We start from the raw sequence: 288358 nt of genomic DNA, 5'->3' as shown, positions 1-288358 counted from the left end.
ACAGTGCTGGAAATACTCAACAGGTCAGGCAGCATCTGTGGAGAGATATGGAGTCAACTTTTCACAGAATCATTACAGTGCAGAAGGAGACCACTTGGCCCATTGTGTCTGCACCGGCTCTCTGAAAGAGCAACTCCCTCAGTTCCAATTCCCCCGCCTTCCCCCTGTAACCCTGCACATTTGTCTTTCACATTGATGGCCTTTCATCAGAACTGGAAAGCATTACAGATGCTGCCTGATCTGCAGAGTACTTCCAGCATTTTCCATTTATATTTCAGATTCCAAGCATCTGCAGTATATGGAAAGGACTCTTTGAGAAGGCAATTGATTAAGTTTCAGTTTAGCTCATTAAGAGGGAATTGGATTGATACCTGTTGAGAAGTAAGATTGAAAGTTATAGATAACAGCATTGCTGCTTTTCATGAGGAGCAGGGTAAGAACTTCATGTTCCTTAAAGTAAGGGAGTCAGTGAAAGAACAATCATGCATTAATTTTGGATGTAAGGCTTAATGGGCCAACTTTATTATATTTCAACTCTTGCTTGGTGTTTGTCAGACTCATACTCTCGCTCTCTACTCACCTGCCTACCTAGATAGCATTGTTTACATGTTCACTGTTCACTCCACTTAGGATTTCAAAAATTTGCTTTAGGAATCCCTTTTCCAATAAAAACAAAATCAGTTCAGTTCAGTGACCCTCTTCATTACAGAGAGCTCCAAGTATCAAATTCATTTCTGTCGCCCTTCTCTGAGCTCTCCAGCATGTGAACTGTATTGGATGACAATTATTCAGTTTACAACACCTAAACACTGATCAATTTTTGAGCTTTCTTACCCTTAACATAACATTTATTTGCAAATGGGAATTATTTTAATATCAAAGGAGTTGATGTAATTGTGCAAGCATTCTGTAAGCATTTCCCTCATGATTACTGTCTTGGAATGACATTGAATTTATTACTAATTAATCAGCAAAAAACAGAGACCATATCTTGATACTTATCCTCAATCAGGATTTCAAAGTGACTCTTATAAATAAATCTGAATCATTTGTTGTTGGAGCCTGTGATCAATAGAATTATATCTTTGAATTTAAGCCTAAGTGACTGAAACCAAGTTCTGATAAAGGATTTGATACCCAAAATGTAATCCAACTTTTCTCTTTTTTGATTGTTGACAGAGTTGCTGATTATTTCCAGCATTTTCTGTTTTCATTTCAGATTTCCAGCATTTTCCGCTCTTTTTCTTTTTATAGAATTAATTCATGAATACAGAAGGAGGGAACTGATGAGAATGTTTTTGTCACAATCTTTCTGTATAAAATCATTAACCTATATAATTAGGTATCAAAAGGAGAAGCTTGCTGTTATTAGGCCTTAAGTATATTCAGGGAGACCTGATGAAAGTGATTCTGACTGACTGTACCAGTTATAATAACGTGACTCAGCTATGGATCTGGGGAGATGATGATTCAAATGGGCATAATTTATAATCACCATTCACGTTAGTGCTAATGTGACTTTAATCAGAATTTTCTCAGTAAGCACAAAATTGTATTTTTACGGTAATTGAATGCAGTGTCTTATGTTATTATTTGAATATTTAAATGAGAATTTGCACAGATTGGCACTGAAATGATAAAAAAGCAAAATACTGCTGAAAATCTGAAATAAAAACAGAAAATGCTGGAAATACTCAGCAAGTTAGATAGCATCTGTGGAGAGAGAGAAAAATAGAGTTAACCCTTCAGGTTGGCAACCTTTTATCAGAACATCTGAAATGATAATCTCACTCAGATGGATGGCTTATAAAAAAAAAAACAGGGCAGCATCTGAAATTGGAGTTAAATCTCCATTATTGGGACAAAGGTAAGGTTAAATAGTGGCTTAATATATTTCCTATGAATCCCCAATCAATACTTAAAAATGCTCTTCAATGAAAGACTGCTAAATTGAATAATATGAGAATAAAAGTGTAAGCTACCTGATGGTTCAGCTGGTTAAGTCAGTGGAGGTGATTTTAACCCTACCAACTGGCGGTTATAATACCCTGAATTACCTAACAGCTCTCAAGCCACCAGAAACTCCCTCCCAGCCCGACCTCGATTTTAATCCGTTCTCCTTCCAGGACGGAAATCTGTCAGTGGGATTTAAACAAAGTTAAGTTAATTTGGCCCAGCCTCATTCTGCCACAGGCGGAAACCCACTGGCCGTTAAATCCAATTCAGGGAGTAGCTGAACTGTACAAACGGCAATGTTCCCTTGCTCAATCCTCACGCTTTGCTGAGTTAACTGATCCCGGTAGAGTGGCTATACAGGCATGGCAATTGGCTTCAACATCCCTGAGATGAAGAAGGATAAAAGTAAACAAGCCAAGCTTCTGCGCCAGATCAATAATCAACTGCTCAACTCCTTGCTGGCTCCAGGGCTACTGGACGCCCTCTGGTATCTTACCCAAGTGGTCATTGTTCACGTGCAAACCTTGGAGCAGTGGCAAGCTATGCAACTGGCATGACAGTCAAGCTTCATCCAAGCCTTGGCTGGTAACCACACACACACACTTTCAGCAGGATCTGGCATAGTGCCTGAATCTTCCCTTCCCGAACACTAGGATGCCAAAAACTAATTTAGCACTCCGACCACTATCCTAGCTGAAATCATAGAGCAGCACAGACTGTGGATTCAAACTGGAATTTCCTGGTCTGCATTACTCTTCTACTCCCTGGCTAAGCTCACTGAGCCACTACTATATAACAAGTCACAACACATTCTCCAAGTGCTAAAGAGTATAAAGGCAGGAAAAGTATGTCCTTTTTGGGGATAGCTATTACAAGCACAGTGACCTATCAGCTTCATTATTTTTAATAGTAATAAACACCCACAAACCTGTAATTAAACACCTGAAATAAAGAGGATGCCTAAAGGAAGACTAAAATAAACTCAAAACAATTACTTTTACAGAGCAGCTGGACAAGTTAATATAACAGAATTTGGAACTCAAATTTGTTCTCAGTCATAATAAAATGTTAAAGTTTATGTACCTTTATGGTTTCCTGTAATGTCTGATAGACCTTTACTGTAAGTGGTGATTCTGGGTTGCAGCAGCAACAGTCCTCCAATCAAGGTATCATTTTACAAAGGTCAAGACTTTCCTTCCTTTGTCTGGTGTGCTGAAACTAACTTTAAGTGCCTTAATCATTGCTTCAATGAGGAGTTACCTCAGCACAGATAAGGACCAAACATGGAAATTCCCTGTCTATGTACTCAATCCCACACCACATTTTGTATTTACCTACTCAGTCATCGCTAGCTACTATTTCCAAAGATAAGAATACCAAATAATTGAAATCTTTCTATTTTGCTGTGTACTGTAAGTGATAATAGTGTACTAGACTTTTTTTATATGACGCCCACAATACCTCTATTTTGTTTGCCAAACATCCTGTTGCTGATGTTATTGATACATATAGTGTTGTATAATTGTGATTTTTTTTCTGTGCACCTAGCAATATTGGGCTGAATGTTATGAGCCCTGTAGGGACAGGAATGGATGTGGAAGGTGGCCCAGAAAATTGGGGATGAAGACAGGGGTGGGTGGAACGCCCTGGAATTTAGTCCAGGGCAGGGAAGACTGAGGACAGCTCTCTTGCAGAGAGGCCAGTTGACGCCCATAAGTGACCAATTAATGACCACTTAAGGGCTTCTTCCTGCCTCCGCTTCCATTTCACAAATATTGGAGGGGCTCTCCGCTGTGTGACAGCACTGCCAGGTGAGACCCGGCAGCCTCCTAGCAGGCTCAGGGATTGGGTCCCCCAAGCACCAATGGCGCCCATGCGGCAAGACCCCCACCAACAATGCATCCCCATCCCCTCACCGGGGCATGCCTGACTGGCTCCGGCAACCCTAACCCCACTTACTTACATCCTGGGGTCTCCTCCACCTTCCCTACCGATGGCTTCCTGCCACACTGGCAGTGGCCACAGCTCCCAGTGGCACTGCTGAGCTGTCGGTCCTCTGATTGGAGGCGGGTGCTAGTCCCTTAAAGGGATGGCGTCCCCAATAGTGGGCAGTTAATTGGCACCAGGGGTCTGAAACAGGGCCAGGATAAAATTCAGCCCATTGTGTTGTGTCAACAACAGCCTGGTCACATTGGGTGTGTGGGCAAGGAGTCAGAATTTACGAACATTTATACAAACATACAAATTAACAACAGAAGTAGGCCATTCTGCCCCTCTGGCCTGCTTTGCCATTCAATAAGATCATGGATGATCTGTTTGTGACTCAAAATCCACTCTCCCATCTACCCCCGATAACCTTTGATTCCCTTGCCCAACAAGAATCTATCCACCTCTGCCTTAAAAATATTCAACGACCCCGCCTCCACCACCTTCTGAGGCAGAGAGTTCCAAAGTCACACAACCCTTTGAGAGAAAAAAAAATTTCTCCTCATCTCCGTCCTAAAAGGGTGGCTCCTAAATTTAAAACAGTTCCCCCTAGTTCTGGACTCACCCACAAGAGGAAACATCCTTTCCACATTCACCTTGTCAAGACCATTCAGGATCTTATAAAATTCAATCAAGTCTCCCCTCACTTTTCTAAACTCCAGTGAAAATAAACCCAGTCTGTCCAACATTTCCTCAGAAGATAATCCACTCATTCCAGATATCAATCTAGTAAACCTCCTCTGAACCGCCTCCAATGCATTTACATCCTTTCTTAAATAAGGAGACCAAAACTGCACAACGTATTCGAGATGTGGTCTCATCAATGCCCTGTATAACTGAAGCATAACATCCTTACTTTTATTTTCAATTCTTCTCATAATGAAAGGATAGCATTCCATTAGCCTTCTTAATTACTTGCCGTACCTGCTTACTAACTTTTTGTGACTCATGCACTAGAACACCTAGATCCCTCTGCACCTCGGAAGTCTGCAGTCGGTCTCCATTTAAGTAATACTCTGCTTTTTTATTCTTCCTGCCAAAGTGAATAACTTCACATTTTTCCACATTATACTCCATCTGCCAGATTTTTACCCACTCAATCAACCTATCTATATTGGTCATAGAAACATAGAAAATAGGAGCAGGAGTAAGCCATTCATTATGATCATGGCTGATCATCCAACTCAGTAACCTGTTCCCACTTTCACCCCATATCCTTTGATCCCTTTAAACCCAAGAGCTATATCTAACTCCTTCTTGAAAACATACAATGTTTTGGCCTCAACAGCTTTCTGTGGCAGCGAATTCCACAGGTTCACCACAAATTTCTCCTAATCTCAGTCCTGAATGGTTTACCCCGTAACCTCAGACTTTGACCCCTGGTTCTGGACTCCCCCACCACTGGGAACATCCTTCCTGCATCTACCCTGTCAAGTCCTGTTAGAATTTTGTAGGTTTCTATGAGATCCCCCCTCACTCTTCTGAACTCCAGCGAATATAATCCTAACCAACTCAATCTCTCCTCATACGTCAGTCCCGCCATCCCAGGAATCAGTCTGGTAAACCTTCGCTGCACTCCCTCTATAGACCAAAACTGCACACAATATTCCAGGTGTGGCCTCACCAAGGCCCTGTATAATTGCAGCAAGACATACCTGCTCCTGTACTCGAATCCTCTCACTATGAAGGCCAACATACCATTTGCCTTTTTTGCTGCCTCGTGCATGCTTACCTTCAGCGATGTGTACTCGAGCACCCAGGTCTCGTTGCATATTCCCCTCTCTCAGTTTTTAGATAATAATCTGCCTTCCTGTTTTTGCTACCAAAGTGGATAACCTCACATTTATCCACATTATACTGCATCTGCCATGCATTTGCCCACTCACTCAACTTGTCCAAATCTCCCTGAAGCCTCTCTGCATCCTCCTCACAACTCACCCTCCCACCCAGTTTTGTGTCATTTGCAAATTTGGATATATCACATTTACTTCCTTCATCTAAATCATTAATATATATTGTGAATAGCTGGGGTCCTAGCACCAATCCCTGCGGTACCCCACTACTCATTGCCTGCCATTCGGAAAAAGACCCATTTACTCCTACTCTTTGTTTCCTGTCTGCCAACCAATTTTCTATCCATCGCAATACACTACCCCCAATCCCATGCGCTTTAATTCTACATGCTAATCTCTTGTCAAAAGCCTTCTGAAGGTCCAAATAAACCACATCCACTGGCTGTCCCTCATCAACTCTACTAGTTACATCCTCGAAGAATTCTAGAAGATTTGTCAAGCATGATTTCCCTTTCGTAAATCCATGCTGACTCTGTCCGATTCTACCACTGTTCTCCAAGTGCTCTGCTATAAAATCTTTGATAATGGACTCTAGAATTTTCCCCACTACCGACGTCAGGCTGACTGGTCTATAATTCCCTGTTTTCTCTCTACCTCCCTTTTTAAATTGTGAGGTTACATTAGCTACCCTCCAATCTGTAGGAACTGTTCCAGAGTCTACAGAATCTTGGAAGATGACCATCAATGCATCCACTATTTCTAGGACCACTTCCTTAAGTACAAAGAACAAAGAAAATTACAGCACAGGAACAGGCCCTTCGGCCCTCCAAGCCTACGCCGATCCAAATCCTCTATCTAAACCTGTCGCCTATTTTCTAAGGGTCTGTATCTCTTTACTTCCTGCCCATTCATGTATCTGTCTAGATACATCTTAAAAGACGCTATCGTGCCCGCGATAACCACCTCCGCTGGTAATGCGTTCCATGCACCCACCACCCTCTGCGTAAAGAACTTTCCACGCATATCCCCCCTAAACTTTTCCCCTTTCACTTTGAACTCGTGTCCCCTTGTAATTGAATCCCCCACTCTGGGAAAAAGCTTCTTGCTATCCACCCTGTCTATACCTCTCATGATTTTGTACACCTCAATCAGGTCCCCCCTCAACCTCCGTCTTTCTAATGAAAATAATCCTAATCTACTCAACCTCTCTTCATAGCTAGCGCCCTCCATACCAGGCAACATCCTGGTGAACCTCCTCTGCACCCTCTCCAAAGCATCCACATCCTTTTGGTAATGTGGCGACCAGAACTGCACGCAGTATTCCAAATGTGGCCGAACCAAAGTCCTATACAACTGTAACATGACCTGCCAACTCTTGTACTCAATACCCCGTCCGATGAACGAAAGCATGCCGTATGCCTTCTTGACCACTCTATTGACCTGCGTTGCCACCTTCAGGGAACAATGGACCTGAACACCCAAATCTCTCTGTACATCAATTTTGCCCAGGACTTTTCCATTTACTGTATAGTTCACTCTTGAATTGGATCTTCCAAAATGCATCACCTCGCATTTGCCCTGATTGAACTCCATCTGCCATTTCTCTGCCCAACTCTCCAATCTATCTATATTCTGTTGTATTCTCTGACAGTCCCCTTCAGTATCTGCTACTCCACCAATCTTAGTGTCGTCTGCAAACTTGCTAATCAGACCACCTATACTTTCCTCCAAATCATTTATGTATATCACAAACAACAGTGGTCCCAGCACGGATCCCTGTGGAACACCACTGGTCACATGTCTCCATTTTGAGAAACTCCCTTCCACTGCTACTCTCTGTCTCCTGTTGCCCAGCCAGTTCTTTATCCATCTAGCTAGTACACTTTGGACCCCATGCGCCTTCACTTTCTCCATCAGCCTGCCATGGGGAACCTTATCAAACGCCTTACTGAAGTCCATGTATATGACATCTACAGCCCTTCCCTCATCAATCAACTTTGTCACTTCCTCAAAGAATTCTATTAAGTTGGTAAGACATGACCTTCCCTGCACAAAACCATGTTGCCTATCACTGATCAGCCCATTTTCTTCCAGATGGGAATAGATCCTATCCCTCAGTATCTCTGGGATGTAGATTATCAGGCCCTGGGGTTTTATCGGCCTTCAATCCCATCAATTTCCCCAACACCATTTCTCTACTAATACTGATTTCCTTCAGTTCCTCCCTCTCACTAAGCCCTGTGTTCCCCAACATTTCTGGTATGATATTTGTGTCCTCCTTTGTGAAGACAGAACCAAAATATGCATTTAGTTGGTCAGCTATTTCTGTGTTTCCCCATAATAAATTCCCCTGTTTCTGACTGTAAGGGACCTCCATTTGTCTTCACCAATCTTTTTCTCTTCACATACCTATAGAAACTTTTACAGTCAGTTTTCAGGTTCCCCGCAAGCTTACTCTCGTACTCTATTTTCCCCTTCTTAATCAATCCCTTGGTCCTCCTTTGCTGAATTCTAAACTGCTAACAATCCTCAGGTCTGTTGTTTTTACTGGCAAATTTGTATGCCTCTTCCTTGGATCTAATGCTATCTCTAATTTCCCTTGCAAGCCATGGTTTGGCTACCTTTACCGTTTTACTTTTGCGCCAGACAGGAATAAACAATTGTTGCAGTTCATCCTTGCACTCTTTGAATGTTTGCCATTGCCTTTCCACCGTCATCCCTTTAAGTAACGTTTCCCAATCCATCATAGCCAACTCGCGCCTCATACCTTTGTAGTTTCCTTTATTAAGATTCAGGACTCTAGTCTCAGAATCAACTACGTCATTCTCCATCTTGATGAAGAATTCTATCATATTATGGTCGCTCATCCCCAAGGGGTCTCACACAACTAGATTGTCAATTATTCCTCTCGCATTACACAATGCCCAGTCTAGGATGGCCTGTTCCAGAAAATCATCCCGTATACACTCCATTAATTCATCTTCTACAGTATTGTGACTAATTTGATTTGCCCAATCTCTATGAAGATTAAAGTCACCCATAATTATAGATTTTCCTTTATCGCATGTGTTTCTAATTTCTTGTTTAATGCCATTCCCAACATCACCACTACAGTTTGGGGTCTTTATACAACCCCCACTCACATTTTTTGCCCCTTAGTGTTTCTCAGCTCTACCCATACAGATTCAATATCATCAGAGCTAATATCCTTCCTCACTATTGCCTTAATTTCATTTTTAACCAGCAATGCAACTCCACCGCCTTTTACTTTTTGTCTGCCCTTCCTAAATGCTGAATACCCCTGGATGTTCATTTCCCATCCCTGGTCACCCTGCAGCCATGTCTCCGCAATCCTGACTATATCATACCCGTTTACATCTATTTGCACGCTTAATTCATCCACTTTATTGCGAATCCTCTGCGCGTTAAGGCACAAAGCCTTAAGGCTTGTCTTTTTAACATTACTTGTCCCCTTCCCATTATTTTTCACTGTGGCCCTGTTTGATTCTGGCCCTTGATTTCTCTGTCTATCATTTTTCTTATTCCCCTTATTGTCTTTTGCTCTTGTCTTTGATCCTCCCCTCCTCTGACTCCTTGCAAAAGTTCCCATTCCCCTGCCATTTTAGTTTAAACCCTCCCCAACCACTCTAGCAAATACTCCCTCAAGGACATCAATCCCGGTCCTGCCCAGGTGTAACCCGTCCAGTTTGTACTGGTCCCACCTCCCCCAGAACTGGTCCCAATGTCCCAGGAATCTAAAACCCTCCCCCTCACACAATCTCTTCAGCCATGTATTCATCCAATATATCCTGCTATTTCTACTCTGACTAGCACGTGGCACTGGTAGCAATCCTGAGATCACTACCTTTGAGGTCCTACTTTTAAACTTACTTCCTAACTCCCTATATTCTGATTTAGGACCTCATCCTTTTTGTTACCTACGTCATTTGTACCAATGTGTACCACGACCACTGATTGTTCACCCTCTCCCTTCAGAATGTCCTGTAACCACTCTGAGACATCCGTGACCCTAGCACCAGGGAGGCAACATACCATCCTGGAGTCTCGTTTGCGGCCACAGAAACACCTATCTATGGTTTTTACTCCTCCCCTGTGCAGCAGAGTCAACTGTGGTGCAACAAATTGGGCTGTTGCTGCTTTCCCCTGAGGTCATTCCCCCCAACAGTATCCAAAGCAGTATATCTGTTTTGCAGGGGAATAGCCACAGGAGATTCCTGCACTGCCTGCCTAGTCCTCTTGCTCTACCTGGTGGTCACCCATTCCCTTCCTGCCTATGGAGTCTGAGCCTGCGGTGTGACCACCTCTCTATACATGCTATCCATGATACTCTCCGCCTCGTGGATGCTCCACAGCGTCCCCAGCTGCCGCTCCAGTTCTGAAACCCGGGCTTCCAGGAGCTGCAGCTGGAGACACTTCCCGCACACATGCTGGTCCCAGGCACTGGAATAATTCCCGGCTTCCCAAATAGAGCACGAGGAGCACACCACAGCTTTGAGCTCTCCTGGCATGACTTAACCCTTTAAATTAAACCTTTTGGAAGATGCTTAATATCAAATAATATCAATTACTCTAGGGCCCTTCTTCCCTGGTCCTCGTTACTACAGAACTCCATAAAAAACACTACTTACTATATATGAAAATAAACTGTAGAACTTTCTCACCTTAGTTACTAAGCCAGCTATTTAGAGCTATTCCCTAACAGCAGCTACTCACCAACCAATCACCTTGCAGCTTTCCTCTGATGTCACTGTTGACTTTTTTTTCAAAACTCCGCTCCCTGTGCCGGTCTCACTCAGCCTCGCTCCTTCCTGCGGCCGCTGCTCTTGTAAACTGTGCCGATCTCACTCAGTCTCGCTCCTTCCTGCGGCCACTGCTCTTTTAAACTGTGCCGGTCTCACTCAGTCTCGCTCCTTCCTGCGGCCGCTGCTCTTTTAAACTGTGCCGGTCTCACTCAGTCTCGCTCCTTCCCGCTGCTGCTGCTCTTTTAAACTGTGCTGGTCTCACTCAATCTGCAACCTCCCTATATACTGTTCACAACATACTTTCCTACCTATCTTTGTCTCATCTGCAAATTTAGCTACCATGCCATCGCTCCCCTCATCTGAGTCATTGATATAAATTGTAAAAAGCTGAGGCCCCAGCACAGACCCCTGTGGGACTCCACCTGTCACATCCTGCCAATCAAAAAAGGATCCATTTATGCATACTCTGTTTTCTGCCAGCCAGCCAATCTTCTATCCATGCTAATATGATACCCTCTACACCATGAGCTCCTACTTTGCACAATAACCTTTTAAGTGGCACCTTGTCAAATGCCTTCTGGAAATCCAAGTACAGTACGTCAACGGGCTCCCATTTATCCACAGCACATGTTACTCCTTGAAAGAACTCAAAAACAAGGAACTAAAAGTAAGGATGTTATGCTTCAGTTATACAGGACATTGGTGAGAGCACATCTCAAATACTGTGTGCAGTTTTGGTCTCCTTATTCAAGGCTAACTCCTATAATATCACGAGGTCAAAGTCTACTTAATCACTACAGGTGTTGTCCTCTTGGTGATTTTATTGATACAAATAGTGTTATACATCTCAATCTAGGCTCAATGATCGCATGCTTGTCTCTGATTCAGACAGTTGCAGGTTCAAGGCCCCCTCCAAAAACTTGAACACGCATTCCCAGGCTAACATTTGGGAAGGAGTGCTGCACTGTTCAAAGTGATGTCGTTCAGATGAAACATTCTCTGCTCTTTCAGGCGGATTGATTTAAAGAAGAGCAGGGGAGTTCTGCCAATGTACTTGCTCACATTTATCCCTCCAACAACATCACTAAAACTAACTTAGCAGATCAGGCCACATCTGTGAAGAGAGAAAAGTGGATTAACGATTCAGGTCAATGACCTTTGGGTTCTGACAAAAAGACATAAGACCTGAATTTGCTCTGTGCAAATTGACTGGTGCATTTCTCTGCATTATAACAATAACTACACTTCAAAAATACTTAACTGGCCGTTAAGCACTTTGGGACATTGAGATTGTGAAAGATGCTATATAAATGCTGTTTTTTGAAGCAATTCGCAAATTATGTTTTGCGTTTCCAATAACTTTTACAATGTAATTTTTGTTAAGTACTATTTCCCCATGTTTTGTATGTTATCTCTCCAATCTGGTGGACTCCTTTGTTTTACAATATTACTCACCTAAGAACAAATAGATGACCCTTTCCCAGAATTCCACTAAAGCTACTCTATCACTACCCAATTGGACATGTGGCATAAGTACAGTATAAACTGACTGCATTTCCCCTCTCTCCACTCAGGGGGTTTCCACTTGGTAATAGCAAGACTGACATTGGAAATATGTATGGGAAGGTTCGAGCTATGAACTGCCCGTTGTGCCATATGACAAATTGGTACAATGTATTAATGCCTGTAGGTCACCATTAATTAAAAATATTGAGAGTTTTTCTTCAGTTAATCAATGTACAATGTAATTAACAATTAAAATATCCATAGATGGTCATGTAATGGACTCATGAAACATTTATCAAAGGTAAATATGAAAATAATTACAGCGAAAGGCTACTGAAGCAGGAGCAAATATAACACATATGTACTTTATGCAGACATGTCTGTGAATCAGAAGATTAATAAAATCAATTCAACTCTCTTCCCAGCAGTCTACTTTTTTTTTTTAACCAATTTTCTCCCTTGGTGTTCTCAAGGTGCAGAGGAATCATTTTACAGACACTAGCTGCCTTTTGATACCTCAACCAAGATGCTATTCTTCATTTATGAACTTGAACAATGAGCATCCAGAATTAAGATGGATAAAAAAATAAGGAGAAACTATTTCTGCTGGCACAAGGGTTGATAACCAGAGGAGCCAGATTTAAAGCAATGAGCAAAAAAATAGAGGGGAGATGAGGATAATTCCTGTTACCCAACAAGTTATGATGATCTGGAATGCACTGCCTGAATGGGTGGTGGAAACAAATTCAAGTAGTAACTTTCAAAATTGATGCACACCCCTAGTACTATTTAATTTACATGTTTAGCAGCTGCCTATCAGTTCTGCTTAATTATTTTGTGACAAGTATGGATTGTATATGATTGGCTACAAACATTTCCAGGCCTCTGTGGAAAAAGTGGGGGTGTGAGACTAATTGGATCGCTCTTTTAAAGAGCCAGTACAGGCATGATGGGCTGAATGGCCTCCTTCTGTGCTCTGATTCTATGCTTGTGGGCTATTATGCCATAAAGGCTATCACAATAAATCCAACCTTGCACTTTCCAGCAAGAGGATCACAGGATAGCAGTCAGGTGGGGACCCTTACGCAGATTTTCCCTTTTGTAGCTTCAGAGATTTGAGGCTAATTTTCGAACCTGACTGCTACCCTTGCTGGAAATTTGCAAGTTCAGCACAGACTGAGGATCAGACAGTTCCAGGGGAATTTGAAGTATCAGGGTGCAGTGGGACTATCTGCCTAAAATTGATGCACACCCCTAGTACTGTTTAATTTACATGTTTAGCTGCTGCCTATCAGTTCTGCTTAATTACTTTGTGACAAGTATGGATTGTATATGATTAAAGATGAGTATCTACCAGTTTGACCGAACTGTGATTTTCCACATGGTGAATTTAACTCTGACACTGGGGAGAAACACATCCTGCAGGAACTACAAATAAATGCAAATAGAAACCCATTTTTAATCATTTACACTTCATGTTTTTCCACAGTGGCATGGTCTGGGTCAGCAAGTGAAGGCAAGCATTTACATTTCAAAAGCAAGGTCAGTGCAAAGCCATTTCACTACTCATCAACACTAGAGTAAATCCAGGTTCAAATCATACCTGTTTTTTGGATTTACACTACATTTTTTCCCATCAGTGCAAATCAAAACTTCTTTGGCCCAATTTGGCTGTAATGTAAATGTCACCAAACGTCGGATAGCTCAGTGCTTTGAGGCATGGTGTGGTGCATATTGCCATAGCAACTGATGATCATAGCTATATCCAAAGATTAAATATACGCAGGTAGTCCTGTAGCTTGAGCAGCAGAGTACTATATACTATTTAGATCAGCGGCAACCATTATTTGAACTTGCATTACTCTATTGGTAAATTTAATCTATCTCAATTATGCCACTGCATGGAAATTTTTGAGTAGAGTCTATCTCCTGAAGGGATTCTCATTCCACAATGGATTCTTTGTCAGTGGAGCATGGAAACCATTTGTGGAGACATTCATGATCAATACTGCCCATTCTTTCTTTCTTTCTTTTGGGCCTCCTTATAAGATAAAAATAGTGCAAAAACTAAAGTCACAGGACGTGAAATTCACTATCAGTAAAACAAGCAGGAGTGGATCAGTTATCTGTTATACATATCATCAAATCTTCTGTTCCAATGGTCGACTTGCATCCAGTAAATCCCCCAAAAATCCATTTACCTGAATTATTTGCATTCTATCCACTATACATTCAAATCCATCCCCTTTAAGGTCGTGTGCCTTGACGTTTGCATTTGGCATTATCATATTTTGGAATGTTTTGACCATATGGAGTATTAGGGAGAAAACGGTTACTGATCCTACTTTTTGGCTGAACAGGGTGATATAGGATAGTGAGTGGGACATGGTTTGGCAGGTGGACTTCTTTGAAACAGGATACTGCATAAGCAATCAGAATTCTAAAGGAAAATGCTGCAATGACTTTTGCTAGTACTGGCGAAACAGTCAGAAGTCACCTTGTTTAAATAAGATGAGTTACTGATGTAGAGTGATGCATTTTGTATTATGTGAAGACAAGCTGTACTTCAGTTGAACAAATTGAACGTAGAAAATAGGAGCAGCAGTAGGCCATTCGGCCCTTCAAGCCAGCTCCACCATTCATTATGATCATGGCTGATCATCCAATTCAGTAACCTGTTCCCACTTTCGCCCCATACCCTTTGATCCCTTTAGACCCAAGAGCTATATCTAACTCCTTCTTGGAAACATACAACTGCTTTCTGTGGTAGCGAATTCCACAGGCTCACCACTCTCCAGGTGAAGAAATTTCTCCTCATCTCAGTCCTGAAAGGTTTACCCCGTATCCTTCGACTATGACCCCTGGTTCTGGACTCCCCCACCATCGGGAACATCCTTCCTGCATCTACCCTGCCAAGTCCTGATAGAATTTTATAGGTTTCTATGAGATCCCCCCTCACTCATCTGAACTCCAGCGAATAAATTCCAACCGACTCAACCTCTCCTCATACGTCAGTCCCGCCATCCCAGGAATCAGTCCGGTAAACCCTCTATAGCAAGAACATCCTTCCTCAGATAAGGAGACCAAAACTGCACACAATATTCCAGGTGTGGCCTCACCAAGGACCTGTATAATTGCAGCAAGACATCCCTGCTCCTGTACTCGAATCCTCTCAATATGAAGGCCAACATACATATAATACGTATACCGTTTTGGATACGGTTGGGGAGGGGGGACGATCGACCAGAGGAAAGCCACAGTGACCAGGTCTCTGGCACTGAGCCTGGCTCAGTGGCTCAGAAGGGAAGGGGGGAGAATAGGAGAGCGATAGTGATAGGAGATTCAATGGTTAGAGGAACAGACAGGAGATTCTGTGGTCGCGAACGAGACTCCCGGATGGTATGTTGCCTCCCGGGAACCAGGGTCAGGGATGTCTCGGATCAAGTCCACAGGATTCTTAAGGGGGAGGGGGAGCAGCCAGAGGTCGTGGTACATATCGGTACCAATGACATAGCTAGGAAAAGGGATGAGGACCTGAAAAGCGAATATAGGGACTTAAGTTGGAAGTTGAAAGGCAGGACAAGCAGAGTAGTAATCTCAGGATTGTTACCGGTGCCACGTGCTAGTGAGGCTAGAAACAGGGAGCGAGTGCAGCTGACCACGTGGCTACAGAACTGGTGTAGGAGGGAGGGATTCAGATATGTGGATCATTGGGATACCTTCTGGGGAAGGTGGGACCTGTACAAGAAGGACGGGTTGCATCTGAACTGGAGGGGCACCAATATCCTGGGCGGGACGTTTGCTAGAGCTCTTCGGGAGGGTTTAAACTAGTTTGGCAGGGGGATCGGAACTGGAGCCACGGATCAGTGGATGGGGTAGCTGTTGAACACGCAGATACAGAGTGCAGAGAGTCTGTGAGGAAGGTTAGACAGTTGACAGGGCAAAGTTGCAACCAGAATGATGGGTTGAAGTGTGTCTATTTTAACGCAAGAAGTGTCAGGAATAAGGGTGATCAACTTAGAGCATGGATCAGTACTTGGAGCTACGATGTTGTGGCCATTACAGAGACGTGGATATCACAGGGGCAGGAATGGATGTTGGATGTTCCGGGGTTTAGATGTTTCAAAAGGAATAGGGAGGGAGGTAAAAGAGGTGGGGTAGTGGCATTTTTAATCAGGGATAGTATCACAGCTGCAGAAAGGGAGGTCGTCGAGGAGGGTTTGTCTACTGAGTCATTATGGGTGGAAGTCAGAAACAGGAAAGGAGCAGTCACTTTGTTGGGAGTTTTCTATAGACCCCCCAATAGCAACAGAGACATGGAGGAACAGATTGGGAGGCAGATTTTGGAAAGGTGCAGAAGTAACAGGGTTGTTGTCATGGGTGACTTCAACTTCCCGAATATTGATTGGAACCACCTTAGTGCAAATAGTTTGGATGGAGCAGTTTTTGTCAGGTGTGTCCAGGAAGGTTTCCTGACTCAATATGTAGATAGGCCGACTAGAGGGGAGACTATGTTGGACTTGGTGCTTGGCAACGAACCAGGCCAGGTGGCAGTTCTCTTGGTGGGAGAGCATTTCGGTGATAGCGATCACAACTCCCTGACCTTTACTATAGTCATGGAGAGGGACAGGAACAGACGGGATAGGAAAATATTTAATTGGGGGAGGGGGAATTACAATGCTATTAAGCAGGAACTGGGGAGCTTAAATTGGGAACAGATGTTCTCAGGGAAATGCACGACAGAAATGTGGAGGTTGTTCAGGGAGCACTTGCTGCGACTGCTGGATAGGTTTGTCCCGATGAGGCAGGGAAGGGATGGTAGGGTGAAGGAACCTTGGATGACAAGAGATGTGGAACAGCTAGTCAAGAGGAAGAAGGAAGTTTACTTAAGGTTGAGGAATCAAGGATCAGACAGGGCTCTAGAGGGTTACAAGGTAGCCAGAAAGGAACTGAAGAATGGACTTAGGAGAGCTAGAAGAGGACATGAAAAAGTCTTGGCGGGTAGGATTAAGGAAAATCCCAAGGCGTTCTACACTTATGTGAGGAACAAGAGGATGGCCAGAGTGAGGGTAGGGCCAATCAGGGATAGTGGAGGGAACTTGTGCCTGGAGTCAGAGGAGGTAGGGGAGGTCCTAAATGAATACTTTGCTTCAGTATTCACTGGTGAGAGGGACCTGGTCGTTTGTGAGGACAGCGTGGAACAGGCTGATATGCTCGAACAGGTTGAGGTTAAGAGGGAGGATGTGCTGGAAATTTTGAATGATATGAGGACAGATAAGTCCCCGGGGCCAGACGGGATATACCCAAGGATATTACGGGAAGCGAGGGAAGAGATTGCTGCGCCTTTGGCGATGATCTTTGCGTCTTCACTGTCCACTGGAGTAGTACCGGATGATTGGAGGGTGGCAAATGTTGTTCCCTTGTTCAAGAAAGGGAATAGGGATAACCCTGGGAATTATAGACCAGCCGGTCTTACGTCGGTGGTGGGCAAATTATTGGAGAGGATTCTGAGAGACAGGATTTATGATTATTTGGAAAAGCATAGTTTGATTAGAGACAGTCAGCATGGCTTTGTGAGGGGCAGGTCATGCCTCACAATCCTTATTGAATTCTTTGAAGATGTGACAAAACACATTGATGAAGGAAGAGCAGTGGATGTGGTGTATATGGATTTTAGCAAGGCGTTTGATAAGGTTCCCCATGGTAGGCTCATTCAGAAAGTAAGGAGGCATGGGATTCAGGGAAAGTTGGCTGTCTGGATACAAAATTGGCTGGCCCATAGAAGACAGAGGGTGGTAGTAGATGGAAAGTATTCAGCATGGAGCTCGGTGACCAGTGGTATTCCACAAGGATCTGTTCTGGGACCTCTGCTCTTTGTGATTTTTATAAATGACTTGGATGAGGAAGTGGAAGTCTGGGTTAGCAAGTTTGCCGATGACACGAAGGTTGCTGGAGTTGTGGATAGTGTGGAAGGCTGTTGTAGGTTGCAACGGGACATTGACAGGATGCAGAGCTGGGCTGAGAAGTGGCAGATGGAGTTCAACCTGGAAAAGTGTGAAGTGATTCATTTTGGAAGGTCGAATTTGAATGCGTAATACAGGCTTAAAGACAGGATTCTTGGTAGTGTGGAGGAACAGAGGGATCTTGGGGTCCATGTCCATAGATCGCTCAAAGTTGCCACCCAAGTTGAAAGGGTTGTTAAGAAGGCATATGGTGTGTTGGCTTTCATTAACAGGGGGATTGAGTTTAAGAGCCGCGAGGTTATGCTGCAGCTCCATAAGGCCCTGGTTCGATCACACTTGGAATATTGTGTTCAGTTCTGGTCGCCTCATTATAGGAAGGATGTGGAAGCTTTAGAGAGGGTGCAGAGGAGATTTACCAGGATGCTGCCTGGACTGGAGGGCATGTCCTATGAAGAAAGATTGAGGGAGCTAGGGCTTTTCTCATTGGAGAGAAGAAGGATGAGAGGTGACTTGATAGAGGGGTACAAGATGATGAGGGGCATAGATAGAGTGGATAGTCAGAGACCTTTTCCCAGGGTGGAAAGGGCTATCACCAGGGGGCATAATTTTAAGGTGATTGGAGGAAGGTTTAGGGGAGATGTCAGAGGTAGGTTCTTTACACAGAGAGTGGTGGGTGCGTGGAATGCGCTGCCAGCGGTGGTAGTAGAAGCAGATACGTTAGGGGCATTTAAGCGACTCTTGGATAGGTACATGGATGATAGTAGAATGAAGTGTTGGTAGTTAGTTTGATCTTAGAGTAAGTTAAAGGTTCGGCACAACATCGTGGGCCGAAGCGCCTGTACTGTGCTGTACTGTTCTATGTTCTATGTTCTATACCGGTTGCCTTTTTTACCGCCTGTTGCGCCTGCATGCTTACCTTCAGCGACTGATGTACGAGAACACCCAGGTCTCATTGCATATTCCCCTCTCTGTTTATAGCCGTTCAGATAATAATCTGCCTTCCCGTTTTTGCTACCAAAGTGGATAACCTCACATTTATCCACATTATACTGCATCTGCCATGCATTTGCCCACTCACTCAACTTGTCCAAATCACCCTGAAGCCTCTCTGCACCCTCATCACAACTCACCCACCCACCCAGTTTTGTCTCATCTGTAAATTTGGAGATATTACATTTAGTTCCCTCATCTAAATCATTAATATATATTGTGAATAGCTGGGGTCCTAACACCGATCCCTGCAATATCCCATTAAGTGCATCTGATCATAATAGTGTCTCTGTATGCTCACTTGCTGTGAAATAAAGCAGCCTCATGCTATGCATCAAGCCTCAGCTCACCTAGTCTTTCTTCAGTATGAAATGACCTTACAAAAAAAGACATGAATATCTGCTTCAGATCACAAGGTTGCTACCCTTTATTACGAGAGAAAACAAAAGTAAGGATGTTATGCTTCAGTTATACAGGGCATTGGTGAGACCACATCTCGAATACGGTGCGCAGTTTTGGTCTCCTTATTGAAGGAAGGATGTAAATGTGTGGGAGGCAGTTCAGAGGAGGTTTACTAGATTGATACCTGGACTGAGCAGGTTGTCTTATGAGGAAAGGTTGAATAGACTGAGTTTATTCTCACTGGAGTTTAGAAGAGTGAGGGGAGACTTGATTGAAGTATATAAGATCCAGAACAGTCTTGACAAGGTGGATGTGGAAAGGATGTTTTCTCTTGTAGGTGAGTCCAGAACTAGGGGGCAGTGTTTTAAAATTAGGGGTCGCCCTTTTAGGACAGAGATGAAGAGAAATCTTTTCTCTCACAGCGTTGTGCAACTTTAGAATTCTCTGCCTCAGAAGGTGGTGGAGGCAGAGTCATTGAATATTTTTAAGGTGGAGGTAGATTGATTCCCTTGCCTAACAAGAATCTAAGATTATCAAGGGTAGATGGGAGTGTGGAAATCGAGACAGAAACATATCAGCCATGATCTGAGCAGGCTCAATGGGCTGAATAGCCTACTTCAGCTCTTAATGTTAGTGTAACATTCCAGAGGTACGGTAACATAGTGGCTATCTTACTGGATTAGTAATCCAGTGGCCTGGACTAATGATCCAGAGATACAAGTTCAAATTCCATCACGGCAGCTGGGGAATTTAAATTCAATTAAGTAAGCAAAATCTGGAATAAAAAGCTAGTATCAATAGTGGTGACAATGAAACTACCGGATTGTCATAAAAACTCAATTGGTTCACTAATGTCCTCTAAGGAAGAAAACTGCCATCGCTACTCAGTCTGGCTGATGTGACTCCAGATCCACAGCAATATGGTTGACTCTTAACTACCCTCTGAAATGGTCTAGCAAACCACTCAGTTGTATTCAAGAAGGTGGCTCACTACCACTTTCTCAAGGGCAATTAGGGATGGACATTAAATGATGGCTTTATCAGCAAATGCCCACATATTGCGAATGAATTCAAAAAGGTCCTAGAAGTAGAGATAAGGCAGTGCGTGAATCAATTCCCATAAAAAGAAGTTTAGGAAAATGACTAATGCCACTGAATCAGAAAAAGCTTGTGCAGGCCAAATTTTATCAGAACTCAGGTCATCATACCTAAAATGTTTACTCTGTTTCTCTCTCCACAGATGCTGCCAAATCTGCTGAGTACTTTCTACCTTTTCTATCTTTAATTGACATTTATTAGACCTGTACTTGCCTAGTTTATCCCTTCCCCCTTCAAGGTAGTAGAACGGTTTTAGTTGACCATTCAAAAACCATTTGTTTACCAATATTAATAAATTTCTATTATTTTCTTTTTAATGTTATCTTCTGGAGCCCAAGGTCTTCCACTCACATTGTTGAAGGCCAAACATCTCAGTCCCAGGACATCACTGCTGGAGTTCCTCAAGGTAGTATCCAAGGCCCGACCATCTTCAGCTGCTTCATCAATGACCTTCCCTCCATCATAGTCAGAAATGGGCTGTTCGCTGATGATTGTGCAACGTTCAGTACCATTCGCAAATCCTAAATGCTGAAGTAGTCCATATCCAGATGTAGCAAGACCTGGACAACATCCTGGCTTGGGCTGGTAAGTGGCAAGTAACATTTGCCCCACACAAATGCCAGGGAATGACCATCTCCAGCAAGAGAGAATCTAACCATCTCCCCTTGACCTTCAACAGCAATACCATCGCTGAATTTCCCCATCAACATCCTGGGGGTTACCATTGACCAGAAACTTAACTGGACCAGCCACATAAATACTGTGGCTACAAGAGCAGGTCAGAGGCAGATATAAGGGAGCTGTTCATTGCCTCGCTGTTTCAGCTCACTAGCAACAGAGGGCTGAATCGCCACACTCTGCTAAGTTATTGTTCAGAAAAGCCACAGCGACATGAGTCTCATACACCCAATTTGTCTAGTACCATGGGAATAAGAACAAAGAGAGAGAGTAACGCGGGCTCTTTTCCTCAACTTATGATGCCGGAGCGGCAACAACAGGCAGAACAGGAAGGTGAGGATGCTCCAAATGATACCATCAAGGAACGGCCTTAACGGGACAGGCACTGGCACGGCATCGCATCCTCAGGACAGGGACAAATTACCTTCAAATGTCAGAGAGGCAATGCCAAAGATGCCTAATTGAATAGTCACAGAAATTAGTAGGATCCTGCAGCATGACCTGCAGCCGCTCAGCTTCGGTGGAAATACCATGCCAGTCGCCCTCAAGGGGATTGCTGCACTCAATCTTTTCTCTGGAGGCTTCTTCCAGGAATCCATGGGCGACACATGTGGCATCTCACAGTCTGCAACCCACAGGCACATCAAAGAGGTGACCAATGCCCTTTTTTGTCATGCCAATGATTCCATCTACTTACCTGAAGACGAGGACAGCCAAGCAGCAAGGTCTGCGGCCTTCAGCACCACTGCTGGCTTCCCTAGAGTGCAAGGGGTGATCGACTGTACTCATGTGGCCATTAGCTCTCCCTGGGATCAGCCTGTTAATCGCAAAGGTTTCCACTCTTTAAACATTCAGCTGGTTTGAGACCACAGGAGAAGAATCATGCATGCTTGCGCATGTGTCCCAGGGAGCTGTCATGCCTCCTACAGCTGCCAGCAGTTTTCAAGGAACCAGCCAAAATGGACAGATGGATCCTGGGTGTCAAAGGTTACCCGCTTTGTATATGGTTGATGACATGAGTACGTCATCCCCAAAGTGCTGCTGAACAGAGGTACAATGTCGCTCATGCATCCACCAGAGTCAACATTGAACACTATTGTCATGCTGAAAATGTGCTTCCGTTGCCATGACCGGTCTGGAGGGGCCCTTCAGTACCACCACAGAGGATGTCACGAATAATCGTCTGCTGTGCCTGCACAACCTTTTAATTAGATGCAGCAACATTCTGCAGGCTGAGCAACAGAAGGAAAACCAGTCCTCCTCAGATGAGGATGACTATGAAGGGGGTAAAGAGGAGGACAACAAGGCCATCATCAATATGAGGGCCATGGAGATACATTCAAAGGGTATCAGGGAGAACTTCATTTATGCATGTTTCAGCCAACAATAAGCCACATCATCAAGGAACGTTGGGAAGAGAAACGTAACAATTCCCCCAAGAAATTCCCTTTTGCATGAGGTCTTATTCATCTCTACAATCTTAACGGAGTGTTGCTGCACTTTCATGTGATTGCCATTTGAAATCATCTACAGGCTGCGATGAATGCGACTACACACCACTGCAAGCAGCGTTAAGTTAGCACACTCCAGCTCAGCTCTCCAGCAATTCTCTAAAAGATCCTGAGAAGTCCACCATGTCAACTCATCTCATCTCCTATCTGCTAAATTAATTCTCAACGGTGCCTGAAAAGAACTGTTCTAAAAGATCCCAGTGACCCGTCTACGTGTACTCGGAGGCCAGACTGTATGCCAGTTTTGGAACACAACATATCTCATCTGCTGTTTCCTTCAAGAATGAGCAAGTATTCAGCCCATATGCTTTTTTGTCTGTAACAGAGCTTTAAACAAAAATCTCTTTTATTTTTCCGGTTAACCGGTGTATGTGCGCGTGCGTGTGCGTGAGTGGCTATAATTTCAATCTGCGTGTTTATGCTTTACTTCATTACTGGTTCAGACTTGTTTTGTAATAAACTGATAATTCTGTTGTTCATTAAAGAAACCTGGTTAGTGTGTTTTATTATGGGAATATGATTGACAATATCGGTAACTGGGAGAAGTGCAATGAGAATAAACAGTGCACTCCTCTTGCCTCGGTGGTAACACTGCAAGCACAGAATGTTTTACAGCTGTGGCAATCATGGTACTTGGGGCAGTGAAGGCGGGTTCCACCAATGAAAGGCCGCCCTCGCATGATCCTACATGTTCCCCGTGCCCATCGCCACATGGCTAATTTAAATACAAAATCATGTGGGAAATGGGATTTGCGGCAGTAACAGAAGTTACAACTTCCCGTCCTGCTGTTGGGAACACCGCGGCACTCATATAATTCTACCCATAGAGTCATAAAGTGATAGTGGCACAGAAGGAGGCCATTTGACCCATTGAGTCTGTGCCGGCTCTCTGTAAAGCAATCCAATCAGTTCCATTCCCCTGCTATCCCTGTAGCCCTGTAAGTTTATTTCCCTCAAGTGCCCATCCAATTTCCTTTTGAAATCATTCATTGTCCTCTTTCACCATCCTCAAAGGCAACGAGTTCCAGGTCACTGCTGTGTAAAAAAGTTGTTCCTCACATCCCCCTGACATCTTTCACTCAAAATTTTAAAACTGTGTCCCTCAGTCCTTGTACTATCAGTTAATGGAAATTGCTTTCATTTGTCTAAACCTGTCATAATCTTGTACACCTCTATCAAATCTCCCCTCAATCTCAATACAAAAGCAAAATACTGCAGATGCTGGAAATCTGAAACTAAAACAAAAAGTGCTGTAAGTGCTCAACAGGTCAGGCAGCATCTTTGGAGCGAAAAACAAAGTTAACATTTCAGGTCTGTGACCTTTCATCAACTGGCCTCCCCTCAATCTCCTTTGCTCCAAGGAGAACAACACCAGCTTCTCCGACCTAACCTTGTAGCTAAAATCCCCCATCGCTGGAACTATTCTGGTAAATCCCCTCTGCACCCTCTCAAGGAACCTCATATCCTTCCTAAAGTGTGGTGACCAGAACTGGATTCAATTGTGACGTAACCAGCTCTTTATAAAGGTTCAGCATAACTTCCATGCTTTTGTATTCAATGCCTCCATTTATGAAGCCCAAGATCCCATGTGCTTTGATAACTATTCTCTCAATATGTCCTGTCACCTTCAAAGATCTATGCACATGAACCCCCAGGTCCCTCTGTCCCTGTACACTCTTTACAACTGTGCCATTTAGTCTGTATTACCTCTCCATATTCCTTCTGCCAAAATGCATCACCTCACATTTCTCTGTATTAAATTCCATCTACTACTGTCTGCCCATTCTGCTGGTCTATCTATGTTCTGTTGCATTCAATTGGTATCATCCTCACTGTCTGCCACACCTCCAAGTTTGGTATCATCAGCAAATTCTGAACTTTTACTGTTTTCCAATATCCAAGTCATTTACATATATCCAAAAAAACAGTGGGCCCAGCATTGACCCTTGGGGAAATCACACTATCATCCTGCAGTCTGCAAAACAACCAGTTGCCATGACTCGCTATTTTCTGTCTCTAAGCCAATATTATCCAAGCTAACACTGACCCTCCTATTCCAAGAGCCACAATTTTGTTAACTAGCCTTTTATGTTGACTTTGTCAAATGCTTTCTTAAAATCCATATAGACAACACTCATTGCTTTCCCTTCATCAGCTTTCTCTGTTACTTCATCAATAAAATCAATTAGATTAGTCAAGCACAACCTGCCTTTTGCAAATCATTGCTGGCTCTCCTTAATTAACTCATACTTCCAAGCGCCTGTTGATTTTTTTTCTCTGATCATTGTTTCTAAAACCTTACCTACCACTGATGTTAAACTGACTGGTGTGTTGTTACTATGTCTTGATACTCTTCCTTGAATAAGGGCATCATATTTGCCACTCCAATCCTCTGGCACCTCCCCGGTATCTAGGAAAGGTTGGAAGATTATAGCAAGCCCTACTATTATCTCCACTCCAATTTCCTTACAGCAACCTGGAATGAAAGCCATCCAGACTAGGTGATTTATCCTTTCTAAGCATAGCCAACCTTTCCAGTACATCCTTCCTATCAATTTTCACACAATCCATTACCTCTACCATCTCCGTTTCTACCAATATTTTGTTAGCATCCTCTTCCTTAGTACAAAGTACTCATTAAATATTCTAGCCTTGCCCTGTGCCTCTAAGCATATGTCACCCTCTTTGTCCCTAATTGGCTCCATTCCACCTCTTACTACCCACTTACTATCTACATGCCAGAAGAATATTTTTGGATTCCCCCTCATGTTAATTGCCATTCTATTCTCACATTTTCTCTTTGCCAGTTTTATCTTCCTCTTCACTTCCCCTCTCAACTTATTGAATTTGGCTTGGTTCTCACTTGAAGAATTCATCTGACAAGCAATGTGCACCCTCATTTTTGTTTCATCAGATTCTCTATCTCCTTGGACATCCAAAGAGCCCTGGCTTTGGTTCCCTTACCTTTCTCCCTTGTTGGAATGTACCCAGTCTGTACCTGAAACATCTCCTCATTAAAGATCACCCATTGTTACATTACAGTTTTTCTTGTCAGTCTTTTGTTCCAGTGTACCCTGGCCAGATCCCCTCTCATCCCATTGAAGTTAGCCCATTTCCAATTTGGAAGTGCTACTTTAGATTGTTCCTTGCTCTTCTCCATCACTAATCTAAACTTTATGACATGATGATGATTCTTACCGAGTGTTCTTCCACAGACACAATGTCCACTTGATCCACCTCATGCCCCAGCACCAGATCCGGCAATGCCACCTTCCCAGTTGGACCGAGAACATACCGGTCAAGAAAGTTATCCTGAACACATTTCAGAAATTCTTCCCCCTCCTTACCCTTTACTCTAACATGAGCTCAATTGATGTTTAGGTAATTAAAGTCCCCCAATATCACCACTCTTATAATTCTTGCACATTTCTGATTTCTCTGCAGATTTGCTTCTCTATCTCTCTCTCACTATTTGGAGGCCGATAGAATATATGCTGTAGCATGATCATGCCCTTTTTGCTCCTCAACTCTAACCAAATGGATTCTGTCTTTTCCTCCTCAAGGACATCCTCCTTTTCCTCCTCCAGAGAGCTATTCCAGAATTCCTACGTATGAACATTTCCTTCACACTTTCCCACCATACACCTAAAATTGTTGAGCTTGCACCAGAGATGGTGTGGCAACTCAAAGCCAGGCATCTTTTATTAGGCTGGATAATGAGAAAGAAGTTTCTTGGAGAAAGAGAAACTCACCCGCATTCTGTTAATCCATTATGAGGCAACATTCGCTATAAAGATGGTTGGCACCATTGTCCAGATTGGTCATCTGCTGATGAATTGGTGGTGAGGATACTCCTGTATATCTTTGAAAATTGACGGTTGTAGCATAACCTGGAGTTTCTCAATGAGATTCTATTTTCATATTAAAATGGTCATTTGTGTGAGAATTAATGGTCTCAAAATCCCTATTATGCTCATGGTTTGATGTGGTAGTACAGAAACTAATTTTACACAGGAAGAGTTTAATAGAGGAGTACAATACCCTCAACTAACACTTACAGTAAAGGAGATAGTAGAGAAACTGTATAGGATAAAAATAAAGTGGAGGTACTTAAAAGGTTGCTGAGAGAGTTAGGGTGGAAATTGCGGGGAATTTGACCATAACCTTCCAATTCTCCTTCGACATGGGGATGGTGCCAGAGGACAGGAAGACCGCAGATTTTACACCCTTGTTCAAAAAAGAGGAATAAAACCAACAATTATAGATCAGTCAGCTGAACATCGGTGGTGGGGAAACCTAGGCAATGTTCTGGAAAAAAATTAATTTGGAAAATTATGTGTTAATAAATTTTATTAAGGCACGTGCTTGATTAACTTGATTCAGTTCATTGATGACGAAATAGACTAACCTCATCGACCCTCTCTGTTTCATCATCAAAGACCTGAATCAAGTCAGTCAAATGCGTTGAGACTTAATAAAATTGGATTTTCATAAGGTGTTTGACAAAGTGCCACATAATGAACTTGTTACCAAAATTGAAACCCATGGGATTAAGGAAACAGTAGTAGAGCGAATACAACATTAGCTAAGACCGGTAAGCAGTCTAGTGGCACTGGTTGTTTTTCAAACAGAAGGGAAGTATATAGTTTTGTTCCCTCTTGGAGTACAGAAATAAAGAAGTCTTGCTACAGTTGTACAGCATTTTGTGAGACCACATCTGGAGTACCGTGTGCAGTTTTGGTCTCCACATGTAAGAAAGGATATACTTGCATTGGAGGCGGTACAGCGAAGGTTCACTAAATTGGTCCCTGGGAAGACGGGGTTGTCCTTTGATGAGAGGTTGAGTAAATTGGATCTATATTCTCCAGAATTTAGAAGAATGAGAGGTGACCTAATTGAAACATACAAGACTCTGAAGGGGCTAGATAGGGTAGACGCAGGTTGGGGAATCTAAAACACGGGGGCACAGCCTCAGGATAAGGGGCTGATAATTTAGGATTGAGTTGAGAAGAAATTACTTAAAGTGTTGTGAATCTTTGGAATTCTCTACCCCAGAGGGTTATGCATGCTCCATCATTGAATATATTTAAGGCTGGGATAGACAGTTTTTTGGTCTCCCCGGGAATCAAGGGATATGGCAAGTGGGCAGGAAAATGGAGTTGACCTCTAAGATCAGCTATGCTCACATTGAATGGCAGAGCAGCCTTAATGGGCCATATGGTCTACTCCTAACTGCCTTCTCTCCGTAACCATGCACATTCTTCCTCTTCATATAACTGTCTAATTCCCTTTTGAATGCTTCAATTGAATCTGCCTCCACTACTCTCTCAGGCAGCGCATTCCAGATCATTGCCACACAGTGCGTGAAATTTTCCTCGTCACTTTTGCTTCTCTTACCAAATACTTTAAATCTGTGCCCTCTCATTCTCGATCCTTTCACGAGTGGGAACATTTTCTCTCTGTCTACTCTTTCCAGACCCCTCATGATTTTGAATACCTCTATCAAATCACCTCTCAGCCTTCTCTTCTCCAAGGAAAACAATCCTAATTTCTCCAATCTATCTTCATAACCATTGGAACAATTCTCATGAATCTTTTCTGTACTCTCTTCAATGCCCTCACATCTGTCCTAAAGGGCGGCGCCCAGAATTGGACGCAATACTCCAGCTGGGGTCGACCTAGTGTCTTATATAAGTTCAACAGAGCTTCCTTGCTCTTGTACTCAATGCCCTTATTAATAAAGCCCAGGATACTGTATGCTTTATAAACCACTCTCTCCTGCCCTGCCACCTTCAATAACTTATGCACAAATACACCCAGGTCCCTCTGCTCCTGCACCCCCTTTAGTTTTGGATCTGTGTGACAGACAGCATCATATGCTTCTGTCAAAAAAAAGTACAAACACTGTCTTCTCCTGTTTGAAACCATTTTCTAAATGGGTGTTAAGAGCAAGAACTTGGTCACAAGTACTCCAATTTACTCTCAGTTCTCCCTGCTCATCCTTCAGAGCCTGCTTTATTGTGATATAACTCTTCTGGAGCAGATATTTTTGCACATTTTGCAAGTACAGCTCAGAGGTGATACAAGTTGTCACTACCTGGGAGGTGGGTGGATTAGGTTTTTCACTGGTTTTGGTACAACCACCACCCTAGCTAACAGTCACATTTTAGGAACCTTGCTCTTGGATGACCCAGGAAGAAAAAGAGACATCCATATTATGCCTTTCTTTCCAAGATGTAGTAGCATCAAACACAAAAGTCCGAGTGTATCAGGCCTGTGTCCTCAGTACCTTGCTCTACGGCAGCGAGGCCTGGACAACGTATGCCAGCCAAGAGCGACGTCTCAATTCATTCCATCTTCGCTGCCTTCGGAGAATACTTGGCATCAGGTGGCAGGACTATATCTCCAACACAGAAGTCCTTGAAGCGGCCAACACCCCCAGCTTATACACACTACTGAGTCAGCGGCACTTGAGATGGCTTGGCCATGTGAGCCACATGGAAGATGGCAGGATCCCCAAAGACACATTGTACAGCGAGCTCGCCACTGGTATCAGACCCACCGGCCGTCCATGTCTCCGCTATAAAGACGTCTGCAAACGCGACATGAAATCGTGTGACATTGATCACAAGTCGTGGGAGTCAGTTGCCAGCATTCGCCAGAGCTGGCGGGCAGCCATAAAGACAGGGCTAAATTGTGGCGAGTCGAAGAGACTTAGTAGTTGGCAGGAAAAAAGACAGAGGCGCAAGGGGAGAGCCAACTGTGCAACAGCCCCGACAAACAAATTTCTCTGCAGCACCCGTGGAAGAGCCCGCCACTCCAGGCGCTGCTTCACAAACCACTGACCACCTCCAGGCGCGTATCCATTGTCTCTCGAGATAAGGAGGCCCAAAAGAAGAAAAGAAAAGTAGCATTTGTACTGAAATCTTGTAACACTGACTTAGTATTGCAATTAATCCATAATATTCTGAGTCAGAGGTCAAGCTAACATTTTAAGCAGAATTAACAATTGTTCTTTTACAAAAAAAAGTTTGTTAAATCAATGATACACCTCCAAACTGGCATTCACATTATCTGGCTCTCAGTATGCACTTGGCTTCTTTCATCTCAAAATTGTTACCTTTTCCTGGCTTACCTTTGAGTGGTTATTACAATTAAAAATAAATTACATTTAAACTCATCACAACACAATACACTTTATTTCTATTCTTTTGTGCTAGAGGGGCATCACCGGCAAGTCCAGCATTTGTTGTCCATCCCTAACTGTCCTTGACAACCGAATGGCTTGCTGGGCCATATCAAGAGAGCAGTGAAGAGTCAACCACATTGTTGTGGGTCTGGAGTCACATGCCGGCCAGGTCAGGTAAGGACGGCAGATTTCCTTCCCCAAAAGGGCATTAGTGAACCAGATGGGTTTTAACAACAATCAATAGTTTCATGGCACCATTACAAAGACTAGCTTTCAATTCCAGATTTTAATTAATTAATTACATTTAAATTTAATTTAATGTAGTGGGGAAAATTCGAGAGTCCATTATCAAAGATTTTATAGCAGAACACTTAGAGAACAGTGGTAGAATCGGGTAGAGTCAGCACGGATTTACGAAAGGGAAATCATGCTTGACAAATCTACTAGAATTCTTCGAGGATGTAACTAGTAGAGTTGATGAGGGACAGCCAGCGGATGTGGTTTATTTGGACTTTCAGAAGGCTTTCGACAAAGTCCCACATAAGATATTAGCATATAAAATTAAAGCGCATGGGATTGGTGGTAGTTTATTGCAATGGAAAGAAAATTGGTTGGCGGACAGGAAACAAAGAGTAGGGATAAAGGCGTATTTGTCCGAATGGTAGGCAGTGACTAGTGGGGTACTGCAGGGATCGTTGCTAGGACCCCAGCAAATCACAATATACATTAATGATTTAGATGAGGGAACTAAATATAATAGCTCCAAATTTGCAGATGACACAAAACTGTGTGGGAGGGTGAGTTGTGAGGAGGATGCAGAGAGGCTTCAGGGTGATTTGGACAAGTTGAGTGAGTGGGCTAATGCATGGCAGATGCAGTATTGTGTGGATAAATGAGAGGTTTTCCACTTTGGTAGCAAAAACAGGAATGCAGATTATCTGAATGGCTATAAACTGAGAGGGGAAAATATGCAGCGAGACCTGCGTGTTCTCGTACACCAGTCGCTGAAAGTAAGCATGCAGGTGCAACAGGCGGTAAAAAAGGCAAATGGTATGTTGGCCTTCATAGCGAGAGGATTAGAGTACAGGAGCAGGTATGTCTTGCTGCAATTGTACAGAGTCGTGGCGAGGCCACACCTGGAATAGTGTGTGCAGTTTTGGTCTCCTTATCTGAGGAAGGATGTTCTTGCTATAGAGGGAATACAGCAAAGGTTTACCAGACTGATTCCTGGGCTGGCGGGACTGATGTATGAGGAGAGGCCGAGTTGGTTAGGACTATATTCACTGGAATTCAGAAGAGAGAGGGGGGAATCTCACAGAAACCTATAAAATTCTAACAGAACTTGACAGGGTAGATGCAGGAAGGATGTTCCCGATGGTGGGGGAGTCCAGAACCAGGGGTCATAGTCTAAGGATATGGGGTAAACCTTTCAGGACTGAGAGGAGGAGAAATTTCTTCACCCAGAGGGATGTGACTAGTGGTGTTCCACAGGGATCAGTGCTGGGACCTTTGCTGCTTGTAGTATATATAAATGAGTTGGAGGAAAATGTAGCTGGTCTGATTAGTAAGTTTGCGGACGACACAAAGGTTGGTGGAGTTGTGGATAATGATGAGGATTATCAGAGGATACAGCAGGATATAGATTGGTTGGAGACTTGGGTGGAGAAATGGCAGATGGAGTTTAATCTGGACAAATGTGAGGTAATGCATTTTGGAAGGTCTAATGGGAGGTATACAGTAAATGGCAGAACCCTTAGGAGTATTGACAGGCAGAGAGATCTGGACTTACAGGTCCACAGGTCACTGAAAGTGGCAACGCAGGTGGATAAGGTAGTCAAGAAGGCCTTCGGCATGCTTGCCTTCATCGGTCGGGGCATAGAGTATAAAAATTGGCAAGTTATGTTGCAGCTGTACAGAACCTTAGTTAGGCCACACTTAGAATATTGCAAACAATTCTGGTCGCCACACTACCAGAAGGACGTGGAGGCTTTGGAGAGGGTACAGAGGTGGTTTACCAGGATGTTGCCTGGTCTGGAGGGCATTAGCTATGAGGAGAGGTTGGAAAAACTTGGATTGTTTTCACTGGAACGATGGAGGTGGAGGGGCAACATGCTAGAGGTTTACAAAGTTATGAGTGGCATGGACAGAGTGGATAGTCAGAAGCTTTTTCCCAGGGTGAAAGTGTCAGTTATTAGGGGACATAGGTTTAAGGTGTGAGGGGCAAAGTTTAGAGGGGATGTGCGAGGCAAGTTTCTTTACACAAAGGTGGGTGGGGGTGGGGTGGGGGAAGAGGAGTGCCTGGAACTTGCTGCCAGGGGAGGTGGTGGAAGCAGATACGATAGTGACGGTTAAGAGACATCGTGACAAATATATGAATAGGAAGGGAATAGAGGGATATGGGCCCCGGAAGTGCAGAAGGTGTTAGTTTCCGCAGGCATCAAGATTGGCGCAGGCTTGGAGGGCTGAATGGTCTGTTGCTGTGCTGTACTGTTCTTTGTTCAGAGAGTGGTGAGCTCTTACTACTTCTCCTTACATTTACCCACTCACTGCATCTTGATCCTATTTCCCTAACAGATACTTCATGTGAAGTAGCTTAGCTGGTTCACGTCCTCATCTGTCTCAAGTTAGAGATCAATGATCTGCTCACACCACTGATATTTCTACACACAACAACTGTTCTGACTGATGTGGAAATATCTGAATTAACAGAGTGCCAGCAATAAAAATCCTGTCTGACTTCCTAGCTCTGTAAAGCAGCAACATGCAGATCATATGAATGGTTTTCAACTCATGTCATTAAGGTTGTAATTTAAAGAATCATGGTTCTAATGCCAACGAGCCTTTTTATTATCAGTAGATGGAGAGGTGAATGGAAAACAGACTAGTCATGGATTATTTAGCAAGATTTAGCAAGAAGGAACACATTAATGACCTTTTATTCAGTGACTTACACAAATTATGCAAATACAGTATGCAAACTTAGCACTGCCACTCCTATTTAGTGCTAGTTCCGCATTAAAGATTTTCTCAGGAAATAAAATATATGACTCATTTGATGAAAGGAATAAACTATTATAGTTAGTTCACAAAGCAAGGAAGTAATGTTGGCAATACTGGGATCACAGAAACATGTCTGTGAACTGATGAGAGCTGAGAATATAGAGTGCTTTTCAGAAATAGTTCACTTAAGTCATGCAGAAAGATAGCATCATCAGTGGCAGATGGCCTGATTGCCATTGAAGGGGGAGATATATCAAAACGAGATGGCAGGATCAATGTAGGCAGAAAATAACAGCGGTAAGGGCAAAGGAAGAATTGGTAAGCACCATTGACAGCCAACCCAAGGTGAACGAACTGCTCATTAAAATCGGAGTTCTGGGGTAATTGTAATGTTGGTGGAAGTACAGGGATTTCTTTTGAACAATATGCAAAAGACAGTACTAGGGCAGGTTCAAAGAGCAAATTTAATAGTTTGACTGAAACAGTAAACATCAACTTGAAAGTAGGGGAAATAACGTCTTAGTTGTACTTACATATTTCATCGGACCCTTTCCAGTGCTTCCAGAGACCCACAGTGACAAAATCTGGCCTCAGATTGGCTGAAAATCAATTTCATAGAGCACATTTACAGCCAAACTTTAGGAAATTGTAGGTGGACATGGTTACATCAGAGAAACATGAATATGACAATGGGATTCTAAGATTCAATTTTAAGAATCGGCTCTTTGATAGCACGTCACCAGCACAGAATTGATGCTACTGGAAAAGTCTTCTGGTTAGTAATGCCTTACAAGGTTAAGACATGAAGTTCTGTAATAACGCTTAGGAATAGCAACCACTAAAACAATGCTACAATAGCAGCTGAGTTAACATGTGAGGCTGACCTAACTCTCTAGCTGATGGACAATCTATGATCGGCAATGGTGGTGAATGACTGCAGCTGAAGCAACATGAGCGAGAGTATGGAACTGCAATATTAGGAAATTAGAGGCAGACAGCAAGAGTAAGAGACCCACCAACATGCATTGGTACCAGTTAAGTTTATTCCTGTGAAATTTATACATATTGCAACAGATTTGAAATAAAATTTAAAATGATAACACTATAAAAACTACACTGCTCTTACATCAATACCATTGACTACTCTTCTAGGATTCTAGGAGGCACACAAGAGCAGCAAAGTGGGCTGATCCTCGAATTCCCTTTCTGCTGTGATGAGACATTGCTCCTTCCCGTGTTTGGTGTAGTTCCTCTCCAGCTGGTGGTACAAGATTGCCACATGGTGCATCTCCAATCAGACACAGCAGTGCCCAACCTTCACTTTGAACACTACCTTGGTATACCAATGATGTCAAAAGAGCACTGCAAATGAAACCAAATATTCAGAAGTTCATCATTCAGAACTTCAAAATGTAAGAAGTATATTTTGATAAATGGAAGAATCTATGCTAATTTTCCATATATGGAAAATCATACATTTTTAGCATCAACTTAGAGCCAGAGCCAGACTTTTCAGGAATGAAATAAAAACAGAAAGTGCTGGAAGTACTCAGCAAATCTGGCAGCATCTGCAGAGAGAGAAAAACAGAGTTCACGTTTCAAGTCTGTGATTGTTCATTAGAAAAGGTTTTGAGCAAGTGAAACAGGGGGAGGGTGAGAAGAACAGAAGGAAAGATCGATGATAGGAGAGATTAAATGACAAAAGCTTTCACGATACAAGGCCAAAGGGAGTGGTAATGGGACAAGAAACAAAAGATGTGTCTAGAAGTGTGAATAGCAAGGCCCTGAATAGCTGTCACCTGAATGCAAAGAAAAAAAAATAGAGGATATGAGAGAAACAAGAGGGAAAAAATAAAACCAATGAAACACAAAACAAAAAGAGGTTATGATCTAAAATTGTTGAACTTAATGTTAAGTTCAGAAGGCTGTAAAGTGCCCAATTAAAAGATACACAGTTAGGAATGAAATTAGGAAAAATGTACAGGCAAAGGGTGGAAGAAGTTTGGAACTCTGCTGCAAAATGCAAATTGATGCTAGATCAATTGCTAATTTTAAATGAGTGATCATACATTTTGGTTAACGAAAATCTATGCTGCATGGAGCAAACGCTCATGTGGATACATATGGAGTTAAGTCTCAGATCAGCCACCATCTCATTGACTGAGAGCAGGTTGGAGGTGCGAAATGGCCTACTCATGTTCCTAGCTTGGCTTACTCAGTGTCAGCTGTGATTCAATTGATAGCACTCGCGCCTCTAAATCACAAGGTTCTGGGTTCAAATATCACTTCAGGTCTTGAGCACAAAAAATCAAGTCTGACACTCCAGTACAGTACTGAGGGAGTGCTGCACTGTCAGAGATGCCGTCTTTTGGCTGAGACATTAAATGGAAGCCCCATCTGCCTGCTTGGGTGGATGTAAAAGATCCCAGAATATGGGAACCATTATTACACAATGGTGTCTGAATGTGGCCCATTTTGATAAATAGACATTATTTTACACCGGGGGGGGGGGGGGGGGGGGGGAAAGAGAGAGAGAGAGAGAGAGAGAGAGAGAGAGAGAGAGAGAGAGAGAGAGAGAGAGAGAGAGAGAGAGAGAGAGAGAGAGAGGGAGGGAGGGAGGGAGGGAGGGGTGGGGGGGGAAGAGCGAGAGGGGGGGGGGGAAGAGGAGGAGAGGGACGGGGAGAAGGAGAGACACGGGGGGGGGGGGGGGCGCGAGGAGAGAGACAGAGACAGAGAAGGAAAAAAAAGACAGCCAGTGAAGGTCTTTTCTAGCCAGAACAGCTGAGACAGAATCTCTGCTGACTATATCTTTGAACTACTGCAGCAGTGAAAATTCAAGGTGTCTTTGGAACTCCTCCCCTGCAAAGTGAACCAGGATTTCCAACTTCGACTTTGGATTGCGCCTGAACCATAGTCACACTCGAATTTTACTATGTTTTATGGGCAAACCACACAGATAGTCGTGATAATTAGCAAGTAAATTCCATGGGGATTCCCTTGGCTTTTGTCATCCCAGTGCATGCACTCAATAATTTAGAACTGAAATACAGTTTGTTTTAGGCAACATGCCTGCAAAAGGTAATTTAAAAATACATCAATTTGTTCTTTAGTTACTTATCATTCTGATCTTACAACCTCAGTTACCTTACTCCTTAGTAACAGTTACAATTTTTGATTAATGGAATATTAAAATAATTTCAGTTCTAAATTATGACTGAGGGGAAACTCATCCCTTTTTAAGGGCAAAGCAAATCTTAAGGCAATAAGAAAATGTTTGTACATTAAGAGTTAGCACATTTCCAGCATTCATTGCTTTCAGCATTGGTGCAATGTGGCTGCTTCTGAATAGTTTTTACAATGTGCTGGGAGGGGGAAAGAGCATTACTGGACTTCATGCCTCCAATTGCAGCACCATACTGAAATTCTGAAATTGATTGTGGAAGTAAAGGCAGTATTTCAAAGGGGTATGTCTTGCATGGTAAAATAAAGTGCAGTATCCAATTTATAAATAATCAGAAAAAGGATGTTTTCCAAACCATTTCATCCTAAATTGCTTTGACCAGGTGCTGTACAGCATTTTGCTGAAATAGCAAGAGCAATGAACAGGATCATTACAAGATAACTAGTGCATAAACTCGGTGTAAAGATGGCACCACATGCGAACGCTGTGTCTATTTCCCAGGCATTAACAGTTAACATTATTCCATTAACAGGTATTTTAGGCAACTGAATGGACAAGAAGCTGGTATAGATCAAGAGCTCAATGGACTCATCCTCGCATGGAGCAATGGAGAATCAACAAACTATTGTTTAATAAAGATAGACGTCATCCCAACTTTGCTTCAGTAGAAGGCAATGATGAGTTCAGAGTTATACATTTAATTAGAAGGCAAAACTGACTGCTCATCTTCTAATTTGATTATATTTACATTAAGATTTGAGCATGTGTTGTTTTAAATTGTTACAACTTGTGGAACTGGAAACTAAATCACACAATTGTAAGATTAATATAGTTTAGATACGTAGCTTACTTGTTAGGGCCCCTGCTCAGGGATAGGAGCTAACAACTCCACTGCCTTGTGGGCATCTCAGGAGAGACCAAGGCTAAGGGAGTAAACCAAAACAGAAAATCCAGAGCGGAACCCCAAAGGCGGTCATGTGTCACCTTTGGCATGTTTCCGGCAGTTCCTGCAGCCATACCAGTGCAAAACGTCGTGCTCTGCACTCCTTTGGACGCCACTAGGAAGGCCGAAGGGGGGGGGGGGGGGGGCGCGGTTTTGATGCTGAAGCAACTCACAACCTCCATACATCCGCCCAGGCATCTGCCATGGAGAGGTCACTCCATAGTCGCTGCACAGCGACCACAACAACACTGAAGGCAACAGTTACGGATTATAAGTCCAGCTCAATTGACGTAGAGATTGGGTGCCACGGGTTGCCTTTGTCGGTGGGAGGGGTCATCGCATCGCACTGGACAACTACTGCCTGCCTCAAAGCGGGCAGGCAGCCCCCGGTCAGTAAGGTTCTGTCCCACCACAGCCCACCTGCTTCAATGGGTGCTTGGAGCTCAGGGTCATTGCCTGACAAGTGGACTGTAACACCGCACCAAACAGCACGACAAAAAAAGGAAAGAAGGTGCCAGCCCTTTGTTTTGCAAGCTGGAACGTCAGAATTATGTTTCCTTGCCTGTCGTAAGACCTTACACAAATCAACGATTCTCAGAAGAACGCCATCATTAACAACGAGCTCAGCAGACTCAATGTAGACATTGCAGCACTTCAGGAGACTCGCCTCCCCGCGAGTGGATCTCTAAGAGAGCAAGACTACACCTTCTTCTGGCAGGGTAGGGATCCTGAAGAACCAAGACAGCATGGAGTGGGCTTCGCCATCAGAAGCTCTTTGCTCAGCATGATAGAGCCTCCCTCAAATGGCTCAGAACGCATACTGTCCATCCGACTGTTCACCGCCTCTGGTCTAGTACACCTACTCAGCATCTATGCTCCAACTCTCTGCTCCCCACCTGAAGTTAAAGACCAGTTCTATGAGGAACTCCATAATATTAGTAGCATTCCCAATACCAAACATTTGTTCCTGCTGGGGGACTTTAATACCAGGGTTGGGGCCAACCATGACTCATGGCCCTCCGACTTGGGCGCTATGACATTGGAAGGATGAATGAGAATGGACAAAGACTGCTGGAGTTGTGTGCCTATCACAAACTCTGCATCATCAACTTGTTCTTTCACACTAAACCCTGTCACCAGGTTTCATGGAGGCACCCAAGATCACGCCGTTGGCACCAGCTAGACCTCATTGTCACAAGGCGAGCCTTTATAAACAGTGTACAAATCACACGCAGCTTCCACAGTGCGGCCTGCGACACCGACCACTCCCTGGTGTGCAGCAAAGTTAGACTCAAACCAAAGAAGCTGCATCACTCCAAGCAGAAAGGCCGCCCTCACATCAACACTAACAGAACTTCTTATCCACAGCGGTTACATAAGTTTCTAAATTCACTTGAAAAAGCCCTTCAAGACACTCCTACAGGGGATGCAGAGACCAAGTGGGCCCACATCAGAGACGCCATCTATGACTCAATGACCACCTTTGACAAACAAGAGAAGCAGAATGCAGACTGGTTTCAATCTCACTTTGAAGAGCTGGAACCTGTCATAGCCACTAAGCGCATTGCACTGTTGAACGACAAGTAAGCCTCCAGCGAGTTAACATCCGTAGCACTTAAAGCAGCCAGAAGGGCTGTACAAACAACAGCCATATACTGTGTAATTGACTACTGGCAACATCTATGCAGTCGTATTCAGCTGGCCTCCGACACCAGAAACATCTGAGGAATGTATGATGGCATTGAGAGCTTTTGGGCCGACCATCAAGAAGATCGCCCCCCTCAAATCTAAATCAGGAGACACGATCACTTAACGCAAGCAAATGGACTGCTGGGTGGAGCACTACCTAGAACTGTACTCCAGGGAAAATGTTGGCACTGAGACAGTCCTCAATGCAGCCCAGTCTCTGCCAGTCATGGATGAGATGGATGAGATGGACGAACAGCCGACAAAATCGGGACTCAGTGATGCCATTGATTCTCTAGCCAGTGGAAAAGCCCCTAGGAAGGACAGCATTATGCCTGAAATAATCAAGAGTGCCAAGCCTGGATACTCTCAGCACTCCATGAGCTGCTTTGCCTGTGCTGGGTTGAGGGAGCAGTACCACAGGACATGCGCTATGCCAGTATCATCACCTTCGAGAAGAACAAGGGTGACTGCGGTGACTGCCACAACTACCGTGGAATCTCCCTGCTCAGCGTAGTGGGGAAAGTCTTCGCTCGAGTCGTTTTAAACAGATTCCAGAAGCTGGCTGAGCGCATCTACCCTGAGGCACAGTGCGGCTTTCGAGCAGAGAGATCCACCATTGACATGCTGTTCTCCCTTCGCCAGCTACAGAAGAAATGCCACTAACAGATGTCCCTCTACGTTGCTTTCATAGATCTCACCAAAGCCTTTGACTCCATCAGCAGACGTGGTCTCTTCAGACTACTCGCAAAGATTGGATGTCCACCAAAGCTACTAAGTATCATCACCTCATTCCATGACAATATGAAAGGCACAATTCAGCATAGCGGCGCCTCATCAGACCCCTTTCCTATCCTGGGTGGTGTGAAATAGGGCTGTGTTCTCGCACCTACACTGTTTGGGATCTTCTTCTCCCTGCTGCTCTCATGTGTTCAAGTCAGAAGAAGGAATTTTCCTCCACACAAGATCAGGTGGCAGGTTGTTCAACCTTGCCTGTCTAAGAGCGAAGACCAAAGTACAGAAGGTCCTCATCAGAGAACTTCTCTTTGCTGACTATGCTGCATTAACATCCCACACAGAAGAGTGTCTGCAGAGACTCATCGACAGGTTTGGGGCTGCCTGCAACAAATTTGGCCTAACCATCAGCCTCAAGAAAATGAACATCATGGGACAGGACGTCAGAAATGCTCCATCAATATCAGTTACCACACTCTGGAAGTGGTTCAAGAGTTCACCTACCTAGGCTCCACTATCACCAGTAACCTGTCTCTCGATGCAGAAATCAACAAGCGCGTGGGAAAGGCATCCGCTGCTATGTCCAGACTGGCCAAGAAGGTGTGGGAAAATGGCACACTGACACGGAACACAAAAGTCCGAGTGTATCAAGCCTGTGTCCTCAGTACCTTGCTCTACGGCAGCGAGGCCTGGACAACGTATGTCAGCCAAGAACGACGTCTCAATTCATTCCATCTTCGCTGCTTCTGGAGAATCCTTGGCATCAGGTAGCAGGACCGTATCTCCAACACAGAAGTCCTCGAGGCAGCCAACATCCCCAGCATATACACCCTACTGAGCCAGCGGCGCTCGAGATGGCTTGGCCATGTGAGCCGCATGGAAGATGGCAGGATCCCCAAAGACACATTGTACAGCGAGCTCATCACTGGTATCAGACCCACTGGCCGTCCATGTCTCCGCTTTTAAGACATCTGCAAATGTGACATGAAGTCCTGTGACATTGATCACAAGTCGTGGGAGTCAGTTGCCAGTGATCGCCAGAGCTGGCGGACAGCCATAAAGGCGGTGCTGAAGAGTGGCGAGTCGAAGAGACTTAGCAGTTGGCAGGAAAAAAGACAGAAGCACAAGGAGAGAGCCAACTGTGTAACAGCCCCGACAACCAATTTTATCTGTAGTGCCTGTGGAAGAGCCTGTCACTCTAGAATTGGCCTTATAGCCACTCCAGGCGCTGCTTCAAAAACCACCTCCAGGTGTTTACCCATTGTCTCTCGAGACAAGGAGGCCAAAGAAGGAGGATATGTAGCACTGTTGAAGCAAATTCTCTACAATTATACTTGTTTAATTTTAACATATAAAACACTTCATATTTTTCCAGTGAAAATACCATGGCACCCACTGTAATTTTTCTGAAATTGCATCTCATTTGCCTAACATTCATTTTTCCTACAAATCGACTGCCCAATACTGAAAAAAACACAAATCCTAAAAAGATTGACAGTGAACTATGTTAACATTTTCATGTACATATGCTTTTTAGGACAAAGGGGGCAATCACTTGGCTGGGCGCGTACTACAGGCCTCCAGTCAGGGAGAGATAGAGGAGCAGATATGTCAGCAAATCTGAGAGGTGTAAAAATAGGATAATAATAATTGGGGAAGTTGAAATCCCCTGCATCAACTTGGATAGTCTTAATTCAAAAGGCTTAAAGGGGGCGGAATTCTTAAAGTACATACAGGAGAGCTTTTTGAGCCAGTATGTAGAAAGTCCGACAAGGTAAGAGGTGGTACTGGACCTTTTCCTCGGGAATGAAACCGGACAAATGGTAGAAGTGGCAGTGGGGGATCATTTCGGTGATAGTGCCCATAACTGTAAGATTTAAGGTAGTTATGGAAAAGGACAAAGATGGACTGGAAATAAAAGTACTGAATTAGGGGAAGGCAGATTTCAATATGATAAAACAGGATCTGGCAAAAGTGGACTGGGAGCAGCTACTTGCAGTAAAGTCTACATCAGACCAGTGGGAGTCATGCATAAAGGAAAGAGTGTGTGTTTAGGGCCAACATGTTCCCGTAAAGGTGAAGGGTAGGACCAACAAGTCCAGGGAACCCTGGATGTCAAGGGATAAAGAGGATTGGATAAGGAAAAAAAAAGGAGGCTTATGGCAGACTCAGAGTGCTGAAAACAGCAGAGGCCCTAGAGAAGTATAAAAAGTGTAGGAGGATACTTAAAAAAGTAATTAGGAGAGCAAAGAGGGGACATGAAGAAACACTGGCAGGCAAGATAAAGGAAAATCCCAAGGCATTTTATAATCACATTAAGGATGAGGATAACCAGGGAAAGAGTAGGGCCCATTAGGGACCAAAGTAGCAATCTGTGTGTGGAGTCAGAGGACATAGGTGAGGTTTTAAATGATTACTTTTCATCTATGCTCACTATGGAGAAACGTGATGTAGGTGTAGAGATCAGGGAGGGGGATTGCGATATACTTGAACAAGTTAGCATTGAAATAGAGGAAGTATTAGCTGTTTTAGCGGGCTTAAAAGTGGATAAATCCCCAGGCCCAGATTAGATATATCCCAGGCTGTTATGTGAGGCAAGGGAGGAGATAACAGAGGCTGACACAAATTTTCAAATCCTCTCTGGCCACAGAAGAGGTACCAAAGAACTGGAGGACAGCAAATGTGGTACCATTATTCAAGAAGGGTAGCAGGGATAAACCAGGTGAGTCTATCAGTGGTAGGGAAACTATTGGAAAAAATTCTGAGGGATGGGATTAATCTCCACTTGGAGAGGCGGGGATTAATCAGGAATAGTCATCATGGCTTTGTCAAAGGGAGATCGTGTCTAACAAACGTGATTGAATTTTTCAAGGAGTTGACTAGGTGTGTAGATGAGGGTAAGGCAGTTGATGTAGTCTCCATGAACTTCAGTGAAACTTTTGGTAAGGTCCCGCATGGGAGATTGGTTAAGAAGGTAAGAGCCCATGGGATCTAGGGCAATTTGGATCCCAAATTGGCTTAGCGGCAGGAGGCAGAGGGTGATTATCGAGGGTTGTTTCTGCAAGTGGAAGCCTGTGACCAGCGGTGTACCGCAGGGACCGGTGCTGGGACCCTTGCTGTTTGTAGTGTACATTAATGATTTAGACATGAATATAGGAGGTATGATCAGTAAGTTCGCAGATCACACGAAAATTGGTGGCATCGCAAATAGTGAGAAGGAAAGCCTTAGATTACAGGACAGTGCTGTAGTCAGAAACAATATCGGCACTGGAGATCAAGGCATAGAATCAGTCTGGGTAGAAATAAGCATTAACAAGGGAAAGAAGTCCCTGGTGGGAGTAATCCATAGGTCCCCAAACAGTAGTTCTGCAATGGGGCACAGTATAAACCAAGAAATACTGGGGACTTGTAAGAAAGGTACTGCAATAATCATGGGTGATTTTAATATGCATAAAGACTGGATTAATCATATTGGCAAGGCTAGCCTCGAGAGAGAGTTCATTGAAAGTATTAGAGATTGCTTTTTGGAGCAATATGTTGTGGAACCAACCAGGGAGCAGGCTATTCTAGATTTGGTATTGTGCAATAAAGGTGGGATTAATTCACGATCTTATAGTTAAGGATCTTCTAGGGAAGAGTGATCATAGCATGCTAGAACTTCAAATTCAGTTTGAAGACGAGAAACTGGAGTCCCATACTAGTGTTCTGGAGTTAAACAAAGGTAACGACATAGGCATGAGGACAGATTTGGCCCTAGTGGACTGGGCAGGAAGACTAAAAGGTAGGACAGTTGATGAGCAGTGGCAGATGTTTAAAGAGATATTCAAATCCTCCCAACTAAAATATATTCCAGAGAGGAAGAAAGATTTTAAGAGGGGGACAAAACATTCATGGCTAAGCAAGGAAGTTAAGGATAACAAAGACAAAAACTGAAGCATACCATATTGCAAAGACCAGTGGCAGGCTGGAAGATTGAGAAACTTTTAAAGATCAACAAAGGGTTACTAAAAAAGCAGTAAAAAGAGCAAAGGTAAATTATAAAAGAAAACGAGCGCAAAATATAAAAAATGGGTAGCAAAAGCTTCTATAAGTATATAAAAAGGAAGAGAGTAGCTAAAGTGAATGGTGGTCCTTTGGAGAATGAGACTGGGGAGTTAATAGAGGGAAACACAGAAATGGCGGAGACACTAAATCAGTATTTTGCCTCAGTTTTCACGGTGGAGGACACTAGCACGATCCCAATATTAACAGGAAATGCAGAAAGGGAGGAACTTAGAACGATCACCACCACTAGGGAAAAAGTACTGAGCAAACTATTGGGATTGAAGGCAGACAAGTCCCCAGGGCCTGATGGGCAACATCCTAGGTTCTTAAAGGAAGTGGCAGTGGAGATAGTGGATCCATTGTTAGAATATTCCAAAATTCCCTGGATGCGGGAAAGATTCCAGTGGATTAGAAAAAAGCTAATAATCAAAAAGGGAGGGAGGCAGAAAGTAGGAAACTACAGACCAGTTAGTTTAACATCTGTCATTGGGAAATTGTTAGAATCCATTATTAATCAAGTAATAAGACATTCAGAAAGTCAAAACGTAATCCATTAGAGTCAGCATGGTTTTATGAAGGGTAAATCGTGTTTGACTAATTTGCTAGAGTTCTTCGAAGCTGTAACGAGCAAAGTGGATAATGGGGATCCTGTAGATGTAGTATATCTGGACTTCCAGAAGGCATTTGATAAGGTGCCACGCAAAAGGCTCATACACAAGATAAGATCACATGGGGTTAGGAGAAATTTATTAGCTTGGATAGAGGATTGGCTAACCAACAGAAAACAGAGAGTCAGGATAAATGGGTCTTTTTCTGGTTGGCAAGATGTAACTAGTGGGGTGCCACAGGGTTCGGTCCTTGGGCCCCAACTATTTACAGTCTATATTAATGACTTGGATGCAGGGATAGAAGGTACTATAGCCAAATTTGCAGATGACACTATAATAGGTGGGATAGTAAGTTGCAATAAAGAAATAAGAAATTTACAAATGGATATGGATAGGTTAGGTGAATGGGCCAAAATTTGGCAGATGGAGTTTAACGTGGATAAGTGTGAGGTTATCCATTTTGGTCGGAAGAATAGAAAGGCAAATTATCAAAATGAAGAGAAACTTCAAAATGCTTCAGTGCAGAGGGATCTGGGTGTCCTTGTGCATGAATCGCAGAAAGCTAGTTTGCAGGTACAGAAGGTAATAAAGGGAGGCAAATGGAATTTTTGCATTTATTGCTAATGGAATAGAGTATAAAAGTAGGGAAGTGTTGCTGCAACTGAACAAGGCACTAGTGAGACTGCACCTGGAGTATTGCACACAGTTTTGGTCCCCTTACTTGAGGGGGGATGTAGTTGCATTGGAGGCAGTGCAGAGGAGGTTCACTAGATTGATTCCAGGGATGAGGGGTTCGTCTTATGAAGAGAGATTGAGCAGTTTAGGCCTTTACTCTCTAGGGTTTAGAAGAATGAGAGGAGACCTAATTGAGGTATATAAAATGATTAAGGGGATTGACAAAGTAGAAGTAGAGAGGATGTTTCCTCTGGTGGGGCAATCTAGAATGAGAGGTCATAGTTTTAGGATAAGGGGTAGCAGATTTAAAACAGAGATGAGGAGAAATTACTTCTCTCAAAGGGTCGTGAGTCTGTGGAATTCACTACCCGAGAGTGAGGTGGATGCCGGGACATTGAGTAAATTTAAGGAGGTGGGAGAGAGATTTTTAATTCGTAAAGAGTTGAAGGGTTATGGAGAACGGGCAGGAAAGTGGAGTTGAGGCAGAGATGAGATCAACCATGATCATATTGAATGACGGAGCAGGCACGAAGGGCTGAATTGCCTACTCTTGCTCCGAGTTCTTATGACCTTATAGAGGTGGGCTGGTAAGATAGCAGAGCAGTGGCAAATGGAATTTAATACCGAGATGTGTGAGGTGATGCATTTTGAGAGGACTAACAAGGCAAGGGAATATACAATGACTGGTTGGACCCAAGGAAGTACAGAGGATCAGAGGGACCTTAGTGTACTTGTCCATAGATCACTGAAGGCAGCAGCACAGGTCGATAAGGTTGTTAGGAAGGCAGATGGGTTACTCGCCTTTATTAGCCGAGGCATAGAATATAAGAGCAGGGAGGTTATGATGGAGCTGTATAAAATGCTAGTTAGGCCACAGCTGAAGTACTGTGTACCGCACTAGGAAGGATATGATTGCACTGGAGAGGGTGCAGAGGAGATTCAGCAGGATGTTGCCTGGGCTGGAGCATTTCAGCTATGAAGAGACTGGATAGGCTAGGGATGTTTTCCTTACAGCAGAGAAGGCTGAGGGGTGACTTGATTGAGGTGTACAAAATTATGAGGGGCTTTGATAGGGTAGATAGGAAGAAACTTTTTCCCTTAGCAGAGGGATCAATAACCAGGGGGCATAGATTTAAGATAAGGGCAGGAGGTTTAGAGGGGATTTGAGGAAAAATGTTTTCACCCAGAGGATGGTTGGAATCTGGAACACACTGCTTGAAGGGGTGGTAGAGGCAGGAACCCTCACAACATTTTAGTAGTATTGAGATGAGCACTTGAAATGCCATAGCATACAAGGCAATGGGCCAATGGGATTAGAATAGATAGGTGCTTGATGGCAGTCACAGACACGATGGGCCGGAGTGTTTCTGTGCTGTATAACTATGACTATCTGGGACTCCAGTTTTTTTCCTAAAAGCATACGTGGTTAACACAAATGCTTGGCTGAAGGTGGAAATAAAAGTAAACAAAAAGTTAGTCGTTTGGTAGTACAGAACTTGAGTATTGCTGAAAATAGAGACATGTTATCGAAGCTTTTCCTCGTGCACTCATCAGGACAATCTGAAAGAACACCAAAGTAAGGGAAAACAACAACTTCATACTGCATGAGAAGAGAGTACTGATTGGCTGGCAAGTGAACTCTGATTGGTAGAGGCGTTGCCATGGAGATTGCACCAGTTTACAGTGACTGACAGTTAACTGCAAAGCTTGGTTCGAAATTTAAACCAGGCAGCTTGACACTGATCGGCCAAGGCATTGCCCTGAGGAATGAAACAGCTAACGGCATTTTTTGTTTAGCTGAAACAGGGGCAATGTGTGTACCTGTTCTTTCTGTCTGCAAAGAACAGGGCCCTGTGTATTAATACATGTAGCTTCCAGTATGCGCAAATGAACCACACTGCGAGCCCTCCTGAATCTTAAATTGGTTGTCAGCCTAATTCTTAGCAGAGGATTATTCAGCAAATGTTGTGCAATCGCGGAATCACATCTAATGTTGGACACTGTTGAGTTTTGCAAGCATGGGCTGGTTCACTTGCCAATCAGCACTCTCCTCTTACAGTCTTAAGTTGTCGTTTTTCCTTACATTGGTATTCTTGCAGATTGTCCTGATGAGTGCATGATGAAAAGTTTTGACAACATGTCTCTATTTTTAGCAATACTTCTTCACATTGAAGGTACCCTCAATTGTGTTATATAGCACTACCAATGAGCTAAATGGGATAGATTTTGATAAGATTATGCAACTCAAAACTGGGCATCTATGGAGGTGCTGTGGGCCATCAGCAGCAACAGAATTGTACTCAACCACAATCTGCAACCTCATAGCCCGGCATATCCCTCACTCTACCAATACCATCAAGCCAGGGGACCAACCCTGATTGAAAGAGTGCAGGAGGGCATGCCACGAGCAGCACTAGGCATACCTAAAAATGAGCTGTCAGCCTGGTGAAGCTATAACCCAGGGCTATTTGGGGGAGGCAGTGGCGTAGTGGTATTATCACTGGACTAGTGACCCAGAGACCCAGGGTATTGATTTGGAGACATGGGTTCGAATCCCCCCGCAGCAGAAGGTGGAATTTGAATTTAATTAATAAATCTGGAATTAAAAGCTAGTCTAATGATGGCCACGAAACCATTGTCGATTGTTACAAAACCCATCTGGTTCACTCATGTCCTTTAAGGAAGGAAATCTGCTGTCCTTACCTGGTCTGGCCTACATGTGACTCCAGACCCACAGCAACATGGTTAACTCTTACATGCCCTCTGAAATGGCCTAGTAAGCCACTCAATTGTACCTAACCGCTACGAAGTCAATAAAAATGAAAGAAACCGGATGGACCACCCGGCATCGACCTAGGCACCGGAAACAACGGCAAACCCAGCCCTGCCAACCCTGCAAAGTCTTCCTTACTAACATCTGGTGGCTTGTGCCAAAGTTGGGAGAGCTGTCCCACAGACTCATCAAGCAACAGCCTGACATAGTCATACACACAGAATCATACCTTACAATATCCTAGACACTGCAGTCACTATCCCGGGGTATGTCCTGTCCCATCAACAGGACATACCCAGCATAGGTGGCGGGACAGTGGTCTACAGTAGGGAGGGAATTGCCCTGGGAGTCCTCAACATTGACTCCAGACCCCATGAAGTCTCATGGCATCAGGTCAAACATGGGCAAGGTAACCTCCTACTGATTACCACCTACTGCCCTCCCTCAGCTGATGACTCAGTACTCCTCCATGTTGAAGACCATTTGGAGGAAGCACTGAACGTGGCAAGGGCACAAAGTGTACTCTGGGTGGGGGACTTCAATGTCCATCACCAAGAGTGGCTCGGTAGCACCACTACTGACCGAGCTGGCTGAGTGCTAAAAGACATAACTGCTAGACTGGGTTTGCGGCAAGTGGTGGGGGAACCTACACGAGGGAAAAACATACTTGACCTTGTCCTCACCAATCTGCCTGCCGCAGATGCTTCTGTCCATGACTGTATTGGTAGGAGTGACCACCGCACAGTCCTTGTGGAGACGAAGTCCCGCCTTCACATTGAGGATACCGTCCATCGTGTTGTGTGGCACGATCACCGTGCTAAATGGGATAGATTTTGAACAGATCTAGCAATGCAAAACTGAGCATCCATGAGGCGCTGTGGGCCATCAGCAGAATTGTACTCAACCACAATCTGTAACCTCATGGCCCGACATATTCTCCACTCTACCATTACCATCAAGCCAGGAGACCAACCCTGGTTCAATGAAGAGTGCAGGAGGGCATGCCAGTAGCAGCACCAGGCATACCTCAAAATGAGGTGTCAACCTGGTGAAGCTACAACCCAGGACTACTTGTCAAATTGCATAAGGAGCATGCAATAGACAGAGCTAAGCGATCCCATAACAAACGGATCAGATCTAAGCTCTGCAGTCCTGCCATATCCAGTTGTGGATGGTGGACAATTATACAGTAGGAGAAAGCTCAACAAGTATCCCCAGCCTCAATGATAGGGAGCCCAGCACATCAGTGCAAAAGATAAGGCAGAAGCATTTGCAACAATTTTCAGCCAGAAGTGCCGAGTTGATGATCCATCTCGGCCTCCTCCTGAAGTCCCCAACATTACAGATGCCAGACTTCAGCCAATTCGATTCACTCCACGTGACATCAAGAAATGACCGAAGGCACTGGATACTGCAAAGGCTATGGCCCTGACAATGTTCCGGCAATAGTACTGAAGATCTGTGCTCCAGAACTTGCCGCACCCCTAGCCAAGCTGTTCCAGTACAGCTACAACACTGACATCTACCCAACAATGTGGAAAATTGCCCAGGTATGTCCTGTACACAAAAAGCAGGACAAGTCCAACCTGGCCAATTACCACCCCATCAGTCAACTCTCAATCAGTAAAGTGATGGAAGGGATCATCAACACTGCCATCAAGCAGCACTTGCTTATCAATAACCTGCTCAGTGATGCTCAGTTTGGGTTCTGCTAGGGCCACTCAACTCCTGACCTCATTACAGCCTTGGTTCAAACATGGACAAAAGAGCTGAACTCAAGAGGTGAGGTCAGAGTGACTGCCCTTGACATCAAGGCAGCATTTGACCGAGTATGGCATCAACGAGCCCTAGCAAAACTGGAGTCAATGGGAATCAGGGGGAAAACTCTCTGCTGGTTGGAGTCATACCTAGCACAAAGGAAGATGGCTGTGGTTGTTGGAGGTCAAGCATCTGAGCTCCAGGACATCACTGCAGGAGTTCCTCAGGGTAGTGTCCTAGGTCCAACCATCTTCAGCTGCTTCAATGACCTGCCCTCAATCATAAGGTCAGAAGTGGGGATGTTCGCTGATGATTGCACAATGTTCTGCACCATTCGCAACTCCTCAAATACTGAAGCAGTCCGTGTAGAAATGCAGCAAGACCTGGACAATATCCAGGCTTGGGCTGATAAGTGGCAAGTAACATTCGCGCCACACAAGTGCCGGGCAACGACCATCTCCAACGAGAGAATATCTAACCATCTCCCTTGACATTCAACGGCATTACCATCACTGAATCCCCCACTATCAACATCCTAGGGGCTACCATTGACCAGAAACTGAACAGGAGTAGTCATATAAATACCGTGGCTACAAGAGCAGGTCAGAGGTTAGGAATCCTGAGGCGAGTAACTCATCTCCTGACTCCCCAAAGCCTGTCCACCATCTACAAGGCACAAGTCAGGAGTGTGATGGAATACTCTCCACTTGCCTGGATGGGTGCAGCTCCAACACTCAAGAAGCTCGACACCATCCAGAACAAAACAGCCCACTTGATTGCCACCCCATCTACAAACATTCACTCCCACCACCGACGCACAGTGGCAGCAGTGTGTACCATCTACAAGATGCACTGCAGCAACGCACCAAGGCTCCTTCGACAGCACCTTTCAAACTCGTGACCTCTACCACCTCGAAGGACATGGGCAGCAAATACATGGGAACACCACCACCTGCAAGTCCCCCTCCAAGTCACACACCACCCTGACTTGGAACTATATCGCCGTTCCTTCACTGTCGCTGGGTCAAAATCCTGGAACTCCCTTCCTAACAGCACTGTTGGTGTACCTACCTCACATGGACTGCAGCGGTTCAAGAAGACAGCTCACCACCACCTTCTCAAGGGCAATTAGGGATGGGCAATAAATGCTGGCATAGCCAGTGATGCCCACATCACATGAATGAATAAAAAAAACTTGCAACGCAAACAGCGGAAGCAGCAAGCGATTGACAGAGCTAAGCGATCCCACAATCAACGCAGCAGATCTAAGCTCTGCAGTCCAGCCACATCCAGTTGTGGATGGTGGACAATTATACAGTAGGAGAAAGCTCAACAAGTATCCCCAGCCTCAATGATAGGGAGCCCAATATATCAGTGCAAAAGAGAAGGCTAAAGCATTTGCATCAATCTTCAGACAGAAGTGCTGAGTGGTTGACCCATCTCAGCCTCCTCCCGAGGTCCCCAACATCACAGATGCCAGTCTTCAGCCAATCCGATTCATTCCATGTGGTACCAGAAAACAGCAGAAGGCACTGGATACTGCAAAGGCTATGGGCCCTGAAAACATCCTGGCAATAGTACTGGAGACTTGTGCTCCAGAAGTAACTGCGCCCCTATCCAAGCTATTCCAGTGCAGCTACAACACTGGCATCTACCCAGCAATGTGGAAAATTGCCCAGGTATGTCCTGTGCACAAAATGCAGGACAAATGCAACCCAGCCAATTACCACCCTATCAGTCTATCCTCGATCAAAGTGATGGAAGGGGTCATTGACAATGATATCAAGCAGCACTTGCTCAGCAATAACCTGCTCACTGATGCTCAGTTTTTACTTCTGCCAGGGTCACTCAGCTCCTGACCTCATACAGCCTTGGTCCAAACATGGACAGAAGAGCTGAACTCAAGAGATGAGGTCAGAGTGACTGCCCTTGACATCAAGGCAGCATTTGACAGAGTGTGGCATCAAGGAGCCCTAGCAAAACTGGAGTCAATGGGAATCAAGGGAAAAACTCTCCGCTGGTTGGAGTCATACCTAACGCAAAGGAAGATGGTTGTGGTTGTTGGAGGTCAATCATCTCAGCTCCAGGACATCATTGCAGGAGCTCCTCAGGGTAGTGTCTAAGGCCCAACCACCTTCAGCTGCTTCATCAATGACCTTCCCTCAATCATAAGCTAAGAGGGGATTGTCACCGATGATTGCACAATGTTCAGCACTGTTTGTGACTCAAAGAACAAAGAACAGTACAGCACAGGAACAGGCCATTCGGCCCTCCAAGCCTGCGCCGATCTTGATGCCTGCCAAAACTAACACCTTCTGCACTTCCGGGGCCCATATCCCTCTATTCCCTTCCTATTCATATATTTGTCAAGATGTCTCCTAAACGTCGCTATCGTATCTGCTTCCACCACCTCCCCTGGCAGCAAGTTCCAGGCATTCACCACCCTCTGTGTAAAAAAACTTGCCTCGCATATCCCCTCTAAATTTTGCCCCTCGCACCTTAAACCTATGTCCCCTAGTAACTGACTCTTCCACCCTGGGAAAAAGCTTCTGACTATCCACTCTGTCCATGCCGTTCATAACTTTGTAAACCTCTAGCATGTCGCCCCTCCACCTCCGTCGTTCCAGTGAAAACAATCTGAGTTTTTTCAACCTCTCCTCATAGCGAATGCCCTCCAGACCAGACAATATCCTGGTAAACCTCCTCTGTACCATCTCCAAAAAGACTCCTCAGATACTGAAGCATCTCGTGTCCAGATGCAGCATGAACTGGACAACATTCAGGCTCGGACTGATAAGTGGCAATTAACATTTAATGCCACACAAGTGGCAGGCAATTACCATCTCCTCTTGATGTTCAATGGCATTACCATCGCTAAATCCTCCACCAACATCCTGGGGGTTACCATTGACCAGTAACTGAACTGGACCGGTCACATAAATACTGTGACTACAAGAGCATGTCAGAAGCTGGGAATTGTGGTGAGTAACTCACCTTGTCTCCCCAATGCCTACCCACCATCTACAAAGCACAAGTCAGGAGTGTGATGAAATACTCTCCACTTGCCTGGATGGGTGCAGCTCCAACAGCACTCAAGAAGCTCAACACCACCCAGGACAAAGCAGCCCGCTTGATTGGTACCCCATCTACCACCTTCAACATTCACTTTCTTTACCACTGACGCACAGTGGCAGCAGTGTGTACCATCTACAATATGCAATGCAACAACTCACCAAGTCACCTTTGACAGCACCTTCCAAACCTGCGACCTCTACCACCTAGAAGGACAAGGGCAGCAAATGCATGGGAACACAATCACGTGCAAGTTCCCCTCCAAGCCACACACCATCCTGATTTGGAACTATATCGCCATTCCTTCATTGTCGCTGGGTCAAAATCCTGCAACTCCCTAATAGCATTATGGGTGTACCTACACCCCAAGGACTGCAGTGGTTCAAGAAGGCAGCTCGCCACCCTCTTTCTCAAGGGTGATTTGAAATGGGCAATAAATACTGGCCTAGCCAGCGATGCCCACATTCCATGAATAAAAAAAAAAGTCTTACCACAATTAATTCTCCAAAATTTGATATGTCTCAAAGTTCTTGAATTGAACTTCCTACCACCTTAAAAAGTTCACAAATTCAGTTTAGCCAGGCATATCTGACTATGTGATGGTCATCTTAATAGTTGGTATGACTAAGATTTGACTGCCTGGTGGTGCAACATATTGCTCGACAAGGGTGGTCTGCATTTGAGGTGGAGTTCCTCGCTAAATGGCAGGCCTGGCTCAGCGGTAGCACTGACTCTGATGGTATGGGTTCAAATCCCACTCCAGAGACTTGAGCACACAGGCTGACACTTGAATGCAGCACTGAAGTAAATCTGCACTGTTGGAAGTGCCATCTTTTGGCTGTGGTGTTAAACCAAGGCCCTGCCTGCTTTCTGAGTTGGATATAAAAATATAAAAGTAGTAAAAATATTTGAAGACTCTGCTTCCACCGCCTTTTGAGGAAGAGTTCCAAAGACTCAACCTTCAGAAAAAAATTTCTCCTCATCTCTGTCTTAAATGGGCGACCCCTTATTTTTAAACAGCGACCACTAGTTCTAGATTCTCCCACAAGAGGAAACATCCTTTTCACATCCACCCTGTCAAGACCCCTCAAGATCTTATATGTTCCAATCAAGTCGCCTCTTACTCTTCTAAACTCCAGAGGATAAAAGCCTAGCCTGTCCAATCTTTCCTCAAAAGACAACCCACCCATCCCGGGAATTAGTTTAGTAAACCTTCTCTGAACTGCTTCCAACACATTTACATCCTTCTTTAATTAAGGAGACCAATACTGTCCACCGTACTACAGATGTGGTCTCACCAATGCCCTGTATAGCTGAAGCATAACCTTCCTACTTTTGTATTCAATTCCCCACACAATAAATGATAACATTCTATTAGCTTTCCTAATTATGCGCTGTACCTGCATACTAACCTTTTGCGATTCATGCACTAGGACACCCAGATCCCTCTGCATCTCAGAGCTCTGCAATCTCTCACCATTTCAAGAATATGCTTCTTTTTTATTTTCCCTGTCAAAATGGACAATTTCACATTTTCCTACATTATACTCCATTTACCAGCTTTGTCCACTCACTGAACCCATTTATATCCCTTTATAGCCTCATGTCCTTTTCATAACTTACCTTCCTACCTATCTTTGTGCCATCAGCAAATTTAGCAAACATACTTTCAATCCCTTCATCCAAATCATTTTTATAAATTGTATAAAAGATGAGGCCTCAGCACTGATCCTTTGGCACACCACTCGTTCGATCTTGCCAAGCAGAAAATGACCCATTTCTGCCTACTCTCTATTTCCTGTTAGCTAGCTAATCTTCTATCCATGCCAAAATGTTACCCCCTACACCATGAGCTTTTATTTTCCACAATAACCTTTGATGTGGCACCTTATCAAATGCCTTCTGGAAATCTAAGTACAGTACATCCACCAGTTCCCCTTTATCCACAGCACGTTACTTCTAAGAACTCCAATAAACTGGTTAAACACTTTCCCTTTCACAAAACCATATTGACTCTGCCTAATTACCTTGATTTTTTTTTTTAATGCCCTGCTATAACGTCTTTAATAACACTTTTCCTAAGACAGTTGTTAAGCTAACTGTCCTGTACTTTCCTGCTTTCTGTCTCCCTCCCTTTTTGAATAAAGGAGTTACATTGGCTATTTTCTAATCTAATGGAACCTTCCCCGAATCTAGGGTATGGTAGAAAATCAAAACCAATGTAACATCGCACTAGCCATTTCTTTTAAGACCCTAGGATGAAGTCCATCAGGACCCGGGGACTTATCAGCCCACAGCTCCAACAATTTGCTCAGTAATTATACTTTGTAGGTACGTAATTTGCTGTAAAATGCTCTTGGAAGGAGAGGCCATTAAACGTGCTATACAAATGTAAGTCTGTCTTTCTTCTAACTGCCAGCAAATAGAGTTGCTTCCTGTAAGGGAAAGCAATGGATTATTATGCTTCATTGCATAGCAGCACAGCTAAAGGTTGTGGGCAGATTGTTCTTTCCTTCTCACCGTGAGATGATTCATGGGAGTATTTAACAGTGAAGGAAGCTTTTTTTTGTTTTAAAAAGAATAATGCACATGTTGATGTCTCCTTATTAATATTAAATGGTTCACAGTGAATTTTCTTTTCAAGACTAAGATGTTTTAAAGTTTCTCCTTTTTCTGTTACTTATCCTATTTTATCCATGACCAGTAGAGAGGACATGAAACTGCACTGCAAGCATTTTGGTCAGGACACAATTATCTACCCAAGTTTAAAAATGTGGCCTACACCCAGACAAATGCTCCATTTGAGCCCTTCCCCTGGAGTGGCTAGCGCAAATCTACCTTCAATTTTATCTAAGTGCCAAAAGTACCCAACTGTTCAAGAGGACAAAAGACAGAACTCCCCACCTGGGCAAGTACAAGTGCACCTTACCACTTGATGTATTGTGTTGGAGCTTTACATCTGGTGACACTATGTCCACTGAAACACTTGAAAGTACTGCACACAAATTGTTTTGGAAATGTAACGATCTATATAGGCAAATACTAGAAGAATGTCAGCGATGATGCACAAACAGAAACCAGTTGATTCACCAGATTAATCTAGTTTTGATGGCAGTAGTTGGAGAACGTTGACCAATACTGGAGTAGCTCCAACTTTAATGTTTTTAATATACAACAAAACAAGCTGAAGAAACTTTAGTTTAATGTTCCATTCAAAGGACACCTCAAACTGTGAATTGCTATTTCAATACTGCACTGAAGTTAGCAGCCTAGATTTTTCAGTTCAAACCCCAGTGACTGTCATACATTCTGGCTCATGAATGCTGGTGACGGTCATGATCAACCATGAAAATATGAAGAAACAAGATATACACTGATTGAGGATTCACCGATGAAACCCTCAAAGTCCTTAGCTGTTGTAAAAAAGGGAAATGATAGTGGGCAGCATTAGTAGAGGGATATTGTGTAATAACACTGGGCCCCAACGAAAAGCAAGATCTACCCACAAGCAAGGTATAATAAAGGTTTTCAATCTGAACTCCATGAGATGATCAGAATTCTGTCCATCTCATCTTGAACAGATCAAGAATTCTGTATTTATTTTCTTTACAGACTTATTACATGATTTCCGTTGTGTTACAGCTTGGGCTTTCACCCAATTTTTAATTTGTACTTGCGTCAAAGTCTCCTCTGAACCAAAAACTGTACCCTTGTGCATGCTGTGAATGTGATGTGTGCTACAAGACCAACAATTACCTTTTAAAGTCAGGCCATTATGTTCAGATTAAAACCAAGTCTGATAACATGCTATGTCAATCTACCGAGTCCCAGTGTCAATTCCAGAAACTTAAGAAAACTAAAAATATTCAAAAAAGTCTGTAGTATATATTCAAATAATACATCAAAAGGCCTCTGAATTATCAAGTTCAAATAGTATAGTTGATGTTTTCATTCCATTACAAGCTGCTGCTTTGAACATTTGAACTTATTCCTCCTTTAATAATCCATAGTTTAAGGTGTAATGCATTCACCTGTTAACATTTACCAGCAATTGAAATAATTTCAGTCTCACTGACAATTTGGAATCTCCAATTAAAATACTCATTGCTCTATCAGCCAATCATTTTATTAATTAGCACTTCGAACCAAGGCCTGCATCCAAGCCCACCTCTAACTTGCAGGCAGCTGGGCTCCAACCTTCATTTTAGAGGTTAATTAGCAGAGACTCACAAAACATTTGTGGTGAAATTATCTATATTGCAACAGTTCTTCAAATTGCCATCCCATGCCATACATATTCCATTCTTTCAATTCCTATCACCCTATCCCCCATCTTACCCCTTCCTCCTATGCCATCACCATCCCCAATTAAATACCTCCCATGTATTCTCCACCCAACACCCCCCCCCCCCCCAATGTAGGAAATGACATCTGGTGGTCCAAGTCATTGTTTCTATTTGTTGAAATACTTCAATCTATTAGTATCTGGAATATAACTAGCTGAAGCAGAAATCATGTAACAGAATACATTATGCAAAAATGGTAATTTTGAATGGAAACCTAAAATTGACAGAATTTTATCCTAATCTTATTCCATTAAGATATTAGAACAAAGAAAATTACAGCACAGGAACAGGCCCTTCGGCCCTCCAAGCCTGCGCCGATCCAGATCCTCTATCTAAACAAGTCACCTATTTTCTAAGGGTCTGTATCTCTTTGCTTCCTGCCCATTCATGTATCTGTCTAGATACATCTTAAAAGACGCTATCGTGCCCGCGTCTACCACCTCCGCTGGCAACGCGTTCCAGGCACCCACCACCCTCTGCGTAAAGAACTTTCCACGCATATCCCCCCTAAACTTTACCCCTCTCACTTTGAACTCGTGACCCCTAGTAATTGAATCCCCCACTCCGGGAAAAAGCTTCTGGCTATCCACCCTGTCTATACCTCTCATGATTTTGTACACCTCAATCAGGTCCCCCCTCAACCTCCGTCTTTCTAATGAAAATAATCCTCATCTACTCAACCTCTCTTCATAGCTAGCGCCCTCCATACCAGGCAACATCCTGGTGAACCTCCTCTGCACCCTCTCCAAAGCATCTACATCCTTTTGGTAATGTGGCGACCAGAACTGCACGCAGTATTCCAAATGTGGCCGAACCAAAGTCTTATACAACTGTAACATGACCTGCCAACCCTTGTACTCAATACCCCGTCCGATGAAGGAAAGCATGCCGTATGCCTTCTTGACCACTCTATTGACCTGCGTTGCCGCCTTCAGGACAATGGACCTGAACACCCAAATCTCTCTGTACATCAATTTTCCCCAGGACTTTTCCATTTACAGTATAATTCACTCTTGAATTGGATCTTCCAAAATGCATCACCTCGCATTTGCCCTGATTGAACTCCATCTGCCATTTCTCTGCCCAACTGCAAACAGCACGGTTTTGTGAAGGGTAGGTCGTGCCTCACAAACCTTATTGAGTTTTTCGAGAAGGTGACCAAACAGGTGGATGAGGGTAAAGCAGTGGATGTGGTGTATATGGATTTCAGTAAGGCGTTTGATAAGGTTCCCCATGGTAGGCTATTGCAGAAAATACGGAAGTATGGGGTTGAAGGTGATTTAGAGCTTTGGATCAGAAATTGGCTAGCTGAAAGACGACAGAGGGTGGTGGTTGATGGCAAATGTTCATCCTGGAGTTTAGTTATTAGTGGTGTACCGCAAGGATCTGTTTTGGGGCCACTGCTGTTTGCCATTTTTATAAATGACCGGGATGAGGGTGTAGAAGGGTGGGTTCGTAAATTTGCGGATGACACGAAGGTCGGTGGAGTTGTGGATAGTGCCGAAGGATGTTGTAGGTTACAGAGGGACATAGATAGGCTGCAGAGCTGGGCTGAGATATGGCAAATGGAGTTTAATGCGGAAAAGTGTGAGGTGATTCACTTTGGAAGGAGTAACAGGAATGCAGAGTACTGGGCTAATGGCAAGATTCTCGGTAGTGTAGATGAACAGAGAGATCTTGGTGTCCAGGTACATAAATCCCTGAAAGTTGCTACCCAGGTTAATAGGGCTGTTAAGAAGGCATATGGTGTGTTAGCTTTTATTAGTAGGGGGATCGAGTTTCGGAGCCACGAGGTCATGCTGCAGCTGTACAAAACTCTGGTGAGGCCGCACCTGGAGTATTGCATGCAGTTCTGGTCACCGCATTATAGGAAGGATGTGGAAGCTTTGGAAAGGGTGCAGAGGAGATTTACTAGGATGTTGCCTGGTATGGAGGGAAAGTCTTACGAGGAAAGGCTGAGGGACTTGAGGTTGTTTTCGTTGGAGAGGAGGAGGAGGAGAGGTGACTTAATAGAGACATATAAGATAATCAGAGGGTTAGATAGGGTGGATAGTGAGCGTCGTTTTCCTCGGATGGTGATGGCAAACATGAGGGGACATAGCTTTAAGTTGAGGGGTGATAGATATAGGACAGATGTTAGAGGTAGTTTCTTTACTCAGAGTAGTAGGGGCATGGAACGCCCTGCCTGCAACAGTAGTAGACTCGCCAACTTTAAGGGCATTTAAGTGGTCATTGGATAGACATATGGATGAAAATGGAATAGTGTAGGTCAGATGGTTTCACAGGTCGGCGCAACATCGAGGGCCGAAGGGCCTGTACTGCGCTGTAATGTTCTAATTCTAACTCTCCAATCTATCTATATTCTGCTGTATTCTCTGACAGTCCCCTTCACTATCTGCTACTCCACCAATCTTAGTGTCGTCTGCAAACTTGCTAATCAGACCACCTATACTTTCCTCCAAATCATTTATGTATATCACAAACAACAGTGGTCCCAGCACAGATCCCTGTGGAACACCACTGGTCACACGTCTCCATTTTGAGAAACTCCCTTCCACTGCTACTCTGTCTCCTGTTGCCCAGCCAGTTCTTTATCCATCTAGCTAGTACACCCTGGACCCCATGCGCCTTCACTTTCTCCATCAGCTTTCCATGGGGAACCTTATCAAACGCCTTACTGAAGTCCATGTATGACATCTACAGCCCTTCCCTCATCAATCAACTTTGTCACTTCCTCAAAGAATTCTATTAAGTTGGTAAGACATGACCTTCCCTGCACAAAACCATGTTGCCTACCAAACACTTGCACAGCATTCAAACTGCATTGTGTCACTATACATTTGTAAATATCATTGCAATAGTATTGTCCTACTTACCTACAGGACAAAAGTCTTTTCTAATGAATGAAATAGAAATGTAATTGTGAACTATTAAAAACAAGTTGCCAGCCTAAAATGAAGTATTTTTCTACAGATCCATATGTACACAATCTGTAATGCACAAACTTTCCTTTCCTCACTAAATAGCCATGTACATACTCTCCAGCAAGAGTCACTGGGTAGCAAACATGAGGGGGTACTCAGATCAGTAATACTGATAATCATAGTAAAGACAAAATTCTGCAGATTCTGGAAACCTGAAACAAAAACAGAAAACTCTGGAAATCCTCAGGTCAGGCAGCATCTGTTAGGAGAAAAAAATTAAATTTTCAGGTCTATGACCTTTTGTCAGAACTGGCAAAAGTTAGGTGTCCATTAGGTTTTAAGCAAGTGAGGGGGTGGGGGGGGGGGGGGTGCGGTGGGGGTCGTGGGCAGTGGGGAGGAGAAAAGAACAAAATGGAAGGTCTGTGATGAGGTGGGGGGGGGGGCAGGAGAGATTAAATGACAGAAGGTTCCATGGTACAAAGCCAAAGGGAATGGTAATGGGACAAGGAAAGGATGCGTTTGGATGTGGTATAAATTGCAGGATAGCAGCGATCCAAACATAAACTAAAAGGATTTAGAAACAATGGGAGCGTTTCAGGGGAAGAAATGAACCAGCAAAACAAAATCATGAAGAAAAAAAATGGGGCAGATATTATGATCTAAAATTATTGAACTCAACGTCGAGTCCAGAAGGCTGTAAAGTGTCCAGTCAAAAGATGAGGTGCTGTTCCTCGAGTTTGCATTGAGTTTTATTGGAGCACTGTAGCAGGCCAAGGACAGAAAGGTCAGAGTGGGAGCAAGTTGGAGAATCGCAATGACAAGCGACAGGAAGCTCAAGGTCATACTAGCATAATGAACAGAGGTGTTCCTCAAAGCAGTTACCCAGTCTGCATTTAGTCTACCCAACATAGAGACCACCAGACTTTGAGCAACTGAGCAGCGAATATAGTATTGAAAGCAGAAGTAAATCACTGCCACTTGAGTGTTTGGGGCCATGGGTGGTGAGAAGCGAGGAGGTAAAAAGGGCAGGTGTGGCATTTCCTGTGCTTTCTTGGAAAGGTGCCATAGGAAGGGGGGGCAGGGGAGGTGTTCAGGGCGACTGAGGAGTAGACCAGGGTGTCAGAGGGAATGGTCCCTTTGGAAGGAGGGGGAAGATGTATTTGGTAGTGGCATCACGCTCAAAGTGGCAAACATAGTGGAGGATGATCGTTGAATATGAAGGCTGGTGAGGTGGAAGGTAAGGACAAGGGGAACACTCTCATGGTTCTGGGAGGGAGGGGAAGGGGTGAGAGCAGACATGTGTGAAATAGATCGGAGGGCCATGACAACCAGAGTGGGGGGAATCCTCAGTTGAGGAAAAAGGAAAACATATCGAAAGCGACACATGGAAGGTTGCATCATCCAAACAGATGTGACGGACATGGAGAAAGCAATCAAGTCTTTGCAGGCAGCGGGGTGAGATAAAGTGCAGTGCAGTTGCTATGGGACTCTGTAGACTTATAGTGAATATCAGTTGATAGCCTATCCCCAGAAACGGAGACAGAAGTCGAGTAAGGGAAGGGGAGTCAGAGAAGGACTGTGAAGGTGAGAGAAGGGTGGAAATTGGAAGCAAAGTCGATGAAATTTTTCTATTCAGGTTGAGAGCACGAAGTGACACTGATATAGTCATCAATGTACAAGAGACAAGGGATGGGCTCTGAGTCAGACTGGTACAAGGAATGATACACATATACCACAAAAAGGCAGATATAGCTAGGACCCAGTTGGGTATCCAGAGCAACACCTTTTATTTGGAGGGTGGAGTTGAAGGAGAAGTTGTTCAAAGTGAGCATCCTTGCTGCCACCCCAACTAAAAGAGGTCGTCCACCTACGTATAAAGGTTTGGTTCAGTTCAAAATATATGGACACAGTTGGTACTACTGTGATATTGAAAGAACTATTGCTGCTCTAATTCACAATACAGACCTTTTTATAGAGGGTCATCACAGCACCATCCCGATTTGGATAACTTACACTGCTCTTTTCTCAACACTAGATCAAAACACTAGAATATCCTAACACCACTGTCAGAGCACCATCACTATGTGTTATGATTCCAGTGATCACCAACAAACCAGAAGAATTGAAACCACAGACTGACACCAATTTAGGAAACAAAAACCCAAAAGGTGAAGATTTCACTTTGATAAATGTTACTTTACAACTCAAACCAAAACCAAAATAAGTTAAATATGAACCAGCAATTAATCACATTCGATGTTTATATAGCTTAAAGTTTACTTGTTAATTATCAGATGTAACAAAGATTGGTCTCAAGTCCTCTGAGCAGTCCTTACAGCATGTATGATCCCAAATTATGCAGTCCTTCACAACCCAGAAATTCCTCAGTTAGATCTCCAGATCATGTCTTCCAAGATGCAGCCACATTTGACTGACAGCCATTTCACCTTAAATCCTAAACTTCACAGGTATATATTCACCAAAAGAAAAACAGCATACTTCTCCAGACCCTTCACAGTTCTCATGCCAGGTTTGATGTTGTGTATACCCAGTGTCACTATTATTTGTGCCCTTCAGTGGCCACACTGTGCACTGTATGGCCAGATCTGGGTAATAAGTTAATCTAAACAAACTGTTCCGAGATCCAGTTTTCATTTTCTTTAACTTCCTTGTAAAATTAAGCCTTCCTACTGGCTCCTTGGATAGCACTGTCTCACCCTTTTATCTGGTCTCAACCAATTTTTGCTACCTCAACATGAAGTATTTGTTTTCAATTTCTATCAGGACTCACCGGGTCAATGCACCTGCCAGAGCTTTCAACAAGCCATCTGTCCAGATAACAGTTCGCATATAGTCCCATGGGCGCTGCAGACTGCAGATTCCATCACACATGGTCTCTGGCAGTAAGAGAAAACTCACCACATTTACGTGGCAACTAGGGATGAGCTATTAATACAGTCTTGCCAGTCAACCACATCTGGAGAATGTGGAAAAAGCTTAGTTTATTATTCCTGAGAGAGACAAAATAGGAGAGTGCCTTTTCTAGAATCAAGTACACATGAAAACCTTTGCACCCATTTATTCTTTCTACCTATACCACTATTGGCTCTAAAAGTATATGTAAATGTTTAAATTAATAGAGTCTCAAAATAGAGCTTGTTGCAAGGAGCGACAAGACCGTGCAAGGACAGCATGTTTGAGAAAGCACATTCAAACGCTGTGGAAATATCTTGAAGGCTTCTGTTTAAGTCATCAGCAAGTGAGTTCTCAATTCCTGTGAGCTACATAGACATTGTTGTGCAACATTTCTGTGTTGAGGCACTTAAAATGGGATGGGCAATTTGTTTGGTTGCCAAGCTGAAGCAGAACTGCTGTGACATGCATGTCATCCACTAAATATTTAATTCTCAGTACAATTTAAAATCAAGCCTACAACAAAAGTAATCGATTGAGCATTTCCACTACACCTATTTATGGAAGCATGCAGATTCCTTTTGATTTCGTAGTGAAGGAGCATTAAAGCCAACAGTTACTGAACTATTTACTTTTGTAAATTTCTGGCAAGCATTGAAGATTATCCTCAAAAGTGTGTAAATTGATGAGTTACACTTGAAAACAGACTGAAAAGTGGTGTAAATAGCTTTAAGTTAACAAGGCAGTATCACTGATGGAGTGTATGAGGCAGATCAGCCCCTGTAACACTTACATTTGTCAGATTCAGCTTAAATATACCAGTTTTTTTTTTAAATGACTACTTGCCTGACAGAACATTTTGCAACAAACATTTTTTAAAAATGTCCTAAAATTCTGATGAAAAGTCAAGAAAATTAAATTTGACAAAGCACGCACACACTTAATTCACTATGGGTGGTTCAGCAAATATTGTTTTTGATTGTTCATTAGAAATCAAAAAAAATTAACCTGAATGACAAAGCTATTTTAAAAAACACTGAAAGGTTCAAGAAACAGGTCCTCCAGGGAGCACTAACTTTGGATCAGATTGAAATGCAGAAGGCCTGCCATATCAGCAACAGGGGACTGTGGAAAGCCTGGGAATTCCATCAGTGTGAGGGGAAGGCGGCAGACCTGGCAGCAAATCACACTGACGCTAAAGATGTGAATTATAATTGGGAGATCTGATAGCATACTAAAATAGGCCACATGAATAAAGGACCATAGTCAAGATTTCCAGACTCTAAATGATGCCACATTCAAGCCAGAAACTGCGGTTAGAACCAAGTCAAAAGAGTAAAAGCAGCTTCACCCCTGCGCAAACTAAAAGTGCTCTGATAGTGCTTGGTGCAGACACTGGATGCCAATAGTGGAAAAAATTTCATCCTTTCTCAATACTGACACCCCTCCTCAGGGAAAAATTTAAGAAAATATTACAAACTAAACCTTTCAAGTAACACTCGTGTGAAAACACATGGGGGGTTTCAAGGTGAATTTGTTACTAACGAATAAACCCATATACCCTAGATTTTTATTAACCTAATTTATACATTGTTACACTGGTAAAGTGGTTTGCTTTCATTTCGAGGTAGGGGCTGGACTATGATAAGTATTCCAATTTGGTAGTTACAGACATCAGACTTGGTGTAAAAATACAACTGAAGCCAGAGGTACTGACTGGTCCAGTGAATAGAACAGACCTCACCATCTCAACAATCTGGCACAGACAGAAACTCAGCTCGAGTTTCATTTCTTCTCAAACTTCCCTGCCTGGCTACATATTCCATAACTTACCAAGTCCTACCCTGTCAGTCCTCCCTCTGAATGTTTTTAAATTTTATTTAGAGATACAGCACTGAAATAGGCCCTTCGGCCCATCAACCACCAACCGCCCATTTCTACTTATCCTACACTAATCCCATATTCCTACCACAACCCCACCTTCCCTATATTCCCCTACCTCCTACCTACACTAGGGGCAATTTACAATGGCCAATTTACCTATCAACCTGCAAGTCTTTGGCTGTGGGAGGAAACCAGAGCACCCATCAAAAACCCACCCGGTCACAGGGAGAACTTGCAAACTCCGCACAGGCAGTACCCAGAATTGAACCCGGGTCGCTGGAGCTGTGAGGCTGCGGTGCTAACCACTGCGCCACTGTGTTGAGGGATAAATGTCGGCCAGGACATCAGTAGAACCACCCCCACCCCCCCGATCAGCAGACGAGACCTTAGTAAAATCTCAAATTCAGGACAGCACCAGCAACTGTGCAGCAGTTAACCAATACTTCACTGCCAGCCTAGATTATGCACTCAAGTCTCCGGAGCGAGCCTGAGCCAAGACTGATACTTGCAAATAGAAGCTGCTATTGTGGATCAGTACTGTTGAACACAGGAGGGGAAGGAATAAGCATACTTTTCTTTCCAGGGAGAGTCAGCATAGATTTAATAAATGGTAGGCCATGTCTAACAAAACTGAATTTTTAAGGAGATGACTAAAGTCATGCACAGGGAAATCTCTCGGAACTTTAAAAAATATATATGGTCTTCCAGAAGGCATTTGATAAAGTCCCTCATAAAAGACTGTTAGCTAAAGTTAAAGTTCAAGGAATTGACCTGGTTATGAGAGAGTAGGGATAATGGGTGGATACTCTTTCCAAAAAAAAAAAAACTTGCATTTCTAGTGTGTTTCACGACCACCAGCCATCCCAAAGAACTTTACAGCCAATGAAGTATTTTAGAAGTGTAGGCACTGTTGCAATGTAGAAAGCACAGCAGCCAATTTGCACACAGAAAACTCCCACAAACAGTAATGGGATAATGACCAGATAATCTGTTCTTGTGATGTCAATTGAGGGATAAACTTTGGCCAGGACACCAGGATAATTCCCCTGCTCCTCTTCAAAATAGTGCGGTGGGATCTTTTACATCCACCGGAGGGGCCAGGTGGGGCGTAGGTTCAACATCTCATCTGAAAGATGGCACCTCTGACAGTATTGCAATCCCTCACGACTGCACTGGTGGGTCAGCCTAGATTTGTGCACTCATATCCAAGAGTGAGACTTGAACCCATAACCTTTTGACACGGGCGACAGTGCTACCAACCTGAGCCATGGCTGATACTAATTGCCAGGAATTGGCCAGTGATGTCCCACAAGGACATCAGGGCGGCACAATGGCGCAGTGGTTAGTACCGCAGCCTCACCGCTCCAGCGACCTGGGTTCAGTTCTGGGTGCTGCTTATGTGGAGTTTGCAAGTTCTCCATGTGACTGCGTGGGTTTCCGCCGGGTGCTCTGGTTTCCTCTCACAGCCAAAGACTTGCAGGTTGATAGGTAAATTGGCCATTGTAAATTGCCCCTAGTGTAGGTAGTAGAATGGTAGGGAATATGGGATTAATGTAGGATTAGTATAGATGGGTGATTGTTGGTCGGCACAGACTTCGTGGGCCGAAGAACCTGTTTCAGTGCTGTATCTCTCTATGACTCTAAGGATTGTATTGGGGCTCAACTATTCATTATTTATTACCAACCTAGATAATGGGATAGAAAGCCACATATCCAAATTTGTGAATGACAGAAATAGCCAGCATCGTATGCGTAAGAGATTATAGATTACGTGAATGGACAAAACTGTGACAAATGGATTTCAATGTTGGCAAATGTGAGGTATTCCATTTTGGACCTTCTTTTGGGCCTCCTTATCTCGAGAGACAATGGATACGCGCCTGGAGGTGGTCAGTGGTTTGTGAAGCAGCGCCTGGAGTGGCTATAAAGGCCAATTCTGGAGTGACAGGCTCTTCCACAGGTGCTGCAGAGAAATTTGTTTGTTGGGGCTGTTGCACAGTTGGCTCTCCCCTTGCGCCTCTGTCTTTTTTCCTGCCAACTACTAAGTCTCTTCGACTCGCCACAATTTAGCCCTGTCTTTATGGCTGCCCGCCAGCTCTGGCGAATGCTGGCAACTGACTCCCACGACTTGTGATCAATGTCACACGATTTCATGTCGCGTTTGCAGACGTCTTTATAACGGAGACATGGACGGCCGGTGGGTCTGATACCAGTGGCGAGCTCGCTGTACAATGTGTCTTTGGGGATCCTGCCATCTTCCATGCGGCTCACATGGCCAAGCCATCTCAAGCGCCGCTGACTCAGTAGTGTGTATAAGCTGGGGATGTTGGCCGCTTCAAGGACTTCTGTGTTGGAGATATAGTCCTGCCACCTGATGCCAAGTATTCTCCGAAGGCAGCGAAGATGGAATGAATTGAGACGTCGCTCTTGGCTGGCATACGTTGTCCAGGCCTCGCTGCCGTAGAGCAAGGTACTGAGGACACAGGCCTGATACACTCGGACTTTTGTGTTCCGTGTCAGTGCGCCATTTTCCCACACTCTCTTGGCCAGTCTGAACATAGCAGTGGAAGCCTTACCCATGCGCTTGTTGATTTCTGCATCTAGAGACAGGTTACTGGTGATAGTTGAGCCGAGGTAGGTGAACTCTTGAACCACTTCCAGAGCGTGGTCGCCAATATTGATGGATGGAGCATTTCTGACATCCTGCCCCATGATGTTCGTTTTCTTGAGGCTGATGGTTAGGCCAAATTCACATAGTTCTGACGTTCCAGCTTGCAAAGCGAAGGGCTGGTACCTTCTTTCATGTTGTTTGGTGCGGTGTATCAGTCCACCTTTCGGGCAATGACCCTGAGCTCCAAGCACCCATTGAAGCAGGCAGACTGTGGCGGGACAGAACCTTATTGACCGGGGGCTGCCCGGTTTGAGGCGGGCGGTAGCTGTCCAGTGAGGTGCAATGACCTCTCCCACCGACAAAGGCAACCCGTGGCGCCCAGTTTCTACGCCAATTTATCTGGACTTATAACCCGTAACTGCTGCCTTCCGTGTTGTTTCAGTCGCTGTGAGGCAACTATGGAGTGACCTCTCCATGGCGCATGCCTGGGCAAATTTATGGAGGTTGAGAGTTGCCCAGTCGTCAAAACTCCCCTCTCGGCCTTTCTGGTGGGGTCCAAAGGAGTGCAGGACACGACGTTTGGCACCAGTATGGCTGCAGGAACTGCCGGAAACATGCCAAAGGTGACACATGACCGCCTACGGGGTTCCGCTCCGGATTTTCTGTTAGGGTTTACTCCCTTAGCCTTGGTCTCTCCCGAGACGCCCACAAGGCAGTGGGGTTGTTGGGGCCCCTACACAGGTGTAGGATGGTGCCGGTGGGAGGAGGGGATGCAAGGGGGAGGGGTAGAGGGAGGGGGTGGGAGGGGTAGAGGGAGGGGGTGGGGGGGGGTGCAGGGGAAGGGGGTGCGGGGTGAAGATGGTGCGGGGGGGGGGCGGGCTGGGACGGGGTTGTGAGGGGGTGAGCTGAGAGGGTGGAGCAGGGAAGGGGACGGGGGTGGGGGGGGGTGGAAGGGGGGTAAAGGGGGGGGGAGGGGGGGTGGAATCTGGTGCAGGTAATAAGCCATTTCCTCAGTGCCCACCATCGACGTCCGGAAAGCTCATTTACGTCCTTCGGGAGGTGAAGCATCATTTGGCAGACTTAGAGGTGGTTACATTTGCTAAGGGTTTTTTTTTTTTGCAGTGGTTTAAATAAAAGCATGCAGCATTGCCGACAGTGCGCTGCAGATGCTCTCCGAGCCATCTCCCGCGGGCGCTTTGAAGTTGCGGCCGGGGGGGCCGCTCGTGGATGTTTTGGGTGTTCGGGGCACCTTTTCACAGGACTTCTCTCGGGTCCCGCAGCTCCTTCTTCACCTCAATGGACTTACCGCATGCCGTGGCTGCAGACACTCTGGACTGTGAAGACAACAGGATCGGAGATTAAAGTATCGGCAGCTGTTCTCGTCAGTTTGGACCTGGAAAGGATAGAATAGGGCGCTTTCTAAAATGGTGAAAAGCGAGAAACAGTGGCACTCCAAAGAGACTTGGGGCTCTCGGTATAGAAAATAATCAAAAAGGATAATGGAATGCTAGCCTTTATATCTTGAAAACTAGAATACAAGGGGGTAGAAGTCATGCTGTTTCTCTCCACAGATGCTGTCAGACCTGAGTGTTTCCAATATTCCATTATAGATATGTTGCCTACAGGATGCCAAGGCGAGGGGCAACTCAAATCGTTTGAAAAGATATTTGAGAGGGAGATGGAGAATCTAGTCATTGCAATTTATGTTGGGACCAACAAAATAAGAGGTTCTGTTTGGAAAGTACCAGAAATTAGGAACTAAGTTAAAGAACAGGACCTTAAGCTGAGAATCTCTGCATTACCCGAGCTATGTACAAATTGACATCAGGTTAATCAGATTAGGGAGGTGGACAGGTGGCTGAAGGAGTGGTGTGGGAAAGAGGTGTTCGATTTCATGGGGCAATGGCATCAGTACTGGGACGGGAAGGAACTGTTTGGATGGGCTCCACCTGAACCAGGCCGGGACCAGTGTCATAGCAGAAAGAGTGGAGCGGGAATGAGTACTTTAGCAAATGGTGGGTGGGGGCCCTCAGGTAATAAAAGGTAATAGAAACATTTTGAAAATAAATGAAAGGGAAGAGATTAGACCAAGTTGGAAATTGTGCTTTAGGCACCACAGGTAAAGGAAAAAGTAAAGATGTGAAATAATTAAACCAGGAGAGAGAATTAAGGAACATGTGGTAAAACATTAGAGCTGAAGGACAGGTTAGGTTATGTCAACCAAAGTGGTGTTCTTTATACAAACAGAATATAAAGGAACAATTTGAATGAATTGCAGGCACAAATTCAACTTGGAGGGTATAACATTGTAGCTATTAGAGACTAGCATGCAAGACAGTCAGGATTGGGAACGAAATATCCCAGGCTATAATGGTGCACATAGGAACATAGGTGGTCATTCGGCTCCTCAAGCCTGCTGAGTCATTCAATTAGATGACTGATCTACCTCAATGCCATTTTCCCGCACTATCCCCCTATCCCTTGGTATCTTTAATATCAATCGCTGTCTTGAACATACTGTCTGAGCGTCCACAGCCCTCTGGGATAGAGAATTCCAAAGTTTCACCAAACGCTGAGTGAAGAAATTTGTCATCTCAGTCCTAAATGGCCTACCTCTTATTCCGAGACTGTGTCCCCTGACTCGAAGCCCCAGCCAGACGAAACATCCTTCCTGCATCTACCCTGTCAAGCCCTGTAAGAATTTTGTCTGCCTCAATGAGATCACCTCTCATTCTCTTAAACTTTAGAGAATATAGGCCCAGTCTCCTCAATCTCTCTTCATAGGACAATCCTGCCATCCCAGAGATCAGTCTAGTCTGGTGAAACTTCGTTGCCCTCCCTCTGTAGCAAGTATACCCTTCCTTAGATGAGACAAAAACTGTACACAAAATACTCCAGGCACATCTCACCAAGGTTCCGTATAATAGCAAGATTTCTTGACTCCTGTACTCATGTCCTCTTTCAATAAAGGCCAACATAGCATTTGCCTTTCTAACTGCTTGCTGCACCTGCATATTAGCTTTCTGTGACTTATGAACAAGGGCACCCAGGTCCCTTTGGACATCAATACTTCCCAATCTCTCACCATTTAAGAAATGCGCTGCATTTCTGCTTTTCCCATCAAGGTGGATAACTTCACATTTTTCCATATTATATTCCATCTGTCATGCTCTTGCCCACTCACTTAGCCTGATTAAATCCCCTTGAAGCCTCTTTGCATCGTCCACACAACACCTTCCCTAGTTTTGTGTCATCATATATGAAATGCATATATCACATTACTCATTTGTGAGATAGGCAGGACGTCTTTTTGGCTTGACGGCAGCATCCGGTTAGTGGTGAACACCACATGTGTTGCTACTGCATAGTAGCAGCGTGAAACAGCTAGCTTTACCTGTTGCTCAAATTTTTGTGATACATTACCCTTCCAATGCCAATGTGATGCTAGGTATATAGGCCATACATCCCAAAGACTGGTGGATCGCATCAAACATGTCTCTTCCACTATTCGCAATGGGCAAGGTACAAGCCGTACCTAACTAGCCCATGCTTGCAAATCACAAAACAATCGTAAACTGGTGCAATCTCTTTGGCAACACCTCTACCAGAGTTCACTTGCCAACCAATCAGCACTCTCTTCTCATGCAGTACAAGTTGTTTTCTCTTACATTGGTTATGCTCAGATTGTCCTGATGAGTGCAAGATGAAAAGCTTCAATAACATGTCTCTATTTTCAGCAATTCTTAAGACCATAACATGATTGAATTTTACATTCAGTTTAGGGCGTTAAGAGTGGGTCTAAGACTAATATTTTAAACTTAAAGAAGGGCAATTATGAGGGCATGAAAGCAGAGCTAGCAAAAGTGAACTGGCAAAGTAGGTTAAGGGACAGGTCAATAGAGATGCTGTGGCAGACATTTAAGGGGATATTTCAGAATACACAGAATAGATAGATTCCAATGAGAAAGAAAAATCTTAACCACAGATGGCGGGTCCTCCCCTTAACTAAAAAGGTTAAAGAAAAAATCAAACTTTGAAAAAGCAGATATTACGATAATTAAAGATGGGTGGCAGGTCAGAAGATTGGACAGAATATAAAAAGCAACAATGACAAAGATTAATGAGGTTAAAAATTAGAGTACGAGAGAAAGCTGGCAAAAAATATAAAGACAGATAGTAAGAGTTGCTACAGATACGTAAAAGAGGAGACTTAACAAAGTGAGCATTTATCCTATAGAGAGTCTGGGGAATTAATAATGCAAAGTAAGGAGATAGCAAATGAATTGAACAGGTATTTTGCATCGGTCTTCACCACAAGGGCACAACATCCCAGAAATAGCTATAAATCAAGAAATGGAAGGGAGGGAGGAACGCAAGAAAATTACAATCACCAGAGAAGTGGCACTAAGCAAACTTTTGGAGCTGCAGGCTGACAAGTCCCCGAGTCCATATGGACTTCATCCTAGTGTGACGACCGAGGTGGGAGCAATGCACTGTCAATTCAGTCTCATCACTCCACAGGTCGCAGTGTATTATTTAAAGTTTTTTCCACCCAACCGGAAAACAGCCAAGTTAAACAATCTAGTAACCCCCAGAACAAAACAGAACAAACCAGGTATTTTTAGACTACAACAAATTAACTATTTATTAAAACTAAGTCTTAAACACTATTAAGATAAACCTGTGTCTAAAGACCTTATAACTTATTTTAACACAACTCCCCATTCTCTCACACACACACACACACATTCAAAAAACTAAGTTAACCAGTTTTAAAAGTGGTGTTTTTAAAAATAAGCTCTTGAAGAATAAATAAATAAGTTTGTGGGTTACATTTCAGATGGGTGTGGTATTCTAATGTAAAAATAATCAAATGCCACTCGAAGTCTTAACATGGATTTGATGAAAGAGTCCTTCAGTAGACAGGCATTCAAAACGCTTCAGTCGTAGCAGACAAACAGTTCTTGTAAAATTGAGCACAGCAATAAGTCAACTTGAATTTTAAGAGAGTCTCAGTTGAAATTTTACTTCGAATTCCAGCAAACAGTCGAAACAGATTCAATCTTGAAGCAATTACTTACTGCTTTGGAAGTAAAAGAAAGGAGTTTTGATACCTTTAGCAATACTCTCTTCAAAAAAGGGCTTTTTTTCCTCCTTAGGCAATTAACTCAGCCTGTAGCTCCTCGTAGAATTTCTGTTGAGAGAGAATAGACAGCTCTTTTCTGCAGTAGCAAGTCTCGCTGGTGCCTGGCTCAGACTGGTCTTTGCCAGTTTGAGTGCCAAATTGAAACATTATAACCATGCGACCTTCCTCTCCTGCTGTGGCCCAGGAAGAGGTGCAGCTGGCACCCTGTCCTTTGTCTTGAAGGCACACAGTTTTTAATCAGAGGAGAAAGAAAAAACGAAACATTTCCGTGACACCCCCACCCTTGGCGAAATGAAACACCAATCCTGAAATGCGTTTCATTACACTGCAAAAAAAAATAGAAACTGGGAAAAACACTAACATTTTCCACATTCACACACCATTCACTGATAATTTACAGCATTTTCTTGAGACCATCGCCATCCATATAACATGGCTAAATTCATGACAAAGCATCGGCGAGAACATTGTTTTTCCCAGAAATGTGTACAATTTTTAAAATAAGGCTGCAACAAATGCAATCTAAATAGTCTAGCATTTTGGTTTTTAAATTTTTCCACAAACGTTAATGGGTTGTGTTCATCGTATATTAGTATTTCTTCATAGACTTGGTGAACATATATTTCAAAATGTTTCAGAGCCAGCAAAAGTCCTAATGTTTCTTTTTCCAGAGTGGCATACTTGTTTTTGATGGCAATTTAGTTTTCTTGAAAAGTACCCTACTGGGTTCTCCATGATTAGTCATCCTGCAATAGGACTGCACCAACCCCCAGGTCTTGTGCAATCACTATTTTAAAGGGTTTAGCAAAACCTGGAGCAGCCAACACTGGTTCATTGGTTAAGATTGCCTTTAGCTTTTCAAAAGCTGCCTGACATTCATCTGACCATACTAGTTTTTCTTTTTTATAGCAAATTGGTTAATGAAGCAGCCTTCTTCTTCTTTGGCCTCCTGGTCTTGAGACAATGGGTAAGCGCCTGGAGGTGGTCAGTGGTTTGTGAAGCAGCGCCTGGAGTGGCTATAAAGGCCAATTCTACAGTGACAGACTCTTCCACAGGTGCTGCAGATAGAACTGGTTGTCGGGGCTGTTACACAGTTGGCTCTCCCCTTGCGCTTGTCTTTTTTCCTGCCAACTGCCAAGTCTCTTCAACTCGCCACGCTTTAGCCCCGTCTTTATGGTTGCCCGCCAGCTCTGGCGATTGCTGGCAACTGACTCCCACGACTTGTGATCATGGTCACAGGACTTCATGTCGTGTTTGCAGACGTCTTTAAAGCGGAGACATGGATGGCCGGTGGGTCTGATACCAGTGACGAGCTCACTGTACAATGTGTCCTTGGGTATCCTACCATCTTCCATGTGGCTCACATGGCCAAGCCATCTCAGGCACGTCTGGCTTAGTAGGGTGTATATGCTGGGGATGTTGGCTGCCTCGAGGACTTCTGTTGGAGATGCGGTCCTGCCACCTGATGCCAAGGATTCTCCGGAGGCAGCGAAGATGGAATGAATTGAGACATTGCTCTTGGCTGACATACGTTGTCCGGGCGTCACTGCCGTAGAGCAAGGTACTGAGGACACAGGCTTGATACACTTGGACTTGATTGTGTTCTGTGTCAGTGCGCCATTTTCCCACACTCTCTTGGCTAGTCTGGACATAGCAGAGGAAGCCTTTCCCATGCACTTGTTGAATTCTGCATCGAGAGACAGGTTACTGGTGATAGTTGAACCTAGGTATGTGAACTCTTGAACCACTTCCAGAGTGTGGGCGCCGATATTGATGGATGGGACATTTCTGATGTCCAGCCCCATGATGTTAGTTTTCTTGAGGTTGATGGTTAGGCAAAATTCGGTGCAGGCAGCCACAATCCTGTCGATGAGTCTCTGCAGACACTCTTCAGTGTGAGATGTTAATGCAGCATCGTCAGCAAAGAGGAGTCCCCTGATGAGGACTTTCCATACTTTGGTCTTCGCTCTTAGACAGGCAAGGTTGAACAACCTGCTACCTGATCTTGTGTGGAGGAAAATGAAGCAGCTACAGTACTAAAATTCCATACAAATTTCCTGTAAAAACCACACATCCCTAAAAACCTCATTATTTCCCGTTAACATTGAGGGACAGGGAACTCTACTAAGGCTTGTACCCTTGCAGTTTTTGGCAATACCTTGTCCCGCTAGGTGTCCGAGGTAAGATACTCTTGCTTTTCCGAATTTGCTTTCTTCCAGATTTATCACAAAGTCTACTGCTTGTTACTTTTTAAACAGAATTTTTTTTTAGCTGGTTTGTGTTCTTGCCAAGTATTACTGTATATTAGTACATCATCGAGATATACTGTTGGGAACACTGGCTACCACCTGATTCATTAATCTTTGAAAAGTAGCTTGGGCATTTTATAGCCTGAATGGCATTACCAGGCATCAATAAAGACCGTCAGGTGATACAAAAGCTGATACATCTTTGGCTCGAGGAGTCAAAGGAACTTGACAGTATCCCTTTAACAAGTCGATTTTGGCAAGAAACCTAGCATCGCCTACTCTGTCGATACAGTCTTCTAAACACTGAATTGAGTAGGAGTCTGCCTTCATTACCACATTGACTTTTCTGTAGTCTATACAAAATTGGGTTGACCCATCTGGTTTAGGTACCAGAGCTATTGGTGAACTCCAGCTGCTTTGACTAGGTTCGATCAAATTGTTTTCCAGCATGTATTGGATCTCTGCTTTGACTCGAGTCTGTTTGTCCGGACTTAAGTGGTAAGGATGTTGTTTTAAAAGGAACAGTTCGTCCTCTCCACATCACGTATGGCTAAGGTTGTACAGCCCGGCATGACCCTACAGAGTCTTTTAAACCTTGTGAAAAGCCTGGTTAGATCTTCATGTTGTTTTGCCTCCAAGTGCAAAAGCATGTTGTCCAATTTTCCTAGCCATTCTGTATTCGCTAATCTGTTAGTTGGCGGTTCAGTTGCAGAATTGTCTAGGCCTCCTTCTGCTCCATCCTCACTACCCTTTTCCTTTTCAATAGTCCCGATTATATGACATACCTGTACTGGCTTATCTGCCTCCCTGCAACAATATTGCTTTAACATATGGATGTGACACAGCCAGTGGTTCTTCCAGCATTCGAGGTGTTAATCAGGTATCTTCCCCACTCCTTTGATCACTTTATATGGGCCACCGAACCATGCTTTTAATGGTTTCCCCCTGTAACGTTGGCACCAATACTTCAACCCCTGGTTGAAAATTGTGGGCTTTTGCATTCTTGTCTGCCCATTTTTTCCATATTGGCTTGGGATGCTTTAAGATATTCCTGAGCCACACCACAAGCTTTCATGAGCCTTGCCTAGAACCCAGATACATAGTCCAGTATCGAAGATTCATTCTTTTGTTCCAAGAATCTGTCTTGTCTGAAGCCTGTAGACTCTGTCTCTGGTGGCAAATAAAAGAAAGTCTAGTCCTTTATCACAGTCATGTGGATATTCATGACAGTATGCTCCAATCATGGTTTTGAGAGTTCGGTGGTATCTCTCTAAAGCTCCCTGTGACTGTGGGTGATATGCTTTAGATTTCAACTGTCTAATGCCCAAATTGCCCATGACTTCTTGAAATATCTTGGATATAAAATTAAAACCTTGATCCGATTGATCAAATGGTAACCCATAACTCAAAGAATTGTGTTAACTTTTCTGCTATTTTAGCAGTAATTGTCCTCAAGGAATGGCCTCTGGAAATCGAGTAGCCATATCCATATAGTATGTATTGATGTCCTGCTTTTGATTTTGGCAAGGGTCCCACACAGTCTACCAATAACCTGCTAAATGGTTCCTTAATCACTAGTATGGAAACTACTGGTTTTATGGTAGGTTGCAGTTTTCCCACCATTTGACATGTATAGCATGTCCTACAAAATTGTTTCACATCCTTTGTAGGATCTGGCCAGTAATAATGTTGGCTTATATGCGATTTGGTCTTCTGAATTCCCCCATGTCCTGCCAAAGGAATGTCATGTGCTAACCTCAATAATCCCTGGAAATATTTAGGTGGTACCATTATCTGTTCAACAACTGTTCAGTCTTCATCCGCAGGTCTATGAGGCAGTCCCCATTTCCTCCTCAAAACCCCGTCTTTAATACAATAGCCTTTTGGAACTCCTTTCACCTCAGCTTCTGTCAGAGCCACCTGCGCCGTATAACTCTGGATCAGCTTGCTGTGCTGCAATTATGGAAGATCTGTTAAACATCTCATTTGGATTATCTAAATCCCCATATAAGGTTTCAGATACTTGGCTGATGGGGTGCCACCTTTACCTACGACAATGGATCCTGTTCAGCCATTGCTCGGGTGATTAAACACATAGGAAATAATCCTGTAATTGTTCTGTTTCCCTAACTTCACTTGGTTCCTCTAATTACAAGAGAAACTGATACTTTTGATCTGGCCAAATCATTTCCTAGGAATAGATCAATTCCCTCTACTGGCAAACTCTGACCAACTCCTACAGTTAACATCCCAGATATTAAGTCACTCTCTAGGCATACTTTATATGAAAAGGTACAGGTATATACTCTCCACCCCAATTTTGTAAACGAAAACTTGTGTTAAAGGCGCTCTCTGGTGGAAACATTATAACTTTGACCAGCAAGTGTGTTTGGGTTGCTCCTGTATTCCTGAGTACAATGATAGATTTTCCTGCCTCACTTACAGGACATAGAGGTACTTTCCCCTTTGACTAAAATTCAATTTAACTCTTGGGTATTTTATTCTCAACCTCTACTCACTTCAGTTTTTGTATCTGGTTTTACAGCAGCTGTTAAAAGCTACAGCCTGGTCTGCTATACTGTCAGTCTTTTCCTCTGCATTAGTTTTGCATACAGCAACAAGTCTTATGGGTTTACCTCGCAAGTTCCAGCATTCTGAACGAAGATGACCCATTTTGTGGCTTGCGAACGTCACTTCTACTCTCAGCCCCTTTCTTTCTGTCCTGAGGTGATCCTGGGGCATTCCCAGCTATTACTTCTTGTCCCCGGCTACTTGCCTTCCTTTCACTCTCCCACTTTCTATCCTTCCCGGGTTTATGAGGGTGACGGACAAAAGGTTTTGGCTTATTCACAAGAACAGCAGCAATTTCTGCTGCTTGCCTAGCTTTCAGAACTTTCAGGTTATCGACAGGAGTTCTCACTGCTGAAGGTATAGAATTTTAAGTCTTCCAAGAGAATCAATTCTCAAGGTTCGCGTGTGGTTTCCATCTTTAATGCCCATATCTAACGGTCAAAATTAATTTACTTCACACTCCCAAATTCTACATATGTCTCCCCAGCCAATCTCCTTAAGTTCCTAAACTTCTGACTGTAAGCTTCAGGGACTAACTCATACGCAGCACTAATAGCCTTTTTTGTCATCTCAATCTGCAGAAGCCTCTTCAGGAAGCATAACAAACTTCATGACCTCTGCCTATCAACCTTTGTACAAGCAGTGTCCAGCTTTCCTTCCACCATTTCATCTGTTTGGCTATTTTTTCCAAAAGATATGAAAAATGCCTCTACATCCCTTTCCTCAAACTTAGGAAGTGCTTGTATAAATTTAAACAGGTTTTTACGAAGTTCTGAGCTGAAATCAGATTCTTCCCAACCCGTGTTTTTCCCCAGAGTCAAGACTATCCGTGTCTTAGTTTCATCTCTCAAACTAAATTCTCTATGTCGCCCTTTCCTCTTTTTCAAGTTCAAGTTTTTTAAAATTCCTTTTCAACCTCAAGTTTTTGAGTTTATTACCTTCTTGTTCCTCAGTCATCTAATTTTAAATGTTGGGCTATTTTGTCAATTATCTCTAAGCACCTGATCTCAATTCTAACCCCAATTTTGCCACCAATTCTTTTAGTTTATTCTTAAAGCTATCATGTCACTGAGGGAAATATTCTACTTTCCTAGAAACTCTGCTACAACTGCTATTGCAATTCTGATGGTATAGACTGTACTTTAGTACACAAGAAACCTGGTTCCTTTTTTTCCCCCACAGTTGGCATTAGATTTGGATCCGGACAATTGAGCACCCCAATTAATACAACCCCAAACTCCAGAGCAATTAATATGATGCCAGACGCAAGATCCCAGTTTGTGTGTTATCCCAGAGACGAGCAATTAATGATTCCAAACGTGAGCCCCCCAATTACTCTGATCCTGAACAAGATGCCCAATTAATATGTTATGACCGAGGCAGAAGCAACGCACCATCAACTCAGTCCCATCACTCCACAGGTCACAGCATATGATTTAAAGTTTTCCCACCCAACCGGAAAACAGCCAAATTAAAGACGCCAGTAACCTCCAGAATAAAACAGACCAAACCAGGTATCTTTAGACTACAACAAATAACAATCTTAAACACTATTAAAGGTAAACCTATATCTGAAGCCCTTATAACTTATTTTAACCTAACTCCCCATTCAAAAACCAAGTTAACTGGTTTTAAAAGTGGTGTTTTTAAAAATGAGTTCTAAGAATAAATAAATAATTCTTGGTGGGTTACGTTCCTGATGGGTGAGGTAATCTAATGTAAAAGTCATCAAATGCCACTCGAAGTCTCCACACGGATTTGATGAAACAGTCCTTCAGTAGATAGGCATTCAAAACTCTTTGGCTGCAGCAGGCAGCAAACAGTTTAGATTAGATTAGATTAGAGATACAGCACTGAAACAGGCCCTTCAGCCCACCGAGTCTGTGCCGACATCAACCACCCATTTATACTAATCCTACACTAATCCCATATTCCTACCAAGCATCCCCACCTGTCTCTATATTTCCCTACCACCCACCTATACTAGTGACAATTTATAATGGCCAATTTACCTATGAACCTGCAAGTCTTTTGGCTTGTGGGAGGAAACCGGAGCACCCGGAGAAAACCCACGCAGACACAGGGAGAACTTGCAAACTCCACACAGGCAGTACCCGGAATCGAACCCAGGTCCCTGGAGCTGTGAGGCTGCGGTGCTAACCACTGCGCCACTGTGCAGTTCTTTCAATGATGAGCACAGCAATAGGTCAACTTGAATTTTTAAACTGACAGTCTCTGTCAAAACTTTACTTCAAATTCCAGAAAACAGAGTCAGTCAAGAGAGATTCAATTTTGAAGCAAATACTTCCTGACTTGGAAGTAAAGGAGTTTTACTACCTTCAGCAATACAAATGGTCTCAACAAAAAAGGGCTATTTTTCTCCTTAGGCAATTAACTCTGCCTGTAGCTCCTTGTAGAATTTCTGCTGAGAAAAGACAGCTGTTTTCTTCAGTAGCACGCAAAGCAGGTGGCTGGCTCGGACTGGTTTTCACCAGTTTTAGAATCAAATCAAAACAACATTATACCATGTGACCCCTCTCTCCTGCTGTGGCCTAGGGACAGGTGCAGCTGGCACCCTGTGTTCAGTCTTAAAGGCACACTTTTTAATCCAAGTAGAAAACAAAATTAACAGTTCTGTGACACTAAGGTCTTAAAAGAAGTGGTTAGCAAGATAGTTAATGCATTGGTTTTGATTTTCCAAAATTTCCTGGATTCAGGGAAGGTTCCATTAGATTGGAAAATAGCCAATGTCACTCCTTTATTTAAAAAGGGAGGGAGACAAAGCAAGAAACTGCAGGCCAGTTAGCTTAACATCGGTCATAGGGAAATGATAGAAGCTATTATTAAAGACGTTATAACAGGGCATTTCAAAAAATTGAAGGTTATCAGGCAGAGTCACCATGGTTTTGTGAAAGGGAAATCATTTTTAAATCAATTTATTGGAGTTCTTTGAAGTAGTAACATGTGCTGTGGATAAAGCTCATTGTGTAGGGGGCAACATATTGGCATGGATAGAAGATTGGCTAGCTAACAGGAAACAGGCAGAAATGGGCCATTTTCTGGTTGGCAAGATGTAACACTGATCAGAATCAGTGCCAGGGCCTCAACTTTTTACAATTTCTATAAACTACTTGGATGAAGGGACCGAAGGTATGATTGCTAAATGTGATGACACAAAGATAGGTAGAAAAATAAGTTGTGAAGAGGACATAAGGAGACTACAAAGGGATAGAGATAGATTAAGTGAGCGGACAAAGAGCTGGTAAATTGAGTATAATGCAGGAAAATGTGAAATTGTCCACTTTGGCAGGAAGAATAAAAAAAGCAGCATATTATCTAAGTGGTGAGATATTGCAGAGCTCAGATATGCAGAGGGATCTGGGTGTCCCAGTGCATGAATCTCAAAAGGTTAGTATGCAGGTACAGCAAGTAATTAGGAAAGCTAATAGACTGTTTATCGCGAGGGGAATTGAATACAAAAGTAGGGAGGTTATGTTCTGGTTACATAGGGCATTGGTGAGATCACATCTATAGTACTGTGTACACTATTGGTCTCCTTATTTAAGGAAGGAAGCAGTTCAGAGTGTTACTAGATAATACCTGGGATGGGCAGGTTATCTTCTGAGGAAAGGTTGAACAGACTAAGCTTGTATCCCCTGAAGTTTAGGAGAGTAAGAGGCGACTCGATTGAAACACAAGATTCTGAGGTCTTGACAGGGTGGATGTGGAAAGCATGTTTCCCCTTGTGGGAGAATCTAGAATTAGGGGTTACTGTTTAAAAATAAGGGATGGCCCACTTAAGACACGAGAAATTTTTTCTGAGCGTCAGGAGTCTTTGGAACTCTTCCTCAACAGGCGGTGGAAGCAGAGTCTTTGAATACTTTTAAGGCAGAGGTAGATAGATTCTTGATTAGCAAGGGGGTTAAAGGTTATTGGGGGTACGTGGGAGTGTGGAGTTGAGGTTACAATCAGATCAGCCATGATCTTATTGAATAGCGGAGCAGGCCCGAGGGACCGAGTGGCCTACTCTGGCTCTTAATTTGTATGTTCGTACTTATGTTTGTCCAGTATGTAAGAAAGGTAACGAATTTCTTGTGTCCATGATATTGGTGCAACAGTATGTCCCAGACCAAGAAGGCAACAAGCCATAGAAATGAATAAGCCTGATTTATTTAAGCCTAAATGTGCACGAACATTTATCTAAGCACTCTGATCAAGTTCAATGTACTGTTTGAAAGACAAACACAAAACAGCTAAGATTCTAGACTTGGGTAAAGTAGACTTCAATGCGATGTTTGACAGTCCACAGTAAACTGAGCAACTGTGAATGGCTAAAATGACAGAAGATCTGTGGGAGGTGATCAGAAAAGTGATACAGAACCATTTATATCCTTGAGAGCAAGAAACCTACATGTTGCCATGGGTGGCTGGCCGTCAAGGTAAGAGGCAACATAAAACCTAAACTTACAAAAATGCAAAAAAAGTGGCAAATCAATACACAAAACACAGAAAAGGGGGACAAAACAGATAGTAAGAGTTATCAAAACGGAGTATGAAAATAAGCTTGCAAGGGAAATAAAAAAATATTTTTACCATTCGGAAAAAGAGGGTGGTCACGAGCAATGTAGCGCTTGAGAATGAATATCTGTGGTACTGTCAATGAAAATAATGAAATGGACATGCTGAATAATTACTTTGCATCAGTATTTCTAATAAAGTCAGCATGCCAGACATCAAGGAAATTATCAAATCAGGATAAGTGACTCAAAACAGTTAAGAAAATAATGAGTGGATTAGTGTATTCACTGAAATTGTAAAGGCCAGATCGATCCTAGGTTAGATTTCTTATAAATGTTGAAGTTGCTCTTAACCATAGCAACAGTGGGGGGTCCTACAATTGCCCTCAATAGCTGCTTCTGATCTTTATCCAAGGAGTTCCACTACAAAGTCCAAACAAATGAATATCAGGGTAAGCACAGGACCAGATTTGGCATCATCTATATCTCTTTTCACCTTCCCATCTGGAAGTGTGCCAGTACTCAATGTTGAGAGTCCTTACCAGATGATTCAGTAACTTTAATTTCAGTATTCATAAAAGGCATTAAGTTAGAATTGAGAAAAAGTTTGGCAAACATGAAATTGGCAAGTGGTGAGAAGTGATTAATGTCCATGCATTGTGAAAACATGAATAAACATGACACTCCCTTTGCAGCGATTACGAGGGCTTCTTCGAACTAAGACACGGTAAAAATTTATTACCTGAATTCTTAGTTTAGAAAAGAGCAGAGGGACTTTCCCATCAAGCAGGTTCTGTGCACTGCCTACTGACTCACCAGAAGGGGGTCAAAATTCCACGAGTTAACAGTGCTAGAGTGCAGTTCCAGCTGGAATTACTGTTTAGGAATTATAAACAAAGAGCAATTCTGAAGCAATCCATGACAGTGCCAAATAGTAAAATTGTGCAATACATTAAAGACATGCACATGTAATCAACCAAGGCTACTTAATGACAAAGTCCACTATAAAGCTTGAAAACTTTAATAGGTCACATATGCACAAAACCCTAGTGTCTTATGAGGAGCATCCTACAAAAAATCTAATTTAAAGCAATGTGACAGCAGGATGAGAAAATCAGAAAATAAATAGTAACAGAAAATGCTGTAAACACTCAGCTGACTAGGCAACAAATGTGGAGAAAGGAAGGTGGGACTAATGTTTCAAGTCATTGAGAGATATTACAGATGAATAACTTATGAGGAACAGAGCCAGGGGAAAGGCGGTAGACGGGGAGAAAAAAAAACAATTAGGTGTAGAACAGGAAATGATATGACAAGTGATGGTGTAACATCAACAGGCTATGATGAGAAATAAAAGATGGCTCAATGGATATGCAAGTGGTTAGAACAGGACAGCAAATTGGTAAGGAAGCATACAAGATATGGCTCCAGTAATCCAGGTGCATGATAAAAGAAAAAGGGCTGCCAACCCTCCTGGATTGTCTGGGAATCTCTTGGAATGGGGCATAATCCCCCAGGGTACTGCTGCAAGCAATGAGAGAAAATATCCCTTCAAAATTCTCATTGCAGCACTCTCCCAATATGTCACCAGAGAAGTCTTTAGCCAATTTTTACAAGTCCAAGTACAGATTGGCTCAGAGTCCCAGTTCAGAGTTGTCACCTTCACACAGAAGCTCAGTTCAAACCAGAATTCAAAATGATGGGGAGAGATGGTTCCTGTTAAAGTATCAGACTGGTGAGCCTGACCGCACCTTGTGCAATGTAAGGGAATACTGGTTGTAGTTTCAGGGTGATGAACAACTTCTGGGATTCTGAGTTACAGGTAAGGTATCAAGATGTTACATCTGTTATCAATTACATATAGACCAGCTAGTTATTGGTCTCTCAGTTACAAACAGAATCTGCGTGTTACCATTATTAGTTACTGGTGAAATTCAAGTTCTTCTCACCTCTGGTTTTCCCCCTACAAATCCTTCTGCTTTTGGCTTCCCCTCTTCCCAGTTGCCTGTCTGCAGGAGGCATCCTGATTCTTGGAACTTCACGCACACATCTGGCATGAAACCAAGTGCAAAAATACTCAACTACAAGGGATCCAACCTTTATACAACAAATGCATTTGCAAATGTCACCAGGTCAAACTCCAACCAGAGTTGGCAACTTGGAGGTGCCCACGAGCCCATCAGGAATCTCTAGTTCAAACACCAGCCCACAACCATTCCATTCCCATAAGTAGCGGTGCAGCTTTTCTACATTACCAAATCTGAATCAGTCAAAAAAGAGCAAGTCCTCTGAAACTAGTTCCCTTAAATTGATGCGATCATGCCTTTTGTGGATTTACAGTACTATTTGTTCTGATCAGTGACCCTTATGCTATGATGCAGTTTATGGGAAACATGCTGGCCCCGAGGGTGAATGTCTTGAAGTGTGAATGCAGAGTGTGCATGGACCAAATTCTATCAAACACTTTTCATCTGTCCATGCTTCTCACCTCAAGCGCATATTTAAACTTTGGTTGCTTTCATCGAGAGCTTAAGGTATTTGGAGCAGAGAACAACGTTTCTATATTTAGAGAAGCCAGCGGAATAAAGAGCTTCGCTGGAGCCTGTTGAATCTCTGCCTGAGATTAGACAAGTCTTCGCCCTGACTAGTGGTTTCATCTAATGATGAATGAGCCTTGGTCAAATATCCTTACCTTTAGAGCTGTGGCAGAAACATTTTACTGTTACAGGTTTTGGGCAAAGGGTGAAAGGTGAGAATGAGGGTCACAAAGTGGAGGGGAAAGTAGGGAGTGAGGACACTGAAGAGAAGGATGATATGAGGGTACTGGAATAAAGAATAAGGGTATACGTTCTGGGGTTAGTGTCAAAAGAGGGAATTCTGGCATGCGTTTATAAAGTGGGCCATATTTTATTCCTTTCCATGGGCTCCCCCCATTTTTATGTGAGGGTATTTGAGTTGTCAATAGATCAGTCTTTTCATTGTTGCATGATCATATGGCTGAGTCAGTTGAAGCCCCAAATCAAAAGGCTGGACACGGTCATCTTAAAAAGCAACTGGTTTTCATGAGGGAAAAAAGGAAAAGTAATGGTTGCTTGGAGATCATGATCATAAAAGACCCAAAATCACATGGAATACAATGTAAAACGAAATTTGTGGAAAAATCAGTGGCTCTCTTCTATATTATAGAGGAGCAAGTCCACTGGTTTTCATTTTCATGCGAAAATTGACTGGAGTTACAGAATATGATGCTAAAAACATTGATTTAAAGAACAATGCAAAGTTTCAAAGAACAGTATGACAATCACCATAAAACGTGGCCTTGGTAACATATTTTTTTGGGGGTGGGGTGAGGGGTATTTCTGATGTTCAGTAAGTGGGAGATTAAGAGCATTTCAGTCATGGTAAATATTTAATGAGAGAGGCTGGCTCATATATTGTATTAAGTACACCAAATTTTGTCTGAACAAAAATATATCAATTCCAAGTTAGAAAAATATTTAGTGTACAACACACAAGAAACCATTTAGTTTTAGTTTGATACTAGAATGGAGACACTACATTGAACATCACCTTCCTTTGTGTACATGCAAATGGAGAAAGGTCAACTCCAGAATAAATCTGTCACCCCATCATGATCAAGATTTTACATTTTTTCCCTATGATTCAAGTATTGATCACTGCAAATTATCAACTTCCAAACATCCTGAATTTGCCTTTTACCATTTTGTCTTTGTTCTAGTCATTCTTTATCTTCTAGTATTCCAGATTTACCTTTTCTACACCATTTGCTCTCACAGCAGAAGCCTCCCTCCCAGTCACTTTAGAAGAAACCCTTCCCCCAGTCACATCTTTAGCAGAAACCTCCATTCAGTCACTTCATTTCAAAGCTAAAGAACTAGAGTTCTCTCAACTCAACGTTCCTTGACTGATGACTTCCTAGAGTCAGTCCCACTAAGGTCTGAGTAGATATTATAGTAAACAGTAGAAACATCTAAAAATGCAGGTCTTTTACTTATTTATATTGTGGTAAGCTGGTATGATGAAATAGAATGGTTCTTCTTTAAGAGCCAGTATTATTCATATTGCAGAGAACACTAAAACAGCAAATTGACTTTACAATTGCTAACTCAATTTATTTTTCATAAGCTACATTTTCAAAATGAGACAGTTTTGCATTGTGACAAAGAAAAATTAAATTACCAATAGTATACATGTAAGCTTGATTCCAGTTTGTATCGCAGCATTTTAAGACAACAAAACAAAAAACCCTCAATGCTTCCAATAGATTTCTACTCCAAAGCAGGTTCTGCCATTACCTCCCCTTAAAATCCTCAATTGTCCACTGTTAGTGTAATTGGTTACAGTACACAAAATTGCAACAAGCTGAAGTAAATACAGCAATAGGCGTCATCATAGCCATCTCCTGCTTTTATAAACTGCACTACACGCAGACTGACAAAAGGGTCATTATGATTGGCTGTAACAGATTAATGTTAACAGCTCAGTGACATCAATTGAATAGTACTGTTGCGGCATTCACAATACATTGTGTAGTTGATATCCTATGTAACTTCACTGAGGTGCAACATAGAAACAGGTAGCTGTTTTATGTTGGTAGATCTACTCATTTTTAGTGCTTTATCCACTGTCAATTGTCCTGCCCAGATCAAGTTTATGCCAGTGTGCTCTGGCACAGCAACTTCTGCAGACTTGACAGTTAAACACTGCAATTTCATATTCAGCTGCTGTCGTGGAAACAGTACCCACTACAACCCCCTGATCAAATACGATCAAAGTTCCCTGCTCCAGTAACAGAAATCAAGTAATTGTGTGCCCTTCACTTTAAAAAAAAAAAAAGCAAAATAATTAACAGTGCACTCACACTTATAGCAGGATGCTGAACATCACAAAAAAATGTATCAGTTGGCTACAAGATAATGAATTGGTTGTGATCAGCAATTCTCATCGGATGCAGCTGTTGATCACCATACTTTCAGCAGCCAAGCAAATTAACCCACAGTTGACTTCAACCCAATACAAGTTGTCAAACTGCTGCACACACTGGCACGAGGGGAAAAGAGTGTGCTTAGTAAAGAAGAATGCAATGGCACAACTGCTTTAGTTACTTTCTACCATTCAATTATATATTTTAAGTTCATACATAATTTCATCCTGTTTGACGTGTGCATTTTTTAAAAAAAGTTACCTGAGATGTTTAATTAAGATTTAAAAATAATGATGCAAATCAACAGGCTGACAGAAGTTTTAGAACCTGTTTTATTAGTAACCAGGTTTTTTTGGGGAGGAATTTTTTTTTGGGGGGGGGGGGGGGGGGCAGGGGAGGGAAACGGAAGAGAATTAATGGAGAAAGGCCATTTATCTTACTGTTGCATTTTCCCCAATTTCCCCTTTTGCAGTGAAGGCAGAATCAGTTCAGCACACCAGAAAAAAAATCCAGACTACAACACTTAATTTTTTTTTTTGCTACATCCAGCTCAACAGCAACATTGAGGATATGCCAACAATATCAATATTTTTATATCAGTTTTTTTTTTAAAGGTACCTTTTATATGTTCTGATTATTTACAACTGTACAAGCAAAGCACACACTTCCAAGTGCACAAGTTTAATACAGTATTGACTATTTTTGCATTTACAGGGTTTTTAACAATCTGAAAAAAGGATCCAACTTTAAGATCTTTCATAAATTATATTACAAAAATGCTATTTACTGCTAGTTTGCACACATCTGATTTACCCAGTAAGACTAGTGACAGTAGATGTAACTGAGTAACCTTATCTTGCCCATTCCAACCCTCTGGGGTCAGTTATAGCAACATCTAAATCTGTCTCATACAAAAGTTAAGGCAAAGTCATTTTCAAGTTTAAAATGAAATTCAAGTTTCTCATTTTGACACTGGATGGAAATTAATTTATAGCATGAAAAGAACACAGTTGTTGAAATAATACCCTTTATTGAATAACTTACCCATTTTCTCCTATGACCAGCAAGTTTATGCCTAGTGCTGTACTGCTTTTCTCTTTTTGAAGCAGTTACTTTAGTCTGGGTTACTATGACTACTAGTCAAAGGATTTTTTAAAAAGCCAATACTTTCTTGCATGTAGCAAAACAAGAAGCATCCACATATCACCTGCAACGTTAGAAGATGGCAGTAGACTCAGTGCACTCTTGTCCTTCGAAATTATATTTTAAAAGAAAACTCAGCAACTAATCTAACATTTACACACAGCAGAGATGAATCGCTATTAGAAAAAAACTGGCAAGACAAAGATGGTGAAAATTCAGGGGAATTCCACTCCAAACTTTAATTCTCACCCCATTTCAAGTACTCTACAACGTACCAAATTACAGAAAGGTGCCAGTGTATTGACTGGGAGTTTCTCTTTAAACGAAAAAAGCACTTTGAACTGAGTATTAAAAATAAAGAACCATTGCCACCTACTTTAGAGCACAGAGGTACATAAACCAGTCTTTTGTAGTGATTCATAATCACTGGGTTACACATTAGACAGTAGCCTTACCCTTATCCACAAATCAACTGGCCGCTTACTATTAACAGTGCAAAAGTAAACTCTGAAGCATCAAGACCAATGGAAATCTACCCATAACAGAAAGTAAAGAAACTAGACAGCTATTCTCTGTTAAATCTACCATCCAGGTTATGACTCCAATCACTTCCCACTAAGACCTAATTAATGGGTTTGAGATTTGTTGTACTTCAAGCCACTAGCCTCTACGTAGAAACAAAAACATTTTTTTTTTTTTTAAATGTCAGCATTCACACACTGATCATATTCTGTACTAAATAGATCTGTGGAACAGAAAACCACCTGCAACACTGCTCATCATGAAAGTAGATCCAATGTCCACTGCTCCCCATTTTATCTTTGTGTAATTACAGCGAACAAAAATCACACAACAGAAAAACAACCACACATTCTGGGCCACAGCATAATGCTCATGCCAGTTTGCTGATCATGGTTCCATTTATTCCCCCCACCTTCAAATGGAGAAATAATCTTTTCCCAATTCATAACTGAGCAAGAGATTAAGTTACAGTAGACATTACACAACATTTCACCAAATACTGAAAAGTGGTAGCCTAAGGCAAGTAGTATTACACTCTCACTCAATACGAAGTGTTTTTTGTTGCCTTCAAGCCCTTTTCCAGCAACCCATTATTTCAACAACCTCTGTGCTCTGATTGGAGACTTGTGTGGAGGGGGTGGGGGGGGGGGGGGGGGGGTTGAGGTGGGGGAGGGGGGCATTTACACTTGAACAGACCAGACCTTTTAATCAATGCCACAATTTCTGCACCTTCAGTTGGGTGATTTTGGGGGTGTGTGCTGCTCTTTATTTGTACGCTTGTTGATGCCCTGAGGGGGTGTTCTGCGACCCGATTGTCTGCGCTGGTCTCTAGGCTTCCCTGTGTTTGCCTTTCCAACAGGTAGGTCTTTATTTTTAGACTCTTTGTCAACTGGGTTTTCTGGAGCTTTTTTGTCATCTTTGTTGCTGGCTGCAGTGTTAGGTTTTTGCTCCTTCTGTGGCTGTAGTGTTAGAGATTCTTTAGCACTTCTCTGGCAAATCTCAGCATAGCTAGGTTTTCGAAGTTCCTGTGAAAATACAATCAATACCTCATTAAAATAATTTGCATTATTCATACTAGACTATGCATGGTTTAAATTCATTATTGTTTAGCATGCCTTTATTTCTTCAAAGCATCCCTTCTCCAATTTAGTCTATTTAAGTGGTCCAAGCTACAACTTTCCATATGGAAGATGTGAAAGTGTTGTCAACACCTTGCAATTCAAGAACAAACTTGCATTTATATAACACCTTTCAGGACCTTTGGATGTCTCAGTGCTTCAGAGACAATGAAATACTTCTGAAATGTAGTCTCTGCTTTCTGTTGTAACGTAGGGATCAGCAGAAAGATCCCACAAATATCGATCAAATAAATTAATTAGTTGAGTGATGAATATTGGTCAAGGCACTTGCAGAACTCTTGCTGCTTTTTGAATAGTACCATGGGATTTTCTACATCCACTTTAGGACAGACTGGTTTAATGCCTTTCTGAAAGAAGGCACCACCCACCCAAGGACACACTAGATCTTGAATTAATGCCTTTTCTGAAAGGCAGCACCACAGACATTGCAGCGCTCTCACTACTAAGAGAGTCAGCTGAGAATGTGTGCTCAGGTTCAAGACTGTCGCATGAACTCAGCCTTCTAACTCAGGCAAGAGCGCTACCGCTGACAGTGGATATATTTGACAGAAAAAACAAAACTTCTAATTTTAACATTAAGTCATATATATGAAGAAATTTGGTTACATCTGCAGAAACTATATAATGGTAAAATGCAAATAGTACCTCACTGGATTAAGAGTCTTATCCTCTCTAAAGCAACCCATACATATTTAAACTGACTTAACAGCCAAAGTTGATTAATCTGACAAAATCTGCATGGAACAGTTACTACATGTCTATGCAACGTATCAAAGTTTCACTGCACATTCTTGTTCGATTCCATTGAAGGAATTCTCATAACAAAAAGGTTGTGCAAAGTTAGGAGATTGACAGACTACTAAAGCAAATATACCCTAGTCTTGCAACAAAATCTTAGCAACCTTTTTGTTTCTGTAAGCTCAGATGTAGATGAATACAAAGGATTCATTTGTTCAGTTAAGGTATGCACCTAACATTCTGTAACTTGTAAGATATTCAGAGAGAACAGTGATCTCTTAAGGACATGAGTGCTCAACCTGCATTCATGACTGCAACAATGAGTTTATGCCCCCTTATGATGCATCACACTACTACAAGCTTGTGGCACCAGCATTCCTGTCTGATTCCATGCCTAGGGTTGTGCATCTATAACCAGTTCAAGACATTATCGGAGAGCTTGCAGCAGCAACATTGCAGTCTCAAGGATAAATGTTAAAACACCAGCTACATCTTGAATGAATCCTCTCCTAGGTAACATTTCTTTGGGCCCATTGTGCATGACTTTTTACATGCACTGGTCTTAAGAATCTTGCGCCAGAAACAATGAGGATGGTTACTACTATCTTCATGCTGCCCCTAACTAAATGAGTAGCACAGTTGAGCAGGTATTAAATGTCTTGGAAAAAATGCGATTTGTCATTAAACAAGAAATGCCAACTAGAACCCGCACCAGCTTGGATGAATGCCAGCTAATGGAGAGATTATTTGAAGAGCTGCAAGTTCTGGTATTGTGGCCATATATTCCCCATCCACTATCACCAAAACAGCCTCTTATTCACATTACTTTATGTGTAATTTTGCTGTCTGCAAGATGGCGACCACATTTGCCAAATAGACTGATGCACTAAAAATGTGCTTTAAAGCTTTTTGAACATAACTGCCATCACCTTAGTACTCTAATGCACGTTCCATCTGAATCTTGTATCCTTTGAAAGTGGATACATTACAGAATGAATGACAGATCTGCATTGGTATAGTGCCTTATGTTCAAAAGCTTTAAAGCACATTTTTAGCGCATCAGTCTATTTGGCAAATGTGGTCGCCATCTTGCAGACAGCAATATTCTACATCAAGTAATGTGAAGCAGCAGCTGTTTTGGTGAGGTTAGTGGATGGGGAATATTTGGCCACAATACCAGAACTTAGAGCTCTTCAAATAGTGTCCCATGAGCCAGCATTCATCCAAGCTGGTGCAGGTTCTAGTTGGCATTTCTTGTTCAATGAAAAATCCCAATTTTCCCAAGTCATTTAATACCTGCTCAACTGCGCTACTCATTTAGTTAGGGCCAGCATGAAAATGCTTCACTGACAAGCCTCAGTTTGAAGTTCATGGATTCTGCAAACACACAAGCAGAGCCAGACCGGCACTCCATTACAATAATGAGTGAGAACTGCACGGTCCATGATTCCATTTTTCTGTATAACATTCAGTGAAGCTCCCATTTGCTCTCAGATGGACACAAAATATCCTGACACTGTTCGATTACCATTGAAATTCTCCCGACATTTATCCGAAACAGATTAGATCTCTCATTGCTTTATCTAGGAACTTTCTGTATGCAAATTAGCTGCCACATTTGCCTGCATCACAATAAGTGGTTACACTGCACCTTGGGACTTAAAAGGCACTCTATTAAAAAGACAAATTATTACTTTAAGAAAACTGCCACTGCACAAATAGTTTAATAGTAAACAATACGTGCTCATACCAGCTCGCAAAACCCCACTTATTCAATTGCACACTGAGCCTTGGATATATTGTAACAAAATTAATCCCCCCTTCCATACCTCACTCTGCACCCACTTAAGTACGCCATACTAATTAATTCCTTTCTCACCATTATCATTTCGATATTACAAGAGTGAAGTATTTTCAAATCAATAAGGCACAATGAGCACTTCCAATAGCAACTTAAAGGTCATAAATCCAACCAGGTCTTTTAATAAGCCATTACCAGTTTTTCATAGAGTGCATTTTCCTGTAAACACTGCATGCTTCAGGCATTAATCCTCTCCTGCTGGCATTTTTTTTTTAATATAAATTGTTTAACTTCAGTGGAAACAGCTACATGCAAGGGGCTGTGCGTACTCCAATTATTTAGTTTAGAATTTACTGCTTAAAATGTAGTGAAGCAGCAAGTGTCTGAATATAAGCTCCATGAGCTAAGAATTGAGCCTTAACACAGCATCTCCTAGCACATTAGGCAGAAATCACAAGCAAAGATTTGGGCAAGTTGCACTTGACTATATTAATTTACTTCCTGCACTCCCAGCAAATGCCAATTACATACTCTATGTAAAGGAGTCCCCATACAACTTCATAGGTGTAAAACTCTGTCAGGTAGGAATCACACCACACTTCCAATATGAGTAATTTGGAAAAATTCTCCATGGATATTGCTGGCAAGGCTGACATTTATTGCCTACCCCTAGTCGTCCTGATACAATGGAGTATGGCTCGCTGAGCCACCTCAGAGGGATGTTAGTCAACCACATTGCTGTGGTACTGGATTCACATTGGCCAGACCAGGAAGAATGGCAGGCTCTCTTCTCATTTAGAGACGAGTGAACAACTGAATTTTTAAAACAACAATCCGATGAATCATGGTCACTTCCACCGATAGCATTTTTTCTTTAAAAAGCAGAACACTTCGCAAATTGCCATGGTGGGATGTGAACTTGTGTTTACTGAATTATTAAGCCAGTGCTCTGTACTACTAGTCCACTAACATAAGCACTGCACTATTATACCCCAATTTGATTTTTGTACTGGCACATTTGTTACAGTTAGGTGAGGAGGAGTCAAAGGGCTTCCCACTTTTCCCTCTCCTTGTTTGACAACAGGTTTATTAATTTTAATTTTTTTTTTAAAAAGATGTACTTGCCAATTCATTGAGCGTTTGATTATTTTTAATGTGCTATGAAGGTTAAAAAAAATAAGTTCTTATGTTTAAGAACGAGGTTAGCTTTATTGTACTTAAACCAATTGAAGTAAAATAATTAACTACGCTCCAACTTACAGACACACGGGTTAGAGTGGGGAAGGGTAGATTGGTCGAGTTAGAGTCCATTGAAAGAAGGGGTATACAGTCTCTAGAGTTTAGTGCGTCAGCTGGCTTCTATCTGCATTTGGTGGCCCTGAGGCTTCTGGTTTAAACAGATAAATGACCGATTCGGTGGGTCCCTTGGAAACAGCGATGCTAATAATTTCCTCCAAGGGGTTTCTGGTTGCGGCGGGGGTATGCAGAGGTGGTCAGTCAGCAGGCAGGGTTCAAAGCTGGAATGGAGTGAGAGCAGCAGAAACAGAGCATACCCGAAGATGCTTTATCAGTACATTAAGAGCAGGAGGATAACTAAGGAAAGGGTAGGGCCTGACATGTACAAGGGAACTTATGCATGGATGCAGAAGACATGGGCTTAATGAGTTTTTTATCTGTCTTCACAAAAGGAGGTTTGTTGCAGACATAGTTAAAGAGGAGTGTGAAATATTAGATACGATGAGCATATTGAGAGGGGAAGTACTAGAGGGTCTGACATCCTTGAAAGTGGATAAAAATCGCCAGGGCTGGGTGGATTACATCCCAGGTTGTTAAAGGAAGCCAGGGAGGAAATAGCAGAAGCGCCAAGGATCATCTTCAAATCCTCACTGGATACAGGCAAGGTGCCAGAGGATGGGAGGTCTGCGAACGTTATAACCATCATTTAAAAAAAAGGTGCGAGGGATAGGCCAAATAATTGCAGGCCAGTCAGTCTGACCCCTATGGTGGTTAACTTAATCAATTCTGAGACACAGGATAAACTACCACTTAGAAAGGCACAGATTAATCAGGGATAGTCAGCATGGATTTGTTAAGGGAAGGTAATGTCTTATGAACTTGATTGGGTTTTTTTTGAGGAATTAACAAGGAGGATTGATGAGGGTAGTGCAGTGGATGTGGTCTACATGGATTTTCGTAAGGCATTTGACAAGGTCCCGCATGACAGGCTGGTACAGGGGTATGTGGCAGGTTGGATCCAAAATTGGCTCAGTGACAGGAAACAAAGGGTAGTAGTCGACGGATGTTTCTGCAAATGGAAAGCAGTTTCCAGTGACGTTCCACAGGGTTGAGTCCCTTGCTGTTTGTGGTATACATTAAGGATTTGGACTTGAATGTGGGAGGCATAATTGGGAAATTTGCTGATAATACAAAAATTGGTTGTGCAGTTTGATAGTGAAGAGGATAGCCGTAGACTCCAGAAAGATATCAATGGCTTGGTTGAGTGGGAGGAAAAGTGGCAAACGGAATTCAACCCAGAGAAGAATGAAGTAATGCATTTGGGGATGGCAAATAAAGCGAGGAAATGCACAACAAACGGGAGGATACTGAGCGAGGTAGAAGAAGTGAGAGACCTTGGAGTGCATATTCACAGGCCCCTGAAGGTGGCAGGACAGGGAGATAGAGTGGTGAAGGTAGCATATGGAATGCTTTACTTTGTTGGCTGAGGTATAGAATACAAAAGCAGGGATAGAATACTGGAATTGTATACAACGCTGGTTAGGCCACAGCTGGAGTATTGTGCACAGTTCTGGTCACATTACAGAAAGGACATAATTGCTCTGGAGAGAGTACAGTAGGAGATTTACAAGAATGTTGCCAGGGCTTGAAAGTTGCAGCTATGAGGAAAGATTGAACAGACTCAGGTTTTCCTTAGAGAAGGCTGAGGGGTGACTTAATTGAGGTGTATAAAATGATGAGGGGCTTAGGTAGAGTAGACAGGAAGGACCTGTTTCCTCGAGCAAAGAGGTCAATTATGAGGGGCACAGAGTTGATTGGTAGGAGGATTAGAGGGGACATAAGGAAAAACTTTTTCACCCAGGAGGGTGGTGTGTGCCTGGAATTCACTGCCAGGTGGAGGCAGAAACCCTCAACTCATTTAAAAAAAAAAGGTACCTGGATATGCACTTGAAGTGCTGTAACCTGCAAGGCTATGAACCAGGTGCTGGAAGGTGGGCTTAGATGGGCAGCTAGTTTTATCGGCCAGCATGGACATGGGCTGACTGGCCTCCTTCTGTGCCATAATTTTTCTATGGTTCTAAACCCCACTTGTGTCTGCACTTAAGAGTCCAGATGCTTGTTAGCCTGCTGCGGGGGTGCGTTGTCACAAGACAGTCACCGAGTGATTCAAGCATGGTAGTTAGCAGTGTATTTCTTCTTGCAACTAAAACAGCCCATACCTGGGGATTCCTCTCACAAAACCAGGGTCCCATTGTTCACATAATAGTCTTGATGCCTTGCTAATGGGGACAGGCAGCTCCTTTAAATTTCCCAGGTGTTGTTTCTTGCTGAGACAGGCCAGACTCCATCTCCAACCCCAGGCCTTGCAATGGAGGATAGTGTTGCAAATTAGGTCACCATCTTAAACTGCTAGCAAAGTCACCTTTTATCCGTTCCTTTTCAATTTCTTAAAAAAAAAATTCAAGTCTCCAGCTAGTGGATTAAAAAAATTCAACATAGCACATTGACGTGCCACTGACATTTTTGATTTGTCCAGGAAAAGGCTTTTATTTAATTTTATGTTGCTGCTACATTAAATGTGTTCACTTGACATTCACTCCCAAAAACACAAGTTATTCAGGACGTGGATTTAGAACTTTAGCTGGGATACCAAAGCAGTTAACAATGGTATTTTCACGTACTCGTTCCAGATTACGGGAATTGCCTGCCGTCATGAGATATGCTCGTTAATATTTGAAAGGCTTCCATTCATTGAATAGTGCAGGGTCTTAGCTGCATAGATTCTACTAGTGCAATGGAGATATTTTCAGCTGCTTTTTAAGGGAGCATAGCGGAAATACTTTGCACCAGTTTTGAGTTGAGAAGTTGGCAGTCATACAGCTCTTCCTAACTGAGTGTGTCAGTCCATGATACTGACTAGTCAAGTGAGGTATGCTACATCAACAGCAAAATACACAGTTTGTTTTTGATGCTACAAGACCGATAGGAAATGGGCAAAGCTCATGAAAATATGTCGAATCATGTAGTGGCAGCATGTACAAAACCACACAACTCAGTTACACAATGAAGGGTCTTACTTAAGACCTGTGAGCCATAACAGTAAGTCTTCTTCCCAGTTAAGCTTTTTCTTCTGAACTTGCTTCAAATCAAAGTCCCAGTCTTCAGTACAATTACCTACATGACAAAAGCACTTGGCTCCCCTTTCACTATATCCATCATAGCGAGCCTGCCTCAATACTTAAGTAGCACTACCACTGCCTAATTCATCTCAAACAGCAGAATTTAAGAAGTCTCCCACAATGCAATTATGTCCTAAAAATGAATATGCTAGTTTTAAAAAAAGTTCACTTTAAAATGTAATATGTATCAGTAATTGACAATGTAAACCAGTGTGCTGGAAATGCACAATAAGCAAGATGCTAAGTTTAGCACTCCTGACATCTTCATGCACCATACTCTGAAAATTAGTGTGGAATGTATGCATAATTTAACCAGGCATCTAGACATTGTTACAACCGAGGTGGGAGGAGTGCACTGTCTTTTCTAGTTCCACTTCTCCACAGGTCACCACATATTAAAATGTTTACCCAGTTACTGATGCGGTCAATCATATGCTTTACCCTTTATCGCAGAATATATCAACCAGGTTCTTTAATAAATAAAATTACCAGTTTATTAAACAAGACTTATCCAGCAACGAAACGAAGCACTGACAGATTGAAATATGAAGGTTCGCTTTTAAAATTCCCCACACACTAACACACACTGAAAGAAAATACAGAAATTCTCTCTGCAAAGACATTACAAGAAAGAGACAAAAAAAATACTTTGGCTAAATACTCGCTAATTCTTGAAGAAATAAAGATATGGAAGGATGTCAGTTGTCCCTTTTGATATGGCACCTGGGGCGTATGGTGACTGGTCACTTTTCAGAAGCAGTTCGTTTCAGGCGGCTTAGAGAATTAATCTGGAAGATTTTTCCAGGAGAAATGTGGCATCAGGGGTTTCAGCCAGCACGCACTTGAATTTCAGAGTTTTTCCAAAGACAGGAGGGAAGAGGAGCTGACACACTAGACTTCAGGGTCTCTTAGAGAGGTGCAGGCAAAATGAGCTGGGGGTTTCTTTCTCCTTGGTAGGCAAAACACCAACTGTTTTCAAAACAGTTCAAACCCTAACTTAACTGAAAGCAATCCAAACCCCGAAACACAACGTCAACCTCCTGACCTCCATAAACCTTTACATGTGGCTTCTCTATAAACCTCTCCCCTTAGTCCAAAGTTCCTGTTTGTTTATCTATCTTAAAGACAGGTGATTCTCCACAAGACGTTGTTTTAGGTCTCCTTGATTCTTCCAGCAAGTGTTTTTGTCAAGTATCCATTCAATGACCGCCAGTGGGAAAAAAAAAGTCCAGCATTTCTTCAGGCTTCCAAATGAATCCACTTCCACAATTTAAATAAGAGTCCTTAAAAACATTTTTTTTTTTTTTTAAAATAGAAGCCTCTCAAAAATACATTACGTAATTAGAGATTTTAAAAAAGCAAACATAAGGTTTACCTAATGCATTAGTTAATACAAAAATAGGAGGCTTCAGCAAAACTTTTTTTTCCCTTAAGCTATGTGACCATTCTACCAAAGTCTGCCTGTTCAAATCTTGTGGGTCTAAAACAAACAAAAATGTCGACAGTTTAAATTGTTTAAACATATGGAGTAGAAAGCAGTTTTAGAGGATTAACTTATCTTCAGTGGCCCTATCACAGCTACTTCAACTAAAAAACACTCAGCAGATAAATTACCTAACCAACAGAGCACTCTCCATTCTTTGAATGACATGCATCCTCCACATACTGTAGCGGGGCTTGATAACTCATTGGAAACCATGTGCTGAGTATGCCCATGAAAATGTCATGGATATTGCAAGTGTGCAGTATCGCACATTGTTGCCTGATCCTCACCGTGGCCATATTATTCCAAGGTAAAGCAAACCACTCAACAGAAAAAGATCAAAAAAGCAAAATATGCCCCAGGACCTGTGGGGAATTGAACCTTATGAAGGATGTATTTGAAAATTGAAGACTGAGCTACCATGTTGGTAATCTATCCTCCACAACACACAACAGCATACCCAAGTAGAGTTAGGAAATATATCAGGTGTCAAGACTGATCTGCCAAAAGCAAGATTGTGCACTGCGATTAAATCTAGACAGTGATGTCCAGTAAAGGAGAGGAATGCTTCATGTGGCAGCCTATGCTATTAATCTGGAACACTATTTCAGTAATGCCCAGAAAGCAAAAAACAGGTGGATAAACCTTCAACTCCTCACCCAAATTTTCTCCCTGCAATGCAATAGTTATAATGCAGTCATCTACTAGGCTATTCACTAATCTTTGGTGTTCATACCATAGAGAATAAATATTTCAGGCTTCCTAAATTGCTCAGTACAAGATGCAATTTAGGCCTTTGTGAGCATCTATATGGAGAAAATTTACTGGGTGTGGTAGCATAGTGGTTATGTTACTGGAATAATAATTGAGGTTTGGACTCATGATCCAGAAAAATAAGTTCAAATCCCAACAGCTGTGCAATTTAATTCAGTTAATTAAATAAACCTGAGAAAGAAAGTAAAGCTGGTATCAGTACAGGATTGTTGCAAAAACCCACCTGGTTTAGTAATGTTCTTCAGAGAAGGAAATCTGCCAAACTTACCAGTCTGGCTTACATGACTCCAGACCCACAATGTGGGTCTCTCTGAAGTGGCCTAGCAGGCCACTCAGTTGTCAAGGTATCTTGCCACCACCTTCTCAAGGACTGTTATGATGTGCAATAAATGAGGGCCTTGCCAGCAACACCCACAACCCATGAACGAATTGAAGAAAATTCGGTCACAGTTCTGACAATGTGGATAAAATAACGTGACAACTTCTTGATCCAAATGAAACTGGGAAGCAACCTTATATTTTAAAAAGCCTAAAGGACGGTCTTAAATGCCAACTCAAAGTCAGTTGATTTACTTAAAAGGCTGGCAGGTTCATCAACTCAATCATACAGCTTTCCATGCAATAAAGAAACACTCTTTACACAGAGGGTGGTGAGTGCCTGGAACTTGCTGCCAGGGGAGGTGATGGAAGCAGGTACCAAAGAGACGTTTAAGAGGCATCTTGACAAATACATGAATAGGATGGGAATAGAGGGATACGGACCCCGGAAGTGCAGAAGGTTTTAGTTTAGGCAGGCATCAAGATCGGCGGAGGCTTGGAGGGCCGAATGGCCTGTTCCTGTGCTGTACTGCTCTTTGGGATTTAACTGCACATATTCCTAAAACTGATTATTGGTGACATTACCTGATGAAACCAAATGCAAAGTCATGAACATGGAAATAGTTGCAACATGAACCTGAACAGCATGGAATATCAGGTTTTCTTTAGTTTAGTTTAGTTTAGAGATACAGCACTGAAACAGGCCCTTCGGCCCACCGAGTCCGTGCCGACCATCAACCACCCACCCATACTCATCCTACACTAATCCCACATTCCCACCACATCCCCACCTGTCCCCATATTTCCCTACCACCTACCTACACTAGGGGCAATTTATAATGGCCAATTAACCTATCAACCTGCAAGTCTTTGGCATGTGGGAGGAAACCGGAGCACCCGGAGGAAACCCACGCAGACACAGGGAGAACTTGCAAACTCCACACAGGCAGTACCCAGAATTGAACCCGGGTCGCTGGAGCTGTGAGGCTGCGGTGCTAACCACTGCGCCACTGTGCTTTAATGCATTATATTTAATGGTTATGTTTTAAATGAGTAAAATAATAATTTAGACAAGTTTAAAAGCACAGGCTGCAGTCTCAGTGATTTGGGGCAGTGGGGGTAAGAGGTGGAGGGAATATCTTGAGAAAACGCTCATGGGAATGCAGACCTATTAGAAAGGTGGGTGAGACTAATGGATGAGAAAATGACAGACTTAGAAAGTGAGTACTTAGCATCAGTTCTCACACTGGAGGAAGACACCAAGATACCAGTGCTACAAGGGAACTTAACAGAAGACGAGGAAAGGAATTTAGCAGATTCAAGTTTTTTTTTAAATGAATTACAAGGAAGAAAATATTTGAACTTATGAGACACAATTGTCGAAGTTGTCGAGGGAGGGAGCCGTGGTTTACTAAAGAAGTTGAAGCGCTTGTCAAGAGGAAGGCGGCGGCTTATGTTAGGATGAGACGTGAAGGCTCAGTTAGGGCGCTTGAGAGTTACAAGCTAGCCAGGAAGGATCTAAAGGGAGAGATAAGAAGAGCATGGAGAGGACATGAGAAGTCATTGGCGAATAGGATCAGGGAAAACCCTAAGGCTTTCTATAGGTATATCAGGAATAAAAGAATGACTAGAGTTAGATTAGGGCCAATCAAGGATAGTAGTGGGAAGTTGTGTGTGGAATCAGAGGAGGTAGGGGAAGTGTTAAATGAATATTTTGCGTCAGTATTTACAGTAGAGAAAGAAAATGTTGTCGAGGAGAATACTGAGATTCAGGCTACTAGGCTAGATGGGATTGAGGTTCACAAGGAGGAGGTGTTATCAATTTTGGAAAGTGTGAAAATAGATAAGTCCCCTGGGCCAGATGGGATTTATCCTAGGATTCTCTGGGAAGCTAGGGAGGAGATTGCAGAGCCTTTGTCCTTGATCTTTATGTCGTCATTGTCGACAGGAATAGTGCCGAAAGACTGGAGGATAGCAAATGTTGTCCCCTTGTTCAAGAAGGGGAGTAGAGACAGCCCTGGTAATTAAAGCCCTGTGAGCCTTACTTCGGTTGTGGGTAAAATGTTGGAAAAGGTTATAAGAGACAGGATTTATAATCATCTTGAAAAGAATAAGTTCATTAGAGATAGTCAGCACGGTTTTGTGACGGGTAGGTCGTGCCTCACAAACCTTATTGAGTTTTTCGAGAAGGTGACCAAACAGGTGGATGAGGGTAAAGCAGTGGATGTGGTGTATATGGATTTCAGTAAGGCGTTTGATAAGGTTCCCCACGGTAGGCTATTGCAGAAAATACGGAAGTATGGGGTTGAAGGTGATTTAGAGCTTTGGATCAGAAATTGGCTAGCTGAAAGAAGACAGAGGGTGGTGGTTGATGGCAAATGTTCATCCTGGAGTTTAGTTACTAGTGGTGTACCGCAAGGATCTGTTTTGGGGCCACTGCTGTTTGTCATTTTTATAAATGACCTGGATGAGGGTGTAGAAGGGTGGGTTAGTAAATTTGCGGATGACACGAAGGTCGGTGGAGTTGTGGATAGTGCCGAAGGATGTTGTAGGGTTCAGAGGGACATAGATAGGCTGCAGAGCTGGGCTGAGAGATGGCAAATGGAGTGCGAGGTGATTCACTTTGGAAGGAGTAACAGGAATGCAGAGTACTGGCTAATGGCAAGATTCTCGGTAGTGTAGATGAACAGAGAGATCTTGGTGTCCAGGTACATAAATCCCTGAAAGTTGCTACCCAGGTTAATAGGGCTGTTAAGAAGGCATATGGTGTGCTAGCTTTTATTAGTAGGGGGATCGAGTTTCGGAGCCACGAGGTCATGCTGCAGCTGTACAAAACTCTGCTGAGACCGCACCTGGAGTATTGCGTGCAGTTCTGGTCACCGCATTATTGGAAGGATGTGGAAGCTATGGAAAGGGTGCAGAGGAGATTTACTAGGATGTTGCCTGGTATGGAGGGAAGGTCTTACGAGGAAAGGCTGAGGGACTTGAGGTTGTTTTCGTTGGAGAGAAGGAGGAGGAGAGGTGACTTAATAGAGACATATAAGATAATCAGAGGGTTAGATAGGGTGGATAGTGAGAGTCTTTTTCCTCGGATGGTGATGGCAAACACGAGGGGACATAGCTTTAAGTTGAGGGGTGATAGATATCGGACAGATGTTAGAGGTAGTTTCTTTACTCAGAGAGTAGTATGGGTGTGGAACGCCCTGCCTGCAACAGTAGTAGACTCGCCAACTTTAAGGGCATTTAAGTGGTCATTGGATAGACATATGGATGAAAATGGAATAGTGTAGGTCAGATGGTTTCACAGGTCGGCGTAACATCGAGGGCCGAAGGGCCTGTACTGCGCTGTAATGTTCTAATTCTAATTCCCCAGGACATGATTATTCCAAATATCCTGGTGTGGAAACAGTTGAGGGAATGGCAGATGTGTCAGTCAATGTTTTTAAAGCTCTAGCTTCAAGAATTGTGCCATTGGACTGGAAAATTGCAATGTCACTTTATTACTTGAGATAGAGAGGGGAACTCATCAGGTAACCAGATTCTTCAGTTTGATCAATTACTGGAATCTCAGATGAGTAACTGAGCACTTGGACATGTGTGAGCTGATCAGAGAGGCACCACACATTTGTGACAGGTAGGTTATGTTTGATTAACTTAACTATTTTGAAGAGGCCATGAGTGTGGTGGCACTAGGCAATTTAGGAGTGAATTCAGGAAGCACTTCACACAAAGGGCAGTGGAAATCTGAAACTCATCCCCCAAAAGGGCTATAGATGTTGGATTATTGAAATTTAATATCAAAGAAATTGTTAGATAAGGGTATTGGAGGATATGGAATGAATGGAGTTGAGGTACAGACTAGCTGTGATCTGAGTGGCTTTACTTGGAGAGCTAGGTTGGAAAAGGAGCCAGACCTAGCAAGGGAAACTCACTCAAGTCAAGCAGGGATTGTTAGAATCTGAAGACTGATCAGGAAAGGTTAACTAAGCCCACTAATAGTGTGCCTTATTTCTTTGTCAGCTGAGAATTCTATAGTTAGTTGAGAGCGATTTGTCACAACTGTTAGTGTGTACATTCATTTGCTGTCTTATACAATAAAGCAGCTTAATTTGCATAAGGCATCTCACTTGTGCTTTCAGCCTTTGGAAATGAAAAAAGGAAGCAGTGCATAAATATGTACAGTAAGACATCCAGTTTAGACCATAAAGGAATTTAACGGTTACACCCCTGGGTTAAGTTATTGCATAAAGAGCCAATGGCCAGTTCTGGCACATAACTGACAGCAAGATGCTCAGGCCATGAACAGAAGCACCCAAAAGAATATCTATGGAGACCCTACATGCAAGGTGAAAAGTTTGATTTAAAATTAAGTTTACATAAAACAATGGTGATTTCAAGAGCACTTAAAATATATCCGTTTTAATTGAATTTGGAGATTAACATGTGGAACAGCCCTCGTTTTACCAGTGTAGTTCATTAGTACACTAACCCTTTTATGCTTCAAAAAGAATTGACATTAGGCAACACACTCATGACATATTCAGCCAGGCAATCCTATGTCAACTCCTTGGTTTCACTTTGCTGATTTAAAGCTGCTCCTATCACTGCAACGCCACCTCACTAGCAGGTAGAAAACATCTAAATAAAAATAGGTTGCAAAGTTTGCTTTGGATGTGGAAACATTTGGAAGTAATCAAACATGTTTGAAGGGGGGACCTGGATGCAGAATTCGGCAAGACTTGGATCAAAAAGCAGCTACTTTTAGCTTCACAAGTTGTCACATTACAACATAAAATCAACTTCCTTCCTCCCAGAAAACACTTACTGTGGCTGCTCCATTGACTTGTACAGATTTACTTGCAGTAGAAAGAGGTGTAGTCAGTCTTTCCAAAGGAGTCTGTGTTTCTCTTTGCTTGGTTTCTTGGCTCTTTGTTTCACTATTAAAAAAAACCCACAAATGTGTTATAAAAAGCAACTATGAAAATTCTTGCTAAAAAAATTCCTGTTGCAGTTCATCAAGGCTAAGTTTCAAGCCATGAGGTGACATCAGTGCTGACTGCCACTGCCCCTTGAACTACAGATGGGACACCATTTTTTGGTTTCAGTGAAGTGCACAAATTCATGCTTCAAGTTGTATGATGGAAGTCACCCCTGCGAGAATCTTACCAGAAAATATAGATGGCACTGAAAGCAGGTTTTAAACTAGACAGGACTGCAAAAATTTTAACTGAAGAAAAAGACAGAGCTTCAACATGGGCTGACAATTGTAGGAAGAGGATCGGTTAGCTTTTTAACCCAATTCACAGCACTAACATGGCTGAGACGCAACAGTCATGAACATATTACTGAATGGCTGCAAGGAACATTTTATCAGCCTCATGGCATTTAATTTTGCCAACTATATTTTTACTGTAAATAGAATAAACTTGCCCATAATAACCAATGAAACCTTAGTTACATCTAACTGGTGGCCAGCAAACAAAACAGGTCATGGGCACCACCTGCTGGAAATATAAATTACTACAAGGAGAGAACACTAAGCTGGATAGACCTTTACTTTATATAGGTGATAGGAGACAACAGGACAATGCAAGAGCAATCAGAAAGGAACACCAAAATTTGACAGTCAAAGCCAATGCCATCTTTCTGGTTTTTGTTCCCTATTTTTCTGACCTGTATTCTTCCAAAGCTAAACACCAATGACCAAGCCTCCTGCCTGTAACACTGCTACTGTGTAAATCAACCTTTTGAGATGTGTGCAAGAAAAATAGAACTTCTCTGTGGAGAAGGGCATGGAATTTACATGGCACCTCCTCATAGCTGTCCAGTGAAGGTAATGTAATTATCTGGTGATCAGACACTGCTCATACTCTAGTTATAGTAACCTTTGCGTTTGAGTAGCTCTACTGATTCTGATGAGACAAGTCTTCCTTTCCAATATCCAAGATCAGAAAGGTATGTCAAAAGGTATTTCAAGCTAAGTTGCAGTCTACAGAAACAAAATACTGGAAACACTGTGGATGCATGCTGAACAGATAAGATCCAAAACCAAAATATCAACTGGATGGTCTCTCCACAGATGCTGTCTGACCTGCTGAGTATTTCTAGCATGGTCCTCTTTGAATTCCAGCATCTACAGTATTTAGCTTTTTCTTCAGACTCTACTGGACTGCTTGATGGGCCAAAGCTGAGGCATTTAAGATTCACGGCACTGAGAATAAAGTTAAAAATCTAAACTATTTCAACACGTTAAGAAACGCCAGAAGTGTTGCATCACTAAATCCCAAGTTTTTCCTCCAAAAAGGTTGGCAGATATATGCTAGCTGATAGCACTCCAAATAGAAGCTTGAAAGATACAGTTCGAAGATTACAGACCAACTCAACATTCAGTCTGGTTGGGAGAGTCTCGACAGGAATGCTGTCTTATGGTGAAAAACAGTAAAACCCAAACTTTCACCCCTCCTTACCATAAAGTGGAAATTATTTCAAAATGCCTAAAGCACAGCAAATTCTGGTTAAAAGGAGCATTAAGTAAAAAGAAAATCCTTGTTTACTACGAACAGGCATTATGCTGTAGCGTTGATCCTCACACACTGGGGTGCATTTAATCAGGATGAAAAAAATCTCAACTCCTGGATGATTGCTCCCTTCCACCCTAATGAGGTGTTGCTTCCTGTTACTTGACATAAGTTTGCTAACCTTACAGGCAGGAGGCAAACTACAAAGCTTCATATGATATCATGGAGGAACCTACATCTCTGAATGATCAATTTGATAATTAAACTGGATAGCGAGATGGGGCTGTGGAAGGAGAGAGTGAAGAAAGTGGATGAAAAAAAAAAAACCCAGTATATCTGATATTCCATGAGGACTTAAAAATTATGCACATATTAGTGCTGATTGCCACACCATTAGAGTACATAAAAAGGTCAATTCTGCATATTACGGTAATTGAGATAACTCAACATTGTTCACTTTTGCTTTGGTGATGGCAAGAAAGTAAGTAGTCGGTAATTGATTGATAAAGCAAATTAGATTCAGTGGAGAAAACATGGATAATCAGGAGCAGAGGTTCAGCAAGAAACTACTCCAAGGAGTAGATTTATACATGATTACTATCTCAATAAATAGCCATTTAGTACAGAACTTGAGCATTGCTGAAAACAGACATTTTGTCGAAGCTTTTTGTCTTGCACTCAGGACAATTTGCAAGAATACAAATGAAAGGGACGCAACAAATTTATCCTGTAAATTTGTTGCGTCCCTTACACATTGGTATTCTCGCGAATTGTCCTGCTGAGTGCAAGACGAAAAGCTTTGACAAAATGTCTGTTTTCAGCAATACTACCTCAATAGAGTTGTCACATGAAGTACATTTGCACCAACAGTTTACATACATATTAGAAAGTTTACTCCAAAAAAGTTGGAAAATGCAGTCAGCAGGACTATTTAGGGAACGTGTTCCTAAACCCCTTGAAAATATAAATTGCCCTAAGCATAGAAATGGCTGATGCAGTTCTGCTCGAGTTTGAGAATTAATCTGCCATTGAAAAATTCAAGACACTAGCAATTTATCAAACAGGATGTTAAGATTTAGCAGGGTGAAAAGACAATTGAAATAAAAACAAGAAATGCTGGAAACACTCAGCAGGTCTGGCAGCATCTGTGGCGAGAGAAGCAGAGTTAACATTTCAGATCAGTGACCCTTCTTCAGAACTGGCAAATAATCTTTGCTCCATGACCTTCTGGTCAGCTATTCAGTGACCTTGTCCTATCTACACCTTTTCCTTTGTTATCTCTTGCCCCACCCCCACTTTACTTGCTTATAACCTTTTACATTACTAATATTTGCCAGTATTTTGCTTTTAATTGAAATGACAATTGGTTAGACCCTTTTTTAAAAAAAAAGGCTTCCTAGGAGGTTACTAATATACAGCATTTAATACTATAATGCCCAGCTATTGTTGCATAAAGGAATCCTTGCATGTTCCCAATTATTTTCTGTTGGTGCAAATTTACTGAACTACATTCTCAAGTTCAGTTATTATTAAAGTCCAACAGAAAGGCACATAAAAAGATGCTCTCATACAAGGATTACTGATAGCTACCAAAATTTGAATAACTTACTTGATGTCTGGAGAACAAGGTGGTGAAGGGGAGCCCTCAGAACTCACTGGCAGTGCAGTTGGAGATATGGATGGCAGTGTCTCTCGTGGTATTCCCGAAGGTATAGTGTTAGTGCTTGCATCAACATTTATACTCTAAAATGAAAACGGTCAGTCATTTTTCAGGATAAGCCTCCTGTAACTGAATTAAATAGCCTATTTTCAAAGACAGACAAAGATTGATACATACTGTCTTTTGGGAGTCATGGTGCATGCAAAGCTGAACAGTTGCTTGCCTCCAAAGCTAGCCTTCACCTTTCAGATAATTGAGATACTAACTCTTCCACACAAATAATTTTCATTACTATTTAAGTCACCAAATGGTCCAGGACACAGTGCAGGGTAGAGAGAGATTAGGAAAGTTGCAAGGAAAATACTTCCACTTATGGAACTTATGAGCGTTCTGGAACTCTGCAACCTGCTTGGGGAGGCATGTACATCATTCCTATATTTCACTAGCTTTTATTAATTTGTATGGTCCAAAGTTAATGACGCAAAGCTTTATGCACGTACTCCTCAATCTAGATTTGCTCAGAATTCTTGGGCTAAAATCTGTTTTTGAACTGAATCACCCACCTTTGTTCAGACCTGATTTAAATATGATGTAGATTCAGACTGGCAAATGCTATACTTGGTCCATGGGAGATTTTCTTTTTTTCAAAGAAATAATTGATTTTATAAAGACTATCTAGATATGGTGTTCTTCAAAAGCAGAAACAATTACCACAATACCTGTAATATCTGTGCCTTCTCTTTTGGAATTACTTTGACCACATTTGACAGTCTGTTCTCAAGAACCTCTTCAGTCTTCAGATTGCCTGCAGCTCCAGGCAAAGGAGGAAAGTTGGACAACCCTAGCTCAAAGTTGGGTGATGGCGGCTTTGGTGGAGGAGGGGACTGTGTCTGGGATCTCTGCCAAAAGAAATGAAAAAAAGAGTTTTAAAAACACTGTTCCCACTGCCCAAAAAAACCATCAACAAGCACTCAAATAAAATTGATGACAACTTAATTTTCCAGAATGCACCAACCCATATCAGAAGAATATGAAAAAAGACAAAAGGTTGCAAATGGCTATTAGCCTTAAGAATAAGGTATGTCACTAACGTCTATTGAGTTTTCCCCAAGGATAATGCACATACAAAAAAAAGAGACCGCTAACAGTCTAATCTGACGTGGATAATAATGAAAACTTAGAAACATTATGCACAAAGTTAAAACAGTAAAATCAAATTTACTGGAATGCCATAGGTACAAATTAAAAATGAGACAGACATGCATTTATAAAGCGCTTTTTAAGATGTCAGGACATGCCAAAGCACTACAGCCAAGGAAGTACTATTCAAGAATAGTCATGCTTTAATGTAGGAAACATGGCAGCCAATTGGCACGCAGCAAGTTCCAACGTGATTTCCTTTTTATTTGTTCACAGGATGAGAGCATCATTGGCTAGACTAGCATTTGCTACCTATTGTCACACTCATGCAAGAAGAAACTGCAGACTAGATAATGAATTTATGAAACTAACCCGAACAGACCTGAAACATGCCAAAGCGGTTGAGATTCAAATTGATCAGTGCACCAGTGAAGCTGCAGCGCGTTCTGGAACAACTAAAGCTGAAGCGCTGTAGGTTTAATTCATTTACACATTCCAAAATTGAGGATTCTATCTTTCCCAGCAAGGAGGAAGGACCCTGACCAAGATCACCAGCTGTGAACTACATGTAGGCAGAGACTGGAGTTTGGCCTTGAACTCCCAACTGGAGAAATCGTACCAGGACTTCTCCATCAACCGGTGGCTGGAATATAACGGGAGAAGTCTGCTACAGTGCATCAGTCTTCCTGAACCTCCAAAATCTTTCTTCAGTGAAGGAAAAAGATTACTGGCCTGCGTAGTTTCAAGCCTTCATTCTGGAGAAAAACAAGTTTAAACAGAGAACTCTTTACAAATTAGACCTAACACATGGTATCTTTATAATCTCTATCTTTTCTTGAGTGCGTGTATCTGTATGAGAAAGAGTGGGTGTTGTTGCATATATTTCAGGTGTAGTATAATAAACTTTTTTTTAAACTTATGTGAAAACCTGTCATTTATCTATCCTTGAAAATTAAAGCATGCGGGCTAAAAAACACCTTTTAAAAACAACCACATTGTGTCTTCAGTCAGTCCGGAGGTGAAGAGGAGCAACCATCCCCATCACCTCTTACCTGTTTGTAACACCATCCCTAATTGCCTTTGAGGAGGCAGTGGTGAGCCGCCTTCTTGAACTGCTGCAGTCCATCCAGGTAGGTACGCCCACAGCGTGATTAGGATGGGAGCTCCAGGATTTTTTGGCCAGGCGACAGTGAAGGAACAGCAATATAGTTCCAAGTCAGGATGATGTGTGGCTTGTAAGGGAACTTGGAGGTGGTGTTCCCATGCGCTTGCTGCCCTCGTCTTTCGAGGTGGAAAAGGTCACGGGTTTGGAAGCTGCTGTCGATGGAGGTTTGGTGAATTGTTGCAGTGCATCTTGTAGATGGTACACATTGCTGCCACTATTGGCTGATGAATGGAGTGAATGTCTAAGGTGGTGGACGGGGTTCTGATCAAGCATGCTCTGCTCTGTATAGCGTCAAGCTTAGGTGAGTGATATTGGAGCTGCATTTATCAAGGCAAGTGGACAGTATTGCATCACACTCCTGACTTGTGCCTTGTAGATTGTGGACAGGCTTTGGGGAGTCAGGGGGTGAATTACAGGTTGAATTTCCAGCCTCTGACCTGCGTTTTTAGCCACAGTATTTCTATGGCTGGTCCAGTTCCGCTGCTGGTCAATGGTAACCCTCAGGGTACTGATGGTAGGGGGGATTCAGCAATGGTAATGCTGTCAAATGTTGAGATGGTTAGAATCCTTTCTTGGAGATGGTCATTAGCTGGCACTTATGTGGCAAGTAACATTCATGCCATCCATCAGTCCCAAGCCTGACTGTTGCCCAGACTGCGACTGGCACTGAACATTGTGCAAATCAGCGAACATCCCAACTTATGACCTTATGATGGATGGAAGGTCATTGTTGAATTAGCTGATGATTGGGCCAAGACACAATCCAGAGAAACTCCTGCAGTGATGCCCTGGGGCCACACTCAGTCAAATGCTGCTTTGATGTCTAGGGCAGTCATTTGTTCATGTTTGGACCAAGGCTGTAAAGCAGTCTGGAGCAGACTGCCTCTGGTGGAACCCAAACCAAGCATCGGTGAGCGATTTATTGCTTGGTAAATGCTGATTGGTAGCACTGTGAATGACACCTTCCATCACTTTGCTGATGATTGAGCGCAGACTGAAAGGGCAATAAGTGGCCAGATTGGATTTGCCCTGCTTTGTGGACAGGACATAACCTGGCAATTTTTCAAGTTGTCAATTAGATGTCAGTGTTGTAGCTGTACTTGAACAGCTCAGCCAGGGGCGTAGCTAGTTCTGGAGCACAAGTCTTCAGTATACAGCCAGGATGTGGTCAGGGTCCAGAGCCTTTGCTATACTCAGTGCCTTCAGACATTTCTTGACATTAGTGAATCGAATTGGCTGAACTCTAGAATCTGATGCTCGGGACATTGTGAAGAGATGGCCATGATGGATCATCCACTCGGTACTCCTGGATGAAGATACTGGAAATATTTCAGCCTCGTCATCTGCACTGAGGTGCCGGACTCCACCATTGATGACGAGCATGTTTGTGGAGCCTCCTCCTCTGGTTAGTAGCTTAGTTGTTCACCACCATTTACAACTGAATGTAGCAGGACTAGAGCCCTGATCTAATCTGTTGGTTCTGGGATCGCATACCTTTGTCTATTGCATGCTGCTTCTGCTGTTCAGCATGCAGGTCCTGAGTTGCAGCTTCAAGTCTGCACCTCATTTTTAAGTATGCCTGGTGCTGCTTCTGACATGCTCTCCTGCACTCGACTGAATCAGGGTTGATCCCCTGGCTTGATGGTAATGGTCAAGTGAGGGATACGCTGGGCCATGAGGCTACAGATTGTGGCTGAATACCATTCCGCTGCTGCTGATGGTCAGTCTCATGGATGCCCAGTATAAGCTGCTAGATCTGTTCTGAAACTATCCCATTTAGCACGTGGTAGTGGCATACAAAACAAAGGAAGGTATCCTCAACATGAAGGCGGGACTTAGTGTCCACAAGGATGGCGCAGTTGTCACTCCTACCAATACCGTCATGGACCAATGCACCTGTGACAGAAGTAGACTGGGGAGGGTGACATGAAGTGTTTCTCCCCCTCGTCACCTGCTGCAGTTCCAGTCTGGCAGATATGTCCATTCTTCTTAGGCAGAACTTGGGGATTAAGGAGGACTTGCTTCCACTCTAGTCCGATGGGTTCTGAGATGGCTGTTAAGTCCAATGCTTGATCCGCATACTCTGTCACAAAGGGCAGGTGATACTTTAAGGTTCAGATAGATGAGCAATTTGGAGGTTTGTGCACTCCTTTCGATGCAGACTTTGCCTCCACCTTCTCCCGATTAAGTCCCTTGAGGTGTACAATGCCTTCCCAAATGAGCTTTCTCCATCTTGGAGAGTCATGAGCCAGAGACTTCCAAGAGTCGACAGGAATGTTTGATCTTGAGGGATGCTCCGAGGAAATCTTTTTGGCATTTCTGCTCTCCTCCGTGGAGTCTCCTGCTGCAACCAAGTTCTGAGTAGGACAACTGCTTCTGGAGTCTGGTGTCAGACATGCGCCTAACATGTCCCGGCCAGCAAAACTGTTTTTGGGTGACTGGCACCCCAATGCTGGGCAGGTTGGCTTGGAAGAGGATACTGTTGTTGGACCGCCTTGCTTGCCACCAGATTTGGAAGATCTTGCATGGCGAGGTCCTGGAAAATGTGCACCATTTTCCATATCTTGGGAGCCTCCTCTTGGCGAAGGCAGACAGATGAGATTCAATTGCCTGCAATGTACCAGCTCAGCCTTCAGCTGACTGAGGAAGAGTATTTGAGGATCAGGATCTCGAACTAGAGACTAAGAACATGGTTTACCGGGCAGCAGTGATCCTTGTGTTTCTATATGTTGTAGAGACTTGGACAACCTACAGCAGGCACCTCAAAGCACAGGAAAAGTACCACCAGGTGTCTCTGCAAGAACTGCAATAAGACAGATGAACTAGTAGTACAAAGAGAGGTAAATGATGAAGATTTAATCATGATTAGAAACATATTTACAAGGTGACCAAGGATGGGAAATGAATATTCCAGGGTAAACAATATTTCAGAAAGAAACAATGTCAAAGGAGGAGGAGCAGCCCTGATAGTAAAGGTTGGCATTAGTGAGAAAGGATCTGGGCTCAGAGGATGAAGTAGAATCAGTACAGTGAAAATTAGGAATAGCAAGAATCAGAAAACTGGTGGGAGCAGTTTATAGGCCCCCTAACAGTTGGGCAGAGCACTTAAGAAATTACTGGAGTTTGTAACAAAGGCAATATAATAATGGTGAGGGATTTTAATCTTCTTATAGAATGGGACAATCAAAATGGCAAGGAGGTCCACATGAGTTAGCAGAATGTTTGCGTACAATTTCCGGGAGCAATATGTTGTGGAACCAACTATTGATAAAGCAATCTTAGATCCAGTATTGTGTAATGAGGCAGGGTGAGTTAGTAATGACATAGTAAAAGATTCCCTGGGGAATAATGATAATACCATCAAATTCTACAAGTTTGAAAGTGACATACTCCAATCATAAACAACAAACAAAGCCAATTACGTAGCTGTGAGGGGAGAATTGGCTGAGGTTGATTGGGTAAATACACTAAAATGTATGGCAAATAAACAGTAGGAGACATTTAAAGGAACAATTCAAAAAGGTTCAACAAAAAAAAAAAATCCATTAAAACAACACAGCAAAATAGACCCATCCATGGCTCACTCAGCAAGTCAAGGATAGTATTAAGTTAAAAAGAAGAGGCTTAGAATGTGGCAAACAGTAGCAAGTCTCAGGATTGGGAGTGATTTAGAAACCAAAGGGCCACCATAAAGTTGATAAGGGAGAAAATAGAATGAGAATAATAAACTTGCCAGAAATATAACAGTTTGGAGGAAGAGTAGCTGAAGTAAACATTGGTCCCTTAGAAGCAGAGAGAGGAGAAATCATGGGGAATAAGAAAATGGCAGAGGCATTGAAGAAATACTGTGTGACTGACTTCACAGTAGAAGACACAAGTTGCATACCAGAAAGAGGGTAACCTAGGGGCTAAAAAGTGAGCTAGTTAAGATAATTAATAGCTGCAGGGAAAAGGTATGAAGAAACTTCTGACTAAATTTCGATAAATCCGCAGCGTTATGAAAGTGCTTCCATTTCTTTGAAAATATGTTGAGGACTCGTGTTCTAGAATTGTGGAGATGGATTCATTTGAGACTGAAGTGATTCCATAGATGCTGGACATCGATTCTTCTAAAAAAGTAACTGCAAGGACATTGTTTAAAAACTTACTAGAAGTCACATGTCTTCAGCTAAGTAAACAGCAGGTGTCTTCTGACTAAGGGAGATGTTTACAGAGAAGTGACATGTCAAAATTTATGGTGGTCAAAAGTTGGTTTCAGTTTAAATATCGTTTTGAGTCAGTGGGATTATAGCCTGAGAGAAACACCCAGCTTATCTTTTCTCCACCTGAGAAACCCTGCGAATCCAGCATTTGATAGCTGAAGTCCCTGATGCTGCATTACTCCTGGAAAGCCTGCCGGATTAATCCTATACGCCGCCTGAAAGAAAACTGCTCCAGAAAGATCCCAGTGACAGCTGTCTACGCGTATTTGGGATACCAGAACAAAAGGGAAAACTGATATTCCATATCTTCTTTTCAAGGAGAAAAAAGTATTCCTTTTTGTAAAAAGACCTCTGCAGAGAAAACTTTATCTTTCATCAACCTCTGTGGAGCTAATTTTAAAAGGAAACTTTTATATTTCCAATCTGTGTTAATGCTTTGCATCTTTACTGAATATGTCTCGTTTTATTTTATTAAAGAAACCTGGTTGAATATTATAAAATAAAACGAGTATATAATTGGCCATATCGGTAATGGATAAATATTTAAATATTTGTTGCGACCTGTGGAGAAGTGTAACTAAAAGACTCCCGCCTCGGTCGTAACAAAATTGGGGGCTTGTCTGGCAAGAATTGAAAAGTGAAACATCAAGTTTCTTGTGTACTGGAGTAAAGTTTACACTACTGGAATGGCTATCAGTTGCTATGAACTATCTGGATTTATCCCAGAGTAATCTGAAAAACTTAACCAAACTTAAACTTAACTAAAGGAATCAGCAGCAAAGTTGCAGTTAGAGTTAAAACCAGGTGCTACAAAAGTTGACATAATTGAGGTAATAGCACAATATTTGAAATTGGAAGGAAAAAGGTAATCCAGATGGTAGTTCTGTTGAATTAGCTAGGATTCAGTTGCAGATGAAGCAGCTTGAACTGGAAAGGGAAAAAGACGGAAAAAGGAAAGAGAATTGGAAATGAGAAAGCTTGAGCAGGAAAGAAATGAAAAAACGAACTACGATTTCAAAAGACGGGGCAGGAGAGAAAAAATAGAAAAAGGGAGCAAGAAAGGGTATTCAAATTAGAACGCTAGGACTAAAAAAAAAAGTGGCCTCGACTTGTGAAAATTCTGGTGAGGAAAGAGCTGACCCCAGCCCAGGACCAGTGGAGAGCTGTTTAAATTTGCGCAAGCCCTCCAAATATTTGAGTAAAGGGACACGAGACATTTTTCATTTCTTTTGAAAAGATAGCTAGACAGATCAAGTAGCAGAAGGAAATCTGGACACTGCTTATGCAAAGCAGGGTGATGGGCAGAGCTCATGAAGTTTATGCCCTGCTTTGAGGAGGCTTCTGCAGATTGAGATATAGCAAAAAAGGCTATTCCTGCCGCTTATGAGTTAGTCCCTGAAGCCCACAGGCAGAAATGTCAGAACCTCCAGTAACAGCTTGGACAGACTTATATAGAATTTGAGGGGGTAAAGCAAATTAACTTAGATTGTTGCATGCAGGCACCAATGGTGGAGGCCACGTATGAGACCCTTACTGAAATAATTCTCCTGTATTTAAAAAGTATTTAAAAATTCACTCTCTCCGTTGGGACAACCCCATGTTGAGATCCAGAAGGTTTCAACAGCCAGACAGGCAGCTGAAATCACTGATTCAGAGCTTGTTTACAAGCCCAAACCCTTTGGCTGTCATTCCCACAAACCAGAGAAGGATAGGAGAGAGGGCGAAAGGAAGGCAAGTAGCTGGTAACTCCCCAGGATCTCCTCCAGAAAGGAAGATGCTGAGGGTGGAAGTGAGGCCCGAAAGTCTAAGTGTTATTTTTTTATTCATTCATGGGATGTGGGCGTCGCTGGCCAGACCAGCATTTATTGCCCATCCCTAATTGATCTCAAGAAGGTGGTGGCGAGCTGCCTTCTTGAAATGCTGCAGTCCACGTGGGGTAGGTACACCCAGTGCTGTTAGGGAGCGAGTTCCAAGATTTTGACCCAGCGATGGTGAAGGAACGGTGATAAAGTTCCAAGTCAGGATGGTGAGAGACTTGGAGGGGAACTTGCAGGTGGTGGTCCCATGCATTTGCTGCCCTTGTCCTTCTAGGTGGTAGAGGTCACGTGTTTGGAAGGTGCTGTCTGAGGAGCCTTGGTGCGTTGCTACAGTGCATCTTGTAGATGGTACACACTGCTGCCATGGTGCATTGTGGTGGAAGGAGTGAATGTTTGTGAATGGGGTGCCAATCAAGCAGGCTGTTTTGTCCTGGATGGTGTCGAGTTTCTTGAGTGTTGTTGGAGCTGCACTCATCCAGGAAAGTGGAGCGTTATCCATCACACTCCTGACCTGTGCATTGTAGATGGTGGACAGGCTTTGTGGGGGGGAGGGGGGGGGTCAGTAAGTGTGTTACTCACCGCAGAATTCCTAGCCTCTGGCCTGCTCTTGTAGCCATGGTATTTATATGGCTACTCCAGTTCAGTTTCTGGTCAATGGTAACCCCTAGGATGTTGATAATGGGGGATTCAGCAATCATAATGCCACAAGGTGGGACACCTTTGTTCAGAATGCTGGAAGTTGCAAGGTAAACCCATGGGACTTATTGGGGTACACAAGGCCAATGCACAGAAAGAGGCTCTGACTGAGAGTACGACAGATCAGGCTGTAGCTTGGACTGCAGCTGTAAGCCCAAGTACAGAAACTGCTGAGTGCGCAGGGGACATGAGCAAGACACACAAAAGTTATAGGGAATTCTTGCCAAAAGGAAAGACAACTCTTTATCCCTCAAGTGAGGCAGGTAAACCTATAGTTATACTTAGGGATACAGCAGCCACCCTAACTCTTGCTGGGGAAAGGCTTAACTTTTCCACCAGAGCGCGCACTGATTGCCAAGGTTTTAGTGAATGGTATCGGCGTGGAGTATATATGCGTATCTTTGTATCTGATGCACCTGGAGTGTGACCTAATGTCTGGAACAGTAAACGTAGGAGTTGTCCATAGTTTGCCTATAAACAGTTGACCTACTCCTGGGGATTAATTTGGCTGGAGTGAAGGTAGTAGTTTCTCCAGTAGTTACGGAAAAACCAAGTGAAGTCAAAGAGACTGAGCAGTTGCAGAAAAAGGTTCCAGGAATTTTCCCTTCATGTGCAATGACCCGAGCAATGATTAAGCAAGTTCCATTGTTGGAGATCAAATTGGCACTACAGATAGTCGAATATCTGAAACTTTCTTTGGGGATTTGGATAATCCGTAGGAAATATTCACAAAGTCTTCTCTGATCACAGCTCAGCAAACCGATCCAGAGTTAGTTAAGATGGCACAAACGGCTCTAACGGAAGCGGAGGCAAAGGGAGTTCCGGAAGGCCACTATATTAAAAATAGGATTCTAATGAAGTGGAGGCCTCCTTACAGACCTGCAGATGGAGAATGGACAGTTCACCAGATAGTGGTACTGCCCAATTATTGCCGGGAAATATTAAGGATAGCCCAAGAAATTCCTATAGCGGAACATGTAGGGATCCGGAATACCCACTTATACGTCTATATTTTTACAGGCCAGATCTTTACCAGGACCTGGTACAGTTTTGCAAAACATGCCATATGTGCCAGATTGTGGGAAAACCTCAACCTGCCAAAAAACCGGCACCTCTAATTCCCATAACAGTTTTTGGGGTAATATCTATTAGGGTGTTGGGAGACTATGTGGGACCTTTACCAAAAACAGGAGGGACATCAATACATATTCATTATAATGGATATGGCTACTCAGTTCCCAGAGGCCATTCCCTGGAGAACAGTTTCTGCTAAGGTAATGGTAGAAAAGTTAACCCAGTTCTTCACTAGATATGGATTACTGATTGAGGTTCAGTTGGATCAAGGTTCCAATTTTATGTCTAAAATCTTTCAGTAAGTTATGAGTAATCTGGGTATAACACAGAAAGTCTTCAGCATACCACTCACAGACACAAAGGGCTTTGAATGGTACCATCAGACCCTCAAAATGATTAGGGCATACTGCCATGAATATCCTCATGATTGGGATAAAGGGTTGGAAAATTTCTTTTGTTTGCCACTAGGAATTCATCTACCGGTTTTAGTCCTTTTAAATTAATTTATGGACGTGAGGTATGAGGTCCTCTAAAACTAATCAAAAAAAAGTTTTTAAGACAGGAGGGGCGAATCTTCTGTGTTAGATTATGTATCAGAGTTTCCAAAGTGACTCAGGAACACCAGAAAGCTTCCCAAATAACCAAGAAATGGGCAGACAAGCATGCCAAGGCCCAAACATTTCAACCGGGGGATGAGGGGCTAGTACTTTTGCCATTACAGGGTGAACTGCTGAAAACAGTTTAGTGGACCATATACAGTCGTTGAAAATGGAAGTACATAATTTGATTGACACCCCAGATTGCTGGCAAAAGAATTGGCTGTATCACATCAATATGTTGAAACAATATCACTGCCGGAAGGAGGATAAGCAAGCTCAGGTGTGTCAAGTAGTAGGGACAGTGAAGGATGAAAGGGATAGTGAGGATCAGGCAGAGCAGGCCTAGACAATTCTCAAATTAAACCTCCTATGAGGTTAGCTAATACTGAATTTTTGGAGAGACTAGACTCGATGCGCTCATTTAGATGCAGAACAATGGGAAGACCTCAACAAGGCTACTCAGCATTTAAAAGGAGTCTGTAGGGATAAACCAGGGTGTACAGCTTCAGCCATACATGTGAATGTAGGAGAATCCTTTCCTATAAAACAGCATCCTTATCGCTTAAGTCCAGAGAAACAGGCCCAAGTGAAAGCAGAAATCCAATGCATGTTGGAAAACCACCTAACTGAACCCAGTCAAAGCAGCTGGAGTTCCCCAGTGGTGTTAGAGCCTATATCCGACAGTTCAACTAGATTTTGCATACACTACAGAAAGGTTAATGCAGTAAGCAAGGCAGACTCCTACCCAATTCCACACTTGGAAGACTGTATTGACAGAATTGGTATCGCCACATTTCTTAGCAAAATAGATTTAAGCGGATACTGGCAAGTTCCTTTAACAACCCGATCTAAAGGAATCTCAGCCTCTGTCACACCAGATGGTCTTTTCCAATGCTGAGTGATGTCATTCGGGCTAAAAAAAAAATGCCCCAGCAACTTTCCAGAGACTAATGAACCAAATGGTAGCCAGTGTTCCTAACGGTGTGGTTTACCTTGATGTGCTGGTATACAGTGACACTTGGAAGGACCACTTGGGACAACTAGAAGCTGTGTTTAGAAAATTAGTCAGCTGATTTGATGATAAACCTTGCTAAAAGTGAATGTGCAGAAGCGAGGGCAACATAGCTTGGGCATACAGTAAGACAAGAACAAGTGTTTCCAAGAATGCCAAAAGTACAAGCCTTGATGGAGTTCCCTGCCCATAAGAATAAAAGAGAAACCATGAGGTTTTTGGGAATGTGTGGTTTCTACTGCAAGTTTGTATCAAATTTTAGCACTATAGCTACCCCAATGACACATCTGATACATAAAGAAAGCCAAGATAGTATGGTCAGGAGAGTACCAAGGAAGTTTTGAGAGGCTGAAAGCCATTTTGATGAACCAGTGTTGGCTGCCCCAAATTTCACTAGGCCCTTCACAGTAGCAATTGCTGCTAGTGACCTGGGGGTCAGTGCAGTCCTGTTACAAGTTGAAGAAAAAAGGCCAGTGGGATACTTTTCCAAAAAGTTAAATCGACACCAAAAGAGATCCACAGTGAAAAAAGAAACCCCGGACTTACTCCTAGTTCTTAAGCATTTTGAAGTCTATGTTCACCACGACTAGAAAGAGACACTGGTATATACTTATAACAATCTTTGTGGAAAAATTCAAAAACCTGAATGCCAGACTATTTTGATGGCGTTTACAATCATAGCCCTATCTCAAAGATTATCCACATTGCAGGGAAAAATAAATTGCTGATAATTTGTCTAGAATTAAACTTTGCTTTGAGTTACTGCCATGCAACGATGGTACAAAGCAGAACTGTATGAGTAACAGGTAAAGAGTGAATGAGAATGCATGTTTAAATATGTTTTATTAATTATTTTCATCTTTAGTTTTTTTCCCCACTCTTTGTAATTGAATGGATTTATAAATGGTGTTTCATTCCTCCAAGGATGGAGGTTTTATGAAAGTGCTTCCATTTCTTGGAAAATATTTTGAGGACTCGTGTTTTAGAATTGTGGAGGTGCATTCATTTGAGACTGAAATTATTTCATAGATGTTGGACTGTGTTTTTTTTTAAAGTAACTGGAAGGACTGTTTAAAATCATTTACTGGAAGTCACATCTTCAGCTAAGTAAATAGTAGATGCCTTCTGACTAAGGGAGATGTTTACAGAGAAGCGACATGTCAAGATTTATGGTGGTCAAATGGTGGTTTCAGTTTGAATATTGTTTTGAGTCAGCTGGGATTATAGCCTGCTGAAAGAAACACCCAGTTCATCTTTTCTCCATCTCGGAGAAACCCTGCGAATCCAGTGTGATAGCTGAAGCCCCTGATGCTGCATTTCTCCTAGAAAGCCTGCCTGGTTAATCCTCGACACCGCCTGAAAAGAACTACTCCAGAAAGATCCCAGTAACAGCCGTCTACACGTATGTGGGACACCAGAATAAAAGGGACAACTGATATTCCATATCTTCTTTTCCTTCAAGGATTAAGTAGTATTCATGCTTTTTTGTAAAAAGATCTCTGCAAAGAAAACTTTTGTTTTTCTTTAACCTGTGTGGGGATAATTTTAAAAGGGAAGTTTTATATTTCAATCTGTGTTAATGCTTTGCATCTTTACTGAATGTGTCTTGCTATATAATAAATTGATAATCTTGTTTAATAAAGAAACCTGATTGGTGAATTTTATTCCACAAGTAAAAGAGTATATAATTGGCCAGATCAGTAACTGGGTAAACATTTAAATTTATGTTGTGACCCATGGAGAACTGGAACAAGAGAAAGACAGTACACTTCCCCCCATCTCAGTTGTAAGACTGGGACCTGATGACCTACACCCGAGAGTTCTCAAAAAATAGCTGCAGAGATAGTGGATGCACTAGCTATGATTCAGGAACGGTCCCATGAAATTGCAAGTTGACAAGTGTAACGCTGCTTTTCAAGGAGGGAGAGAAAAAAGGGAAACTACAGGCCAGTTAGCATGACAGTTGTTGAGAAAATGCTGGAATCTATTAAGGAAGTCTTAATGCACTTAGAAAAGCACAGTATTATAACAATTCAACATGGTTTTACTAAAGGGAAATCCTGTGTGACAAATTTATTAGAGTTTGAGGATATAACTAGCAGGATGGATAAAGGGGAATCAGTAGATGTAGTATACCTGGACTGCCAAAAGATATTTCAATAAGATGCCATACAGAAGGTTAATACACAAGATGCAGTTGGGAGCATGGATAGAGAATTGGTTAATAGACAGGAAGCAGAGATTGGGAATAAACAGGGCAATTTCAAGCTGGCAGGTTATAACTAGTGGAGTGCCACAAGGATCAGTGCTGGGTCTCCAAGACACCAACACCCAATAGGAAAGGTAAATCAACCGTGGCTAACAAAAGTTAAAGATTGTATGAGATCAAAGGACATGGCCTATAAAGGATGCCAAAAAAGGCAGTAAGCCTGAGGATTGGAAGCAATTTAGAACCCAGCAAAGGATGACCAAGAAACTGAAAGGGAAAAGAGAATATGAATGCAAGCTAACAAGAAACAAAGGTGGACTGTAAAAGTTTCTGTAGGTATGTGAAGGAAAAGATTAGCGAGGCCATATGACATATTAGCGTGGACCCGTTACAGGCAAAGGAAGCAGAATTTATAGTGGAGAACAGGGAAATGGCAGAGAAACCGAACAATTACTTTGTGTCAGTCTTCATGGAAGTTACAGAAAATCTCCCAGAAATACTAGGCAACCAAGGGATTTGTGAAACTGAGGAACTGAAAGAAATTAGTATTAAAAGAGTAATACTTGAAAGGTTCACTGGATTGGAGGTTGATAAATGCCCTGGACCAAATAAGCTACATCCCAGAGTGTTGAAGGAGGTGGCTACAGCGATACTGGATGCATTGGCAGCTATCTTTCAAAATTCAATGGATTCTGGAAAGGTTTCTACAAACTTAAAAGTAGCAAAATGTAAGCCCACTATTTAAGGGAGGGAGAGGGAGAATGGAGAACAGACCTGTTAGTTTGACATCAGTCGTAGGGAAAATGTTAGAATCTATTAAAGGATGTGATAACTAAACACTTATTAACATGGATTTATGAAAGGTAAATCATGTTTGACAAGCCTGCTGGAGACTTGAGGATGTTACTTGTAGTATAAAGGAAAAGCAGTGAATGTGGTGTATTTGGATTTTCAAAAGGCTTTTGTAAGATCCCACACAGGTTAGTGAACAAAATTAGTGCACGAGATTGGGGGTAATATACTAGTATGGGTTGAGAATTGGTTCTCAGAAAGAAAGCAGACAGTAGGAATAAATGGGTCATTCTCAGGATGGCAAGCTGTTACTAGTGGGATACTGCAAGTGTGCTAGTGCCACAGCTGCTAACAATCTATATAAATGATCTGGATGTAGGGACCAAATTTAATATTTCCAAATTTGCTGATGACAAAACTAGGTGGAAATGTAAGTTGTGAGGAAGATGGTCAGGATGTTTCAAGCAGACTTGGGCAGGCAGAGAGAGATTAGGAAATGTTGGTGTCCAAAGTGATCTGGGTTCCTTGTTCATGAGTTACTAAAAGTGAGCATGCAGGTGCAGCAATTAGGAAGGCAAATGGTATGTTGGCATTCAGCACAAGGGGAAGTGAGTACAGGAATAATGATGTCTTGCTGCAATTGTATTGAGCTTTGGTGAGACCACACTGCGTATTGTGTACAGTTTTGGTCTCCTTATCTAAGGAAGGATACTTACCATTGATGCACGACAGTGGAGGTTCACCAGACTAATCCCTGGAATGGCAGGATTACCTTATGAGGAGAGACTGAGGAAACTAGGCCTGTATTCTCTAGGGTTTCCAAGAATGAAGGGAAATCTCACTGAAACTTACAAAATTCTTACAAGCCTTGACATGGTGAATGTAGATAGGATGTCCCCCCTGGCTGGTGAGTCGAGAACCAGGGGTCACAGTCTAATAAGGGGTAGGCCGTTTAAGACCAAGATGAAGAAGAGGAATTTCTTCACTCAGAGGGTAGTGAATCTCTGGAATTCTCTACCCCAGAGGGCTGTGGAACTCAATCATTGAGCGTGCTCAAGACAGAAATTGATAGATTTCTGAAGACTGATGACATCATAGCCCAGGAAAGTGGTGTTGAGGTATTTGATCAGCCATGATCTAACTGAATGGCAGAGCAGGCTCGACAGGCAGAATAGCCGACTCCTGTTCCTATGGGTCCTCAGCTATTTACAGTCTATATTAATGACGAAGAGGAGACAGAGTTACGCATCTAAGTTTGGTGACGATACAAAGCTAGGTAGAAAGGTAAGCAGAAAAGCAAACTGTGGGGTAGACAGAGGCTGCAAAGAGATATATGGTTAAATGAGTGGGCAGCAAGATGGCAGGTGGAGTATAATATGGGGAAGGGAGAAGTTAAGTTTGGTCATAAGAATAAAAATATTTTTTTGAAAGGTGTGAAACTTTTAAATGTTGATGTTCAGAGATACTTGGGTGTGCTTGTACAAGGAACGCAGCAAGCTAGCATGCAGGTACAGCAAGCAATTAGGAAGGCAAATGGCATGTTGGCCTTTATTGCAAGGGGATTGGAGTACAGGAATAAAGAAGTCTTGCTACAATTGTACAGGGTTTTGGTGAGACCACATCTAGAATACTGCCTGCAGTTTTGGTCTCCATATTTAAAGGAAAAATATACTTGCATTGGAGGTAGCACAGCAAAGGTTCACTAGATTGTTTCCAGAGATAAGAGGCTGAGTAAATTAGACATATATTCTCTGGGGATTTAGAAGAATAAGGGGTAATTTCATTGAAACATACAAGATTCTGAAGGGGCTGGATAGGGTAGAGGTAGATTGTTTCCGCTGGTCAGGGTATCTAAAACATGGGGTCGCAGTCTCAGGATAAGGGGTCAATCATTTAGGACTAGCAGGAGAAACGACGTCACTCAGTCGTGAATCTTTGAAATTCTCTACCCCAAAGGGTTGTGGATGCTCCATCGTTGAGTATATTTAAGACTGAGACAGATTTTTGGTCTCAGGGGATATGGGAAGCAGGCGGGAAAGTGGAGTTGAAGCCCAAGATCAACCTCAGTTGTATAAATTGGCAGGCCACACAGTCTACTCCCGTTCCTATTTCTTGTGTTAATATATTGTGTCCTTGCTACCCTTGGTGCTTTATCCAAGTGGTGCTCAACACAGAGGAGCATGGATTCATCAGCTGGGGGAGGGTGGTAGGTGATATTCAAGAGGAGGTTTCCTTGCCAGTATTGACCTGATATGAGACTTCATAGGGTCTCTTTTCTTTGGCCTCCTTGTCTCGGGAGACAACGGGTAAGCGCCTGGAGGTGGTCAGTGGTTTGAGGAGCAGCGCCTGGAGTGGCTATAAAGGCCAATTCTAGAGTGACAGGACATAGCAGTGGAAGCCTTTCCCATGCGCTTGTTGATTTCTGCATCTAGAGACAGGTTACTGGTGATAGCTGAGCCTAGGTAGGTGAACTCTTGAACCACTTCCAGAGCGTGGTCGCCAATATTGATGGATGGAGCATTTCCGACGTCCTGCCCCATGATGTTCGTTTTCTTGAGGCTGATGTTAGGCCAAATTCATTGCAGGCAGCCGCAAACCTGTTGGAGACTCTGCAGACACTCTTCAGTGTGAGATGTTAATGCAGCATCGTCAGCAAAGAGGAGTTCCCTGATGAGGACTTTCCTTACTTTGGACTTCGCTCTTAGACATGCAAGGTTGAACAACCTGCCCCCAGATCTTGTGTGGAGGAAAACTCCTTCTTCTGAAGACTTGAACGCATGTGAAAGCAGCAGGGAGAAGAAAATCCCAAAACTGTGGGTGCGAGAACACAGCTCTGTTTCACGCCACTCAGGATAGGAAAGGGGTCTGATGAGGTGCCGCCATGTTGAATTGTGCCTTTCATATTGTCATGAAATGAGGTGATGATACTTGGTAGCTTTGGTGGACATCCAATCTTTTCTAGTAGACTGAAGAGACCATGTCTGCTGACGAGGTCAAAGGCTTTGGTGAGATCAATGAAAGCAATGTAGAGGGGCATCTGTTGTTCGCGGCATTTCTCCTGTATCTGACGAAGGGAGAACAGCATGTCAACGGTCGATCTCTCTGCACGGAAGCCACACTGTGCCTCAGGGTAGACGCGCTCGGCCAGCTTCTGGAGCCTGTTTAGAGCGACTCGAGCAAAGACTTTCCCCACTATGCTGAACAGGGAGATTCCACGGTAGTTGTTGCAGTCACCGCGGTCACCTTTGTTTTTATAGAGGGTGATGATATTGGCATCACGCATGTCCTAAAGGTACTGCTCCCTCGTCCCAGCACAGGCAAAGCAATTCATGTAGTGCTGAGAGTATAGCAGGCTTGGCACTCTTGATTATTTCAGGGGTAATGCTGTCCTTCCCAGGGGCTTTTCCACTGGCTAGAGAATCAATGGCATCACTGAGTTCCGATTTTGCTGACTGTCTGTCCAGCTCATCCATGACTGGTAGAGGCTGGGCTGCATTGAGGGCAGTCTCAGTGACAACATTCTCCCTGGAGTACAGTTCTAGGCAGTGCTCAACCCAGCGGTCCATTTGTTTACGTTGGTCAGTGATTATGTCCCCTGATTTAGGTTTGAGGGGGGCGATCTTCTTGATGGTTGGCCCAAAAGCTCTCTTAATGCCATCATACATTCCTCGGATGTTTCCGGTGTCTGAGGCCAGCTGAATATGACTGCATAGGTGTTGCCAGTAGTTCAACAGTGCAGTGCGCTTAGCGGCTATGACAGGTTCCAGCTCTTCATTATGAGATTGAAACCAGTTTGCATTTCTCTTCGCACGTTTGCCATAGGTGGTTAAAGCTGACTCAGATGGCGTCTCTGATGTGGGCCCACTTGGTCTCAGCATCCCCTGTGGGAGTGCTTTGAAGGGCTGTTACAAGTGATATAGAAATTTTTGTAACAGCTGTGGATGAGAAATTCTGCTCGTGTTGATGCGCAGGTGGCCCTTCTGCTTGGAATGATGCAACTTCTTTGGTTTGAGTCTAACATTGCTGCACACCAGGGAGTGGTCGGTGTCGCAGTCCGCACTGTGGAAGCTGTGTGTGATTTGAACACTGTTTAAGGAGGCTCACCTTGTGACGATGATGTCTAGCTGGTGCCAACGACGCGATCTTGGGTGCCTCCATGAAATCTGGTGACAGGGTTGCAGTCCATGTATTCCACTATGCCACCACCTTTGCTGGGTCTGTTCTGGCAACAGGACAGGACATACCCAGGGATAGTGACGGAAGAGTCTAGAACATAGGCTGGCATGTATGATGCAGTGAGTGTGACTATGTCAGGCTTGACTAGTCTTGTAGGACAGCTCTCCAAATTTTTGCTCAAGTCCCCACATTAGCAAGGAGGACTTTGCAAGGTCGACTGGACAGGGTGTGCCTTTGTTGCTTTCAGTATTTAGGCTGATACGTGGTGGACCACCCAGTTTTATTTTTTTTTCTCCAACTTTTCTGAAGTGGTTTGATGCAACTGAGTGACTTGCTAGGCCACTTCAGAGGGCAATTAAGAGGCAACCACATTGCTGTGAGTCTGGAGTCACATGTACGTCAGACCAGGTAAGGACAATCAATTTCCTTCCCTGAAGGAATTAGTGAAGCAGATGGGTTTTTAAACAATCCAGTAGTTTCACGGTCACCATTAGGAAGCTTTTTATTCTAATTTATTTCTTTAATTTAAATTCTACCAGCTGCCGTGGTGGGATATGAACTTGCATCCCAAAAGCATTAGTCCAGGCCTCCAGATTACTAGTCCAGTAACATTTCTATGCCATTGTTCCTGATAATTTGTTTTAGTGACGCGACGTTACAGTAATTTTAAACTACAACTCTTTTGTTGTTTAATTTTCCCTCTCACTCCTCATCGTGTCTTAGAAAAAAAAAAGTAAAAGCAACCTTGCATCAACTACATTCACCTTAAAAGGAAGTTCCAAAAATTAGCATTTGAAGAAGCATGTTGGATGTTTGGCAGTATGTCAATCTCTGAACAAAATTAACCAGACACTGAAATAGGGGTGGTGTGAAGACCCCCAGGAGGTAGGGAAAAAAGAATTTTGATCTGATTGCAACAAACCTATCCAGAGCAAAGCTGCAGCTTGCAACCCTAAAAAAAAAGAGACCCTCCAGCTACAAATAAGCACTTGTTGCAAATAGTATTCTATGTTAATTCCCTGCATGAAACTCAGACCAATTAGGTACAAGGCTTATTCACTAAATATTTACATAATTTAAGGTGTTTCAATTTTAGTTCTTCCACAAATATTCTAAACATGGTAATTAATATTCCTATGCATATTTCTGGACCACAACATTTAATAGAATGTGTGTGGTGAATGCATAATTCCTGGTCATGCCTTCAATTTCCTTTCTCCTGGTGGGTAAATACTCAGCCTCTGCTCTACCTCCCTTCCTGTAGTAAAAGTATTTGGCAGTACAGATTACAAACTTTTTTTTTAAATCAAAAGATTTGCGCCATATCTTGGCTTTACTTTGTCAAAACATGTTACAGCTTACATCCTCAATGGTTGGCTTAGTATTTGAAAAACAGAAGTGGATTTTGCATAGCTTTGATAAAAGGTATTGTCAGATATGCTGTTTTACGATGGGTATTTTATGCAACGTGTATATTAGGTCTTATTAATGTTTTAGTAGCCAATGCCCGATTGGTATAAAATGGCCAACCTGAGCAAAGATGCCCATGATGGAGATTTTTTTCACCGAACCTATTCCTTTATACAGTCAAACTGCACCAGTGGACACCAGTGGATGGACAGTTTGTAGGTCGTGGGTGAAAGAGCATAGAAAACGTACTGCAAAAAGGCACATCTGGAAGTAGGTAAACACGCTCAGCCGCAGAAGGGTTTAAAAATACTATCCCTCCTCCCGACAGGCAGCTGCTTGTGAAACTGCAGCTTTTTATCCCTCAGAGGGGTGAGATCATGCAAGAAGCAACACTTCAAATATAAAATCTTATTGCGATTACTCTATGGATGTAGATCAGAGGCAATTTCAAAAGTGTTGTCTCACTTGCTCCATGTGGCAGCACACAAAGACCATTGCTTCTTTAAAGAAAATATGGATTATTTCTCAAGTAGAAAAAGACTCAAGCTCAGATTTTGCTGTGTTAATGGCAAAGAATCACAATCACACAATTGTTACAGCAGAGGAGGCAGCCATTCGGCCCAGTGTGTGTGCTGGCTCTCCAAAGGGGCAGTTTAACTGGTGTCACTCACCCGCCTTCTCCCCACAGCTCTGCATGTTCTTTTTCAGGTTATTATCCAATTTCCTCATGAATGCCTTGATTGAATCTGCCTCCACCATACTCAGGCAGTGCATTCCAGATCCTAAACACTCACTTGAGGAGATTGAGGAAACTCTGCCTGTCTTCTCTAGAATTTCAAAGAATGTGAGGTGATCTCATGGAAACTTACAGAATTCTTACAAGGCACAGCAGGGTGGATGTAGATAGGATGTTGCCCCTGGCTTGGGAATCTAGCACCAGGGGTCACAGTCTCAGAATAAGAGGTAGGCCATTTAAGACCAAGATGAAGAGGAATTTCTTCACTCAGAGGGTGGTGAATCTGTGAAATTCTCTGCCCCAGAGGGCTGTGCAAGCTCATTGAGCATGTTCAAGACAGAAATCGATGGATATCTGGGTACAAATGGCAACAAGGGATATGGGGATATCACAGGAAAGTGACAGGTAGATAATCAGCCATGATCTAACTGATTGGCAAAGAAAGCTTGATGGGTTGAATGACCTACTTCTGTTATGTTCCTAAACTGCATTTATCCAAGTGGCTATTAATTTTGTCCCGAATTATTGTTTCAAGAAGCTTCTCCACCTGAGGTTAAACTGAGTGGCATGCAGTTGCTGGCCTTAGCTTTACACACCATTTTTTGAACAAGGGTGCAACATTTACAATTGCATTTGCAAAGTCTTCAGCATTCACTTAAGTCTAAAGATAAACAATTTTTTTATTTTATAAAGTTATGGAAATTATGGAGACATTTGACATTCCACAAATACAAGATCAGCTTTTCAGCGCTAGTGAAGATGTTCACAAATATTATCAAGTTAGTCTGCTGTTTAAAAACCCAGTTACATCTTTCAACAAGGTGCAACTTTGAGGGTTTTTACAGCAGGACTAAAAGCTCAAGAGTGGAAGTTCTCTTGAATTCAACTGATCACAGTCTGGGGGTGCCTTAACTGTACTCTGGAGAAGAATGGTATTGCTGACAGCAACTTCTGAATTTCCACGGGACTCTACGCATGACTCCAGAAGTTGCTGTCAGTATCAATGGAATAATGAATGCTGACAGTTTTGCTGACATAACTGCTGCAAAAACCAGGCCAATATCTTTACAAAGAGAAAGATTGGGCTGAGTAGAATGATGCTCCCTTTATTTGGATTCATACGACACTTTTAACATAGAAAAAGCATCCGAAGGTATTGCAAAGGAAACTGTAATTAGACAAAAATAGATACAAGTCAAAGTATACATTAAAAACATTTTTGGCCACTTTTTTTGTTGAAGAGGTGCATTTTAAAAGTGGATATTAAATGCTTACAGGGAGCTGGAGAGATTAAGAGGGGGAACTCCAATGCAGGGCCCAGACAGTTGAAGGCACGGCCGCCAATGGTGGGACAAAAGGAGAGGGATAAACAAGTGATTGTAAAATGGGCGAAACAAGAACTTGACTCGGAGGTGAATGCAACATCTGGGCATGATTAGTGCAATTGAGAGCATCGACTAATAAATCAAATTATGAATTCAAATCCTAGCATGGTAACTCATGAAACGGAGTTAAGGCACCCCCAGATTGCAATCAGTTAAATTATCAATTAATCTGGCAATTACGGGGCAATACTAGAAAATATCCGTGAAAAGCTGCTGGACTTTAAAAACAAACTAGTTCACTGAGGACCTTCATTCCTACCGGATATAGCCTGTGGCTCCAGTCACAAGCTGGAGGTTCAAAGCCCTCTGAAGAGGCCTCGAAAGCCAACTGTCAGGACAAATAGGAATGGGCAATGTGCAGAGAGTTTTGCCAGATACCAAATAAAAAGTTCCAGTTGGAAATTTGATAATCTCATTATACACATTTGTAGAGAATCAAACATTTAAGCTTCTGTCTCTCTGGGCTAAACCCATAGTCAAGCCAAAGTGGTAGGAAGCATTCAACTACAAGGAATGTGCCCATTATAAAACAACTTGTGTGACAGTTTTAAGAACATGATCCTTCAGTTTTAACGATACTCATTTGGAATGAAGGTTAGAAACTGTGGTGCAGACTATTTGCAAACCACACTGGCGACTAAACCATACAAAATTCCCAAATCATTGGAACTAGCTCCGCCCCTCTCAGGTTGAGCCTGTGTTGGATGGGATAGTTGAGCTACTCCAGAGTTATAAGCTCCAACCAGCATCCTTCTACATAGTGGCACTACACCACACTAAGCCTCAACTATAGTCAAAAGTAAAAAAATCCATACCATAAACTTGTCTTCCCTTTTCTTCCGGTATCCATATGAATTTTTCCTGGATGAAAAAAGTAAGTTCCATAAAGACTAATATTCAGAGAAAACAAATCGGAATCTGATGCATGTTCCTCAACTTTTGGTACATCAGATAATAAATCGGTCCATATTCAAGACGTGCTTTGTTTGATGGAGTAAATTAACTAAGAGATCCTTCCTTAGATTCATAATTTATCCAACTGTCGTTCAGCAGGTTTCACATCATAGAGTCTGTTATACAGCACAGAAACAGGCCCTTCGGCCTACCGTGTCTGCGCCGGACATCAAGTCTATCTATTCCATTCCTATTTTCCAGCACTTGGCCCTAGCCTCGTATGCTATGGGGTTTCAAGTGCTCATCTAAATACTTGTTAAATGTTGAGGGTTCCTGCCGCTACCACCCCTTCAGGCAGTGTGTTCCAGAATCCAACCTCCTTCTGGGTGAAATTTTTTTTCCTCAAATCCCCTCTAAACCTCCTGCCCCTTACCTTAAATCTATGCCCCCGAGTTATAGACCCCTCCACTAAGGGAAAAAGTTTCTTCCTCTCTACCCTATCAATGCCCCTCAATTTTGTATACCTCAATCAGGTCCCTCCTCAGCCTTCTCTGCTCAAAGGAAAACAATCCTAGCTTATCCAGTCTCTCTTCATAGCTGAAATGCTCCAGCCCAGGCAACATCCTGGTGAATCTCCTCTGCACCCTCTCCAGTGCAATCACATCCTTCCTATAATGTGACCAGAACTGTACACAGTACTCCAGCTGTGGCCTAACGAGCATTTTATACAGCTCCATCATAACCTCCCTGCTCTTCTATTCTATGCCTCAGCTAATAAAGGCAAGTATCCCATATGCCTTCCTAGCCACCTTATCTACCTGTGCTGCTGCCTTCAGTAATCTATGGACAGATACACCAAGGTCCCTCTGACTCTCTGTACTTCATAGGGTCCTACCAGCCATTGTATGTTCCCTTGCCTTGTTAGTCCTCCCAAAATGCATCACCTCACACTTCTCAGAATAAGTTCCATTTGGCACTGCTCTGCCCATCTTAGCAACCCATCTATTTCATCCTTTATCTAAAGCTTTCCTCCTCACTATTTACAACCACCAATTTTCGTGTCATCTGCGAACTTACTGATCATACCTCTTATATCCATATCTAAATTATTAATGTACACTACAAACAGCAAGGGTCCCAGCACCGATCCCTGCAGTACACCACTGGTCACAGGCTTCCAATCGCAAAAACAGCCTTCGAACAACACCCTCTGCCTTCTGCCACTAAGCCAATTTGGGATCCAATTTGCCAAATTGCCCTGGATCCCATGGGCTCATACCTTCCTGACCAATCTCCCATGCGGGACCTTATCAAAAGACTGACTGAAGTCCATGGAGACTACGTCAACTGCTTTACCCTCATCTACGCATCTAGTCACCTCCTGGAAAAATTCAATCAAATTTGTTAGATATGATCTCCCCTTGATAACGCCATGCTGACTATCCCTGATTAATCCCTGCCTCACCAAGTGGAGATTAATCCTGGCCCTCAGAATTTTTTTCCCAATAGTTTCTCTACCACTGATGTTAGACTCACTGGCCCGTAATTACCTTGTTTATCCCTTCTACCCTTTGTGAATAATGGTACCACATTTGCTGTCCTCTAGTGCTCTAGCACCTCTGCTGTGGCCAGAGAGGATTTAAAAGTTTGTGTCAAGCCCCTGCAATCTCCTCCCTTGCCTCACATAGCACCCTGGGATAAGTCTCATCTGGGCATGGGAATTTATCTGCTTTTATTCCCGCTAAAACTGCTAATAGCTCCTCCCTTTCAATGCTAATTTGTTCAAGTAGATCACAATCCCCCTCCCTGATCTCTACACCTACATCATCCTTCTCCATAGTGAACACAGATGAAAAGTAATCATTTAAAGCCTCACCTATGTCCTCCGGCTCCATACAAATTGCCACTTTGGTCCTCAATGGGCCCTACTCTTTCCCTGGTTATCCTCTTGCCCTTAATATACTTATAAACCACCTTGGGATTTTCCTTTATCTTGCCAGTTTTTTCATACCCTCTCCTCGCTCTCCTAATTACTTTTTTTTCCAGAAGTACACTTTCTATACTTCTCTAGGGCCTCGGTTTTCAGCACTCTGAATCTGCCAGAAGCTTTTTTTTCCTTTATCCAATCCTCTATATCCCTTGACATCCAGGGTTCCCTGGACTTGTTGCTCCTACCCTTCACCTTAACAGGAACATGTTGGCCCTGAACTCTCACCAATTGTTTTTCGTTTGACTCCCATTGGTCTTATGTAGACTTTCCTACAAGTAGCTGCTCCCAGTCCACTTTGGCCAGATCCTGTTTTATCATATTGAAATCGGCCTTCCCTCAATTCAGTACTTTTATTTCTGGTCCATCTCTGTCCTTTTCCAGAACTATCTTAAATCTTAACGAGTTATAATAACATAAGAACTAGGAGCAGGAGAAAGCAATTCAGCCCTTCCGAGCCTGCTCCGCCATTCAATATGATCATGGCTGATCTCATCTCGGCCTCAGCTTCACTTTCCTGCCCGTTCTCCATAATCCTTCAACCCTTTACGAATTAAAAATCTATCTCCTCAAATTTACTCAATGTCCCAGCATCCATCACACTTTGGGGTACTGAATTCCATAGACTCACGACCCTTTGAGAGAAGTAATTTCTCATCGGTTTTAAATCTGCTACCCCTTATCCTAAAACTATGACCTAGATTGCCCAAGAGGAAACATCCTCTCTACATCTACTTTGTCAATCCCCTTAATCATCTTATATACCTCAATTAGATCTCCTCTCATTCTTCTAAACCCTAGAGAGTAAAGGCCTAAACTGTTCATTCATTCTTCATACGACAAACCCCTCATCTCTGGAATCAATCTAGTGAACCTCCTCGAAGTTGCCTCCAATGCAACTACATCCCTCCTCAAGTAAGGGAACCAAAACTGTACGTAATACTCCAGGTTCGGTCTCACTAATGCCTTGTACAGTTGCAGCAACACTTCCCTACTTTTATACTCTATTCCTTTAGCAATAAATGCCAAAATTCCATTTACCTTCCCTATTACCTGCTGCACCTGCATACTAGTTTTCTGCAATTCATGCACAAGGACACCCAGATCCCTCTGCACCAAAGCACTGAGGTTTCTCTCCATTTAGATAATTTGCCTTTCTATCCTTCAGACCAAAATGGATAACCTCACACTTATCCACGTTAAACTCCATCTCCCAAATTTTGGCCCATTCACCTAACCTATCCATATCCATTTGTAAATTTCTTATTTCTTTATTGCAACTTACTATCCCACCTATTAAAGTGTCATCTGCAAATTTGGCTATAGTACATTCTATCCCTGCATCCAAGTCATTAATGTAGATTGTAAATAGTTGGGGCCCCGAGGGCCAAACCCTGTGGCACCCCACAAGTTACATCTTGCCAACCAGAAAAGGACCCATTTATCCAGACTCTTTCCTGTTGGTTAGACAATCCTCTATCCAAGCTAATAAATTTCCCCTAACCCCATGTGATCTTACCTTGTGTATTAACCTTTTGTGATTCACCTTATCAAATGCCTTCTGGAAGTCCAGACATACTACATCCACAGGATCCCCATTATCCACTTGTTACATCTTCAAAGAACTCTAGCAAATTAGTCAAACATGATTTACCCTTCATAAAACCATGCTGACTCTAATTGATTGCGTTTTGACTTTCCAAATGTATTACTTCCTTAATAATGGATTCTAACAATATCCCAACGACAGATGTTCGACTCTCTGCCTCCCTCCCTTTTTGAATAAGGGCATTATATTAGCATTTTTCCAATCCACTGGAACCTTGGAATATTATAAACAATGGATCCACTATCTCCACTGCCACTTCCTTTAAGACACTAGGATGTAGGCCATCAGGCTCTGGGGACTTGTCTGCCTTCAATTCCAGTAGCTTGCTCAAAACTTTTTCCCTAGTAATGATGATTGATCCAAGTTCCTCCTTTTCTTTATTACCTGCTACTATTGATGTGGTACTAGCATCCTCCACCGTGAAAACGGAGGCAAAATACTGATTTATTGTCTCCGCCATTTCTGTGTTCCCCACTATTAACTCGCCAGTCACATCCTCCAAGGGTCCAAAATTCATTTTAGCTACTCTCTTCCCTTTTATATAGTTATAGAAGCTTGTGCTATCCCCAAAATGCTCCCCCACTGATACTTCTACCACTTGTCCGGTTTCATTCCCGAAGATTAGGTCCAGTACCACCCCTTCTCTTGTAGGACTTTCTAGGTGCCAGCTCAAAAAGCTCTCCTGGATGCACTTTTAGAATTCTGCCCCCTTTAAGCCTTTTGAACTAAGACTATCCCAGTTAATATTGGGGAATTTGAAATTCCCTAGTATTTATTACCCTATTATTTTTACACCTTTGAGATTTGCCTACATATCTGCTCCTCTATCTCTCCCGGACTGTTTGGAGGCCACTCAAACCTATTTCTATTTATTTTATATGGATGATTTTAGATTATAATGTGCATGGAGCCCAATCATGAAATGAGACAAAAACTAGCAGCCAAGGTAATGCAGATGGCTGGGGGAGTGGGAAGGAGACAACTAGAATGAAAAAACAAAATCAAGACAAAATAGCAATACAGGCTGACCTGCAGGAAATTTAGATTTCCTTGTTTAGCAATAATTGCATCTTATTTAGCTAAATATCTTTTGTAAGAGGTCTGACTGAAAACGGATCACATCTAAAAAGGTGAAGCGAGCAGATTCTTGCTATTACTTCCCTAGTTCAGTTATTCAGACTCACCTTCCTCGGCCCATGCTGGGTGAAGAATCAGCACTGATTTGCTCTGACCTTCCAATCGCGAAATCTCTCTTATTATAGCCTGCATTGCTATGGATCCTTGTCCTGTTGGGTCCAGCCAGTCGCATCTGAGGACTTCGCACACCATTCAACAGACGATCCGTAGAAAAATTAAATATAGTTGGGCTCTCTAAAAGTCCTGGTCCACGATCAGTGTTCGGCAACGTAGGACGTAGATGAGATTTGCTGTGGTTCCTATCAGAAATGCAAATTAATCATGCTGATCTCAAGGAAGACCGAATCATTTTAATACAGCAGATTAGGATAAAAGACAGCAGTAGTAAGGCTTAAAAATGTGTCATTTAAATAGAAATCCAAAGGGTGCAGTATTTTGCTGCCAAAATTTATTGAAACTACTACAAAGCATGACTGACAGGTAGTGCACCATTGGAGGGCCAAGATTTGCTACAGAGAACTCCATGTCAGAGTATGAAACACGCTGCAGCTACACATCCTCCAACATAACTTCTGGTCAGAGTTCCAAGACTAATCAATGTGCAACTCTTTTGCATGAATTATCGCTGGCATCAGGATTAGACAATCGTTTTCTAGAAGAGTCAAACCACCCCCAATACATCTCAATTAAGCATCCATGAGATTACACAATCAGTTCAGAAGATTGATATACAGTACTCCAGCAAAGCTGCTTAATTGCCCAGCAATTTGACCCCTTTTCTGCAGAGATACAAGTTTAGAAAACACTTCCCTTTAGAGGTGTACTAGATACTGAACATAAAACAAAATAGGAAAATACTTTACTAGAACATTGAAAAAAGACTGCGACCGGAAGAGGACTATTAAAGAAAGACAGATGGCATTTAATAAAGACGGATGTTGGTTGGCATCCTTCCATCTATGAAGGATGGACACACAAACAATCCATTGAGGTGGAGCGTGCTCAGTGCACCTTCGCTGATGGCTGTGAAGGACAATCCTTGATAGGCATGTTCTGCCACAAGTGCTGCATGCGACGCTACAAGCTGTTACTTTTGGTGTTGGCAACTGTTGCCAAGCTGCTGTAGCCACTGGTCATTGTGGTAGCGCAAACCAATCTCCAGGATGTGTTGCCATTTCTCTCTTTTGCCACCTCGTGACTCCCAGGTGCAATAGTCAATGTTTAGGGCCTCCATGTCACACTTACAAGCATCCTTAAAGTGGAGCTTTGGGCACCCTACTGGTTGCCTGGCCCCAGCTATCTCACCATACAGTCGGTCCTTGGGTACGCTACCGTCTTCTTTCCTGCAGACATGTCCAATCCACCGAAGCCGCCTGTTTGATTAGTGTCAAAACGCTGGGGAGCTCTAACTTTGAGGACTGCCACATTTGTGATTTTGTCCTGCAAGGATATATCCATAATGTGCGCAAACAGCAAAGATGGAAATTATTGAGCTTCTTTTCCTGGCAGTTGTAAGTCACTCATGTTTCACAGCTATACAGCAAGCTAAGAACACAGGCCTTGTAAGTCGTCAGCTTTGTCTTGAGTCAGCTCATCACCACGTGCGTTTCGCAAGTGGGCCAAAGGTGGTAGGTGCTTTCCCTATGTGTGTATTGAGCTCTACATCAAGAGATGGATTGTCTGGCATTGTGAACCCAAGGTAGCAGAATTTTATTTAGTGATATCAGGGGCAGAGATGCACACCTTGTCCCATGACAGATTTCTAGACACTCAAAGAGAACTAGTTACAGGCATGGGAGAGATAGTCCATGAGTTTTTGTAGCTGAGTTTCTGTAAAAGTGACTAGCACAGCATCAGCGTAGGAGAAATTCTCTGATCAGGATGTGATGCGTTTTTGTCTTTGCTTTCAGCCTTGATAGATTGCAGAGCTTGCCAACTGATGTAGTGCACAAGTAGACTCCTTCAATATCCGCAGCGAGGGCGAAGGTCAGGAGCATGAAGATGATGCCAGAGTGGGGGGCTACGACAACACTGTTATACTCCATTCTTCACTCTGAAACTGTCCTAAGTGAGGAGGATCGTAGGGCTTCCGTCTTTTCCCACTCCTTGTTTGATCACAACAGGTTTAATTCTTAAAGTGGATGCATTGGCCAATTCAGTAGGTGTTTGATTACTTACTTGCTATGACAAGAACCACCGAAAGGTTTTATTGAGTTAACAAAGAGGTTATCTTTATTGTACATAAACTGAATAAAAATAATGTGCCAACTTTCTCACACACAAATTAGGTTAGAGTGGGGAAAGGTAGAGTGGTTGAGTTAGCATTCATAGAAAAAAGGGGTATACAGTGGGGTTAGGTGATTCAGCTGGCTTCGAGGGGCAGGAGGGGGTGAGGGACGAGGAGACCCCCACTCAGGTCTGCACGTGTCAGAGTCCAGTTGTTTCTTCCCTCTGCTGCAGAAAGGGAAGCTTAAAACCACAGATAGGGAGGGGCTTGTCACATGACAGTCATTCATTCAAGCATAGCAGCAGTATTTCTCTCGTTAAAAATAAAAACAAGCAGTTCCTTTTAAATCTCCTGGGTCTTGGCTGTTGCTGGGTCATGAGCAGACATTTCATCTCCCTCCTCACAGCACTGCAGTGAAGGATAGTGTTGCAAATTAGGTGGCCACCTTAAGCTGCCAGCAAAGTAATCCTTGCAACTTTTCTTTAAATGTCCTTTAAAAAAACTATATAAATTCAGATCTCGAGTCAGTGGATTAAAGAAAATCATTCAACAAAGCACATTGGCGCAACACCTCCCCACCACACAAAATGAAAAGTTGACAGGAACATTTCATTGAGGTCACAAATTTAAAAAACACACGAATTAGGAGCAGTAGGCTACTTGGCTCCTCTTGCCTGCTCCCACACTGTCATAGCCATGCTCGGGTTTAATTTTTTTTTTTATCCAGGATGGTTTCATGCTAAGCTAAACCAGAGATAAAGCATCAGCTATCACATTGTTTCTCCCTGCAATGTGGATTATCTTAAAGTGATATGGTTGCAAAAGCAGACTCCCACAAAAAAAGCCCTGCATTATGGGTTTTGAATTTCTGTATAAAAGGTCAAAGAATTGTGGTTGGTATAAGCTACGGTGTCTCCATATCCATTTGGACATGCACCTCAATTTCTGACAGCCAGCAACAGTCCCAGGGCTTCCTTCTCCACAGTAGAGTATCTCCTTTGTTTTGGGAGAAGTACCCAACTGGTGTCTCGATGCCTAACTCATCATCTTGGAGCAGGACAGCAACTACCCCTCGGTCACAAACATCCACTGTCACTTTCAATGCTTTGTTAAAATTGGAGCTGGCAGTACTGGTTTGTTGGTTAAGATGGCTTTTAAACTCAAAAGCTGTTTGGCACCACCCTGACCACACTACCTTTGCTTCTTTCTGTGATAAGTCTGTCAGTGGGGCAGCTATAGGCATTTTTTCCTGTTTGGTCGCAGGGATGAAAAATCTATCAGCGCCTGTACCTTTGTTTCTCTGGGCAACACTCGCCCTTGACTTTCAATATGCCTTGGGTACATTACTTGAGCTTTAGCGAACTCACACTTTGCAAGATTTACCACAAGGCCAGCCAACTGTTACCTTCAGAAGAGGGCTTCTAACTGTTCTAGGTGGTTGCCCCAGGTGTCACTGTACATCAACAGATGATCCAGGTACATTACATAGTTGGGCAGGCCAGCCACTACCTGCCTTTGGAAGGTGGCTCAGGCATTTCTTAATCCAAAGCACATCACCCAGCACTGGAATAAGCCTTGTAGGGGTGATAAAAGCCAAGATCTCTTTAGCTCGGGGTGGCATGGGTTTGGGAACCTGCCAGTCCCCTTTTAACGTCTATTTTCGTTATGTACATGGTGTTTCCTACTCTATTTATAGTCTTCCAGGCAGGGAATTGGGTAGGAATCAGCTCCAGTCACGGCATTCTTTCTGTAATCAAAGCAGAGCCTTGTTGAGCCATCAGGTTTGGGCTCCAGCACAACCGGGGAACTCCAACTGCTCTGACTGGGCACAGCTTGTGCTCTAGCATAGAGTGAATTTCCTGCAAACTTGGATCAGTTTCCTGAGACCTAGGTGAAAAGGATTTGGTTTTATGGCAGGGGTCTCTCCTACATCCACATCAAGTAGGGTTAGGGTTGTGCACCCTGGTCTGTCTCTACAGATCCCTTCAAATGCTGTGAGCAGCCATGTTAGGCCTCCTCGCTGTTCTGCATTTAAATAGGAGTGTATGGTGTCTAATTTCCCTAACATTTCAGTTAGCCAACCAGACTGCAGGGGGTTTGATTTGGGACCGTCATTTAACAAAGCACATTGGCGTAAAAGGAGCCAAACTGCACAGTGCAGTGCATGCTGTCGTGGAAGAGGAGACTGAGGAGCTTTGGTGGACAGCCAATTTTTCCCAAAATCCTGTAGCGCCCTGCTCTGCTGACTGTGTTGAATGCCTTAGAGATCTACAAAGGTATAGGGGCATACTCTGTTCCCAACACTTGTCTTGTAGCTGGCGCATGGAGATGATCATAGCCACAGTAGATCTGCCAGCACTGAAACCATACTGTGCTTCTGGGTACACTCAACCGGCAAATAAATGGAGTCTTTTAAGTATGACCCTAGCAACGGCCTTCCCCATGACGCCAAGAAGCAAGATGCCCCTGTAGTTGTGGCAGTCTCCTCTGTCGCCTTTGTTTTTGTAGTCACGATTCTAGTGTCATGCATCTCCTGTAGAACAGAGCCTACTTTCCAGAAGAAAAAGTAGTCATAAAAGGTGTGGCTAGATGGAACATTTCGTACTTGAGCAGTTCATCTGGGATTCTATCTTTGCCAGGTGCTCTTTCGTTTGTTAGGCAGTCTATGGGCTTTGAGCTTCAGTGATGAGGGTTCTCCATCTAACTCATCCATGACAGGAAGTTGTGAGGAGAGAACCAAGTGCAGACTGGGGAGATGTCTGACTCACAGGATTATAGCTCACAGGAGTTCAGCCCAGCCAAACAGGTGTTTACTCGGTCAGTGAATACTTCATCGGCCAACGTCAGGGGAGCAACTTTGGTGATGGCAGGGCCAAGTACTCTCTTGATCCCTTTGTACATAGCTTGCAGATTTCCTTTGTCAGCTCAATATATCAGTGGAAAATAATGGAATTCTACTAAAGGAAAGAAATCTAGAAACAAAAGACAATGAATAGTCAGCATGGATTTCAAAAGGGAAACTTGCTTGACCAACCATATTGAAATTTTTGAGTATGTAACAGAGATTAGACAATGGTAATGCAAAAGATGCCATTTACCTGGTTTAAAAGGCCTTTACAGACTAATGAACAAAGTCTGAGAATTTGGAGTCACTGGACAAGTGGTAGAATGGATTGCTAGCTGGCTTCATTGATCTTTATGTCGTCATTGTCGACAGGAATAGTGCCGGAAGACTGGAGGATAGCAAATGTTGTCCCCTTGTTCAAGAAGGGGAGTAGAGACAGCCCTGGTAATTATAGACCTGTGAGCCTTACTTCGGTTGTGGGTAAAATGTTGGAAAAGGTTATAAGAGACAGCAGGATTTATAATCATCTAGAAAAGATGAAGTTCATTAGCGATAGTCAGCACGGTTTTGTGACGGGTAGGTCGTGCCTCACAAACCTTATTGAGTTTTTCGAGAAGGTGACCAAACAGGTGGATGAGGGTAAAGCCGTGGATGTGGTGTATATGGATTTCAGTAAGGCGTTTGATAAGGTTCCCCATGGTAGGCTATTGCAGAAAATACGGAAGTATGGGGTTGAAGGTGATTTAGAGCTTTGGATCAGAAATTGGCTAGCTGAAAGAAGACAGAGGGTGGCGGTTGATGGCAAATGTTCATCCTGGAGTTTAGTTACTAGCGGTGAACCGCAAGGATCTGTTTTGGGGCCACTGCTGTTTGTCATTTTTATAAATGACCTGGAAGAGGATGTAGAAGGGTGGGTTAGTAAATTTGCGGATGACACGAAGGTCGGTGGAGTTGTGGATAGTGCCGAAGGATGTTGTAGGGTACAGAGGGACATAGATAGGCTGCAGAGCTGGTTTGAGAGATGGCAAATGGAATTTAATGCGGAAAAGTGCGAGGTGATTCACTTTGGAAGGAGTAACAGGAATGCAGAGTACTGGGCTAACGGGAAGATTCTTGGTAGTGTAGATGAACAGAGAGATCTTGGTGTCCAGGTACATAAATCCCTGAAAGTTGCTACCCAGGTTAATAGGGCTGTTAAGAAGGCATATGGTGTGTTAGCTTTTATTAGTAGGGGGATCAAGTTTCGGAGCCACGAGGTCATGCTGCAGCTGTACAAAACTCTGCTGAGACCGCACCTGGAGTATTGCGTGCAGTTCTGCTCACCGCATTATAGGAAGGATGTGGAAGCTATGGAAAGGGTGCAGAGGAGATTTACTAGGATGTTGCCTGGTATGGAGGGAAGGTCTTACGAGGAAAGGCTGAGGGACTTCAGGTTGTTTTCGTTGGAGAGAAGGAGGAGGAGAGGTGACTTAATAGAGACATATAAGATAATCAGAGGGTTGGATAGGGTGGATAGTGAGAGTCTTTTTCCTCGGATGGTGATGGCAAACACGAGGGGACATAGCTTTAAGTTGAGGGGTGATAGATATAGGACAGATGTCAGAAGTAGTTTCTTTACTCAGAGTAGTAGGGGCGTGGAACGCCCTGCCTGCAACAGTAGTAGACTCGCCAACTTTAAGGGCATTTAAGTGGTCATTGGATAGACATATGGATGAAAATGGAATAGTGTAGGTCAGACGGTTTCACAGGTCGGCGCAACATCGAGGGCCGAAGGGCCTGTACTGCGCTGTAATGTTCTAATTCTAATTCAAGAGAGAAAAGCAGAGAGTAGGAGCAAAGGATAGTTATTCAGAGTGGCAGAAGGTAGGAAGTGGTGTTCCACAAAGATCAATGCTGGGACCATTGCTGTTCGCAATTTACATTAACGATTTGGCCTTTGAAATCAAAAACAATTTCTAAATTTGTAGATACCAAATTTTGGGCGAGAATATTCAATATTGTTGAAGGATTGCAACAAATTACAGGAGAACATGAATAAACTTTCAGAATGGGCAAATAATTGACAAATGAAATTCAACAGAGCTAAATGGGAGGTCAGACATTTTGGTAGGAAGAGGTCACGTTACTTGGAAGATGCAAGTCTAGATGGAGTAGAGGAACAAAGGGATCTCAGAGTTCCACTCGACCAATCTCAAAGCTGCGCCACAGGTTAACAAGGCAATAATAAAAAGTGAACCAAGCACTAGGCTTTATTTCTGGAGGGATAAAATTGAAAAGTAGGTTAAGCTAAATGTTATTGAAGCTTGGTTATTTATTTATTTTATTTAGAGATACAGCACTGAAACAGGCCCTTCGGCCCACTGAGTCTGTGCCGACCAACAACCACCCATTTATACTAATCCGACATTAATCCCATATTCTCTACCACATCCCCACCATTCTCCTACCACCTACCTACACTAGGGGCAATTTACAATGGCCAATTTACCTATCAACCTGCAAGTCTTTGGCTGTGGGAGGAAACTGGAGTACCCAGCGGAAACCCACGCAGACACAGGGAGAACTTGCAAACTCCGCACAGGCAGTACCCAGAACTGAACCCGGGTCGCTGCGGTGCTAACCACTGCGCCGCCCTAACATTTATTGCATGCAATTCTGGTCACATTATAGAAAGGATATAGGAAGTACTAGAGAGGGTGCAAAGATGATTGACAAGACAGAGACCAGAAGTGCGTGGGTATACACATCAGGAAAGGAGTAACAGGGCAGGTCTCATCTTTTGGGGTTTTTTTGGGGGGTGGGGGGGGGGGTGTGCGGGAAGGAAAAAACCACGTGTAGAGGGTTTTGATAGAGTGGATATAGAGAGAATGCTTCCTTTTGTGAGCAAGAGCATAACTGGAAGCCACCAATACAAGATAATCACCAAGAAATCTAATAGGGAATTAAAGAACTTCTTTACCCAAAGAGTGGTGAGAATGTGGGACTCTACCATGGAGTGGTTGAAGCAAATACTGTAGATAGATTGAAGAGGAAGCTCCACAAGCATATGAAGGAGATGGGAATTAAAGGGATACAATAATTAGATTTGGATGAGCAAAGGCTAAGAGGCAGCTCAAGTGGAGCAGCTGGGCCGAACAGCCTGTTTGTGTACAGCAGTCAATGGAGAGGAATGAAGCCGCATGGACCACCCGGCATCAACCTCGGCACCAGAAATGACAACTCAAACCTAGCCCTGTCGACCCTGCAGCATCCTCCTGACTAACACGTGGGGACTTGTGCCAAAATTGGGACAACTGTCCCAGAGTAGAGTCAAGCAACCGCCTGACAACCATATTCTTGGAATCATACCTTACAGATAATATCCCAGACACCATCCCTGGGTAGGACAGACCCACCAGAGGTGGCAGCACAGTGGTATACAGTTGGGAGGGAAATGCCCTGGGAGTCCTCAACATTGACTCTGGACCCCATGACATCTCATGGCATCAGGTCAAAGCAAGGAAACCTCCTGCGTATTACCACCTACCATCCCCTCTTGGCTGATGAATCAGTGAAGACAAATGTGTCCCTTAGAGTCAGAAATGGGGAAATTTATAACAGGAAACAAAGAAGTGGCAGACCAATTAAATACATACTTTGGTTCTGTCTTCACAAAAGGATGACACAAATTACCTCCCAGAAATGCTGGGTCTAATGAGAAGCAGGAACTGTATGAAATCAGTATTAGTAGGGAAATGGTATTAGGGAAATTGATGGGACTGAAGGCCGATAAATCCCCAGGGGCTGATAATCTAAATCCCAAAGTACTTAAGGAAGTGGCCCGAGAAACAGTAGATGCATTGCTGGTCATTTTTCAAACTTCTATAGACTCTGGAACAGTTCCAACAGATTGGAAGGTAGCTAATTTAACTCCACTATTTAAAAAAGGAGGCAGAGAGAAAAAAGGGAATTATAGACCAGTTAGCCTGACGTCAGTAGTGGGGAAAATGCTAGAATCCATTATAAAAGATGTAATAGCAGAGCACTTAGAAAACAATGACATGATTGGACAACGTCAACATGAATTTACAAAAGGGAAATCCTGCTGGACAAATCTACTGGAACTTTTTGAGGATGTAACTCATATGATAAGGGAGAACCAGTGGATGGGGTGTATTTGCACAGTCAGAAGGCTTTCGATAAGGTCCCACATAAGAGATTAGTGTGCAAAATTAAAGTACATGGGATTGGGGGTAAGGTACTGACATGGATATTGAGAACTGGTTGGCAGACAGGAAACAAAAAGGGTAGGAATAAACGGGTCTTTTTCTGAGTGGCAAGCTGAAGGAGGATGCAGAGGCACTCCAGTGTGATTTGGACAGGTTAAGTGAGTAGGCAACTACATGGCAGATGCAGTATAATTTGGAAAAATGTGAAGTTATCCACTTTGGTGGCAAAAACAGAAAGGCAGATTATCTGAACGGTGATAGATTGGGAAAGGTGGAGGTGCAGCGAGACCTGGGCGTCCTTGTGCACCAATCGCAAAAAATAAGCAAGCAGGTGCAGCAGGCAGTTAAGGCGGCAAATGATATGTTGGTCTTCATAGCGAGAAGATTGGAGTACAGGAGCAGGGATGTTTTGCTGCAATTATACAAGGCCTTGGTGAGACAACATCTGGAGTATTGTGTGCAGTTTTGGTCTCCTTATCTGAGGAAGGATGTTCTTACTATGGAGGGAGTGCAACGAAGGTTCACCAGACTGATTCCTGGAATGGCAGGACTGACACATGGAGAGAGATTGGGTCGATTAGGCTTGTATTCGCTAGAGTTTAGAAGAATGAGAGGGGATTTCATAGAAACCTACAAAATTCTAACAAGGGCGGCACAATGGCGCAGTGGTTAGCACCGCAGCCTCACAGCTCCAGCGGCCCGGGTTCAATTTTGGGTACTGCCTGTGTGGAGTTTGCAAGTTCTCCCTGTGTCTGCGTGGGTTTCCTCCGGGTGCTCCGGTTTCCTCCCACATGCCAAAGACTTGCGGGCTGATAGGTAAATTGGCCATTATAAATTGTCCCTAGTATAGGGAGGTGGTAGGGAAATATAAGGACAGGTGGGGATGTGGTAGGAATATGGAATTAGTGTAGGATTAGTATAAATGGGTGGTTGATGGTCGGCACAGACTCGGTGGGCCAAAGGGCCTGTTCCAGTGCTGTATCTCTAAACTAAACTGGACTGGACAGACTAGATGCAGGAAGGATGGTCCCGATGGCGGGGGAGTCCAGGACCGGGGTCACAATCTAAGGATAATGGGTAAGCCATTTAGGATTGAGATGAGGAGTAATTTCTTCACCCAGAGAGTGGTGAACCTGTGGAATCCTCTAACACGGAAAGCAGTTGAAGCCAAATTATTAGATATATTCAAGAAAGAGTTAGATCTTGTTCTTAGGGCTGAAGGAATCAAAGGATACAGGAAGAAAGCAGGAACAGGTTACCAAGTTGGATGATCAGCCATGATCATAATGAATGGCATGATCATAGCGAAGGGCTGAATGGCCTACTCCTGCTTTCTACGTTTCTCCATGTTGAACACCAACTGGAAGCAGCACTGAGGGTAGCAAAGGCACAAAATGTACTCTGGGTGAGGGACTTCAATGTCCATCACCAGGAGTGGCTCACGACTGACGTAGCCCTGAAGGACATAGCTGCTAGACTAGGTCTGTGGCAGATGGTGAAGTAACCAAGAGGGAAAAGCCTATTTGACCTCATCCTCACCAATCTACCTGTTGCAGATGCATCTATCCATGACAGTATTGGTAGGAGTGACCACCGTACAGTCCTTGTGGAGACAAAGTCCCACCTTCACACTGAGGGTACCCACTGTGTTGTGTGGCACTACCAATGTGCTAAATGGGACATATTTCAAACAGATGTAGCAACTCATAACTGGGCATCCATGAGACTGTGGGCCATCAGCAGCAGCAAAATTGTATTCAACCACAATCTGTAACCTCTTGGCCTGGCATATGCCCCACTATTACCATCAAGCTGGGGACCAACCATGGTTCAATGAAGAGTGCAGGAAGGCATGCCAGGAGCAGCACCAGGGATACCTAAAAGTCATGAGTCAGCCTGGTGAAACTACAACACAGGACTACTTGCATGCCAAACAGCAGAAGCAGTATGCAATAGACAGGGCTAAGCGATTCCACAACCAATGGATCAGATCTAAACTCTGCAGTCCTGCCACATCCAATTGCGAATGGTGGTGGACAATCAAACAACTAACTGGAGGAGCAGGCTCCACAACCATCCCCATCCTTAAAGATGGGGGAGCCCAGCACAACAGTGCAAAAGAAAAGGCTGAAGCATTTGCATCCTTCAGCCAGAAGTGCCATCTCGGCCCCTTCCTGAGTTCCCCAGCATCACTGATGCCAGTCTTCAACCAATCAGATTCACTCCACATGACAAACGGCTAAAGGCACTGGATACTGCAAAGGCTGTGGGCCCTTACAACATTCCAGCAATAGTCCTGAAGACTTGCGCTCCAGAACTAGCCACACCCCTAGCCAAGCTGTTCCAGTACAACTACAACACTGGCATCTACCCAGCACTGTCGAAAATTGCCAAGGTATGTCCTGTGCACAAAAAGCAGGACAAGTCCAACCTGCCAATAATCGCCCTACCAGTCTACTCCAAATCAAAGTGACAGACGGGGTCGTCAACAGTGCAATCAAGTGGCACTTGCTCAGCAATACCTGCTCACTGACGCTCAGTTTGGGTTCCGCCAGGGCCACACAACTGACCTCATTACAGCCTTAGCCCAAACATGGACAAAAGAGCTGAACTCAAGAGGTGAGGCGAGTGAGAGTCCCCTTGACGCCAAGGCAGCATTTGATAGAGTATGACATTAAGGAACCCTAGCAAAACTGGAGTCAATGGGAATCAGGGAGAAAACTCCCTGCTGGTTGGAATCATACCTAGTACAAAGAAAAACTGCTTTGGTTGTTGGAGGTCAATTATCTCAGTCCCAGGACATCATTGCTGGAGTTCAAGGTAGTGTCCTAGGCTCAACCATCTTCAGCTGTTTCATCAATGGCCTTCCCTCCGTAAGGTCAGAAGTGGGGACGGCCACTTATGATCGCACGATGTTCACCATGCGCGACTTCCCAGATACTGAAGCAGCCCATGCACATACAGAGCAAGACCTGGACAATATCCAGGCTTGGGCTGCTAAGTGGCAAGTAACATTTGCGCCATACAAGTGCCAGGCAATGACCATCTCCAACAAGAGAGAATCTAACCATCTCCCCATGACACTCAATGGCATTACCATCACTGAATCCCCCACTAACATACAGGGCGTCACCACTGACCAGGAACTGAACTGGACCTACAAGAGCAGGTCAGAAGCTGAGATTCTACAGTGAGTAACTCCCCAATGCCTGTCCAACAACTACAAGGCACAAGTCAAGATTGTGATGGAATACTCACCACTTGCCTAGATGGGTGCAGCTCCAACGTCACTGAGTAAGCTCGACAGCATCCAGGACAAAGCAGCTCGCTTGACTGGCACCCCATCCACCACCTTCAACATTCACTCCCTCCACCACCGACACAGTGGCAGCAGTGTGTACCATCTACAAGATGCACTGCAGCAACTCACCAAGACTCCTTTGACAGCACCTTCCAAACCTGCAACCTGTACCACCTAGTAGGACAAGGGCAGATGATGCATGGATACACCACCACCTGCAAGTCCCCTCCAAGGCACACACCATCCGGTCTTGGAACTATATCACCATTCCTTCACTGTCGCTGGGTTAAAATCTTAACAGCTCTGTTGGTGTACCTACACCCAAAGGAGCGCAGCGGTTCAAGGCAGCAGCTCACAACCACCTTCTCAAGGGCAATTAGGGATGGGCAATAAATGCTGCCTTGGCCAGCGATGTCCACATCCACCCAACGAATAATCCAGCCTAACAGCCAGTCAAATACAGGAAATCGGAATGGACCATCTGCTATTGGCACAAGGACAGCGTTTAATGCAGCAGCCTAACCAAACAAGATTAAGTAGGAAGTTTGGCACTGTCTGGCTCTCTCTCAGATCAGTATACATAATTACGCAGGGACTTCCTGTGCATGTATGTGCCTGTAAATAGTGCAAAATTGCATTAACTTTCCTTTTGACCACACAGATTATATGGTCAAGCAGATTGAATTTTTTTCTAGCTTCTGCAGACTTAGCATGCTCAATGAAGGTGCAAATAGTTTTTAAAAATATTTTAAAATCTTCCAGGGCACCCCTGTAAATCAAATGGCAGGCGCATCCAGTTGCAGATCTGATGGTTATGAGTTGCAAGGCTGCCCATCATTCCAACTTGCTTCCTTGAGGTAGCTCAGTTCCAGTTCATGCAATAAATGCTCAAAGGAGATGCACTTATACCCTTCCAGAAATATATCTGCAGACTAAAATCAGTTCCTGCTCAAGTGACCCCTCCAACTACAGTACCCCACAGCTGACTATCCTGCCATACAGGCTACAAGACAGTATACATCACACCTGTAGGAGTTTTGTGATTGGGGGGGGGGGGGGGGGGCGTGGAAAGAGAAGATCTATTTGCTAGATTGTACTGGATATGTTCAAATGTTTGACTTATTGAAAAGTCAAAATACTTCGAGCAGAGACTTCTTTCACCCAAAAGTACAAATTTCTTCCATGTTTCACCCAACTAACCGCCCTCATTTCTGCATTTTGCTAATGTTTGTTCTGTAGGCAATTAACTCCATATAGAAGCAGCTGGTTTCCTCCCACTACTACTATTTAATGGAACTAAAAACTCAGAAGAATCCTAGGGACAAATCATGAATCTACAATTCTATGGCACTGAATATTCAAAGCTTATATGCAATGCCACCTTATTGATCACAGCAGTCTTTTAATTGTCAAAAGTTTATTCCTTGTGCAACTTGCATCCGACCACATTACACCAAACTAAAAAATGCACTGAAATCAGAGCTGGATCTGAAAAAAAGCAAGACAAATGTTATTAAGTCTTACCTTAATTACTACTTGTAGGAAAAAAGGCATTGCTCAGATGTGAAACAAGTGAACTGTTGAAATCTTTTGACAAGAGTGCTTCTTTTGCTGGATTTCTTCTGTTTATGGATGAATGACAAAAAGGATGCTTCATCCTCCTGCAACTACTCTAATGCACTCTATGTCATATTCACTAATGCTGCAACGAATGCACATTAGGTTTTGGCTCGTCATGTATTCCAGTCATATTTTCTACCTGTACAGGCAGTTCTGCCATTTTTGAAGTCAAAACAATGATGCAACTGCTCAAGTCAAATGAATGTTACACTTATATATTAGTAATATACCATGACAAAATTAACTTAAAACCACAAACCTCCAGTTTGTGATGTAATTTGTTTCAAGTTGCCCCGAACCAGTGACGTCTTCAACCACCAAAACTGTATTATATACACATCAGTATTCGTATGTTCTCCAGATATGACCCAAATACTGAACAGCAAAATAAAACTACTTGGGAAGTTTGCCCCACATATTAAATAGCCAGAGTTTGATCATTTTAGACACCCGTTACTTTACAGAATATCCGAATTGAAAACACAATGGTCACTATGGTTTTGACTTGCATACCTCACACAAAAGTATCAGATCTTTCTTACAAAGTTTCACACAAAAGGTTCTAATTACACTAAAAGCTTCATTAATTCAGAATGGCAAGTTAAGACTTTAGTAAACAGTACTCAGAAGGTAAAACATGGGAAGGTGTAGGAAAAAAGATGTAAATCTAACTTTTATGACTTGGATATCAGGTACTTTGGCAACACAAATGGGGACAGCAGCAGAAATAGGCCAACAGAAGAAATGACATCTAGAAAGTTTTGCAGAATGGTTTATGCTGGTTAATCATTTGGGAAAACGGAATTTAATATTTCAGAAATTTGAAACACTGGTCAGAAAACCTTGCATTATAGTTAAGAATGAGTGGAACTGAATTAGAATTGATGTTGAGTGTCCAGGATTAATAGTGTAATTATTTTCAAAACCTAGATATTGTGGCAAGTTTAAAAAGTCAATAAAATGCTCAGATGTATAGTCAGAATAGCAGCAAACCCATCTGGTGAGGCTTCACAATGCACTGATTGCATCACGCTTAGAGCATTGTATTCAATTCTGATCACACCACAAAAGAAGTATTGCTAACAAGCTCAAATGTGAAGCTGCTGAGGTTTAAGCAAAGATTTCTTAACAGCACATATCTAAATTAATGCATAATCACTGTACTGATCTTAAGCCATTCTTGCCCAGGTTGTTGCCCTTCTCTGAATGTTTCCCTCCTATAGGAGGAAGTAGAAAACATACTTCAAGCCTGCAGCAATATTTGTAATAAAAGAGGCATGCAAATGCAACAGGATTTTCCTCCCTTTTTGTTCATTTCTATGAAACAGCCTGTTTCCTTGTAGTATTTCTCTCCAGACACTAGGAAGGCTGTAACTACTTCTCATCCAAATTCTCTTTTTTTTTTATAAATAGACTGAGATCTTACCTGTTTCTAGGATTATATTGTCTGAGTGAGGTCAATGGGGCAGCAGCAGATTTGAAGTTTGGAGCTGCAGTAAATCCATTTATGAAACCAGCATTTGGGAATGGAGATACCTACAAAAAAAATTGAATCTATATGCAAATATCTCAATACATAAAAGTAACAGCCCAAGTGTAGAAAATCAAAAATTTACAGTGTAGTGTTTATTCTAGGTTTGTGAAGTCCAGAAGGAATATATTACAAATTACACACTTCTTTTGTTTTAACAAAGCATCGAGACACTCCATTCTTGAAGTTCAATAAAAAGGCAGAAATTATGAATTTACAGACAGGAAAATGCTGTGGCGTTTTCAACGGGACACTTTCTAACTTAATCTAAAAGACAGAATCCGTAAAGACAAATTCATGCGGCTTTGAAATCATGGGGCAAATGTTGGTAGACAGAGAAATCTAGCAAACAGAACTTAGTTGGATTTTCATTAAGATTTGAGCATGAGGCTTTAAAAAGATAAAGAACAATTTAATAAATTACAAAGTTACTTTGCCCGTTTAATAAAAGGTTAAAATGTAGAGTTATGGTGAGACAGGAATTAGTAGTATCCCACAGCAATGTGTTCAGCATGCACTGTTTACACTACTACAAAATTTCTCCAACAATAAAAGGAATTCCTGACTTGAGGCATTCAAAAAGATTTGGAAAAGCTATGTAAATGAGATGGATGTTATTGTCAGGTTGTAGAGGAAACAGGTGTATACAATGGGTATAGGCCAATTAAGAAAGCAACATATTCTGGTATCCAACCCTCAAATCAATATATGCTGTAGGAAAGATTAAAAACTAGGATAAATCCAGATTCCAAATTAGGATAAAGCATTCACAGAACACAATCCAAAAAACAAATTGAGATATTATCCAAGTCTTAAAAATGAGATGCAAGTCTCTTGGAAAAGCAAGTTACTGCATTCAGATTAACTGCAGATGAGAAGACAATTAAGTTTGCAAGCCTCAAGATCAGAATTCCTCCTCCAGAATAGGTGATATGTGAAATAAAGTCGGAGTAAAAACCATCCATGCCGCAATGATTTAAACAGGTCCACCTTCAAATATATACAAATCCTAGAAATGGGTTGAACTAACTCTGGACCCTCCAATCAACACTAAGAATTTAATAGCAGGCCACTATTTTATCTGCCATGCCTATTGAGTGAGCCAATAGTGACTCAGTCGTTGGATTGCACCATGACAAATGGAGTGGTAACCAAACTCTTGCCCCCTTAGTGGCCACCGAAACTCGAGTATTTGCATTGATGCAGAGCCAAGAAAGTGGAAAAAGATTCTGGGAATGCAGAGAAGTCAAGTAGTAAAATTCAGAATGAAGAATTTCAACACTGCAGAAAAAACCGTTAGAGAGAACTTCTAGTTCAGTCCAGATAGCTATTCTTGAGACTACAGAACATCTTGACATACAAAACAAAAAAAAAAAGGATGAATAACTCAGAGCCCACTCCCTACAACAAAGCACAACTGCATCATACATGCTATGCAAGTTAAGTCTCCCAAGATATAACTAGGAAGTAAAAGACAAAATTATAAATTTCGCTGATCATTTAAACCAACAGCCTCTAATAGTTACGCAAAGAAAATTGAGTTACATTGCTTAAATGAGCTTTAACTGCTGAATTTATAATCCAAGCAAACTTGCAACATTGCTATCTGAAGTAGTTTTCATTAGTAGTGCAACATCCATCTTGACTTAGTCTTCAATATTAGTCTATGAGCAAACCAGCTGCAATTCTACCTTTAAGTTAAAAAATAATACACTTTCTGCTTTATCAGAGTGTATTCATCTGTGCTCAGATCTAGCAACCCGACAGCTGCCAACACAAGTCAAAATTTCCACATTTCTGTTAGTGAATCAATTAACTGTGGTCATGCATTGACTAGGACTTGGATATCAAAAACTAGATAAGGTTCTCAATAGGTAAGAAACATAGCCAAGTTTCTTACAAAAATGAGTGCGCCATCTATCAAGTCTCCTTTCAAACCACACAATTGAAACTAGTGCAGCCTGACTGGACTTCTCCATTTTCAATGCCCAGCATGATGTACATAGAGTTATAGTTATACAGCACAGAAAGAAACCCTTCGGCCCAACTCGCCTGCGCTGACCATCAAGCACCCATACAATCGAATCCCATTTTCCCATACTTGGCCCGTAGCCTTGTATGCTATGGCGTTTCAAGTGCTCATCTAAATACTTCTTAAATGTTGAGGGTTCCTGCCTCTACCACCCCTTCAAGCAGTGTGTTCCAGATTCCAAGCACCCGGTGGGTGAAATATTTTTTCCTCAACTCCCCTCTAAACCTCCTGTCCTTTACTTTAAATCTATGCCCCCTGATCATTGATCCCTCCGCTAAGGGAAAACGTTTTTTCCTATCTATCCCATCAATGCCCCTCAATTTTGTAAATCTCTATCATGTCCCCCCTCAACCTTCTCTGCTCCAAGGAAAACAACCCCAGTCTATCCAGTCTCTCTTCATAACTGAAATGCTCCAGCCCAGGCAACAACCTGGTGAATCTCCTCTGCACCCTCTCCACTGCAATCACATCCTTCCTATAATGTGGTGACCAGAACTGTACACAGTACTCCAGCTGTGGCCTAACCAGAATTTTATACAGCTCCATCATAACCTCCCTAATCTTATATTCTATGCCTCAGATAATAAAGGCAAGTATCCCATATGCCTTCCTACCCACCTTATCTACCTGTGCTGCTGCCTTCAGTGTTTTATGGACAAGTACACCAAGGTCCCTCTGACCCTTGGTACTTCCTAGGGTCCTACCATCCATTGTATATTCCCTTGCCTTGTTAGTCCTCCCAAAATGCATCACCTCACACTTCTCAGGATTAAATTCCATTTGCCACTGCTCCGCCCATCTTACCAGCCCAACTATATCGTCCTGTAATCCAAGGCTTTCCTCCTCACTATTAACAACACGACTAATTTTCGTGTCATCGGCGAACTTACTGATCTTAACTCCTATATTCACTTCTAAATCATTAATGTACGCTACAAACAGTAAGGGTCCCAGCACCGATCCCTGCAGTATACCACTGGTCACACTGATGTATATGGGTGCAAAGGAAAACTGTGGTTGTTAAAGTTAACATCTGCCAACTTCTGTAGCTGTGGTCAAACAACTCAGCAAAGTCAGTCAGTACCTGCCCCTCATTCAACAGTCCTGAAGATTAAAATTGTAGGTGGACTATTCCAAGCATATATTTACCTCATTATTAAGTGAGATCAACTTGGAGTTGCTTCTTGCATAGGAGATCTAAAATGGTGTCCCTGTAGTGGATGAGGATTTAAAAATATCAACTTGGAGTTGATTTTAGATCTCCTATGCAAGAAGCAGCTTGGTTAGCATTAGTATCAATGTATGGTTCCACAAGTAATTTGGAAACCAGGGCTTTTTCCACTGAGACAGCAAATGTCAAAAGGACTTTTATTTATATAGTGCCTTTCACGACCACTGGACGTCTCAAAGCACTTTACAGCCAATGAAGTTCTTGAAGTGCAGTTATTGTAGTAATTAGGAAACAGGCCAAAAATTGCTTTAAAAAAAATACCTGACTCCCAAACCAAATCCCAATGCTTCCACACCAGATGCAAAAGGGAAGAATTTGAAGCTGGCAGCAGCTCAGGAGATTTTAGTTACTAAGCAAGCCTACACTCCAGTTCATTTTTGGCACAAAATTTTAGCCATGACTGTCAAGATAAATTGTGCACTGTAAATTGAGAAAAACAAAATATCCAGAGCTTACACCAATATATTTCTGTACCAATATACTGCTATTTTGTGTCTGAGATGCAAGTTTCATTCACTTCCCTACATAATGGGTTCCCAAGCTCAAGTCAGGTGACTAATGGAGACTCAATATGTGCTTCTGCTCCTCCCCCAGGATCCCATGTACTTGGCAGTGTCTGGTTCAGAGCTGAAATCGCCAGACTTTTGGATGGAGGCCACCTGCGCGTTGTGAAGAACTGCTGCAAAGAATGGGCGAGTTAAACCACTGAAGACATTTAAAAGAAATCTTTGTTTAGAGAGCAGCACTAGCAGAGACCTGGAAGCACGCTGTCTGCCTGCCCCTTCAGCTTGTGAATGAGAGGGCATAATGTGAAACCGAAGGAGGAAACAACTTTCTCGCAAAATATAAACAAGTCATAAAAGCAATACAACATCCTTTATGGGTGACTGATCAGTTCTGTACTAAAACCATAAATTCAGATGCTCTACCTTGGGGAAACTGATGGGATTGAAGGCCGATAAATCCCCAGGGCCTGATAATCTACATCCCAGAGTACTTAAGGAAGTGGCCCTAGAAATAGTGGACACATTGGTGGTCATCTTCCAAGATTCTATAGACTCTGGAACAGTTCCTACAGATTGGAGGATAGCTAATGTAACTCCACTATTTAAAAAGGGAGGTAGAGAGAAAACAGGGAATTATAGACCAGTCAGCCTGACGTCGGTAGTGGGGAAAATTCTAGAGTCCATTATCAAAGATTTTATAGCAGAGCACTTGGAGAACAGTGGTAGAATCGTACCAAGTCAGCATGGATCGACAAATCTACTAGAATTCTTCGAGGATGTAACTAGTAGAGCTGATGAGGGACAGCCAGTGGATGTGGTTTATTTGGACTTTCAGAAGGCTTTCCAGAAAGTTCCCCATAAGAGATTAGCATGTAAAATTAAAGCGCATGGGATTGGGGGGTAGTGTATTGCAATGGATAGAAAACTGGTTGGCAGACATGAAACAAAGAGTAGGAATAAACGAGTCTTTTTCCAAATGGCAGGCAGTGACTAGTGGGGTACTGCAGGGATCGGTGCTAGGACCCCAGCTATTCTAAATCATTAATATATATTGTGATGAGGGAACTAAATGTAATATCTCCAAATCTGCAGATGACACAAAACTGGGTGGGAGGGCGAGTTGTGAAGAGGATGCAGAGAGGCTTCAGAGTGATTTGGACCAGTTGAGTGAGTGGGCAAATGCATGGCAGATGCAGTAGAATGTGGATAAATGTGAGGTTATCCACTTTGGTAGCAAAAACAGGAAGGCAGAGTATCTCAACGGCTATGAACTGAGAGAGGGGAATACGCAATGAGACCTGGGTGTTCTCGTACACAAGTCGCTGGAGGTAAGCATGCAGGTGCAACAGGCGGTTAAAAAAAAAAAGGCAAATGGTATGTTGGCCTTCGAAGTGAGGGGATTCGAGTACAGGAGCAGGGATGTCTTGCTGCAATGATACAGGGCCTTGGTGAGGCCACACCTGGAATAGTGTGCGCAGTTTTGGCCTCCTTATCTGAGGAAGGATGTTCTTGCTATAGAGGGAGTGCAGCGAAGGTTTACCAGACTGATTCCTGGGATGGCTGGACTGACGTATGAGGAGAGAGTGAGTTGGTTAGGATCATATTTGTTGGAGTTCAGAAGAGTGAGGGGAGATCTCATAGAAACCTATAAAATTTTAAACAGGACTTGACAGGGTAGATGCAGGAAGGATATTCCCGATGGTGGGGGAGTCCAGAACCAGGGGTCATAGTCTAAGGATACGGAGTAAACCGTTCAGGACTGAGATGAGGAGAAATTACTTCACCCAAAGAGTGGTGAGCCTGTGGAATGCGCTACCACAGAAAGCAGTTGAGGCCAAAACATTGAATGTTTTCAAGAAGGAGTTACATATAGCACCTGGGGTGAAACAGATCAAAGGATGTGGGGGGGAAAAGCGGCAACAGGTTACTGAGTTGGATGATCATAATGAATGGCGGAGCAGGCTCTAAGGGCCAAATGGCCTACGCCTGTTTCTATATCTATGTTTCCAAGGGAATTTTAAAAGGTAGATGTGTCGAAGTGGTTCTCTCATGTTCTCCAATAATAAGTATTGAACAAAGAAGTTTATAAAAGCAGAAGCTTGAGATCATATTTTGCAAGAAGTGATTCCATTACAGTTTTTATTGCAAAAGCAAAAATAAAAGCAAAATACTGCAGATGCTGAAAATCTAAAATAAACACAAGAAATGCTGGAAATACTCAGCAGGTCTGGCAGCATTTGTGGAGAGTGAAGCAGGTTTAACGTTTCAGGTCAGTGACCCTTCAGAACTGAAACATTAACTCTGCTTCTCTCTCCACAGATGCTGCCAAACCTGCTGAGTATTCAGTTTTTAATAAGTCGCCCAATAAAAAGACACAATAAATTCTCAACAGTCAGTAATTTCACAATTTGCATACTATGAACAATCAACTTTAAATGACGAAATAATCAATAGTCCGGAAAAATTCAAGTACATCAAACTCACCAATGTAGGATCCAGGTAGCTATGAGTTGTAGACCAAGATTGAGGAGTAAGAAGGCTATAAAGTGGAAACTGCTGTTGGGGACTGTATATTGGAGGCACATAAAATGATGTGTACCTCTGCTGAGTGTATAGGTTCATATCAAGAGGTCTGTAACCATTCTTTGGTAGAAAAGTGTTGATAGCCATTGGCTTTGCTTTTATCCTTGCCTGCAACAAAAATAGTTCATTCAATTTAAAACTTGACACTACACTGCTGAATAGAAGAATCAAGGAACTAAATCAATGTTAAATATTTTCTATGTTTACCTTTATAGGCTTCCCCTGGAAGGTTTTTACTTCTTCACGAAGATACCTGTAAGCCTAACCAAAATAAGTAACAAGTTAGAACACAAACTGGCCACTCATGCTCCAATACTGCAAATGTGGTGCAGGCTGATAAAGGCAAATTATAAAAATGTACATGAGTCTACAGTTAAAATGCCAGCTCTAGTGACTACAGAAATGCTACTCTACTTGAATTAGAAAGAAAAAAAAAAGTCAGTAGTTTGATTAGCTCTGCAAAGTTGGTAGTACAGCCACAAACAATTTAAGGTATCAACCACACTTAATGGAAGCAACTTTTTGTGTATAAAACATAATTTTTATTCATTCATGGGATGTGAGCATCAATGGCAAGGTCAGCAATATTGCCCATTCTTAACTGCCATTGAGATGAGCTGCCTTCTTGACAGCTGCAATCCATGTGGCGTAGGTACACCCACAGTGCTTTAAGGGAGGGAGTTCCAGAAATTTGATCCAGCAACAATGAAGGAACATTATAGTTCCAAGTCAAGTTGGTGTGTGGTTTGGAGGGGAACTTGCAGGTGGTGGTATTGCCATGCACCTGTTGCCCTTGGTCTTCTAGCTAGTTGAGATCATATGTTTGGAAGGTGTTGAAGGAGCCCTGGCGATTTGCTGCACTGCATCTCGTACACACTGCAGTTATGGTGGGTCAGTTTAATTCCTGTACAGTAGATAAGGGCTGTACACAGAACATCTGTCCTTCAAATACATTGGTATGAAAATCACCTGTGTTTTTTTTGTAATTATGTAGAATATATTTGGGTCATATGGATCCAATTAGGTACTAGTCTACAGCACAAAACTACTCTTAATTCAAAGAAGCTGCACAATGGCAGATGCGAATGGTTGGAAAGGAGCAATTCTACACATGTGCAGTCGAGGATTCTCTTTAGACTGATGCACTGAGACAGAATGAAGGACAACCATCACCCTGCACTGAAGTGGGCCATGCCTGACCAAGGAGTGCTCAAATGTTAACACTGGGTGCTTGAAGTCTTCCATTTCCTGGGAATAACATCCCTAACACACATTTGAGTATACATCCTGCAACCCTCTCCTTCAGAAGTTCAGCCATCAGCTATACTTGTTACTTAAAGAAAAAAAATTAAGCAGAACGTTTAAGGGGTAAATTGGCTTGGAGGAGTTAGTGAGATGCATACACAATTGAAATAAGCTCAGCCTACTCATTCAGTTAGAATCCTCCAATGATCATCTTCAGACATCAACTCAGTTTCTACATGCTAGATTTACTAAGCAACATTCAAAATTGGAACTTTAGAAAATTAAACCACAGAAGTTAATTATTTGAAAACACCTTATAAATGGTACAGATGCAAAGTTTATTTGAAAAAGAAAATTAAAGACCAACTATAATTATATTTGCAAGTTGTTTATTCTGAAAGTTCAACTGTTCCAAGGATTGTTACTTACATTTTTATTTATGAAAGGCTTTGTAATTATTGCTGCAGCTTTGAGGGCAAAGTGGGACAGTTATTTTTGTAATTTTCTGTGTATTGTTAGGGGTGTTACTTCCAGCAAATGGAAGACTTTTCATTTCAAACATCCAGTGTCAACACTGAGCACTTCTTGGGCAGGCATAGTCCACTTCAACGCAGGGTAAAGTATCCGTCATTCTGTCTCAGTGCATCAGCCAAAAGAAAACCCTCTACTGCACATGTGTCGAATTACCCCTTTCCAACTTTTCACAGCTGCCATTGTGTAGCTTCTTTGAATCAGGAGTAGTTTTGTGCTGTAGACTCAGATGCAACTGGATCCATACGACCCAAAATGTATTCTACATAATTACCAAAAAATCACAGGTGACTTGCATGCCATCAATCTGGGCTCATTTCCAGCCCAAATCCCTGATGTGAAAGGTTGTGTCTGATCTACTGTACTAAGTTTAAAGAATCTTATAAGGTAGCTACCAGAACTTGGTGTACTGAAAACCCTTGGGGAGGTACAACTAAGTATTTACACTGCTAAAAAAAAATTTTCAAAGTCTCGACAGGAATTAGCTTTACCTGTTGTGCATCAGCCTCTGATTCAAAGGTGATAAACCAGTTGTCATTGTAGGCGAACTCACAACTCATGAACTTCGGGAAATTTTCGCCTTTGAAGAGAGCTTCTACCTCCTGGGGTAAAAAAAAAAATCAGCTAGCTGATTATGGTACATACATACTCCATGCAGATAGGTTCTACCTAATAAGATTAATTTCTCCCAAAAGTAGACAGTTCCTATCCACATACTCTTAATATGCAATTACCTTTAGTCTCAACCACTCGGGAGAAGCACGTATATAGCCGAACCTTAGCAATGCCCCTGCACTGATTTCCTACCATGTAATTTATATTGCTCCAGTGTACTGGGATATTAACTGTCTCAATAATCAAGCCATTTTACACTGTTACGAGTAGAAAAATTCCACAAAATAGAGTTGATGACAGTAGTTACAAGCAAAACTGCTGCTATGTTCTTTGTACTATTACCCTTTTGTGTCAACAAGTTTCAAAGTTTAGGACCAAAAGTCCAAATTCTTTGAGATAAAGTCTTGAGTTTTGGTTCAAGGGATTGTTGTGTCATCTTAAGATTTATCCAATACTGTTACCTGGCAAGGAGGGAAAAAAATACCTTTCAGATGTGGTAAAAGCCATCTTAACCTAAGTGAGCAACCTCCAAATCTCCCACTTAAGAATTTTATTCTGCAGATCAGCAAAGAGACTTATTTAAAATTAGACCTTCAACATATTATCCACTGGGGTTGGCTACTGAACAATTGTAACATCTGTAACTATTTAACCCATATGTGGAATTGCCTCTTTTCACTGACTAAAATATTCACCAGCCAAAAGGCACCATTTATTCTGCATTCCCAGAAGGGAGAATTTGCCCAGATGCAATTCATTTCATTAAAAAATCTTAATCTACATTTGTACTGAAGTAATTGCACAACAGTGATCCTCGATTCCTCTCATGGATTTGGTAGGAACAGGTCAGCACTATGGCACCTGTGCACCAAGGAATTGAATAGTGATCTAATCTATCAGCTTGGTTTCCTGTGTGCTGGCTATGGTACTAATGTTACTGAATAACTCGCTTACAAAAATTATGCTGGATCTGCTTGTCATGACACCCCATCTCACACTAACTTCTGGATCCTATTTTGATAGCTTTTGTAGATTCATAATCTTCCATGCAACATTTATTGCCAATTTTTAAAATTCAACTATAAATGTAGTCATTTAAAAATAATTGTTTTTGTTCAGTTCTTACCTCAATGGGTGTTGACTCTGGTACTTCACGTAGAATGACAATGCAGCGGTTTTGATTTGGCCTGACTTTCTCTCCCTTCTCATCCACTTGGACCAAAGGCAATGCTAAATGAATTATAGGGTATTTTCAGCAACAATTCTCTTCAAAATACTGCTTTTTACATTGTATGCAATGCAAACTTACATCTCAAAACGTCAATAATCAGGTCTACATCTGTGCTCAGTTTCTTCACATGGTCCAGGTTTGCTACAGTCAGTATTGGCACATACTGGTCACTATCCATTTGGGAGACCAGGTACATATCAGTAGCCAAATTTTCTCTGCAAAAAAATTACATTCAAATGTGAACAACCAGAATTTCAGTTACATTTGTACCCATTTCCAAGCTCTATGCAAATTTTAAAGGAAACGTTCACGCTTTGTATGCCTTGATAGCTACTTACAGTGTGCCAGTGAGCTTTTGCAAGTTACAGGGTAAATACACATAGCTCCACTGACTGAATGGTAAAGTTGCAACTTGAGTATTTAACCAGAGACCAGAAGCCTGTAGGATCAATTCCTGGTTAGTTCATCTGAGCCATGACAGAAATTGGGTCACAATTAGCCTCCACGTCCTTGGAGAATAAAGAATTTAAGCAAACATTTCTCATCACTGTCCAGTGACCCTTGACGGAACACATGTCGAATTGAGGCATGGGATGAACTGAGTTTGGTTTTGTGTTTTACAAAGTATGTACAAATGCCAATGGTCAGCATGATCAGATCTGTATTGATTTGTGTGGATCTTTATCACTGCATTGGCTCTAGTGCTAATGTTTACCACATGCTGTATTCCTGAAGATATAAGAACTTTGCTAGATCTGCTCCCATTCCAAGTTGGGCTAACTTCTGGATCCTATTTCTTTGATAGCTTTTCAAGATATGTAAGTTTCCAGCAGCTTCTGGGGGAGGAGAAAACACTTTTGGGGCAGGCTTCATTTTTAAGAGATGATACATTTGGTTCAGATATACCTACTCATGTATTTGTTCATAATGTTGGATACCTAAGACATGCAGGCACCCAATACTAAGTTGATTTCTTGCAGTTCAAAATATATCAATGCTTGTATGCAGAATTTGTACAGTACTTCTGCAATACTGAAACAGGTTCTATTTTTGGAAGCTGGTGGGGGAAAAATCAGAGATTAAATAATATGTCTGTATAAATCAAAGAAAAATTCAGAGCTAAAAAGTTCAAGGACTCACCGAGACAAACAGAACTCGAGTGTCTTTTTCAGCAGCTCTCTAAGATCTTCTTGACCAACCGTCTCCTGCTCCAATAAAGACTGATCTCCTCCTCCTACAAACCAAAAGAAAAACCATAGTTTCTCCAGGAAAAATGCACTTGCATACAATACCAGACTTCAAATTAGTCTACCACTGTGCAACTTATTAATCTCTCATACAGGTTTCACAGCAGAGCCTTTCATTGTAAGGCATTCATTGATGATAGACAGATAAATTACATTAGTGCCACATCCAATTTTACCACGTTAATTTACAAATTTAAATCCTACCATGAGAGGAAACCCAATACAGCAATTTGTGTGCAAGGTCTTGTCAGTTACAAGTTGGGTTAGGATGAAAAATTTTGCTGCACATCTAAATCAAAAGCCTAACCAGCTTAGATGCCTTCAAGGTAATTAAGTAAAAGGGAAAAAAGTTTGCAGAAACCAACATCTAAATATAATTTCCTACAATACAACAGTGACAACCCTTCAAAAATACTTCATTGGCTGCAAAGCACTTTAAGACGTTCAGTGGTCACGAAAAGCACAATATAAATGCCTTCTCTTTTTGGTGAATATAGTGGCTAGGAATAACTCACTAGGAAAGCAGTGCATGATATCCCAGACGAATGACTGCTCATTGGGTAGAACAATGAACACCAGAAGCAGATTGCTATGATTAACCTCTCAAGTATGCTCCCATTTATCACAGCATTATGCAACAAGATGAAAACCTCCAGTTCACATAGCAGTACACATTTTAGATTAAAAAATCTAGAACTGAAAATACACAACCAAAAAGCTACCCCACCAAAATTATTAAGCTGTATTCTTAACCCATTAGAATAGCGTCCAGAGACATTAGAAACAATCGTTTAGTTTGGGAACACACTGGGCCCTGAAATGCAAGGAGTCCTACAAACAATTCCAAAAGATGTGCAACAGCTTGAATTGCACCAACACACCCATGCAGACACAAGATTATACTATTTACAGGACCAAGTTGCCATCTATTCAAAAGGTCAATTTAGACTCTAACCTGGCAAGAATAAATACATTTAAACATAAGCACATGTTGTGCAAATCAACATATGGAATATGTTACCAAGGAGGCCATTGAAGCCAATGTGCTCCATGCATTCCTTGTGCCGTTCATTTTGGTTTAAAGTGAACAAAATCTGACATGCTAACAAAATTATAGAAATCCACTGTCCATTAAATTGGCAAACATCACAAGTGAGGACAGATGACAATTATTCAAACTGGTCCTGTAAAATTATGAGAAATGCAATGTACTATGAAGCATGCTTTTATGAAATGAACTTGAGAATCAATTCATTAAACTACAGTGCAATTTTTTAACCTGTCTGTCTGGTTCCATGCATTGTCTCATATTCAGAGTAGAAAGAGTCAGAGCACTGGAGTGTTACAGCATCCAGATCTGGTTGTTCCGAGGAAGGAAGAGTCAGAGGGGACTCCTGTGATGAACTTTGAAATGATTTGCCAGCATCACCATTGGTTTCAAATCCTGTCAAAGGCAAAACAGTATAAAAAAATTTTTTTTTTTTTTTTATTAACAGTAAGCTAATCTTATTTTCATCACCTACGTCAAAGATTAAGAATTTCTTCATTCCCACAATTCACACCCACCCTGCAAATGTTCAACATTTCAAAGAATCACACATCACAAGAAGTCAATGGAAACTGTTTCACCCTATCTACACGCTTCATAATTTTGAACTCTGCTCCGAAATCTCCTTCACCTTCTCTGCTCTAAGGATCTACTTACTTTGGAGGTACAATGAAGGTTCAACATTGGTTCCTGGGATGAGAGGGCGGTCATAAGGGATGAGTAGAATTGGGCCTATATTGTGCAGTTTAGAAGGATGAGAGGAGATCTCAATCAAAGATTTAATTCTGAAGGGGCTTGACAGGGTTGATGCAGAGAGGTTGTTTCCCTTGGCCGAAAAGCCTAGAACCAGGGAAGTGGGGGGGGGGGGGGGGGGGTCGTCACTGCCTCTTGATATGGGGTCAGCCCATTTTAGGACTCAAATGGGGAGGAATTTCTTCAACAGGATTGCAAATCTTTGTCATTTTCTACTTCCAGAGGGCTGTGGACATGCAATTAAGTATATTCAAGGCTTGGATACATAGATTTTCGGGCACTAAGGGAAAATCGAGGAATATGGAAAAGGGCAAGAACGTGTAATTGATGCAGATCAGCCATGATCTTATTGAACAGCCAAATTGGCTCAAAGGATCATATGGTTTATTCCTGCACCCATTTCTTATTTAAGGAGAACAATCCCAGCTTCTCTAGTCTCTCCTCATTAATCTAATATACCACAGGAGTTAGATTTAGTTAGACTGTCATTCATTTCAGTTTTCACCATTGCCACAGCACTGAAATGGGCCTAATCAGCGTTGCATAACAACCATCTGCATTTATATAGTGTCTTTTTAGTAAACACCCCAAGATATGCAAGCAAACAAAATAAGACATCAAGCCACATAAGGAAAGCTCAAGACAGGTGACTAAAGGCTTTGTCAAAGAGATAGGGGTCTTGGAGGACAGACGGAAGCAGAGGAGTTTAGGTAGGAAATTCCAGAATTAACAGAAATGCTGCCAATACGCAGGTCAGACAGCATCTGTGGAAAGAAACAGTTAATGTTTCAGATCGATGAGCTTTCATCAGAACTTTGGCCTGAAACATTAACACTCTCAACAGATGCTGCCTGACCTGAGCATTTCCAGCATTTTCTGTTTTTCAGATTTCCAACATCTGCAGTATTTTGCTTTCGTATTAGGGAATTCCTGAGCTTGTGCTGAGGCGGGGTGAACATACAGGAGGTGGAAATAGGTGGTCTTGGTGTTGGCACAGATTGGGGTCAGCAGTTCATCAGGGTCAGATAGGATGCCAAGGCTGGAAACAGTCTGGTTCCGCCTCAGTGGCCAGGGAGAGGATCAGAGTTTGTGCTGGGGACCAAAGACAATGGCTTCAGACATCCCAGTAGTGAGCTGCAGGAAATTTTTGCTCACTTAATATTGGATGTCTGACGAGCATGACAAATCAAAAGTTAATTGTTAAGGTTACTTCTAAAAATGTATCAGCTGGGCATGTTAATGTATAAAATTGCATGAGAGAGTTTTATTTTATTTTAAAACTACAAATCACTAGATAGTTCCTTACCTTCTGGGCAACTATCAGGAGCCCCCAATTGTTCTTCCCAAGTTTCACAAGCATTGCTTGCAGCTGCATCCAGATTTAGCACATGATTTGCCCATACTTTGGCATTAGGATTCAGCTCCGAAACCTTGGCCGACTCCTACCAGAAGAAAAGTTCCACTTAAAAACTCACATTTATGAGAGCAGTTAATAAAGCATACAGTGTCCTGGGCTTCATTAATGGGGCATAGAGCACAAGAGCAAGGAAGTAATGCTGAACTTATATAAGACACTAATTCTGCCTTAGCTTGAGTACTGCGTCCAGTTCTGGGCGCCGCACTTTAGGAAAGACGTGAGGGTATTGGAGAGAGTACAGAAAAGATTCACAAGAATTGTTCCAGGGATGAGGAATTTCAGTTATGAAGATAGATCGGAGAAGTTAGAATTGATTTCCTTAAAGAGAAGGCTGAAGGGTGATTTGATGGAGGTATTCAAAATCATGAGGGGTCTGGACAGGGTAGATAGGGAGAAACTGTTCCCACTCATTAAAGGATTGAGAACGAGAGGGCACAGATTTAAAGTATTTGGTAAGAGAAACAAAAGTGACATGAGGAAAAACTTTCACGCAATGTGTGGTTAAGGTCTGGAATACACTACGAGTGTGGTGGAGGCAGGGTCAACTGAAGCATTCAAAAGGGAATTAGACAGTTATATGGAAAGGAAGATGTGCAGGATTATGGGGAGAAGGCAGGGGAATGGAACGGAGGGAATTGCTCTTTCAGAGAGCGAGTACGGACATGGGCCAAATGGCCTCCTTCCACATTTTAAGAATGCTTTATTAAAAGTCGCGATCACATAATCAAGTAAAACTTGTTCCAGAAACCGTTAATACTAAATCTACAACCTCAGAGCAAGTGTTGCAGCTATAAAATAGTGCACAAAAACAGAATAAGCTTTTGAATAATTACGCTTTACAGTATTAATTTGACAATTCTTCCTCATTTACTGACAACTTACATTTAAATGTAACCTTAAGTCAGAAAAAGGTGCTGCTAGACACTTCACAGGAAAGGAAGTAGCACATACCAAGTCTTAATGGAGATGCTTCCAAAATCGGTTTAAGAAATAGGCTTTCAGAAGTCACACTGGATTGGGGTGGGGGGTGGTGCATGCAGGGCTGACAGTTTTACAAATGTAGCTCCACAAGATAGACCCGTAATGCACTTCAGCTCTATGAAGCAGAGGTTTACAGCAGGTAAAATTAATCTGCCCAGCCGCCTGGTAGTTAATCTAAATCTAATTGGACTCTATTATTCTTCGCCAGTATCTTCCGCTGCTGCAAATGTTGTCTATTCTTCCTGTAAAACATGCACTGCTTTATGCTACAGCTACTACTTTGGCAAAGCATTCCATGTTGATAAACTTGTGTAACAAACTTGCTTCTTTCCTTGCTGATGCTCAACACTGACTCCCCAATTACAGATAAGGGTTTGATGGGGGGGAAACCTATTATTTAAAAATCACTCTCCACATCAGTAGAAATAGTCTCAATATCCGACATAATCCCATTGGAAGCTATCCAAGGCTAGAATTTCCTTTCTACAATGAAGCATTGTAAAAAACACTAAGTCACCAACACATCTAATAAGGATAAACTTCACTCGGTAGTGAGGAGTGGAACTCTAACTCAGAGTGTAGGAGGTAATTATCAGATTCATTTAAGGGGAAGTTCAATAAATACGAGGGAGGCAGGGAATAGAAGAATATGTCTATAGTGTGAAATGAACTGAGCCAGCGGCGCTTGAGGTGGTTTGGCCATGTGAGCCACATAGAAGATGGCAGGATCCCCAAGGACACATTGTACAGCGAGCTCGCCACTGGTATCAGACCTACCGGCCGTCCATGTCTCCGCTTTAAAGACCTCTGCAAACATGACATGAAGTCCTGTGACATTGACCACAAGTCGTGGGAGTCAGTTGCCAGTGATCGCCAGAGCTGGCAGGTAGCTATAAAGCCATAAAGAGATTTAGCAGTTGGCAGGAAAAAAGGACAGAAGCGCAAGGGGAGAGCAAACTGCGTAACAGCCCTGACAACCAATTTTATCTGTAGCGCCTGTGGAAGAGTCTGTCACTCTAGAATTGGCCTTTATAGCCACTCCAGGCGCCGCTCCACAAACCACTGACCACCTCCAGGCGTTTACCCATTTTCTCTCGAGACAAGGAGGCCAAAGAAGAAGAAATGAACAAAGGTGTGTGAGAAGGTTCTGATGAAGCAAACACTGGTATGGACTGATTTGGCCAAAAAGCCTGCTTCTGTGCAGTACACTTTTATGTAAGGCTATTTAGCACTCCCATGACCATGTCAAGTGTAGTTAGTTTGTCTCAGTCAGCACTAACCTCAGAGTACACTATTTCCAAGTCTTGTCCATTGCAAGAAATACCCACTGAGAGGTGCGGACAGGGAAGTAAAAGAGGAGAGGTGACAGCAGAGGCAAATTTTAGATGCAAAACAATCTACTGCAACTTGCAGAATGCGGATGGAGGGGTGGGATAAGATTTGTGGAGGTGGTCTATCATAAAAAAAGTTTAAAGAATTGCCTTTTACTTTCAAATGGGCAGACTGGGGAGGGGGTGAAACAGTAATGCACGAGGTGATCAACCCAGGTCTGGAGTGGGGATAACAAAACTAGTTGCAAACCAGATGTGCAACCTTAGGGTGCAAGGACAATATTAGGTACAGAAAACTAGGGATGAAGGAAAAAGCAAGTCTGACAAGTGGAGAGCCAGAGGAGAAAGTTGGTAGTTTGAGGACAAATTAGTGAAGCAGCTTTGTGAAGCAAGGGGGAGGGGGGGGGAAAACACTAGTTTCTGTTGCTCCTCCCAGCAGAGGGCAGCTTACACTGTACAGATAAAAGCAGTCTCACACCTGGTCTATATAGAATTCCAAATTCATTAAGGACTGGGCATTCATCTTTCTTCCCAATATTGAATTCTTTACACAAGATTGCTTATTTTATGGTGTACTTTTATACATGTGCATTCAAACTCAGCTATGCTTCTCCTACCCAGTTTGGAATGCAAATATACAATACACAGTCAACGTTAAATTTTTCAACCAACTCAAATGTGTAGTTATTGTAAGCAGACAATAGACATTTAAATTGATTTAACTATATTCTCATTCCATAGTTAACCTACAGCCTTTAGAAATTCTATGTATTAAATGTATTACATGGGAAGGTGGTGACAGTGGTAATGTCACTAGACTGGTAACCCAGAGCCCCAGGCTTAAGCTCTGGGGACATGGGTTTGAATCCCACCACAGCAGATGGTGGAATTTGAATTCAATTAATAAGTCTAGAATTAAAAGCTAGACTAATGGCGACCAAAAAACCATTGCTGACTGTTGTAAAAACCCATCTGGTTCACTAATGTCCTTTAAGGTAGGAAATCTACTGTCCTTAGCTGGTCTGGCCTACATGTGACTCTAGACCCACAGCAATGTGGTTAACTCTTAACTGCCCTCTGAAATGGCCTAGCAAGCCTCTCAGTCGTATCAAACCGCTACTAAGTCTCAGAAAAGGAATGAAACCGGATGGACCACACGGCATCGACCGAGGCACCAGAAACAAAAATGGCAAACCCAGCCCCGTCGACCCTGCAAAGTCCTCCTTACTAACATATGAGGGCTTGTGCCAAAATTCGGACAGCTATCCCACAGACGAGTCAAGCAACAGCCTGACAGTCACACACATGGAATAATATCTTGCAGACAATATCCCAGACAGCACCATCACCATCCCCGAGTATGTCCTGTCCCACCAACAGGACACACCCATCAGAGGTGTTGACAGTGGTATATTCAGGAGGGAATTGTCCTTGGAGTCCTCAAAATTGACTCCCGACCCCATGATGTTTGACCTGATGCCTTGAGACATGGGCAAGGTAAACTCCTGATTACTACCTACCACCCCTCCCTCCTCCCCACCCTCTTGGCTGATGAATCAGTGCTTCTCCATGTTGAACGCCAATTGCACGAAGCACTGAGGTAGCAAGAGCACAAAATGTATTCTGTGTGGGGACTCCAATGTCCATCACCAAGAGTAGCTCGGTAGCACCACTACTGACTGAGCTGGCAGAGACCTAAAGGACATAGCTGCTAGACTGGATCTCCAGGTGATGAGGGAACCAATAAGTAAAAACATACTTGACCTTGTCCGCACCAATTTACTTGTCACAGATGCATCTGTCCATGACAGTATTGGCAGGAGTGACCACCACAGAGTCCTTGAGGAGACAAGTGCCCATCTTCACACGGAGGATATCCACCGTGTTGTGTGGCACTAACAGTGCTAAATCGGAATGATTTCAAACAGATCGAGCAACTCAAAACTGGGCATCCATGAGGCTCAGTGGACCATCAGCAGCAGAATTGTATTCAACCACAAAATCAGTAACCTCATGGAACGGCATATCACCCCACTCCACGATTACCATTAAGCCAGGGGAGCAACCCTGATGCAATGGAGTGTAGGAGGGCATGCCAGGAGCAGCACAAAGCAAACCTAAAAATGAGGTGTCAGCATGATGAAGCTATAACAGGATTACCTGTATGTCAATCAGCAAAAACAGCATGCAACAGGCAGGTGTTACGACCAGGTGAGAAAGGCGTCTAGGGGCCCCTTTCAGCCTTCACCTGGTTTTAGAGTAACAGGATTTAATTTTAAAACACTGTTCTTAGCTCTCCCTTGGTGAATCTTTGTTCACCACTTTCCAATTATAAAGCAAAGAAACCAGCACAAACAGGTTTTCATAGGTTTAAAGAAAAAATATTGAAATTTATTAAACTTAAACTCTATTTTGGTGGATGCCAATGGATACACGACACGCCCACACTGGCATGCATACGTAATACACAAATGCAAAATAGAGTCAGAAAAGAGAAGAAAAATAAAGTGGAAAAGTTTGAGGCAATATCTGAAGAGGGTTTGTGTGGTGGTTCTTCGAGTTCACTGTAGAGTCCTTGATTGTAGGTAGATCTTGCTTTTTGTTAGGACCCAGTATTCTTCTTAAACCTGGTTTGCTGCAGGAGACTTTTCTCCTGGGTTCATGTGTCTTCAGAGGCAGAGATGGGAGGGAGCAGACAGGAGCAATCTTCTCCATCCAGGAGCAAACAGACAGTTCAAACTGTTTGTACAATTAAGAAAAACCCAGGTTGCCAAGCAGGTTAGTCATGTGACTAACTGGTCTGACCATGTCTTGGATTGCATTACCTTAGCAGTCTCTGGAATACTCTTCATACACAATAAGTGATTGAGGTCCATTGTGGGTTGAATGTGTCAGGGAATGGTCTCGTGTCCTTCCAAGCACTCTTAATATGCAAATGTCTTTTCCAGCCACAGCTGATTTGTTTAACAAGCCCTTTCTTCACTCCAGTAACAGTTTAAAATCAACGTGTCTCATTCATGGCAGGTGGGAGCCTAGCATGACAGAGCTAAGCAATCCCACAACCGAAGGATCAGATCCAAGTACTGCAGTCTTGCACAGTGGTGGGCAATTAAACAATTGACAAGAGGAGGAGGCCCCACAAATATCACCATCCTCAAAGTTGGGAGAGCCAGCACATCAGTGCAAGAAAAGGCTGAAGCATTTGCATTCATCTTCATCCAGAAGTGCCAAGTGGATGATCGTGGTCTCCTCCTGAAGTCCCCAGCATCACAAATGCCAGTCTTCAGCAAATCCAATTCACTCCATGTGATATCAAGAAAAGGCTGAAAGCACTGGATACTGCGAAGGCTATGGGCCCTGACGACATTCCGGCAATAACAGTGAAGACCTGTGCTCCAGAACTAGCCGTGCCCCTAGCCAAGCTGTTCTAGTACAGCTACAACACTAGCATCTACCTAGCAATGTGGAAAACTGCCCAGGTATGCTCTGTGCACAAAAAGCAGGACAAGTCCAACCTGGCCAATTACCATCCCATAAGTCTACTCCCAATCAGCAGCAAAGTGACAGAAGGAGTCGTTGACAGTGATAACAAGTAGCACTTGCTCAGCAATAACCTGCTCACTGATGCTCAGTTTGGGTTCTGCCAGGGCCACTCAGTTCCTGACCTCATCACAGCCTTGGTACAAACATGGACAAAAGAGCTGAACTCAGGAGGTGAGTTGAGAGTGACTGCCCTTGATATCAAGGCAGCATTTGACCGAGTGTGGCATCAAGGAGCCCTAGCAAAACTGGAGTCAATGGCAAGCAGGGGGGGGGGAAACTCTACGTTGGTTGGAATCATGCCTAGCACAAAGGAAGATGGCTGTGGTTGTTGGAGGTCAATCATTTCAGTCCCAGGACTTGGCTGCAGGAGTTCCTAAGGGCGGTGTGCTAGGCCCACCCACCTTCAGCTGCTTCAATGACCTTCCCTCCATCATAAGGTCAGATGTAGGGATGGCCACTTGTGATTGCACAATGTTCAACACCATTCGCAACTCTTCAGATACTGAAGCAGCCCATGTCCATATGCAGCAAGACCTGAACAATATCCAGACTTGGGCTGATAAGTGGCGAGTAACATTTGAGTCACACAAGTACCAAACAATGATCATCCCCAACAAGAGAGAATCTAACCATCTCCCTTTGACATTCAACGGCATTACCATCACTGAATCCCCCAACATCCTGGGGGTTACCATTGACCAGAAACTGAACTGGGCCAGCCACATAAATGCTGTGGCTACAAGAGCAGGTCAGAGGCTGGGAATTCTGCAGCAGGTAACGCCTCCTGAATCCCCAATGCCTGTCCACCATCTACAAGGTGGAAGTCAGGAGTGTGATGCAATACTCACCACTTGCCTGGATGAGTGCAGCTCCAACAACACTCAAGAAGCTCAACACCATCCAGGACAAAGCAACCTACTTGATTGGCACCCCATACACCACCTTCAACATTCACTCCCTCCACCACCAACATACAGTGGCAGCAGCATGTACTATCTACAAGATGCACTGCAGCAACACACCAAGGTTCCTTCGACAGCACCTTCCAAACCTGTGACCTTTATTACCAAGAAGGACAAGGACAGCAGATGCATGGGAACACCACCACCTGTAAGTTTCCCTCCAAGCCACACACCATCCCAACTTGGAACTACATCACCGTTGCTACACTGTCACCAGGTCAAAATCCTGGAACTCCCTTCCTAACAGCACTATTGGTGTACCTACACCAAGGACAGCAGTGGTTCAAGCAGGCAGCTCATCTTAAAGGGCAATTAGGAATGAGCAATAAATGCCGAGCCAGCGATGCTCACATCTCAAACAAAGGCACCCCTAGGTAGCAGTGATCATATGGTTGAATTTTACATTCAGTTTGAGGGAGACAAGTGGGACCAAAATAACTATTTTAAACTTAAATAAGGGTAATTTTGAGGGCATGAAAGCAGAGCTAGCTAAAGTGAACTGGCAAATTAGGTTAAGGGATAGATCAATAGAGATGCAGTGGCAGACATTTAAGGGGATATTTCAGAATAGGTACATTTCAACAAGAAAGAAAAATTCCAAGGATGGGACCGCCATCCACGTTTAACTAAACCAGTTAAAGAAAGTATCAAACTTAAGGAAAAAGCATATAATTGCGCAAAGATTGGAGGCAGGTCAGAAGATTGGACAGAATATAGAAAACAGCAAAGAATGACAGATCAATAAGGAAGGTAAAATTAGAGTACGAGAGAAAACTAGCTAGAAATATAAAGACATGGCAAGAGTTTCTATCGATATTTTAAAAAGTTAAAGTGAGCGTTGGTCCTATAGAAAGTGAGCTTGGGGAATTAATAATGAATAATAAAGTGATGGCTGATGAACTGAACAGGTATTTTGCATCCATCTTCACTATTGAGGATACAAGTAACATCCCAATATTAGCTATAAGTCAGGAAATGGAAAGGAGGGAGGAGGTCAAGAAAATTTCAACCACCAGGGAAGTGGTACTGAACAAATTGTTGGAGCTGCGGGCTGACAAGTCCCCGGGTCTTGATGGACTTCATCCTAGGGTGTTAAAAGAAGTGGCTAGTGAGATAGTCAATGCGTTAGTTTTAATTTTACAAAATTCCCTAGATTCAGGGAAGGTTCCTTTAGATTGGAAAACAGCGAATTTAACTCCTTTATTCAAAAAGGGAGGGAGACAGAAAGCAGGAATCTACAGGCCAGTTAGCTTAACATCTGTCTTAGGGAAAATGTTAAACGCTATTAAAGACATTATAGCAGGGCACTTAGCAAAATTGAAAGTAATCAGGCAGAGTCAACATGGTTTTGTGAAAGGGAAATCATTTTTAATTTATTGGAGTTCTTTGAGGGAGTTACATGTGCTGTGGATAAGGGGTGCTACAAAAGGTTATTGCAGAAAAGAAAAGCTCATGGTGCAGGAGGTAACATTGGCATGGATAGAAGATTGGCTAGCTAACAGGAAACAGCAGGTACAGAGTAGGCATAATGGGTCATTTTCTGGTTGGCAAGATGCAAGGAGTGGTGTGCCACAGGGATCTGTGTTGGGGCCTCAACTTTTTACCATTTATATAAATGACTTTGATGAAGGGACCAAATGTATGGTTGCTAAATTTGCTGATGACAAAGATACATAGGAAAGTAACTTGTGAAGAGGACATAAGGGGGCTACAAAAGGATATAGATAGGTTAAGTGAGTGGGCAAAGACCTGGCAAATGGAGTATAATGTGGGAAATTGTCCACTTTAGCAGGAATAAAAAAATTATCTAAATGGAGAGATATTGCAGAGCTCTGAGATGCAAAGGGATGTGTGTCCCCTAGTGCATGCATCGCAAAAGGTTAGTATTCAGATACAGCACATAATTAGGAAAGCTAATAGAATGTTATTGTTTATCACAGGGGAATTAAATACAAAAGTAGGAGGTTATGCTTCAGCTATACAGGGAATTGATGAGACATTTGGAATACTGTTTACAGTACTAGTCTCCTTATTTAAGGAAGATGTAAATGTGTTGGAGGCAGTACAGAGAAGCTTTACTAGACGAAGACCTGGAATTGGCAGGCTGTCTTATGAGGGAAGATTGGACAGGCTCGGCTTGCATCCGGAATTTAGAAAAAGAGTAAGAGGCGACTTGATTGAAACATACAAGATCCTGAGGGGTCTTGACAGGGTGGATATGGAAAGGATGTTTCACCTAGTGAGGGAATCTAGAAATAGGGGTTGCCCATTTAAGACAGAGATTTTTTATTTTATTTAGAGATACAGCACTGAAACAGGCCCTTCGGCCCACCGAGTCTGTGCCGACCATCAACCACCCATTTATACTAATCCTACACTAATTCCATATTCCTACCACATCCCCACCTATCCCAATATTTTCCCTACCACCTACCTACACTAGGGGCAATTTATAATGGCCTATTTACCCATCAACCTGCAAGTCTTTGGCATGTGGGAGGAAACCGGAGCACCCGGAGGAAACCCACACAGGGAGAACTTGCAAACTCCACACAGGCAGTACCCAGAATTGAACCCGGGTCGCTGGAGCTGTGAGGCTGCGGTGCTAACCACTGCGCCAGTGCCGCAGAGGGTCGTGAATTATCTGCCTCAAAAGGCAGCGGAAGCAGAGTCTTTGAATATTTTTAAAGGTAGAGGTTGACAGATTCTTGATAAGCAAGGGGAGGAAAGGTTAGAGAGTAGGTGTGGAGTTCAGCCATGAACTTACTGAATGGCGGAGCAAGCTCAAGGGGTCAAGTGGCCTGCTCCTGCTTCTAATTCGTATGTTTGTACGTACATGTGAATAAAAAAAAAGTGCTGACAAATTGTGCTACACAGGTCACAGCATTTTTTGCTATCTAACTCCAATCCAACTAAAGGATAGTAAATGTTCCATTCACAACAGCAAGTAGGAACATAACTATATAGGTCAGAGATACATAAAGTTCTAGACTTGTTTTTGGACAGCAATCGATAGATAAGCAAAATTTCAAGTTCAGTAAGTATAGAAACTAAGAATCAGTGGCAACAGGACAGAAGGCCAACAGACCTAACCAAAAATACAAGGTTTGGGATCCTCACCAAGAACTCTGATGCGCAATAGTTTTCAATGTCAGAGATCTAAACCTCCATGCCCTATTCCACTGTGACCATGCACTTGAAAGGGAGCAATAATACATTTTTAAAGGCTTCAGCAAAAACACTTTGGATCAGTACAATGCTTATGAATACCAATGATTTAAGATGGCAATATAGCAACCTTATCCACTTCATTTACACAGGATATTTTACCAACTTGGTATTTTTCTATTCGGTTCTGTTCAGCTCACTCACCACTACTGATCCTAAATTACCGCTCACCCAGGAGCTGTGGAGGCATGAGGCCATTTTAGGTGTTTATGTACACACAAATCAAAAGCTAGCAAGCCCAATGGAAAGTGGTCATTTATCTCAGGATTTACCATTTAACCATGAGGAAGTGATGCTTCAGTTGAACAGAGCCTTGGCGAGACCACATCTACAGTTCTACATTCAGTTTAGACAAAATCTCAGTCAATATAAATTGGCCTTGTAAGCAGTACTGCATAGATTTATCAAACACTTGAATGATAAGATTGAAATAATTGATTTGCATTCCCTCAAATTTAGGTGATTGAGGGGTGATCTATTCAAGCTGTTTAAAATAAGGATACAGATGAGTCATGATCCAATTGAATGGCAAGGAGCAGCGAAACAGCCTACTCCTGTACCTACGCTACCATCTCCTGCTCCATTATTGGAGACTAACTTGTGAAGCGCTACATTGGTGCACTTATAAAGGAAACGTTTATAAAACCTCATCACCTCTCCTTTCCAGCTCAAAAAACTTACCTCAGTCTTCAAAATCTCTAACCATATCCCTCCATCCTTCACTGCTCAGTTCTTCCTCCCTCCTTGTATTCTTCTACAGGAGTCACTATAATGGCAAGTTTATTTATAAATACCAATATACTTTATAGTCTTTGCTACAGCACTCCAAAACTAATCTATGCCTTGCTCATTTTTCTTCAAAAATTAGTCCAATGTTCCCTTAGAAGAAATGATCTTAACCTCAACCACTGTGATCAAGTATTCCACATTTCAGCAACACATTGTGCAAATAAACTTCTCCAAACCCTCATTTCATGGAAATTCATGACCTCATATCTATAAATTCACTCTATAAAACAATGGTTTTTTTTAAAAATATGATTTTCTTCATTCCAGCGAAATAGTCTCAGTATCTCCAGTCTTTCCTCATAACTATAATCATACTGGGGAATTTCTGCTGTACGGCTTTACGGTCCTTCCTTTAACTGAGTGCCTGAACTTGCACAACACTGCAGTGACCTGGAGAGGGTGCAGAGGAGATTCACCAGGATGTTGCCTGGGCTGAAGTATTTCAGCTATGAAGAGACACTGAAAAGGCTAGGGTTGTTTTCCTTAGGTCAGAGAAGGCGGAGAAGGGGGGGGTGGAGGACATGATTGAGGTATACAAAATTATGAGGGGCGTCGATAGGTTAGATAGAAAGAAACTTTTTCCCTTGGCAGAGGGGTCAATAACCAGGGAGCATAGATTTAAGGTAAGGGGCAGGAGGTTTAGAGGGGATTTGAGAAAAAAAAAATTTTCACCCAGAGGATGGTTGGAATCTGGAATGCACTGCTTGAAGAGGTGGTAGAGGCAGGAACCCTCAACATTTTAGTATTTAGATGAGCACTCGAAACGCCATAGCATACAAGGCTACAGGCCAAGCGCTGGAAAATGGGATTAGAATCGTTAGGTGATTGATGGCCGGCACGGACCCATCGATGGGTCAAAGGGCCTGTTCTGCGCTGTATAACTATGACTTCACTAATGTTTTGTACATTTTTGTTAATATTTGTACTCATGCCCTTAATTATGAAACCCAAAATGTTGCTGGTCTTTATAGCTTCATCTGCCTTGCCTTTCAGTGAATTATTCTGAATTGCTTTCTATGTATTTGATAATTCTCCAGTTACTCCATAAAATGCTGCAGTATACCAGAGGCTATGAGAAAGCAAGCAAAGCTAGAATCAAACACAAAACGACACTCTTGGAAGGAAAAAAAAAAAAAGAGGTAACCAAATCATTAATGGAGACCCAAGTGTCAGCCCTGCCATTAGCTAATTGTGCCACCACCCCATGTTTCTAAAAGAGAAGCGAGATTGAGTTAGGTGCAATATGCTTTGACTGTTGTCTGAAATAATGTAGCATAATGATTCATATCTGGCTTCAGCTCCCACTGTGCTTCTCGATTTGTTTTCAGAGATTAGCGAAGTGCGTATTGGGGCACATGTTAAATACACTACATCCAGATAGATCACAAGAAAATCCTATTGCAATACAGCATGGCATAGAGATACTGGGAAAACAGAGACTATAATTATTGTAGCCAGAGAACTAGCAACTGTTAAAAATTGCCAAAAAAGGAAGAGAAACGAAGGTCAGAAGATGGAATTGGGCAGGAAAATGAAGGGAAAAAATCCTCTAGCTTGCAACCAAGGAGGGGACGAAGGACAATGTGAAGCCGAGAACAAAAACACATTAATGTAGGTCGAAAGACAATTAACAACTATGCAGTGGTGCAAAACAACAATTTTGAGGATTCGAGTTCATTAGTTGAAGGTGGTGCTAACACAGGCATGGCTCCATTGTGGCCAAGTGGAAATCTCATCTGATTTTCCTGGCCTTCCCTAGTCCCTGGACATGAAGGCCAAGTTCAGCAATTCACTGCTTCATTAAGCAATATTAATAATCTCAGTGGTGAAATCCAAGACGATCCAATTCTAAGGAAACAAACATTGCTGCCTTAAAGCCTGGTCTTAAACTTGACATTTAGAGCCAAAAATTCAATAAGCAGTGTTACTCAAAAGGTTGGCTGCACTTCAAGACTGAATATAGAAAAATGTATAGCTCCCAACTGATTCTTAAAAATATAAAAACTAAATTTGAAATGCTGAAACTCTGAAAATTAGAACAAAGAAAGGCAGGGAACTGTCAGTACCGGACTAGAAAACACTGGCTGACTGGAGTGTGCATCTTCATCAAAACTGTTGTTCAAAGTTTTATGCACAGGTCCAGAGCCACAACTACTTATATCTGCTTGAACACTGCTTAAATACAAGGTAATAACTTTAGTTGAAGAAAAAGTCAAATGTTTAAAAATTCACGTTCATAAATAAGTTATTCACTTCTAAAAAGCATCAAAGTTGAATTTTGAGTAGAAAGTTGGATTGCCGTTTGATTGAAAGGACAGTTTCCTAGACGCAGCATTCGAGATGAAAGGACAAAATGCCACCCTTATTGCTTCTGAACTTACTGAATGAGCCATGTTTAATTTGTAGTACATGATAGTTGGACTGTTACGGCATGGGGTCTCAAGTTCAAATTCCACCTTGAATTAAATACATCAGGGGAAGCAAATAGCCATGAAAGCTGCCTCATCTGACCCATGACTCAATTTCTAAAAAGTCAATTTGCTAACACATACAAAAGTTACCATTTTAGCCATGCCGAACATGGGATTAAATAGGTGCCATTTGAAAGATATTCTCAGTCTGGTCACATGCATTGAGCCAATTCCAAGGATGCACCCCATTAAGGCCTTTGGGGATATCAACATTTTTTGATGCAACTGATTGGGTTACATCACTTTTTTGAGAGTCGACCTCTTTGGTAATTCCAGAGAAGCTGTTGCTCCATAAGTAACGGGCATGGCTGTCTACATTTATCTTCAGCTGTTCAAAAAATATGCGCTCAGCTACATCTTCAAGCACTGCGCCAATTTCTGGATTGATAGTCCATGGTGGCCTTATGTCGCTTTCTAAATTGTGATCTATTTTAATTACATCTCCAGACTCGTTCAAATTGACTGCCATCACATCCACACATCTCTCATGGCTTTTCATCTGATGTGCTATGCAAAAGCAAACGGGAAAAAGATGAGACCAAGTATAGTGAACAGAACAAAGATTCTGCTGTTCTGTTTTCAGCAGTCAATATGGCTGTAAGTAGTAAGTACATTACCATTGCTAAAGATTCCAGCTAAGACAGGAGGTATTTCATATGAAGGAATTGCCACATATAGCTATGATCTACAAGATCGTTAACAATAATTTCACATGATTCTGTTGATGTATACAATTCAACAGCCTCCTCCTCTTTTGAAGCACTAGTAAAAGGAGGGCTCTTTTCCAGTGCTAGGGCATTACCTTGAGAACACTTCCCTTACTTTGTTTCAATTTCAAAGATAGGTGGATTCTTCAGACTTACCCAATAACTTTATGGTTTTAGAGCTTGTGTCAAACATAACTTGCTGAGCTTAATTTTGCACAAAGCTCAAAACAGAATTGTAGGACTCATTTGTAATCCAGTCAGCATCAAATGTTTGTTTCAAGCTTTCAGGCTTTTCATCAGAACACTGAGATGCACCCATTTACAAAGCTAGTTCTGTTCTCGATCTGTTGGATATTTTGCAGAGTCCCGGATCCTCCAAGTGCTACATTTGGAGATGAAACTTGCCTCCATGTAGTAAGATTATTTTGAATCTTATGGATGTGTTCAGTTATTCCATTCGATACATTATCTTTCAGACAGCTAGTATATTGTTTTAAGCCAATGCCAGCATTGTTTTCTACAGTATCAGAGAAACCAGTTTCACTACTTACAGCCATATTGACTGCTGAAAACAGAACAGCAGAATCTTTGTTCTGTTCACTATACTTGGTCTCATCTTTTTCCCCGTTGGCTTTTCATCTTTGTTTCTGTAGGTGGTTCAGAATCCCAGATCGCACTGTTAGTTGGCAAAATAGTTGCAATTTCATCCAACTTTGTTAAAGCAACACAGGCACTGCAGCCAATGTCAAATGGCTCAGACGTATATGCATTATACATTTCAACAACTGCATCTTGTTCAGCTGAAAGATGAAGTCTTGAATTTTCCAATATAGTTTCTTCAGATGTGTAGGGCACCCTCGATTGGAAATCAGCTTGCAAAATGTCATCAATGCAGTGATGCAAGTTTTCCACCACTTTGGTTACCACTGCTTCTTTAAGTAGCTGCTCCTCAAATGGCAGAATTGATACAAGCTACAGCACCTAACTTCAAAGAAATGGAATTCAAACTCTTCCCTGCAGCTTTCATATGCTCGAATACTTGTCCAACAGAAGGTACAGGTAAGTACTGTATCAAATGCATATCTGAGTATTTGTCTTCCAGGTGTTCCACATACACATTTACATGACTTAACTCAGCAGTTCGATTCCGTTGCAGTTCAGTCTCACTCACCTGACTGGCAACCTCGGTTTCCAGGAAATTAGACAGTACACTGACTGCACCGCTAGGAATTAGGTCACCTTCATGACATTTATTTAGCGTTCGGATTCGTTATTTTTTCTTCTGAAGCAGCGACAGGCCGTAAATTATTCAACTTTGGCAGCACTGCTCGCCTGGTTACAAAGGAGTCGGAGATAATACTTCTGCAGTTTCTTACCCCAAAATGCTGCAGTACAGCAGTGTTTGGATACATAATACTTTTGGATTCCAACATATTGAGCTTGCATTGTTGATGCACATCAACCCTGTGCCTTCAAAATTAGCACTATATTTTGCAGGGTAGTCTGTCTCTTTCTGGTTTGCCTCACACAGATGGGAGCATTTGACAGGATTGTAAATATTTGCATATTTTGAAGCACAAGTGTCTGAACTGATGAAGTCATTTACTTCAGTCAACTTCGCAGAAAGTAAAGACTTTACAAGGCTGTGGTACTTTCCACATTTAGGTAGAGAATCAAGATTTCCCATTTCATTTTTGGCCATTTCTGCAGATACAAGTGCTGGATTTGATTTTGGCATCAGTAATAGTGCAGCTTGAGCTGCATCAGGGTATATTTCAGTGGAAACACCATGCTGTTTCACGTTGACGGTGGAAGTGGACATAGATTGTGCTACGCGAATTGCTTCCTGTTCAGAAACAGCTGCTCTACTCAAAGGACCGGGTCTTGAAAAATCTACAGCAGTAATAATGGACCACGTAAGGCTTTGCTTTCTCTCAGCTCTAACAGCTGAACAGCACAGAGCAGAAGCAATTTGATTATGAGGAAAAACAGGTGCTCCTTCATTTTCTACATCCTCCAGATCTATTGTGCACATGCAATAAAAACTGGTTTTTGATTTATCTACTCCAGAAGACAGGTTACTGGTATCCAAGAAATGTTCTTATATATTATGCCGTGCTGTATTATATTTAATTTCCTCAATTTTGCTACTTTTACCACCAACTTCAATATAAACCTCGCCTATTAGTGGGTGACATTAGTTCTTGCTGCTGCGCATGAGAATTCTCAAAAATCATCTCGCAACTTGTCAAATGTGTGTCATTTAAGGAAGCCTCTTCCTCAGGGTATGACAGCACAATCTTATCTTCTGAATGATTATGGCCCAATTGAGACAGCACATCTTGAACATGTTCAGTTCTGTCTCCCAACATGCATTGTAACAGGAGTGCATGACTGTCTGTGGTACTTTTCCAGATCTTCCTTTCCTTTAACATCCAAGATTTTCTTCAATGGATCAATGCTCTCCCATAGAGATCTTGTTTGTACAATTGACAAAGGAGGATAGTTTGTCAGCAAGTCTTCACTAACTTTGCTTGTAATATTTTCACCCTGCTGCAGGCACATTTGATTATGGTAAAAGGGTTTTTTTGTTAGCCAGAGGCAGATTATGCATCTGTTCTTCAACCACCGTTGATTGGTATCCACATGTGCATTCACAATATGTGCAGCCTTCAGCTTGCCATATTCTTGAGCCTGTTCATTCAAGTTCCCATTTTCAGTCACTACTTTAAGTATCAACCCTGGGTTCTGGATCCAGTTTTCAGTATCGCTTCATTTCTTGCTGTCAAACTTGTTCCTTCGTTGACATCGCTGGTCAGCAAAGGACTCTTCTCTTTACTAAAGCAGCAACCCATGCTTAGCAGTTAGTGCAACAACTCTGCACACTACTGAAGCTTAGAGTGCTATGAAACAAGCTTCCAACTGCAGCATGGGCTAGCCAACACCCATATACCAAAAATAGCATCTTTAAGACTGTTAAAAATTCATGTGCTACTGTCACTCAAATCTTTATAGCAGAGTTGTGTTAACTCATTCTAAAACTAACATCTACATCAAATTTCTACTTTGCGCCATCAGATTCTACAATGGAGGAGTTTTGATTTATAATAAACCTATATTCCTCATTAAGCCTGTATTCAACAACTAATTACAATCTTGAGCAAATTGCTGGATTCCAAATTTTAATATTGAAACCCTCTCTGCTGCACCTGGCCCAAATTTTGGCTTTAAAAACTGAACCAAGAATTGACACAGATTTGAAGATAACATTGGTTTGTCTAAAATGTTTAATTCTAATGTTATTGAAGCCTGTTGGTCCATTTCTCTGACTATACAAGATCAAATGAAAATATTTTTCAAGGAGCATCAAATGGAGCCCTGTATGGACAAAACTATTATGTCCAGTATGACAAAAAATTCATTTTTCAGTCTGTTTTTGATTTCAGCTTAAACCAGAATCAAAATATTGCACATGCGGGTTTTAGGGATAAAATGTTCTTTAAATACATCAAGAAAAATATGGGATAATATGTCATTACCTCAGGATACCAATAGCACAATAATAAAAGCATAAAGCACAAGCTTGTAACAGTCAAACACCCAAAGTTAACCTCAGCTGATCAGCAGCAGCATTACCAAGATGGGGCTCTGCAGCAGGAGTCAGATTTGTCCTTCATTTAAACCTCAAAAAGGTTCATGTTAACAGTGCTCAGGATTAAAGGATCAAGGTATGGTCATTCCAGGTTGTAACCAGCATAAACCAAAAGACATTAATTTGGTCCTGAACAGCAATGCCAAATAAATTAAATTCCAGGCTCAATTTTCATAAGTCCATCTACCATACTCTCAAATGGCTACATTGCCACAGCAAAATATTCAAATAAACTGCTTTCAAAGGACTGGCCAACTCCATAAATCAAATGAAGGAAAAGCACCATGTTCAGAGTCTAATAAGCACTTTACACATCTGATGCGGGGTAGGTAGCTTGCAGGAAAGAGGAAGCGTTTGGGTTAAATAATTTCCATTTGGCTTCAGGTCAGAAAAATCAAGCACAGGTACAGAGTTTCATCCTACCAAAGAGTAAAGGCCTGCTACCTGACCTGAACCAGACGGGACCAGACAAGTGTCGGGTTCAGATCAGGTCACTCTTCCGGGTCCGGCTTTAGGGCTCGGGTTGGACGCACACAGTATTAATTAGACCTGAAAGGTTGTTTGAAAGGATTAAATTGGAGCCGCTAAGTCAGTGATTGTTTGGTCACGAGTTAAACAGAAACCCATGGAGTTGTGCCACACTGTACTAGTATCTGTATTACTTAAAATAAACACAGCAATTGCCCGAAGACTCAAAATATTACCCATTACCTAGACTCCTGCTTTATAGGTTGAAATACTTGCTGCAAGTTGATCCAGTGAGCAGCGGAGATGCAGAGACTAGGAAGGTCCTGAGTGATTAATTATAAAATACAGTATTAAAATAAAATGATCACTATCAGGACTCGAGTCTACACATACAGTACTGTATGTGTGTAGACTAGAGTCCGGAGTGATAATTTTTTTTTTTATATACTGTATATTTTATAATAATTAATCACTCAGGACCTGCCTGGTCTCTGCATCTCAACTGGATCAACTTGCACCAATTATTTCAACCTATAAAGCAGGAGTCTAGGTAATGTATAATGATATTTTCTGAGCCTTCAGGCAATTGCTATGTTTATTTTAAGCAATACAGAAACTGGTACAGTGTGGCACAACCTGTCTGGGCACAACTCCATGGGTTTCTATTTAACTAGTGACCAAACAATCACTGACTTAGTGGCTCCAATTTCATCTTTTAAACAACCTCTCAAGGTCCAATTACAGTTTTTGTCACTTATCTGCACAAACTGAAAAAGTGAAAAACTGATTCGGAATCGGAAGGTAGGTAAAAAGTGAACATTCCGGTGGTCGGGCTTGGGAAAAAAAATGGAAGGACTCGGGCCGGTTCTGGCCCGGGGTCCGATGTGGTTCCATCCGGTTGGGTTTATTTTTCCTGACCTGAGCAGGCCTCTACAAGAGAACAATGCATGGCTCTACCTGATTGAGTCTTTAACATTTACCCCAGCTGTGTACATTGTTTTTAATTCATTCATGGGATGTAGGCATCACTGACCAGGCCAGCATTTATTGCCCATCCCTAATTGCCCTTGAGAAGGTGGTGGTGAGCTGCCTTCTTGAACCGCTGCAGTCCATTTGGGGTAGGTATATCCACAGTGCTGTTAGGAAGGGAGTTCCAGGATTTTGACCCAGCGACAGTGAAGAAACGGCAATATAGTTCCAAGTCAGGATGGTGTGTGACTTGGAGGGAAACTTGCAGGTGGTGGTGTTCCCATGTATTTGCTGCCCTTGTCCTTCTAGTTGGTAGAGGTCACAGGTTTGGAAGGTGCTGTCTAAGGAGATTTGGTGCATTGCTGCAGTGAGTCTTATAGATGGTACACACTGCTGCCACTGTGTGTCGGTGGTGGAGGGAGTGAATGTTTGTAGATGGGGTGCCAATCAAGCGGGCTGCTTTGTCCTGGATGGTGTCGACCTTCTTGAGTGTTGTTGGAGCTGCACCCATCCAGACAAGTGCAGAGTATTCCACCACACTCCTGACTTGTGCCTTGTAGATGGTGGACAGGTTTTGGGGAGTCAGGAGGTGAGTTACTCGCCTCAGGATTCCTAGCCTTTGACCTGCTCTTGTAACCATGTTTTTTATATGGCTACTCCATTGACTCTGGTCAATGGTAGCCCCTAGGATGTTGATAGTGGGGGATTCAGTGATGGTAATGCTGTTGAATGTCATGGGGAGATGGTTAGATTCTCTCTTGTTGGAGATGGTCATTGCCTGGCACTTGTGTGGCACGAATGTTACTTGCCACTTATCAGCCCAAGCCTGGATATTGTCCAGGTCTTGCTGCATTTCTACAGACTGCTTCAGTATCTGAGGAGTCACGAATGGTGAACATTGTGCAATCATCAGCGAACATCCCCACTTCTGACCTTATTTTGGAGGGAAGGTCATGTGGTTTATCCAGAACATATGAAACCAGGCTCAATATATTCCAAGGAAACCAATGGAGCGCATGGCTGGCTCAAATTACAAATCCTATCAACTTAGCTCAAAGGCAAAATTCTATAGTCAGATCATTTGTTCAAGCTCATTCCAAGCACTTGAACATTACCAAAGTACACATTTCAATGCAGTACTGAGGGGGTGCTGTACTGCAGTTTTTCAGGAAAGATCACACTGAAGAGCCACCAGTTTGTTCTAGGTTGGTAGAAGAGACCCCATAGCAGTGTTAAAACAGCATGGGCGTTTTCAGCGTCTTGCCTCACAAATACTATCATAACTGATCAATAGTCTTGTAGCTCAGTGCTGTTTAAGGGTAGTGTACACAAACCGGCTGCCATAATGGCCTACATTATGGCTGAACTTCAAATATGATTCCTTAGCTTTTTGTTGGGTTTGAAGCATTCCAAGCACATGAAAGTTTGTATGCAAGGACAAGACCTTACTACTAAAGGCTGTTACAATGCAAATCGAACAATCTGCTAGCATCCAGGGAACAAATAACACAAAAAAAAACTTGCATTTATGGAGTACCTTTCACAACCTGAGGAAATCCCAAAGTGCAGTACCAGTCAATGAAGTACTTCTTTGAAGTACAGTTGTTGCAATGCAAGATGCAATTCGTGCACAGCAAGCTCCCCTAAAGAGTAATGTTTTAATAACCAAATATTGCATTGGTTAAGATAAATTTTGGCCAGGAAACAAGGATACTGCCTTCCCTCCTACCCCATCCAGTTTTTTTCCCTAAATACTGCCTTAGAATTTTTTGCCTCCACCAGGTGGTGGTGGACAGGGCCTCAGTTTAATGATCCATCCAAAAGAATGTCATTTTTGTGAAAATGACCACAGCGGAATGTTTCCTGGCAAATCTGGCTTGCAATGAGTTAGAACAGATATTGCAGTTTCAGAATCTGAACTTGAATACAACAGAAACAATTGGCAGAAGGGGCTCTGGCAGTTGATAAGGACCTGACAGTTGCACTTTGGCTGGATTTAAAAACTAGGTTCTGAAGGTGAAGGGTCAAGGTTTTAACGCACTGCACCATCCAGCCTTTGCCAGACAACTTTCCAACATGGCCACCATCACAAGAGCTGCATCCCCAATAAACAGGTCTACGTCAAAAAAAAAATGCACCAATAACTATCACTAATTGGCCAAGCAAAACCTTAAGGATAACTAGCCTGAGGAATGGTCAGTCTTCTTTGATACACTATAACGGTGCAATGAATTCCTGATTATGGCATGTAACATACAAACAATATTCCTATTCACCAACAGTTATCCTCACCCACACACAGGCATCCAGCAAGTTTTGTTCAATAAAAGCACTTAAGCCCAAAGCCCAGCAAATTTTCCACTTTAGCTTTGTTTTCATTGCAATCAAGAAAATAAGTTGAAGGCTTGAGATGTAAAACTGACCCAAGAAATGCAAACACAAAGCATTGACCCGCCTTTTGTCCAGATGTTGATGGACCTGCTCTGCACTTCTTGTATATAGCGGTAATTTAGTTTCTAACAATTATGCTGATCTGAGCAATTTAATTAGCAACATGTTTCTAGCAACTTACCAGTGGGGAACTGTCTACAACTTCTTGCACTTGCTGCACCTGCGGTTCAGCCACAACTTTAGTGTCCTGGTCAGAAGTCATGAGCCGTCTGCTTTCTGGCTCCGTAGAGAGAATATTGCTCGTCAGCAAAGAATCTGTGAATCAAAATATACAGAAGAAATTGCCTCAAATTTAGATACATTTAAAATAAGATTCGCTCTTCATTTTAGCATATTTCTTTTTACATACTCATTTCTATATAAAAGCAATAGAAGAGGGACAGCACAGATTCACCATGACCTTACTAGGGACAAGGAACTGCTGGTATAAAGACTTGAGAAGTTAGGACATTTTTCAATGTAGGAGATAGCATATTGGGGTTAAAGTCTGGCTACTCGACCCGAACTCGACTAGACCCGACTGAATCGAGTTCGGGTCGCTATTCAGAGTCCAGCATTTGGGCTCGGGTTGGGCTGGACAGTGCTGCTTCCAGGAACTCACGGGATCAGGCTTACCCATGATTCCCCACAACTCCATCTGCAGGAATAGCCTGCTGCCGGAATGGATGAACGATATTCGGGTCGGGTGCAAACAAAAATTGAAGGACTCGAGCCTGGGTCAGGTTGGCTGCGGTCGGGTCGGATTTCAATTTTATACCCGAGCAGGCCTTGATTTGTGGTGACCCGATTCAAGTCAAGATTATAAAGGGTTATGGTGAGGTAGATAGTGATGGATTATTTCTACTAGTCTGCAAAATGATAATGAAGTCAAATTTAGAATATTCAGAATGAATGGAGAGATGAGGGGCAAAAAAGTGTTGCAATGTGGAATTCTCTGCCATAAATTCTTGGAGCAGAGTAAGTTATAAGGGAAGCTGATAGCACTTAAGAGGATTATAATGGTATGGTAAATGAACACGAGTGGCTAGATTATGGACAAAGATGCCAAGAGGCTTGATGGACGAAGAGAACAAATTTATACAGTGCCTTTCACAACCTCAGGATGGCCGAAAGCACTTTACAGCCAACATGTACTTTTTGAAGTGTTGTCACTATTGTAAAGTAGGAAATGCAGCAGCACACAGCAAGATTCCACGACAGCAATGAGATAAATGATGAGATAACCTATTTTAGCGATGCTAGTTGAGGGATAAATATTGATCAGGGCACCATGGAGAACCCTCCCACCCTGCTCTTTGAACAATATCATGGGATTTTTCTTTTCACATCCGAGAGCAGAAGGAGCCTCAGTTTAATTTCACAAAAAGACAGCACCTACCAAAAACAGATCCTTCCCTCAGCACTTCCCTGTGAGCCTCAGCCTAAATGCTATGTTGCAACAGTTTAGGATTCTCCAAACAGCCCCGTCACAAGCAAATGGTTAAAAGGGAACTTAATGTTGTTGGTGTGATGCTTACGCCTATCTGACAAATACCTTCACATCATAAACCCCTGTATAAGCTCCATTTTAAACTACTAATCTGTAAATTACACACTCACGGGGCAAAAGAATTGAGTACACCCATTAAATCTTCTCACTCTAATCAGTTTTAGATAAAGGTGGAGTGAACTTCAATTTTCAGACTAAAAATGTTATCAGGATCCTGCACAGCAGCCAGGAGATAAACTGTTGCAAGATTTATTTTGTAAAAAAAATAGAAGTTCCCTCTAAAGGATCCATAAGACAGAAATATATGGAGATTTAGCAGCCTCATGACTTTAAAATTTAAAGACAGGGGCATCCCAGCAAGGCCAGCATTTATTCCCATCCCTAGTTGCCATGGAGAAAAATGTCATTACATAAATTATGCAATTTAAGGAAAACAATTCCTTCACTGCAATAGTGCATTTTAAACTAATGTTTATTTCTCCCCCCACACCCAATATTTCAGCTGTTAATAGTATTGATAGTGCGATGGAATCCGTGGGGTAGCGTGTGCAAGCTGTTGTCTGAACAGTTGACTTGTCGAATGTTCTGCTAAGTGCAGTGTTAATTCCAAACCTTTTTGTGGAAAAAATGCTGTAGCCTATCTTTACTCAGTTTCACATTTATTGTAGAGTAAAAGGAGTACAAACAAGTAGTTCCTCACTCAAAAGCCTCCACCAGTCTCAGTAAGTGTCTCCTCATAAGCACTCATGACTCCAATTAACACCCTCTATCTCCATATAAACAAGATACAATTAACAGATGAACACACAGACCCTGGTTTCAAAGCTTGTTTTTTTTTTTTTTGGAGACAGACCCTAACTTAAACAGAAATTAAAGCAAGGTTTCTGTGTAAACAAACTGGCTGGAACAGATTAAAAGGCAGTCATCTAAGCTCAGATCACACGGATGGAGTGCAGGCTGGATCCAGGAGCTGGCAATAGGCAAATACAAGTTATTGCAGCTGTTTTCCGGTTACTTAAAAGTAACTGATTACCCAGACCTGGTCATACAGTGCACAGGGTTGGCACGGAAAGGCTCTGAAAGATAATACTGGTGGATCCACACCATCAGGACTGTTAGAGCTGAGGTGGCCCTAGAGAAGTGTGCAGTTTTTGTACCTGTGGAGTTCGGGAACTGCTGTCAAATGGGAAGCCGTGGCTGTATCTTTGAAGAAAGGAGCTGGAGATCTATCCGAGGAAATTCTGAACTTTGTGGCTACAATTGGTGCTTTATGCGCTAAGTGGACTACCCATTAAAATCAGAGAGATCTATCCTCATATTCCCCCTTGCATCTCTTGCCCAAAACCTTCAGTCTGTGTCCCTTAGTCCTTGTACCAGTAGTTAACAGTTTTTCCTTGTCTACCTTATCTAAACTGGTCAATCTTGTGCACTTCTATCAGATTGCCCCTCAATCTCCTTTGTTCTAAGGGAGAATAAATCCAGCTTTTCCAACCAAACCTTGTAAATAAAATCCCCCATCCCTGGAACCATTCTGGTAAATCTCCTCTGCACCCTCTCAAGGAGCTCCACATACTTTCTAAACTGTGACGACCAGAACTGGATACAAGACTCCAGTTGGGGCATAATTGGAGCTTTACAAAGGTTCAGCATTACTTCCCTGCTTTTGTACTCAATGCCTCGATTTGTAAAGCCATAGGCTTCACTAACCACTCTCAATACGTCCCGCCAAAGATAAATGCACATGCACCCCCAGGTCCCTGTTCCTGAACACTCTTTAAAACTGTGCTAAGTCTATATTGCCTCTAATTCCTTCTGCCAAAATACATCACCACATACTTGTCAGTATTAATTTCTTCAGTCTTCATTTGTTTAACCATTACTTTCCACATTAATTCTAAGGAGATTATGGGATAAAAGGGGCAGTAGCATCATGGATACAAAAGTGGCTAAGGAATACAAAACAGTTGTAGTGAATGACACTTTTCCAGCCTGGAGGGAGGTCTACAGTGGTACTCCCCAGGGTTCAGTACAAGTACCACAGTTTTGGCATAAATGAACCACCTGGTGATACAGGGCACAATTCTGAAATTTGACAATGACAAAACTTGGCAGTGCAATAAACAATGAGGAAAATAGTAATGGAGCCTTCTAGAGGACAGACAGGCTGATTAAATTCAATGCAGTAAAGTGAGAGGTTGCTAAGAGGAATGAGGAGACAACACAAGCTAAATGCTATGTTAATAGAGGTACAAGAATAGTCAGCTGCAGCAGGGGGAAGGGCTGTTTGCATTCCATCATTGTTAACTTGTCCTGCCATCTTCAAAGCAGTTAATGAAGCATATGGGATCCTAGACTTTCTAAAGGGGCATGGAGTACAAAGTCTGGAAGTTAGGCTAAACCTACATGAAACACTAGTTTAGCCCCAACTGTAGTACTGCATCCAATTGAGAGGCACACACTTTAGGAAGGACATAAAGGCTTTGGAGAGGGTATAAAAGAGATTTACTACAACAGTTCCAAGGATGAAGGATTGCAGTTACTTGGATAGACTGGGATTGTTCTCCTTAGAGAGAAGGCAAAGAGGGGATTTGACTGATGTTTAAAAGCACTATAAGGTGTATATATTCCCGTCTCTTCATTCCCCCACCCAGTCTCTTTTTTTTTTTAAATATATTTTTAAAAACTGACATTTTTCCCATCCCATTTCATGCCAAGTAAAACCTTATCTTCACCTAAATATTGCTTTCGAAGCAAGCCTTTCATCTACAGAATATTTCACTAAAGTATAGGTTAAGTTACTCAGTTTTTCCCTGGACTGTGATATCAAATCATTGATTCTGTTTATGTCCACTATTATTGCTTTTAAACAAAGGATCATGTAAAATTACCAATTCAGTCTTAATACATTTAGCCTATACTTAACACACAACAGTCCAATGCATGAAAGGACCAAATTTAGTTTGGGCGAAGGCGGGGGCGAAATCTCTCAACCAACTGAAGTTTAACCATTTATTATGCTACCAACAGACCACAGTGCCATGCTTCCTTCCATCCTACACAATGGTCAGGCAATACAAAAGTCACGTTTTTTTCAAAAAAGATATGCTCTTACCTTAGCAAGATTTTCAGGACTAGAATCATGCCACAGCATATGGCAGTACAATTCTCTCGGGAACTGGTTTTCTGCAAAGAACCAAGGCCCTCACAAATATGAACAAAAACCTATAAGACTTGGTCCTACATTTAAAGCACAAGCACTTGGATTTGGGCAGTGAAAAACAAATTGTTTTGTCTACAAGTAAATGCGTTCTGGGTGCAGGTTGAATACAGTATCTCCAATTTTGTGGCCAAGTCTTAAATCAAAGTACTGCAACTGCAGTCAGCAAGTGCAGTTCTTCACCTGAACCAAGAAGAGTCATGTTTGAGGCATGAAAGATTTAGTACTTATTATGCAAATATGAAATTTTCACCTGCAAAAGCATGTGCAGATTAGAGGCAGAAGAGGTCCTTCAAAATGAGATGAAAATTCCACCTTTTCCAAGGCAAGCCATACTTGTGAATTTCAGATAGTCCTGCTGAAAACCCACCACATAGAAATGTTCTAATCATTAGACACTGACAATACCAATTCATATTCAGAACCATTGAAATTGCAGTACTTAAGTCATTTTGCTAACAGACCAGGTGCAGTTTCCTTTAAGGGAAGGCAGAGGGGTAAATCAAGCGCGTGGTTGATTGTAGTATTGTTGGCCAGTGCTACATGCTCAATAGTCTTTCAAATTAATTACATACATCAGCATACAAGTTATAAAATCAGTAAGACATTAAGCCTCTATTCTTTCTACAGTAGCATTAAGCACTTTCATGTTCATTTGTACAACTGATCTCCAAAACTACACGCACAGATCCTCCCAAAACAATTGTTCCAAAATTGCCAGTTTTATCACTGCTAAAATATAACTTGCCCACAGGAATTTGTCACTTTACTACTTTAAGCTACTGTAACTGCACACAAATTATACACAATATTTCTTATTTCTGGCATTCAGGGTAAGATTTAGCCTTAGCTCAGCTACAGTACCATAGAACTTTATAGCACACAAGATGATTTGGTACTTCCACCCGAGCCAGGTTACAGGTACAAGCCTCACCCCAGAGGAGAGCACATAGTCTAAGATACACTCCAGTGCAGTAATTTTTTTTTTGTTATGAGATACAGCACAAACAGGCCCTTCGGCCCACCGAGTCTGTGCCGACCATCAACCACCCATTTATACTAATTCTACACTAATCCCATATTCCTACCACATCCCCACCTGTCCCTATATTTCCCTACCACCTACCTATACTCGGGGCAATTTATAATGGCCAATTTACCTACCAACCTGCAAGTCTTTTGGAGGAAACCGGAGCACCCGGAGAAAACCCACGCAGACACAGGAAGAACTTGCAAACTCCACACAGGCAGTACCCAGAACTGAACCTGGGTCGCTGGAGCTGTGAGGCTGCGGTGCTAACCACTGCGCCGCCATTCTACAGAGAGAGGGGTACCACCTTTTGGTGGAAACGTTAAGCCAGCACCCCCATCTGCCTTCTGAGGTGGACATAATAAATCCCATGACGCCAGGAAGACCAGTGGCCAATATTTCTCTCTCAACCAGCCATTAAAATAGACTATCTGGTCACTTGCCTCATGTGTGACCTTGTGCCTACACTTTGTAAATATTTATTTGGCTGCCAAGTGCTATAGGACCTCCTAACATCAGAAAAAGCAAAATTTATTTTAACAGCCCAAGTAGCTTGATAAACACCCTTGATTTTTCTAGAATGTGAATGTTGAAGCTAGGAATTTCAATTGAAGCCATAACCTCTGATAACAATGAATAAATAAATATGATACTGGCATAAACTTTGCTGTCAGGGACTCCATATCCAACAGGTCAAGCCTCCAAAATGCATTCAACAGTTCCACTACTAATATCAAACAAACTACAAAACAGACTGCTGAATGCAACGGCAAGATTAAGAAAGAAGTTTCCCTCTTAAGGGGAGTAAGATGCAGTTCTTGAACCTGTGTGCAGGACTGATAATGTTGCTAGAAACCTTTGGAGTGCGATTACCTCAACACCATCCCGTGGATATTTCAATAGCTTTGTTGAGCACATGGAGACCAAAGCTCTCAACCATACCCATGAAAAAGGAGAGATTAAAACAGTAAACTGCAATCCCATTTTTAGATCAGATCAGTCATTGGAAGTAATTTTATTAATCACATTGAAGTACAACTAACAGAAAATTCAGGGCAGCCAACATCTGCAGAGACAATGCTTCAAACCCTTTGTCAATGAGAACAGTATTTAATAATAGAACAAAGGGAAGGGGAAGAGAAACAGACAAGACAAATAGAACAAACAAATGCTGGAAATACTCAACCGGTCTGGCAGCATCTGTGGAGAGAGAAGCAGAGTTGCCAGACCTGATTATTTCCAGCTTTTTAGTGTTTATTTCATATTTCCAACATTTGCAGTATTTTGCTTTTATTAAGACAAATAGAATGATTGCTGAAGTGCTTAATGGGAAACCAGAGAGTTAAATGACAAAGTGATATAAACGTAGGACAATAGGAGGCATAAGAAATTAAAGATATACACAAAACAGAATACTGCAATAGCAGCACTGGCAGAAATAGCAGGAAAAACCAGTACAGCACAGGTGGACAGTGTTCCTACACTGCCATATTGAATTGGTTGTAAAGCACTTTGGGATATCCCAAAGGTCATGAAAGGCTTTATACAAGAGCTAAGGAGTGGGAAAAGTTGACAGTGTACATCATCTTGCCAGCAGTTAGCTGAGAGCGGGCTTAATACAAAAGAATGATAATGTTCTTGGAGTTTCATTGGAACTGTAAGCCAGAGCCAAAAAGATCAGTGATTCAGGGAATTGAAACGGCAAGCATAGAAGAGCTCATAGGTTGGATTGGCATACAGAATGGAGTGTGTTACAAATTCCGGAACTCCCTCCCTAACAGCACTGTGGGTGCCAAGTCCCTTCAGGATCTTATACATTTCAATAAAGATCACCTCTCATCTTCTAAACTCCAATGAATACAAACCCAACCCCTCCAACCATCCCTCATAAGATAACCCTTTTATCCCAAGAATCAGTTGAGTGAGCCTTCTCTGAACTGCTTCCAGTGCAATTATATCCTTTAAAAAGTGAAGAGCCCAAAACTGTACACAATACTCTAGATGTGGTCTTACCAATGTCATGTACAACTGGAGCAAAACACCTCTATGTTCCATTCCACTTGCAATAAACAACTTTGCATTTGCCTTCTTAATCACTTGCTGTACCTGCATACTGCCTTTTGCGAAAATAAAAGATACTGCAGGTGCTGGAACTGTGAAATAAAAACAAAGTGCTGGAAAAAGTCACAGGTCTGGCAGCATCTGTGTAGAGAGAAGCAGAGTTAACATTTCAGGTCAGTGACCTTTCATCAGAACTGGCAACGGTTACACATGTTATAGGTTTTAAACAAGGGCAGAGGGGGAGAGGCAGAGGGGGAGAGGCAGAGGGGGAGAGGCAGAGGGGGAGAGGCAGAGGGGGAGAGGCAGAGGGGGAGAGGCAGAGGGGGAGAGGCAGAGGGGGAGGGAGTGAGTGCAAAAGGGAAGGTGAGATCGGACAGGGGGCCGGAGAGATTAACCGACAAGCTCTTGGGACAAAGGCAAAGAGTGTGTTAATGGTGTGAAGACAGACAAAGCATTAGTGCAGTGGGAGCATTAAAGAATAATAGGCAGCCCTAGCCAAAAGCAAAACATGAAAAAAAAAGTAGGCAGGCACCTGGTTAAAAAAGGAACAAAAAAAATAATAAAAAGGGCCAGTCGTGCTCTGAAATTATTGAACTCCATGTTCAGTCCAGTAGGCTGTAGCGTGCCTACTCGGAAAAAGGTAGTGTTGTTCATCAAGCTTGCATTTATGATGTTCACTGGAACACTGCAGTAGGCCCAGGACAGATGTGGACATGAGAGCAGGGGGTGCTGTTGAAATGGCAAGCGACCGGAAGCTTGGGGTCCTGTTTTCGGACTGAGCAGAGGTGTTCCGCAAAGCAGTCACCCAATCTGCATTTGGTCTCCCCTGTATTTGCTGCTCACAATGTGGTCTCCTCTGCTTCTCTCTTCACAGAAGCTGCCAGACTTGCTGAGTTTTTCCAGTATTTTCTGTTTTTAGTACCAAAATTTTGCATTTCTTGTACTAGGACACCCAGATCCCTCTGCATCCCAGAGTTCTGCAATCTCTCCATTCAAATATGTTGCTTTTCTATTTTTCCAGTCAAAGTGGAAAAGTTCACACTTTCCCACATTATACTCAATCGGCCAAATCTTTGCCCACTCACATAACTTATCTATATCCTTTTGCAGACTCATGTCCTCTTCACATCTTAATCTCCTACCTATCTTTGTGTCATCAGCAAATGTAGCAACCATACCATACTGTCCCTTCATCCAAGTCATTGATGTAGACTGTAAATAGTTGAGGCCCCAAGCACTGCTCCCTGTGGCACTCCATTATTTTGGGTTGCTAACCCAAAACTGACCCATTTAAGGCTACTGTTTCCTGTTAGGTAACATTTTCTATCCATCCTAATATGTTACCCCCTATATTATTTTGTTTAGCAACCTTCGATGCAACACATCAAATGCCTTCTGGAAATCCAAGTACACCACATCCACAGGTTCCCCTTCATCCACGTTGCTCATTAATTTATTAGAGTTCTTTGAGGAAGTAAACACTATTTCCCCTTCACAAAACCATGCTGACTCTGCCCGATTGCATTGAGATTTTCTAAATGACCAGCTATAGATTCCAGCATTTTCCCCATGACCGATGTTAAGCTAACTGGCCTGCAGTTTCCTGTTTTGTCTTCCTACTTCCTTGAACAGCGGAGTTACATTTGCTATCTTCCAATCTAATGGGACCTTTCCAGAATCTAGGAAACTTTCAAAATTTAAACTAATGCATCCACTATCTCAGCAACCACCTTTTTTAAAGACACTAGGATGAAGTCCATCAGGACCTGGGAACTTGTTCGCTTTCATTTCTAATAATTTTCTCAGTACCCTTTCCCTGGTGATGGTAATTGTCTTAAGTTCCTCCCTCCCTTTCAACTGTTGATTCACAATTAGTTCTGGGATGTTATTTGTATCCACTACAGTGAAGACAGATGCAAAAAAAAAAAAAATACTTTTCAATTACTCCACCATTTCCTTCCTTTCCACTAATTCCCCAGGCACACCCACTGGAGGACCAAAACTCAACTTACAATACCTGCAGAAACTCTTACTATCCATTTTAATATTTTTAGCTAGCTTTCTCTCGTACTCCAATTTCTCTCTCATTATTCTTTTAGCTATTCTTTGCTTTTTTTAAAAATATATTCTGTCTAATCTTCTAACCTACGACTTCACCGAATTGTGCGTTTTTTCTTTCAATTTGATACTATCTAACTTCTTTCGTTGGCCACAGATGGTACGTCCTTCCCCTAGAGTCTTTCTTGCTCACTGGAATGTGTACCTTTGCTGAGCGTTTATGAAAGATCTCTTTAAATGTCTGCCACCAATTCTAATTCTCTAATGACCTATCACTTAACCCAATTTCCCCGTTCACTTTAGCCAGCTGTCCTCAAACCCTCACTACTAGCCTTATTTAATTTTAAAACACTAGTCTTGGATCCACTCTCCTCACCAAACTGAACGCAAAATTCAAGCATGTGATCACTGCTACTTCGGGGTAGCTTTACTAGGAGGTCATTAATTAACCCTGCCTCGTTACACATTACCAGATCTAGAGTTGCCTCTCTGGTTGGCTCTAGAATGTGCTGCTCTAAGAAACTGTCCATGAACTCATCTTCCAGTCTACCTTTGCCAATCTGATTAGTCGACTCTGCAGATGAAAATCACCCATGATTATTGCTGTATCTTTCTCATAAGCCCCCATTATTTCTTCCTGCATACCACATCCTACAGTATGGTTACTGTTAGGGGGCCTATAAACTTCCTATCTTTACTATTTTGTATCTCTACCCAAACTGATTCTGCATCTTGATTTTTAGAATTAATGTCACCTCTGCATTGTACAGTCATCCTTAATAACCGAGCTACCCCTCCACCTTTTCCTAGTTTCCTGTCCTTCCAAAATGTTACGTACCATTGAATATTCAGGTCCCAGCCTTGGTCATCTTGCAGCCATGTCTCTTGGCTATCATGCATATTTATTTCCATTTGAGCTATTAATTCATTTCCTTTGTTACGAATGCTACGTGCAAACAAAGCTTTTAGTTTGGTCTTTTATTACTTATGCAACCTCTAGCCGTAGCTGCTTACACGCTAATTTTGTACTTTTCCCTTCCTGCCACGCTCTGATTATTTCCCTTATTACTACTTTACTCTCTTGCCTTGTCCTCGCTAATTTATCATATCTTCTCTCACTTGATCCCTCTCTCCCACTATTTAGTTTAAAGCCCTCTCTACTGCCCTGGTTACATGACTCACCAGAACACTGGTCCCAGCACGGTTCAGGTGAAGTTCATCCCAGTGGTGCAGCTCCCACTTTCCCCAATACTGTGCCAGTGCCCCATGAATCGAAACCTAATTCTCCCACACCAATCTTTGAACCACATATTTAACTCTGACCTTATTTACTCCACTCTAATTTGTTTATGGCTCAGTTAACAATCCAGAGATTACCTTTGAGGTTCTGCTTTTTAAAATTTAGCCCCTAGATGCTCATACTCTATGCAGAACCTCTTGTCTAGTCCTACTTGTGTCGTTGGTACCCACATGGACCATGACAACTGGATCTTCACCCTCCCACTGCAAGCTCCTCACTGGCCCAGACATGTCCCGAACCCTAGCAGGTAACCTGGGCAGGTAACACAGCCTTCTGGACTCTTGGCCACAGAGAACTGTGTCCATCCCCCTACCTATATAGTCCCCTATGATTACATTCCTATTTACTCCCCACTCTTGAATGGTTTTCTGTACCATGGTGTCACGCCAGTTTGCTCATCCACCCTGCAGCCCCCACACTCATCCATGCAAGCTTAAAGAACCTCAAACCTGTTGGATAATTGCAACGGCTGAGGCTCCTCCACTTCTGCCTTCTCGATCCCCTTACCTGCCTCAGCTGCAGCCACACTCTCCTGTCCCAGACCAAGCCAAAATCAGAAGACCCTATCCGATGGGTTGAGACGGCCTTCTGGAACAAAGTGCCCAGGTAACTTCCCTCTACCTCATGCAGACGTGGTTGCTGTGAATCACACTGGTGCCCATGAGCTCCCACGTAATGCAGCTGCAACACCATCTGCCCTGTCATCCTTGTGTTTTAAGTAACTAATTAAATTAATGCCTCTCCTCATCAACACTTACTGCTCTAATTTAAAACTTGGTAAATACAATAAACCCTAACACTTTTTAAAAAAGTAGACTCGCCAGCTTACCTCCCTTCTGCTTGCCAGTCTTAATTAGGTAACTACATAAATGTTAATTTTACGTTTTTCTAATCTCCCAGTTATTAACACACACACACACAAACAGCAGTGTACTAACATAGCTACTTGCAAATACTTCCAAACAGCAAATACTCAATCATGTTGCAGCTTTCCTGGGATGCCACCACTAGATTTTTTTTTTCCAAACTCAGTCAGTGCACGCCAACTCCTGAAAAAGATGCTCCCATGCAGGTCCAACTGCTCTCCTCTTCCAAAGAAATAGGCTGAATGTACACTTTGGTGCAGTTACCCCAATTTGTAGAATGTGCTGGAAGTATACCCTCTTCCCTTAAGCACTGGATTTTTCTCCACATATTAACTTCACACTTTTTAACAATCTCCCAAAAGACAGAAGTACAAAAAAAAGACTTTCTTGGAAGTATTACAATGCAAAGTCTAAACACCGAAGAATTGGTTTAAATAGAGGAAACCCCAGTCATGGTTGCTTGCACAGTTGAACTGAGTAGAATGCCCCAATAGCCACTTGCAGAGCTCTCATCATTCCTAATTTACATAATGGATGGAAACAATTTTACAGGTTGGCTAAAGTCACAGGATATGAAACTAGGGAAAGAGTTGAGATACGATGCAATAAAGCAGCTACAGGACAAGCCTGACAAAATTTGCTATTAAGAACCAGGGCAGATGAAATCCAGTATATTTAAGGGAATTCAAAGACAAATTAATAAAGGGAACATAATAAATGGTGTACGAGGAGAAAGACTGGAAGATCAGGAAGTGAATTCAACACTTGCCATGCCCAGACACCATGGAGCAACCATTAGGTAACATAGCTCTTTATTCTGTCTGCTAATCAGTAGAGTATAACTGAGGGAATTATGCTGAAGTTTAGTCTTCAGACAAAGTTGCAACTTGCAGGGAGGGAGTCATCAAAAAGACGGCACTTTCAACAGTGCAGCAATTTGATGTACTAGCCTAGATTAAATGCTCAAGTCACAGATGGAAGCTCAAATCCACTACCTTCTTGTGCAAAGATGTTCACAGTACCAATGAGCTAAGCTTTCTTTGCAGTCCTTTTCCCAAAGAGCTGTACAGAAAAGGACTACGAAAGAAATGTAGGCTCAGTGGTAGCACAGCTCCTCAAGTTAGAAGACTAAAAGAAATGGGACTGACTGGATAGCTGTGGACAGCCAGCATGGACTCGATGGGCTCAATGGCCTTCTCCGTGCTGTAAATGATGATGATTCTATACAAGCTATCCAAATTCTCCAGCCTGTGAGAAAAGAAATACATTTATGTATTCTTATGTCTCAAACATCCTAAAACATTAATACTAAAGAGTTAATTGCAAACATTACAGAAAATCTGCACCATTACTTAAAATTCCCTTTATGCGTTCATGAGATATGGGCATTGTTGACAAGGCCAGAATTTATTACCCATCCCCAATTGCCCTTGAAGCTGATGGTGAGCTGCCTTCTTGAACTGCTGCAGTCCTTGAGATGTAGGTACACTCACAGCGCTGTTAGGGAGTTCCAAAACTTTGACCCAGTGACAGTGAAGGAAAGGCGATATAGTTCCAAGTCAGGATGGTTTGTGGCTTGGAGAACTTGCAGGTGGTGGCATTCCCATGCATCTGCTGCCCTTGTCCAGGTGGTAAAGGTAACAGGTTTAGAAGGTGCTGTCTAAACATGATCAAAAACTGCATCTAGGGGCAGATTATACATTACTCCATTTAATTCCAACAATGGCTCTACAAAATTAAACACTTCATTTGAAGAGATTTAAATCAATGGTTTATTACCCACTTTTCCTCCTCCAAAACATACAACCCAGTTTCATGGCAATGACAACTAGCATTTATATAGCTCCTTTAACTTGATTCAAAGTTAGTGCAGCAAGCAAAAAGGGTTTATCGATATTAGTCATTAAATACTAAAAAATTTAGGGGATACAACTTTGTTCCCAATGATGCTCCACAAGCAGTTAATTTCTTAAAACCACTTATCCTTGTGACTTTGAATTACAAAATACTGATTCGAAGGCATAAATTAATATATTAATTAAGTTCAAAGTGTCATAGCCCCGTAGCTTTCTTTTTTTCAGAATATGCAGTTTGCCTTTAAGGCTTGCAAGGGATTAGTATTGCTTTGAGAACCAGCAAGCCTCAGGAGTTATAAGAAGGTGCATTTTCGTTGCCTTAGAAACAGTAATTTGGAGACTGCGATTCAAAGGGTGCATTCTCGTTACCATAGAAACAGCCACTGGGAGCAAGTCTCATGCGATACATTTGTTACAATTCAGTTTTGAACGGAACAGTCGAAGACAGTTTGTTATAACAGAACAGAGCACACTGCTGTGTTTAGCACACCTGAAAAAGAGCTCTCAACCATTTAAACTGAAGGAAAAGGATTTTAGATTTTTTTTTAGAGATACAGCACTGGAACAGGCCCTTCGGCCCACCGAGTCTGTGCCGAACATTTACCACCCATTTATACTAATCCTACACTAATCCCATATTCCTACCACATCCTCACCTGTCCCTATATTTCCCTACCACCTACCTATACTAGGGGCAATTTATAATGGCCAATTTACCTACCAACCCGCAAGTCTTTTGGCTGTGGGAGGAAACCGGAGCACCCGGAGGAAACCCACGCAGACACAGGGAGAACTTGCAAACTCCACACAGGCAGTACCCACAATTGAACCCGGGTCGCTGGAGCTGTGAGGCTGCGGTGCTAACCACTGCGCCGCCCTAACATTTTATTCTGCTAAATTATCTCAAAATTCTAAAAAGTCAAGCAAAAACAGATCTCTGGTAATTTAAACTGAAGGGAAGTTAGACTGAATCTTTTATCCCTCAAAAACGCTAAAAATCAGCTCTATTCCATTGATAGTATTTGATAGTCCTTAATTGTTGAAATCCACTAGAGAAGGAAAGCAACATTGTGAGGACTTCAAGCAACATTGGACTGTAAATTTGCAAGGACTCTAGCTGTTTCTATTTTAAATGTTTATATCTTCACAGTGTTTAAGAATAGAGATTTTTTTTTAAAAAGTTAATTTGTTGATTGAAAGACGCCTGGTTTGGTTAGCCTCATTCCGGAGTTAATAGATGATACAATTTGGCTGGGTCTTTTAATTTGGCAAGTTTTAAATAATGTTAGTTCAATCCCATCGCTCCACAGATTGCCTATCAGTGAGTCTCTCCCGCCACAATTAGAATTGTATATTTGGATTGGGGCTTTGACAGGAGCAGTCGGTCGTAACAAAAGCCTAATCCACTAATAGGTAGGCAAGAAAAATCCCTCCTAGTTTGGTTTATGCATGCATGTTCTCTATTGGTAAAATAAACTTACTCACACATCCACATTATCCATTCCTTGCAGTATTTTAAAACCTAATTATGTCCTACTGGTCTTTTCTCCAATTAAAATAGGTTCATGTTCTGAAAGTCTGTATTATCCTCATCTCTTACCATCACCCCTACAATGCAACACACCCCTATTGACTGCAGTTTCATGATATTCAGCAAAAATAATCTGCAGATGGAATCTCCCGTCTGTGGATGGCCAATTAACTAGGAACCCTTTTCCACTTTGCTAATGGCCGGTTTGCTGTTCCAATGTGAAAATCATGCATTTACTGCGAAAATGCATCTGCCAATGCTTAGTTTATCACCTTAAATTGATCCAGGTTTTTCCTGAAGAATGTCTTCTTTAATTACCATTTAGCTACAAAGCTTTATGCTTTCATGCATGACCAAATACCTGCATATGAGTGGCAGATCACCATTTACTACTCCAGTTTTGTCATGAAAAGGCAATAATCAAATATCGCCAACTGATCTTCCTGCTTATTTCATTCATGAGCCTCAACATTGATCATAGCCTTGTATGTTGAAACTGTGATTTGGGAAAACATCAATTATATCCTCCAATTGTAACCTGTTGTTTCTACTTCCATGCTGTTCTTTAACCATTTCAGCATGGCTCAGCTGGCAGTACTCACGAGTCAAAAAGCAATAGGCTCAGGCGAAATGAAGACAAATTAAGTTAATATGGAGTTCAATTTTCACATTCAGTTGTGTTCTGGTGAAGGTCACAGACCTTCAAACATTAAATGAGAAGTCTTGTTTGAAGTTTCAATTTCCAGTTCTTCACTCCCACCCAGCCCATGGCATATTTAATCATACAGGACCCTACACCACTTCATAGGTTACCCCACTGTACTATTAAGCTGCAATAACCTAGTTGAAAAAGAAAAAACGAGTCTGGTCAAAGTGATACCATTCTTTGCACAAGTTATTCGTTTAAAAAAGTGGCTATGTTTCAAAGCTGCTCCATAATTGCATTTTTTAATTAGAAAAACACTAGCCCATTAAAAGAGCACTGAAGTTGAGAAAGCTAAATTAGCTCCTAGCACTCCAATCATTTTTCAGTGGTCTAAAATGAAAGTGAAAAAAAATGAGAAGGCAACAATAGCTCTGACTAAAACAAGAAATGCTGGAATCACTCAGCAGGTCTGGCAGCATCTGTGGAAAGAGAAGCAGAGTTAACGTTTCGGGTCAGTGACCCTTCTTCGGAACTGACAAATATTAGAAAAGTCACAGATTATAAGCAAGTGAGGTGGGGGTGGGGCAAGAGATAACAAAGGAGAAGGTGCAGATTGGACCAGGCCACATAGCTGACCAAAAGGTCACGGAGCAAAGGCAAACAATATGTTAATGGTGTGTTGAAAGACAAAGCATTAGTACAGATTAGGTGTAAATACACTGACTATTGAACAGCAGCAAGTGCAAACCTGAAAAAAAGTGGGTAAGCAAACTGAACAAACTAAGATGAAATGAAATAAATGCAAAAAAAAGATTGTAAAAAATGTAAAAAAAAAAAGGAAAAAATAACTAAAAATGAAAGTAAAATGGGGGGCTGTCATGCTCTGAAATTATTGAACTCAATGTTCAGTCCGGCAGGCTGAAGTGTGCCTAATCGGTAGATGAGATGCTGTTCCTCGAGCTTGCGTTGATGTTCACTGGAACACTGCAGCAATCCCAGGACAGAGATGTGAGCATGAGAGCAGGGGGGAGTGTTGAAATGGCAAGCAACCGGAAGCTCAGGGTCCTGCTTGCGGACTGAGCGGAGATGTTCCGCAAAGCGGTCACCCAGTCTGCGCTTGGTCTCCCCAATGTAGAGGAGACCACACTGTGAGCAGCGAATACAGTATACTACGTTGAAAGAAGTACAAGTAAATCGCTGCTTCACCTGAAAGGAGTGTTTTGGGCCTGGGATAGTGACTACTCAGATTATGTGGAACAGCTACTGCATTTAAAAGGCACTTGCATTGTAGTTTGTACCGGTGCTGAGCTCAGTTAAATCTGCAGTTAACATTTCCAATAATTGATGGGTGTATTAGCTATGACAAAAAAAATCCTAATTCTTGCCTCCCCCCACATACATCTTACTTTCCAAGCAAATACTCATCACCTTTTTGATCACAATTGACTGCACCTGTGGGATTCTGGGGCAGTCCATTCCACTCACAGTAAGAGTAGTTTACAAATCGAGAATTTTAATAAAAAGGGGCCAGTGTGTGAATGCTGCTCTATATTTAGAGCCAATGTAATTTTCAGGTACCCTTTACTGCTACTATAAATATTTATCTAATTACTTCAAATGTTTCAATTACCAGCTCCAATAGCTACTTATGGCAATAAAGTCAATATTCTAAAATCATAAGTGGTCATTCAGCCCATCTCGTCTCTGCCAGCTGACAAGTAGCCACCCAGCCTAATCCCACTTTCCAGCTCTTAGACCATAGCCCTGTAGTTATGGGACTTCAAGTGCATATCTAAGTACTTGTTAAAATGTTGAGGGTTTCTGCCTTCTCCACTCCTTCAGGCAGAGAGCTCCAAATCTATCAGTGAAATAATTTCCCTTCAAATCCCCTCTCAACCTCTCACCCTAAATCTATGCCCCCTCATTATGGAGGCCTCAACCAAGGGGAATAAGACCTTCTTATCCATTCAATCTAGACCCCTCAATTTATGCACTTTAATTAGGTCGCCCCCTCAGCCTCGTCTGTTCCAAAGAAAACCTGAGACTATCCAATCTTTCAACTAAAATTCTCCAGTCCAGGCAACATCTTTATAAATCAACTCGGTACCCTAAAGTGCAATCTTTCCTATATTGCAGTGACCAGAACTGCATGCAGTACTCCAGATGTGGCCTAACTAGTGTTTTATACAGTTCCAGCATAACCTTCTAACTCTAACATTCAATGCCTCAGCTAATAAAGGACAAGTATCCTGTGTGCCACCTTACCTACCTGTCCTGCCACCTGCAGGGATCTGTGGTAATGCACTCAGATCCCTCTCTTCAACACTTCAGTATCCTAGCATTTATTCTGCATTACCTTGCCTTGTTAGTCTTCCCCAAATATTACCTCACTTCCCCAGATTGCATTTCATTTGCCACTGTTCCACACATCTGTGTCGGCCATGGATATCCTCACACAGTCTTTCTCCCCCTACATTCAGGTCCAAATCATTGATACATACTACAAAAGGCAAAGAACCTTGTAGAACCCCACTGGAAACATCTGTCCAGTCACAAGCAGCCATTGACCATTACCCTTAGCTTCCTGCCACTGAACCAATTTTGGATCCAACTTGCCACTTTGCCTTGGATCTCATTTTATTTTATTGACCAGTCTGCCACGTGGGACCTTATCAAAAGCCTTACTAAAATCCATTGATACATCAAATGCACTTTCCATGCAGAAAAACTCAATGGTCAGTAGAAATATATCCTCCTTCATCCGAACAAACTGTTTACTATTAAACCGTTCCTTAACTTAGACTGCACTGAATGCAGTTTACTTAAAACTCAACTAGATATTCACATCCTTGCTACTAGCCTAGTGAAGCCATGATGCACTTCTTTTATAGCTCCAATATTCTTTGAATGGGGTGCTCAAAATTTCCAAGTATCCCATCTGTGGCCTAACCAATTAGTTTCTTTGAGTATAGAAGCAAGGAAGAAATCGATCACTGTCCCTACACATAAAAACCAGAAAGTACTGATGATGTCTTTTTCACTTTCAAACAGATTTGCACAGCAGCACTCATATCTTAATTCCTATTCTGAGAATTTTGTTCCATTCACCACTTAAAATTTACTAGTGCACAGAACTACATTAAATTAAGTCCTCCCTTAGTGACATCCTTGACCATTTTCTGGCTTTTTGCAAACCAAGTATGTACATGAGGAAGAGTACTGTTTCAGCACATCCCTGGGAATGTTATTTGCCAGTCTGGAAACATCCACCAGAGTCCTCTCAATTACCTATCCTTCAGTTATCTCTGCCCATGCCAACACTTCACTTCAATCTCGAGATATTACACAGTCCTCTGAAAAAGGATTTTTGAAAGTCCAAATGTAATTCTTCTGCTGAATTCTCATTCCATGCACACTAAGTCATTTCCACAAGGAATTCAATTAAATTGGTCAAGTACCAGAAGTTTATCTTTTTAATAATGTTATACACAGTAAAGATGACCTGGTTAACAGAATAAAAGCATGGAATCATCCTACCTAGTGTATCTTGACACAACCACCCTTCCACTTGTGCATCAGCACACCTACAGAGCAGTCTTTTAAATCAATTAAAAATGTTTCAAGTATTTTTGAAATATTGACTATTATGTTACGGTTAGGTGAGGGGTCAAAGGGCTTCCCTTTTTACCCTCTCCTTGTTTTGACCACAACAGGTTTAATTTTTTCTTAAAGTGGATGTAATGCCCAATTCAGTAGGTATTTGATTACTTACTTGCCATGATCATATGAATCAAATCGGACAGGTTTTCTTGAGTTTAACAAAGGAAGAGGTCAACTTCATTGTACTTAAACTACACTACAACTTAAGCCACCCACACGTAGGCTAGAGTGGGGAAAGGTAGATTAGTCAAGTTAGAATCCATAGAAAAAGGGGATATATAGTCTGTTGAGTTTAGTGATTCGGCTGGCTTCGAGCTGAACCCTGTGGTGCTGAGGCTTTTAGTTTGAAGAGGTAGACGGCTGATTCAATGGGTCTCTTGGCAAGTGTGATGTGGATGAGGGTGGGGGCAAACGAGGAAGAGAACGAGAGAGTGAGTGCGAGCGCAAGAGAATCCGCACTTGGGTCTGCTCGTCAGAGTCCAGATGTTTCTCAGCCTGTTTGCAGAGAAATATCAGCTTAAAACAACGATGGGGAAGGGGCTCGTCACATGACACTCACCCAGTGACTATTATTTCATGGGATGTGGATGTCACTGGCAAGGCCAGCATTTGTTGCCCACCCCTAATTGTCCTTGGCAACTGAATGGCTTGCTTGGCCATTTCAGACGACAGTTAAGAGTCAACCACATTGCTGTGGGTCTGGAGTCACATGTAGGCCAGACCAAGTAGAGACAGCAGATTTCCTTCCCTAAAAAGGACATTAGTGAACCAGATGGGTTTTTATGACATTCGATGATAGTAATAGCACCATGAAACAGAGACTAGCTTTCAATTCCAGAGAATGTTAATTGAATTTAAATCCACCAACTGCTGTGGTAGGATTTGAACCAGCTTCCCAAAGACATTACCCCAGGCCTCTGGATTATTAGTCTAGTGACACTACCACTACACCACTGTCTCCCCTTCACAAGGATGTTAGTTAGCAGCGTATATCTACTTGCAACTAAAACAGCCCATGCCTGGAGACTTCTCTCACAACCAGGGTCCCATTGTTCAGATAATAGTCTTGGTGCTTTGTTCATGGGAACAGGCAGTACCCTTAAAACTCCCAGCTCTTGGTTCTTGCTGGGATGGGGCAGACACTGTCTCCAACTTCACAGGCCTTGCAATGTAGGATACAATGTTGCAAATTGGGTGGCCATCTTAATCTGCTAGCAAAGTCACCTTTTATCTGTTTCTTTTTAAATTCAATATAAATTCAGGTCTCCAGGGGGTGTATTAAAAAATTCATTCAACATGTTGACATGACAATTAAAGTTAGTGCTTTTAATACAAGAGCCGGACTCAAGTTAAGAAAAAAAGCAATTTAAAAAGTTAGCTTACGAGGTTTCCAAATAAAAGCTCTGCTTGATCAAGTCACAGAAACCAGAAGTACCCCAAGACTGAAATGCAGCTTTCAAATTTCTGTACAGCATTTAATTTGTACACAACTGATTTTGGTTAACATAGGACTAATGCATTGCCTGCCACAAACCTCTACACAAAAAACAGATTTTAGTGTCCAGAGTATACTGTGAATGAAGAAAAAAATACAAGTAGACTGCCTCAGCTGCCCCTCAGCGGTACTCAATCATGCCGTCAGTTTCCACGTGTTTGCTGACGATACCCATCTTTACCTTTCCTCTACCTCTCTTGCTCCCTCCCAGCTCAATGCTGACTGCTTGTCTGACATCCAGTACTATATTAGCAATTTCGTCTAACTTAATACGGAGAAGACAGAAGAATCGCCGCCTGCCCCATCACAAGTTTTCTTCACCATTGACTCCATCCACTCCCTGGCAACGCTGAAGCTGAGACTTTTTGCAACCTTCATGTTATTAAACCCAGAGATGAGCTTCCAAACTAAAGCATTTCACCTCTTTCCTACTTTAAAAGACGCTTAAAACCTACTTCTTTGTAGAAACGTTTAGTTACCTGGCCTAATATCTCCTTATGCAGCTGCCATTTTGTTCTATAATACTCAAAAAACACCTTGGATGTTTGATTATGTTAAAGGTCCTAAACAAATGCAAGTTGTGGCCAATGTTAACTACAAGATCAGCGCCACAGATTAACTGGGTTAGCACTCCATTTAAAAAAAAACAGCACAAGTATACTAACCACCAGCAGGTCTCATTGTACAATAATACCAATATCCTGATAATTGAAGCAGATCTAAAGAAAGTGAATACATTGGAACCACAACATACAGTATGCAGCATTGTTTCCCCCACCACCAGACCAGCTGCAAAGGAGTATTAAATGTAAATCTGGGCTGTCTTCGCCTCAAGGTGGGGAAGGCATATTTGGTAGAAGAGAAAAAAAATATTTAGCAGTATCCAGCTGCTCACATACCTCCCAACAACCAACTCAAATGGTACAGATGAGCAAGGATACCCGCCATGAGGAAGAATCAGAAATGATTAACTTAAACTATGAGGTTAACAAAAAAATGCAAAACAATTCATATTGACCGATGATGAAATAGCTTGCAAGATTGGAGCTTGGGGATGTATGGCCACTACAGACTTACTGCAAACATTTGCAGTGGAAGGGCTCCAGTTAACTTAAAGAATATATTTCCAGAAGGCTCCTGGAAGTAATTCAATTAAAGATGTGTGTAGTTCTGTGTGTTACACACACACGACTCCAAAACATTGAACTTAAAATCAATATCAGACAATAGGCAGCAGCCAAGTGTAGCTTCCATTGCAGATTGTTGAAATGTGATTCATCAACACCCTTTGTAAAACTCTACAAGTTATGCCTCCCTGATAACTTCCTAGGACTAATTCAAAGTCTACAAAAATGACCCAGAAATATAGAATCATAGAATGGTTACAGCACAGGAGGCCATTTGACCTTTTGTGCCTGTGCCGGCTCTCCAAGAGCTAAGTCTGACTAAGGAAGAACAATTTTAAAACCTTACACACCAATAGCACAGATCATAGAATGGTCTAGCACAGGAGGCAGCCATTTAACCCACCATGCCTGTGCCAGCTCTTTGGGAGAGCTACTCAATTAGTCTCACTCACCCCTTTCCCTACAAACCTGCAGTTTTTTTCCCCTTCAAGTCTGTAGACAATGAGTGTTACCATTGAATTTGCTACACCACCCTTTCAGGTAGTACATTCTAGCTCACAACACACTGCATAAATAAATGTTCCCTCGTATCTGGTTCATTTGCAAATCACCTGAAGTCTGTGTCCTCTGGCTACTGTCTTTATTCATCATTTCCAGCAGCAATAAGGAGAAGCTATATCAAAACAATTCATGATTTTGAACATGTCTACCAAACCTCTTCATTCATCTCTGCTGAGAACATCTGGCAGCCTCTCCACAAAACTGAAGTCACTTACCCCGGTACCATTCCACTGAATTTCCTCTACATCCTCTCCAATGTCTCAACATCCTTCATAAACCATGGCACCCAGAATTTAACAATTCACCAACCAAGGTCTAAACAGTGTTTTAAAAAAATCTGGCATAACTTCCTTGCTGTTGTACTCTATGCCTCTATTAAAAGGGCAAAGGATCCCCTATTTTCTTTTTTTAAAGAAGTCTGCTCAACTTGTCTTGCCACCTTCAGGTCTTTGTTCCTGCGCCCCCTTCAAAATAGTACTCTTTAGTTCATATTGCCTCTCATTCTTAGCAGAATGCTTCACTTCCATGCATTAATTTCATCTGCCAAGTGCCTACCTATTTTGCCAATCTCTGCCCTCCTGAAATCTGCTACTATCCACTTTGTTGGCAACATTTCCCAAGTTTTGAGTCATCTGCAAACTTTGCAATTATGCCCTGCATACCCAAGTCCAAATCAAATATCAAAGGTGGTCCAGTAATACTGACTCCAGGAGATCACTGCATATTTTGTCCAGTCTATAAAACACCCAACCATTCGCCATTACTCACTTTGCCCCACAGAGAATTTGGTACGGATGATGCCACTTGCTGTTTAATCACATGGTCTTTTATTTTGCTAAAAGATCTAATATGCGGTACTTTGTCAAATATCTTTTTAAAATCCATACAGCAGCTCAGCATGACTTCTCAGAATTCAATCAAGTTAGTTAAACTTTGGGCGGCACAGTGGCGCAGTAGTTAGCACCGCAGCCTCACAGCTCCAGCGACCCAGGTTCAGTTCTGGGTACTGCCTGTGCGGAGTTTGCAAGTCCTCCCCGTGTCTGCGTGGGTTTCCGCCGGGTACTCCAGTTTCCTCCCACAGCCAAAGACTTGCAGGTTGATAGGTAAATTGGCCATTATAAATTGCCCCTAGTGTAGGTAGATGGTAGGAGAATGGTGGGGATGTGATAGAGAATATGGGGTTAATGTTCTTTCTTTTGGGCCTCCTTATCTCGAGAGACAATGGATACGCGCCTGGAGGTGGTCAGTGGTTTGTGAAGCAGCGCCTGGAGTGGCTATAAAGGCCAATTCTGGAGTGACGGGCTCTTCCACAGGTGCTGCAGAGAAATTTGTTTGTTGGGGCTGTTGCACAGTTGGCTCTCCCCTTGCGCCTCTGTTCTCCATGGCGCATGCCTGGGCAAATTTATGGAGGTTGAGAGTTGCCCAGTCGTCAAAACCCCCCTCTCGGCCTTTCTGGTGGGGTCCAAAGGAGTGCAGGACACGACGTTTGGCACCAGTATGGCTGCAGGAACTGCCGGAAACATGCCAAAGGTGACACATGACCGCCTACGGGGTTCCGCTCCGGATTTTCTGTTAGGGTTTACTCCCTTAGCCTTGGTCTCTCCCGAGACGCCCACAAGGCAGTGGGGTTGTTGGGGCCCCTACACAGGTGTAGGATGGTGCCGGTGGGAGGAGGGGATGCAAGGGGGAGGGGTAGAGGGAGGGGGTGGGGGGGGGTGCAGGGGAAGGGGGTGCGGGGTGAAGATGGTGCGAGGGGGGGGCGGGCTGGGACGGGGTTGTGAGGGGGTGAGCTGAGAGGGTGGAGCAGGGAAGGGGACGGTTAATGTAGGATTAGTATAAATGGGTGGTTGTTGGTCGGCACAGACCCGGTGGGCCGAAGGGCCTGTTTCGGTGCTGTATCTCTAAATAAATAAACAAACACAATTTGCCTTTAACAAGAACAAGAAATGCTGGATTCACTCAGCAGGTCTGGCAGCATCTGTGGAAAGAGAAGCAGAAACTCTGCTTCTCTTTCCACAGATGCTGCCAGACCTGCTGAGTGAATCCAGCATTTCTTGTTCTTGTTTCAGATTTCCAGCATCCGCAGTATTTTGCTTTTATTGCCTTTAACAAGTTTTGTCGTGGATTACTGACTCAAGTTTCCCTGTTGGGCTTTTTTAAAAAATATATACGTTTATGCAATATTTGCAATCCTTTAGCGTTGCCACTGGGTCAAAATCCTGGAACTCCCTTCCTAACAGCACTGTGGGTGTACCTACCCCACATGGACTGCAGCGGTTCAAGGCAGCCACTCACCACCACCTTAGAGGGCAATAAATGCTGGCCGAACCAGCGACGCCCACATCCCATGAATGAATGAATAAAAAAAACTACCCCCATATTCAAGGAGGGCTGAAGATTGCAGCCAGAGCCTCTGCAATTCCCATCTTCACTTCCCTCAGTAACCTAGGATGTATCCTATCCAGACTGGGTGGCTTTACACTGCCAAACTTAAGTAGCTCTTTCATCCTACCCAATATTGCTACTACCTCCTCCTTTACTGATACACTGACGGTATCTCTTATGGAGAATAGAATGCTAAGTACACAACTACCAAACTCAACCATGCTCTCTGCCTCCGCAAGCTGATCTTTTTGATCCCTCAACAGCCTCCACCTTTCCTTTGCCTATCTTTAACTTAAAAGGGTTTTAGGTGCCCTTTTATATTAAGCTATTAATCTGTTTTTATACACACTGCCTCTCATTTCCTTGAGATTTCTTTCTATATTCAGCATGATTTACTGCATTATAAACCTTACAACTGTATTAAGTCTCCTTTTTTCTGACTCATTTTAACTTCATCTTTAGTCATCCAGGGAGCTCTAACTTTGGATGTCCTTTTCACCCCTTATAGAAATGGCAAGGACATGCTCCAACCTTCTTCTGTCATGTGAAGGACTGAATCCTCAACCACATCTCTGCAAGTATAATTAGCAAATAGGTCTTTTTTCCCCAATCTGGAAGCATTGGATGATCCTCTGTCAGGATTCAAGTGATTCAAGCAACACACTGGAGAGCTTTCGGTGCCAAGTAGCCAACTTTGAGCTTTGCGACTTTTGCACAAATGCTGCAATACACGACATTAGAGTTGATGGATTAAAATATGCAGGCAGTGGACCTAGGTAACACCCTGTTGTCAGATGAGTGTAGTGAGGAGGATCAGCTTAATTTCTCCAGTAATGAAGGACCCACACAAGATGAAAATGCCTACACAAACACTGATTGATCAGACCTACGCCCTTCCGACACATTTGCAGGAACCTTTTTAAAAAAAAAAGAGGCTGCTCAACAAAAAAAAAGACAAACATTTCATATGCAAAAGGAGACTGCTGGGAATTAAATGATTTGACCTCATCGGTAAAGATGCATCAAGAACCTAACTTGAGAGGATTAATTGCCGCCGTCACTCCAGTGCAATTCTGACGGCTGGAACCAAGTCACACAGTGCGGTCATAGAATGTCAATGCTACAGATCTCTACAATCACTGTCAGCTCGATACAAGCTGACTACAAGCAGCCTACCCTTTTCTATATTTACTACTAGTATGGAGATTGACACTCTGTACAAATTCTGTATTGCGTCTATATATATGGTATGGGAAATTATCACTAAAATAAAGCAGTTATTTCGTGAGTGTTTCATTTATGTCAAGATAGTGAGGGTCAAATCAGAATAGGATCCAAGTCAGCATGCATTAAAAACATCTGGGGAAACTGCGCACTTAGCTTTTAAAACAGATACAAAACCATAAGCAAGTTGCATCAAGGCACTGAAGAGCTGTTCTGTCGTGTTTTTCACCCTCTTGATGCACTCCCACAAAAATTGTGTCTCTATTTGCAGCCTCAGTTACTCCTGATGGTGGGCTACACTAACCAAGGATCCCTTTGGTGTTTCCATTACAGCTTCAAGTTTGTTTCTTTCAAGACCATTTCTCATCCCCTTTTCTCTGTGCAATAAACAGTCACTGCTCCTTTGTTAATCCAACAATCTGTTATTTGTTGCCTTTTCCTCTAGGTGATTGCTCAACCCTGCAATCCTCTGATCAGTTCACAGCCATGTAAAAGATGCCACTCTTCTGAGCCACCTATCTGGTACCTCCTTTCACTTCACTATTCACTAATTTTCATTCCAACCAGCACAGAAAATATTTAAATTTAAAACATAACTCCAGGAATCCAGGACCAGAGGCATAGTACCATGGACAAGCAATTTTGCTGTAGCACAGTTGGGCAAAAAAGGTTTTATGTAATAAAACTGGTCACAGTATAAGAAAAACATGCAAATTCACCAATCACAACTTAAGGACTATTAAAACACAAGATATTGCACTGTTCACTACTTTCTGGGGCACAGTTTAACTATTTACCAACAGAAAATCTAGCAATTCAAATCACATTGTGCAAGCAGACCCCAGGTTAATGGAATGTTAGACCACACAGTGCTAAACCCAAGGAACTCCATCATAGAAGGGCTGAATCCAAGAGTCTTTTGTATAGAATTGATTAAATTCCTGATTTCAACGTAACTGGTGGCTGCCCTACAGATTATTTATGTATTGCACAAGATAATTGCTCAATTAAATCTTCAATAACTAAGTCACATATAATCCACAATGCCTCATGCTACCACTGACTCAATGTATGCAGACTTTTATGAATGTGCATCACCCAGTCAATTGGCTTTTACATTTGGCTAGACTATGGCTATATTTTCCATTTCTTTCTTCATTGTATATCAGTTTTAAGTTTTCAAGCATTTCAGGCAAATTTAAAAAGATAGAATTGTTTTTACATGGCTACTTTTACAACCTCAAGACATCCCAAGGCACCTGACAGCCAATTCAGTACTTTTGAGTTACTGTTGTAAGGGAACAACCAATTTGTGCACAGCAAGTTCACAATGTGATAATGACTAGACAATCAGTGATGTTGATTGAGGGACCATTTATTGGTGAGATCAAGGTTAACTCCCCTGTTCCATTTTGAAATAGTACCATGGCATTTTTTTTTTTTCACCCGAGGGCAGATGGGACCTCTAACGTTTCATCCGAAAGAATGCACCCCTGACAGTGCAGCACTCCCTCAGTACTGTACTGGAGTGCCAGCCTTGATATTGGTGTTCAAGTCCTGCAGTGGGAGTTAACTCTAAACCTTCTGACACAGAGGCAAGAGTACGACCACTGAGTCATGGCTGACACTCAAAGCACCATCCGGCTGCCGAGGCTCCAATAAGTTTACATGTCAGTAGAACATTTTATCCATCGCCTGAAAATGTTCCATGCTGGAGACAAAAAAAAAAATCTTTAAATCTCCTTAAAAGACGATACCAGCACTGGTGGTAGTTGGCTGTGGTGGTGAGGAAGAGGAAACGAGCAGATTAAGGGAATGTAATTACACAGTTACATGTTTACATAAGCAGTTTCTATTATTCTAAATACAATGCACAAAGAAAAAAAGTTAGAAAGAAAGTGAACTTTTCCTGAATCTGGTCAACACTGTAGAACACAAAATACTATAGAATTCAAGAATTAAATAATGCTCATTTGAGCTAACACTATAGCTTTTCAACAGATTCCACCATAAACTCTCCAGTCATGTAGCTTGTTGTAAAGGCCTGCTCGGGTCTGCAAATGAGACCCGACCCCGACAGAACCCCATCCGACCCGGAGCCCTTCTATTTTTTTTTCCCCGTGCCCAACCATCGGTTAGCTTACCTTCCATTTTTCACTTTGTTCCTTACCTGCACAAGCTTAAAATAATTGTAGCAAAACCACCTTTAAAGTCTAAATAGGAAATTAACATTAAAGTCTCAAACCTGAGGTGGTGACAAGTGTGTCTGATCCGGCCCGACCCCGAATGCCAGACCCAGAAGTGCGACCCAACTCCGACACAGGTCGTTGGGTTCCATCAGGTTCGGGCCGGGTAGCAGGTCTTTAGCTTGTTGCTTTGTGTTTAACAATGTTACACCTGTAGTGGTTTGTAAGTCACTCATGGCTTTAACATATCACTAAGATGGCTGTCTGGGCAGTGAAAAAAAACACTGGTGTACTTAAGGCTGCTGCTCCAAACCTGGTGCCAACACATGGTAAAGCAGTTTAAAATGAACACTGCACAACAGCAAACTTATCTATATTTGACAAGTACGCGATGCAACATGGCAATAAAATTGGGCACTTGCCCAGTATTTAAAAAGGTTGTTCACTGAGTAAAAACAAAATCTATGCCCTTTTAAAAAACATTTTGCACAAGATTGAGTTGTCATCTTCAGAGGTCCCTCTGGATTGATGACGATTTGCTTCCACTCCGGTTTGATGGGTTCCAAGATGACTGATAAGTCCAATGCATGATCTGCAGACACTGTCATGAGGGGCCGGAGATGCTTGAAGGGTCAGGTAGAGGAGTAGTTTGAAGGTTTAAACACTCCCTCCAATGCCTTGATTTCACCTCTGCATGTTCCCAGAATCCCAAAGTGTACAATGCCTTCCCAAATAAGCTTTCTCCATCTAGCAGAGTCACTAGCCAGGGACTCCGAGTCGACGGGGATTTCCGATCTCTTCAGGGATGCTCTCAGGACATCTCTAAAGCATTTCTACTGTCCTCCAGGGAGTCTCCTGCACAAACAAGTCCCAAGTAGAACAGCTGCTTCAGGAGTCTGGCATCAGACATGTGAATTTAATGTTCCATCCAACAGAGCTGGTTTTGGATGATTAGTGCCCTGATACTGGCCAGGCTGGCTTGGGAAAAGGACAGTACTGTTGGACTGCCTTTCTTGCCACAGGATTAGAGGTGCCTCTGGTGGTACTTCTCCAGTGCTTTGGAGGTGCCTGCTGTAGGTTGTCCAAGTCTGAGAAGCATTTAGGAGCACACGGATCACTGCTGCCTGGTAAACCATGATCTTCGTCTCAGGTTTGAGATCCTGGTCCTCAAATATTCTCTTACTCAGTCGGAGGAAAGGCTGAGCTGACATATTGGAGGCAATGAGGGACCTCATTGTCTATATCTACCTTTGCTGAGAAGAGGCTCCCAAGACACAGAAAATGGCCCACATTTTCCAGGATCTCGCCATTGGATCATTTTTCACTCGATCAATCATCTCTGGAGCTGAATTCAAAGGAATTGCAGGCTGATAAGTCTATGTTATCTGGAGTCCCAAGGGAAGTGGACATTCAATTCAGTCCCTAGAAAGCACATGAAACCATTCCTAGTATGGCAACTTTAACAAGGGGCCATAACAATGATGTTGAAAGTAAATGGAAAATATCACGAGTGCATTATACAGTGCTCCTCAAAGAGCAGACGGGCATTTGAGGCTGAACAGGTGGATTTTGCTGTAGTTAATACTTGAATCGGGTGTTCTTGATATTGTCATGGGATGCTTGCAATTAGACTGTCCTATTTACCAATGACTTATGCTACCAAAAGATTAAGGAAACAAGGCATTTATGAGTAATATGCACCTGCACAAAAATATATTTTGCTACACATCATTGTACACATTTATATGCAAAAATGTTACAGCAGATACATCTTTCCCCTTCCCAGTTTCGCTTGTATAATTTGCAACATTCTGGCCAGATCACAAACCTGTTCGACTTGTCAATCTTCAGATTTTTACAGCAGAACAGCATTACTCATTATCGAAGAAGGGTCACTAACCCAAAACGTTAACTCTGCTTCTCTTCCCACAGATGCTGCCAGACCTGCTGAGTGATTCCAGCATTTCTTGTTTTTGTTTCAGATTTCCAGCATCCGCAGTATTTTGCTTTTATTACTCATTATCGAGTGGCCTTGTTGTCCTGATAATGATAGCTGGAGGCTATAAAGATAGCTCCAGAAAAGGCTTACAATAGATGTCAAGAATACAATTCTTGTAAAAAAAAAAGAATGCTATTACTTTTATTTTGAAGAAACTGTCCCCCAAGTTTATAATCCATGGATCTTAAGGCCATCCAGAGGGCATTTACAACTCAAGGTGTGGCTAGCTTTGGCACAGTTTTATTTGTAAGCTGCTTTTGCTATCTTGCGAATGCTGTCTCATCACAGCCAGCAAATTTGAAGCACTAATTTCAGCAATAAGCTTTAAGAATAGACACTCGGCCCCTCCATCTATTTGCTGCCCCAGGTGCCATCATCCAAAGACGGAGTCAGTTTCTACATATACGCGGATGACACCCAGTTCTACCTCGCCACTATTCCACTCCTACACAATCTGTTATCACACTGCTTATCCAACACCTAGTATCGCAGGAGCACAAATTTCCTTCAGTTACACATTGGGAAAACTAAAGTCATAGTCATCAACTCCCACGAAATTCCATACTCCCACCACTGAATTCATCATGTTGAAACAAACTATTCACAGTTTTGGCATCCTTATTACTCCAAGCCGAACTTCCAACTTCATATCTTCTTAACTTTGTATTTGTACAGGGCCTTTAATGTAATAAAAGATCAAGGTGCTTCAAAGAAGCATGAAAGCAAAATCAGATACAGAGCCTCCTAAGGCAAATATTAAGACAGATAGCCAAAAGCCTCGTCAAAGAGGCATGTTTTAAGAACAGTCTTAAAAGCAATAAAGAGAGTCAGAGAGGTTTGGGGAGAGAATTCGAGTTTAGGGCAACACAGTTGAAAGCATGGCCACCAACAGTGAAGCAATTAAAATCAAGGACGCTCAAGAACAGAATTAGAGGAGCGCAGGTATCTCAGGAGGTTGTGGGGATGGAGGGTGAAGGAATGAAGGGATTCGAAAACAAGGATGAGCATTTTAAAATCAAGTTGTTGCTCGGCCAAGAGCCAATTTAGGTCAACAAGCACAGGGGTGAAAGGTGAACGAGACTTCATATGAGCAAGGATATGCAGAGTTTTGGATGACGTTAAGTTTACGGAGTTTTTTTCTTTCATAGTTGAGCGCCAACAATGCCATAATTTGTTGCCCACCCCAATTGCCCTCGAGAAGTGGCAATGAGCTGCCACCTTAAACTAGTGCTGTCCATCCAGCTGGGTACACTCAGTGCTGTTAGGAAGGGAGTTCCAAGTTTTCGACCCAGCGACATAATCCCAAGTCAGGATGGTGAGAGACTTGGAAGGGAACTAGCAGGTGGTGGTGTTCCCACATGTCTGCTGCCCTTGTTTTCTAGATGGTAGAGGTCACAGATTTGGAAGGTGCTTTCGAAGGAGCCTTGATGAGTTGCTGCAGTGCATCTTGTAGATGGTACACACTGCTGCCACTATGGATCAGTGGCGGAGGAAGTGAATGTTTAAGGCGGTGGATGGGGTGCCGATCAAGCGGGATTCTTTGTCCTGGATGGTGTCAAGCTTCTTCAGTGTTGTTAGTGCTGCACTCCTCCAAGCAAGAAGAGTATTCCTTCACACTCCCACGTTCTGGAACTTGCAGGTGGTGGTGTTCATGGCAGGCTGACCAGGAATTTGCTGGACTGGTCAAGTCTAGAGGTACCAAAGGCACAAATGAGGGTTTCAGCAGATGAACTGAGACAGGTGTGAAAGCCAGAAATAGGTGGTCTTGGTAATGAGACAGATGTGGTCAGAAGCTCAAGGTCAAATATGACAGACACCAAAAGATTGCAACAGTTTGTTTTAGACTCATAGTTGGCAGGGAGAGGGATGGAGTCAGTAGCTCGGACATGGAAATAAAAATAGAAAATGCTGGAAATACTCCACAAGTCTGACAGCATCTGCACAGAGAAATTAATGTTTCAGGTCGGTGACCCTTCATCAAAGCTGGGAAAAGTTTGAAATGGAATGGGTTTCAAGTAGATCAAATGGGGAGGGAGGCAAAAGAATAAAAGGTCTGTGATAGGGCAGAGGACAGGAGACATTAAATTACAAAACAAAAGTTAGTGGGGCAGAGCCCAAGGGAGTAACATTGGGACAAGTAACGAGACAAAAGATGTCTCCAGAAATGGCAGAATAATGAACAGCTGCCATCTGAAAACAAAACGAAAAGAAAACAAAATTAAGACTGAAATAGACAAAGAAAGGAAACAAAATGGGGGCCCGAGATTATGGTCTGATCTCAATGTTGAGTCTAAGAGGCTGTAAAGTACCTAATAGGAAGATGAGGTGCTGCTCCTCAATCTTATGCTGAGCTCTATTGGAGCACTGAAGTAGGCAGAGGACAGATGTCAGCATGACAGCAAGTGGAGAATTAAATTGCCAGGCCACCAGAAGCTCGAGTCATGCTTGCAGACTAAATAGAGGCATTCCGCAAAGCGGTCACCCAATCTGCGTTTTGTCTCCCCACTGTAGAACAGATCACATTGAACAGTGAATACAGCACAACAAATTGAGAGAAGTATATGTAAAAGAAAATTGCTGTTTCCCCTGGAAGAACTGTTTTGAACCTTTAACCCTGAGGACAGAAGAGGTGAAAGGACAGGTGTTGAGTCTCCTACATTTGGATGGAAAGGGGCCATGGGAAGGAGATAGGGTGTTGGGGTTGATTGGGGAGTGGACCAGGGTGTCGCAGAAGGCACAATCCCTTCGGAATGGTGAAAGGAGAAGGGAGGGGAAGATGTGTTTGGTGGTGGCAGAAATAGATCAGTTGAATAAAGACACTGGTGGGGTGGGAAGTGAGGACAAGGGGAACACTACCGTAGTTCTGGGAGGGAGGGGAAGCAGTGAGAGCAGAAATGGGTTGGACATGGTGGAGTGTCCTGTCAACCACGATGGAAGTGAATTCTTGCTTGAGGAAAAAGGAAGGCATTTCAGAAGGTAGGAGGGTTGCATTAAAACGAATGTGATGGAGGCAGAGAAACTAAGAGAATGGAATGGAGCCCATGCAGGAAGCAGGGTGTGAGGAAGTGTAGTTGAGATAGTTGTGGGAGTCAGTGGGCTTCTAGTAAAAATTGGTTATATGTCACCATTTCTGGAATAGGCTGAGAAGTTAAGGAAGGGAAAGAAAACTTGGAGATGGACCATGTGCAGGAGACAGTAGGGTGGAAATTGAAGCAAAGTTGAAGTTTTCCAATTTAAGGCAAAAGCAGGAAACTGCACCGATACTTTGTACCAGAAAGAGTTGATGGAGGGGCCCCAAGTAGGACTAGAACAAGAAACGTTCCACATATCCCACAAAAAGGCAGTCATAGCTAGGACCCATGTGGGTACCCATTGCACCTTTCACTATCACAGACCTTCATTTGTTCTTTTTCCACCCTCCCCCATTTGACCTACTTAAAAATTATTACATTTCTAACTTTTTCCATTTCTGATGAAGGGGCACCGATCTAAAATGTTAACCGTTTCTCTCTCTCCACACGTGCTACCAGACCTGCTGAGTATTTCCAGCATCCACAGTATTCTGCTTTTGTACAAAGACTGCCTACTTCCAGCACTCATTACATATCTCCACCCTTGCATCAGCCCATCTGATTCTGAAACCCTCATCCATGCCTTTGTCACTTCCAGACTTGACTATTCCAATGCTCACCTGGTCAGTCTACCCATCCTCCCTAAACTTCAGGTCATCCAAAGTTGGGCTGCCTGTATTCTATCATGCACCTTCCTGCACATCCATCATTCGAGACCTCCAATTTAAAATTCTTACCCTTGCTTTTAAGTTCCTTCAAGGCGTTGCCCCTCCCTGCGAAAGTCACCGTATTAACTCCCCAGCATTCTGCATTCCTCTAACTGGCCTCTTAGAAATCCTTTCAGCCGACTGTAAGCCTGCAACTAATTTTTCTGAAATTGTACCACAGACCAAGTTGGCCCTTGCTAAATTCACCCAATATAGCAGTCAGGATACAAGAGGGTTCAGCTGTGGCTGCCCTCAATAAAACACCCAGAACTTCCTAACATAAAAGAGTGGAAATTGCAGAGCCATAATCTTCCACTCCTCATATACAGGGGTGGTGCCAGAGGACTGGAGAATTGCAAATGTTACACCCTTGTTCAAAAAAGGGTCAGGACAAGCCTAGCAATTACAGGCCAGTCTAACCTCAGTAGTGAGAAAGCTTTTAGAAATGATAATCCAAGACAAAATTAATAGACACTTGGATAAATGTGGATTAAGGAAAATCAGTATGATTTGTTAAGGGCAAACCATGCTTAATCAACTTGATTGAGTTTTTCTATGAAGGTAATGCAATTGATGCGGTGTACATGGACTTCCAAATGGCATTTGGTGAACTGCCACATAACAGGCTTGTCAGCAAAGTTGAAGTCCACAAAATAAAAAGGGACAGCGGCAGCATAGATTTAAAGGTAGGAAACAGTAGTGAACAGTTGTTTTTCAGACTGAAGGTAGAAAGTGAGGTTCTCCAGGAGATAGTGTTAGGACAACAGCTTTGCTTGATCTATATTAATGACCTAGACTTGTGTCTACCGAGCACAATTTCAAAATTTGCAGACGGCATAAAATTTGGATGTATGTGAGCTGTCAGGAGGACACTGATAAACTTCAAGAGGATGCAGACAGGCTGGTGGAATGAGCAGACAAATGGCAAATAAAATGTCATCCGAAGAGTGAAGTGATTCATTTTGGTAGGAAGAATGAGGAGAGGCAATATAAATTAAAGGGTGCAATTCTAAAGGGGGTGCAGGAGCACAGGGACCAGGGTGGGGTATAGGTGCACAGATTATTGAAGGTTGCAGGACAGGTTGCAAAAAATGGTGAGCACCCTGGGCTTTATAAATAGGGGCAGAGTACTAGGAAGTTATGATAAACCTGTACTAAACACTGATCTGACCTCAACTGGAGTAGTGTGTTAGTTCTGGGCACCACACTTTAGAAAGGATGCGAATGCATGAAAGAGTGCAGAAAGGATTCACAAGAATGGTTACAGGGATAAGGATCTTCAGTTATGTGAATAGGTTGGAGAAGCTGAGGGCTGTTCTCCTTCAAATGAGGAGATTTAATAGAGGTGTTCAAAATCATGAGGCAGTTTCTCTCTTGGCAGAAGGGTCCAGAACCTGAGGCCACCAATTAAAGGAAATTAGCAAAAAAATGAACGTCGATATGAGGAAATACTATACACAGCAAGTGGTTAGAATTGGAATGCTCAGCCTGAAAGTATGGTGAAGGCAGATTCAAATCAAGGCTTTCAGATAATTGGACAATTAGTATTCAAGGAAATAGTGCCTACAGAATTAAAGTTGGGAATTATTTTAAATATGGGCACACTCTCCAATTTCTCAAATGTTCAATAACTTCCTGTTCAGATTTATAAATTCACAAGGTCAGAAGTGGGGATGTTCATTGATAATTTCACAATGATCAGCACCATTTGCAACGACTCAGATACTGAAGCAGTCCGTGCCCATTTTCAGCAAAACCTGGACAACATTCAGGCTTGGGCTGATGAGTGCCAAGTTACATTTGAGTCACACAAGTGCCAGGTCATGGCCATCTCCAATAAGAGAGAATCCAACCACCCCATGACATTCAATGGCATTACTATTGCTGAATCACCCCGCCCCCCCCACCCAAACTATCATCCACCTGGGGTTACCATTGGCCAGAAACTGAACTGGACTAGCCACAGAAATACTGCGGCTACAAGAGGTCAGAGGCTGGGAATTCTGCAGCGAGTAATTCACCTCCTGACTCCCCAAAGCCTATCCACCATCTACAAAGCGTAAATCAGGAATGGGATGGAATACTCTCCACTTGCCTGGATGGGTGCAGCTCCAACACTCAAGAAGCCGACACCAACCAGGATAAAGCAGCCTGGTTGATTGGCACCCCACCCACCAACATCGGATGCACAGTGGCAGCACTGTGTACCATTTTCAAGATGCACTGCAGCAACTCACCAAGTCTCCTTTGACAGCACCTTCCAAAACCCAACTTCTACCACCTAGAAAGACAAGGGCAGCAGACACACAAGTACACCATCTATCTGCAAGTCCCCCTCCAAGTGTCTTACCACCCGGACTTGGAAATACATCACCATTCCCTCATTGTCGCTAGGTCAAAATCCTGGAACTCCCTTCTTAACAGCACTGTGAGTGTACTTGCACTAGATGGACTGCAACAGTTCAAGGAAGCTCTCAACCAGCTTCTCAAGAGCAATTAGGGATGGGTAACAAATGCTGGCCGAGCCAGCAAGGGCCACATCCAGTGAAAGAAAACATAAAAGGATACTGAAAGCCAATTGGTGGACACATTTACCACATCTTTGCATAGGAAAGGAGTTCCCCATCACACCATCTAACCTCCCCTTGTAGGAATCCAAAATCTATGTCTCCATTACCCTCGGAAACCATTGCAGACATTGATCATAGTGGCAGGATGGATATTGACTAGGTATGTCAAAAACTGATCACCATTGGTTGCTAAGGCAGCACCCAAAGGGGATAAAACATAAAGATCACCAAAAGAATGAAAAGTTCAAATTACTTGATTTAAAAAAGGGTTATTAAGACTTGGAACATCCTGGTGCAAAGTGGTGAAAGCAGAAAACAAAGCTTTTGAAAAATTATACCTTTGAAATATAAAAAAAGGGGCAGGCACGGGAATTTCACTAAATTGAGTTAGCAATGGTGCAGTGGACTGAATGGGCTCCTTCAATGCTGTAAAACTAACATTTACAACTCCTCCCGCACCCCCCCACAAACACCCTCCAAAGTACAATTTCATTGCAAAACTATAGATTCAATTATAATATCTCACGAGGGAGCATTTAAACTATAAAAAAAAAAACTTACAGCAGTCTTCGGAATAAAAATTCAATGAAAAGCATACAGGATAGAAAGTCAATACTACACCCATCTCAGGGGGTTCTCACTCACTTTCAATGGGATTAATATGACAAAGCATAAAACCAAATATGGCACAATATGCCAACTGCAACAATTAAATAAGCAGACATTTGCAATGTAGTATCTACTGCTCTCATCTCAGTGGTTACTTATTAGATTTATAGGTACAGCACCAAGATACAAACACTCGTAAGCTTTTTCCATCCTGTAACATGTAGTCAAATAAATTCCAATATCAACAAAAATCAGTTCAAGTCACAATTCCCTTACTGAAGCCAATCCAAAGATCCCTCAAGTCAAACAGAAACCAAAAACTAAAACTTGGCCTACATTTCATACATAATCATGAGGTGCACTTCAAGGAAGTAACATCCCAATTTACTAATAAGCCATTACAGTTATAGCAAGCCCTTGATAGCTGCCAACCATAAAACACTGGAAATATACTCCCAAAAACACAAATTAAAAACTTCTGATATCAAAATAGCCTTTAGCAATTTTCAACCTCAACAGAACCACCTCCCATTCCCCCCCAATGCAATTAGGACTTGTATTTTTTTAAATAACTTTACAAAGCACTTTTGTTGTTCAGTTACTAGGAGCATAGCATTCAAAAGAAAAGTTTGTCAACCCAGCAAGTTCTGACTTTTGCTGCAATCTGACGGCAGCTATCATTACAAATCATTGAGGCCAGCGCATTACGTGCATTTCTGGTGAGAAACCAGTTGCAAAATTGGGCCACATGCAGAGGCATGAAACCACCTCCACACTGGATGCTTCAGAATCTAACTGCAGCTCCCATAAAAAAGTGGGTTCCCAAGGCCACTAGACTGTTTACCTATATTGAAGACTGATCCAAGTACTATGCACCACATATGACTAAGTTCTTTCAATACACCATGTAGCGTCTGCATTACTTCCCTGCCATGCCCCCACCCATCAATACTCCTGCCTTTTCCTGAAGGTGCAGAAACTTGGTGCATAGCCCAAAAGTACTAGCAGCCCTTAGATAGTTTATCCAATGATGAGGTCTTCAAATAAACTGCTTAGCAAGCATCACATCTGAGCCTAACCCCATCCTCCTTTGATATCCATAGACACATGCATGCGACTGGAACAGAAATACTTGGCTGTTACTCCCTGGGCTAGTCCAAAAGATGCTGAAACAAATCGCAAAGTCCCAATGCGTCCCTTAGCTGAGATGAACTAGAGGAACTGAGCCCGTCTTTCTGGCCTTGTCCCTATATTGACTGCATGGTGCCTTTAACTCATTAGCCAATAAATCTTTAACATCTGAACCCTCTAGTAAGTTACTATATTGAGATTCTGAATTGTCAGCTTCAAGTACAAATTGCTTAATAGGTTTTTTAAAAAATTGTTTATGGGTCAGATTCTTGTGGGTGCAGTGGATGCCTGTGTAAACGCTGACTACCCATGGAAGAGGGCATTCACGTACAAATAAGGAATCACAACGGCCCTTACGCTGCATCAAGTATAAGTTAACAGATACCAGTTCCTACCTCTGAAGTACTTAGTTTGCACAGCTGGACAGGATACAAGAAACTGCTCATTTTACAGGCAATCTCTCCAAGCTGTAGTCTGCAACCTCCATCCATATATTGTAGCGCCTGGCCTCTCCCGATCAGTTTTAGTCGTGCATTTGTCACTTCCTAATCGCTCCCATGTCTGCCTGCTTATCCTCCCTTTAGGGCGGCACAGTGGCGCAGTGGTTAGCACCGCAGCCTCACAGCTCCAGGGACCCGGGTTTGATTCTGGGTACTGCCTGTGCGGAGTTTGCAAGTTCTCCCTGTGTCTGCGTGGGTTTCCTCCGGGTGCTCCGGTTTCCTCCCACATGCCAAAAGACTTGCAGGTTGATAGGTTAATTGGCCATTATAAATTGTCACTAGTATAGGTAGATGGTAGGGAAATATATAGGGACAGTTGGGGATGTGACAGGAATATGGGATTAGTGTAGGATTTGTATAAAATGGGTGGTTAATGGTCAGCACAGACTCGGTGGGCCGAAGGGCCTGTTTCAGTGCTGTATCTCAAACTAAAAACAAAAACTTTCCCCACCCTTTAAACTTTACCTTATTCAAATCTTTGCTGCTTGTGTCCCATCCCACACCAAGTCAGGATCATCTACCACACTTTAATAGTTCATTTATATTGGCCCTTAATTCCCCAACATTTCAAAATTCTCATCTTTGTTCAAAATCACACCACTCTTACCCACCTCTAATCTCCTCCAGTCATACAACCCCTCACAAAACTGTCCATACCCACTTCCATCACTCCACCATTAGCAGTGGTACTTTCAATCAACCTGGGTCCCACAATTTATTCCCTGCCCATCACTTCACTTCATTTAAAACTCAATTCTTTGACCAAGCTTTTAGATGCACCACCAAATTCTCATTTGACTCAGATCATTCCCTACTTCCACCCTGCTTCAGCCCGACAAAGCATCTCTGCGCGCCTCCATCCTCCATTGCCAGCCATGCCTTCAGCTATGTAGGCCCTAAGCCCTGGAATTCCTTCCTTAAAACTTCTCTTCCTTTAAGGATAGTGCTTAAAACCTACCTCTAACCAAGCCTTTAGTCACTTGTTCCAATATCTCATATAGCTCAGTGTCAAATTTTGTTTGATAATTACTCCCATGAACTGTTCTAGGATATTTTACTGTAGTAAAAGGGTACTGTATAAAGGCAAGGTGTTCTCTTAACATCCCAAAATGGTTTAGAGATGTAATGTTAAAGGCACTATATAAATTCATCTCATTACAGTTCGTGCTTTCCTGAACTGCCCCATGTCCTTTTTCCTCCTCCCAACATCTTCACGATGTTGAAATTGAGTATTGCCACAATCTCTTGCTCAAATACATGAATAGGATTATAAAAACAAACTCCACCTTCCTCAGCCAATTTATCCTATAATCAAGTTTTTAAAACCAAAAAGGTTATGTAACCAGTATTTCTCCTGATTTCCTTTTCAAACTTGTGGTGCCCTGCCTTCACTATAAACTTTGATCCTCCAATTTCTCATTTCATTTTAGGACCATTAATTGTGCTTCCATGAATACATGTTCTATCAAAGCTAAGTTGCACACTATTTTCTCAACCATTGAGAGCAAAGTTCAAGAACACAAGTGATTGGGCAATACACCTGTGACATCAGATGAGAAGGCATATACCATCACATGACTGTACACATATTTTATTTGTTGTGCAGAAATGTAATACCTTTATACATTTGAACCATAAGATTAGATTACTATCTTGCACATTGTATTAAAAAAGCAACACTAGCCATCTCATAGTGATCTATCGTACGAGATTATTCAATTGTGCACTAATAGTTGCCAGAACACAAACAGCTTGCCAATGTCAGTTGAGTATAGCAATTTTAATGTAGTAAAACATCCCAAGGTGCTTCGCAAGAGCAAACTAAATTTGACCAGCTGAGTATTTCCAGCATTTTCCATTTGTATGTTAATATACCACCAGGTCCTGCACAATGGAACTGCTGTGCTTAACTGTTTGCTGTGCATTGATAAAGATTTGTTTGAATTATTAATCATAAATCTTCAGTCATAGTCACAACTGCATGCAGTTTAAACAGCCCTTTTAAGCCAAAAGAGCTTGCGAATTTAATCAAGTCCCAGTAGACTAAAAAGTAAAAAAATTGCCATTTCATTTGTTCTGACACTATACCTATTTATTATAGAACACCAGCATATTTCATAAAGGATTTTAATGAAGGTCTGCTTGGTGACAAACCCATTTCGAAGGCCTACTTATAACTAAAATGTGGATTAAAGACACTCAAAAGTCAAAAGCGAAGACCCAGTTTTGTGTTACATATTCAGCAGAAAGCTGAATGACATTTCTTATAACTTGTCGGAAAAAAATTCAACTGTTTCAGGAAAAAGACAGAACAAAGCATAAAAGCTCTAGTAGGCCACAAGCCTACATTGCATCCCTGGAAACTTTTTGCAGCAAATCTCCAACAGCAACAGACGCAGTGCGGTCTGGTAGTTAGCTGACACAGCTGTGAGTCTCGCTGACATTTTCTTGTGGGGACAGGGCAAGCTCTATCAACTTCCGTGGATAACCGCCTTTTATATGTAAAACGTTAAACAGTTGCTAAATCATACTGCCCAAAACTCTTATGAACTTGTAATCAAATGGCACCACTACCTGCGTTTCGCTCCCCCTCCCCCATTTCGGATTAGAAAAGGAGGAAAGGAAAATGACGATGTTTGCTGCACAAGATCCCCGATCTGGAAACTTATGGTCGAGATTACAATCGACCATTCATGTTTTTGACAAAGCTCGGATTAAAATACAAGACCGTAATGGAGATCCCCAAAACTCGAAGACACATGCGTCACTCTTACAGACAAACAACTCCCCCAGAAAGTAAAATCTTCAGAACAAAATACACAAAAAAATCTCGTGGATTCATTTCCCCTTTTTGGGAAGTTGGAGGGGGCTTTAGCGCACGCCATTCATTGGAGGGAAGCACATGTTCTTCACGGACTCTGTGCTTAGACAACAATCCTCCGTTGCTCCCCTAACCTCACCACCCGCCGCGCAGATACTGAGCAACCCGCCAGATTAAAGCGCAAAACAGCTAGAGCAAGGCTTGAGGCCTGCAGCGGCAGTGTCCTGACATTATCACCCTCCATCCCCCGGCTTTATATAACCCACCCTCCATTCACACCCGCTTCTAACCATACAGAACTACAACATGGCATGGCTGCTCTAAAAAGGATGCGGGCAGAGACACCAGGGACAAGAGGCAGCACCCAGGCCGGTCTCACCGTCAGCCTGCTGCAAACATGGCGGCCACCATGTCTCCCGCTGCCCGAGGCCCCAGGGCCAAGGCCAGACCGAAACAAACCCCATCCTTTAATCCGCCTTCTCCATCCAGCAGCTTCTCACCTGCCTGCCGCTCCTGCCTCCACTTGCTCCGGACACCGATTGATCCTCTCTCCCGGCCTGTCTCGTTTCCCCCTCGGACGGCGGGGAGACAACAAGCAGGAGGACGCGGCCCCGGGAATCACACACCAACTCCCTGAGTGAGTGAGTGCCCGCCCGAGGGGACTACTTTCATAAAAGTAAACCTTTGGAATTGGTTGTGTGATTTTTTTATTGCCTTGACGATGTGGCTCAGGCCTTGCCGCCGTTTAATCCCAATCAGCACCGATTAAAAACCCTTCGTCGTCCGATCTCTCTCCTAGCGGAAGGGGGGATGGGCAGCTCCAAGCGTGCGGGGGGAGGGGCAACCAAAGTTAGCGCCGGAAGTCCCGCCCTCTAGTCGCGAACCCGCGACGCACAATTGACCCTGACCACAGACGGTGAACTTCGATTGTTCGCCCTCACCTGTCAATCAACACGCTTCCCGCCCACAAACCTCGAGCTTCGATTGTTCTTTCCGCCTGTCAATCGTCGTGGTTCCCGCCTTTTCCTTTTTTAATTAACGGGAACTGGGAGATTGTCCTGGTGCTGGACGCTTTGGAGCTGTGTTTTTTGTCCTTCGTTCTTAAATTAAAAGAAATTGTTATACTTTTCCTTTCCATTGCATTTGAAAGTTGTGTTTGCATGTTTTTTTTTATTTTGTATATATCGTAAACACGACAATAAAATGTTTTTGCGAGTCCGGGGATGGGAAGAGGTGTGCGGTTGTGTGCATGCTCTCACACCATACGAAACTCTCGTGTAGCTGTTTTGCATCTCTTCCTAACTCAGCAGAGAAACACGCGTTTAATTACGAGTGTTAAGTGCAAAAGGGGAAGACAGCCGTTTCTCAATTGCGGGCTTCATTTTTATTCGGAAATTTAAAAGAGCAGAATGAATTAATTACAGCTGGAGAAACCCACGTATACCGACCTTCTTTGGACATAGTGACGTCAAAGAGATGATAGCTGGTTCCAGGGTTTGCATTTTTTTTTCACAGTTTCCCGCCGCCTTCTTGTGTGCCGCAGTGCGTAAATGACGCTTGAATGCACCTGGAAATGAAAGTACTTGGGCTCAGATATCAGTGTATGAAGTTGCATTCCTCCCGGGAGTCTGACCCGTTTGCCCGCCCATGCACAAAAATCCCAATGTAATGCAAGAAGCGGAAGACGGGGATCGCTCACGGACAGGGTGCGTGTGCACTCGTCCCGACGCACCGGTCAGGTGGAAATGCTACAAACCTTCACGATCGTTACAGTGCAGAAGGAGGTTATTCGGCCCATCGTGTTCGCACTGGCTCTCCGAAAGAGCAATTCCCTTAGTTCCATTCCCCGCCTTCTCACTGTAACCCTGCACATTCTTCCTGTCTAATTCCCATTTGAATGCTTCAATTGAACCTGTCTCCACCACTTTCTCAGGCAGCGCATTTCAGACCTTAACCACTTGCTGCATGAATAAGTTTTTCCTCATGCCACTTTTGCTTCTCTTACCAAATACTTTAAATCAGTGCTCTCTTGTTCTCGATTCTTTCACGAGTGGGAACAGTTTCTCTCTATCTACTCTGTCCAAACCACTCATGATTTTGAATACCTCTATCAAATCACCTCTCAGCCTTCTCCAAGGAAAACAGTTCTAACTTCTCCAATCTATCTTCTATCCTCATGCCTGGAATCATTCTCATGAATCTTCTCTGTACTCTCTCCAATGCCCTCACGTCTTTACTAAAGTGCAGCGCCCAGAACTGGACGTGATACTCCAGCTGAAGCCGAACTAGTGTCTTATACAAGTTCAACATAACTTCCTTGTTCTTGTGCTCTATGCCCCTATTAATAAAGCCGAGGATACTGTATGCTTTATTACCACTCTGTCAACCTGTCCTGCCACCTTCAATGACTTATGCACATATACACCCAGGTCACTCTGCTCCTGCACCCCCTTTAGAATTGTCCCCTTTATTTTATATTGTCTCTCCATGTTCTTCCTACCAAAATGAATCACTTCACATTTCTCTGCGTTGAACTTCATTTGCCACCTGTCTGCCCACCAACTTGTCTATGTCCTTTTGAAGTTCTACACTATTCTTACAGTTCACAATGCTTCCAAGTTTCGTATCATCTGCAAACTTTGAAATTGTGCCCTGTACACCAAGGTTTAGGTCTTTAATGTATATCAGGAAAAGCAAGGGTCCCAACACTGATCCTTGTGAAATTCCACTACAAACCTTCCTCCAGCCAAAAAACATCCATTAACCACTACTCTTTGTTTCCTGTCTTTCAGCCAATTTTGTATCCATGTTGCTAACATCCCTTTTATTCCATGAGCTATACGTTTGCTCACAGGTCTGTATCAAAGGCCCTTGAAAGTCCATGTACACCACATCAACAGCATTGCTCTCATCAACCCTCTCTGTTACCTCCTCATAAAACTCCAGCAAGTTAAACATGATTTTCCCTTAAGAAATCCATGCTGGCTTTCCTTAATTAACTAGCATTTGTCCATGTGACTATTGATTTTGTCCCGAATTATTTTTTCTAGATGTTTTCCCACTGCCGAAGTTAAACTGACTGTCCTGTAGTTGCTGGGCTTATCTTAACACCCTTTTTTGAACAAGGGTGTAACATTTGCAATTCTCCAGTCCTCTGCCACCACCCCTGAGTCTAATGAAGACTGAAAAATTATGGCCAGTGCCTCTGCGACTTCCACCCTCACTTCCCTCAGTATCATTGGATGCATCTGATCTGGTCCTGGTACTTTCTGCACTTTAAGTACAGACAGCCTATCTAATACTTCCTCTTTATCAATTTTGAATCCCTCTCGTGTCTGACTTACCTCCTCTTTCAACAGTGCCTGGGTTGCATCTTCTTCCTTAGTAAAGACAGATGCAAAGTATTAATTTATACCTTAGCCAGGCCCTCTGCCTCCATGTGTAAATCCCCTTTCTGGTCCCTAATTGGCCCCACTCCTCCTTTTACCACCCTTTTACTATTTATATGCCTATAGAAAACTTTGGGATTTCCTTCAATGCTAGCTACCAGTCTCTTTTCATGCTTTCTCTTTGCTTCGCTTATTTGCTTTTTCACTTCTCCTCTGGACCTTCTATATTCAGCCTGGTTCTTAATAGTATTTTCCACCTGGCATCTGTCATACGCACATTTTTTCTTCTTTATCTTAATCGCTACCTCTTTTGTCATCCAGGGAGCTCTGGATTTGTTTGCCCTACTTTTCCCCTTCGAGGGAACATATCTTGACTGTGCCCGAACTATCTCTTCTTTGAAGATAGCCCATTGTTCATCTACTGGTTTTCCTGCCAGCTTTTGACTCCAATTTATTCGCCCCAGCTCCATGCTTACCCCATTGAAGTTGGCATTCCCCCAGTTAATTATTCTTACTCTGGATTGCGCTTTGTCTTTTTCAATTGTCAACCTAAACCTTACGATACAATGATCACTATCCTCTAAATGCTCTCCTACTGATACTTGATCCACTTGGCCCACCTCATTCCCAAGAACCAGGTCTAGCAGTGCCTCCTTTCTCATTGGACTAGCAACATACTATTGTCAAAAATTTTCCTGAACACACTCTAGGAATTCTTGCCCCTCACTGACCTTTACACTACTATGTTCCCAGTCTATGTTTAGATAATTAAAGCCCCCATTATAACTACCCTATAATTTTTGCACCTCGCTGTAATTTCCTTGCAAATTTGTTCCTCCACATCCTTCCCACTAGCTGGTGGCCTCTAGACAACACCGAGCAATGTAACTGCACCTTTTTTGCTCCTTAGCTCTAGCCAAATTGATTCTGCCCTCAACCCTTCTGGGACACCCTTTTTCTCCAGCAGTGCAATGCTCTCCTTTATCAATACTGCCACCCCTCCCCCTTGTCCCAGATGGGCAACTCAGCACAAATGCTCATTAGTGAAGGTCCTGTCATTTTCTCCATGCTGTTACCTACATGCTAGACAGGGACAGTTTTTTTTTTAGTTTGGCCTGTAGTGTGCTGTGAGGTTTTGAAAATTGCAAGGGACAGGGAGAGAATTATTGACAATCAGACAAAAAAAACTTTGACTTGCCGTTCATGTTATGATGTGCTTTTTAGTAAGTCCCATCTACAGCAGTGAGGTAAATGACTTGTGACTTGGAATTTGAAGGATAAATATTGATGGGGACACTGGGAGAATTCCGCTGCTCTTTGAATAATGCCATGAAATAAATTTCCCTGGGATCTGAAATCTAGGCATCTGCTTTGGTGATTTGAATCTCTAAACTCATGCCACACTGCTGGTGGCAAAGAAGGATAACCACTGAAGCTAGATGCACAATTATGACAAAGCAGAGAAAGGCAGCATTGAGAAAAAGAAAGGACTTGCATTTGCACTAGGGGAAAAGAAGTAGAGGGACACATTTGGAAGGAAATTACAGAGAGGTGCAGGAATTATAGAGTGATTATAATGGGGGACTTTAATTATCTGACGATAGACTGGGTTAGTTAAATTTTAAAGGGCAGAGAGGGGCAAAAGTACCTAGAGTGTGTTCAGGAGAATTGTATGTGCATACAGCAGTATGTTTCTAGTCCAATGAGAAAGGAGGCACTGCTAGACCTGGTTCTTAGGAATGGGATGGGCCAAGTGGATCAATTGGGAAATAGAGAAGTGGCAGAGAAGCTAAATAATTACTTTGTCTCTGTCTTCAGGGAGGAAGATACAAGAAGTCTCCCTGAAATAATTGAGATCCGAGGGTCTAGTGAGAATGAGGAACTGAAAGAAATCAGGATTAGTAAAAAAAAGTTGTATTGGAGAAATTAATGGGACTGAAAGTTGGCAAATCCCTGGGACCCGATGATCTTCACCTTAGAGTGTTGAAAGAGATGGCTACAGAGATAGTAGATGCATTGGTGATCATCTTTTAAAATTCTATAAATTCTGCAATGGTGCCTGCAGATTGGAAGGTTGCAAATGTAACCCCTCTGTATAAGAAAGGAGGGAGAGAGAAAACGGGGAACTACAGACCTGTTAGCCTGATAGAAAAGCAAAATACTGCAGATGCTGGAAATCTGAAGAAGCTCGAGGAACAGCATCTTATTTACCAATTAGGCATGCTACAGCCTGCCGGACTGAACATTGAGTTCAATAATTTCAGAGCATGATAGGCCCCCCTTTTTATGTTTATTTATTTTTTATTTTTTCTTTGGTTATTTTATTTTATTTTTTTTAGTCTGTTTGTTTGCTTCTACTGTCCCTACCCACTGTTTCTGTTTTTTTTAATGTGTGTGCTTGGAGTGCTTTGTGCTTTATAGTCTATTCACACCATCTCTGTACTAACACTTTGTCTTTCAGCACACCATTAACATACCATTTTCCTCTGTTCCATGACCTTCTGGTCAGTTATTCCCTGTGACCCTCTGTCCTATCAACACCTTCTCTTTTGTTATCTCTTGCCCCACCCCCAACTTTACTTGCTTAAAACCTTTTACATTTCTAATATCTGCCAGTTCTGATGAAGGGTCACTGACCTGAAATGTTAACTCTGCTTCTCCCTCCACAGATGCTGCCAGACCTGCAGAGTATTTCCAGCATTTCCTGTTAGCCTGATGTCGGTGGTAGGGAAAATATTAGAATCTATTATAAAGGATGCAATTACTGGGCACTTGGAAAATAATGGTCTGATTGGGCAGAGTCAACATGGATTTATGAAGGGGAAATCATGTTTGAAAAACTTGTTTTTTGCGGATGTTACTGGCAGAGTGGATAAGGGGGAATCAGTGGATGTGGTGTATTGGACTTTCAGAAGGCTTTTGATAAAGTTTCACGTAGGAGGTTACTAAGCAAAATTAAAACGCATGCGATTGAGGGTAATATCTTAGCATGGATTGAGGATTGGGTAACAGGCAGAAAACAGAGAGTAGGAATAAATGGGTCAATTCTCAGGTTTGCAGGCTGTGACCAGTGGAGTACTGCAAGGATCAGTGCATGGGCTGCAGCTGTTTACGATCTATATCAATGATTTGGATGTGGGGACCAATTGTCATATTTCCAAGTTTGCGGATGACAAAAAACTTGGTGGGAATGTGAGTTGTGAAGAGGATGTAAAGACGCTTCAAGGAGATTTGGACAGGCTGAGTAAGTGGGCAAGAACATGGCAGATGAAATATAATGTGGATAAGTGTGAGGTTATCCACTTTGGTAGGAGGAACGGAGGTGCAGAGTATTTCTTAAATGGTGAGAGATTGGAAAGTGTTAATGCTAAAGGGACCCAAGTGTCATTGTTCATAAGTCACTGAAAGCTAGCATGCAGGTGCAGCAAGCAATTAGGAAAGCAAACGGTATGTTAGCCTTTATCGCAAGAGGATTTGAGTGCAGGAGCAAAAAGGTCTTGCTTCAGTTTTATACAGCATTGGTGAGGCCGCACCTGGAATACTGTGTGCCATTCTGGTCCCCTTGCCTGAGGAAGGACATACTTGCCATAGAGGGAGTACAATGCAGGTTCATCAGACTGATTCCTGGGATGGTGGGATTGTCCTATGAGGAGAGATTGAAGAGACTGGGCCTGTATTCTCTGGAAATTAGAAGAATGAGAAGCAATCTCCTAGAAACTTATAACATTCTTAAAGGGATAGACAGGGTAGGTACAGAAAGGATGTTTCCCCTGGCTGTGGAGTCTAGAACCAGGGGACACAATCTCACAATAGAGGGCAAGCCATTTAGGACTGAGATGAGGAGGAACTTCTTCACTCAGAGGGTGGTGAATCTTTGGAATACTGTGCCCCAGAGGGTGGTGGAAGCTCAATAACTGAGTAAGTTCAAGACAGAGATACAGAGATCAATAGATTTGTAGTTGCTAACGACTTCAAGGGATATGGGGATAGTGCGGGAATATGGCAGTGAGGTAGATGATCAGCCAATATCTAGAATGGCGGAGCTGGCTCAAAGGGCTGAATGGCCTACTCCTGCTCCAATGTTCCTATGTTCCTATTAAGTGTCAGTTGGAGAAAAAATAGGGGACAGTGATCATTGTATCCATAAGGCTTAGGTTGGCTATGGAAAAGAACAAGGAATAATCCAGAGTACGAATAATTAACTGGAGGAAAGCCAACTTCAATGAGGTAAGAATGGATCTGGAACAGATAAATTGGAATCAAAGGTTGGCAGGCAAAATGGTAACTGAACAATGGGCTGCCTTTAAAGAAGAGGTAGTTCGGGCACGGTCAAGGTGTATTGCCGCGAAGGGGAAAGAAAGGGCAAGCAAAGCCAGAGCTCCCTGGATGACAAAAGAGATAGAGATTAAGGTGAAGAAGAAAAAGTGTGCTTATGACACATGTCAGGTGGATAATACAACTGAGAACCAGGCTGAATATAGAAGGTTCAGAAGGGAAGTGAAAAAGCAAATAAGAGAAACAAAGACAGAGTATGAAAAAAGATTGGCAACTAGTATAAAAGGGAATCCAAAAGTCTTTTTTAGGCATATTAATAGTAAAAGGGTGGTAAAAGGAGGAGTGGGGCCAATTAGGGACCAAAAAGGGGATTTACGCATGGAGGCAGGGAGCATGGATGAGGTATTAAATGAATACTTTGTATTTGTCTTTACCAAGGAAGAAGATGCTGTGCAAAAGTGTGGTGAAAGAGGAGATAATTCAGACACATGAAGGACTTAAATTTGATAAGGAGGAGGTATTGGATAGGCTAGCTGTATTTAAAAGTTGATAAAGCACCTAGACCAGATGAGATGCATCCAAGAATACTGAGGGAAGTGAGGGTGGAAATTGCGGAGGCACTGGCCATAATTTTCCATTCTTCCCTAGATTCAGGGATGGTGCCAGAGGATTGGAGAATTGAAAATGTTATATCCTTGTTCAAAAAAGAGTATAAAGATAAGCCCAGCAACTACAGGTCAGTCAGTTTAACCTCAGTGGTGGGGAAGCTTCTAGAAATGATAATTCTGGACAAAATTAATAGTCATTTGGGAAATGCAGGTATATTAAGTAAAGGCAGCAGGGATTTGTTAAGGGCAAGTTGTGTTTAACTAATTTGCTGGAGTTTTTTGATGAGGTAAGAGAGAGGGCTCATCAGGGTAATGCTGTTGATGTGGTGTACAACGACTTCCAAAAGCATTTGATACGGTTCCACACGACAGACTTGTGAGCAAAGTTATAGTTCATAGAATAAAAGGGACGGTAGCAATATGGATACAAAATTGGCTGAGTGACAGGAGGCAGAGTCATGGTTAATGTATGTTTTTCGGAGAAAGGATTGTAGTGGAGTTCCCCAAGGGTTGGTGTTAAAACGCTTGCTCTTCCTGATATATATTAATGTCCTAAACCTTGGTGTACAGGACACAATTTCAAAATTTGCAGATGATACGAAACTTGAAAACATTGTGAACTGTAGGGAGGATAGTGTAGAACTTCAAAAGGAGATAGACAGGTTGGTGGAATGGGCAGACAAGTGGCACATGAAATTTAATGCACAGAAGTGTGAACTGATTCATTTTGGTAGGAAGCATGTAGAGAAACAACATAAATTAAAGGGTATAATTATAAAGGGGGTGCAGGAGCAAAGGGACCTGGGTGTACATGTGCGTAACTTATTAAAGGTGGCAGCACAGGCTGAGAGCGCAGTTAATAGAGCATACAGCATTCCAGGCTTTATTAATAGGGGTATAGAGCACAAAAGAAAGGAAGTTTTGTGAAACTTGTATTGAACACTGGTTCGGCCAAAACTGGAATATTGTGCCCAGTTCTGGGTGCCACATTTTAGGAAAGCTGTGAAGGCATTAGAGAGAGTGCAGAGAAGATTCATGAGAATGGTTCCAGGGATGAGGAACTTCAGTTACGTGGATAGTATGGAGAAGTTGGGGCTGTTTTCCTTGGAGAAGAGAAGGTTGACAGGAGATTTGATAGAGGTGTAAAAATCATAAGGAGACTGCACAGTGTAGATAGGGGAAAACTGTTCGCATTGGTCGACGGATCGAGAACAAGAGGGCACAAGTTTATGGTAATTGACAAAAGAAGCAATGGCAACATGAGGAAATACTTTTTCATGCAGTAAGAGGTTAGGATTTGGAATGCACTACCTGAGCGTGTGGTGGATGCAATTTCAATGGAGGCATTCATGAGGGAATTGGATTGTTATCTAAAAATGAAGAATGTGCAGGGATACGGAGAAAAGGCAGGGAGTGGCACTAGGTAAATTGATCTTTTGGAAAGCCAACGCAGACATGACAGGCTAAATGGCCTCCTTCTGTGCTGTAACAATTCTGTGATTTATATGCACCTTTCATGACCTCAGGACATGGCAAAGTGCTCTCCAGCCAATGATGTACTTTGAAGTTGGAATGCAGGAAACATGGCCGCCAATTTGCACACAGCAAGCTCCCACAAATAGCAATGTGACAATGACCAAATAGTCTGCTTTTGTGATGTTGACATTGAAACGATTCTGAATGCTCTTGCAAAGGCAGGTCTCACAGCCTTTTCTTATGTCATGCTTGTTGAAAAGTGCATGGGAACATCTTCATGCCCAGATTCTCTCCTAGTTACACATCATCTAGTCTTGGACATGCACAGATGTTCCTTCATTGCTGCTGGGTCAAAATCCTGGAACTCCATAGCCAAAAGTATTGTGGGACTACCTTCACCACATGGACTGCAGTAGTTCAACAAGAAGGGTCACCACCACCTTCTCAAAGGCAACAAATACTGGCTTTACAGAGCATTATTGCCCATCCCTAATTGCCATTGAACTGAATGGCTGGCTAGGCCATTTCAGAGTCAACAACATTGCTATGAGTCACATGTAGGCCAGACTAGGTAAGGAAAGAAAAACAAGAAATGCTGGAATCACTCAGCAGGTTTGGCAGCATCTGTGGAAAGAGAAGCAGAGTTAATGTTTCGGGTCAGTGACCCTTCTTCGGAACTGACAAATATTAGAAAAGTCACAGGTTATAAGCAAGTGAGGTGGGGGTGGGGCAAAAGATAACAAAGGAGAAGGTGCAGATTGGACCAGGCCACATAGCTGACCAAAAAGTCACGGAGCAAAGGCAAACAATATGTTAATGGTGTGTTGAAAGACAAAGCATTAGTACAGATTAGGTGTAAACACACTGAATATTGAACAGCAGCAAGTGCAAACCTGAAAAAAACCCTGAAAAAAACAGTGGGTAAGCAAACTGAACAAACTATGATGAAATGAAATAAATGCAAAAAAAGATTGTAAAAAATGTAAAAAAGAATGTAAAAAAAAGGAAGAAAAAAGAACTAAAAATGAAAGTAAAATGGGGGGCTGTCATGCTCTGAAATTATTGAACTCAATGTTCAGTCCGGCAGGCTGAAGTGTGCCTAATCGGTAGATGAGATGCTGTTCCTCGAGCTTGCGTTGATGTTCACTGGAACACTGCAGCAATCCCAGAACAGAGGTGTGAGCATGAGAGCAGGGGGGAGTGTTGAAATGGCAAGCAACCGGAAGCTCAGGGTCCTGCTTGCGGACTGAGCGGAGATGTTCCGCAAAGCGGTCACCCAGTCTGCGCACACCCTACTTCACACCCTACCTCCTGTTAGGACTCCATTCCATTCTCCCAGTTTCTCCGTCTCTGACGCATCTGCTCTGATGATGCTACCTTCCATGACGGTGCTTCTGATATGACCTCCTTTTTCCTCAACCGAGGATTTCCCCCCACTGTGGTTGACAGGGCCCTCAACCTTGTCCGACCCATTCCCCGCACCTCTACCCTCACCCCTTCCCCTCCCTCCCAGAACCGTGACAGGGTTCCCCTTGTCCTCACTTTTCATCCCACCAGCCTCCATATCCAAAGGATCATCCTCCGCCATTTTCGCCACCTCCAGCGTGATGCTACTACCAGTCGCATCTTCCTCTCCCTTCCCCTGTCAGCATTCCGAAGGGATCGTTCCCTCTGCGACACCCTGGTCCACTCCTCTATTACCCCCACCACCTCGTCCCCGTCTCAGGGCGCCTTCCCCTGCAATCGCAGGAGGTGTAATACCTGCCCATTTACCTCCTCTCTCCTCACTATCCCAGGCCCCAAACACTCCTTTCAGGTGAGGCAGCGATTTACTTGTACTTCTTTCAATGTAGTATACTGTATTCGCTGCTCACAGTGTGGTCTCCTCTACATTGGGGAGACCCAGCGCAGACTGGGTGACCGCTTTGCGGAACATCTCCGCTCAGTCCGCAAGCAGGACCCTGAGCTTCCGGTTGCTTGCCATTTCAACACTCCCCCCTGCTCTCATGTTCACATCTCTGTCCTGGGATTGCTGCAGTGTTCCAGTGAACATCAACGCAAGCTCGAGGAACAGCATCTCATCTACCGATTAGGCACACTTCAGCCTGCCGGACTGAACATTGAGTTCAATAATTTCAGAGCATGACAGCCCCCCATTTTACTTTCATTTTTAGTTCTTTTTTCTTCCTTTTTTTTACATTCTTTTTTACATTTTTTACAATTTTTTTTGCATTTATTTCATTTCATCTTAGTTTGTTCAGTTTGCTTACCCACTGTTTTTTTCAGGTTTTTTTTCAGGTTTGCATTTGCTGCTGTTCAATATTCAGTGTGTTTACACCTAATCTGTACTAATGCTTTGTCTTTCAACACACCATTAACATATTGTTTGCCTTTGCTCCGTGACCTCCGTCAGCTATGTGGCCTGGTCCAATCTGCACCTTCTCCTTTGTTATCTCTTGCCCCACCCCCACCTCACTTGCTTATAATCTGTGACTTTTCTAATATTTGTCAGTTCCGAAGAAGGGTCACTGACCCAAAACGTTAACCCTGCTTCTCTTTCCACAGATGCTGCCAAACCTGCTGAGTGATTCCAGCATTTCTTGTTTTTGTTTCAGATTTCCAGCATCCGCAGTATTTTGCTTTTATTTTAGGTAAGGAAAGATCTCCTTCCTTAAAGGATATGAGTGAACCAGATAGTTTTTTTTACAATAATCAACTGTGGTTTCATGGTTACCATTAGATTAGCTTTTTAATTCCAGATTTATTAATTAAATTCAAATTTCATCATCTGCTGTGGTGGGATTTGAACCCATGTCTCCAGAACACTAGCCTGGGGCTTGATATTGTTAGTCTAATGACCTTACCACTATGCTGCAGATGTGAATCCAGGATGGTATGTTGCCTCCCTAGTGCCAGGGTCCAGGATGCTACTCAGGGGCTGCAGAGCACTCTGAGCGGGAGGATGAACAACTATTGGTCGTGGTCCATATCAGTAACAATGACATAGGTTGAAAGAGGGTTGAGGTCCTGCAGGCAGATTTTAGAGAGCTAGGAAAGGACTGTGACAATATGCATACCAGAGATAGCTGTTACCCTCGCCAAGTTGCTCCAGTACAGCTATGATACTGGCACCTACCGAACAATGTTTACCCAAGCATGTCTTATCCACAAAAAAATAAATCTAACACAACCAATTACCGCTCTATCAGATTACTCCTAATTACCAGTAAAATTATAGAAGGAGTCATCAATAGTGCAATCAATTAGGAACATAGGAGCAGGAGTAGGCCATTCAGCCCATCGAACCTGCTACGCCATTCAATATGATCAGAGCTGATCATCCACTTCAATGCCTTTTTCCCAGCGTATCCCCATATCCCTTTATGTCATTAGTGTTTAGAAATCTGTCAATCTCTACTTTAAACATACTCAATGACTGAGCTTCCACAGTCCTTTGGAGTAGAGAATTCCAAAGATTCACAACCATCTGAGGAAAGGAATTTCTTTTCATCTCGGACCGAAGTGGCTTTCCCCTTATTTTGAAATTGTATGTTGTGGTTCTAGACTTCCCAACCAGAGGAAACATGTTACCGACATCTACCATATCTATCCATTTGAGTATTTTGTAGGTTTCAATGAGATCACTTCTCATTCTTTGAAACTCTAGAGAATACAGGCCCAGTTTCTCCAATCTCTCTTCATAGGACAGTCCCGCCATCCCGGGAACAAGTCTGGTGAACCTTCGTTGCACTCCCTCTCTGGCAATAATATCCTTCCCAAGGTAAGAGGACCAAAACTGCACACAATACTCCAGGTGCGGTCTAACCAAGGTTCTATACAATTGAAGCAAGACTTCACTACTCCTGTACTCAAATGCTCTTGTGATTAAAGCTAACACACCATTAGCCTTCTTAATTGCTTGCTTCACCTGCATGTTAGCTTTCAGTGACTTATTGACGAGGACACCCAGGTCCCTTTGTACATCTACACTTTCTAATCTCTTACCATTTAAGAAATACTCTGCACATCTATTCCTCCTACTAAAATGGATAACCTCACATTTTTCCACATTATATTCTATCTGCTACATTCTTGCCCCCTCACTATGTCTGTCCAAATCCTCTTGAAGCCGTTCTGCATCTTCCTCACAACACACATACCGACCTAGTTTTGTGTCATCCATGAACTTGGAAATATTACATTTGGTCCCCGCATCCAAATCATTGATGTATATAGTGAACAGCTGGGGCCCATGCACTGATACCTGCGGTACCCCACTAGTCACAGCCTGCCAATACCAGAATGACCCGTTTATTCCTACTCTCTGTTTTCTGCCTGTTAACCAATCCTTAATCCATGCCAGTGTATTACCTCCTATCACATGTTCTTTAATTTTGCTAACCAACCTCCTGTGAGGGACTTTATCAAAAGCTTTCTGAAAATCCAAGTATACTATGTCCACCAACTCCCCTTTATCAATTATGTTAGTAACATCCTCAAAAAACTCCAACAGGTTCGTCAAACATAATTTTCCATTCATAAATCCATGTTGACTATGCCCAATGATTTCATTATTATCCAAGTGTCCATTTCTCATATGCTTTAGAATCGATTCTAACATTTTCCCAACAACTGATGTAAGGCTAACAGGTCTGTTGTTCCCTGTTTTCTCTCTCCCTTTCTTCTTAAATAGTGGGGTGGCATTTGCTACCTTCCAATCTGCAGGAATTGTTCCAGAATCTATAGAATTTTGGACGATGATCACCAATGCATCCACTATCGCCATAGCTACCTCTTTCAACACTCTGGGATGTACAATATCAGGTCCTGGAGACTTATCAACCTTCAGCCCCATTAATTTCTCCTGCACAACCTTCTTACTAATACTAATTTTCTTCAATTCCTCATTCTCCCTAATCCCTTGGATCTCTAATTCTGGGAGATTTCTTGTATCTTCCTCAGTGAAGACAGACGCAAAGTAATCATTTAGCTTCTCTGCCATTTCTCTATTCCCTATTATAGATTCTCCTGACTCTGCCTGTGATGGACCCACATTTGTTTTAGCCAAATGTTTCCATTTTAGGTATCTATAGAAGCTTTTACAGTCCCTTTTTTATGTTTTTTGCGAGTTTACATTCATACTCTATTCTCTCTTTCTTCATCAGTTTCTTGGTCCTCCTTTGCTGTATTCTAAAGTCCTCCCAATCCTCAGGTTTACTACCATTTCTGGCAACTTTATTGGCCTTTTCTTTTAATCTTATACAATCCTTAACTTCCTTTGTTCTCCACGGTTGACTGCCTTTACTTTTGGGGTTTTTGTGTCTTGAAGGAATGTATAGTTGCTGTAAACTATATAATTCTTTGAAGACTATCCATTGTCTATGCACGGTCATACCTTTTAATGTATTTTCCCAATCCACCTCAGCCAATTTGCCACTAATACCTTTATAATTTCCTTTGTTCAAATTTAACACCCTGGCTTCAGATTGAACTAATTCATTTTCAAACATGATGTAAAATTCTATCCTATTATAGTCAATCATCCCTAAAGGTTCTTTTACAACAACTGACATTCACTCACCAAACGTCTGCTCAATGATGCTCCCTTCAATAGTTTTGTCAGAACAACTCAGCTTCAGACCTCATTACAGCCTGGATCCAGGCTTTAAAGCAAGAGCTGATTGCCAGAGGACAGGTGAGAGAAACTGCCCTCAACATCTATGCAGCATTTCAGTAAGGCACCAAGGAGTCCTGGCAAAACTGTGATCAAAGGGGTCAAAGGGAAAAGCCTCCAGTGGCTCGAATCATACCTGCCATAAAGGAAGATGGTTATGGTTGTTGAAGGCCAATCATCACAGCCCCTGGACATTGCTGCAGGAGTTCCTCAGGGAAACATCCTTGGCCTAACCCTCTTCAACTGTTTCATTAATGTCATTCTTTCCATCATAATGGGTTGTTTACTGAGAATTTCATCATGTTCAGCTTCATTCATGATTCCTTCCTCAATGGAATAACTAATTCCAAACTACAGCAGGACATGGATAACATCCAGGATTAGACTGATAAGTGACTAGTAACATTCATGTATTACAAGTACCATCTGGAACAAAAGAAAGCCCAGATATCACCCCCTTACCTTCAATGGCACTGCCATTGTCAAGTCAATATTTTGGAGATTAACATTGGCTAGAGTCCTAACTGGACCAGCAATATCACAGAATCACAGAATAATACAGTGCAGAAGAGGCCCTTCAGCCCATCGAGTCTGCACCGATGCATTAAAACACCTGACCTGTCTACCTAATCCCATTTGCCAGTCCTTGGCCCATAGCCTTGAATGTTATGACATGCCAAGTGCTCATCCAGGTACTTTTAAAGGATGTGAGGCAACCTGCCTCTACCACCCTCCCAGGCAGAGCATTTCAGACCGTTACTACCCTCTGGGTAAAAATGTTCTTCCTCAAATCCCCCTTAAACCTCACCTTAAACTTGTGACCCCTCGTAACTGACCCTTCAACTAAGGGGAACAGCTGCTCCCTATCCACTCTGTCCATGTCCCTCATATTCTTGTACACCTCGATCAGGTCACCCCCCCAGTCTTCTCTGCTCCAGTGAAAACAACCCAAGCCTATCCAACCTCTCTTCATAGCTTAAATGTTTCATCCCAGGCAACATCCCGGTGAATCGCTTCTGCACCCCCTCCAATGCAATCACATCCTTCCTATAATGTGGCGACCAGAATTGCACACAGTACTTCAGCTGTGGCCTTACCAAAGTTCTGTACAACTCCAACATGACCTCCCTGCTTTTATAATCTATGCCTCGATTGATAAAGGCAAGTGTCCCAAATGCCTTTTTCACCACCCTATTAACCTGCCCTTCTGCCTTCAGAGATCTATGGACAAACACTCCAAGGTCCCTTTGTTCCTCGGAACTTCCCAGTATCAGGCCATTCACTGAATACTTCCATGTCACATTACTCCTTCCAAAGTGTATCACCTCACACTTTTCAGCGTTAAATTCCATCTGCCACTTTTCTGCCCATTTGACCATTCCGTCTATATCTTCCTGTAACCTAAGACACTCGACCTCACTGTTAACCACTCGGCCAATTTTTGTGTCATCCGCGAACTTAATGATGCTACCCCCCACATAGTCATCTATGTCATTTATATAAATGACAAACAATAGGGGACCCAGCACAGATCCCTGTGGTATGCCACTGGGCACTGGCTTCCAGTCACTAAAACAGCCGTCTGTCATCACTCTCTGTCTCCTACAGCTAAACCAATTTTGAATCCACCTTATCAAGTTACCTTGTATCCCATGTGCATTTGCTTTCTTGGTAAGCCTCCCATGTGGGACCTTGTCAAAGGCTTTGCTGAAATCCATGTAAACTACATCAACTGCACTACCCTCATCTATACACCTGGGCACATGCTCAAAAAATTCAATCAAATTTGTTAGGCATGACCTCCCTCTGACAAAGCCATGCTGACTATTCCTAATCAAATTTTGTCTCTCCAAGTGGCGATAGATTCTCTCCTTCAGAATTTTCTCCAATAGTTTCCCTACCACTGACGTGAGACTCACTGGTCTGTAGTTCCCTGGCTTATCTCTACAACCTTTCTTAAATAGTGGGCCCACATTAGCTGTTCTCCAGTCCTCTGGCACCTCCCCCGTGGCCAGAGAGGAATTAAAAATTTGGGTCAGAGCCCCTGCAATCTCCACCCTCACCTCCCACAGCATCCTGGGACACAAATCGTCCAGACCTGGAGATTTGTCCACTTTTAACCCTTCCAAAACCTCCAATACCTTGTCACTCCCTATGACAATTTGCTCAAGAACCTCACAGTCTCTCTCTCTCTAAGTTCCATACCTACATCCTCTTTCTCTTGGGTGAAGACAGATGTGAAGTATTCAATCAACACCCTACCAATGTCCTCTGGCTCCACCCACAAATTTCCCCCTTGGTCCCTAATAGGTCCTACTCTTTCCCTGGTTATCCTCTTCCCATTGATATACTTACAGAATATTTTGGGATTTTCCCTACTTTTACCAGCCAGAGCTTTCTCATACCCCTCTTTGCTCTCCTAATTGCTTTCTTCAGCTCCATCCTACACTTTCTGTACTCCACTAATGCTTCCATTGATTTGCTCTCCTTGTATTTGCTAAAAGCCTCTCTTTTCCTTCTCATCGTACCTGAATGTTTCTGGTCATCCATGGTTCTCTGGGCTTGTTGCTCCTACCTATTACCCTAGAGGGAACATGTTTGGCCTGTACCCTCCCCATTTCCTTTTTGAATGCCCCCCACTGCTCTTCTGTAGATTTCCCATCAAGTAACTCTTTCCAGTCTACCTTGGCCAGATCCTGCCTTATTTTACTAAAATTCGCGCTCCCCCAATACAAAACCTTTTTTTGCAACTTGTCTATTTCTTTCTCCAAAACAAGCTTAAATTGTACCATATCGTCAACAACTCTCCAAGAGCAGAGCAGAGACTGGGTAATTTGTGATAGGTGGCTTCTCTTCTGGCCCTGAAAGCTTCTCCACCATTCATAAGGTTCAAATCAGGAGTGTAAGTGACTACTCATCACCTCCACAGTTGCAACAAGATTCAAGAAATTCTACACCATCAAGGACAGAGCAAGTAGCTAGATTGGTATGCTTAGCATTGGACTCAATATCCATCCCCTTCATTAGTGATGCACTGTGTCTGCAGAAAGTACTATCTAGGGGATGCATTGTAGCAACTCATCAAGGTTCCTTTGACAGCATCTCCCTCCCTTGTGACCTCTACCCCTGAGAAGAAAAACAGCAACAAGGTTGAGGAAACACCACCACCATCTCCAACTTACACACCAGCCTGACTTGGACAGGTGTCACCCTTCCATCATTGTCACTGGGTCAACATCCTGAAATGTGCCTTGCCCACATCCCAAAACCAATTAAAATACAAAACTAAAACCTTTTTCTCAGCAGAACAAATAAGTAGGTTCTTGCAACGCTTTGTATTTATCGAGTGCAAAAGGTATGTTACAAAAAGTCAATGGGCAATATGCCTCCTGGTCACTGCTCTCCTAGAATTTGTTTTCATTGCCATTGGAAGTGAGAAGGGAATTTCCCAAACTCCCCTGTTTTTCTTGTGTTCTTTGGCTTTCCCAGGACATTCTGTGGCCACTGGTGAGTGGAGGTGGGGGGAGCGGGGTCAGGAGAGATGGGGCTGTGAAAATCAATGGGGATTATGATGCTCAGTTGTAGGATGGCATTAGGGGAGATTCTTGATGAATGAGCTGGTCTGCCAATTTCACATGTCAGTATTTACAGAAAAGTACAACCAAATATGATTTTCCAAAATTCCCTAGATTCTAGAATGTCCCAGTGGTTTGGGACTTGGCAAATCTAACACTGCTATTCAAGAAAGGTGGGAGAGAGAAAAGAGGGAACTACAGGCCAGTTAGCCTGACATCAGTCATCAGAAAAATGCTGGAATCTATTATTAAGGAAGTCTTAACAATGTACTTAGAAAATCATAATATGATCAGACAGAGTCAACATGGTTTAATGCAAGGGAAATAGTGTTTGAAAAAATTATTAGTGTTTTTGAGGATGTAGCGTAGAAGAGCCAGTAGATGTAGCAGACTTGGATTTCCAAAAGGCATTCGATATTGTGCCACACAAACGGTGAATACGCAAGATAAGGTTTCATGGAGTTGTGGGTAATATATTAGCATGGATGGAGGATTAGTTCATAACAGGAAACAGAAAGTAGGGATAAACTGGGCATTTTCAAGTTGGCAGGCTGTAATTAGTGGAATGCCAAGGATCGGTGCTGAAATCTCAGCTACTTACAATCTATATTCATGACTTAGATGAAGAGACTGTGAGTAGTTGCTGACAATACAAAGCTAAGTGGGAATGTTAGCTATGAGGAGGACACAAAGAGGCTGCAAAGAGATATAGACATGTCAAGCAAGTAGGCTGCAAGATGGTAGATGGAGTATAATGTGGGGAAGTGTGAAGTTATTCACTTTGTTGGTAAGAATCGGAAAGCAGAATATTTTTAAAAAGGTGTGAAACATTTAAATGTTGATCTTCAGAGAGACTTGGGTATACTTGTACAAGGAACATAAAAAGTTAGCATGCAGGCACAGCAAGCAATTAGGAAGGCAAATGGCATGTTGGCCTTTATTGCAAGGGGACTGGAGTTCAAGAACAAGGAAGTCTTGCTACAATTATACGGGGCTTTGGTGAGACAGGACCTGAAGTACTATGCACAATTTTGGTCTCCATATCTAAGAAAGGAGATACATTCCTTGGAGGCAGCACAGCGAAGGTTCACTAGATTGGTTCCGAGGATGAGAGGGTTGTCCTACGATGAGAGGCTGAATAAATTGGGCACAGTCTCAGGGGTAAGAGGTTGATCATTTAGGACTAAGATGAGGAGAAATTTATTCACTCAGAGGGTTGAGAATCTTTGGAATTCTCCACAGAGGGTGATGGATGCTCCATCGTTGAGTATATTCAAGGCTGGGATAGGTAGACTTTTGATCTCTCAGAGAATCAAGGGATATAGGGAATGGATGGCAAAGTGGAGTTGAAGCAGAAGATCAACCGTGAGCATATTGAATGGTGGAGCAGGCTTGAGGGACCATAAGATCTACTCCTGCTCCTATTTCTTATGTTCTTATGTCCTATGTTCTAACTCTTACTAGCCTAATGCATTGTTTCCTGTAAACTGCTGGGCCATGCAGTAACCTGAAAGTCCCTGTGCAGGCCACACACAAGTCAGCCCTTTTAAGCTCACGGTTAAGCAGTTGCGTAAAAAAATTTAAAGAAGCCGTGTATTTATACCTAAGCACTCCAAAAAAATTAGAGGGAATGTTGACCTCTTGTCAGTAAGCTGCTGATTGAATACAGCAGTTGAAAATTATTTATTGATATTTTGGCTGATTATGTGGTTCTGCTTTCTGAAAATAATACTGATTTGTCAAAATAAAGTCAAAAATTGCTGGAAATACTCAATAGGTCTGGCAGCGTCTGTGGAGAGAGAAGCAGAGTTAATGTATCAGATCTGTGACCTTTCATCAATGATGAAATCAGTGTGTACAAGATGCCATGCAGCAACTCACCAAGGGTCCTTAGATAGCAGCTTCCAAACCTGCGACATCTACCACCTAGAAGGACAAGGACAGCAGATGCTTGGGAGCACCACAACCTGCAAGTTCCGTTCCAAGCCACACACCATTCTGACTTGGAACTATATCGCCGTTCCTTCACTGTCGCTGAGTCAAAATCCTGGAACTCCCTTTCTAACAGCACTGTTCGTGTCTCTACACCCCCAAGGACTGCAACGGTTGAAGAAGGCAGCTCACCACCACCTTCTCAAGGGAAATTATGGATGGGCAATAAGTGCTGGCCTAGCCAGTGATGCCTACATCCCCTGAAATAAATTTAAAAAAACACCTGCAACAGGATATAGATAGGCAAGCAGAATGGCCAGCAGGTAGCAGATGGAATTTAATACTGGCAAGTATGTGGTGATGCATTTTGGCAGAAGGAATATGGAGAGGCAATTTATACTTGATGACACTGTTCTAAAGAGTGTGCAGAAACAGAGAGACCTGGGGGATATGTGCGCATCAATCTTTGAAGGTGGCAGGACATATTGAGAGTGGTTCGTAAAGCATATTGGATCTTGGGCTTCATAAAGAGGGGCGTGGAGTACAAAAGCAGGAAAGTTATGCTGAACCTTTGTAAAGCTCTGGTTAGGCCCTAACTAAAGTATTGCATCCAGTTCTGGTCACCACACTTCAGGAAGAATGTGAGGGTCCTTGAGAGGGTGCAGAGGAGATTTAACAGAATGGTTCCAGGGATGGAGGATTTTAGTTACAAGGTTAGGTTTGAAAAAGCTGTGTTTGTTCTCTTTAGAACAAAGGAGATTGAAGAGAGATTGAGTAGAAGTGTATAAAATTAGATACGTTAGACAAGGAAAAACTGTTTCCATTAACTAATGATACAAGGACTATGGGACACAGATTTTGGGCAAGAGATGCAGGGGGAATATGAGGAAGACCTTTTTTATACAGCGGGTGGTAATCACTTGGGACGCACTGCCCACAAGAATTGTGGAAGCGGAGACAATCAATATATTGTCATCGTCCTGTAGCTTTTTTTCATGGGAATATGTGGTTTGCCTTTAAGGTTTGCAGAGGATCAGTATTGTTTGAAGAACCAGCAAACCTCAGGAGTTATAAGAAGATGCATTTTCGTTGCCTTAGAAACAGCCATTTGGAGACTGTGATTCAAAGGGTGCATTCTCGTTACCATAGATATAGCCACTGGGAGTGAGTAGTAAGGGATACATTTGTTACAATTCAATTTTGAACTGGCTTTTTAGTTGAAGACAGTTTGTTCTAACAGAACACAGACACAGAGGACACAGCTGTGATGACAGCACCTGGAAAAAGAGCTCTCACCCATTTAAACTGAAGGAATAGGATTTTTAGTCAAAATTCTAAGAAAAAGTCAAGCCAAAACAGATATCTCTGGTAATCTAAATTGAAGAAAGGGAAGTTAGACTGTGACAATGTTTTATCACTCAAAAACTCTAAAATCAGATTGATTCTATTAAAGGTGTTTCAAGTCGTTAATTGTTGAAATTTGCTGGAAAAGGAAAGCATCACCTACAGCTGAAGTTAGACTACAGAATGTTCTACTGTGAAAGAACCTTTTTTGCCACATCGGACAGCTGTGAGGACTTCAAGCAACATTTTGTGAGGACTTCAAGCAACATTCTGTGAGGACTTCAAGCAAATTTGGACTGTAAATTTGCAAGGACTCTTTTTTCTATTTTAAATGTTGTTTATATCTTCATGGTGTTTAAGAATTTAGTTCTTCTAATTAAAGAGTTAATTTGTTGATTTATAGACACCTGGTTTGGTTAGCCTTATTCGGGGGGGTTAATAGATGGTACAATTTGGCTGGGTCTTTCTTTAATTTGGAAAGTTTTAAATGATATGTTAGGCGATCTGTGGAGCAACGGGATTGAATTATCAGTACGTCTCTCCCACCACAATCAGAATCATATATTTTGATTGAAGGCTTTGACTGGAGCGGTCAGTCGTAACAGTATTCAAGAGGAAGTTGGATGACCACTTGAGGAAAATAGACTTACAGGGCTATGGTGATCAAGCTGGAGAGTTGGACTGACTGGATAGCACTGTGGAGAGCTAGCATGGACTTGATGGGCCAAATGGCCTCCTTCTGTGCTGTAAATGACACTATGACTTTTTGACTATTCCCTTGGTGCATTTCTAACAACCCTGATTTGTTGGCAAGAACCTATCCCCTTCCTTTTTGAAACCCATTAGTGTTTCTTGTTCCACTACCTGAGCCCATAATCCGTTCTACCATTTTAGTAAATAAAAGCTCCTCCCGCATTTCCTATTTTCTTTTGTTGTGATTACTTTGTAAATATGACCCCATCTAAATTATGTACATACCAGAAAAGCTTACTTGGATCCATTTAGTCCAACCTAACATAGTTTCTATCATAACCCCTCTCAGACTTCTGTTTTCAAGAAAATAAAGATCCAGTACAGTCAACCTCTCCTCATTTGTCATTCTGTTAAGTTCTGGGCTCAAATGTGTTGGTGTTCTTTGTAACCCCCACCCCCCCACTTCAATAACTGAATATGGTTTTTGAAACAGGGAGGCCAAAATTTGATGTAATACTACAGATATGGGCTTAACAGGGTAAAATACAGTTTTAAACTGGCATCTCTGGATTTATATGTTATAACCCTTACTGTGAATACCAGTATTCTGTTTCCTTTTTTAACAATTCAGGAACATTGTCAGGATGCTTCTGCCCACTAAAATCCCAAGATCTCCCTCTTGTTCAAATACAATCCCGTTTAGCACATAATCCATATCAACGTTTCCTATGTCAAATGCCATAACTTTATGTTTCCCTGTATTAAACCGCATCTGCCATTTCTCTGCCCACCTATTGAGTTTGTCACAATCTTTTTGAGTTCCTTGATATTCATCGTTTGCCACTTTTCCCAATTTGGTATGTTATGAAAGTGCTTTCATTTTTAAATATTTTTTGAGAACTTGTGTTTAAAACTGAAAAGATTCCATGGATGTGTTCGTTTACAAGGGTTACTGTTTGAAAACAACCTTTACTGGAAGTCACATGCCTTAAGCTCAACAAACAACAGAAACCTTGGTGACTTGGGGAAGATGTTTACAGAGAAGTGACATGTCAAGATTTATGGTCCTGAAGAGTGGGTTTCATTTTTGAATACTGTTTTGAGTTAGTTGGAGGTCAGCCTGCCAAGAGATAAACACCCAGCTCATCTCTTTCTTCACTTTACTGAAAAGCCCTGAGAATTCTGTGTATGTGAGAGCTAAAACCCCAGATGCCGCATTTCTCCTGAGATGCTCCTGGAAGGTTTTCCAATGCCTCCAAAAAGAACTACTCCAGAAAAGATCCCAGTTTGTCCTTTTTTTTGTAAACGACCTCTGCAGAGAGAATTTTTTTTGTCTTTAACCTGTGTGTGTCTGTGTGTGTGTGTGTGTGTGTGTGTGTGTGGGGTGGGGGGTGGTATTTAAAAAGGGAACTTTCACATTTCAATCTGTTAATGCTTTGTTTCTTTACTGAATAAATCTTGTTTTATAATAAACTGATAATTTTGTTGTTTATTAAAGAAACCAGGTTGGTGTATTTTATTCTGGGATAAGGAGTAGAATATTTGATTGACTGTATTGGTAACTAGATAAACATTTAAATATATGTTGTGACCTATGGAGAAGTGGAACTGGAAAAGACAGTGCACTCCTCCCACCTCAGTCGTAACAGGTATTGTACTTAAATCTGGACACTTTGAACAGAATTCTTTCCTCTAAATCATTCATAAAAAATTATAAACAGCAGCAGTCTTGTTGCACTCCATTGATAATTGGCTGCCAAATAGATACTTGTCCATACACTACAACTCATTATTATCTACCATCCAACCATTGCCAATCTATTATAATATATTCCCATCGATTCAATGGGCTTGGATCTTATGCAATAGCCATTAATGTGGGGCAGTGTCAAATTCGTTCCTGAAATCCAGGTAGATAACCCTATCTGATACATCTGTCATCTCAAAGAAATCCAATAAATTGGTCAAGCATGACCTCCCACTCAAGACCACACTGACTGTCTCAGATTAGTTCAGGTTCCTTGCGATGCTTTCTTATCTGTAATACATTCAAACACTTTCCTGACAATGCAAGAAAGGCTTACTGACTTATAATTTGATGCTTCATCCCTCGTCCTATTTTTGAAGATGCTATTTTTCACTGTTCTGGTATTTAACCTAACTCCAGGGAACTCTGAATAATAACTTCAAGTGGACTCGCAATTGTTTGAACCAGTTCTTTCATAACCCTGGAACGGAAGTTGTCAGAGCCAAGAGAGTTATTTGCCACCAGCTTGAAAACCTCTCCAATATGCCCTCGCTTGTGATTTAAAATATTTTCATCTACGTTCACCTTTAAACTGTACCCCCAATCTCGTCAGTTTCCCCATTTCTTTAGTAAACACTGTTGAAAATTAACATCTAATTATTTCAGCAATGTCTCTGTATTCAGACACAACTTCCTCATTACCTTTTTAGTGGACCAATCCCTCTTTGCACTCTTTCTTTACAAATGCTTTACTGTTCTGCTTTTTTTTTTCTTTCTTTTTTAATCTACATGAGTCACAGTATCATCCAAAAACTATTCAAATAGCTTCCCAAGCAATCGTTCACCGTACAAACATACTGAAATCATAGGTATTGGATACCTTTCCAAATGCAGGTGGTGGATACTCTGTTAACTTAAGAAGGACAAACAATTAGTCATTGATGTGCAATCTATTATGTTGGTCATGAGGAGAATCATACAGCTCAGATGTAAAACTGTTGTTTGTGTCTCAGCATTAAAATAGATGGCTGCAGAGAGGAACTATGATGAGAATAAGTCACAAGGGGGGGGGGGGGGGTGGAGGTGGTGGGAAAACACCAATTTCAAGCGGCCAAGTCCTGTGCTTGAACAGCATTTAAACTGTGGGCTGGATTTTACCAGACTTTTGGTGATGGGATGGGAAGCAGGAGGATTCATAATATCGTGACGAAAGATGTCGGGAGGGAAGACTGACATCTTTACATTGCAACCGGATATTACGAAGGGTGGCCGGGCTGACAGGAAGACCTTGTGCTGAAATGCGGCAGGAAGGTAATTAAGCCTATTAAACAGGCCATTAACTGCTATTTTACTAGGGTTTTCTAATTTTATGATTGGTGCATGGTAACAACAGGCTTCACATCCTCGCCAGGTATAAAGAGGTTGTGGATTAGCTAGGGCCAGACAACCAGTGGGACGCCCAAAGTTCTGCTTCAAGGATGTTTGCAAGCATGTCATGAAGGCCCTAAATGTCAACTATCACACCTGGGAGTCACTAGCTGGCAAAGGAGGGAAATGGCAACACATCCTGTGGACTGGTGTGCACTACCACAACAACCAGTGGCTACAGCAGCTTGGTAACAGGTGCCAATGCCAAAAACAACAACTCACAGCGTCATTTGGCAGCTTCATGTACGGCACTTGTGGCAGAACCTGCCTCTCAAGGATTGGCCTTCACAGCCACCAACAAAGATGCACCAAGAGAAGACACCCCAACTGAATGGATAGTTTACTGCATGTCCATCATCTTTCGTAGATGGAAGGATACCGAGCAGGATCATTCCAGAGATCTTCTGGAGATATGTATGGGATCTCCCAGTCTGTGGCTCATCACTGCAGCAAGATGGTTACCATTACCATCTTCAAGCAAGTCAGTCAATATGTGCATTTTTGCACCGATCTGGACAGTCAGGCTGAGAGGGCCATAGGGTTCAGGGCCATTTCTGGATTCCCCCAGGTGCAGAGTGTCATTGACTGCATGCAATGTGGTCATCAAGGCTCCCACAGACTAGGCAGCTGTCTTTGTCAACAGGAAGGGCTTCCACTCGCACAATGTATGACTGATCTGCGACTGCTGCAAGCGGATCCTTCAGGTCCGTGTAAGGTTTTGAGGAAGCAGCCATGATACCTATATACTAAGGCAGACCCAAGTGCCAGACCTTTTCCAGGCTCCCATACGCCTTCAAGGATGGCTACTGAGTGACGAAGGCTATGCACTGAAGACATGGCGACTAACGACTGTATGGCACCCAAGCGCAGATGCAGAGGAGAGATGCAACAGCTGCCACAGCACAACTTGAACAACCATTGAGCTTCTGAAGGTACGGTTCAGATGCCTGGAAAGATACAATGGAGCCTTTCAGTATGCCCCAGCAAGGGTCTTGTGTATAATGGTGGTGTGTTGTGATCTACACAACCTAGTGCTGAAGAGGGAAGAAGCTTTGAACAACGAGGAGCATGAAGCCTCATCTGAGGATGAAGATATGGAGGAAGATGCTGACCAGGCACTCCATGATGAAAAACCCCAGGAACCACAGGCAAGTTGCCATGAGATACGTTGAAGGGATGCTCACAAGGCGCTAACACAGGCATGTTTCAGATGATCCTTACTAGCAGATGCATTCATTCCAATAAAGCTACAGCTTTTTGCAGCCTTGTTTCCATTTCCTTAATAGCCCTTACCATTTACCTGTACCTGTAAATACATTAGACAATGGCATGGGGAATGCATTGACCTCACTCGCTATGGTCCTCCCCATCACACCCTTTGAGGGAGCCAGGGTACTCTTAAAGGCCCAGCGGTCTGCCAGACATTAAAGGATTCCTCTTGCCTTGCAACATTCCTCATTTATTGGAAAACACAAACATTGCAAGGTTGCATGCATTAACAAGAAATAAATCCGTGAGCCACAAGTGCAGCTAGGTCGTCTTCTTAAATCGCTTACTTGTGCTTTTGTGTTCCGTGTCTTTCGAAAACCTTGGCAATTGTCCTTTGGCTGCCTGAGGCCTGGAGGACCCTGGCATATTGGGGGCCTCCTGGCCAGAAGCAGGAGGCACCTCGATCATTACAACCTTATGAGGCGCTGGTGTCACTGACAGAGGGGACGAGGACCTGCCGCCCACACCAGCAGCACCTCGAGACAAGCCCCCAGATGCTGCAGGGAGCCGCTCCTCTACCATTTCAGGGCACACTTGTACCTACCTGCTTCACTGAGGGGTCCAAGGACCTGGTGGTGACTCTAAGTGCCAAGCTCATCCATTGCTCCATAGAGCTCATGGAGGTGGTGATGGCATGCAGCTCCACCTGCAACTCCAGCATCCACTGTGTGGTTTGCTGGATGTGGCTTTCCAGGAGGTTCGGCATTCTCTCCAGGGAGGAAGCCATGCTGCACTCATGGCCTGGATAGACTTCTCCATTAGCCACGCATGGGTTCACATAGTCTCTGGAAGCTCTGCCAGATGTTCACGCACCTCACACTGCAGGTCCAGCATCTATTCTCTTGTTGACGACTCCAGAGGCATGTCATCAGTCTGCAGCTCAGCATCACCCTGGCATCCCACAGTCCTCCAAGTGGCCTCAGCTGTCCCAGACTCTGTCAGCTGCTTGGGCGTGTCTGTGCTGTGCTCACCAGATTATGATCTGGAAGTTATGGGCACACAAATACCCACTGACATGAGAGTATTTGCAATGGTGGAGGGTGTGGGGGAATGATGTGATGGTGCACCCTCTGAGGTCCCCTTCTCCTCCTCAGGATTCCAGCACATCCTTTACAGTACTCCTGGTGTGTAGCTCCATGTGACCAGTGATGGACATGTGTGCACTCTGCCTTGTGTTCACCAGAAACTCTCTTAAGCCCACCCACCACGCCATGCACTCTCTCTGGGCTCCACTCTAGAGGGTGGCAAGGGATTGGCCCGCCTTCAGGCCTCCCAGCTCCAGGGCCTCTTCCTCCATCAGTGTCAGATTTGCCAAGAAAGGGAAGCCATACTCCCTCCCCCCCACCCCTTTCTCCTTTGCATTATGCACTCTCTTCCCCTGCAAGCACATAAATGTCCATTATTAGTTGCCTGCCAAAGACATGCCCAATGCCATTTTGGTGGCAGCCTGACTTTCCATGATGGTGCCACAGGGATGTCTCCTTCATGCGGCCACTCAGTAGCAACAGTGCATGACTCAATTCTGACAGCTTGGAGGCCTTCAAAGAGAGGGTGACATGCCTTTGACAGCCAATGCTGCTGCCTGGACAGCGCCTCATAAGGTCATAATGATAGAGGTGCCTCCTGCATCTAGCCAGGAGGCCTTCAATATGCCAGAGCCCTCCAGGCCTCAGGCAGCCAGAGGACGATCGCCAAGGTCTTTGAAAGCCACGGAGCACAAAGGTCAGCAACCTGCCTCTCCACCTCAGATGACAGCGGGGGTGGGGCACCAGGTAAAAGCACAAGTAAGTGATTTAAGAAGACGACCTAGCTGCACTTGTGGTTCACGGATGCCCTTTCTAACAATCTCACGTTCATTCTTAGTCACATATAAGGCGATAGGGTAAACAATGTGTTCTGCACTCACCTTGGCGGATCCTAGGAGGTAATTAACCCTCTTAGGCACTGAAGTCAGGTTCGAGGGATGACTCCACGGCTGCTGATGTCCTCAGTAACCTCTGTCCAGGCTTGCTTCGTTAGCCATCCAGGGGGAAGAAGACCTCCCTCTTTGCCCAAGAAGACTGGAGGAGAACCTGCAGGGGGACAAGAGTAAACCGGAAGGCCACCCTTGATCGTTCTTCAGCCGTTCCAAACAATGGCTTGTTCTTCAGGTCTCCCATTGTGCTGCCTGTGTGAATGATTCCATTTGATGGAGTGCTGGCAGCTCTTTAAATATGGTGACAGGACTTCCAGCACAATGACTCCTGAGTGGATGGCACTTCTGCCTCCTGGCAGTTAATTGGCTGGCTGTGGCGTAATTACAAACTTTAGCCCATCAGCGCAGCAACAGCTACCGTTTCCGATCCTGATGGTGAGAACGCGGGCCTTTTCAGAAAATCCAGCCCTATGTCTGGGCCATTTTGGCTCTGGCAATATTTAGATACTCTGGCAGTCATCTCAAACAGGTGCCCTTGCACATGTTAACGAGGGGCCTAATCCCTGATTCACGACCCCACTCTAAAATTAAACAGCACTGAGTGAAGGACATACCAGACATGTTCAGTTCATCTGTGGACTAACCAGCCAACAAAAGGGTAGAGTTGGGGCATATTGCGGAGGTAAGGAAGAGCAAGGCTGTGGAAAGCTTTGACGAGAAGGACAGGATTTTATAAGTCAAGGGGTGTCAGTGGTGTTTGGCAAGGCCTGACGTAATAACAATCATTTCACATAGAAAAGTAGTTTATTATGCGAAGGCTTAGGACATTTCAATGTGACACTTCAAATGCAAATATTATTAATAGTTAATAAAGTTAATTTAATATAGTTAGCAAAGTTAATTGAGAGCACTTTGCATCGAAAGTCCACTTGAGTCATCTGTCAGTTGATTGAATTATGCTCTGATCTCCTCAATTCATTCAATGCAAATAAAAGCAAAATACTGCGGATGCTGGAAATCTGAAATAAAAACAAGAAATGCTGGAACCACTCAGCAGGTCTGGCAGCATCTGTGGAAAGAGAAGCAGAGTTAACGTTATGCAAATGCCTGACTTACAATGTATCTGTTTTTTTATTGTGTTGTAATCCTGTCTAGTTGCCCAAAACATATTGGCCATTGCTTCTTTTGGTAGCATCTTCTGCAAGGCTATTTTAAGTGAATGGCAATATAAAAACATAAGGGGCAATCATAATAATATAACCTCACTGGACAGCTACCACCCGCCTCAAATCGGGCAGCCCCCGGTCAATAAGGTTCTGCCCCGCCACAGTCCAACTGCTTCAATGGGTGCTTGGAGCTCAGGGTCATTGCCCGAAAAGCGGACTGCAACACTGCACCAAACAGAACGAAAAAAGGAAAGAAGGTACCAGCCCTTCGTTTTGCAAGCTGGAATGTCAGAACTGTGTGTCCTGGCCTGTCGGAAGACCTTACACAAATCAACGATTCTCGGAAGACCGCCACCATTAACAACGAGCTCAGTAGACCCAATGTGGACATTGCATCACTTCAGGAGACACGCCACCCTGCATGCGGATCTCTAAGAGAGCAAGACTACATCTTCCTCTGGCAGGGTAGGGATCCTGAAGAACCAAGACAGCATGGAGTGGGCTTCGCCATCAGAAACTCCTTGCTCAGCATGATAGAGCCACCTTCAAATGGCTCAGAACGCATACTGTCCGTCTGACTGCTCACCGCCTCTGGTCCAGTACACCTACTCAGCATCTATGCTCCAACACTCTGCTCCCCACCTGAAGATAAAGACCAGTTCTACGAGGAACTCCATAATATCATTAGTAGCATCCCCAATACCGAACATCTGCTCCTGCTGGGGGACTTTAATGCCAGGGTTGGGGCCGACCATGACTCATGGCCCTCCTGCCTTGGGCGCTATGGCATTAGAAGGATGAATGAGAATGGACAGAGACTGCTTGAGTTGTGTAACTATCATAACCTCTGCATCACCAACTCGTTCTTTCAAACTAAACCCTGCCACCAGGTTTCTTGGAGACAACCAAGATCACGTCGTTGGCACCACCTAGACCTCATTGTCACAAGGCGAGCCTCCTTAAACAGTGTTCAAATCACACGCAGCTTCCACAGTGTGGACTGCGACACCGACCACTCCCTGGTGTGCAGCAAGGTTAGACTCAAACCAAAGAAGCTGCATCACTCCAAGCAGAAAGGCCACCCACGCATCAACACGAGCAGAATTTCTTATCCGCAGCTGTTACAAATATTTCTAAATTCACTTGAAAAAGCCCTTCAAAACACTCCCACAGCGGATGCAGAGACCAAGTGGGCCCACATCAGAGACGCCATCTATGAGTCAGCTATGACCACCTATGGCAAACGTGTGAAGCGGAATGCAGACTGGTTTCAATCTCACTTTGAAGAGCTGGAACCTGTCATAGCCGCTAAATGCATTGTACTGCTGAACTACAAGAAAACCCCTAGCGAGTTAACATCCGTAGCACTTAAAACAGCCAGAAGCGCTGCACAAAGAATAGCCAGGCGCTGCGCAAATGACTACTGGCAACACCTATGCAGTCATATTCAGCTGGCCTCAGACACCAGAAACATCAGAGGAATGTATGATGGCATCCAGAGAGCTTTTGGGCCAACCATCAAGAAGATCGCCCCCCTCAAATCTAAATCAGGGGACACAATCACTGACCAACGCAAGCAAATGGACCGCTGGGTTGAGCACTACCTAGAACTGTACTCCAGGGAGAATGTTGTCACTGAGACTGCCCTCAATGCAGCCCAGTCTCTGCCAGTCATGGATGAGCTGGACGTACAGCCAACAAAATCGGGACTCAGTGATGCCATTGATTCTCTCGCCAGCGGAAAAGCCCCTGGGAAGGACGGCATTACCCCTGAAATAATCAAGAGTGCCAAGCCTGCTATACTCTCAGCAGTCTACGAACTGCTTTGCCTGTGCTGAGGGGGCAGTACCACAGGACATGCACGATGCCAATATCATCACCCTCTATAAGAACAAGGGTGACCGCGATGACTGCAACAACTGCCGTGGAATCTCCCTGCTCAGCATTGTGGGGAAAGTCTTTGCTCGAGTCGCTTTAAACAGGCTCCAGAAGCTGGCTGAGCATGTCCACCCTGAGGCACAGTGCAGCTTTCGAGCAGAGAGATCCACCATTGACATGCTGTTCTCCCTTCGTCAGCTACAGCAGAAATGCCGTGAACAACAGATGCCCCTCTACATTGCTTTCATTGATCTCACCAAAGCCTTTGATCTCGTCAGCAGACGTGGTCTCTTCAGACTACTAGAAAAGACCGGATGTCCACCAAAGCTACTAGGTATCATCACCTCATTCCATGACAATATGAAAGGCACAATTCAACAAAGTGGCGCCTCATCAGACCCCTTTCCTATCCTGAGTGGCGTGAAACAGGGCTGTGTTCTCTCACCCACACTGTTTGGGATTTTCTTCTCCCTGCTGCTCTCACATGCGTTCAAGTCTTCAGAAGAAGGAATTTTCCTCCACACAAGATCGGCTGGCAGGTTGTTCAACCTTGTCAGTCTAAGAGCGAAGACCAAAGTACGGAAGTCCTCATCAGGGAACTCCTCTTTGCTGATGATGCTGCATTAACATCTCACACTGAAGAGTGTCTGCAGAGTCTCATCGACAGGTTTGCGGCTGCCTGCAACGAATTTGGCCTAACCATCAGCCTCAAGAAAACGAACATCATGGGCAGGACGTCAGAAATGCTCCATCCATCAATATCGGTGACCACGCTCTGGAAGTGGTTCAAGAGTTCACCTACCTAGGCTCAACTTTCACTAGTAACCTGTCTCTCGATGCAGAAATCAACAAGCGCATGGGAAAGGCTTCCACTGCTATGTCCAGACCGGCCAAGAGAGTGTGGGAAAATGGCGCACTGACACGGAACACAAAAGTCCGAGTGTATCAAGCCTGTGTCTCAGTACCTTGCTCTACGGCAGCGAGGCCTGGGCAACGTAGGTCAGCCAAGAGCGACGTCTCAATTCATTCCATCTTCGCTGCCTCCGGAAAATCCTTAGCATCAGGAGGCAGGACCGTATCTCCAACACAGAAGTCCTCGAGGCGGCCAACATCCCCAGCTTATATACCCTACTGAGTCAGTGGCGCTTGAGATGGCTTGGCCATGTGAGCCACATGGAAGATGGCAGGATCCCCAAGGACACATTGTACAGCGAGCTCACCACTAGTATCAGACCCACCGGCCGTCCATGTCTCCGCTTGAAAGACGTCTGCAAACGCGACATGAAGTCCTGTGACATTGATCACAAGTCGTGGGAGTCAGTTGCCAGCGATCGCCAGAGCTGGCGGGCAGCCATAAAGGCGGGGCTAAAGTGTGGCGAGTCGAAGAGACTTAGCAGTTGGCAGGAAAAAAGACAGAAGCGCAAGGGGATGGCCAACTGTGTAACAGCCCTGACAACCAATTTTATCTGCAGCACCTGTGGAAGAGTCTGTCACTCTAGTATTGGCCTTTATAGCCACACCAGGCGCTGCTCCACAAACCACTGACCACCTCCAGGCGCTTACCCATTGTCTCCCGAGACAAGGAGGCCAAAGAAGAAGAGGAAGAGGGGGCAATCTTAATAATATAAAAGCAAAATGCTGCAGATGCTGGAAATCTAAAATAAAAACAGAAAATGCTGGAAATACTCAGCAGGTCTGGCAGCATCTGTGGAGAGAGAAGCAGAGTTAACATTTCAGGTCGGTGACCTTTTATCAGATATTATATTAGGGACAATCTTAACCCTGTCTTCCGTGAGGAAACTGGGTGTTGTTGTCTTCTGGTTCCCGTAAGTTAGAAATAATCACATTTTAGACTTTGAAAGGCTGGACCTCTCTTTTTTTAAATTTCGTTCAGCTTCCATGCTGCCTGGTAAGAACTGGTGGTGCGTGTCACAGGACTCCAGTGCACCAGTGAATCTGGCACTTCAGAACACACTTTCATATAAAAATTGGTTCCTAGCAAATTAGTTCCCAGCTCTTTAGGAATGATATAACAATTCATAACATCCCTGTTTAAAAAAATATAACTGTTCCAATCATTAGCTTTTATTCACTAAAGAAGATCAACAATCGACTTTTAGAAATAAACCAAACCTCTTTCTGAGTGTTTTTTTTAGATTGTTTTCTTTTCTAAAAATATTATTCACTGTGTCACTTAGGTGTTAAGATCTTGCGCCTCCATCTTGTAGAGTTGGCATTCGTCGCTCTCAGTGGTGAGTTGGCACCCATGCACAGACAATGTTGTGCTTGTTGCTCCTGCTGTTGTAGGAGTTGTGCTTGCTGATGCTAATGTTGTGTCACTTGCTGGTGACATTGTTGATGTTGTCTCATTGGGTAGTGATGTTTCCGGTGTTGTTGATGACCTTTTCTGTTTTCCCAGATTAGGTGGAGGTCAAATATGGACTCTGTTCTTTCTCATTTGCTTACCAGTTTCGGTCTCCATGATGTATGACCTTGAAGTCTCAGCTTCACCAACAACTTTTGATGAGCTCCAGATTTTCAAAATTGGATTCTGTACATGTATAGTTTGTCCTTTCCAACAGATCAGGTAGGGATTTAGCATGCTTGTTGAAGTGTTGATCTCCTTTTACCTGTGCTTCAGTGAGTTGTTGCCTCACTTCCTCCTGGTCACCTGGAGGATGTATTTTGCCTGGCAGAATTGTCTTATACTTTCTTCCATTCAATAGCTCTGCAGGTGATTTCATGTCAGCCCTGAGGCATGCAGATTGAAGTGACAATAGGGCAAGTTTTGGGTCTTTCTTCATCTCTCGGCATTTTGCAAGAATTCTTTTGACTGTCTGGATGTGTCTTTTCTATAAACCCGTGTCCCTGTGGGTAGTCTTGTGATGAGGTGATGGTGTTGAACCCATACTGGCCAGCGAATTCCTTAAATCCTTGAATCTTTCAGGAATCCCTTGCTCAGAGAACAGAACTTGTACTGCTGAGATGAATGTTGTGGTTCTCAAGTCTTTCACCTTCCAGATGAAAGGGAACTTTGAGTAGTAGTCTGTGACTATGAGATACCATTAGAGTCATAGAGAGATACAGCACTGAAACAGGCCCTTCAACTCACCAAGTCTGTGCTGACCACCCATTTATACTAATCCTACATTAATCCCATATTCTCTACCACATCCCCACCACCTACCTACACTAGGGGCAATTTACAATGGCCAATTTCCCTTTCAACCTGCACATGTTTGGCTGTGGGAGGAAACCAGAGAACCTGGTGGAAACCTACGCGGTCACAGGGAGAACTTGCAAATTCTGCACAGGCAGTGCCCAGAATTGAACCCGCGTCGCTGGAGCTGTGATGTTGTGGTGTTAACCACTGCGCCTGTGTGCCACCCTTTCTTGATTATGTGTGAATAAATTGGCTCCTACAATATGCTATGGTCTGAGTGGCACATCAGTAGCTAGCATCACATTCTGCTGTATGTTTCTGTACTTTTGGCATACATTGCATGTAAATACTGTTATCTTTGTATATGCCTATCCAGTACACAGCTGATCTGGCTCTGAGCTTACACTTCTCCATTCCCGCATGGACTTCATGTATCTTCTGAAGAAGTTCTTCCTGCATTGTTTAGGGTATAATTATTCTGGATCGGGCCAGCAGAACACTATCTTCTAGTGAGATGTCCCCTCTGATAGACCAGTACTGCCGTATTGCTGGCTGTGTGTGCTGTATCCTATCAGGCCATCCCTGGATCACTTGCTGAGAGAGCATCTGTAACTCCTCATCTTTGCTGTTTTCAACTCTAATTTGATACATTTTTGCTGGTGTTACATTCACCAGATGATGAATCTTTATACCTAGATCTTCTTTGCTTCTGATCGGAGGATGCTTTTCAATGGGTGTATGATCTTCAACCCTCAGTGTTGTCTCCTTCACCGACTACTATTTTAACTGGACACTTGCAACAGGAAGCTATTGTGGTTTTACCACCATGTGAACTAACAGGAAGAGGAGTCAGGGCCAGAAGAGGCCCAAAAGGCTCATTTTTTATGGGGCCAAGAGGAAGAGGAATATCATCTGTGGCCCACAAGGAGAGTTCAGGCCTCCCCTGCTTTCCCGCTCCCAACCCCCATGCCCTCACGATTGCAAGGTCATCCAGAAAGCCCCTCCCAAGAGTTTACTTCAGTGCCGGAGACCATCATGACAGTGGCCTCTCACTGACCAGCATTATGCACCTTCAGGCTGCTGGCAAGTTGTTTTCAAATTCCTCCATGCCCTTGCCCCTCCTTATCTCTGGAATCTCCTCCAGCCGTACAAGCCGCTGAGATATTGGTGCTCCTCTAATTCAGCCTCCCGAGCATCCCCGATTTTAATGGCTCCACCATTGGCGGACGTGCCTTCAGCTGCCTGGGCCCTAAGCTCTCAATTTCCCTCCCTAAACATCTGTGCCTCTCTACCTCACTTTCCTCCTTTAAACCACTCCTTGAAACTTACTTCTTTGGCCAAGCTTTTGGTTATCTGCCCTAACATCGCCTTATGTGGCTTGGTGTCAAATTTTGTTTGGATAATGCTCCTGTGAAACACCTTGGGATGTTTTACTACATTAAAGGCACTATATAAATACAAGAACAAAGTCCTGCAGTGCTAGGAATCTGAAATAAAAACAGGAAATGCTGGAAATACTCAGCAGTGTCCTAGGCCCAATTAACTTCAGCTGCTTCATCAATGACCATCCCCCCATCGTAAGGTCAGAAGTGGGGATGTTCACTGATGATTGCACAGTGTTCAGTCCAATTTGTAACTCCTCAGGCAATGAAGCTGTCCATGCCCGCATGCAGCAAGATCTGGACAACATTCAGGCTTGGGTTGATAAGTGGCAAGTAATATTTACACCACATTAAGTTTAAATGCCAGGCAATGACCATCTTCTACAAGAGAAATTCTAACCATCTCCCCTTGTGTTCAATGGCATTACGATCGCTGAATCCCCCACTATCAACATCCTGGGGGTTACCATTGAGCAGAAACTGAACTGGAGTAGCCATATACATACCGTGGCTACAAGAGCAGGTCAGAGGCTGTGAATCCTGCAACAAGAAACTCACCTCCTGACTCCCCAATGCCTGTCCACCATCTACAAGGCACAAGTGAGGAGTGTGATGGAATACTCTCCACTTGCCTGGATGGGTGCAGCTCCAACAACACTCAAGAAGCTCGACACCATCCAGGACAAAGCAGGCCTCTTGATTGGCACCCCATCCACCACCTTAAACATTCACTCCTGATGCACAATGTTACCATCTACAAGATGCACTGCAGCAGCAGGCCAAGGTTTCTTTAACAGTAGCTCCAAGCCTATAACCTCTACCATCCAGATGAACCAGGGTAGCAGGCACATGGGAATACCACCACCTGCAAGCTCCTCTCCAAGTCAGACACCATCCTGTCTTGGAAATATGTTGCATTGTCACTGCTTCAAAATCCTGGGACTCCGTCCCTAACCCCATATGGAGTGCAGCCGTTCAAGAAAGCAGCTCACCACCACCTTCTCAAGGGCAATTACAGATGAGTAATAAATGCTGGCTTTGCCAGTGATGCCCACATCCCATGAAAGAATAAAAAAATATAAAACAAGCAGGTCTGGCAGTATCTGTACAGAGAGAAACAGAGTTAACATTTCAGGTCGGTGACCCTTCACAAATGCAAGTTGTTCTGTTGTATGAGTCGAAGTGAAATGTGTCAAAACTACTGCAAGGAGACGTGATTCTCGTACCATCATCCCATTATTTATTAATAGTTTAGTCTATTCAGAGTCTCTTTGTGAAAGGCAATCTTCAAAGAGGTTGTGACCTATTTGTCAGTTTCTATTCATTTTACCTTTAAGGATGGATTGGTTGGAGCTCTGGAGCAGTGCTTATGGTTAGACAACCAGGAACTGTGTCCTAGGCTGACCATTGCAGGCGCATCGCCATTTGCTTCAGAGATGTAATACCGACCACAGCCATATTTACTAGCTCCGAGGGCACTCATTTGCTGAAGACAGGCTGCCTGACCTCCGCTGAGGTGTTTCACCAGACTAGGGACAGAGGCTTACTGTGGCAAGCCTCAGCGACTTGCAGCAGTGTTTGGTCCTCAGTCCATACAGAGTTTGCTGAGCATTGGATTGATCTTAGAAACTTTGGGTTGGTTTAAAAAATCAGCCAGGATTCTAGCTCCTAATTTCTATTGAGAAAACCCGAAGGGCAAGTAGAAATGTGTGACAATCTTGAGAGAATACGATTGGGATCCGCAAAATGGTCAAAAAATCCTGCTGATGTACACTTCCTACACTCTGACATGAAGAATGACAATGGGCAAAGAAATGAGGAAACTTTTAACCCCCGTTCTCCATCCCAATTTCAGGAAACAATGAGAGAAAAATGAAGATAATTAAAAATATATATCAACCATGTTAAAATTCAATGCACATAATCTGCGTGGCTAGTGATTATGGTGATGTTAAAAATCCCATGGCACTATTAGAAGAGAACGAAGAGAGTTTTGTTGGTTGTCCTACCCAACGTTTCTCTTTCAATTATTGCCACCAAAAAATTGGTCATGTTTTGTGGTTTATGGGGTGTTGTTAGTGCAGAGTGGCTGCAGTATTTGCTGCAACAAATATAGTCACTGCGCTTCAAATCATTTTGACAATTTTCACTTTCGGAAGGTGGTATAAGAGGGTAAGTATTTACTTAAATTATTGCCTTCAGTGCATTTGCTTGTGCAGTCTTTCACTGAGACAGGAGATTGTTAGTGAGTGCTTTATTGTCCTTTGGACACCAGCCTGTATGTTCCAAATAAATGTTTGAATCAATAACTTTGCAGCTCGGCCCACGTTTTATTTAAATTTGTCTTTTGGTAAAATAAAGACTTTAAAGAATATTCCACTAACTTCAGAACAACAATGAGTCCATGAAAAGAATTCCAGACAAAATTGTTTTGATTTAAGCGCACTCTAAAAGCTTTTTCCTCAAACCCAATGCAAATTGTTCACTTTCACAGACAAATCCTCGATCCCACTGAACCAAAGCATGACTTTATATATGAAGTTTTGTGGAATAGCAAGCCATAGTCAAACAATGAATCCTGTGGCATAGTTGGCTAATGCAACATAAATGAGATGCATGGAGTCTGATGAAGGGCCAGTGACCTGAAAGATTAACTCTGTTTCTCTCTCCACAGATGCTGCCAGACCTGCTGAGTATTTCCAGCATTTCTTGTTTTTATTTCAGATTTCCAGCATCTGCAGTATTTTGCTTTTATTATCTGCATGGAGTCCGGTTCGCTGAAGATCTCAAACAGGTTTATTAACAGCTAATCTATTATATACAGTACAGAGCAAACTATTTACAGAACCTTCGTCTGGGTGTTACAGTTGCAGAGTGACTCTGGCTTGTTGGCACATGACTACATCCTGGTACTTAGCTCATCAACATACTGAGATCTTAAAGGGACATCACTCTTAAGGCGATCACACATTAGGGGGCCTATACAAACATACGAATTTGGAGCAGAAGTAGACCATTTGGCCCCTCTAGACTGCTCTGCCATTCAATAAGATCATGGCTGATCTGTTTGTGTCTCGAATTCCACACTCCCATCTACTCCTGATAACCTTTGATTCCCTGTCTAACAAGAATCTATCTACCCCCACCTTAAAATTGTTCAATGATCCCGCCGCCACCACCTTCTGAGGCAGAAAGTTCCAAAGTCACACAACCCTCTGAGAGAAAAAATTTCTCCTCATCTCTGTCCTAAAAGGGCGACCCCCTAAATTTAAATCAGTGCCCCCTAGTTCTGGACTCACCCACAAGAGGAAACATCCTTTCTACATCCACCTTGTCAAGTCCGTTCAGGATCTTATAAACCTCAATCAAGTCTCCCCCCATTCTTCTAAACTCCAGTGAAAACAAGCCCAGTCTGTCAAACCTTTCCTCATAAGACAACCCGGTCATTCCAGGTATTAACCTTGTAAACCTCCTCTGAACCACTTCCAATGCATTCACATCCTTCCTTAACTAAGGAGACCAAAAATGCACATAGTATTCGAGATGTGGTCTCACCAATGCCCTGTATAACTGAAGCATAACATCCTAACTTTTATTTTCAATTTGTCTCGTAATAAAGGATAGCATTTCATTAGCCTTATTTATTACTTGCTGTACCTGCATACTAATGTTTTGTGACTCATGCACTAGAACACCTAGATCCCTCTCCACCTCAGAGTTCTGCAGTCGTTTTCTGTTTAAGTAATACTCTGCTTTTTTATTTTTCCTGCCAAAGTGGACAACTTCACATTTTACCACATTATACTCCATCTGCCAGATTTTTGTCCACTCACTCAACCTATCTATATCAGTCTGTAAGCTCCTTATGTCCTCTTCACAACATACTTTCCTACCTATCTTTGTGTCATCTGCAAATTTAGCTACCATGTCATCGCTCTCCTCATCTAAGTCATTGATATAAATTGTAAAAGTTTGAGGCCCCAGCACAGACCCCTGCGGGACTCCACTCGTCACATCCTGCCAATCAGAAAAGGACCCATTGATGCTATTCTCTGTTTTCTGCCATAAACTATGGCAGAATAGTTTATAAACCTCTGCTATAAACTACTCCCACCAGCGTTTTCTATTGCTATTCCTAATTTCCACCCATACTGATTCTACTTCCTGATCTCCTAAGGGTGAGGTGGAGTCTCTGAATGTTCACCAGGAGTTCTGATTGCTGATGAGTGAGTGATGGGGGTGTGGTGCATTGAGCAGCGTGAGAGGTTGGCAGTTAGGAGATGTTCTTTAAAGATATATTACCACCCATGTATGCACTGAATTTTTTTCCACACTGCAGCCTGGTCCTTGGGGCCAGACTCTGGAAACAAACCTCCCTGGCCATCTGATCCCATTCCCTTTTCGTGATGTGCTTTGAGGGACACCTGGCTCCCTGTGGAGACCTGGCCTCTCCTCCTTTCAAGCTCCATCGCTAAGGCCTCCAGGGCTGCATCTGAAAACCAGGGAGCCCTCTCTCTGGGCATAAGCTCCATTTGCTGCTCTCTTCAATCCAGCAAAGCCTTACAGGCATATTGCAGCATCTCCTGTAGCATGACTGCAGCTCCCCTTAAAGAGGTGCAGACCAGCTGTGCATCATGCTAGCCACACAAGCACCTGGGCCCCTTGCTGAACATTCAGCCAGTTAGCAGCGTGTTTCATACTGTACTCGTTGATGAGCAGGCAGCATGAGGTTTGCATGCTGCCTGCCTTTGTATGCTGCCTGCCTCAGTGGGACCAGGCCTTGGGTAATCATGAGCCTTATGCCCAATGTCAGGCCTAATCCAATTTTTCACCCCTTATCACCCATGCTGGGAACTGGTTAGCTCAGTTGCCTAATATGTGGTTCACAACGTCAACAGCGCAGGTTTCAATTCCTGCTCTGGTCTGAGGAAGGCACTAGGAAACCACCTCATGTACCCTGTTCCCTAGTCAAGCTCATCTCTCCAGTGTGGAGAAAAAGACAACCATATTCTATTCTATGGTTTACTTCAAACACTTTGATCAAAGTGCAGAATAAAATGCCAAATGTCTGTGAGATTTATTTTCAGAAATGTCTCACTGGTGTAAGGCAGTTTCACTATAAACTATCAAGTGGACTTTGTTCTGAGGTAAATATTCATTGGAAGAGCAAATATGATTAGGGAAAGTCAGGTCCTATTACACATGACATAATAATGTCAGTCAGAAGTGCCAGCTAATTAATAATAAGTCAATTAGTAAGGAATCTGACTAATATAATTCTTGGAAAGATTTTGTACGGTGTGTCAAAGCAACTGATCTGCCAGTGTTGTATGAACTTCATAAAATGTTCTAAATCATCTATATTAATCTAAATGTGCCCATTGATTGATTGGCAATCCCTCCCCCGTGCACGAGAACACATTGCGAATGATCTTGTTTGAAAATGGAGCACCTCTGCATAAACGAATATTTTCACTAATTATGGTAACTTGATAAATTTGTGTATCTGGATTATAGCTCAGAAATCTCTTGCTGGCTTGCCAGACTTCATCAGTGTCACTGGAAATACATTAATGTGTTAAAGTGGAACAGAATTAAATTGTGATTCATGAGACAGATCAAGAGTGACACAGCTGTTCTTGCATAACAAGTGTGGCCAGCACTGTGGGCATCATTTATTCAACCAGCAAAAGAAAAAAATGCTTGTGTGCAAAAGGTAATAGCAGTTCCTCATGTGTTACTGTGCTAAATCAAAGATATCTATGGCCATAGAATCATGGAAATTGCAGTGCATAGGAGGCCATTCAGCCCATTGCACCTGTGCCAGTGGTAGCTCTTCAACTGGGCCTTCTTACTCGAATCCCATTTCCCCGCCCTTTCCCTTTATCATCTTCCTTTTCAAATATTTATGAAATCCCTTTCTAAATGGTGACATGTACATCAGCAATCATCATGCATGAATTGTGGGACACATCTTCGTAACCTTGTAATCTATTACTGTATCCAAATAAAAATAGCTGAGCCGATGCCACCAACAGGAAAAAACAGAATGGGGGTGGGATGGGCCTAGATTGTTGCAATTTTCCAGACCCTAACTGTTTTTCTGCCTGCAGCAATTTGCATGTCAGAGGAAGACGACATGACCATCATAAGTGAGTTGGTCAGACTGCGTTGGTGGGGGGGAGGTTGTGGTGTTGGGGATGTGCCAAAGGACCTCAAGGGCCCACAGCAGCAGCAGGTGGAAGAGACAGTTACTGAGTTACCTTCAGAATGTCTCTTTTCTCTATGGTGGGGTCTGTCCATGCTCCAAGAGGGCTTGAAAACACCTCTTCCAATAAATGGTGAGGTGGTGGCATAGTGGTAATGTCACTAGACTTGTAATCCAGAAGCCTAGGTTAATGGGGAACATGGTTTCAAATCCTGACACGGCAGATGGTAAAATCTAAATTCAAATGATAGATATGGAATTAAAAAGCTAGTCTAATAGTGACCATGAAACCATTGTTGATTATTGTAAAAGCCCATCTGGTTCACTAATTGCCTTTCGAGAAGGAAATCTGCTGTCCTTACCTGCTCTGGCCTACGTGTGACTCCAGACCCACAATGTGGTTGACTTTGAAATAGCCTAACAAACAACCACTACAATGGTTCAAGAAGGCAACTCATCACCTTCACAAGGGCAATTAGGTATGGGCAATAAATGCTGGCCTAGTCAACAACATCCACATCCCGTGAAAAAAAAACCAAGGCTGGTGATAACAGGTGACTACTGCATCCAGAATTGGGGAAAGCAGTCGGAAACACTGCAGATGCCCTATTTCCCTTCTTTGAATTTTTCACATGGGCAGCGACACTTGAGGCTGCCAAGCACAGGAAGCAGGACATTTCCAATTGCCTGTGCCGATATCCACCAAAAGGATGGTCATAGATGGGAAATCTAAAGAAGAAGAAAGAAAGACTTGCATTTATATAGCGCCTTTCAGGACCTCAGGGCAACTGAAAGCACTTTATAACCAATGAACTACTTTTGAAATGTAGTCAATGTTATGACTTAGGAACCAGACAGCCAATTTTGCACACGGCAAAGAACAGTGAGACAAATGACCAGATAATCTGTTTTTTAGTGATAGTGGATAAGGCAAAAATACTGGCCAGGACACTCCTGGAACTCCCCTGCTCATCGTTGAAGTAGTGCCACGAGATCTTTTATGTCCATCTGAGGGGGCATACGGATCCTCGGTTTAACGTTTTATCTAAAAGACAGCACCTTCAACAGTGAGGCACTCCCTCAGTACTGCACTAAGGGCTGAATTTAGTGAGCCTGTCACGAGTCATGGCAGCAGACCCGAAAGTGTGCACCATCGTCGCTCGTCATGTGTGTGGCCGGCTGACCGCAATCATGCGCTGGCTGGTCCATTTGGGGCGTGGGGCCCATCCCATCAGAGGACTGGGTGTGGAAGGGGGGGTGGGGGGTGGGGGGTGCAGAAGCAAGACACCGATGGCGTCATCAGTGGAAACAAACACAGGTGCTGGCGCAATATTTAAAGTGCTGCCAGCTCTGCTTGAACTGCTGCTTCACTGACTGACTTTGCTGCAGCTTTGTCTTTACTTCTGCTGTACTACTGTGCTGCTGACCCCCCCTGCCTGGACTCCCTGAGCTGTTGTACTGCTGACCCCCAAACCCCTGCCTGGACTCCATGTGCTACTGTGCTGCTGACCCCACTGCCTGGACTCCCTGTGCTGCTGTGCTGCTGAATAAGGCCTCAAAAGGCCAGGAGCTCTCCAGAAGCCAAGAGGGACCATGTCAGGTGGAAGACATCAGGTTTCCCCATGGTTCAGCGATACCTTCCTGGAGATTCTCCTTCCAGGCTTCCAGGGAAAGGCAGGAGGTCCTCTTTCTAAGGAATGGCAAGAAGAGGTCCTCCTGCCTGACCAAGTAAGCCTGGATGAAGATTGCAGAGTAGGTTGGCTGCGGTGGGGTCAACCAATGCAACTGGGTCCAGTGCAGGAAGAAAATCAACAACCTCCTTTGTTCTGCCAAGGTAAGGGCACCACGCCACTTTCCTCTTTAGGGCTTGCATGTAACTACATGGGAGTCAGCATGACACGGTCACCACAAAGGCGGGGGCAAGGGGGTGAGTCATCACCACATCCTGGTAGATGCATGGATGCATCTCAATGACAGGCCACCTGCTTTCATGACTCAGCCCAATGACATGGGGAAGAGCCATGTAGGAAACTCCATCAGGGGATAAGGGAGAGCCATTAGCAGAAATGTTCTCTTGCTCTTCCTGAGAAGTCTCACAATGTCCCTCTTTCCACTTGCAGGACAAAGGGACCCATAATGCCAGGGAGACCCTGTAGACTGGCGGAGGAATATCTGATATCCAACCTCTTTCCAGGGCTGAGGAGGAGGCACTGGAGCTAGCGGGGGCCCAGGGTGGCTGCTGAATAGCTGATGGTGAGACTGGGGTTACCACACAAGAGAGTGAGGGTTGTCTTCATTCGACCTGCACCACACTCCTGGAGATCCACCACACGCATGGTTGGCATGAGGAGATCGGCACAGCTTAAGAGACAGATGTTTGTGTTCTTTCATGCAAGCCTTCGTCTGCAGGAGGATCCAGCTGAAGGGGGACAGCAAGCAACCTCTGAGGAGGAGCAGCAGTCAGAGGAAGCACTGTCCCATGATTGTCCTGCACCTTCCACCAGTGCAGATACTTTCAGCTTGGTGGGTTTGTGTTCGGCCTTAAAATCAGGGTCACAATCTGGTGAGAGCACCACAGATGCGCCTAAGCAGCTGGCTGAGGCTGAGGCAGCCGAGCCCTCTGACAGTCGGAGGACTATTGGTAGCCAGGTCCATGCTGAACCCCAGGCTGATTAGCCACTGGTGTAGACACAAGGCATGCTGGAGTTGCAAAGAGAGGTAACTTCAGAGAACCGAAGACTTGGGATCCGAGGGGTGGATTATAAGGAGAAGGAATGACATGGAAAATAAGCAGTGCCCACTTTCCAAAAAAGAAGCTAAATTTGCATTTGGATTTTTAACTCAGGAACATAACATCATTGTAAATGGTTAAAGACTCTTAACTCAGGCAAAATCAGTTGTAACATCTGAAATTCTCCTGGATACCTTACCAATGTAAACACATCCATCCAAGTCGGAGAGCCATTGAAAATTGGAAGAAAAACTTCGTGGAAATCTTTAAGTCTGTTGTAAGGATATTTATCTGTTTTGCATTACTGTTATTCCTAACAAAGCCAGAACAGTAATGTGGACAGAATTGGTTTAAACTGTGTTCTCAAAAAGATTGTCTTTTCAACACAGCAGGGCTAGCGTAAGAGGAGATTTCTGCAATATATGTTGCTATGGAGCATGCATCAAAGATTATTTGCAACAAATCTATTGCTCAGGGAAAGCAATGATCGGAACAGTACAGTGTGAAAAGATATTCGGCCTTTCATCTCTGTTTGGCAATCGGTTCAAACAGCCAGGCAGTCATATAGCATCATTTAGTATTGCATCCAACAGGAAGCAGAAAATGAAATGAAGAAGTGATAAGTGTTTTTATTTAGAAAGAAAGAGACCTCTTGCTGCTTTTGAGACTTGATGGTGTAAACAGTTTTAGAGAATCCATCTTCATGTTTCCTCATTAAATCCAAGCACGTAAGTTTTAGACATGAGGCTAATGTATGCCGATCTGTGTGGGTGTTTAGGGCCAATGTTTTGTCAATAATAAATGAAGTCTCTAGCTTTATGAATCTGGTTAAAGGGTAAAGGACTTATTCAACAAGGTATATTCATTCAGAATCTATGACATAAATTTGAAGGGGAGATTCATCTGTACTTACGTATTTTAGGGACTGCTTCGTGCAGAATCACTCAAAGAATATTCCCCGTGCACCAGCTTTAAGAACAAAAGTTCATGTTGTGCCAGATTTCAAAGACCTAGATTTTCTATTGCTGCCTTTGCAAATGTTAGTTCTGATTTAGAGCAAAATCACTTCGAATCATAGAACGATACAGAATAGAAGGAGGCCATTTTCCCCATTGTGTTTGTGCCAGCTCCTTGAAAGAGCTATCCAAGTAATGCCACTCCCTCATTTTCCCCCATAGCGCTGCATTTTTTCCACTTCAAGTATTAATCCCATTCCCTTATGAAAGTTATTTTTGAATTTGCTTCCACCACATGGAAAGCAATGCATTCCTGATTATAACGCAGTGTAATTTTTCCCCCACACATCACCTCTGGTTCTTTTGTCAATTACATTAAATCTGTCTCCTTTGGTTATCGACCCCTCAGACACTGGAAATAGTTTCTCCTTATTTACACTATCAAAACCCTATCAAATTTCCCCTAAACCTCCTGTGCTCTAATGAAAGCAACCCCAGTTTCTCCACATAACTGAAGTCCCTCATCCTTGGTATTATTCTTGTAAATCTCATCTGCACCCTTATTAAGTTATTTTGGAAATTACTGTACACAGAAAACCATTTTATCCATCTCACCTGTATCAATGGTACCTCTTCAAACGGACCTTCTTAACAAAGTCCCTCATCCCTGGTACAATTTCTAGTAAACAGCACAGTGGCGCAGTGGTTAGCACCACAGCCTCAGAGCTCTAGCGACCCACGTTCAATTCTGGGTACTGCCTGTGCGGAGTTTTCAAGTTCTCCCTGTGACTGTGTGGGTTTTCGCCGGGTGCTCCAGTTTCCACCCACAGCCAAAGACTTGCAGGTTGATAGGTAAATTGGCCATTATAAATTGCCCCTAGTATGGGTTGGGGAATTGTGATGATGTGGTAAGAATATGGGATTAATGTAGGATTAGTATAAATGGATGGTTGATGGTCGGCAGAGACTCAGTGGGCCAAAGTGCCTATTTTAGTGCTGTATCTCTAAATAAATAAAAATAAACCTCATCTGCATCCTCTTTAAGGCCTTGACACCCTTCCTAAACTGTGATAATAAGAATTGGACAAATAGTTCAGTTGAAGTGTAACCAGTGTTTAACACAGGTTTAGCATTACTTCCTTTCTTTTGTACTCAATGCCTCTATTTATAAAGACAAGGATCCTGTATGCTTTGTGAAAAGCCTTCTCAACTTGTTCTGCCATCTTCAAAGGCTTATAAACATAGATCCCCAGGTCTCTCTTTTCCTGCATCCTCTTAAAATCACATCATTGAGTTTATATTGTCTCTCCTCATTCCTCCAACCAAAATGAATCACTTCCCACTTTTCTGCATTAAATTCTATCTGCCATGAGTCTGCTCATTTAACCAGTCTGTTTATGTCCTCTTAACATCTGTTACGTTATCAATGAATGTAAAGAGGAAAAAAAAACTACAAATGCTGGAAATCAATGGATTAGTTGCCATCTGAAAAGTGATAAGTGTAGACTTTCTTTTAATCAGTTATGAGGAAGCATCTACATGCAAAGTTGAAGACCATAACATCATGAGGAGGGAGTGAATAGGCGGTGGATGGGATGCCGATCATCTGGAGTGAATTGAATTGTCTGAAAACTGACATCTATGATGGTGGGAACCACAGGAGTGGATCATCCACTCAGCATTTCTATCTGAAAATGGTTGCAAATGCTTCAACCTTATCTTTTGCACTGATGTGCTGGGCTCCCCCATCATTGAAGATGGGGATGTTTTTGGAGCCTTCTCCTCCTGTTAGTTGTTTAATTGTCCACCACCATTCATGACTGGATGTGGCAGAACTGCAGAGCTTAGATCGATAATTGGTTGTGGGATCACTTATCTCTGTCTATCACATGCTGTTTCTGTTATTTGACACACATCTGCCTGCCGCAGATGCTTCTGTCCATGACTATATTGGTAGGAGTGATGACCGCACACTCCTTGTGGAGACGAAGTCCCGCCTTCACATTGAGGATACCGTCCATCGTGTTGTGTGGCAGGCACTATGACCATACTAAATAGGATAGATTTCGAACAGATCTAGCAATGCAAAACTGGGCATCCGGAGGTGCTGTGGGCCATCAGCAGCAACAGAATTGTACTCAACCACAGTCTGTGACCTCATGGCCCTGCATGTCCCCCACTCTACCATTACCATCAAGCCAGGAGACCAAACCTGGTTCAATGAAGAGTGCAGGAGGACATGCCAGGAGCAGCACCAGGCATACCTCAAAATGAGGTGTCAACCTGGTGAAGCTACAACCCAGGACTACTTGCATGCCAAACTGCATAAGCAGCATGCAATAGACAGAGCTAAGCGATCCCATAACCAACGGATCAGATCTAAGCTCTGCAGTCCTGCCACATCCAGTCATGAATGGTGGTGGACAATTAAACAACTAACTGGAGGAGGTGGCTCCACAAGTATCCCCATCCTCAATGATGGGGGAGCCCAGCACATCAGTGCGAAAGATAAGGCAGAAGCATTTGCAACAATCTTCAGCCAGAAGTGCCGAGTTGATGATCCATCTCGGCCTCCTCCTGAAGTCCCCAGCATCACAGATGCCAGACTTCAGCCAATTCGATTCACTCCGCATGATATCAGAAACGACTGAAGGCACTGGATACTGCAAAAGCTATGGGCCCTGACAATGTTCTGGCAATAGTACTGAAGACCTGTGCTCCAGAACTTGCTGCGCCCCTAGCCAAGATATTCCAGTACAGCTGCAACACTGGCATCTACCCTGCAATGTGGAAAATTGCCCAGGTATGTCCTGTACACAAAAAGCAGGACAAGTCCAACCCGGCCAATTACCGCCCCATCAACCTACTCTCAATCATCAGTAAAGTGATGGAAGGTGTCATCAACAGTGCCATCAAGCGGCACTTGCTTAGCAATAACCTGCTCAGTGACACTCAGTTTGGGTTCTGCCAGGGCCACTCAGCTCCTGACCTCATTACAGCCTTGGTTCAAACATGGACAAAAGAGCTGAACTCAAGAGGTGAGGTGAGAGTGACTGCCCTTGACATTAAGGCAGCATTTGACCGAGTATGGCATCAACGAGCCCTAGCAAAACTGAGGTCAATGGGAATCAGGGGAAAACCCTCTGCTGGCTGGAGTCATACCTAGCGCAAAGGAAGATGGTTGTAGTTGTTGGAGGTCAATCATCTGAGCTCCAGGACATCACTGCAGGAGTTCCTCAGGGTAGTGTCCTAGGCCCAGCCATCTTCAGCTGCTTCATCAATGACCTTCCTTCAATCATAAGGTCAGAAGTGGGGATGTTTGCTGATGATTGCACAATGTTCAGCACCATTCGTGACTCCTCAGATACTGAAGCAGTCCATGTAAAATGCAGCAAGACCTGGACAATATCCAGGCTTGGGCTGATAAGTGGCAAGTAACATTTGCGCCACACAAGTGCCAGGCAATGACCATCTCCAACAAGAGAGAATCTAACCATCTCCCCATGACATTCAATGGCATTACCATCGCTGAATCCTCCACTTTCAACATCCTAGGGGCTACCATTGGCCAGAAAATGAACTGGAGTAGCCATATAAATACCATGGCTACAAGAGCAGGTCAGAGGCTAGGAATCCTGAGGCGAGTAACTCACCTCCTGACTCCCCAAAGCCTGTCCACCATCTACAAGGCATAAGTCAGGGGTGTGATGGAATACTCTCCACTTGCCTGGATGAGTACAGCTCCAACTAATACTCAAGAAGCTCGACACCATCCAGAACAAAGCAACCCGCTTGATTGGCACACCATGCACAAACATTCACTCACTCCACCACCGACGCACAGTGGCAGCAGTGTGTACCATCTACAAGATGCACTGCAGCAACGCACCAAGGCTCCTTAGACAGCACCTTCAAACCTGCGACCTCTACCACCTCGAAGGACAAGAGCAATAGATGCATGGGAACATCACCATCTGCAAGTTCCCCTCCAAGTCACACACCATCCTGACTTGGAACTATATCACCGTTCCTTCACTGTCGCTGTGTCAAAATCCTGGAACTCCCTTCCTAACAGCACTGTGGATATACCTACCTCACATGGACTGCAGCGGTTCAAGAAGGAAGCTCACCACCACCTTCTCAAGGGCAATTATGGATGGGCAATAAATGCTGGCATAGCCTGTGATGCCCACATCCCATGAATGAATAAAATAAACACAAGTAGTCCTGTGTTGTAGCTTCAACAGATTGGCACCTCATTTTTAGGTATGCCTGGCGCTGCTGCTGGCATGCACTTCTACACTAGCATTGGTCCCCCGGCTTGATGGTAATGGTAGAGTGGGTGATATGCCAGGCCATGAGGTTACAGATTATGGTTAAACACAATTCTGCTGCTACTGATGGCCCACAGCACCTCATGGATGCCCAGTTTTGAGCTGCTAGATCTGTTCTGAATCTTTCCAATTTGGCATGGTCATACTGCCACACAACACAATGGAGGGTATCCTCAATGTGAAGATGGGACTTGGTCTCCACAAGGACTGTGGGGTAGTCACTCCTAACAATACTGTCAGGAACAGATGCATCTGTGACAGATAGGTTGGTGAGGATGAGGTCCAGTAGGTTTTTCCCTCTTGTGGTTCTCTCACACCTACCACAAGCCCAGTCTGGCAGATATGTCCTTCAGGACTCGGCCAGCTTGGTCAGTGGGGTGCTACCCACCATTGGAGATGGGCATTGAAACCCCCCAACCCAGAGTACATTTTGAGCCTTTGCTACCCTCAGTACTTCTTCCAAGGCCAACATGGAGGAGTACTGATTCATCAGCTGTGGGAAGGCAGTACGTGGTAAGCAGCAAGTGGTTTCCTTGCCCATGTTTGGCCTGATGCCATGATACTTCATTTGGTCTACAGTCAGTGTTGAGGACCCCCAGGGCCACTCCTTCCCAACTATATACCACCTCTGGTCGCTTTGTCCTGCTGGTAGGACAGGACATACCAAGGGATGGTGCTGGAGGAGTCTGGGACATTGGCTGTAAGGTATGATTTGGTGAGTATGACTATGTCAGGCTGTTGCTTGACTAATCTGTGGGACATCTCTCCTCATTTTAGCACAGGTCTCCAAATGTAAGTAAGGAGGACTTTGCAGGGTGGACTGTGCAGGGTGTGCCTTTGTCGTTTCCATTGCTTAGGTCGATGCCAGGTGGTCCATGCTGTTTTATTCTTATTTGGCTTTTCTGTAGTGGTTTGATACAACTGAATGTCCTGCTAGGTCATTTCAGAGAACGGTTAAAAGTCAACCACATTGCTGTGTATCTGGAGTCACATATAGGCCAGACCGGGTAAGGATGGCAGACTTCCTCCCCTGAAGGATATTGGTGAGCCAAATGGGTTTTTACGACAATCCAATAGTTTCATGATCATTATTAATGAGACTAGCAATTTACTCCAGATTTATTAATTCAATTTATCTCCGGCCCATTAGTCCATACCTCTGGATTGTAAGATTTGATAAGATAGTGATGGTTTCTACCCTCTTCTAAGGTGGGAACAGACTTGGCAGCACAAAGCTTATTATGAATTGACTTAATTGAGATAAAGGTAAAAACAAGTTTATTAAGTTTTCGGATAAACCATAGTCACAAACTCAGGCAGTGATTAAAAGTCTAACACAGATGTTATCCTTATAGGAGGTTGGATGGCAGAGCACACGACTCTTTTTCTTGCAGCTTTTGGTCTTCAAGTTTTTTGGTCAGTCTCTCTCCTGTCTCTTGTTCGAAAATTCTCTGCCGTCAAAGACAAGACTTCTTTTATTCTGGCATCTTTCCAATTAACCCTCCCTTCTCCCAATCAGTGACCAGTCTTGTATTAAAGGATGCCTTTCTTAACCAACCAAGGATCATTTTATGATGGTTACTAACATTTTAGATTTGCACAACTAGTACCCCTTTGTGTTGTTCAAAAACTCTGTGGCTAGCTCAAAAAACCCTGGACCAGCCATGTGACCAGCTGGTTTAACCAGTCCTGGCTTTTGTGGATTGTATCACCTTAGTAGTCTCTGGAATGCTCTTCCTTACCCCTTCAATATCTGGTGATCAAAATCCATTGTGGGTTGAATGTGTCAGGGAATGGTCCTTTTGTCTCCACAAGCACTGTCTGTTAATATGCAAATGTTTTTCAGCTAAGTTTCTGGCAGCCCTTGTAACAGGCCTTCTCTTCTTCCCAGCAAGTTTAGAATCAATGTTCAAACAAAATTAATATGCCTCATTCTTGGCAGGTGGGGGCCTGCATGATATTAGCTACATTCTTTTTATATACTTGTCGAAGATCTTACTTTCAGTTTTTATATTTCTTGCTAGCTCACACTCATAATTTATTTTCTCCCTCTATTTTACAGTCATCCTTTGCTGGTTTATAAATTTTTCCCCATCATCTGGCCTATCTTTAATCTTTGTAGCATTGTATGCCTTTCCTTTCAATTTGATACCAACCTTAACTTCCATTGTTAGCCATAGATTGTTTACCCTTCTTGTGGAGTCACTCTTTCTCAATGGAATGTAACTTTGTTGAGAATTATGAAATATGTCTTAACTGTCACTATTTATCTACTGTCTTACCTTTTAATCTATTTTCCCAGTCTACTTTAGCCAACTCTGTCTTCATGCCTTTGTAATTGCATTTATTTAAGTTTCAGACACTAGTTTCACACCTAAGTTTCTCACCCTCAAGCTGAATGTGAAATTCTCTCATGTTATGATCACTCTTCCCTAGAGGATCCTTTACTATGAGATCATTAATTAATCCTGTCTCATTACACCTTACCAGATCTAAAATAACCTGTTCCACAATGTATTGTTCAAAGAAAGTGTCCCGAATACACTCTATGATCTCATCCTCAAGGCTACCTTTGCCAATTGATTTGTCCAGTCCAAATTGTCATGGTCCTGTAGTTCTTTTTCTGGAAATATCCAGTTTGCCTTTAAGGCTTGTCAAGGATCAGTATTGCTTTAAGAACCAGCAAGCCTTAGAAGTTATAGGAAGGTGCATTTTCGTAGCCTTAGAAACAGCCATTTGGAGACTGTGATTCAAAGGGTGTATTCTCGTTACCATAGATGCAGCCTCTGGGAGTGAGTATTATGTGATACATTTGTTACAATTCAATTTTGAACTGACTTTTTAGTTGAAGACAGTTTGTTCTAACAGATTACAGACACAGAGGTCACAGACAGACAGCTGTGGTGTTTAGCACCTGAAAAAGAGCTCTCAACCATTTAAACTGAAGGAATAGGATTTTAGTCTGTTTAATTATTATCTCTCAAAATTCTAAAAAAAGTCAAGCCATAAAACAGAGATCTCTGGTAATTTGAACGGAAGAAAGGGAAGTTAGACTGTGACAATCTTTTATCCCTCAAAAACTCTAAAGTCAGTTTGATTCTATTGAAAGTGTTTGCAAGTCATTAGTTGTTGAAATTGGCTGGAGAAGGAAAGCATCACCTACTGCTGGAGTTAGACTATGTTCGACTGTGGAAGAACCTTTTTTTTACATCAGACGGCTGTGAGAACTTCAAGCAACATTCTGTGAGGACTTCAAGCAACATTGGACTGTAAATTTGCAAGGACTCTAAATTTTTCTATTTTTAAATGTTGTTTATATCTTCATAGTGTTTAAGAATTTAGTTCTTCTAATTAAACAGTTAATTTGTTGATTTAAAAACACCTGGTTTGGTTAGCCACATTCGGGAGTTAATTGATGGTACAATTTGGCTGGGTCTTTCTTTAATTTGGAAAATTTTAAATGATAAGTTAGGTGAACTGTGGAGCGAATTGAATTAACAATGCATTTCTCCCACCACCATCAGAATCATATATTTTGATTGGGGGCTTTGACTGGAGTGGTCGGTCATAACAAAATGAAGATTAATGTTGCCCACAATTATTATTTATTTATTTTATTTTATTTAGAGATACAGCACTGAAACAGGACCTTCGGCCCACCGAGTCTGTGCTGACCATCAACCACCCATTTATACTAATCCTACACTAATCCCATATTCCTACCACATCCCCACCTGTCCCTATATTCCTCTACCACCTACCTACACTAGGGGCAATTTATAATGGCCAATTTACCTATCAACCTGCAAGTCTTTGGTGGTGGAAGGAAACTGGAGCACCCAGCGAAAACCCACGCAGACACAGGGAGAACTTGCAAACTCCACACAGGCAGTACCCATAATTGAACCCGGGTCGCTGGAGCTGTGAGGCTGCGGTGCTAACCACTGCGCCACTGTGCCGCCCAGAATCTGAATACTGAAAGGTATTGCAGTACCTTTCTTACAAACGCCCATTATTTCCTGATTTATATTCTGTCTTACAATGTAGCGACTGTTAGGGGATCTATAGACTGCTCCCACCAGTCACATTTTTCCCTTGGTATTTCTTATCTTTACCCAAACTGATTCTACATCTTGACCTTCTGAAGTAAGATAATTTCTCACTACTGTACTGATATCACCCTTTATTATCAGAGCTACCCAACCTCCTTTTCCTTTCTGCCTTATCCTGCCGAAATGTCAAATACCCCTGAATATTCAGTTCTTAGCCTTGGTCACCTTGCAACCACATTTCTGTAATGACTATCGGATCATAGTCATTTATTTCTATTTAGAGTCATTAAAGTCATATACACACAGAAGGAAGCCATTTGGTCCATCGAGTCCATGCCGACTCTCCATGGAGCTATCAAGTCATTCCCACTCCCCCACTTGATCCTGCAAGTTCACCTCCTTCAAGTGGCCATCTGATTTCCTTTTGAAGTCATTGATTGTCTCCACATCCACCACCACTGTGGCAAGCAAGTTTCAGGTCATTACCACCCGCTGCATAAAAATGTTCTTCCTCATATTCCCTCTGCATCGCTTGCCCTAAGCCTTAAAACTGTGTCCCCTAATCCTTGTACCATTAGTTAATTGGAACTATTTTTCCTTCTCTAACTTACCTAAGCCTGTCATAATCCTGTACACCTCTATTAAATCTCCCCACAATCTCCTTTGCTCGAAGGAGAACAAACCCAGCTTTCACAAGCTAACCTTGTAACTAAATCCTGGTAAATCTCCTGTGCACCATCTCAAGGACCCTCACATCCTTCTGAAATTGTGGTGACCAGAACTGGAGACAATACTCCAGTTGGGGCCTAACCAGAAATTTATAAATATTCAGCATATCTTCCCTGCTTTTGTACTCAATGCCTCTGTTTATGAAACCCGAGATGCCATATGCTTTGCTAACCACTCTCTCAATATGACTTGCCACCATCAAAGATCGATGCATACGCACACCCAGGTCCCTCTGTTCCTGTACATTCTTTAGAACTGTGCCATTAAGTATACGTTACCTCTCCCTATTCCTTCTACCAAAATGCATCACCTCACACTAGTCATTATTAAATTCCATCTGCCACCTCTTTGCCCATTCTACTTGCCTATCTATGTCCTGTTGCAGGCAGTTCATATTATCCTCACTGTTTGCCACACCTCCAGGATTGGTGTAATTGGCAAATTTTGAGATTCTACTCTGTATTCCAAGACTTAAGTCATTTATATATAGCAAAAAAATCAGTGGTCCTAGCACAGACCTTGGGGAATACCACTATCTACTATCCTCCAGTCTGAACAATAACCATTCAATACGATTTGCTGTTTTCTGTCCTCAAGCCAATTTTTAAAATCCAATTTGTTACAACTGAGGTGGGAGGAGTGCACTGTTAATTCAGTCCCGCTTCTCCACGGGTCACAACATATATTTAAATTTTTCCACTTACCGAAACAGTCAATCATATACTCTATTTTTTCCCAGAATAAAGCACACCAACCAGGTTTCTTTAATAAACAACAAAATTATCAGTTTATTATAAACCAAGTTTTAACCAATAATGAAGTAAAACATACACACAAATTGAAATAGTCAAGCCCTTTATTTATCCTAGCCCTCACTCACACACACAAACACATGCACACACACATACACAACCGGTTAACCGGGAAAAAATAAAAGGGATTTTTGTTTTCAGCTGTTACAAATAAATAGAAGAAATAAAAAAGACACTTAGGCTGAAAAGAAGGGATGGAAAGATGTCCTTTGTATTGGTTAGGTATCCCAAAAGCAAACAGGCAGCTGTCACTAGGATCTTATTAGAACAGTTCCTTCCAGGCGATGTTGAAGATCAGTGTGGGTAGGCTTTCCAAGACATGCAGCTACATACTCCAAATTAGGTCTTACAGCAGGAATGTAGCAACAAAATTTTAGTTCACACACATTTGATGCAAGATTTCTTCCAAGATGCAGGATTTCTTTTCAAATACAGGAGGAAAAAGGAATCTGCCACATTAGAAATACAAGTTTTCTTTTCAAGAGACAGATGAGCTCTCTTCTCCTGGCAGGTCCATAAGCAAACTGGCTTTTTTAACAGTTCAAATTTAAACTAAAACTTTTTCCAGAAACAAGCCTCCTGACAACCATAAATTTTGGCTTGTCACTTCTTTGTAAACATCTCTCCATGTCAAAAACAATCCCTGCTGGGTTATTTGAAAACAGGTGCCTTCCAGTAACTACAGTTCAAGCTCAGTCCAAACCTTCTGGTAACTTTTATTTAAACCACCAAGTTCAGCCATCTCTTCAAGATTCCAGATGAATCAGCATCCATAATTCAAATATAAGTCCTTAATACATATTTTACAAAAGAAATAGAAGGAATCTCACAACAAATTGGAAACTGACCATCCTATTCCATGCATCTCAATTTTGTTAACCAACCTTTTATGTGGTACCTCATCAAACATTTTATTAAAATCCATATAAACAACCTCCACCAAATTTCCTTCATCAACCCTTCTCTGTTACTTCACCAAGAATTCAATTAGATTAGTCAAGCATTATCTCCCTTTTACAAATCTATGCTGGCTATACTTAATTAACTCAAACCTCTCCAATTGTCTGTTGATTTTTTTTCCTGATTATTGTTTCTACCACTGATGTTAAACTAACTGTCCTGTAGTTGCTCGGACTGTCCTTACATCCTTTCTTGAATAAGAGTGTCACATAAACCACTCTCCAATCTTCTGGCACCTCCCCCGTGTCCAGGGAAGATTGGAAGATTATGGCAAGTCCTTCCACTATCTCCACTCCCACTTCCACGTCCTGTTAGCAATATGGGATGCAAGCTATCTGGACCAGGTGACTCATCTACCCTAAGCTTAGGGTCATGCTGTGTCCCCACCTGCCAAGAATGAGGCATAGTAATTTTGCCATATAGACATTAAATTTCAGATTGTTGGGAAGAAGAGAAAGCCTGTTACAAGGGCTGCCAGACTTGGATGGAGGACATTTGTATACCAAAAGGGACAAGAGAGGTTACTTCCCTTATCCAATTTAACCCACAATGGACTTTGAGCATCAGACATTGAAGGTGAGGGAGCTCAAATTTCAGGATGACTGCTGGGATAGCTGAATCCACAAATAGATGTGGACAGACCAGCTGGTCACATGACTAGCCTGCTTGGCATCCTGTTTTTTCTGAATTGTACAAACAGTTTGAACTGGGAACGACTTTGTTCCTGGACTGAGAAGATCTCCCCATCTGCTCCCATTTCTTCCTCACAAACCTTTGAATCCACTGAAGACACACGAACCCCAAGAGAGAAAAATCTCCTACAGCGAACAAGGCTTAAGAAGAATACAAGGTCCCAACGAAAAGCAAGATCTACCTACAATCAAGGACTCTACAGTGAGCTCGAAAAACTGTAACAAAACCTCTTCAGATATTGCCTCAAACTTTTCCACTTTATTTTTCTTCTGCTCATTTCTGTCTCTATTGCATATGTGTATCACGTATGCTTGCTAGCGAGGGCGCGTCGTGTATCCATAAGCGTTAACTGAATTAGAGTTTAAGTTTAATAAATTTCAACTTCTTTAAACCTAAGAAATCCTGTTTGTGCTGGTTTCTTTGCCTTAGAATTGGAAAGCGGTGAACAAGGATTCACCAAAGGGGAGCTAAAAACATGGTGTTTTAAAAATTAAACCCTGTTACAGTAAGACCAGGTGAAGGCTGAGAAAGACCCCTAGACAACTTTCTCAATGGGTCGTAACAGAAATTTGGGGGCTCGTCCAGGAGAAATTGGAAATGGGAAGCCAAATTGTTCCAAATCAAAAAAGAGCAAGATATCAATACCGGTTTTCTTGTGGTTGTGTGTGCTCGAATACTAGCATGTCTGGAACTGAAGCTAATAGCTCCCAAAGCCAGGGTAAAGCAACTTGGGATCAGTTAAAAGCACTGTCTATGATGGAGTTGAGGAAAATGGCTGAGCAGTTTGGGATCACTGTATGTGGCAAGACAAGGAAGTCTGAACTCCTAAGACTAGTGGTCAACTATTGTTCCCTTCAATCAGAGGAAGCAGAAGCAGTGTTAGAAGTAGACCCCAACACGGTATGGCTATCAAAGCCACAACTGGAACAGAGGAAACTTGAATTAGGGGAGAAAGAAAGAGAGAGATAGGAAAAAGAAAGAGAGAGACAGGAGAGAGAGAAAGAACATTCCAGAAAGAATGTGAAGAAAGAGAGCTAAGGCAGCTTGAGTTAACTAGGGAGCAACAGAGTAACCCCAGTGAAAGCATGGCCAATATGGAGGACCATAATTCAGGGATGGGTACAAAATTGTTAAAACTAGCTCAACTAATTCCAAAATTCAATGAGGAGGATGTAGAAG

At 42.8% G+C, this 288358-nt stretch overlaps 1 protein-coding gene across 1 annotated transcript; it reads right to left on the bottom strand.

Moving 5' to 3' along the window:
• Nucleotides 1–85578: 85578 nt before the first annotated feature.
• On the bottom strand, nt 85579–229599 carry larp4b (La ribonucleoprotein 4B). The gene is made up of 17 exons (XM_068014971.1): nt 229291–229599; nt 186812–186945; nt 165028–165163; nt 163200–163364; nt 161814–161907; nt 160752–160888; nt 160569–160672; nt 159319–159429; nt 157259–157312; nt 156953–157159; nt 150595–150704; nt 135015–135266; nt 130156–130201; nt 107647–107826; nt 106877–107010; nt 103575–103686; nt 85579–89106 (listed from the first exon to the last, which is right to left on the bottom strand). The coding sequence occupies exons 2-17, from the start codon at nt 186890–186892 to the stop codon at nt 88813–88815; spliced, it is 2217 nt and encodes a 738-aa protein (XP_067871072.1). The 5' UTR covers nt 186893–186945; nt 229291–229599; the 3' UTR covers nt 85579–88812.
• Nucleotides 229600–288358: the final 58759 nt, after the last annotated feature.

The sequence above is a fragment of the Heterodontus francisci genome, chromosome 2 (assembly GCF_036365525.1).
Source record: "Heterodontus francisci isolate sHetFra1 chromosome 2, sHetFra1.hap1, whole genome shotgun sequence".
NCBI lineage: Eukaryota > Metazoa > Chordata > Chondrichthyes > Heterodontiformes > Heterodontidae > Heterodontus > Heterodontus francisci.
The sequence above is the reverse complement of the archived record's forward strand: the minus strand, read 5'-3'. Positions and strand labels throughout refer to the sequence as shown.

Bases quoted from the DNA above. Each gene is read 5' to 3' on its own strand.
- larp4b (XM_068014971.1), bottom strand. From the start codon at position 186,892: ATGACTTCTGACCAGGACACTAAAGTTGTGGCTGAACCGCAGGTGCAG. The intron at 163,365-165,027 runs GTAAGGAACTAT...TGCCTTTGACAG, and splicing joins TCCTGATAGTTGCCCAGAAG to GATTTGAAACCAATGGTGAT. The intron at 157,313-159,318 runs GTAAAGCTAATT...TATTTTGGTTAG, and splicing joins CAGAGGCTGATGCACAACAG to GCTTACAGGTATCTTCGTGA.